This window comes from Dendrobium catenatum, unplaced genomic scaffold (genome assembly GCF_001605985.2).
Source record: "Dendrobium catenatum unplaced genomic scaffold, ASM160598v2 fragScaff_scaffold_980, whole genome shotgun sequence".
Taxonomy (NCBI): domain Eukaryota; kingdom Viridiplantae; phylum Streptophyta; class Magnoliopsida; order Asparagales; family Orchidaceae; genus Dendrobium; species Dendrobium catenatum.
The window spans coordinates 541,521-746,995 of NW_021319442.1; the positions used below are offsets into that span (position 1 = coordinate 541,521).

The window sequence follows — 205,475 nt, forward strand, 5'->3', positions numbered from 1 at the left end:
AGAACTGGGTAGTAGTAACAGAGTTAGAAATTTGTAGTAGGTAAACAATGCTTTTGGTAACCATGCTAGCCAAGCTATTTACAAGAAGAATGTTTAGAAGAAATGGCAATTATATGAATCGGTATTTAGTCTAAACTGTCTTAATGCGTGCAGACGGGTGTCCAAGACGACGAACTGCCAGAGCTTCAGGGACTGGTTGAACCGAAATAAGCGCCAGTTTGGTTTTGTATGGGAAGTTTAGTAGGACGAACATTGAAGGGGTAGAGGCCATTAATTACATGGACCGTGAGCAGAGTTTCGAGGTCTTCAAATCTTAATTAGCATAATCCATTAGAGAAGGTTTATAGCACAGTGTTTCTAGTAGTAAGACGTAATGAACAATTAATTAAATTGGAAGGATAAATTTGGAACCAAAATTTAGCTGAGATAACCGAATATTACTCTTGGTGGGGTCGGTAGTATACCTTACCTGTAGAATGATGGGAAGTGATTGACCATACCAACGCACCCATCGAATGTGCATGATGATTGAGTCATTTGGAAATGAGTTGACTCGGAAGTTAAGTGGGACGATGCGCCACTATCAAGAAACCATCCTGCTGGGGGAGATACTGGACAGTGGAGGTGTTAATAACACTAGTGCTTTGCGGGATCCGTCGTTGTATGATTCGTCATGCATAACCATAACATTTGATGGCTGAATGCCCAAATTTGCCACTATATTTGGCAAGGTAACGGAGCTTTTTGAAGGATCGAGCATGCGATTGTTAGTGTTGGTATTGTTGTTTGGCGGACGAGTTTGAGACGATTTGACGACCACGGTTTTTGATGTTGAGCGACCACGTCCCCTTCCTCTGTGATGCGCTAATGCCACTATGGATTCCGAAAGTTGTAGCGATTACATTTCACGAAGTTGGCTTCATGAGCAAGATTTAGTTCTTCAATACCATAAATAGGCGTGTACATATCCATCAAGAGTATGCGGTTGAAGATTGGTTCGGGATGGAAGTTTGAAGGCTTGATAAAGCCGGTGAAGTTCCATCCAGATATGTACCGCTGGTAAATGTCTTCAACGGCGAGCGGGTGCTCCAGCGGCAGTGAGGGCATCAATTTAGTATTGACATCAAGAAGATTATCTCGACATGGTCTTGCCTTTCATGGACAGTAATGCAATTCACGTTTCAGCTGAATGATACGATGATCGCGTGCTGGATGCAGTCTTCGCATCAAGAAACGACCAAAGGATGTCGGAACAATGCATTTCTGATAGAACGTAGGGAAAGATGGAAGAAGAAATCATCCGTAGATAAGAGCGCAGCAGCAAGATGTATGGTCCAAGAAGACGCCACCACCGCCTTATTGAGGCGTTGGAGATTTTGGCAGACGGATGTCGGAAATGAATTGGGCGAGCGTCATTGTTCCATTCAAGAACCCTTCATACCGTGCAGGAGGAAAAGCTTGAGTACGTGGATTCCAAAGGGGAGTGTATTATCAGCGAAAAGAGGGGGCAACGATGTTCTTGAGTTTCCCATCTATGAACTTGAGAGACGCAGGAATTCTGCGGTAGACTCTCATGGTCAGAGTCGATGGGCTTCCTGGCGGTTTCTTAGTTGTGGGAACTATAGAGGACGATTGAGCCATGATAAGAACGAAAGAATTTGAAGAATACGAGGACGAAGAAGTCTTAGAAAGAGGATCAAACACTTCTCTGATTACCTCTTATTGGTATGATAGCCGGAGAAGGAAACAAATAAAGAATGAAAAGCTTATCTATTACGGATAACATTCTACTATATTATGAGATACAGCAGGTTTACAAGTAATCTAAACTAATGTAAGATGCCACGTGGATAAACCTCTAAACATTATACAATAACTACTAAATATAATTAAAAATTACCAAAATTTATACAATTTAAATTTAGAAATTTAACAAACAATTTAAATCTATTATATTTATATGGAACAATTAAGATTTGCAATTATGCTCACAATCAATATGCAATTATATTAACTTTTTTTAACTTACAATGATCTGAAAAAATAAAGTTATACTAATCCCTACTATCTAATCAAAATGGGTCAAAACTAAGATAAATTATTGCACACATGTGATATAATTTTAAACAAAAAAGAAAAAAAGGATGTGCTGTAAAAAAAGTACAATGATGATCATAGGATGAGAATAGAGAAATGAAATACCACCACTTAAGACAATTCACCCACAATTTATTCTCCATGTCATGTTCCATTTCAACTCCACACCTCACCTAGGCTTAAACAAATAAATGTAGTTGCCTTAATGGCTTACGTCAAGTCTTCTTGTATTATTTTAAAATGAAGCTTTAGGTTTCACTTGTGGAACAATTTTTTATTGCTTTACAATAATTATTTTTAGTATAATTTATTAAAAAATTTAAGTTTAAAACCAGCTTTAGAAGCAGTAAGAGATGATGTGCTCGTTTGTCGGCTTTTTTTATTGCTTCTTTAAAATAGAGTTTGTAGTACAAAAAAAATTTTATTTTTACTAATTGGCTTTTCAAGCTTCTTATATTTAAATATGAACTTTTAGTTTCGCTTGGAAACTGTATTTTTAGCGCTTACAAAATAATCTTTTAGTATATATTTTTTTAATTGTAAATTTTTAAAGTAAAACAGCTTAGAAAGCAGTAAGAATGATGTCCTTCGTTCGTGACGGTTTTTTATTGCTTCTTAAATAGAATTTAGCTACAAAAAAAATTATTTTTACTAAATACTCGTTCCTAAGATAGCAATAAAAAAGTCATTCCCAAAAGAAGCTCTTAATTTACATTAAATAATATTAAGAAATCTATGCTAGTGCTAAGTGATAGTAGTGCCTCCCCTCTAATGGATTCATAATAGGACAATACATGCTTTGAGGTTTAGAAAGCAAGAGATTGCGAAATAGTTCTTTTTATAAGAAATATTCTCAATGGGGATAAAAGGAGGTTAGGCGACCAACAATGAATCGTGGGGGCTCAATAAATTGGTTTTAATTTTTTTTTTTGAATAAAAGAGATCTGATTTTACTTGAGTCCTGAATCTGTAATCGATTAATAACAACATGATTGATTGGGTTAAAAATAAATAATTTAGTTCTCTTGCATATGGAATGAGGATAGACATTAGGTATTATTATTAATAATAAAGCCACTGGATAATTATTCAATAAATTTTTATAAATTAAAATGTTGTCTTATATCGAATAATGACTTAAATTTAAAAGAATTATGATCAGTAATAAATAATAGGGCACAGAAAGAAAAAAGAATTTGACTTCGTGTGTTTTGATATAGTATAGTATATATATATAGTGATATATGATGCTAATGAACACTAATGATTTAAATAGATAAGATGTGTCAAATTTCTAATGTTGTAGTGAAGAAAAAAACTTTTGATCTAAGCTCAAAAAATTTCTGATTATAAAAATTAAAAATTGGATGTAGCACTTTCCTCTATCATGCTGTTTCTTATAGAAATCTCAGGATGAAATATATTGAAATTTATTAGCTTTTATTTATGAGTGCAAGTAATAACGTTGTATTGAATAAACAAGGGATACCACCATGAAACATGGCTGAGTATGCGTTGATTGGGTAATGTTTGCAAAAAAGCCTGGAAAATATTAGTAGCTACCATTTAACTCTTATAATGTAAATAAGATGGTGTGGAGTGACATAATATGCACTAATCTCCAATGGAAAAATAAGTAGATTTAGGCTTAGTTGGGAGGGCTCTTATTGTTTTAAAGCAACTTTTTAATACAATATAGTTAAATTTTTTGTAATAAAAAAGATGCCTTAAAGAAACGGCAAAAAGTCTATCACAATAACGAAAGTCATAGTACTACTAAGGATTGCAAATTCAATTGGTGTGAGGCCAGGTTTGGTCATGGAAGTTGCTCAAACCTAAGCATGTTTGACTTGAATTCAATCTCATTTATCAATACAACTCCATTTAACCATAAATATCCAGTGATTTAGGCCCTGACATGTTTAACACGAACCCAAATGATTAACTTGGACAAATTTGAATGTTCGTGTCATCACCAAATTAGCTTGACCCGAAAATTTGGATCATGCCTAACATGAATTACAAATTTTTGAGTTGGGTTCAAGCTAGAAGATGTTAAATCATGTCAGTTATTGACACCATAATGCTAATGAATTACACCAAACTTCTTACAAAAAATAATAATGAAATAAAAATCAAAACACACAACAAATGAAAATTCCACCAAATAAAAAAAAATAAAAATATAAATATATATATTTATATATTATATATATATATATATATATATATATAAATATATATATATATATATTATATAGTAAGTATATCTATACGCATATCCTTAAATGATTTTCACTCATAATTATTTATAATATACATCTTCTAATATTTTAGAAAATCATAATTGATTTTTTTTGCCTATCTTTCATGTGGCTGTAAATTAAAAATAATTTGACCCACGATTCATGTTGGGACGAGGCGTAAGTAAGTAAAGCTGCCGCTTCAAAGTCGGTCTTCAAATAGCTCGTGAGCTGAGCTCGATAAGCTAATAAGGCAAATTTAAGCTAACCTGACTCGACTCGTTAGTTCGAGAACTTGGCTTGGCTTAAAATAATATTATTATAAAATGATTAACTTAAAAATTAAGAATTAAAATTAAAGAATATAAAAATATTAAAAATATTTACAAATTATATTCATCTTCTTATATATGAAGTTATTTGTTATTATTAATTTATAATTTCTCTTTTTTTGTACTATTTTATTATAATAATTATTTAAATCATAATTATTTTAGCTAGCTCATAAATCAACTCAAACTCTTAAATAAAGCTCGAACTAAGTTCGAATTTAAGGAATAAAGAAGATGCCACCGAAATTCATTTTATTTACAACACCACCATTCATCCAAAAATAAATAAATAAATAAAATAAAACGTATAACAATCAAATTATTATCATTTAATCGAACAAGAGTGTTACAATAAATTTTGAATTTTTGATGATATTTTGACAAATTAATGTAAGAGGTAAATTTATAAATAACTTTAATTAGTTTTACAAATAACACCAATTCAATGCTTATATTCTAATCCCAGTCGCATAGAACAATTTCAAGCTTCTGCTGCACATTTATTTTTAGTTCAAATATAATTAATTCGAATAAACTCATATTCTTTTTTAAGTTGGCTCAGAATTCAACTTTCTTCCTACTTTTTTAAATAATTTTTTTAATTACAAATTTTTGTGCTAAAGAACTAATTTAAAAAATCATAAGAAAGATGTCCCAAATAAAACCAAAATTAATTTAATATATTAATTTTGAATACAAATATAACTCTATTCATAGACTATTCAATACCAACTCAAAAAATCCCTAAATCAGAACATTAGGTTTATGCTTGGGATCTAAATAAGAAATTTAGGGTTTTGTGGGATATCTTTTAGTTTTATTTTTTATATTGATTATATTTTAATTTAAAATTAAAAGTAAAACATCTAAAAAACATAAATCAAACATGCATTAAAAAAAAATAAAAAAAAAAATTAATTTAAAACCACCATTTAGGCTTTGTTTGGAATGGCTTTCGTACTGCTTTAAGAAGCAATAAGAAAGTTGTTCCAAGGCTTCGCTTGGGACGGCTTTCTTACTGCTTAAAACAGCTTTTTAGTATAAATTTTTTATTTGTTGTACTAAAAAACTGTTTTAAGAAGCAGTAAAAAAGCCGTCCCAAACGAAACCTTAGTAATTGATCATAATAACTATGAGTAAAGTAGTTAGAAAGTTGTCACAAATGAAGCGTTAGTGAATGATCATAATGAATATGAGAACACTCATGGTAGAAAAATACAAAAGCTCAAATTTTCCTAAACAAAATGAATAATGATGCAACTGAGAAAGGTATTCTCTACTGACTGTTCTGAAATATTCTATCACAAGTCCAATGACACCATAACAGGAAAACATACCAGCAGATAAACAAAAAGTATGAATATATGAAACTATGCACAATTTCATGAACCTCTGCATGCTAAATACTAAAACAGAATGCAATGACCTGTTAGAAGCCAGCAAGAACTTTGTAAACGTTTGAGTTGTCCAATGAAGCAGCTTGACTAAAGGTTGAGGTTCCTGTCAAGAAATTTAGAGAATAAGCATAAAAAACTATCAGAAAACTTTTTGTAGATGAGAGTAAAAATTCATACTGGCAATATTTTTCAATAATTATTTGTAACCCTTAAAATTTTTGGAAGGAGCACAAATGGAATATTTTTATGAAAAATTTATTTACACAAGTAAAAATATAAGATATCTAGAAAGATCTTAAAATTTTATGGCATGTCTCCTTTGAAATCCTCTCAACATTATCTGAACAGTAAAATAGTCCCACAACCAAACCGTAAATTATTCTGTGCGGAATCCGGACGTTGTCCAGAGGCAAATAAAAAATGCGCCACATCACCCCAAAAGTATACCGCTCTCTGTACCGAGCACGGTACCGACTGAACAGTTCTCCTGTCCAGTGTCCGCACAGAATAATCTCACCAACCAAACAGGCAGAAAAACAAACCATGCACTTCTGTTTAGCTATATAATACTTACTTTTATGATTGTCCATGCAAAATAGAATGCGATGATGATTATTTTCCAGCGAGAACTTGGCGAGGGTCGAGCTGTCCACTGAAGTAGCTTGACAGCACGGTGGAGAGTTCTTGGCGGCCCATCCATTCTTCTGATGGTTTGAGAGTGATGGGATTCTCGACAGCTGCAGAATCCAAGCATAGCATGACCTGGAAATCCTCATCGCCAAAATCGGGGAGAGCCTTAGCCTTCTTATCCCATGGGTTCCAAAGAGCTGGAGACAGGAAAGAAATTAAACTGTAGGGGATGAGAAATCAAAGCAGTTAAGTCATGTTAAGCAAGTTATCTACCTGCATCTGGAAGGCCTTCCTTCCTCAGAACAAGAGTTCTTTTCTTCTCATGGTCAATGATGGCTATCTTTCCAGGCGTGCTCAAATACACTCTATCTACCTGTTAAGGAAAAATTGTGAACAAGAAAGAACAAAACAGTCCAAACTAGAAAAATGGGAAAAGTCGATAAGCTAGATGGACATAAATGCCCATTAAGCTAATTCTTAGATTTTTATTTGAAAATTCTTATACTACTAAAGAAGTTGAGTTTGAGACACTGAAGAGTCCAACAAGGGGTATCTATGGGAATGCGAAGACGACGTTCAAAGGTTTAGAGTTTCTAATATTAGGTCTCCAACAATATACGACCTACTCATTCAACAAGCATACAAACTCCGGGGAAAACATGCTATCAATTTTAAATACATATTTATTACATTGAAAATAGAAAATAATTAAAAACTAAAACTTGTTAAAATATTATGGGTTGGTAATAGAAATTAATGAGAAGATGATACTAAAGACAGCAACAGCCAAGCAAGCAATTGTTAGACCAGTCTAGCCCGGCCTTGGACAAAGGGCTGGTCCAATTTTATAGGAGGTGAACCAAGCAGTCCGCCCCCCTTTGTTTTGCCACCCAAGGAGTGCGGGGTCTACTAGCTATTTCAAATAGGAGGGGGGGCTAAGGAGGTGGGTTTATTTGCTTTAAATAGGGAGGGAGGATTAGGGTTATGCAAATTATTTAGGTTGTTCTTGTTCTTGGAGTTTGGTATCTTGGACTCTAGCGGCGTCTAGGGATTGGGAGAGAGATCCTCCTCTTGAATTGAGGATCAATTGTATCTTACAATTTTTTCTTCTGTTAGTTTGATTCTTACAATAAAACTATTGTTTTCTTTGACTTTCCATTGAATTTGTGGAGTTTTCTCGCTGTTTTTATATTAGGGTTTACTTGAAATCTTCATGTACTTCCTAGCAATAACCTACAAGAATTATAATCACTACATAACTTTGTTGAATCCTTTGCTTACAGCCAGTCCTAATGGCATCATGAAATTGATAATAGATGTAATATATATTTTGCATAACAGTAGTGAGATCTCGTTTTTTATTGTGAGAGAAATGGTTACATAACAAAAAGCGTTGCATTTGATAGTCATCAGCTTCTAAGAAATTACAAGAAAACCAATATTCAGCCAATTAACATGGAAATGCTTAAAACAATGTAGATAACAAACTAAATGATATGCCAAAATATTCAAACCTCCCCATCAAACGTAATTGCATCTGCCTGCTCTGTGAACCTCTCCCTTTTAATAAGATTATCGAAGTAGTCGAGTGTCTCCAATCCCTCAACTCGGACTTCACTGCCAAAGAAATCATCCACTATAAAATTTCACTAGAAAAGAAAGACTGTTTCCATACTTGAAATTTAAAATGAATGGTTCAACCAACACTATGAACAAAAAAGTCAGACAGCAAAAGTGGACAAATAAAACTTTACCATATTTGGCAGCTTTCTACATTCTTTTCATAATAAGAAACTACATAAAATAGACAATGAAGAACTAAACAACAGATTTATGAAGTTACTTTAATGGAATATGAACTTGGTTAATGTCCAAGTACCTGATGTCTGAAACAGAGAGGTAATTACGCATTCCTAAAGTGAATGTAAACTGTTTATTATCGGTATTCCTCACCCGAGGAATCAATGTCAGCTTGCCAGGGCTCAAAATAACACGCAGTCGTAACTCAAAGCTGCATTGCTCAAAGATTAAATCATGGAAAAGCCATCAGCAGTATACGGAATGACCTATTCATTGAGCTTTTATTAATTATTACCTTCTTGGCCATGTCTTTATGTCCTCTTCTTGGGACTTCAAAATTAAATCTATTGTAGACTGATTCTTGGGAGGAGGTAATGGAGATGCACAGCTATCCATTGCCCACAATCTGTTCCTTGCAAAGCCATGCTGCTCCAGGGATCCCAAATTACCAAACTATAGCACAGAACAAATCAGATATGCATCAAGACAGAACAAAAGGAACTACGCTACTCACAAAGTATGCAAAGCACATATAACATTACTTGAGGGAAACATATAGGAATTCCTCCCCTGATAGCTTTAGGTGGTTTCAAAACTGCCTATTGAACAAGGAGAAATAGTCATTAAGGTATCAACAAGAAATTTCAAAATACAAAGATTATATATAGCAGACTCTTTTATATCTGTATGGTAGCAAGTATGCACATAAACATGCATGCATGAATACATGGTCGAAATAGTTTGCATGCTTGTATTCATGTTGTGGCACGTATGCAAATACATCATGTATGCATACCTACTTATAATACGACAAGTATGTATGCATTCAAAACTTCCAAAGGAATCTAGAAAGCCACTATCACAACGTACTTAGATTTAGATATTAAATAAATGCATTATCTACAACAAAAAGAAAGGGAAAATGACCTCTTTGGAGAACAGTGGATTTAGTGAAAAAGATATGGAAACATTTTAAATCTTTTATTTCTAGAAATATTGGAAGGCGCGGAACTTCAAATAAAATGGCATGGTATAGCTTGTCATATAAGTACCTAAAAAAGCAAACAAAAAGCTACATGTTCCCTAGCTCGAATGTGAGGTTGTTTTAGCCATAAATCAAGCAGCATTTTTCAATAGCGCATGTGATGGAGGATGAAAGATCAAAATTCTACACACAATTTGAAACAATCCACATAAACAACTTTCATTAAATCAATAATAATGCCCAGTGTTCATTATGAATCTATGTTTAAGGAAATAGATTATAAATAAAAGGCAAAAAATTTAAATGCAATATAATCCTATCCAATCCAACAAACTTCATATTTAAACCTATTTTAATCCAATAAAGGAACTGATGGAGACATCAGTTGGAAAGTCTACTGTCGACGTGGCCGTAAATCAACGGCCACGATTTACCCGATGTACTTTTGATTTTATTATTGTCTACTTATTGATGTAATTTTTTATTTCAGCATTTTCCATTTTTACCCTTGCTTGAGGGATTGAGTCTTGTAGCCCATTAAGGGTATTTGAGTCCTTTTTACTTTAAGTCATTGTATGAGGCTATTTATAGCCTTCATCTTGTTATTTTGAGGTTAATGAATGATTAAGAAAATTTTGCTGCATTTGTCTTCTTGCATGAGCTCTTGTGAGAGCTTGATTGTTTGATGGAGAGAGATCCCTAGGAGAGGGAAGCTTGCTCACTACCCACCAACCTTGGAGACGGCCGGGTTCGTGGTCTTTCTTTATCTCTGTCTTTTTTTTTTCCCTCCTTCCACCACCACCACCACCACCGGACATCTTGACACCCAAACCCTCCTCCATCTCCAAGCAATCGTCACCCCCCCAATCAAACTTCCCCTCCCACATTCTCCACCATAAGCCGCCGATCACCTCACTCGACCCCTCCTCCTCCCTCAACCCACAGTCAACACTCCACCCGACCCCTCATACCGCCGGCCCAATCTCTAGCCGCCAGCCACCATCCACCTCCTTCTCCCCATTGAAATCCTTGCCTAATTTGGGTGATTTAATTTTGGACAAATTTTCAAAATTCAAATCCAACTAATTTGAATTTGAAATCTTTCCTAATTTGTCATTCTATTTTGGAAAGTTCTTAAATCAATTCTTTTGAATTTCAAATTCAATTGGATTTGGTTAATTACTTTCCCAATCCTAAATTTACATTTATGCAAGCATGACACCTCATCCCCAAATTCCCTCTTGCCCATTAATGCCGCCGGCCCCTTCATTGGCTTGGATTTAGATTTATTTCCTTAAGCTAAGTATCTCTTTTGGAAATATTTCAAATTCCCCAAATCTCCTCTTAACCGAATTTTCCCCAAGTCCTAAGCTTTAATTTTATTTCCTAAAACCTGAAATCAAATTTTGGAAATAAAATTCCCTCCTCTTCTCAATCCCGCCAGCCCTCTTTCCCACCCGTCTCTCCCCTCTCTCCCACCCGTCTTCCCCCTCTCTCTCTCCAAGCCCCTCTCTCTCACATTCACCACTTTCTGGACAAATGCTTGAATTCCCCTTCCAATTTTCTTTACTCCTAAGCATAGAAAACTGAAGATTTTCTCAGATTTTGGGCTCAGATTTTGGTTCGGTTCCAAAATCTGAAACGTTTTTTCTGGATTTTGGAAGAACACTTGGGACGTAACCTCTCTCCGCTTATAAAAGAAGATTCTTTCTTTTGCTACCATCCGAGAGGTGTATCAAGACGATTCTCCGCAAAGGTGATACTCTTCATTGATTCGTGTACTTTCCTATTCTACTACCTCGTAGAGAGATTATTCAAGCAAGAGATTTTGTTTCACTGTCACCATCCATTAGTAACGTAGGATTCTTACTTCTTTGCTTTTAGACCTCTTGTTAGATCAAGGTTGTAATGAAAGCTACTTCGTATGCATTGCTTTAATTTTCTTAAATATTTTGACTTTGTTTAGTCTCTCGTGTAGCTTAGCCTAAATAGAAGTGACCATTTATTAGTTTTACTTTGTTGTTTTAATCGCTAATAACGAAAATCTGAAATTGTTCTTTAACTATTTTGTGCAAGCTTCCTACTTCGCATGTAGTCCTGCATCAGGAACACCTAATAAAATAAAAAAATTAAAAAACTTCGAGCAAACACATAAAAAGACCTAAAAAGGCTTGACTTGGGATCGACTCAAATATGTTTAGGCCAAATGTGACTTCTAATAATTAGTCTATGACCATTTGAACTTTTGTGGACTGTTTATAATGTTTGAAAGCTTGCATTAAATCAAGACCATTAGGTGTAATGAACTCTCCTCCTAAGAGTTAAGATCGATGTAGTCATCTAAAAGTTAGGAGCTAGATTCTATAGTTCCTCTTTGTATTCACACCTTTTAACATCAAAAGAATGTACACATATTAAGACACATTTTAATGAGTTAAATTCCATTACTAGATATTTGATGAATATTAATGTCATGGTGATGATGAGAATAAAGCTTTGTTACCCACATGCTTGTTACCTCCCTCTTATTAATCATTCTTTAACACTATGTTGTATAGTAGAAATACTATTATCTTAGAATGTTAAAAAATCACTTCTTTTTACATATATGATTGTGTTGGACAGTTCAATTTGATTGAGAGGGAATTAAAAAGTTACCTAATCAAGAGAGAGTTGTTTAATATGGTTCTTAATTAAATGGGAATTGTTTAGGAAAATTTTAATTACAATTGGGAGGAAATTATTTAGGGCACGAAATCTAATTTGAATTCAACATTTTTGAAGGAATTATCTATGGAAAGGGAGGAGAAATCAGGGGAGAATAGCTTAGAAAAATTTTAATGACAATTGGGAGGGCATTATTTAGGGCAAGAAATCTGTTTTGAATTCAAATATAAGAGGAAATTACTTAGGGAAAAGGGATGATTTCGAAGGGAATTAGGAGGGCATATTTAAGGCTAACAATAGGATGATTTCATGATTATGATGTTATTTGCTGAATTTAGATTATTCTTAGTGAGCTCTGGGCTCTAACCGGCGGCTAGGGCTTTGGGAGAGCTAGATCTTCCTCTCTAATAGAATATACATTGTATCTTATTGTTTTCTTTAGTATATCATCAATTAAAAAGAGTTTTATCTTATTATTGCTCTTAATTCCTCTTGGAGATTGTGTTTGAGATTGTTGTAATTTAATTTCAGCCAAGCAAGATAGAATTTTTACAAGCAGTTCGTATAAGATTGCTAAATATGAGGGTGTTCTTTCCACATGTTTGATTGCTAAGCATGAGGGGTCTTAACTAGAACAAAGATAATACGCATACCCAACCACACAAGTTATGTTTCACATATACTAATCAATCACCAATCTAAAGGTAATAAGAGTTACCTCAATTGCACAAAGACTGTGAAGTAGAATATATCCAAAACTTATATGTGGAGATATTTTTTGGCATAATGGTTGAAATTTTATTAGAAACTACAAAACTAAATGTGCTCACATGTTGAAGCATTCCCGAAATTGGTGACCTCTTGGAAAATTACACTAAGAAGAAAAAACCATAAGACCAGTAGGCTAAAACAGACAATAATTCGATTGTTAAAAGATTAAACTGTTATAAGTAATATCAGAGAAATAAACCATCATGAAGATAACAAGACAAAGTGTTACATCATGGTAGCCACCTTTTGAATTATTGTTGTGACAAAATGATATATATTGAGAGTCACCTCTTGAATCTATAGGGGCCACCTCTAGAATTTTATCCGACTAGTAAATAATTTTTGTTTATATGTAAGGATATTGACGATGACATCAACTACGGGGAAGATTATGAAGTCCCTTAAGTAGAATGAAATCAAACTCTTAGATATTGAGGCCTTTTTTGTGTAATGGTTGTAATTGTATATGAAACTCCAAAATTAAGTGTACCTGTATAGGAGCACTCCTGAGATGGGTGACTTCTTAGAAATTTATATCATGGAGATAAAATTGAGCGACTATTAGGCCCATACATATAATATCTTGATGGTTAAGACTTAAGAGTTTTGACAATTACACCTATTATCTAGGTTTCCAATTAATTCCCTCCTTATAATGTAGAACCTTCTCATTGATGGCCAAGAAGTCAACATGGGCCATCAAGAGAATCAACACACCTTTCATCATGCAAAACATGATTACAAGAAGAAAGCTGTTCCAAAACATTTTCAGGTTTTGATACTGTACAACATAAAAACACCAATAAATTTAATACAAATAATAGAAAGATATACAAATAGAAGTAAACAGAGCAAATCAATAGATTAATAAAGAGAGTCTCCAAAAAGACCTCAAGATGATACTAAATATAATGCGTAGGACATCTAAGAGTTTAGGTTTTTTAATATAGATCTATTATGACTTATGAGATGTAAAAAATCATGCAATGCACACATAAAACTTATTTGGTGACAAGCACTTAATTTCAGCAACTATTTGTCACTTACAATGAGAATAAAATGAGAAAATAATCAAAATGATCCCTCAACTCTTTATGAGGAATCAAAATAGTGTCCAACTCTTTTGAGGGACCAATTTGGTACCTTAACTACTTTAAAAGGGGGCCTTTTTAGTCCTAACATCAAATTTTAGGGCTAGTGGTGTTAAATCAAGAGGTACTTTAGTCACATTTAATTAAAATATTTATTAAATGTAATTTTCAAATAATATTAATTTTTTTAAAACTTATATTAAACATTTCTTTAATAAAAAATTTATTACAAATTCTAGTTTTAATTTCAAAATTTATTAATAATTCTAGTTTTAATTTAGGATCATTATAGACTAGAATTATTAATATTTTTTTTAAAAAGAAATGTTTAATAAATTTTTAAAAATACTATAACTTGAAAATTATATTTAATAAATAATTTAAGTAAAAAATGATCAAAATACCTCTTGATTTAACACCATTAAACTCAAAATTTGATGTTAGGATCAAAAAGGCCCATTTTTAAAGAGTTGAGGGACCAAATTGGTCCCTCAAAAGAGTTGGGGACCATTTTGGTCCCTCACAAAGAGTTGAGGGATTGTTTTGATCCTTTTTTCAAATATATAAAGTATTGAAAATCAAATACAAATTTAATAAGCCTCTACTAGAAAAAATCAATAAAAATTCGTAATAAAAAAATCACACAACAAATTAAAATCAACGTAGTTCTTAGAAACCATCATGTATCTGACTTGATTAAATATTACACAGAAATTTAGAGAAAAAATAAATTTTGGATGAAATAAGTCACCAAAAGTGGATAAATCAAACCTCACATCTGTAAAAGTAAATAGCCTCTTTTACAAACCTTCAAGTATCTCACTTGATCAAGCGGTTGAATCGCATAAGTAGAATAAAAATTCCAACATGAAAATAATTAAGAATGAGTTAAATGACTTTTGTTCAAGCTTAAGACCCACGTTTATAATCATAAAAATAATTTAAAATTACCTAAGACCCATCAATCAAAGCATCACATAAAGGTCATATATCATCTCCCAGAAGAAATATAAAATTTCATATAGTATAAGCCATAAAATACTAGTCCCATAATCACCAAAGAAGCCTCACCATCAATTGTTACATCACATCTGGGTACACAAGAAAGCCACAAATCCAAAAATATCGCAAGAGATGAGCAAGAAACCTCAAAGCTACAAATCACAAAAGAGAGAAATAGTGAACGTGGAGACATCAATCCAAGTCATTAAAGTTTGTAAGAAAAAGATAGTGAATGGTCATAGAAGGATTCTCGCATCATTCATCTTAACTACAAACATGATCATTAATCATACTTTCCATATTGAAGATCTATTGATAAATCAATGTAGTTTCAAGCCTCTAACCCAAGCAGCCCATTGCAAATCTTTAATTAATGCTCCAAGATAAACTCCTAGATCCTCTAGATAACAAAATTTTAGCTCACAAAAGGTTTCATCAGTTGTTTGATGATCGATAGCTAAAACTTGATGTTTACAACATTAATAAATCAAAAGACTAACCTGAAGGCTGAAGCATCACATAAAGTATCATTTGTTGTTTCAAATCCGACAAAAATAGACCAAGGGCCAAGATTGATCTTGTTACTTCTAAATGAGCTTATTAAAGCTCCCTCTTAATTATTATTTTCAATCTTGTTATAAGTATTATCTTTTGAATTACATGGAGCTCTCTTTTCACTAAATTTGATCTTCATTCTGGCAATCATCAAGTTAGGAAGCATCATAAAGATTTTCATAAAACTGCCTTTCACACCCATAATACTCGCTAAAAAGTTCTTGTTATGCCTTTTGGTTTAACAAATGCTCCTACCTTTCAGGCCTTAATCAATCAAATTTTTTATTTTTATCTTTAAAAATTAATTATAATATTTTTTACGACATTCCTATATGGAGTCCTACCCTATGACCTTCATTTTTATCACATTCACATGGTTTCTCAATGTTTAAAGACAAATCACCTATTTTTCAAGCTAAATAAATGACAATTTTGTCAATCATCTATTGAATATCTGGGTCATATTATATCTTCTGGGTGTGTAAAATCTGACCCTAATAAAATTAATGCTATGACCACATGATCAATTCCTTAATCCTTACATCATCTTCGTTCTAGAATTAACAGGATGTTACCGACAGTTTATATCTACTTATGCTTCCATTGCCTATCCATTAACTAATCTTCTCAAGAAAGATTCCTTCAAATGAAATGCCTTAGCTTCAACTTCCTTTCACAATCTCAAATTAGCTTCACAACAGCCGTAATCTTAGCTTTATCAGATTTCACAAAAACCTTTATTATTGAACTTGAAGCTTCCAACAGCGGTATTGGCTCAATTTTGTTACAAAATAATCACCACATCTCCTTTTTTGGTAAGAAATTAAGCATTAAACTATCTAAATCTTCCACTCATCTAAAAGAGTTATATATTATTACTGAAGCAATTTGTAAATCGTATCAGTACTTATTAGGAAATGAATTTGTTATACGCACCAATCATAAAAACTTACATGAACTACAAACTCAAGTTATAAAAAAACTCCTGATCAATAATAATATCTTCAAAAGTTCTTAGGATTTAATTTCACCATTATATATGAAGCTAGAAAAATAAATATAGTTGCTAATTCTTTATCCAGATAACCTGAAGATACTCCTACCTACATCCTTCTTTACTTTCTTTAATAATTTTTTTTCATTTTCCCTGATCAATCATTTAAAAAATGAATCTCTTCATTCTTCGGATATTCTTCATATAGCTTCTCAGCTTTCCAAAGGTGAACTTTCTCATACAAATTATAAATTTGGTGATAATATTCTTTATTATAAAGGTTGTATTTATATTAATAAAGATTCTTGATGGGGACATCAGATTCAGAATACAGAATAAGGAACCACAACTGATTAGCCATCCAAAACTTCTGGAAGCGGGGGGACGACAACCATTCATTGTGAAAATAGAGCCTTTTAAGCCATGCAGTGCCCCGTATTAATGGTTTCCGCTATCGGGCTAGATAAACCAACCCATGTTTCTCCGCCCCAATTAACGACATCAACACCAAATAGAAAATAGATATATGAATAGGAACCTCCAGGAAAGGTGGAGGATTCGGGGTGCGAATACTGGTCAAGATCGAGATTGAGAGCCCGATATGGATCGAGAACATGACCGATAGCCAAGGCCGAGGCCAAGGTACGAATCATTGGCAACCACCTATGCTATGGATCATACCTATTTGCTCTATCGATAGAAAGTCTTCGCTCGGCTGGGAACTAGCACTTTTCAGGAGCAGGGCGAAGCAAAAGAACTCCAATTGGATTCAAACCTACCTGATGGATTGATTTCATTTGTCCTTTGACAAAAGACGGGTTGTACGAATGGATGGTTATGCCATTTGGTCTTAGTAACGCTCCTAGTACCTTCATGCGAATTATGACCCAAGTCCTTCGACCTTTCCTAGGAAAATTCGTCGTCGTATACTTTAATGATATATTGATCTATAGTAACTCAGTAGATCAATATTTGAAACATCTGAAGCAAGTCTGTGAGATTTTGAGAAAAGAACAGTTGTATGCAAACCCCCATAAATGTGTGTTTCTCACTGATAGTGTTACCTTTCTTGGATTCATAATTTCATCTCGAGGAATTTCAGCCGACCCTGAAAACGTTAGAGCAATTGATGAGTGGCCTGAGCCTAAAAATATTAGAGATGTTCGGAGTTTTCACGGATTGGCCACATTCTATAGGAGGTTTATTAGAAACTTTAGCACTATAATGGCGCTCATAACTGACTGTCTCAAGAAAGAAGAATTTCATTGGACACTAGCTGCCACTAAGGCTTTCGAGGATATTAAAAAGAAAATGGTTAAAGCCCCTGTTATGCGTCTCCCTGATTTTTCTAAAGTTTTTGAAGTAACGTGTGACGCATCAGGAATTGGTATAGGAGGAGTTTTATCTCAAGAGGGACACCCTGTGGCATATTTTAGCGAGAAATTAAACGACATTCGTCATTCGTCATAGGTATTCTACCTATGACAAGGAATTCTATGTGGTCATCCAGTCCCTTAGATACTGGAGACACTACTTATTGCCACAAGAATTTGTGATATTCTCGGATCACGAAGCCTTAAGATACATCAATTCCTAGAAGAAACTCAATGCCCGCCATGGTCGTTGGGTTGAATTCTTACAAGAGTACACTTACACGATTAGACATAAGGTTGGATCTGAGAATAAAGCTGCGGATGCCCTTAGCAGGAGACTGATGGTTACTCAAGAGATGAGAACTGAGGTTACCGGATTTGAACGCCTTAAGGAGGATTACTTGGACTGCCCTGACTTTAAAGAAACATACTCCCTACTGACCAACGGAGAAGATCGAATAATAAATGATTTTCTTGTAGAAGATGGCTATCTGTTCAAGTCGCAAAAACTTTGTATTCCCAACACTTCACTACGGGAATTTCTAGTTTGGGAGTTACATGCCGGAGTCTTAACTGGCCACTTTGGGCAAGCCAAAACTATTGCCGCGCTAGAAAATTGATTCTATTGGCCCGACCTCAAGCGCGATGTTAGCAAACTTTTACGGAGGTGTCACACCTGTCAGTTGGTCAAACAACGAAAGAAAAATACGGTCCTCTACACGCCACTCCCCATGCCCAATTGCCCTTGGCAGGATGTAAGTATGGACTTTGTATTAGGATTTCCTAAGACCTTGAGAAAGCACGATTCTGTTTGTGTTGTCGTCGATAGATTCTCAAAAATGGCCCATTTCCTCTCCTGTTCTAAAACTTTTGATGCCTCCCGGGTTGCTAAGCTCTACTTTGACGAAATTGTGAGACTTCATGGGCTACCGAAGACTATTGTCTCTGATAGGGATGTTAAGTTCACGAGTTATTTTTGGAAAACATTATGGTTTAAGATGGGTACGAAATAACAGTTTTCCACAGGTTCCACCCTCAGAACGATGGTCAGACTGAAGTCGTTAACAGAAGCTTAGGAAACCTTTTAAGAACGTTAGTAGGTGAAAACCTTAGAGACTGGGATTCTAAGTTGCCCATTTCCGAGTTTGCCTATAACAATTCTGTCAACAGAACCACGGGTCTGAGTCCTGCCGAGATCGTGTACGGATACCAACCTAGGTAACCTATAGATCGAATTCCCATGGGTCATAAGTCTAGATCATCTGAGTCAGCATCTGCATTTGCATCGCATTTACAAGAATTGCACAAAGAAATTAATAAAAAAATTGAACTGAGCAATGCTAACTATAAACTCAATGCGGACCTCAAGAGAAGGTTCAAAGAATTTGAAGAAGGAGATTATGTGATGGTTCAGATTCGTCCGGAACGGTTCCCACAAGGGACCGTTAAGAAATTACACGCGAGAAGCGCGGGACCTTTCAGAATAATTTCCAAAGGAAACAGTAATGCTTATGTGCTAGACCTTCCCAAAGGTTTTAACTTTAGCCCCACTTTTAACATTGAAGATCTTGTAACCTATGAGGGTCCAGAGTTTAACCCACCCAATCCCTTACATGATGAGCCTTGTGAGTCCCCACCTGGTGAGATCCCCAGCCTACACCCACTCCCAAAAATTCCCACTTTACCTACTGCGAAGAGGATTGAGGCAGTGCTTAGCGATGAAATCATTTCCACTAAAGACGGTGGTCGCCGAAGGTACTTGGTTCAATGGGCAGGAAAACCGGAGACGGAGAACGTATGGATCGATCGAGATGAGCTACAGAGATTGGACCCGGACTTGCTAGAGTGGTACAAGGCTTCTAGAGACACTCACTCGACGGGGTCGAGTTTCTCCCACCTGGGGAGAATGATGGGGACATTAGATTTCAACACGTGTACCATCGCCAGCGACGCAGATCGACGGCTACGATCCAGAGTCACTATTTCTGATTTATTTACATTTTATGTCATGAGTGTATTTTCTTTAGCTTTCCTAGTTTGCCCCTGAGGGCCTTGTTTCACTTATGTAGCCCTGAGGGCGTTTATGTCATTTCAGTTATGTTTGTTTTGATCTCCTTATATGAGGCATCATGTATTGTAATAGTTTAGTTTTTGATGAAATGAAATTTGCTCCTTGTTCTCTTTGTGAGTTAACTCCAAGATCTCTTAGTGAGTTCGCCGGAGAAAACTATATCTCTTTGTGAGTTCTAGTTTTCGTACTAGCTAATCTTGTGGAAATTCGAATTGAAGACAATTGAGGTTAGTAAACTCGTGGTCGTCGAATCCCTAGAAAATTCCAATTCTTTTCCCCTTGCTCTGTTGCCGCCTACTCCAAACAGCCAAAGCTGTCGGCCCACTAGCTGCAGCCTCCCGCCGGCCAGCAGTTCAGCCACCCGCCGGCCATAGCCCAGCCACCCGCCGGCCAGCCTCCCGGCAGCTAGCCCACAACTCCATCCTGCCGCCCCCCTTTGGAATTTTGAATTCGAAATTCAAAATCATCATGAGCCTTTGATTACCTTCCTTAATTGACTCCTAGAATTTAGGCAAGAGTTTTAATTGAGTTTTAAAGCCTATTTGAAATTCAAACGTTGCCTGCTTTCCACAATCAATTAAAGGAAAATTTCCTTTTGTTCAAAATCTGAATTATTACAGATTTTAAACAAAATCTGTCATTTAAACACGTGGACCCCACTTTACTAGATTCTCTTTCCTTCCTCCTCTAGTTCAGCTGGCCCCTTCATGGGCTCCTTCTCTCTCCATAATTAATCCCAATTCTCCACAAAATCAGCCCCAAATTCTCCTCTCTTTACCGCCCCCCTCCCCCTCTTGATTTAATTTGAATTTCAAATTAAATCCCACCATCAAAACCTCCCAAATTCTAAAATTAATTCAGAATTCCTGCACTCTACCATTTGACCCCCACCATAACTGAATCCCCCTAGCTCAAACTTGTGCCCCCTCTCCCACCTCCCTCTTTTGTCTTCCCCACTAGATTCCACCATGCATGGCGGACCCCGAATTTGAATGGGGACTTGTGTTTGACGCCCACGGTCATCTCGATATCCTACAACCGCCGTTCTTCGACGTGGGATTTGATTCCGACGACGACACTGTTGGAGCTTACTTGGATCGGATCTTCCCGACCCTCATACACGTCGTCGACAGACAAAGTCCAAACTAAGAGTGGACCATCTACGGCCGCCCACCCGCTCCTCCAATTCCGGCTTCTTTCCCGGCGACGAGTCCTCTCGGTATCACCTGTCTACTAGTGGCATCACTAAGTCTACTCACGATCCTCCTCCGCTAGCCACCACTTTCAAAAACGAGTGAAGGACCTCAAGGTGAATGATCTAGATTTTAAATTTGAGGCTTCGTTATCCTTAGCTATTTGCATTACATAAATCTTTGGTTGTTATTTTGCAAAGTTCCTGTAATCTCTACATGTAAGCTATTGCCATTGCTTAATCTATCAACGCTTATTCTTAAACTCAAACTTGAGCAAACAAAGAGTTTTTGGTAGCAAGGTAAAATTCATCGCTTCTACTAATTTCTCAAATGCAATTCTTGTTCACCGCATAATGTTTCACATCAATTCTTCCCTCAAACATCAAATCCTCACAGAATTCCATTCTACACCTCTTGCAAATCATTAAGGTGTTCTTAAAATCATCAAATGAATCTCCGCTAATTTTTATTGGTTTCACCTTCATCAAGATGTTGCTAATTTTATTAGCAAACGTCTTTTTTGTCAGGAAATCAAGTCCTCTACCCTTCCTCCTACTGGACTCCTTTCTCCTCTACCAGTACCATTGCAGATTTGGGAGGATTTGTCTATAGACTTCATTATTGGCCTTCCTAATTCTAAAGGCTATACTGCCGTCTTAGTAGCCCTTGATCACTTATCAAAATATGCTCATTTTCGTCCTTTAGCTATAATATATTAGTCTGCTAAAGTTGTTGTTTTTGCAAATATGGTTATTAGATTACACAGTTTTCCAAAACTATAATGTTTGATAAGGATAGTATTTAAGTAATTTTAGGCATCATTTTTTTTTCTTTAAGTAGTGCCACACTCCATTATAATACTTTCTATCACCCTCAAACAGATGGGCAAACAGAGTTTCTCAATCATTGTTTAGAACAATATCTTTGTACACTCCCTCTACCCCCAAATTTTGGTCAACATTTCTTTGTTCGCCTGAATTATGCTACAATATGTCCTAACATTCAGCCATAAAAATGTCACCATATCAGACTCCATATGGAAGATTGCCACCTTCCATGCCTTCACATCTTCATGGTACTTTTGACATACATGTCGTCAATGCATTCTTAACAAACTGTGACACACTTCTCTACACCCTCAAACAAAACATACAACAAGCACAACATCGCATGGAAATATTGGCAGATTACAATCAAAGTGATTTGCATTTTTCAATAGGTGATCTAGCTAAAGCTACAACCCTTTAAAAAAAATGTTGTCATCAGTCGGTAGTCGTACACATTCTAAATTAGCTAAACATTATTTTGGACCTTTCCCAATTCAAAATATTATTAGCCTGTGGTCTATCGCCCAACCCTTCCACATGGAAGCAAAATTCATTCTATTTTCCATATTTCCCTTCTGAAACCATTTAAACGAACTCCTCTATTAACCACTTCACAGTTACCCAATTTCAATTACAACAATCAACCCCTCCTTGTACCTTATGCCATTTAGCTTCCCGAATTTTGCAACTTCATGATCAACCTCTCCATGAAGTATTGTTACAATGAAAATTAAATCTATCGAATGATGCCATGTAAGAAAAATTTTCAGCATTGTCTTTGTCTTTTTTTTCTATCAACCATGAGGACAAGGTTATTTTTAATGGCGACGGGAGGGGGAGTGTTAGATATCAACACATTTTATTGAATCCTAAGATTATACAAAAACAGTGTGAAGCATGGTTTTACAAACATGGCACAACAACCTATAAAAATAAAAATCTATCAAAGAAGAAGGAATAAAAAATATTTCACATTGGCACTACAACCCGCAAAGGAAAGCAATACATCTTTGGCCAAAGAAAGTCCAAACTAAAAGGTTTAGCCCATTTGGTCTATACACATGTAGCAAACACTAGTTTCTTTATGTTTTCCTATTTTAGTACTTTTTATATAGACCGGTTCTTTATTATAAAACCTGTCTACCCAACATAGCATAAATACCCCTCATATTATAATAAAAGAATTATGCAATGGATAATTTCTTATTTCTCCCCTCTTCTTCTCGTGGAGTCTAAATCTACTCTAAAGGTGCTTCTCCCTAATGGATTGCCAAGAAACCTATCAAATATGCACTAGGATAATAATTTGCGGACTTAATGTTATTGTCATAAAGTTGTAATTTGGCTTGCTTTGTTATCAAGATTTATTCTTGCTCAATAAAGAAGCTATTTAAGACTCAATTGATTGCGGTAGATAGAGAGTGCGAAGATGGATCATTGGTAAAACAAGAATGGATACAACAATAAATGGTTACATTAGAGAGGCATTAAGAATGGAAATCAGCAAAGATAAGAATTAAATGTTTTGACCTGTATAAATGCACCAATAAGATACATTGATAGAATTAAGATAGAAGGAAAAGTTTGGACCTCAGTTAACGTGTTAAATTATGCAAAAGGCTTTGCAAATTTTAATTTAAACTTCATTTAGAGCTCAACATTAAAAAAAGAATGAATATTCAGAAAGCGAACTACAAATAGTTAAGATAAGGCTATTGATTATAACAAGGGAAAACAATGATATAAATACATAATACAAATTGAAAACTTATGAAAAAAATAGAAGTTTTGATAAAAGGAAAGATACCTACACAATTACAAATAGGCATTATGATAAGTATATTTTATTGTTATTACTATTATTGAGAAGAAAAGATTCTGAAATAGATAAAGTACTTAGAGATGAAGAGAAGAAGGAATTAAGAAGATTGGAAAGAAATGAATGCCTTAAAGAAAGGATGGCAGAAGGTAAAATGGAAGTGGAAGAAAGCCGCAAAACTAGGAGTAAGAGGGAGAAACCCAAACCACATGGTTGCTAAAAGAAAACTATTTCGTTATTTCATTATCAAACATCTAAATTGCAATACCCTAATAGAAATAAACCTCATTCCAAATGACAGAACTATCCTTGCATAAATACAAAAATTTCAAACCAGTCCTAATTAAAGATACGCAAGGATAATTACATGATACATTAAATAATATTGAAAATATTGATGGATGACTAAGGAATAAGGTAGACACGCATTGATGGGCATAACTTTTCAAGTACCAACACTCTTCCAACCTAAATTTCTTTAATAATGAAGATAGAGTTGAGAAGTTAAATTGGAAATTTATGTAATTAATTCAATACAACTTCAATGGATAAATACACGGTAGGTTGGATCCATACAAACAATACATGTATCAAGGTGAGGATTATTTAGGGATGAACCTATTCTTGAATTATTTTTATCGGTAATAGGCTGTACCAAAACTATAATACAACTTCAAAGGAAAAATGCACGGTAGGTTGGCTCCATATAAACAATACATGTATAAAAGTGAGGATTGTTTAGGGATGAACCTATTCTTGAATCATCTTTATTGGTAATCGGCTGTACCAAAAATATACACCTGGAAGGAATAAAAATTTAAAAAGGGGTGCCTAACACCTTACTGTTAAAAGTTCAAAAGACCTAAACTGCTATTGGAGGGACGCTTTTCAAAATATCCCAAACTATATAATCAACAACATCATGTCTCCTCTTTCATTTGACAGACCAAACTTTAAATTTTCAAAATGAAAAGTTATATGCAACACACACCTATTTAAAAGATCAAAAAGAGCTTTAATTTATTTCAAATTTAAGAAGGCAAGAATTTTTTCTTTGAAAAACAATCACACCTTCCAGAATAAGAACTATTTATACCTTTCTATTTATCTTGTTGCACATATATGGATAACATGAATTCATATGCATCAATGGTCATCTGTAAATATAATTATGTTAATTCATTAATTTATAAGTACCGTAGTTTAGTTAAACTATACTGATGCAACCTTATCCTAATTTCAATACTGGCTGCATGCCCATCCCACTCTATTTTATCTAGTATCCTCACGCGTGTTCATGCTCAAAGTTAAGAACATTAGAAGAATCAAAGGAGCACCTAGATTGTCCAATAATTATACATGTCAAAATAACTATAAGGCTTGGCACAGGGAAATGAAGATCACTGGCGAAAGATCTCAAATCGGAGCCATCAACTAAATCAGGCTGGAATGACTAGTAACAACAACGACGAAAAGGATCTCCATGTCTATATGTTTCAGTAAAAGATAGTTCCTTTAAGGATATGGCCTATGATAAGTTGAATCCCAATACATTAATTAAAAATGGATATTTACTTGAAAAAACAAAATAACATGCCTTCCACAGGGAAAGAAACATAGAAGAAGGAGATTTATAAGATCTACACAATGTCATGTTAACCGGCATCCATCTGAAATTAAAAATTCGACTACTTGATCATGCTAACAAAAATTCATTTCAAATAGAATATGAAGCATATCTAGTGCAACCTAGGAATTCTAATCCAAGTAAGATAACACTAGGTATGCAAATGAAAAAACACCAAACTAGATTTGCCAAAAAAAAAAAAAGACCTTCCTTTTAATATGACAAATACAAACAATAAACATTACATAACAAAGCTTTTAACATCTAATAGAAACCACTCACAAATTATATTAGAACAATACACGACAAAACTTAAGACTTACAATAATTTAAGAGAAGAAAGATACAGGTGGGGCATAAACCAAAGAGAGAGAAGAAGAGGTAGAAAACCGAGACGAAGTAGTAGAGGGAAAGGGGAAAGGAGGCTAGCATGTAAGCTAAGAAAAATTAGCAGGTTTATAAATAAAAAATCATTCCATTATCTTCTAAAATTGCAAGAAAACAACCCCATTTATAGAAGAAAAACAGACAATCATTCACATTAATGAGCCACCCCAAACATCCAATAGGAGCCTACATAAAACTTAGGAAATAACATAGGGAAGGGGAATGGCCAGCATTGGAAATCAACAAAACACAGCCCTAAATGGCATAGGGAAGGGGAACAACTACCATAGGAAACAAGAAAAAAAAAAAACAAATTCCAAGCATTTGGAAAACCGAAATATGCATAGAACTCAGCAGGAAATCCAACAGCCACCAAACAATCCGAATAAAGCATAGAACACCAAACAGTCAGCTTTGCCTACATTAATATCTTACTCAAAATATGTTTTTGCATTGTAGTAATACAAATTTTCATTTGGAGCTTTCTCAGTCACTTTGTGGTAAATGACAACACTAGTTTTTTAATTAACAAATGTTGTCCTCCTGAGAATAAAAAGGATAGTTCCCAACATTTCATATTTCCAAATATAGTCCAAATCCAAGTAATTAAAACAAGAAAAAAATCTGGTGGAAAATTATGACATCTATTTTTTCATTCTACAAGCATAGAAAAAAGCCAGCTGGAAACTCATTACTTTCTTCATGGATTATCTGGTAAAATGCATTTTTTCTTCTGCTTTCAGTCAGCTGAAAGAAGCAAGTTACTGCTTTGGGAATAGCAAACATGGGCTCAATATTATAACTCCATTTGAATAACCACCAATCAGCTTCAAATATTATCTCACTGAAACACATGTAAATTTACAGCAAGATTTAAGAACAACCATAAATATGTAATGTTAAAAGAAATTGGTTTACAGCTGTCCTTACTCCTTATCAAGGAAAGAATTTGGATTCTTGCTTTTGAACTAAAACATAATCATTTAATTCTAATGTCGCCTACAAAGGACGGATATTTGGAAAAGATTGATTGCATATTCCAGGGTTAGAGAAAATACTACTTAAGACAAAATTCATTTCACACTGTATGCATTAACTTTACAAAATTCAATCAGGTTTTTTTTTTTTTTTTTTTTTTGCATGGAAGCGCTAGTGACTAGTATTATGATGGCCATGCGAAGAGTCAATGCACTAAGTCAGTGGCACAGATTTTCCTAAATTTCACATAAAACCAAACCCCTACCACCGTCATGCAAAATAGGAACAAATGAACCAATTTAGTCACCCAGCTCTACTGACTCAAATTATTCAAATACCTTCGAACTCATAAAAAGCAACTCTTCTCGCCGATCATTTTTCCAGGACACAACCTGCCCGCCATACAAAAGAACCTGGCAAAAAAAAACAAGCAACAAATACCAAACAAAGTCCGTCAGTACCCTAACAGGGGATAAACCCACACAGCTACAACCATCGTGTATCAAAACCCAATCTATTCCCTTTAAAAAAAAAAAAAAAAAACATATTCTTCAAATTTGGGGATTTGGTCAAAATTTCCGTAGAATTCTAAACACTGGCCTAATCAAGAGCATATCATAAGAAGAGGATAAGAAGGAAAGTAACAAATACCTCGGCGGAGGAGCCACTAGGCTCCGTCAAGATAATCCTGGGCATACCATCGCCATCATTCACCACACTCCAAGGCATGATCGGGAAGCTAGTGAAGACCTAGGATTAATCGCCGCCGCCACCAATGGAGGAAGAGCAACCGATGTGTGACTGCTTCTACTCAACGGTCGAGTTCCAGCCAATGAGGAAAGTCCAAACGAGTAAGGAACGCGCCGATCGCACGGCTCTTTACGCTTCTTCTAATCCGCGGAGCAAGAGAGAATCGCCACTCTCCAGCACTTTACAGAGAGAGAGAGAGAGAGGAGAGAAGCAGGGGAGAGACAAGTCGGCCAATATCTCCCGCTGGCCTCCGTGGGTGTTCCAACTCGAATTCACGTTTTTATGGATATTTGTGTACGATTTTTTTACCTTTAAATAGTTAAATTAATATTAAAAAAATATATGTTCATTTTATTCACGCATTATATACATATATATTATATGATTAAAAAATATTTTTAAGCTTTTATGCATCTAAAATACTATCAAATAAAAATATTGATACAATATTATGTATAAAATAGTTAATTTTATCTTAAAGATACTAAAAGCTTTAAAATAAATTACTTATTTTGTAAATAATTTGAATTAAAAAAATTACAAGCTCGTTTTACTAACTAATATGCTAATTAATTGACAAAAATGATGCAAATATGGTTATATTTAGTGTTTAATTTGATTATTTTTATGTGCTAGATAGTTTGTAGCGATTAAGTTAATGTTTTCAAAACATGAGTGATGCAAAAAGTCTCTCTTACACGGGAAATTACTACGTGCGGGGACCAGACGTCCGATTTGTCTCTGTGAACAATAAAAGTGTAGTAAACTGTGTTTTTATTGTTCACCACTATACTTTTACTGTTCACAAAGATAAATCTGAACGATTCTCAGTGTGTGATCTCCGCAAGTAATAACATCTCCTCTTACACACGTATGAATAACATATAGACAATATTTTATAAGAGTAATCAGTTTCTTTGTTAGTTTAAAGTTACAATAATATATTCATTATGGATCTACAAAGTTTTTTTTTCTATTGAATGGTGAATTCAATTTTTCAATTACCATTAGAATGACAATAGACCTCAACATGCATTACTATGCAATAATAGATGTTAGATGAATGATTGAAGTCATCAACTGTGGTTTTGAAAGATGGGTCTTGTAATCAAAACAATTAATGTCCTTAAGAAAATTATATTCATGCTTTTAAATGATTAATTTGAGATCATTTATACTCAGTCAGATCATTCTAGTATCATGTTTGTCTCATTGAGTCATATTGTCTTGACAATAAGTTTTTTAAAAATAGAGTTGAGATTTTAAGAATCAATTGTTAATGTCTTGTACTTTGCAATTCAAATCATGCAATTCGAAATAAATAATTAAATTAATTTAAAATAAATTTATTACAATTTTGAAAAAACTATTTTTTTTTTAAATAGAAACTCATTTTCCTCTCAACTACTCCCCTCCTCATTCCCTTTATTTTTCTCCTCATTGTCTTTTATTCACCTTTAGCTTTTACTTTATCTTCATTGATATTTTATCAATATATTAATCAACCTTTTTCAATTTACCTTTAAATCAATCAAGGTAGCCACCTTATCTATAAAAATAATAGACTACATGGATTATGATATATTTTCTTAATAATGAACCAACTTATAATTTTTGTCAATCATCAACCCTAACTCTTACCTTAATTTACCTAAATAAAAATGATTAAACTTTATATATCCTTTGCCCATTATATCTCAATAATTTTATATTACTTATGCACTTTTGTGCCTTAATTAGGTGAGGTTGGGCCATTCAAAATAAAAGAGGAATAATTTATTATGTAATGATCTAAAACCCTTGAACAATACATTATTTTAAAGTCAAAATTTACCTCGCACATGATAGACATGCAAACCCTAGAACAATACATTATTTTAAAGTCAAAATTTACCTCACACATTATAGACATGCAACCCTAGAAAATTCAAACATTATTGATCAACTCGAGATACTTCTAAAGAGAGACCTCAGCATGCTTTTTAGGAGGTCCTTGGGATTATCCTTAAGGGGCCCTTGGAAAAGTCTTCTTAGTGGCAACGTTAACTCAAATAACTTTTGATTCTCCTATGAAGACCTCAACTTACTAACTACTTTGACCCTCTTAGGAATGCCTTAGAAACTCTGACACTTTTTATGCACTTCACTTCAATGTCTATAAATCAATGGCTACTCATGATGAAAAAATATATATAATATTGGTCGACTATATCATAAATCTCTAAATTGCATGAGCAAAAAAGTTAAGAATTTCTTTTCTTATTAAAAAGCCTATAAATATTATCCTTAATTTTAAGCATTTTTCCTTGTGGGAGATGTAACTAATCATATGAGGTTATGCCTAGGAGAAACATTCAAATTTGGAAAATAAAGTCATCATAAGATGAAAAATTCTCTATGTAATGTTTATCACCACTTAATCTTTCTTATGAAGAAAATAACCCTTCTTCACCAATTCATTTTCTACTAGTCAATCTCCTTGAAGCTGGCTAAGAACATATGAGTAAAGTTAATTATATAAAATAAGTATTGAGATATTAAACAAATGCACTATGTTTAAAAAGGTGGTAAAGTAAGTTGATAGGCATAATTCCAACTTGGGCCAATATCTATAAGGTGGTTTGAGTTCCTTATATGGTTAAATCATTTCACTCTCTTCATGCAAGTATCTCTAAGAAATACCCCACTATAAATTATGTATCTTTATGCTTAACATTATTGTACTAATGTAGTCAAATTTGTGCTCTTTTCTTTTTAGATTTTATTCATCTTTATTATAGTCGCATAAGTTAAATTAGACTACCGATCCTATCGTCCACTTACTCATAAACTCTTTTATGCCCTCCATTAGGATACAAAATTAAAAGTGGCTATTCAGGCCTTCATACATCTTAGAGGTTCATGGTAGAATGATATGTCTTAAAAATTAAGCTTCTTAGAGTAGATTGTCACTTATCATCTAGTCACCAAGCATACATATACATTCTCTAAACACTAGTACTTCAATAATTCTATATAGAAGTTAGGTTGATCAATATTAGCTCATTATTATCCTTTTTCATACCCACTCTAACATGTTAAATCAATTTGATAAGTTCAAGTTCATCCTCTTATATTTTTGATGAGCCAACTATGCTAATAAGGCACAATCTTCGTGTTAATGATGAAACTCCTAACCAACTTGATGATGATATTCTATTACAGGCATTAGAAGTTATATTTATTATTTAATCAAACTAACATTTATATCTTAAATCTAGCTTCTCTTGATCATGAGAATACTTGAGGCTTTGTATGGTTAGTGAAAAAACTTTTTATAAACCATATAGGTAGTTCCTTTGAACCTTGGGAATTAATATAATTACCATAAACTCCAAATTTTGTGTAGGTAATTCTCTTTTATCAATTTGCTTGTTAGGAATCAAAAGCAATGGGTTGATCATCTTGCAAGCAAACACAATTGAGCCCTAGTAATGAGAGATCATTATAAAGCTAGAGTTCTTCTATTCTTGTTGGGAAAGTGAGCACCAATGCTATCACCAAATAATCATTCAGTATGTTGAAATTATGTTAGAGCACATCTATCAACTTAAAACATGATAAGTTCTTGCTTATCTAATATAATGGTGAGAACTTTCAAACAAAATTTGAGACTATTCTCATTTAATAGCCAACCTATTCAAGAAAGCATTGCACCTTCATTACAATATTTGATTGCAATGACTCAACAATTATAATAATCTTCTATAAATCCAACCGAAGATCATTTTACGGTTGAAAACATGCTAAAATAAGGAAATTAATTATATAATCATAAGGCATACTTTGAAAGAATTTAAAATACTTAATGCCATAATAAGGATCATATTGCTGTAAAAGAGTGTTTTCATGCTCACCCAAATTCCAAGGCATCACTGATAAATATTATAATAAACTAGCAAAAATAGGGTTCTAAAATTTTATTTATCAAGTTCCTGAAGGTTGAATGGGCATTATTAAATAAAAACAACATCATGAAAACTTTTCAGTGACCACTGTAAAAGAGTGCTTTTTTGTTAGTCTCCTTGACCTTCAATTGACGATAGCTTAATTATAAGTCTATCTGGGATAATAGAATAATTCCTTTTAGTTAGTTAAAGAGGAAGATAATCATGGGCATATGATAGTTAATCAAGGTTTTTATCTTATTCAACTCAAAATAGTCAATAGAAAACCTCTTATTGTTATCTTTCTTCTTTTACATGTAAAATAGGTGCAACTTAGCTTAGTCATGTAAATATTGCCTCTAGACACAATCTTGTATCATCATATAATAACTTAATCCATTATCAATGATTCTATATTCTCTCAAAACAAATTTTTTCTCTTGGCTAAAGGGTAACAAGATTACACCATCCATAATTAGCTTTGCATAATAATTTTATGGTATATTACTTACTTTTAAAGAGAATGATTTCTATGACCATGATGCATAACATTTCTATCAAAAAATAAAAACATGCTTAAAACATTATGTATGATGAAGACATAAAAAAAAAATATGATCCTCATAACTACCAAGCTTAGTTGGGACTAAACATTTGATTGTGAAAAGAAAGGAGGCATAATTAACTCAAATAACATAGAGGAACTTCATCTTCATATTAGCTTAGTGAGTGCATAAATGGAGATAAGAGGTTTTAATATAAATAAAAAAAATTTTCTATTGAGTCAATTTTGCAGAAACATCATGGTGGTCGGACAAGCGCGCGGGCAGGGGGTGCGGGGGAAGTCCTCGGTTTGAATGTTAGGGCAGACAAGCACCTGGGCGCGGGTTGTGGGAGAGGCTCACACGGGTGCAGGAGTGGGCTGGGCTCACCTGGGCGCCCACTGGGCGCGTGTTGCGGGAGCGGGCTCACTCTACTTGCAGGGGAGCGGGCTCATGCGGGTTGCGGGGGAACGGGCTCACGTGAGTTGTTGCTGGGCGTGGGTTACGGGGAAGCGGGCTCAAGGGGGTTGCGAGGAAGCGGGCTGGGCTCACTTAGACTGGGGGTGAGGACGAGAGTGGCTGGGATGCAGGCCCGGAGAGAGAATTTTTTTTAACTGTTTTATTTATTCCGACGGTTCTTTTCAGCCGAAAAAAGTTCCAGAGAAAATTTTTCCATCAGAAAAAGTTTTTTGGCGTTTTTTTTGTCGACGGAAAGTTTACCGATGCTCGATTTATCATCGAAAATATTTTCGTCAGAAATTCGTCGGAAAATTTCAAAATCCTCCCGAAACTACAAAATTTTCCGCCAGAAATATGCGACTTTTCTATAGTGACTTCAGCCATAAAATGACTAGTCTACTATTCCTACCATTACATATGACATACATTTAAAAAATATTTATGTCTTTAATCTTCAAAAATATATTATATGAAAAATAAAGACAAAATAATAATAAAGCAATAATTATCAATACCAATAAACTCATTATCAAATAATGATATAACATCCACAACTTTCTCAAAATCATTATACTCAAGATTTTTAATTTTTCCAGGAGTAAGATCTTTGTCATGCATTGAATTTGAATTTAACCTTTTGTTACGAGACTTGAAGAATATAATCTCTTTTTTATTTATAAGATGTGAATAAGTAGAGCCCCTAAGGTAAAAAAAAGTCATAAATACAAATAATGTGATAGGAGATATAATAATAGGCATAAAGAAAATGTGATGATGATGAGACCCTTAAGTTTAAAATTAGGAAACAAAATTATTATTTTCAATCAAAAGTGCATAGTGTAAGGCATCCCCTCTATGAATCTAACAATTGAATGTTATTCTTATTTTTCATTCTAAGGGAAATCATAAACTTTTTAGCTATCTATCAATCTTGGCTAATACATTGTATTCTAGCTAATAGATCTTCAAAGGTATTTATATATTTAATTACATTATGCCTTAACCTTATACTTAATTGTTAACCATACAATTTCTTATCAAGCTGCACATTGAAGCATTTAGATCTTAACAATTCTTTCATTTATGCCCCACTTTATCCAATATTAGTATTTTCTTATTCGTTTAAAAGCAAGTTATTCCAATAAAACTTAGCATGCCTTATTAATTCCATTTTAACAAATTTAGTTCCTTAACATCCAACAAATATAGATGTTTAAGAAAATCACACATTTAGGCCAATCAATTTAGGAATTTATTTGCCACCATTAAAGGAGATGTTCAATTTTAATCTTATGACATGGGTCATCATAAGCTCCAAGTTCATTACTTTGCTGGTGTCTTTGCAGATTACTATTAAAATTTTCTTTCCTGTAATGTGCATGAAATTAAGGTTGCGTGTATGCAATAGGTGGTGCTTGATTTCTAATAGCTTAGAGTTTGATTCATAATATTTGGATGTTGGCAACAAGATTTTGTAAGCTTTCAAATCTACCATCACCTATAGTTTAAAATTTGTAACATATTGTTGCAAATCCTCAGGTTGATCTAAGGGAGCATACTTTGGAGTGATGATTACAAGTTCATAAAAGCATTGAAATATGTAATTTTTTAAGTGGGGATCATGTTTTGATTAATCTTTCTTATGATTTATCAAAAAAATCAGGTATTAAATTCAAATCATGATCCTCACTTATGATTAATCTTCTCATTTTCTCTGCTTATAGCAACAACCAAAATAATAATCTGATGAGCTACGAAGTTTTATAAGCAAAAAAAATCTAATAAATAATTCAAATACTCAAGAAAAAAAAAAAACTACTATGACATGCTAATCATGAATTTATTATAAAGTTGAAAGTATGATCCTAAACTAGCTTAATGCATTACATATATTTATTAGGATATGAATTTTCTTGAATAAAGTAGCATAAAAGTAAAGTAATTTATTAAAGAAATCATAGCAAAAATATTGTGTCCAATCTCTCTCTCTCTCTCTCTCTCACACACACACATATATATATAATATTGGTCAAGTTTATAACCAATGATTATATCATATATATTAATCACATCATAATATTAAGTTGCTACTTTTCTTTGTTTTTTTATTATGTTCTATCATAGTTATAGAAATATGTCATATATGAATGTCTAAGTTCATTTGCAATCATAATATAATGGATTATATCTGACTCACATCATAAAAGTTAGTAGAGTCTAAGTCTAGCACAATATTATCGCTATTAAAATATCCATCATATCAATACTAAGATATTGAAAATACATTTTCATCTATAGGAGCTCATCATCTCATTTGTTTGTTGCTCCACTTGTATAGGTTATCATAAACATTACCAACCTATCTAATATAAGTGCAAGGTGGGCTACCCATAAGAAAATATAAAATAACTTGAATAGAAAAGGTACATTATCATTTAAAGAAAATAATAATATAAAAAGGTCAAATAATATATCTAAATAACTCACCAAAGAACCTAAGATGAAGACACCAAAGTTTACCTTTCATTAAATACAAAGAAGGTCTTACATTATTTCAGCCAATATAATTTCTTAATATAACTCACTCTAAATTTAAAACCACTAAAATACACATTATTATATAACTTTCTAGTGGAAAAAATAAAATTTAAAAATATTCATGATTTAATGACATAATTGCTAGTTACCTTAAAATAATAATAATTGCTAGTTACCTTGCTTAATTTAAAATATATATATTTTTTAAAATGTCCACATCTATTCTCTCTCTCTCTCTCTCTCTCACACACACACACACACACACACACACACACACATATATATAATATTGGTTAAGTTTATAACCAGTGATTATATCATATATTAATCACATCATAATATTAAGTTGCTACTTTTCTTTGTTTTTTATTATGTTCTATCATAGTTATAGAAATATGTCATATATGAATGTCTAAGTTCATTTGCAATCATAATATAATGGATTATATCTGACTCACATCATAAAAGTTAGTAGAGTCTAAGTCTAGCACAATATTATCGTTATTAAACTATCCATCATATCAATATTAAGAGATTGAAAATACATTTTCATCTATAGGAGCTCATCATCTCGTTTGTTTGTTGCTCCACTTGTATAGGTTATCATAAACATTACCAACCTATCTAATATAAATGCAAGGTGAGCTACCCATAAGAAAAATATAAAATAACATGAATAGAGAAGATACATTATAATTTAAAGAAAATAATAATATCAAAAAGGTCAAATAATATTTCTAGATAACTCACCAAAGAACCTAAGATGAAGACACCAAAGTTTACCTTTCATTAAATACAAAGGTCTTACAATATTTCAGCCATTATAATTTCTTAATATAACTCACTCTAAATTTAAAACCACTAAAATACACATTATTATATAACTTTCTAGTGGAAAAAATAAAATTAAAAAAATATTCATGATTTAATGGCATAAATGCTAATTACCTTGCTTAATTTAAAATATATTTGTTTTTAAAATAGCCAAATCTATTTTTCTTGAATTAAAGCTTCAATGAAAGTGGAGAGAGAGGCGAGGACATCTCATGCTTATTTTTTACTTAAAATTTTGGTCATCCCACAATAGAAAGAAAATAAATCTCAATAATTATTTTTGCGATTATTAATATCTTCCTTAATTGCTCCACCCTTAATTGAAAAAATTAATAGCATAAACTTTTTATAAACAAAAATAATATTTTTTCTTATTGTGAAATTGAAATTTAAATTCTTCCCAAATTTAAATGATGATCATATTGGTAATCAACTTATTCCATGAAGATGGTGACAATATAGTAATTTCAAAAGTAAATGATTTTCTATAACTTAATGATGATTGTATTCTTTTTATAAAAAATGAAAAAAAATAATTTAAATAATTTTTTTCATCACCACTTAAAATACACTTAAAAATTTTATCAAACTATTAAAATTGATTCATCGTTAGTTTTGGACGGCTTTATTTATGATTCTTAAAGCAGCTTTCAAGTACAAAAATAATTTTTTGTACTTAAAAGCTGCTTTAAGAGGAAGAAAGAAAACCGACTCAAACAAAATCTCAATGATTCCATAATGAGTACATGATGAGTTTACATAGATAAAAAAACAAAATAATTACTTCCTAGGTTCATTCTACCCATCTTTTCATCTTTGGAGTGACCAAACAAAGGGATTAAGAGATAGATTCAAATACTATTTTCTCACATGTTGCTTGTGCATAAAGCAAAGGGTCACCATGTCATAAACTATATAGCTATTTAATGAATTTATCAAAAAGTAAAAGGGTCAACCAACTCTTAATAATGCTTCTTGCTTAAAGATATGAACTATTATTGATGATAATGATCATCCATTTCAATGCAAAGCTCTAGTCTATGGGTCCCATCACTAGCATGCATATATAAGTGTTAGTGTTGCATCATTGAAACAAGCCCCTTGCCCTTTAATCTTTCATAACACTAAAAAAGCAATCTAAAACCCTAGCAAATTTACCCCTATGCCACTCTTATACTTGGAACCATGATGCCAAGAACAATTTACTACAATGAATCCTCAATTCACCAAAATAGATTGAACATTCTTTAAAGAACCAAACATAAACAAACAAACTGATATATAACAAATTAACATGTATAAAATTTTATGATATTTAACAATACATAACTTATATATTAAAAAAACATTTTATTTATTGTTTGCAAAAATTAGCCTAAAGAACATCCATGTCTAGGTTGGGTTGAACCAACTCGAATGTCAAATAACACCCCCTACATTATTTTAATCCTATTCTCTTAAAAAAAAGTCAAATTGTGACTTTATTTGGGACGGTTTTCTTATTGCTGTTTAAAATAATTTTCTATAAATTTGTATTAAAAAATTATTTTAAGAAGCAGTAAAAAAAACATCCCAAATAAATCCTATATAAAACTGTTGTAATAAAGTGAAATTCCTTGACAAGAACAAGATTCCAGGCTTGATCACAAAAGTGGGGCATACAAGGAGGTCCAATTGGGTTTGTCAAGTCAAAAAGTGAGGGCGGTGGAAGCGAGTGGGGGACAAAAAGTCCCCTCAGTGCTTTGATTTTAACTGTTTTAGGCTCATTACAAATGCCAGATCTAAACAAAAATGATCAGTTTTATTCATTTTATCTCTAAATCATTGGAGATAAAGAATATTGAATATTATCCAAACGTGATAGCAACGATGACTGTATTAAATATATGAAAGAGATGGCTTCTTGCAATCAGCGTCGAATCAAGAATTTTGGTACTGAGAAGAAAGTGATGGATAGATCTGCAATTTTTTTTTTTTTTTTGAATATTCATATAAAACTTTACACAGTATACAGTTAGTAATTTTCTTTTAAAGCTGAAAAATAAAGAAGACAAGAACAAATTTGAAGGTGAAGTTTGCAACAAATATTTCATATTTATAAGCATTTAAAAAAGTATATGCATGTCGATAATTTGCTTGAAAAACTGTTGTTGTTCACAGTTTATTTCAGTTCTGGGACAGGCAAACTGTTTTTGGCTTTGATTTGAATAAACGACTGGATGGATGGCTTTCTTCCAAGATAGTCTGATAGAATATCCAAAGGTTCCTTGGATCCTCCAGCCGCTAATACCTGTATAGAAATCACAAAGGGTTTTTGAAAAAATAATTTACTAATCTTAGAAGGTAAATAAATCTTAGGTTTTGTTTGGGACGACTTTTCACAACTTTTCAAAGCAACTTTTTAGTGCAAAAATTTCTTGAATTATAAATTTTTGTACCAGACAACTGCTTTAGAAAGCATTAAGAAAACCGCCCCACTTAATTTGGTATAGCTTTCTTACTTCTTTCTAAAACAGCTTTCTAGCAGAAAATATTCTATTTCAAAAAATTTTACTAAAAAATTGTTTTAAAAAGCAGTATAAAAGCTGTCCCAAACGAAGCTTTAATATAAAGGGTTGAGCTTTTAAGTTCTTTGACTATAGTAGTGGAGAATGACTTGTTCACGAGATAAATGCATCAATTTTCTTTCAAAAGGCATGTATCAATAGTTGAAATAATAGAAGTATATCATTTATTGAACTATGACATCATGCAAAAAAAAAGAATAAATGACAATTGCTGATTCACATAATTAAGATTTTAGGACACCGCCCATTACAAAACAATAAAATAACACGACTAAGGAAAAAATTAATTGTTTGCAATAACGAGTTTTAGACAAGGCACTACCTATAAATTTCACCCTCATTTTGCGAAGACTTTATGATCTGAGTTTAGGTTTTCTATAGGCGAAAGCTATTATAGTTAATTACCTCTCGCGATAACAAGAGAGAACTTTCAATTAAGGCTAGTCGTTGAAATAGGCACTTAGTACCCAGTGTATAGCAACAACAGAATTTGACATTGAAAATTGAAATTTTATCACTGTGCACTTAAAGCGGATTGGTTGGGGGTATAGTGATGAAACCGATCAAGATCTCATGGTTCCATCGTCCCGGGTTATCATAGCCCTACTTAATCAAATGAGATAGTCAATCCAACCTGGCCGAAGGATCCTTGTTGGCAGTCATAGGTTGCGTCGTCCAAGTGTACCATGTAGACTTGGGATGAATGTTTGCCTAAGGGGATATATTTGAGTTCACCTGAGCTAACAAAGGGCTTTGCGCCCAATCAATAATATCATATTAATTCATTACTCAATGTTTTAAAACCGTTGGGGAGCATACGAGCTCTGGCCCTGACTAAAATTTAGTGGTGTCATTTGGTGGCAAAACCACACAATTAGAGGGCCTTGATCTAATCATTTACTTGTGATATCATTTGGCGGCGAAACCATCAGTTAGAGAATACATGCCAAATCCTTACTAGCAAGAGATGGATTGAAAGTAAATCCTGCTGATATTCTCAACTGGACATTAGCTCTTTGTGAGCTGAACTGATTTCCAAATTCATCCGCTTGACAAACTATTGTAAAGGATATATGAATTTTTGTTTTAAGTTATTAGATGATTTATTTCATTTTGAATATCTTAGGTTTCAGTGATTTTTATGTTTTGAACTTTCATTGAAATTTGAGCTTAATTATTGATATTGAGATTTGGGGGCATTTAAAAAGATATGATCCCCTTCAGTTGAGATTAACCTTCAACACAATCATCATCAAGATGATTTTGCAATCACTTTACAAGATTTGTATTTACATTAGGGTTCATGAGTATTTTGAAATGTAGGGTCCCCTTCGGTTGAATTTTTTTGTCAACACGGCCATCATCGGGGATGATGTTATAGTCATTTGAAAGCGCTTGTATTTATAGACATTTGGCAGCATTTAAAAGGGTAGAGTTCCCTCCGACTAAGATAAACATTCAATACGACCATCATTTGAGATTAAAGTTTTAGTTATTTGAACCTTATAAACTCTGTTCGCTTGCTAACAGAGGATCAAGTTCAACAATCAATTATTATGCGAATGCTAAAATCGAGAGATTGTATTTTATGATGAGTTTTATTTAAAGAGCCTTTGAAGGCCTAATATGAACTTTAATATTGAATATCCCAGTGGATTTATGTTTAGACATTCGCTTGCTAATTCAAGTCATGTCAACTCCAGTCATTTGAATGAGGAGGATGGAGCTTGAATATCTGACCCACGCAGCATTCTTGGACCTTAATATTAGCATGCTTGCACGAATTATGTAATGTATTTACACACTATATATAATGCATTCGTGTGAGACATATGCATGTTGATTAACCTATACTCATGATGCATTCGTATGTTGTAACATATTTGCATAATGCATTATTGCATTTACATCTTGCATGGTGTGTATGCACAATGCATTCTTGTATTATCTATATGTTCGCATAAGACATTTGTGTGATGATTCAATGCTTTCGTGCAATGTTTAACATATTTGTGTTGGTATACTATGCTGAAGAGAAGTTTCACCACTTCCTGTCTGGACTAAAAGATATAATAAGGTATCCTCTTATACCTTTTGAAATTGAAGACTATTCTACTTTGATGGAAAGAGCAAGGATCAAGATGGACTTACAGGCGACTCGGAGGAGGAGGGACTTCCAGAAAAGAAAGATTGAGGGCAGGTCAAAGCCCACTCAGTCTGATCAGTCTTCTCAGTCTGGAGTGTCTACTTGAAAGAAGCTCAGATCCAACAATTCTGACAGCAGTGCTTCAGCTGCTACAGTATGCAATAAGTGTGAAAGGATGCATAAGGGAGAGTGTCTCTATGACACTAATACTTGCTAATGGTGTCATCAGCCTAGACATATGACAAAGTCTTGCCCTCTTCTGGGATATAAATATGTTACAGAGGTCAGGACAGGCAATAATACTCAGATGACAGCTGGCAGACCAAGAACTGTATAGTCTACAACATCTGTTCCTTCTTAAGGTCAAACTCATCAGAATGTTCAGTCTCGAATATATGGATTGTCCCAACAAGAAGCTAAAGGGTCTCCTGATATTGTTACAGGTATGTGATTTAATTAATTGTCAATGAAAATCTTATATGATATGGATGAAAAATGAATGTCATGTTTATAATGAATGTTATGACTTTTATGTGATTATGGGCAATCTTAATGTGTAACAAACCTGTTAGAGTATTCTTGATACTGGAGCATCACACTCCTTTATTTCAGAGGAGTTTATTAGATCTGCAAGTTTGCTTCCTACAATTATGTTGAAACCGTTGTCAGTTATAATGTCAAATGAAATCAAATGGAAACTAATAAGAGATGTCATGCGGATTTGAGGATAAGTGATGAGAACTTAGAAGCAGATTTGACTGTTTTGCCATTGTCTGAATTTGATACAATCTTAGGCATGAATTGATTATCTTGTCATTTCGTGCCTATAGATTGTAACAAGAAGAATGTTAGATTTCAAATGCCAGGAATGAAGGAATTTATATTTCAAGGAGATAGAGAAATAACAGTTATTATGATTTCATCCTTAAACACTTATCAATTATTGAGGAAAGGATATGAAGTCTTCTTAGCTTATGTTAAGGAGGAGAAGAATGTAGAAAGAGAGCTGAAAGATATTCCAATTGTTCAGGAATATCCAGAAGTGTTCGCAGACTATTTACCTGACTTAACTCCAAGTAGATAAATAGATTTCTCTATTAAATTGGTGACAAGATCTAAACCTGTTGCTAAAGCCCCTTACAAAATGACAATAAAAGAACTGAAGGAATTGAAAGATCAATTGCAAGAGTTACTGAATAAGAGATTCATCAGGCCTAGTACCTCCCCTTGGGGTGTTCCTGTACTGTTCGTAAAGAAGAAGAATAGAAACTTAAGGCTCTGTATAGATTACAAAGAATTGAACAAGCTAACCGTGAGAAATAAATATCATCTCCCAACGATAGATGATCTGTTTAATCAGTTAGAAGGTGCTTCAGTGTTTCCAAAGATTGACTTTAGGTCTAGGTACCATCAGCTCAGGATTCGAGAAGAAGATATAGCAAAGACAGCCTTCAGTATCATATATGGGCATTATGAATTTGTGGTGATGCCTTTTGGTCTTACAAATGTCCCTACTGTGTTTATGAACCTCATGAATAAAAACTTTAAGTCATTTTTAGGTCTATTCGTGATTGTGTTCATAAATGATATTCTGGTTTACTCCCCAGATGAAGAAATGCATACAAATCACTTAAGGCCTGTGTTATAGGCATTGAGAGGAAATGAATTGTATGATAAGTTCTCCAAGTACGAATTCTGGCTGAAGAGTGAACTTTCTGGGACATGTGATCAATAATGGAATGATTTCTGTGGATCAGCATAAGGTGCAAGCAATAACAGATTGGCCTCGACCAGCTATAGTGACAGATGTCAGGAGCTTTTTAGGTTTAGGTGGCTATTACAAAAGATTTGTTGAGGGGTTTTTGCAGATTGCTATGCCACTATCCAGATTGACTATGAAAATAATGAAGTTTGAATGGACAGCTCAGTGTGAAGATGATTTTCAGAGATTAAAACATTGTTTGATGACTGCTCTAGTGCTGACTATTCCTTCAGGGTCAGATGGATTTCAACTCTATAGTGATGCCTCACATAAAGGATTGGGTTGTGTACTTATGCAAAATGGAGGAATCAATGCCTATGCTTCTAGGCAATTGAAAAATCATGAAAGGAATTATCTAACCCATGATCTAGAATTAGCTGCAGTGATTTTTGCCTTAAAGATCTTGAGGCATTACTTATACGAGGTAAGGTGTAAAGTTTTTTACTAATCACCATAGCTTGAAGTATATTTTCATACAGAAAGAATTGAATTTAAGACAGAGAAAATGACTAGAACTCATTAAGGATTATGAGTTGGACATTCAGTATCATCTAGGTAAAGCTAATATGATTGCAGATGCCTTGAGCAGGAAGAATTCTGATAGTGCAAATTGGGTGATTACAGAGCAACAGGAATTGATAAAGAATTTGGAAATTTTAGAAATTTTAGTGGTTCAGCCCAATGATGCAGAAATTGTAAGGTTAAATCAAATGATTATCCAATCAACATTGAAAGACACAGTACGAGAAGCTTTGCCATAGGATGCATATTTTAAGAAGATATTGGATATGGTTAGTGCATGACACAATAAAGAATTTGAGCTTGATGGTGAAGGATTGCTGCGTTATAAGGGTAGATTATGTATTCCAAATGTTGGAGACTTTAAGGAAAGAAATCCTTCAGGAAGCTCATTATTCAAATTATACCATTCATCCAGACAGTAACAAAATGTATCATGACTTAAAGGAAGTGTTTTGGTGGCCAGGAATGAAGAAGAGTGTGGCAGAAGTAGTAAGTAAATATACTTCTTACCAAATGGTTAAGGTAGAACATTATAAACTAGGATGATTATTGCAACCCTTACCTATACCTGAATGAAAATGGGAAGACATTGCTATGGATTTTATGGTTGGTTTACCTAGATTTAGAAGAGGATTTGATGCTTTATGGGTGATAATTGACAGGTTAACTAAGTCTGCACACTTCTTGCCTATCAAACAATCTGATCCAGTTGAGAAATTTGCAAACCTACATGTTATTGAAATTGTCATATTGCATGGGGTACTAAATTCTATAGTATTAGATCAGGATGGAAGATTCACCTCCAGATTGTGGAGAAAGGTTCAGGAAGCAATGGGTACCAAACTCACTTTCAGTACAACTTTTCACCCTCAAACTGATGGGCAATTAGAAAGAACAATTCAAACTCCAGAAGATTTGCTCAGATTATATGTACTTGATTTTAGTGGTAAGTGGGAGGCACATATACCATTGATTGAGTTTGTCTATAGTATGACTCCCTATGAAGCTTTGTATGGGAGAAAGTGTAAAACTCCTTTAAGCTGGACTGAGACAGGAGAAAGGAAGATTATTATAGCTGATTTAGTGGATGATGCTACATAAAAGATAAGGCTGTTCCGTGACAGATTGAAAGCTAAACATGATAGATAGAAGAAATACTATGATGCCAAACATAGATATGTGGAATTTAAAGTTAGTGAATTTGTATTTCTCAAGATTAGTCTAATGAAGGGTGTGAAAAGAATTGGCAAAGCAGAAAAGTTGAGTCCAAGATATGTAGGTCCTTTTGAAATTGTAGAAAAGATTGGAAAGGTAGCCTACAGGTTAGTTTTGTCAAGTCATATAAGTGGAGTACATAATGTATTTCACATTTCTTCATTGAGAAAGTATATTTCAGATGAAACTCAGAAGGTCAGTGCTGAATCTGTGGATATACAATCGGACTTGACTTTTGTAGAAGAACCTGAAATGATCATAGATTATAGTGTGAAGCAACTACTAAGCCGGCAGATTCCTTATATTAAAGTTCTGTGGAAGCGTGGATCTGAAAATGATGTAACTTGGGAGGAGTCATAAATGAGGGAGAACTACCCTCACCTATTTGGCTAAAGTATGATTTTAATTTATGGTATTGCTTTTAAATTTCAAGGACAAAATTTTTCTTAGGAGGGAAGAATTGTAAAACCCGAAATCGACGATCGTAAGCGTTGCACACATCTTGATGCGTCACGATGAAATTTAAGTGAAATTTCAAAGTTGTCGGTTTTCGACGAAATTAATTTTATAAAATTCTATGCAAAATTTTGAGCAAATTGATATAAAAAAATATATTGAATTTCGCTTAAATTTGAAACTAAAAATCATGGAAGATTCATAATACCCAAATTACCGTTAATAACTACTTAAGCGGAGATAATTCAAGTGGGGGCAACATGGACCTTTAGCCTCCCTAACCGTTCCACACTCTTAAGGGACCGAAATACTTTCAATCCCTTTCATTCTCACGCACGCTCCTTCGGCCGAACGAAACAGGCGGAATAGGGAGGCGACACAAGGTGATGGGCGGCGTCTTCGACGATGATTTCAGCATCCGAACTTCGGGGAAAACGTAGAGGAGACTAAGGGGAGACTAAGGTATGCATTAGAATTTACATTTCTCCATTGTTCTCAAAGATTTTTGGAAGAGAAAGTTCTAAGGTTTCTCCAAAACCTAAAAATTTCTTTGCGAAACTAATAGGAAAAGTTAGGGGAAGTATTTTAAACCTAAAAACGATGTTTTCTCCAAAAAAAAAAAGGTTGGAAAATTAGGGTTTTTCCTAATTTGTGAATTTTAAGAAACCCCCTTTACGATTTTTATTTCCTATGATATTAGGAATGTTTTAAAGATGGAAATTTAGGTCTTTAGCAAAAAAAATTTATTTTCATAATTTTAAATTAAACTAATTCGAAAATATTAAGCCCTAATTATTAAATTAATAATGGGAAAGTTTTAAAATGCATTTGGAAGATAATTAGGGAATTTTCGATTATCTAAAAATTGGATTATTAATAAATTTAAAAATAGAATTTAATTAAAAGATTATTTGAAGCCAATGGTAAAGGGGCTCTACGGAGTCAATGGTAAAGGTGTTCTTCGGAGCCAAATGATAAATGAATGACCAAAACTTAAATGTGTACCTAATCAGTACAAAATTCTGGTACTTCCGGGACAGGTGTTTTATATATTATGATTATGTATTTTATGCATTTAATGAAAGACTATAAAGAAAGGAAAAGTTTATGAGAAAGAAAAGAAAAAGTTTAAGGAAAAAGCTCAAGAAAACTGATTATGAAAATGTTATACAGCATGTGCCTATCAAATGTCTAAATCTTTTATTTGTTTTAATTTTATGCATAATGTCATGTTTTTATTTATTTCATGAATTTATGATAAATGCCTGTTACCTGCAGAGCGTTCGCTCACCCTGCTTTTGTGATGCAAGAAAAAAAAATTAGGAAGACCCTAATTTTTGCAAGCATACTAAAGACTTCCTAGAAAATAAGAAAATGCACAAAATACTTCACTTAAAACAAAATACAATATCACTTTATATCATAAAATTGACACTTATAAGATTAGAACATAAAACTAAACACAAAACAATTAAAGCTGCGTTTTCCTGATCGAGAAGAAAGATACAAATGAGGTGGTCACTTGCAGAGAGAAGAAAGAGGTAAGAAGGTCGAGACAAAGTCGAAGAGAGGACAAGCTTGCAAGCTTTCCCAAGGAGAGAAGTGAGAAATGGAACAAGCTAGCAAGCTTTTTCAAAAAAAAAAAAAAAAACTCTCAGGTTTTGTTCCAAAAATTATCCATTAAAAAACTCTTTTTTCTATTATAAAACATCAAATATATATAGGAGAAAACAGCCCAAAAGGTCATCAATTAGACTCATTAAATCAGGGGAAATGGAAGGCCAACATTCAGTTCAGAAACAACACCCGAACAACCACACAGAAAACCGACAAAAGCAGCTACGGGGGAACAGACAGCCAGGGGAACTGAAACAGGCAATAAGGGGAACCAGAACATGCAGCTAAAGGAACCGGATTAGGCAGCCAGGGGAGAGGAAAAGAAGCCACGGGAAGGAGTCAGCAGAGGAAACCGAAAGGTCATAGAGGGGAGGAAAGGGTGATGCACCTAATCAAGTTCTATTTATGAGTTAAGAAATAAGGTAAACTACAAAAATTAATGAGCTAACATCAGCTCAACATAACAGCTCCCAATAAAACAACAAAAACCAAATAACCAAGCCCAAACCGAGAACCATCAGCAGCCTAAAATTTGGGCTCATGATTTGCCCAAAATTTTAATTTCAAATCAGGTCCTCTTCACAATTTTTTTTTTTTTAAGCCTTGACCATCTGTAAACCACTTCAGAATGCTTTCCTCTCATTCAAATCCATTAATTTCTATAATACGAACCAAGAAAATTTATTTGTCAAAAATTCTGAAATGTCCTTACCAAATTCTTCTTTCTTAATCATTTTCTTCTCTTCATTCTTAATCATTTTCTTCTTTTCTTTTTTCTTTTCCTGGACCTACTAAAGTACCCGAACTTCTCCTTCTGTTATTAAAGTACTCAAACTCATCCCATTCAACTGCTACTACAGTGCCAACAGCTGTTATTGTGGCTTGCTGCTTGCTGCTATTCAAGGCTTTCGGGCATAGGTAAATGGGGAGGGCTTTAGGTATAATATATACATAATCATTCTTGAATCTACCGCCTAAACTACCTCACTGCCTTAGCTCTTCACCCATTTGCTAGAAAGATCGGAAAATTTTTTGAAGCTATAGTACCCGCTAAAGTATATTAGATTGCTACAGTAACGTTGAATTATAAACTTTGGATAAACTTACTTAACTGCATAATCTAATTTAAATACATAACAAAAATGATAAATATGAACCGTACGATATAGTAAAAATGATTTCAACAAAATTCAGGATATGAGAAATTTTGAGTATAATTTTTTAGGAGAAAATTTTAATTGTGCCAGAAATATTTTCAGTGTTACACCGTAAGACCATCATGTGGTCGTTAATAGATATAGATTAAAAAAATCCCTTGTGCCTTGATAAAACCGCGGATGGAAAGGAAATCTACTCATACTTATCGAATGTTTTCCAAGCAAAGGGTTAGATTGCGGATTGCACATTTTAGGCTATGCTTGGTTAGAGCGAGTCCTACCACACGCATGACCTATATTTTTAGGTGCCTTAATGAAACCAACAGTCAAGGAGATCGATCTTGGAACAGCGAAGGATGTGATGACATAGAATTAGGTGATTGAAATTGAAGTCCACAAATATGTTTATGAGTTGCAATTTTTCATGTTTAGGTGACACTGCATCAAAAATATAGATTGCTTCAAGAAAAGTGCCTTAATGAATGGAACGCATTGTATCCTTGGGATACATTAGTAGCAGTATAAATTTTCAAACATGCCTGCAAAAAGTCTAAAAAATAAAAAGTGCACTAATAAGAAGCAAAATAAATAAGGTAGTTACCTTGTTTCTGAATTGTAGGCCTGCATGCTGGTTTAGCAAATCATCTTGAAACTTTGTAACAAATATGTCTGCAGCAAAAACCTGCAAAAGATTGAAAAATAACATTTATTTCACAGACAAAAAAAAAAAATCTATGCTAACATGAGAAGATGCGTGCACAAACCTCACTCCAAAGTTGACTATAGCAAGTAGCATCATAGCAAATAGCTGAGCGAGGTAAAAAGGAGGCAGGGTTGGTTCCGTCCAACAAGGGTATGCCTAACATTATCTAGAAGTAGACAACTATTAATGATAAGTTCAATGATATAGAAATCTTTTAATCATAAAAACATCTATCTAAACCTTAGGATGAAGATGTCTGAGTAGCTCTACTATGTCTATGTTGTCACTGGAGTGTATTATCTGATCAAACAGACCTGAAAAGTTTTAAAATGTTAAAAGTTAAATATCAGGTGATATATCAACCATATTTATTTTCTAAATTGCAACTGAATAATGAAGTACTGCATTGCAGTAAATGAAACCAAAGAAGCAAGCGCAACTGGGTGGACAGTATCAAGTAACCACTGAGATCGCAAAACTAGAGTTGGAAGCAATATTAAACAAAAAGAGTCAGTACATGCAAATAGAAGGTTCACATGAAGCTGTACTTGTGAAAACCGATGACAAGATATTAATGGAACCATAGCCCAGGAATCTGCATGGAAAACTTCTGCATTGATTACTTGATGATTACTTTTAAATTGGGGCAAATAAGTGTTAAAATAATTAACTAATGGGCTAATAAAGTTAACTAAAACCAAGATTCCTAAGGACAAACCCAACTAGCCTCATCTAAGTGTGCAGGGATTAATTAATACAATTAAGCACTCCACTGTAATGTTTTACCCTTTTTGAATTCAGCAAGACCTTAGAACTTTAATCAGGTATTAACCAAGCTAATTATATGCGGAAATACTACTCTCAGGTTTCTTCAAGTGATAAAGATACTACCACTTCCAAACTCAGTCCAAATTAGTAAACACGTGGCTTCAATGGGTTGATAACCTACCTCTATTGAAGTTAAATAACTCATTCAGCACTAACTTGAGGCCTAATTATCCCAATCAAAACTTAATTAGGAGCTTCAAAACGTGCTTTAACCAATTCCTATGCCTAGGCTTCGTCAGCTTATTGAGAAATATGACCAAATTAGGTTTAATTGATCGAGCCAAGGGTCTAATTAAATTGATTAAGGTCAAAACCATTAATTAAGATAAGTTATAAATTTAAAACCAATCTGATGAATGATGAGCCCCAATTGACCTCCTAATTGATGTCTTATTATAAAGAGCTCAGATTTAGAGTCAAATCATATGGATAATTAACCAAATATAGGTAAAAAGGATGTCAAATCCCTTAATAGGACAGTTGATATTCATTCACCAATCATCAATTAAGAGTACTACCCCCAATCCTTATCTTTATGCCCTATTCACCCTCATCTTGAAATGTTGTAGACCCACACCTCCATGAAGCTCATATTCACATTAGCGCACGATCTTATCTCCACAAAAGCGCATCTCATTGGAAACGTCCAATTGATAATAGTTTTAATTCACATTAGCAACCAACATTGTAGCCTATGACATAAAAGAAACAATTTTTCCCTCTCCCATGCTCGCCACACTCATGTTTCCCATCCTTTTCTCTTACTGGATGTACATTCCTGCTCCCAGCTGGTCTCCTTCTTCAAAACCCTATTTCAAAAGCTCAGCTCTGACGATGATCCTTATCTCTTTGAGACTAACGACCCCTCACTTGCTCAAGTTCCCTCACCCTCTCGTGCTATCAGGCAAACAGCCTGACACCGAATGACTCCTCTCTCGCCAGCATGCCTAGCCCAAAACTCAAATGCCAAACCACCTCATTAGTCATAATTCCTGAGCTAACACACTACTAGAGATCATTCTCTCTCATGTATGCCCCTTCTCTCTTATCCAAACTCGCACCCAAGTCGCACCTTACAGAGAGCTATAAGTAGACTATTATATAAGAAATGAATGTCAAAACTTTCATCAGTGTGTGAGAGTAAGGCTACGTTTATTTTAGGAATCAATCAAGAAGATCATACGCTAGCAATGAGCAACTCAGATATAATCTTCTTAAACTCTTCATTTCTCCCTCAAATTTCTGTGATTAAATCATGCTCACCACATCATGGCAATTATCGGGATGAGTTGTCATTTAATTCAATGTTTTCCAATTTATTTCTTCAAAATATATGCATTGCGATTGAATATATTAATAGTGTCGACACTTGCATTCTTGAAATGAATTTAAGTAAATAAAGCCCAAGCATAGAAAGATTTTATTTGTATGCGACAAGCAAAGTAGGGCTAACACCAAAGGCAAAGCATAAAACCAAGGTTGGAAGTTTAAGCAAGGATAACTACAAGATAATTCAAATTACTCGATTTTTTTTTAATAATTCAACAAGAATTGTTAAGGACAATGACCAAAAATGAAAAATCCTAATGTAACCGGCCAACACATCTTAGGCAAGCAATAGAGACTGTTAGAAGCCTTTTTAAAGCTAGATCATCATTCGAAGTATCATCAAACTAAAGAAGAAACATATAAAGTACACAAATACATAGATTAACTGATCAATGCAGAACAAAAATGCATTTCTTTTTCATTTAAAATAGATTACTTAGCTACATCCTTCAACTATCTTCCTAGCCTTGCTTTCATCCTTGAAACAAGTTGCATAATCCAACATTTTAACGATTATAATCTCGATTACTTTTCTTCAACTGATGACATTATGCAAGAATTGGACCAACTGCTTAGTAAAAATTGAAGGCCTTAAAGTAGATATACATTGATGAGAGCCTCGGAATCCAGCGCAGGCCATTCTAATAGTTGCTTGTGAAAGGTAACCAATTCTTTCTTCAACTATGGAGTACTCTTCAGATTGGAATCTTCTTACCCAAACACAACAGATTTTGTCTCAACAATCACTAGGTTCTTTTTAGCATTCCTTCTTTCTAACATCTCTTCTGGATAACTCCAACTAGCTTTTATCCAGTTTTAAGCCCTCAAATAATCCGCTTAGAGTCTTGGACCTTATTGTTCAAGACAATTCTTTTGTGTGAGCATCAAGAGTCCAATCCGGGCATCTCCATATAGTTTTTGTGGAGTAATAAGGCCCCCCTAAGGTGTTGTTTGTTTGGCAAGATAACCTTAAAGTCTTACAAATCCAGCATAAGCATCTCTCTCTAGAGGTTGTGGTGTTGCATCAATAACTTAGTTTAGGATCTATGCTTCCCATATGAAAAGGCAAATATCCTTAGCAGTATCAAAACTCACATTTGGGTAACTCCCTCAAGATGTTTTGTCTAATTTTCACATGATTTTCCTACCTACCCAAAGACCTTTTTTGTCATTTGACATTTTATAAACCAAAATTTATCCTATCTACCCCTATTATACTCAAGCTGCCTTCAAAGGATTCTCATGAGATGGTGTCACGACCCGGCCCAGTGAGCTCGAATAAATGAGACGGGAACGAATATCGGACATAAGTTAGAAAAGAACATGACAATATCATAAAACATGAATTAATAAGAATATAAAGCAATCCAAGAGATATATAAATAAGCGCCTCTAAAACAAAATTCATTAAACAAAACATTTCATATTAATTCAAACATGTACAAAGGTGGATAAGATTTCTTTCATACCAACTTCCACCCAAAATCAAAATCATCCTACAACTACAAAACAACACAAGAAGAACCTGCTACAACTGGAGATGAACCAAGGTCGATCAATCATTCCTAGCAGCAGAGTCTCATGAAAAATATCTCAAAATCAAGAAATGAGCTAACGCTCAACAGATATCAATTTACTCAACAAAAATTCAAATACAACGTAAGAAGAAACAATATGCATGATTGACTTGTACTTCAAAGAATTTAAACAATAGAATATCATACAAAGTAGTCATGCACTATCTAGATGTTTTCCTTATGTGTCATATTTCCTTTAGTGACATAAGTTATATATCATATGTTTATCATTTCATGTCATGTCTATCAATACTGTGCCTTTCATCAATAAATTTAGTATCTTATTTGTATCATATACACCCGTACCAGAGTACCGAATTTTGTACTGATCTAGTACACATATTTAATGGCCATATCATTTTCCTTTCTTCCCTTTATTTCCTTTTTTTTATATTGCCCCAAAGGGCCATATTTGCTCTAGAGAGCCATATTGTGCCAAGGCATCATATTGGTACTCCGCCTCAACATGTACAAGTTCACATACACTAATCTATTTTAGGATAGGTAATTAACACAGCTAACATTCATACATATGTTTTTAACCTTTTTAGGCAAAAAGTATAACTTTCAAGTATCATAACAAAACAATTCAATAACACATATATGACTTATGATATGAAATGCAATATATCAACATAATTGAAGTAATATAACATAGGTACAATTTATAATAATTCATTCAATATAAAATTTACATGCTTCTAAAAGGTTTATATACTTAAACATATAATGTATTCAATTTTTAGAAAAGCATAAAAGACTATTGAATTTTGGAGAGTCCACTGTACCTACCTCAAGCAAACAAATTCTTAAAACCGTCATCTCACCTCACATCGGCCACTCCTTACCACTTCCCCTTTTCAAGACCCAGGGAAAAAAATAATTATTAGTCTGCAATGTTTATAACTCTTACTCCTATAGTCGAATATCATTAGTCCCTAATCCTAATTAAATGTCATGTATGTTACAACATATAACATAAGTCATAAATCTAATATAAACATTACCTAACATAGATCCTAATTAAAATTAATCATTAATCAATTTTGGAAATAGTATTTTTCATAATTTTCACTCCTTTTTTATGCTAAAACCTCTTATATATCTAACTCATAATTAAGGATTAATTATTTTCGCATTTCTTTAAATAAACATTCAGGAAAATAGCAATCTCACTAAACCCTAAAATTTTTCTCCATAAACTGTCCTAGAGTAATTTATAACCTCGTTTATGAAAGCATTTTCAAAAAATCAAGATTTGGAAAAAAATCTAGTTTTAGGAACCTCAAAATTTTTAGAAATACTCAAAATTAGGGTTTAGAATTCATTAAGAAAACTCCCTACACACTTTCTTTAACAAAATTCATGATTTTCAAAAACCTTAAATTTTTAATCCTAAAAAATCTTGGAGGAGAGAGAAAATTTCTAGGATTTAAAGCTTACATTTTATCTTCTTGAGCTTTCCCTTCAATTTTCCCTCTAAACCGCCGCCGGAAACCTGCCGGCCACTGCTTGCCAAGCCCAAGCCGCCGCTTTCTCCAGTTCTCTCCCTTGCTCAGCCAAACAAAACAACAAGGGACCAAATATTTCGGTCCCTTAAAGTCTTAAGGGTGTTGGGTAAAAGAAATGACGCATGTGCCCTTCAAGCCTAAAATTTTCTTAAGGATCATGAGGGGTAAAATGGGCATAATAACTAAATTTTACTTAAATGTGCTTCGACGATTTTTAATTTTAAAACCTTGCGAAATTAGGTATAGGTTCTTTATATCATTTCGATTGAAATTTCGAGTAGAATTTTATAAAATTTACTGTGTCAAATTTCAACGATTTTGATATTTTACCTAATTTTACCGCGGCGCATACACATACGATCGACAGTTTTCGGGTTTTATAATTCTCCCCTCCTAATAAAAATTTCGTCCTCGAAATTTACATGAGAGAGATAAGTCATACATACCTTACTCAAAAAGATGAGGATAGGATTTCCTCATTTCTGACTCCTTCCAAGTAGCATTCTTCTTCGACCCATGCTTATGTAGAACCTTAACAAAAAGTATATCTTTGCTCCTGAGTTGTTTCACACTGAACTCCAAAATATGATCTGGTTCTTCAACATAAGTAAGATCTGGCTGTAAGTCCATATTTTCTGTTATGATCTTAGAAGGATCATCTGATATAAACTTTCTCAGGGAAAAAATATGAAACACGTTGTGTACAGCATATATAGCTGGTAAAGCCAATCTGTAGGCTACCTTCCCAATCCTTTCCACAATCTCAAAAGGACCAATGTAGCAGGGACTAAGTTTGCAAATCTTGCCAAAACGGAGTACACCCTTCATAGGTCTGATCTTTATGAAGACAAAATCTCCTACATCGAATTCCATAAAGCGGTGCTTAGTATCATAATACTTCTGGCGATCTTGTACTGCTAGCAATTTATCCCTGATAATTCTGATCTTATTAGTAGCATCATCAACCAAATCTGATCTAATCACCTTCCTCTCACCTGCCTCTGCCCAACATAAAGGTGTTCTACATTTCCTGTCATAAACTACTTCATATGGAGTCATTACTATGCTGGCTTGGAAGTTATTATTGTAGGCAAACTCTATCAAAGGAATATGAGGTTCCCAGCCTTCACCAAAATCAAGAATACACAATCTCAACAAATCTTCAAGGCTTTGAATAGTCCGCTCGGATTGTCCATCAGTCTGAGGGTGGAAAGCCGTACTAAAAGTCAATCTGGTACCCATAGCCTCTTGAACTTTCCTTCAAAGTCTAGAAGTAAATCTACCATCATGATCCGATACTATAGACTTCTGTACACCATGCAAACGAACAAGCTCAGCCACATACAACATTGCTAACTTCTCAACTGAGTCAGTCAGTCGGATAGGCAAAAAGTGAGCAGACTTTGTAAGCCTATTAATGATAACCCAAATAGCATCATGACCCTGTCGAGATCTAGGTAAACTTGATACGAAATCCATAGCAATGTCATCTCACTTCCACTCTGGAATTGGTAACGCTTGAAGTAATCCACCTAGCTTTTGATGCTCAGCCTTTACTAACTGATAAGTGGTACACTTAACAACGAAATCAACTACACTCCTCTTCATCCCAAGCCACCAAAATAAATCCTTAAGGTCTTGATATATTTTATTACTACCAGGATGAATGGTATAAGCAGAATGATGAGCTTCATAAAAACATCCCTCCTCAAGTCATCAACATTAAGCACACAAACTTTGCCCATATACCACAAAAGATTGTCTTCATCAATAATGAAATCCTCTTCATGACCTACCTTTACTAACTAAATGATCTTAACAAAATCGGGATCCTTCAATAAAGCTTTAGCGATCTTATTCAAATCAGATTGTAGTGTCAAATGACCTAACCATCCTACATTTTCAGTTGTAGGAAGTACTACGAATAATTCCAACGGTTTCATCTCTTCAATTAACTTCTCCTGTTGAGTTAGTAAACCATTCAACTTCACCGGTATTTTTTCTGCTTAACGCATCAGCAACAACATTGGCTCTTCATGGATGATACTGAATATCTAAATCATAATCATTAAGCAATTCCATCCATTTTCTTTGCCTTAAATTCAGCTCTTTCTGAGTGAAAATATATTTCAAATTCTGATGATCTGTAAATACTTCATAACATACACCATATAGATAGTGCCTCCAGATTTTCAAGGCAAAAACTACAGCAGCAAGTTCCAAATCATGCGTTGGATAATTCTTCTCATGATTTTTTAAGTGTCTAGAGGTATAAGCAACTACTCTCTCATGCTGCATCAAGACACATCCCAAGCCCTTTAGTAATGCACACTGAAAATTTGAAATTCTTCAGTACCTAAAGGAATAGTAAGAATCAGTGCAGTCATGAAACAAGTCTTCAACTCCTGAAATGCTTCTTCACATTGACTACTCCACTCAAACTTAACTGCTTTCTGAGTCAGTCTACTCAAAGGTGCAACAATCTTAGCGAACCCTTCTACAAATCTTCTATAGTAGGCAGCTAACCCAAGAAAACTCCGTATCTCAGTTACTGTTGTAAGTCTGGGCCATTCAGCTATTATAGCCTGCACCTTATACTGATCTATAGAAATACCATCCCCACTAATTATATGACCCAGAAAAGTCACACTATTCAGCCAAAACTCACACTTAGATAACTTGATATACAATTCATTGCCTCTTAAAGTTTGCAACACTGCCTGAAGATGGTTGGCTTGATGCTCTTTATCACAAGAATAGATCAGAATGTCATCTATGAAGACGATGACAAAATTGTCGAGCATTGACTTAAAGACCTTATTCATCAGATCCATAAAAGCAGCTGGGGCATTTGTTAGTCTAAAAGGTAACACTGTGAATTCGTAGTGTCCATACCTTGAGCTAAAAACTGTCTTAGGGATGTCTTCCTCCTTAATCCTCAACTGATCATAGCCAGACCTCAGATCAATCTTGGAAAAGACTGTGGCTCCTACGAGTTGATCAAACAAATCATCTATCATCGACAAAAGATACTTGTTCTTAATGGTAAGCTTGTTTAACTCTCGGTAATCAATACAAAGTCGCATGCTATCATCCTTCTTCTTAACAAAGAGAACTGGTGCTCACTAGGGTGAGGTGCTTGGGCGAATAAACCCTTTCTCCAGCAGTTCTTGCAATTGTGATTTGAGCTCCTGAAGTTCCTTAACTGTCATACGATAGGGTGATTTGGAAATAGGATCAGCACCATATACAAGATCGATAGAGAAATCAATCTCTCTAACGGGAGGCATTCCGGGTAAGACTTATGGTAACACATCAGGAAAGTCCCTTACCACAGCAATCTTCTTCAACTCTGGCACTTGTTTTGAAGTGTCCCTTACATGAGCTAGAAAGCTTGGGTACCTCTTCAAAATCAAACTACATGCTTTCATAGATGAGATGATCATAGAGGATATACCTCGGTCGCCTTGAAATACAAGCTTCTCTCCTCCAAGAAGCTTGATTTTCACTACTTTCTTATTACAGTCTATGGAGATGAACTGGCTAGACATCCAATCCATCCCTAGAATCACATCAAATTCCATAAGTGGTAATACAATCAATTCAACATCAAAATCCTTCTCACATAAAGAAAGTAGTAGTGAACATACACTTGAGGCAATCATACTGGACCCATTAGGTAGCAAAACTGATAGTGTAGTGAGCATAATGCGGACATTCAATGCATGCTTCTTAACAAACTCCTGACTAATGAATGAATATAATGCTCTAGTATCAAAAAACACTATACTAGGTAGAAATTGAACATGAATAATACAAGTGATCACATCAGGAGATTCTTTAAATTCTTGCTGCGTGATAGCATAGACCTTGGGTGCACAATTGGTCTCATAGCTGGATGACTAAGTATCGATGCAGATGCAGAAGACTATTGAGCTCTAGGTCTACCAACGGTCGGATGTCTCCCAGTACTCTGATGAGATGGAGGAGCACTAGACCTCCCCTCCTTTGGACCCTTGGACAATTTCTAGCCATGTGCCCTAGCTTATAGCACCAAAAACAAACATTAGAGCCAGACAAACATTCGCCTCTGTGCAACTTGCCACACTTATCACATGTTCTGACATTAGATGAACTCCCACCGCTATCAGATCCGACCTTCTTCATACTAGGTCCTCCAAAATGTGTCTGGAAGCTCCTGGTCTTCTCAAAACCCTTCTTCTTCTGAAGGAAATCCCTTCTTTCTAAGTAGCCTGAAAATCAATCTCTATCCTCCTTGCTCTCTCAACTAAAACAGAGTAATTATCAAGGCCAAAAGAAATCAATGGCTGGCAAATCACATCGCGAAGCCCTGGCAAAAATCTATGACATTTGTCTTCAGCACTTGGGATAATCTGAGATGCATAACGAGACAACATAGTAAACTCAGCTTCATATTGCATAACCGTCCGATCTGTTGCGAATCTGTTTTCATGGATTATGATTTTGATGATAGCAAACACTCTTGTTTCTCTACGACTGCCTTATCTACTGACATTTCAGGTCCACAAGATCAGACTGCAATTTGGAACCAGCTCAAGATTGGGTAGACTAAGTCTGAGTCAGCTTGTACCTTTTTTCTTTTCTTGAGTCTATTGTAATTGGTGTGGCTCCTGACGCTATGTAACTTTGTACACACACACCCTTGAAGATTTTCTGTCTGTTCCCTTGAGTTTACTATTTTTGGTAACATCGTCCGGGATGATATTTATATCGGCCTGGACGACCGGTTCAAAAACAAAAACCCTAATTAGGGCATCATCCTCATTAAGGCAGCCGTCATTAAGCCAATTGGCCTAGACGATCCTTGTATCGGCCAGGACGATAGGCTCAATTAAGAAAGAATCAGCCTCCATGATCAATTTAGGTATTTTTTATTTCAGGACATCGGCCAGGACGATCTATACATCGGCCATGACGATGCAGCACAATTATGCCTAAATTAATCTGGTAATTATGGAAAGCAATTAAGGCTGATTGATACGATCACATCGGCCGGGACGATGTCCTGGACGATGTCCTGGACGATTAACATCGGCCAGACTCTATTCCGGACTATGTTCAGGACGATTGTACTCGGATTTGAACTAATCGGCCAGGACGATATTGTATCGGCCTAAACTATGTAACCAATTTTCATCTGATCATCCCAAATCGTCCTGGCTGATTGAGCTTATTTTGTACTGATCGGCCAGGACGATAAAGTCGGCAAGTTGCATTAATGAGATCGTTTTGAGATATTCTATTTAAGCTTTTGACAAGGCACCTTTTGTAAGTGTCTTTGGCATCCATTGTAGCTTCGTTCTTTTTAGGGAAATTTGAAGAGAGCATGAAAGGGAATGAGGAAAAGGTGAAGTTTGAGAGAGGGAGAAGATCCTGTGAGGGGGGACTCAAGGGAGTGTGGAGGGGGATTCCACACGGTTGCTCCGACAAGCTTACACCTTAGTACCGTCGGATTCAAGGCTTGTCTTGAGGGAAGTTCACAGAAGAATATCTCTTTGGTGTCAAAGGATCCAGCGATTCCGCCGCACCGGGGAAGGTGGAAGTGATTTTGTAAGGGCTTCTCCGCCAAGCTGTCGGGGCTAAATGAGAAACACTTAGTTTAGTGCAATACTCGGAAGGTGCCTCCGAGGAGTGGACGTAGGTCAAGGTTTGACCGAACCACTATAAATCTGGCGTGTTCTTTCTTTGTTTTGATTTTCGCATTTATTTTTCCACACGTTGATTTATTTGTGGTGAATTTTGGTTTGATTTGAGTTTTGTTTTAAAGATATTTAAAATACAAATTCACCTCTCTTAATTAGCCTTTGGCCAGTTCATAAGGGGCCTAACATCCCTAACAAACTTTCACGATCTCCTTGTACTAACCGAATGAATCGATCATACATCTGCCTCCTCGTAGAAAGAGACAAAAACCAGTCTCTGAAGACTAATAAAATCCTCCCATAAAATCTGAGATGTTGCTCTACCACCAAATTTCGCCAACAGTTGTCCTCTCCACCATCTTTCAGCTTCACCATCCAATGCAAAGGTGGCTAAAGTCACCCTCCGATCAGTCGGACAATACATACCTTCCAAAATCTTCTCGATCTTCATAAGCCAATTTTTAACATCAACTGGCTCTACTACTCCCATAAAGAGAGGTGGTCGCATGTCCTGAAAGATTTTCAGATACTTGTCTACAGATGACTCTCTCCTGGAACTAGACTGAGGCTGATCTTGAGAATGTTGAATTAACTGCATCACAGCCGCCATCATCTGTGTAAAGGTGTCTATGGCAGTACTTTTGCTACCACCAGGAGGTTATACCATAGATGATACCGCTGGAACTTCTCTTCCAACCTGTTCATTGATCCTATTTGTGTTGCCATCAGTGGCATCGTACTCCTAATCCATAGCCCTAAACCAAATAAAAAAATTTCCAACTCAATAATCGTCGTATAACCATACATCCTAAAATTTCTAAGATTCATAAATCATCCTAATGGCGCTCTACTCTGATCCATATCCTAAACTTGGGCTCTGATACCCCTCTTGACACAACCCGGCCCAATAAACTCACATAAACGAGGCGGGAAAGGATGTCGGAGATAAGTTAGAACAGAACATGACAATATCATAAAACATGAATTAATAAGAAACTAAAATAATCCAAGAGATATATAAATAAGCGCCTCTAAAAAAAATTCATTAAACAAAACATTTCATATCAATTCAAACATGTACAAAGGTGGATAAGATTTCTTTCATACAACCTTCAGTTATAAAACCCGAAAATTGTCGATAGTATGCTTAGTATGCATTTCGATGCATCGTAATGAAATTATGTGAAATTTTCACGTCGTAGAAATTGACGCAATAAATTTTATAAAATTCTACGCAAAATTTCGATCGAAACGGTACAAAGAACCTATACCTAATTTCGCACGATTTTAAAACTAAACATCTTCGATACACATTTAAGTAAAATTTAGCCATTATGCCCATTTTATCCCCCATAAGCCTTAAGAAAATTTTAGGCTTGAAGAGCACATGCGTCATTTCTCTTACCCAACACCCTTAAACTCTAAGGGACCGAAATAGTTGGTCTCTTGTTGTTTTGTTCGGCCGAGCAAGGGAGAGAACGGGAGAGAGCGGAAGAAAGGGGGGAGGGCTTGGGCTTGGAGAGCGGCGGCCGGCGTGTTTTCCGGCGGCGGTTTAGAGGTGAAATCGAAGGGAAAGCTCAATAAGATAAAAGGTAAACTTTAAACCTTAGAAATTGTCTTTCCTCCAAGATTTTTTAGGATTAAAATTTTAGGGTTTTTGAAATCAAGAATTTGGTTAAAGAAAGTGTGTAGGTAGTTTTCTTAATGAATTTTAAACCCTAATTTTGAGTATTTCTAAAAATTTTGAGGATCCTAAAACTAGTGCTTTTTCCAGATCTTGATTTCTTTGAAAATGCTTTCATAAATGAGGTTATAAATAACTCTAGGACAAAGTTTATGGAGAAAAATCTTTGGGTTTAGTGAGATTGCTATTTTTCTGAATGTTTATTTAAAGAAATGCAAAAATAATTACATCCTAATTATGGGTTAGGTATATAAGAGGTTTTAGCATGAAAAAGGAGTGAAAATTATGAAAAATACTATTTCCAAAATTGAGGTTTTAGGTAAATCCAACAATAACATTTAAATTTATCTTAATTAAGAAAGGGATGATAAAATACATTAAATTATGGGTTAATAATAAAGTAATTAACAATTAGGATTGATTAATGATTAATTTTAATTAGGATCTATGTTAGGTAAAGTTTATATTGAATTTATGACTTATCTTATATGTTGTAACGCATACATGACATTTTATTAGGATTAGGGACTAATGATATTCAAATTTAGGAGTAAGAGCTATAAACCTTACGGACTAATAATCAATTTTTTTCATAGGTCTTAAAAAGGGGAAATTGTAAGGAGAGACCAGTGTGAGGTGAGATGATGGTTTCAAGAATTTGTTTGCTTGAGGTAGGTACAATGGACTCTCCAAAATTCAATAGTCTTTTATGCTTTTCTAAAAATTAAATGCATTATATGTTTAAGTATATAAACCTTTTAGAAGCATATAAATTTTATGTTGAATGAATTAGTATAAAACTATACCAATGCTAGATTACTTAAATTATGTTGATATGTAGCATTTCATATCATAAGTCATACAGGTGTTATTGAATTGTTTTGTTAGGATACTTGAAAGTTATACATTTTGCCTTACATAAGAATAAAAAATGTTAGAAACATATGTATGAATGTTAGCTATGTTAATTACCTATCCTAAAATAGATAGTGTACGTAGACTTGTGCATGTTGAAGCGGAGTACCAATATGATATCTTAGCTCAATATGACTCTCTGGAGCAAATATGGCCATTTGGGGCAATATAAAAAAAAAGGGAAGAAAGAAAAATGATATGGTCATTAAATATGTGTACCTGATCAGTACAAAATTCGGTACTCCCGTACGGGTGTATATGATACGAATAAGATACTAAGTTTATTGATGAAAGGCATGTCATTGATAGGCATGACATGAAATGATAAGCATATGATACATAACATATGTCACTAAAGGAAATATTACACATAAGAAAAGCATCTAGATAGTACATGACTACTTTGTATGATATTCTATTGTTTAAATTTTTTGAAGTACAAGTCAAGCATGCATATTGTTTCTTCTTACGTTGTATTTGAATTTTGAAAGAGTAAATTGATACCTGCTGAGCGTTAGCTCATTCCCTAGTTTTGAGATATTTTTTAGAAGACCCTGCTGTTAGAAATGACTAATCGACCTTGATTCACCTACAGTCGTACAGGTTCCTCTTGTGTTGTTTTGTAGTTGTAGGATGATTTTGATTTTGGGTGGAAGTTGGCATGAAAGAAATCTTATCCACCTTTGTACATGTTTGAATTGATATGAAATATTTTGTTTAATGAATTTTGTTTTAGAGGCGTTTATTTTTAAATCTCTTGGATTGCTTTAGATTCTTATTAATTCATGTTTTATGATATTATCATGTTATGTTCTAACTTATGTTCGACATCCGTTCCCGCCTCGCTTATGCGAGCTCACTAGGCCAGGTCATGACAGATGGAGGGGATGTGTCATCTATCCTTCAAGTCAATGCATTTCATATGTCCTGTTGTGAGGTGCTTTCAATGCTTACACCTTTTATCTATTCCTCTCTACTTTGAGATAGATGTCACTAGCTCTACTGTAGAATCAAAGACCTTCAATTTTTCCTCAAGCAATATTTCATCTCCAAAAATAAAGTTTTTATAGCCAAGGGAAATTAACGTAAACACAAGAAATAAATTTGGAATGTCTTAGCAAGTATATAATTTTATTTTATTTTATTAGGAATTATTTTAATTTCTTAGATTCCTTTTATGTCAAATTAGCATAAATTATCTTTTCTGGATAATTTAAAATTTTTCTTTTGGTTTGAATTATTAGGATATACATATATTTTGATTTATTCAATATCCTTGAAAGCCTACTTCAAAAAATATAGCATAATTTCTTATAATTTGGTATTGCAATTGAAAATGAAACAAAAAATCAGATTCTTGGCCTCTATAAGGTAGAGTTTCACTGCTTTATTTCTCTTAACCTCATGCCGCCTTTCCTTTGAGGTTATCATTCATCCAAATTTCTAATCCTCTCCTTCTCCTTATCTCCTTAATTTTCCTCTAAACCAGATCCATACATTCCCTTCCCAAAAAAACAAAAATTGCAATGATCTTCCAATCTGCTGCCTGCTCTGTAACCCAAAGCTCCATTGATATCTCATTAAAAACAAGATGAACCAATAGATAAAGAGTCACCAAATAATTTCTGAAATCAAACACACTATGGTTCTAAGAGAACCTCATTTCTTAGGTACAGGCACGCATGCCTTCTAAGGTAATAATGACTGCATAAAAAGAGTATAGAAGACTTACAAGTAAGAATTTCTTGCTTCAATTTCAGACCAGAAAACAAATCACGCTTCTTTTTCAATGATTTGCACATCTCATTCGTGATAGATTTTGTGATATCCTGCAAAGCATATAAATATCTTAAGTCCATTTAGGTCAGAAAAAAAATTCAATGACTGAAGATAATATTTTGCATGTCCTATTCCAACAATAAAGGCAAAAACCTGTTTGTAATGCTATGAATGCATCAGTGAAAGTTTGGTTATAATCTAGCAACCAGTTCCATCACTATCCGTTCAAAATGATACTTACAGGCAGTGCTATAGAAGAAAACGCCATTATAAAACATGCATGCCATCAGAATGAAAATAGTAGTGGATTAACTTGTGATTAAGTTGTTGACGGACCATCAAGAAGATATTACAAAGTCATCAGACATGATTGTGATATCAGATTTGTGCCATTAATGTCCCTAGTTGTCTTTATATCAAAATTTAGGATTCTATATCTCATTTTCTTAAGCAACAGCTGTTTGGTATTTTCCTATTTGTTTAGAGATGCATATGTTATCATTTAAAATAAGCTCTATTATGATAATAACAGCCATGCTAATGTCATTATATTAAGCTTCCATTCATTAAAATTTGGTATTTCTACCGGCTAGCTATTTGTTGATCACTAATATGTATTCCATGACTAATTCAAGTGCTTCCAATGATAACAACCATCAATTCTAGACCACGCTAAATTGGCTCCACATAACCAACACCACACAATATCACCCAAACATCAACCGTTTGAGAAATAAACTGCATTGACATGCTCAAAGCACCAAAATTATCAAAGGCTCACCCTTCACACTCAACTTGACTAAACAACGATGAAAAAGATCTCTGAAAGTGAAGTTGCATGAAATCGTCCGGACGTCATCCATTTGTGAAACTGATCACACCATTGTGTCTGAAATGATGAAAATATTAATGAAGGATCCTTTCCTTTGATTCGAGTGAAAGATGTAAAAACAATGGACTACAGCACAACATTTGTGCGAAATTGCCTGAATGTCCTCAATTTGCTAAATGAACCGCACCATCAAATCCAAAACATCAAAATTACAAGGAAAGAAGCCCATATTGATTGGGTTCTTGCACAAGTAAAATGACAAAAATTCCACTCGTGCATGTGAGACAAGGATGAAATTTAACACGAACAAACAATGAAAATTCAGCAAGCGATCATTACGCAATTAAAACAAATATCTATTAATCATTTTTATAGAACTTAAATTTAATTTTAACTAATAAATTTAGTATTTACATCAATTAAAATATAATAGAAAATGAAACTTTCAGAATTTAGAATCTTTGGGTACAATGTACCCTATTGTTTTGCTACAACAAAAGGGCATTTTTGTCCTCTTTTAAATAATTAATTAAAATTAAAAAACATAACCATAACCTAGAAAAAACCTTCTTTCCCTCCTCACACACACACTCCCTCACACCCAGCCACCCCTATAGTTTAGCAAGTCATGGCAAAATCCCTCTCCCTTGGGACTCCCTACGCGTGGGACTATTCAACCCCGCCAGCTTTCCTTACCACGTCTCGTTGGTTCAGCAAGCCACTTTGTCCCATAGCGACATAGCGCTATGGGCTCAGCTCCTATCCAAAGTGATGAAGACAAAGGGGGGGTCAACTCATGTCCAAAATAATACGAATTTTGGCTTCCCTTGAGTCTACTATTTAAGCTGAAATTTTAGCTCATTTATGAGCTGGACTTTAGTTCATTTATTGAACTAAGGGTTAGCTCATTATTAGCTAACATTTTAGTTCATTTATTATCTTACTTTTTATTAAATGTTATTTAGAGTTTTAAAGTCTTCTTTTATGATGTCTCTTGGGGTTCCAAAAAGGACTTTTGGAATCCCAAGTTAGGTGTTTTGTATTCCCATGCATGACTCCTTGGTTTCCTCCATGGTTTCATTGCATTTGCCCGCTTGGATTCCGGCCGGCTGCTGGTTTCCCGTGCCTGGGCTCTTTCCGTGGCCGTGCCCCCTTGGTTCCCGCTCGGCCTCCTTGGCTCTTGCGGCTGCCACTTCGGTTCTTGGGTTTGGGATTTATTTGTTAGGTGTTTTAATGTTTTGATGCTTAGTTTCTTGTGTTAAAAATTAATGTAATGTGTCTCTTTGTATTCCTTTTCATACCTATATATATGGGGGACTTGTAATGTTTGAAATAGTTATGAAGTTATGAAAATGTTATTTTTGGATAAGCTATAACCTGCGGTTTGCTTTGAAATCCTGCGGGCTCTTTCCACCCTTCTTTTCTCATCCCCTCCGGAAATCCAGCGGGCTCTTTCCAACCTTTCTTCTCGGGCTTCTAACCTCTTTCGTCTCTCCGCAAGTGCCACTCCACCTGTATCTTTCTTCCCAGTGCAGACAACTTTAGGGGTGTCTTTGATTTTCGATTCGAGATTGTTAGATCGTCGTTTGTTATCTTTTAATTTCTTCTTTTTAGTTTTATTTATGTAAGAGTTTGTTCTTTCCTATTTCTCTCCTTTAGTCATTTTCGTCGTAGAAGTCCGTCTCTCCTTTGCGATCAAAAAAATATAGGGTCCCTATATTTTTGCTCGAATCATTTTTAGTATCAGAGCAAGTTAGGAAGTCCTAGGATGTGTTGTTGTCAAGTCATAGTTGTCAAGTTTGTCAAAGCGTTTTATTTGTGGAGTATCTAAGTTTAGGTTGAGTCTTTCTATGAGTCTTATAATTTTGAGCTTTTTTGATTCGTCAAAAAAATGGAAAAATACCAAAAAATATGGCTTTCGATTTCATGGAAAAAAGCAATCAACATAATCCTGTGATTCCCACCCCATTGGACAGATGGTTACCTTACAAGAAGAAGAATTCTACTGGTAGCCACTTCAAGATTCGACGTGTACAAGCTTCAGTATCATGATGTTCCTATGTGTTCAAAAATTCTGAGAAGTACAAAAGATATCTACAACAGCAATTCGAGAAGGAGCAAGAAGAAATTTAAAAGTTTGTGAAAGCTCAAGGAGCTCGATGAACAATATGCCACCGCCTCAGAGGGAATCATCAACCAATTCATCAGGAGCTGAATTCGCGAAGAAGGGGGAGTCTTGATGTAGACAAAGGGGGTCAACTCATGTCCAAAATAATACGAATTTGGCTTCCCTTGAGCTCTACTATTTGAGCTGGAAATATTTTAGCTCATTTATTTGAGCTGGACTTTTAGTTGCATTTATTGAACTTAAGGGTTAACTCATTATTAACTAACATATTGTTCATTTATTATCTTACTTTTTTATTTAAATGTTATTTAGGGTTTTTAAAGTCTTCTTTTATGATGTCTCTTGGAGGTTCCCAAAAAGGGCTTTCGGAACCCAAGAGTTAGCGTTGTTTTGTATTCCCATTGCATGACTTCTTGGTTTCCTCCATGCGTTTCATTGCATTTTGCCCCCGTGGAATTCCGGCCGGTAACTGGTTTCCCGTGCCTGAGGCTCTTCCGTGGCGTGCCCCCTTGCGTTCCCGCTCGGCCTCCTTGGCTCCCGCGGCTACCTCTTCGGTTTCTTGGCTTGGGATTTATTTTTAGGTGTTTTAATGTTTTGATGCTTAGTTTCTTGTGTTAAAATTAATGTAATGTGTCTCTTTGTATTCCCTTTCATACCTATATATATGGGGGACTTGTAATGTTTGAAATAGTTATGAAGTTATGAAGTTATGAAAATGTTATTTTTGGATAAGCTATAACCTGCGGGTTTGCTTTGGAAATCCTGCGGGCTCTTTCCACCCTTCTTTCTCATCCCCTCCGGAAATCCTGCGGGCTCTTTCCAACCTTTCTTCTCGGGCTTCTAACCTCTTTCGTCTCTCTGCAAGTGCCACTCCACCTGCATCTTTCTTCCAAGTGCAGCAACTTTAGGGTGTCTTTGATTTTCGATTCGAGATTGTTAGATCGTCGTTTGTAGTCTTTTAATTTCTTCTTTTTAGTTTTATTTATGTAAGAGTTTGTTCTTTCCTATTTCTCGTCTTTAGTCATTTTCGTCGGAAGAAGTCCGTCTCTCCTTTGCGATAAAAAAATATAGGGTCCCCTATATTTTTTGCTCGCATCACAAAGGAAAGTCTTGGTTGAGATTTTATGGTTTGATTCAACATCTACTAAAAATAACTAAGCACGATTGTTTGCCTTTCCTCATTGTTTTCGTAGTAATTAAGTATTTGCTCATTGGCTCTCTGTTCTCTCTTATAGATCTAGTCACTTATTATTTGTTCTTCTCTTCAGGCTCACTCAACTAGTTCTAATATATTTTTAACCAGTTCTTTTTGTTGGCACTTGTATCTTCACATTCGCAAGCTTCTTCATAAGAATACTTCTCAAAGTCTCATCTTCACACTCTCTCAATCCACACATTTGCTTCATGGTCTCTAGCTAGTGCTTCAATCTCACAAGTGTAGTCTTAATTTTTAAGTATATTCTTACATCACTTGATTATTGATATCTTTTATATCATAGATTTTTTTCTTTTGAATACCTACAAATAATTGTTATTTTAATAAATCATTATATTTACTACAAAATTATTATCTAATATGAGTTAAGTTTGATTAATTAAATAATAATGAAGGATGTGAAAACTGGACCGGACAACAAATCGAAAGAATGAGAGGTTCATGGTTGGATGGTCCAACTGCGATCCAACCGGGATTGAACCGATGTTGAACATGATGACATAATAAATATTAATTATATTAAAAATTAATGTAAATTTGAAACCCATTTATAATTATTTTGATAAATCTAAGGAAAAAACTTTTTCACTTGTATAAATAGATAAAATCTGTGCAACAATTAAATGTTAATATGCTAATGATTTACCTTTTACAAGCTGTCTTTTAGCATTTAGGTTGAACAATTTTCTTAGCTAACCGGTGGTCTCACCTAGAAATCCAATATCTTGTCTACCATATCTACCTAAAAGAAAGTACCAAGTTCCTAAATTTCATACTTTTCTATCAATGAAATTGTTACGACCCGACCAGGATACTCGATTTAACGAGGCGGGAACTGGAAGTCGGACGGTATTACAATTTCATCCCAATTTCAAAAATGATATAAACTTTTGAACAATTGAAGAGCCACTAAAACAATGTCAAAATGAATCATTTTTATCAAATATTTTACCATAGACGAATTCTTCTCTTTCAGTCATTTTTAAATCACTGAAGACTTATCTGAAACATTTAAATTCATGGTTTGAGTTTAGTAAGTAAACTCAGCGGGTAAGTATTTCAAATAAACATTATTAATATTCTTTATTTACAATACCATTATAATCGTTAATAAGTATCTTATCATTCTTAACTTTATTTCATCCATTTCAGTCATTTATACATATATTCAATTATTTTCATTTAAAATATTTTAAAGCTTTAATATTTTCTTTTCCCATTTAATTAGTACAAGAGCCCATCACAATGTACCCAAAGGTACAACCTTTTCCATTTTACCATTTCCATTTTCATAACCTTTTCTTTTTCCTTTTACGTGCACGAGTACGGCGTCCCCAGCCAGTACCATAAAGAGGTGAACTCCTGTAGTTTTCATTACCTTTTCCTTTTATGCTACATTTGTTTTATTTCCATACATATATGACTTTTTACTTCTCTTTTTTTTTTCTATTTTCCCTTTTTCCATTTTCATTCTTATTGTTATAATTGTATATAACATATCTTACATGTGCATTTATAAGTACTACCTTTCATTTTCATAAACTTTCAAACATTTATAATGGATGAATTTATTGATAAAACTATAAAATCATAATTTCTTCAACATTATGTAATACACAATTAATCAATTACTTTAAAAGATTCCAACTATGAATAAAATTATAAAACAACATAATTACCCACTTTGATCTTTCAGTTCGTCGATCCTTGTCTCAACCTCAGTCTCAAAATTCTATCCTTATTGAATTCCTTGAAGAACCCAACTTGTACCACTTGATTTCTTTATTTCCTTCTTCCAAAATTGTCATAAAATAATTTTAGGGATTTATTTTAAAAAATTTAATAGAAACATATGATAAGAAAATCACTTACAAAAGATGATTATTCCAACTCAAAATCCTCTCCTTTCTTTTCTAAATTCTTCAAATCTCTTCCTTTGCCCTTAACAAAACACCCCCATTGCTTAGGTGATTTCTTAGATGAAGAATTATGGAAGAATTTATATAGAAATAAAGAATTAAAGATAAACCTTCTTCTCTTTCTTCCTCTCAGTCATTCCTCTCATTCATTGAAATTCCTCCCAATTTAGCACTTCTTTAACGATAAAGAATGAAAATAAATGGTTAATTCTTATCCTCGAAGGAGATTATTCACTAAAATTGGAAAAACGAAACCTACCTTGGTCGAGGGCTTACTCTCGTGTGAAGCCCTCGACCGTCCGCCCTTTTCTGTTTGCGAAATCCTTCTGTTTCGCAAATGGCTGGGTCGCTACTTTAATAGAGACTGGCCGGTTCGGTTGAACCGGCCTAGCCTTAAACCGGATATTACAGAACTGGCTCCATAAATCATGATTTAAGAAGTAACTACCATAGTGGATTGCTAGATGAGACCACCTCGAGAGTGCTTGTTTGCATGCTAGATTGAAAGAAACATGCAGCATGAACTACTTAACTCATTACAATCAAACAAAATGTGCAACATATAAGATATAGGTACTTGGCAAGATTTAAATCAAGACTAACTAATTAACAAAACTGATGCTAGAAAAGAGCAACTCTAACATAAATTTGAACAATTTCTCATCTTTCAAAACGAGCCAAAAAATTTACCCCAAGCAACAAAAACAAAATTTGCAAGGATGTTTACAAAAAGAAAGTGGAGGAAGAATCATCAAACCCACTGACCTACAATTTCATGCAGGCAAGGAAATCATGAGCCTGGCACCAACCTCTGTATTCCATGGGTACCACACACATCTCTAGGTTCAACACATTGAAATATGGGTTCAACTAACAAATTTGTTATAAATTGTCACTTAAAATTTAAAATCTAGGGTTTCACAAAACTTACATCCATGGTGAGGAGACCGACGTTGTGAAGGACAATATGATGCTAGAGATGGGGAGGTGTAGTGAGAAGCCTACGCCGATGATAAGTCTTCACCAGAGACGACAAGCCGTGGAGTTCGACTTCGAAAGCATGAAGGGGAATGGGGTGGGAGTCGGGATGCTCACGCCAATGGAGGTTCGAAATAGCCTAGGCCAAAATAGCTCTATTCATATATTTTAAGTTTAATATAATTTTGAACAGTTGGATTTAAAATCAATGGTTGAAATCCATTTGATTTTTAACCGTCCGGTTTTCCAAAACCAGTACCAATCTTCCGGTCGAACCGCCGGTTTGAACCGGGTTTTCCCGATTTTATGCAAAAGCGGATTTGCAAGAGGATCGAATTGGCCGGCGGACCGGATCCCGGTTCAATCGGTTGAAGCGGCCGGTCCGGTCCGATTTTTAAAATCTTGATAATAATTGTATGCACATGATCCATATATATATTACATATAAGATATATAATATTTTTGTTAGTAAAAACGTCGCGTCACTTTGCACTTAACGAATTGAAGCAAAAAAAGAACCCTGCACATCACTCATACCTTTAAAACATTTTTTAAATGAATGATTTATTAAATGCATTGCATTGTTTAGAATCATATCATAAATTTACAATTGCTAACCCTATGAAATTTCAACTGCAGGGCTTTTACATCATTTTTCACTTCCAACTCATTATGTGTATCTAATTAATTTGTTGAACGGATAATGCATAAACATAGAATAGAAATGACAGAGAAGGGTAGAAAATGTGCTCCAAATGTTGATGCAGGTAAAGTACATGCTAGTTTTGACATGTCGACATTGCTATCAAGTTTAAACCAAGATCACAATCACAGAATTGTAATATAAATACGAGTTGCAAAAATAATCTGGACAAAATAATAATACCGAGAACAGTTTTGATGTATCTAAAATGCATATTTGATGTGAATCATCCTATCAATTTTAAATCAAGAAGCATCACAATTACAGAATCCTATTGCTAATCAGAACTGCTAAAAAATTGAATGAAAAAACAAAACAGGATTTAAGATTGGAAAAGCATCACCTTATGAAAGCCAGACATCAGTTTAAGAGAGATATTCTCATAGCACCTAAACATAATTACAGGTAAGCATTATTCAGCACTTTAGTAAAATGATTAAATTGAAATAATATTCATAAACTAACCAATTTTCAAGAAGATGGCTGGGTATTTCAACAAAATCACCTTCCACATGCAAACCTGAAAACCTAGAAAAAGTTGCTCGATTGCAAATATGATGAACCTGAAAATCATGTGAAACTCCTGTCATAATTAATCATCTCATAAAAACAGTATAAATTTTAGAATGTAATCAAATGACAATAGCACATATCCAAGGACCATAAGTTTGAATACAACACTTGATTCAGTAAATATGGCCTGGATAAAGATCAATCACATCAACAAAACTATCACATTGCCTTATTATTATTCCCATGCTCTAAATTCGGGTAAGCATCTAATCATAAATAAAAAGTACTTCTAAACCAATGATAGGGGCCAATCACCGTACGGTGTGCAAGAAAGCAATAACCTTTTCAAGGTGCAAGATTATACCAGCCCCTACAAGAGACCCTGTCATGCAGCACAGTGTAATGCAATGCTTCCATTTTCTCCTTGTGAATATTTGATGTATTGTGTGGTCAGAGATAAAGAACTCGAGATTTCATTTTAATTGGATGAGAAAAAGAAATAAGAAGAGAAAGTAACAAGACAGACAGTGGAGAGGATTTCTTTCTCTGAGAAAGAAGATTGAGCGAGGTGTGAAACAGATCTAGAGAATGAGAAGTTGCGATCAACGCACATAGGTGACTCATGTCTGGCTCATCATGGAATTGGTGATAATAAATATCATGTGGTGTTGCTAAGCATTTTCTTTCAGATTAGACATTTAAGAGTAACCATGAAAATCAAGATTGATTTCATTTAAGCTAGTTTGGAGCCTTGTCACTTGGAGATGAACTCAAGTGGAACAATTCATGAAGCCTCAAGTGAAGATCTACAGTTTCCGTAGCTTGTGTTTTTGTCTCAAGATCTTTTCAATGTGAATTGATTGAGTTAATTCTAACTAAAGGTCTTAAGGAAAATATATGTACCTCTTTCTTCTAATGTCCATTTGGTAATCCTTTTGCTAAGGAAAACTCACAGGTTCTGTTGGGCTTAAATAGAGATCTCAGCAGGGTAAGCTCACCGGTTCTATTGGATAGAAGCAAAGAACTAAACAAGGTAAGAGAAGAAAAAGAGGTAGAAGGGAGAGTTATGGGAAGAAGGAAAAAAGGTAAGAGCTTTGGTTTATATTATAGATATTCAATTATTTGTAAAAAAAATGCTTGATTTGGATTATGTCAAATTATGATTTAGGATTTTCTGGTATATGAGGAGAGGAAAATATTGAGGTAAAAGATTATTTTAGAATAAATAGAATTTATTTCATATGAGTAAAGAAAGAAATAGGAGAAATAGTAGGAATTGAGATATTTTGATAATGTAGGTGACTTATAAGCGGAAAGAAATTGCGGGTGTCGGAAGTGAAGCAATAACTCATCACTGTGGTAAAATAAGTATTTTTATTACAATATACAAGTTGATTGAGTATTATCAGTATACATAGATTTGAATTAGTTGAAGGTGATATATATTTTATATTCATGCATGTTGGGATTAATATGAAATCATGAGTCAATAAACCATTCCACATCTAACTTCCTGTAATAAGAGATTTTGTTATATGATGTTGTTATTATAATTCTATAATACGAGGATTTGTATTATATGATTTATACTCAAACCTACTTATATGCTGATACACCTGACAACCATATTAATTTGTTCGCATATGCATGTTTCAATATTTATGCAAGTGTCACACAACTTGGATGAAAAAAGTAATGATCAGACAAGTCTGAGAATTTATCATGTCAGATGATAGGTGAGTAGGGCAATGGGACCCTAATAGACAATGCAACCCAGCAGAGACAGTACAACATCGGTATGATATAAAACCTATGGGTTATGATATGAAGCCTACGCGCGATAAAGGCAATGCAACCTTAGGTGTCTACGAGTTATGGACCTAGAACTAATCATGTGGACATGACACTTTCTAAGGCTAAAAAAGATAACTATGAAATGAACTGGAATTTATTTCTGATTAGCTATAGGAAATGCATGAGGTGCAGTTTGAAAAATAATTGACAATGTTGGATTTGCCTATAGTGTAGTAGTTTAATGTTAAAATACTGCTACCATAATGTAATAATATTAAAATAACATTCCTCATAACTCACTTATGTAGCAATATTTTCACTTATCATGTTATAACCTACGGTTTGTCATTACTATTAAAAGATTATAAACAGTTTTCCTACTTACATGCACTTGTTAATACACAGGTAAATATTGTGTTTCGTATAATTGAATATTGTATTGAAGTTGAATATCTTTCTGAGCCTCATAGCTCATCAGATTTTTATTCTGACTATTGTTATAGTAAAGAGCAAAAATAAGGTGGAAACTGACTAGACTCGAATCAATTTAAAACTATGTTTTGTTTTATTGTGGTATGAGATGAGCCTTGAATAGAGGTATGTTTACTATTGTTATAAAAAGGTATTTGGGTGGTTACTTACTCTGTAATTCTATACATATGATGTAAATGAAAAAATGTTAAATGCTTCCGTTTTATAGACTAAAATGGTGAAATGTGATATGAATAGAAAATGGAATGGTTATGAGCTTTTGATCATACGAGGAATTGTATGTTTTTCTTTGTTGCACCCTACGTGGTTTGGTAAGGGGCGTCGTGGGGTGTGACACGATAGAATCACAACGATTATATTTCTAGTCATTGAGGATTGTTGACTGCCTTTTGGGGAAGTTTTGGGGATATTTTTAAAATGCTTTTTATGCATTATATTATTAGTTTATAAATATAAGGTGTTTTGATCATAATTTTTTTTTAAATGATTGAAATTTATCCCATATATTTCATAAATGAGCCAAAAGACTATTACAGATCTGAAGAAGAGATGTTTAAGGGAACACCCTTGATTAAAAAAAAAAAAAAAGCCAATTGGAATGCTTACCTAATTTTTTTTCTAAAAATACAATAATGTGACAAGTGGGGATAGAAACAAGATCTCATGGATATGAGTTGAAATATGAAGTATTAAACACATTTTTTAAATCAATAAAAATAGGGTATCAATTATATCATTACTTAACGAAAATCAAAGAGGCAATACAAGTGCTCATCCTTAAATATTTTTTAAGTACCTTCATTATGGTAATTTCTCTCTATCAATCAACAAATTATTTGTAAGATATTTTACATTGTATATCCTCGATCTATTGTTGCAGAGATTAAAATAATGTTTTATCATGTCATGTCTTCTAGAGACTTTGTGAAGCTTTAGGTATAAAAGACGGACTGTGCATGTGCTCATGCCAAATGACGAAGTAGATGCATTTGCCCTTAAACAAGATTGTGTAAAGGCTTCATGCCTAACACTAGAGAGAAAAGAAGTTTAGCATGAGGTAGCAAGTAGAAGGGTGGAATCCAAATCCGCATGGGGATTAGGTGTGGATGTAGGTTAGTTGGGTGTTGAACCATGACTTCCTCTCCCACACATTCCTATTGCATGACCCTCTTCTTATCCATATTAACATGTCTCTCTCAACTCTGTCTTCGTATATCTAGTACTTATCTACCTCTCTAACTTATATCCTGATGCTTGCTCTCTCTCAAGTCTCAACTCTTGTCTATACACGCAGTTGAGCCACCCATCTACTTATGTAGATTTTACTGCATGGTTTCACTTTCATTTCACCCTCTCACAAAAAGGCTCAATATCCCTTCTCTGCATTGAAACCTTCAGCATTTAGCTTCACAGATAAAATCACGTCTTTTCTCTGATGAAGACATCAGCAAGAGATTTTGGCGCATTTATCAGAGGAGGCATCGAAGATCGAAGGCCCAATCAAGCCTTTATTTTTTATGCAATTTATGTATGGTTTATTTTTATATTTCAATTTTCCTATTTTACCCCTAGGGGTAGTTAGTTTACTATTGTAACCCTATGGGCATTTTAGTCCTTTTTTCTTTTATCATGTTGAGGCCTATATATAGGGCCCCTTCTATTGTATTAGGGATGATTTGATGAATGAAATTTTTGATCTTTTGTCTTCTTCAGTGTTGTGAGCTTTGAGAGAAGAAAGAGAACCTGTGGTGAAGGTGAGTGCAATACCCGTCAGTCTTTGGAAGAGTCTGAGACTCTTGGCTTATCTTTTCTTTTTCCCCTTCCCTTACACCCGACCACCTCCCCACCCTCTCTACATCTGCCGGCTTTCCCTCCACCTTTCCCCACCTGACGGCACCACCACTTTTCCCCATTACCACCTATAACCAAGAATCCCTCCCATTGCCGCCGCCCCACCACCCATGTCGTTTTAGACCTCGCACGCTTTTCAAAGTGTCGCAACGAGTTTTAAGTGGAAAATTCGAGGATGTCGGATTTCGATGGAAATAATTTTGAAAAATTTAACGCAAAATTCTAAGAAATTTGATGTAAAGAACTTATATTTAATTTTGCTTAATTTAGGAATTAAAATTAAGAGAAGTCTCATGATGCCAATTCTACCCTTAAGGTTTGTTCAAGCATGGGTTGTTTAAGTAAGGGCATGTATGTCTTTTGGCTTTCCCCCATCTTCCTATTATGAGCCAACCGAGCCCTCATTCTCCCCCATTCGCACGGTTTGAGCGAAAGAAGCCGAGAGGGAGCGGACGGTAGGGGCGACGGGCAAGGGAGATCGAGCGGCTCCGGCGGCGGATTCCGGCGGCCAACCTTGGGGAAAATCGTAGGGGAGACTAAGGGAAGACTAAGGTATGTGTTTTGCTTGAGTTTTCTCCTTCTTCCCTTGAGTTTTCTCTAAGGAATGAAAACTAGGGTTTAGAGAAAACTTGGATTTTCTTTGAGAAAAGTTTAGAGGATGATTAAAGGATGTTTCTAAACCTTAATGCAAGTTGAATTTCTTGAAAATATGAATTTTTGGAACGTTAGGGTTTCACTCAAAAATGTTTTCTTTCAAAGTACGCTTCACAAGAATGTTTCCTAATGATTCTTGGAAGATAATTATGGAATTTGATTAATAAGTTTTAAGAGAAGTAATTGTTTTTGTAAATTTAGGGTTTTTGTTAAAACTGAGAGTTTTCCTATTGGATAAGCTTAAAGAAAGTAATGTGATGTTTTTAAAACCCTAAGTGGTTACTTTATATGAAAATATGAATTTTTGAAATACATAGAGTTATTCCCGTTTACTACGAATTTACTATTAAAAACTTTTGTAGAAAATTCCATAATGGGGTTTAGGAAGTCTTTTTGAGTGAAGATAGAAATTCTTTTTAGGAAGAAGTTTTAACAGCCCTAATAGTAAGGGTTTCTCAAAAGCTTAGAGTTAGAGAATGATCACTATTCTCAGTGAAGATAATTGGTTTAGCAAATGATTTTAAGTGGGGGATTTTAATTAGAAACGAAACCATATGTTTTGAGAATATTGAATAGTTACATGTTACTGGTTTTAAGAGAGAGAAACTTATATCTGACCATTAATGTTTTCCACACTTGTATGAGATTTGATTTCAGAAGAGAAAAAGGGGGCGTGAGGACTTTTGAAGGATCGCCTTGTGGCGCACCGGATTGAGGTAGGTGATATGGAAGTTTTTATGAATATAGCTAATCTTTCTTTTCATCATTGCATTTTATGGAAATGGTAAAATTCTTCATGGCTTAATTATGATTATCTTTTTATTACTCTTGCTTTTTGTAAATATTCATGGATACCAAAGCAAAAAGGCAAGATTTTCACTTATATGCAAATGGACAACTCATGAATGATCCCCATATTCTTTTTACTTGTACTCACATATGTTTTCATTTACATGCAATGACATGAGCATAGCAAGCATACACACATTCATATGGAAACATGACACTTGTTTAATTCATGGAATGAGTTATTTAAAGCATTTCTTATGGTTATATAAATACTAAATGTATGTGCATGTTGAATGCGGAGTATCACATGGAAAAGGAGGCTCTTATGAGCCATGGAAAAGGATGGTTCCTATAACCAATGGAAAGGAATGGCAATATTAATCTGTACCTGATCAGATAAAGTGATACTCCTGAGACGGGTGTTATAGTTATATGTATATTAAACTATTATGAATGTTTATACACATATTCAATGCAATGAGATTATCCATGAGGCATGGTTTTAAAAAGAAAGAAAGGAAAGGTTATGGAAAGATATAGCATTTGAAAGTTGAGGTAAGGTATGCTTTTCTTTGAGCACAACTTGTTTATAATGATCAATGATTCTTTTGCTAAAATTTCCCAAAGCATGTTTATAGTTTTCTCTCTTGATTTTAAGTTTTATTTAATTTCATTCTCACTATGAGGTAAGAACTACCCTCGTGTGGGAATACTTTTTCAGGAGGAACTAGAAAGGGTAGATGGCCAACCAACCACCAGCGCACTATCTACCGTCGTAGGGAGACGACGGGCGGCAGGTTCTTTTGTGTTTTGATGTTTTGTAGTGAAAGATTAGAATTAGAATTGAAAAGAAAAATGTTATACATATGAATCCCTTTGTATCTTTTGTAATCTTAATAGCACAAATCATTTATTGGTGATCTTTGAAGAAAGAAAAGAAAAAGTTTTATGTTTGGAAATTGTAGTGGCATTTTCTTTTTAAATGTATGATAGCTTCATTTTGGAGTTATATTAATTGTTTTGTAATGTTCGTTTTATCTTCTTTATGTCCGATCTCTGTTCCCGCCTCGCACTTGCGAGCTAACCGGGCCGGATCGTGACATTGCCGCCGCCCCACCACCCTACGCCGCCAGCCTCCCAAGTTCCAAGCCGCCGGCCCCTAGTGCCCACATGCTTGATTTTCACTTTAATTCCCTTCCTAACATAACATATAATTAATTTGAAAAGTTTCCTATTTGAATTCGAATTAACATTTGAATTTAAGGCACTTTCCTTATTGATAAAACTATTTTAGGAAAGCCCATAATTACCTCAAAATCTGAAATTAAATCAAAGATTTAATTTTATTGGCTCAAGAAAAATGGCACGAATGCATGAATCCCGCTTTGCAGCTGTAGAATTCCATTTTACTTAACTCAGATAGTAATTAACCATATTTTTCCTGAGGGTAGTGTCAGGGTTTAAAGATCTGGGGTCCTTACTTCCCATAAACACAAGCACTCAAAGTTAATTACCCCTCTTAACACATAAGAGAGAATTCTCGATTAAGGATCAATAAATTTTAAATATTTTTAGTCTCAATAGTAGAGAAAATGGAGGTAAACCCGATCAAGATCCAATGGTTCTGTCGTCCCGGGTATACCGAAGATTTCAATCTACCAACACTAACAATCATTGACTGTAGTGTCCAGGGAATCCGATTAGCAGCCATAGGTTACCTTCTCTCGGGGATCTCGAGTAGACTAAAGTGATTAAATGTGAGTTTTAATTTGATTAGGCGCTTTGGGGTTTACATCTATTAGAATACCCATAAATTTATTTAGTTTGGGATTCATGACTTCGTTTAGAAGTATCCGAGGAGTTTGGATTGGAGCGGGACTTATGTCTTTTTTAGGAAGTAGCCCAGGTATTTAGATTTAGGTTGGGACTTACAACTTTCGTAGAAAGTTGCCCGAGGATTTGATTTGGAATGGGACTTATTGCTCTATTTATGAGTTGCCCAAGGATGAGTCTTACAACCTAACTCTACAGTAAGGTTGTCCGGAGGTTTCAATTATTCTTAAGAAGTAGCCTAAAAAAATGGGTCTTACAACTTAATCCTTTATATTAAGATACCCATATGTTTAAATTTGATTGTTTGAGTTATAGGACCATCGCTATTTACTTAACAATTTTCCTAACACGTGGTTTTAAGAAATAGCCCGCTAGTGGGTCTTACAACCTAACCCTATAGGCTAGAGTGCCCGAAAGCTTTAATTATTTGGGTAGGAGATCCTACGATAGAAATTCCACATGCTTTAAACATATGAATCATAATTATTGTATTTCAAAATATTATTTAAAGATGAAACTTTCTCTTGAGGCTTTTACCTTAATTTTGTTAACATGAGTTGCCCGTGTGATTACATTGGGTAGGGACTTATAACTTTCATTATGAAGTATCCCAAATTAGTGGGACTTACAGCCTCTACTGAAGGTAGCCCAAATATTTTAGTTGGGTAGGTCTTATTGATTCCTTAGAAGTTTGTCTAATGATGAGTCTTACGACCTAGCACTTTAAGCCAAGTGACCCGAGTTGTGGGACTTACAATGATGTAGGCAGAAGGGAGGGGGGCAATTGAAGTGCCTTGGCTTTGGGCTGATTTGGTTCCTTAGTTTGGGCTTGGTTTTCTCGGATTTTGCTACCCCTTTCGTGAGTTGTTGGTTCTACTTCTTAATTCAGCTCATTATGATGTTGGGATGCCTTTTTCATTTCATAAATTGGGTGGTCCGAGTTCTTCCCCTCTCTGTTTGGCCTTTCAGTTTCTCCGTCTGGCGCCTATTCCCGTGACTGGCCATTCATGTTTCCAGCATGACCATTCGGGTGCTGCTATAGGCATTGCCTGTTGGCCTTTTTTTGTCTCCCATTTTTTGATTGGTTCGGCTGGAGGTGGTTGTGGGTGCTTGCCTTCCTCTTTTCACCTATAAATATAGGATGTTTTGGAGTAGAAAAAAAGTGTTATGGAATAATTTTTGGAACTCAAACCTGAGGGTTTTTTGGATAGCTTGCGAGCTATGCCTCTTCGTCTTCTCCCCCTTCCATAACTTCGTCTCGGGCTTCTTATCTAATTCTTCTCTCCGCAAGTGGTCACCCCATTTGTATCTTTCTTCTCAATCAAAATGAAAAGCTTCTTTAGGTGGTGTTTTTATGTTCTATTATCAGATTTAAGATGTTTCGTGCTATGTTTAAAAGTTTAAGTGTTGTATTTTCTTATTTTGAAAGGAAAACTCTATTTTGTTTGCAATCTTAGGTTTTTTCAAAATTTTGATTGCATCATATAACCAAGTTCTATAGACTAAAGTGCCCAAGTGATGGGTATAGGGTTGTATTATCACCTAAATATTTCCCTTAGAGGTCGGACCTACGACTTCTATTAGAAGCGGACATGTATTTAATTGGGGGTTAAGGGTTAGGTCAATTTCACCTAAAACTTTCCCTTAAGGTCAGGGCTTATGTCTTTCCTTTAAAAAGTTATCGAGTAATGGATCTTACAACCAAGTTTTTATAAACAAGGCTGCCCAAAAATTTTGATTGTTTAAATAGATAGTAGTTGCTTGTACAATGTTTGGAGATTTGGTTGGGGTTGCTTGGCTTCCTCTTTTCACCTTATAAATATAGGATGTTTTGGAGTAGAAAAAAAGATTGTTATGGAGTAATTTTTGGAACTCAAACCTGAGGGTTTTTTGGATAACTTGCGAGCTATGCCTCTTCGTCTTCTCCTCCTTCTAAAACTTCGTCTCGGGCTTCTTATCTAATTCTTCTCCCCGCAAGTGATCACCCCATTTGTATATTTCTTCTCAATCAAAATGAAAAGCTTCTTTAGGTGTTTTTATGTTCTATTATCAGATTTAAGTTGTTTCGTGCTATGTTTAAAAGTTTAATTGTTGTATTTTATCTATTTAGTGTGTATTTTCTTATTTTGAAAGGAAAACTCTATATTGTTTGCAATCTTAGGTTTTTTCAAAATTTTGATTGAATCATACAACCAAGTCCTATATAGACTAGGGTGCCCAAGTGATGGGTATAGGGTTGTATTATCACCTAAATGTTTCCCTTAGAGGTCGGACCTACGACTTTTATTAGAAGTGGACAGGTATTTAATTGGGGGTTAAGGGTTAGGTCAATTTCACCTAGAACTTTCCCTTAAGGTCGGGCTTACGTCTTTCCTTTAAAAAGTTACCGGGTAATGGATCTTACAACCAAGTTTTTATAAACAAGACCGCCCAAAAATTTTGATTGTTTGAATAGATAGTAGTTGCTTGTACAATGTTTGGAGATTTGTTATGTACTTGTTTGAGTTGGTTTGAGTTTATGATTTTGACACTTTGAGGTTTTGACACTGTGTCAGTGTTTTAGTTGTTCTGTGCTCGTAGTCATTTCTTACCACAATAGTCCACTACTCTACTCATTTTTTGGCACTGTTACTTTACTAGTTTTTTCAGTACTTAGCTTTTCTTGCATTCTAGTACTTGGTTCTACCTGCAATAGCTTAGATTTATCAGCATTCATTCAATTTATTTATGATATACTGACTCTTCATTTGTTTGTTAGTAGGTGTTTGTAGCTAGAAGTTGAAGTACCGAGGCTTACAGTTGCAGAGGATAGAGCCCACAAATAGTTGTAGGTGCTCGTACAGGGGAGCTTTGGAGAGCATGCAGAGAAGTTTAGTTTGAGTGTGTTGAGTTGTTTGTATTGTTATGGAGAGTTTGAGAGTTTTTAGAGAGTTGGAAAGCAACGTTATATATGTCATTTGGTGAAAACGTTTCTTCCCCCCTCCTTTTCTGCATTTTCTTTCAAAAATTAATTTAATTAATCAGCTGAATTTATAGCCCAACTAAGCCTAAATTTGAAGTCTAACTAGCCCAAATTCATATTCTAAACTATTCAGGTAACTTTTTTAGTCCCACATCATAAGAGGAGTTTGAGATGATGCTTTGAACCCTTTATAAAGTGTGAAGTACACTCTTTTTGCTAAACAAATTATGTGAGTTATTTAAGATAACTTGCATATAATATGATAAAATTAATCATCAAATTTAATAAAAGTATTTTAAAAAGTTAAAAGAATTTAATAAACTAAAATATATTGTTTAAAATTTAATTAAAACAAAAAAAAATTATTTTAAACTGGTCGGTTCTTTCCAACCCGAACCGGTTCACTGGTTGAACAGCCAGTTCAATCTGGTTTGATCCGGTCTGATGCAGATCCGGTTCTGTAAGATGGATCGGACCATCCACCAAACAGGTTGAACTGGACGGTCCGGTCGATTTTCAAAACAATGAGAATATGCTTGCCCCCTTATTCTTATAAAAATATTAATAATAGGCTCTTAGTAACTATTCAAATAAGCTTAATCCTAATGATGATTGCAACAGTCTTTAAAAGAAGAAAATATTTAGATTTAGAGGGACCAGAGAAGAATGAGTGTTTGTAGGTTCTTCGCTCCCACGCATTTAACGATAAAGGAGACTTTGAAGATCTCAATTAATCAATTATTTTGGTTTATCTTAATCAAATTATTTTTTATTAAATCTTACTTAACTAAATTAGTTAATTAATACTTAAAAGTCAATTTTAACATTTTAGTTGAATCAATATTCAAATTTATATTAATTTCCTTCAGGATTTGAGGAAATTTTGGCAGCCTCCCTGCATCACCTCCCCACCGAGGGAGAAATCGGGGCGACAATTGCAATAATTTCTTCCTACCCGGACCTAAGGTCAATGGCGTAGGGCCTTCGAATTTAAACCATCCCACCAGAATCTAAGATCGACTGCGTGGGGACTCTGAATTTTATTTCAACCCGCCCAGATCTAAGAGCAATTGCGCGGGTGCTTCGAATTTAAAACCATCCGCCTTGATCTAAGATCACAGCACGAGTCTTCGAATTCTAAACCATCCCAGCCGAACCTAAGGTACAACGGCCCGGGGGTCTTCGACACTTGCTTGAAAGATTTTAACTTCTTTTTTTCTCATTCTCTTTTTTAAGATATATAATATATTATGATATAGATATATCATAGTATATATATTTTATATATTTAATTATATATTATAATATATATATATAATTATATATTATAATATGTATTAAAAAATTTTTGAATGGAGTCTGCTCGGGCACGGTCAAGTTCGTCGTTGAAGGAGCATAGTCGAACAGTAGCAGAGGAAGTCGAAGAAACAACTTGTGTAATCTCTATACCTCCTACAAAGCAAGGAAGCCAAATAGCAATAATGGGGTAGAGTCGAAAAAGCAAAGTCGGACATCCACTAAGGAACCGAAGGAGCGACCCGTGCAATCTCTATTCCTCCTGCGAAGCAGAAGTCAGACGGCAACAGTGAACCGAGGAAGCGACTGTGCACTCCCTACCCTCCTGCGAAGCAACGTAGCCGAACATCGATGATGAAAAGAGAAGATGAAAGGCAAACCCTAGACAGCTCTTGAAGCAACGAAGTTGAACAACAACGTTAGGGCCGAAGTCGAACAGCAGCGAACGATGGGTTGGGGTGTCGGCTTCACTATTCATGTGCGATACAAAGAAATGAGCGATGGATCCGAATGTCCCCCATTGCTCTTTGCTCGTCGCTTTCAAGAGATGAGCAGGCGGTTATTTAGCGAACAGTTGCTTCGCTTCATGGAGTGGGGCCAACTACGACGTAAATTGTTTCGACATTTTTTTTATTTCATTTCATTTCATTTTTTTCTAAGTCAACAAATTTCAAAAGGGCCCACATATATTGAATCTAGACACCCTCCCCCTCCTCATATGGCCGGCCCCTCCCCTTGGCTTTTCTCTCTCCAATTAATTATTAATGCTAATTAAACTCCCCCCATAATTCCCTCCTAAGACACCGCCCCCTATAGTCCAATTGGGGATAATTTGGAATTCAAATTAATCCCTTTCCCTCCCTTAGAAAATCTGAAATTAAATTCAGATTTTTTTATATATAATTCATCCCTTCCACCTCCATAGCCTTAACCCATAGCCTTAACCCAAGAACCCCCCCCCCCTCCTCTTCCCTCTCTACCTGAAACCCGAACCGTCGGCTCTTCCTCTCCCTCCCCCCCATCACAAGACGACGGCTCTTCTAAGGATCCCAATAAAGAAGTCTCCCATGTTCAAGGATGGCCGATCTTGAAGTCAACCACAGATTCACATACGATTCTCAAGGACAAATTGATATCCTTTAGCGCCATTCTTCGATCTCGGCTGGGAGTTTGAAGATTCTAAAGTAGCAAGCGTTACAATAATTTTATTATTCTCTTGCAATTCCTGTTAGTTTTACATCATTCTCACTTCTCACCTTTCTACTCACAACATGTTTAACTTTGGTGTCCTTCCTTCTTCTACTCATCTAAGCTCTAACCCACACGCTTAGCTCCAAGCAATTGAGCACCCATAAGCAAGCCCAACATATCTTTTGCCTCCTCTTCGACTACAACACTAAGCCCCAACTGTCATTTCCAAACACTAAAGAGCTTGCCAATGCCATGAATGCTTCTCCTCACTTTCTCCTCATACTCGACAATTCTAATGTGATATCAAGCTCAATCCCCACAACTTCAAAGACCTAATAATCAGCAAACTAAAGTCCAATGACTTCATTGAATGCAAATGTTAAGTGAAAATTATGTTGTATTTTATTTTGTTAAATTCCAGCAGAGATGTATGTTTTATTTGATATTGTGCGAGAATGTATCAAGCGGAGCAAAATTTGCAAAGTTTAGAACCAGCGTCGTGGCGCCACAATTATCAACAATGTAGCATCTTCACGCCCCGGAGCAGATTTTGGACATTACATCGCTAGAGTCTCAGGAAAATTTCACAGAAGTCAGCGCCAAAGTGGATTGAAGGGCAACACCGCAGAGCCGAAAATCAACATTGCAATGTCAAAGTCTCGAGAAAATTGCAAAAAATTCAACGCTGACACACCAACATCAGAAGTGATGTAGCGCTGATGACGTAAGCGAGCGTCGCAGCTCTTATCTTTTGTCGTACTGCGGCATAACAGTTAAGAAAAAGAAGCACCGCGTCGACTAAGCCAAGAGTCGAACCAGTTCAATCAACAGCCGTGGTGGGTCGTCTCAACGCCAAAGCGGAGAAGTCAAGCAGAGCGCCGAGGTGCTAGGTCAAATTCAAATGTCACAACGCTACCATGTCAAGCGTCGCGACACTTGAGTCTGTTTTTGTATTAAGTATAAATAATTTTTTATCTTTTTCTGTAAGAGGTTTTTTTGGAGAAATCTAGAGAAGATTCTGAGAGAGACCAAGGAACAGTGAGATACATCATTTAGGGTGGCTGGTCAACATTGTAGTGAGCAAACAATCAATTGGAGATGAAAAGTATATTGAGAGCGAAGTTGAAATGGGAGATTCACTTTGGGAGGGGTCCATCCAAAGAATCTGTCTGGGATTCTTCATTCTAGGTGATACTTTCTTCATATTCTCTACTTGTACTTTCTTTCTTGAGCAAGTAATAGAATTTGTGTTATTCAATTTTTATTTCATGGCCAACTAAACTCATAGTTTTGGATTAATGATGTGAAAAACTTTGTAATTCCTAATGTACACTCTTGAGTTTTAAAATATGAGCTTGTTTTCAATATCTCTTGCTCTTCATATAATTTATGCAGTGTTCATGTATAAAATTAACATTTAATGTGATACATTACCTCAACGGAGGAATGTTGGAACAATTAGGAGAATTAAGATGGAATGCTTGCATGTCTAGATATAAGATGTTTGGTATTCTAGGGTTTATGGAGACTTAATAATTGTAGGAAGGAAGGTCATAAACCTTCATTTACATCCTTCCAAGCTCGACAGATATCTAAGGATACATATGCTCTAATCCGCAGCTAATGTAGGAGAGACTACTTAGAAAAACTTAGGATATTCACTATCATTAGTCCAAAACACTTTAATTACAGGATATTCATTGTTTCCTGCATTTCTTATTAGAGATAGAGATTACCCCTAATTTCATTTCATGGGATAAATAAAGTAGTTAGAGTATACGATACTAGAATATTTGTGTGCATCACAGAATTTTCTCATGGAATCGACACTTTTTTATACACATTATTATTTGATAAGCACGTGCAATTGCATTTTTGTTGAGATTATATCCAAACAAACATAAACTAAACACAGCCCCCCATCAACAAACACAATTATAATTTTCAACTTCTCACACAAGAGTTCCTTCATTAGCAAATACCAAAGAGCAAATTTTTGGTCCAGTTAAATTGAAGACCATCTATCATTGATCTTTGATTCAATTAAATTCAACACCCTCAATCTTTGATCTCTGGACATGCTTTAATTTTCCTGGGCGATCAATGATGTGGTCCACCATAGTTTTGACAGTTGCAAATTGTTGAGTTCCCTAAACTAAAGGCTAGATTTGATTCTGGCTACACTTATTCAAGCATCAATATATGATCCTTCTAGCGATTAAGCATATAAGGGTGATAATAGTACTGACCTCCTAGGAAGATCCCAAGTTACATCTCATTTTGACATTCATTGTTTTATGAATTGGACCTTGGTCTAGTGATGCATGCCCCAACTCTCAAATATGATGTCACTAGTTCGATCCATAATCCTCACATTGATGCTCAATTTAGAAAATTTATTAGGCATGCATTTCTATTTGGCTCTCGCATCAAGGGTTTGCCCCTTCATTCACTCTTCCTAAAAATCTTATAATTATTCTTGTGCTCCTTTATAAAATGTAAGAATAGGTTTTCATCCTTTAAAGAAAAAATTAAATACTTCTATATTTGGTCATCATTATCCTTCCTCACTTATCCTAGATTTGGTTCATTCCTCAACATCCAAGCCATCTTCTTTGATGCATGCTCATCAGCATTTATCCCCTATCGGAGCTATTCCTTCACCACCATTGACACAAATGCTCAAAATTTTTCAGGATGTCAATGCTCCTTGATCCCTCGTTATAATTATTGGGGGTGGGTTGATGGCTCTATAATTTAAAGGACTTCATCTATGCAATTTCTTTTGTTTGTTTTTTTTTTTTCATCAAGGATCAAAACCTCATCATCACAAACAACCCTCCACACTTTAGGGTAAACCAGCTCTAACGTTAATTAATTTGAGATCTTGGAGTTAGCAACTCCATTCCTTCTATTTTGTGTGAAAATTCTCGATGGGCCGTCCTAGTCATAAGACTATTGATAGATTTATGATAGATTTGCATTTAGTTAGAAAATATTCTATTTGGCTTATTGATCCTCGTTACTATTATCAGATTATTCTAAATTTTTCTTACTATGTATGAGGCTTTCTAAAGTGTAAGTTAAAGTAATTTCTTCACTCTTGAATCATCCATGAAACCTCCTATCACTCCAATTCAAGATAATCTTACTATGTTTGAGGCTTTCTAAAGTGTAAGTTAAAGTAGTTTCTTCACTCTTGACTCATCCATGGAACCTCCTATCACTCCAATTTTAATTTATTTTCCTTAGCTTATGCTACACTAAAATATTTGGATATAAATACCTTAATTAGTTCATAGGCCATCCAGAATTGAGAAAGTTATCTCCTACTGATCCTAACAGTCAGGAGCAAAGGGACCATACAAACAATCAAAAATTAACTTCATTGATTATGGATAAAGTTCCAATCCAAGCATGCATACAAAATTGGAAAAACTCTAGATATTACTATGGAATTATAACCTACAAATCATCCCCTTACTGAACAAAGCAAAAAAGTAGGATTTTATAATCTGATTTGCATCCATAAACATTGAGGGTGTTGATGCCACAAATCTGAACAACTTACTGATTTAGATAAAAGTTTATCAAGTACTGATGTTTAAGTGGATAGAAGAATTCAAATCCTGTTTTCCATTTCCATGAAGATAGAAAAGAAAACAAATAACCATCATTCTCCAACATTCACAAGGCTAGAAGTTAAGGCCAACAAATGAGAACTTTCAATGGATATCTTCACCTAGATGGATAGTTTTTTTCTTTACCATCATGTGTCTAAAATTATGTTTCTTCTTTTAACATTTTAATTTGGCAATTCCTATCAATTGTCTTATGTGTACTCAATTCATTATCTAGCTATAATAGTATGCTTTATCAAAAAGAAATATCTTTTAGAAAGAAATATCCCTTGTAACAAGCAAGCCCTAATTTACCTCAATGTGTTAGCTGGTGTTATACAAAATATTTGATATTTTAACAAGGAAAGATATTTTAACAATCCTATGAAGTCCTAACACATTAGTGTCATGGACAACTCTACCAAATAAACTTCAACTCAATTTAACCCCAATCTAAGTTCTCACCCAAATTTGCTCTGTTAACAACTTATTAAGTGTTACTTGCACCAACCAAACCACTCAGTTTCCCAAACTGCTGGCATTGTTGCCAATTGTTTGGGTAATTAGCTCGGTCAGGGAGCACAAAGACTACTGGGTAGAGAAGATAACCACTCCATCTGTATATTGAGGTCAACTCAAGCTCACCACCTGGGTTAATTTATCAAATAGGGTGGTATTAGAATATTTAAATTTTGTAATGTCACTTAATCATTGATAGCTTTAGTGCATATTTTCAAATGCCTTCATTTTTGCCAAATTCAACTTTTTTTTTTTTAATTTGAGACACTTTAGGCATTCAAGCACCGCTTTGCTGATCACAGATCACTTATGTATCTCCACTTCAACCACCTAACTTTCATACTATTAGATCTGTCTACATCCCTCATTGCATTATCCCTCACTGTAACCAATAGCCACTTAGCTTTCATGCTGTCAGATCTGGCTACATTTCTCTTGGTTTTTGTAGTTTGGAAAGAAACGATAAACATATCAATGCAAGTTAGTGTTACCACTCAATATTTCACTTCTACTAAACAAATTGCACTTTCCCAATTTTTTTGCAAACTCACTCTAAGCCACATAGCATGCAAGTATTTTCCATTATAGCCATTGGGAGATTAGCCCGAGTTCTACTTATTCGTGGCAGAATATGACATCAAATTACAATGTAATATCCTGATTTTTAACTCAAAATTAGAACTAAATATTTTCATGAGCTTCTGTAAGAAGATTGGGGAGACTCTAGCTTTATTTTCACACTGGCCACAAACCTAGAATAAGTCTAAGCTAATTGTAAATATACACTTTAGATCAAAATTGTCACTCTTGATTTTTTAATTTCAAATTAGCAAGCTACATAAAAGAATTTACAAAGCAGGCATATATATAGTTCTGAAATATATAGAACAAAAAATCTGGTAAAGAAGACTACTTGGCACACCTTTTTTTTCTTTTTGAAATCATTAATAAATATAAAGTAGCATCATTGATGAGGACATCGGAGATCAACGGCTACGATCTTGAGTTATTTACTTATATGTTTTATGTACTAGTTTATTTTATATTGTTGTTTTTCCGGTTATATCCTTACGGGTGGTCATGTAGTGTTGTAGCCCGAAGAGCATTTTAGTCTTTTATTTCTTTTCTTTTCATGAGGCCTATTTATAGGCTAGTTGTTTTGTATTTTGGGAGGATGAATTATTGAATGAAAAAGAGTTTGTTCTTGTTTGATCTCTTAGTGAGTTCATGAGAGGAGAAGCCCGAGGAGGGTGATTTGCAATATCCGTCAATCTTTGGAAGAGTCCAAGGTTCGCGGTTCTTACGATCTCTTGGTGAGTTCGTTAGTTTACTTTTATCTTATTTGTATTTTTTCGTTCCTCTCCTTTCTCCCCCTCTCCATCCACCACCGGCCATCCCCTCCCCCTCAAGTCCTCCTTAGCTCCACCACCTCAAGCTCCCACCGACATTCCAAGCCCTTCCCCTCACCCGACGCCATCTCCTCCTTCCCCTTTGCCGCCGGCCCCCTCATAATTTCCCCCTCGTTATTTTGATCTCAATCACCATAATGACTTCCTAATTTAGCTCAAGTGTGACAGGGAAAATTTGAATTCTTTTAAAATTCAATTTTGAATTTCAAAAATTTGAATTCTTTTGAAATTCAAATTCGAATTTCAAATTCTTTTCATATAGGGAATCCCAAATTAGGAAAGTATCAATCATGAATTCAATTTCAAAATAAATCAAATTGGATTTATTATTCACTTTCCTCAATTTGAAATTTGAAATTCAAATTTCAAAAACTTTCCTTATTTGCAAATCTTAATTAGGAAAGTGTATAAATTCAAGTCTATTTGAAATTCAAATTAACTTGGATTTCATGATGCCTTTCTTAACTCACGTGTGTTGTTTTGGAAACTCATAAAACTCTCCCAACAACTCCCTCCCTCCTCTTCATACCACCGGCCTACCCATAAATTGGCTTAATTTCATTGCTTCCTATTAAGGCTCCCTCCCACTTTAATTTGAATTCAAAATTCAAATTAAGTCCTGCCAAATCCACTTAAAATCTGAAATTAATTTCTGATTTATTTATTTTTGGATTAATTTCCCTCTCCCCTCTTCTAACCTAATCCAAGCCCACACCCAAACCACCCATCCCCTTCTCCCCCCTTGGCCACCCCTCTCCTCTTGCCTCTTCACCTTGGAAAACCCTAGGCCTCTCATGTTCGTTGAAGCCAAGAGAAGAAGATGAGTTTGATTTGCTGTCCTGAACTTTGGGACATTGAAAACTGCTGTCCAGAATCTTCCTAAGGCCAAACAGCTTGCTATCCATCAATTCCAGATAAGGGAGATCAACAGTTTTGCTGCTATCAATCCTCCCCTTGCTGTCCAGAAGAATTCCAGCAGCAGAAACAGTTGTTCTGCTCCCCAGAAGGCCACTTCTCCAAACAGAATCCAGGTGGCTGTCCAAACAAAATCCAGCCAAAAGGGGCCACGGTCTAGCCCGGGAAGATCTTCTGATTGCTGTTCCAAGTCCCAAACCCAGCATTCGGTGAACTCTTTCCCTTATTCTTTTATTCTCCTAGTTGCATCCAATTGTGGAATTAATTGATTGACTGGAATCGTGTTAGTCTTATCCGCTAAAGCCTAGTATTTTAATAAGTGAGTGAGTGGCCTGCTTCATAGTGACTATTCTCTTTGTTAGCTTAGGGATTATCATTGAAAACCACTCATGCATGCAATGTAGATTAAGTTGGCTATTTTCGATCTAAACTTTATACATGTGGTTTAGCCTAAGCTTGTCTTACCGCTCTTTGTGCTTTATTGCGTCATTTAAATTCACCATTAAGATATAATTATTTGTTCTAGGAATATTAAGTGTGCGAATTCCTTAAAGCAATTCATCCATGCAATTATGTTTCACATCAATCATCCTTCCTGGAAAGATAAATAAACCAAGAAAAACACATATTTGAAGAATTAATCATGGCCTATTAAAAGTCATTATCACTTCATAACATAATCAGCATGAAAGTGAAACGAATACATCATTCATGCTCCTGTAAAAGGAAAGTAAACAAAGGCAAATCTGTGTTGAGTTCCTTCTCCTTCACTTTACAACAAAACCAAGGAATGGGCACACAAAAACTTGTATGCACTATGCAATCAAGGTATATCCAGAACAGAAGTAGGCAACGAACTCATAAGGAGAAGTGAAGTTCACTTGCTCTAAGAATTAAGGCTTTGCCAGACATACATCATGTAAAAGCAATATTGTTGAATTTTGAAAGGCAACAATAAGGCAAGATATATCATACCACATGACTAAACTCATGGAAGAGGCTTATGACATCAGAGAATCGCAGTAGTGCCGGGCACTCATCAATTTGTTTGGGAAAATGAGAAATCAGCAAAGTAACAGGAAGCTGCAAAGGAAGAAAATATTTGCAAAACAAGAGATCATTAAGTGTAGTTGTCTATATGTTCAAGGAACAACATTCTGAATTCGGATAACAGGGTTTTAGGAAACGGACCATTTTGACGTTTAACCACAAAAAATGCAAATAACAAGGTGCGAGAAATTGCACACATGAAGCTCAAGTTAATCATCAACACAAAGATTACCAGGCTTTTTTGTTTTTTCAGTCAATAGAGTAAATAGAGCGCCCAACTTTAGGGCTCTGGGGCATTAGAGGATGAACTCAATAAGCATAACGTTCTGCAATGTGCTGCTTGTCATTCATAAGCTTTAAATGAACTAACGTAGAAATGAAGCTAAAATAACCAAACATGTGAGCAATTAGCTTGAGCATTCAGAACGCCAAGGAGTGTAGTGTATTCAAAATATTTTTCAAGAATAACCTAAGCAATTAATTTTTTTCTTAAATAAGATTTAGCTGCAAACATGAAATTCATTTTTTAACAGTGAGTTCAACTAAGAAAAAGCACAGGAAAACACAGATGTTGATAGCAAATTGTGTGCAAGCTACCCTCTAAGTTTAACCGCTCTGTGCCTAAAATGGAGGTTAAACCAACAAAGTCTAATTTTAACAATTCTATGCATAACATCATATGAAGTCAACTCACTGGAGCCTGCAAACATAGCGAGAGAAAGAGAGAGAGAGAGAGAGAGAGAGAGAGAGCACAAATTCTGAATGGCATTGGAAGATGAGCACAAAATTTTGAAGTAATAAACACTTGATTGAGCAAATTTTCCATGTCTAAGAAGAAAATAACAACAGTGAGTTCATACTTGATGCGTCTGTGTGTGTGTGTGTGTGAGAGAGAGAGAGAGAGAGAGGAGGCCATTAACCTGTTGAATGCCCTTGGAAGATGAGCACCCATTTTGAAGTGACAAAACGCATGTATGAGCAAATTTACCTTGCCTGATAAATGAATAAAAATAGTAAGTTCATACCAGATTGCAGAAGCCGTGACATAACATTCCAAAACCAAAACAAACCTGGAGAACATATCAAGGTAAACATAACCCAAAAGCTCTTTTGAACTCAAGTCCAGAACAGCATAAAGATTTACTGTTTCATCCCAAATCTCAATATTTTTAACTTCCTTAAATTTCAATCCTGCGGCAAGCAAAATCTCAAGTAAATTTCTAAAAATATGAAAACTTTCTTATGCATTATGACATAGTATCAACATTTCATGGTACATCAAACCTCAAAAACACAAATTTACCAAATATATCCTGTAATATTTTGAAAATTCCTGAGAGGACTACGTTCACAGGAAAGTATTGTCTAACTTCTGCCATATCCAGATTAAAATGTAGCTCTTCAGCCCTCCTAATGTAGTATAGCAGATCTTCCATTCCAAAGAAAGTATCCCCTTCTTCCTTTAACTGAAAGTAATATTTGATATCAAGTATGAAAATAGTAGGCAGATTTTAGAAGTGGCAGTAGAGAAATGAGAAATAACCTTCAGTTCTTTCAGAAAATTAAGTTCTGTTGTAGCCAGATCTGATAAATTGTCTGACACCTCCTCCAGAAACTCAAAAACCTGATAATTAAAATGAGCACGATTATACAGGCGGTAGAGAAATAGAATGCAAGCAGTTTTAGCAGTTTGTGTTGTAACCAAAATCAAACCCACATGTATATATTTATAAGTTCGTAAATGCAAAAAATAAAATTTTTATCACCCATATTAAAGAATGAAATCACATTATAACTGACGAACAAAAAACCTGTTGGCATGCAATAAAATTGAGTCTTCACAAAAATAAGAAAAGTAACATTAGTTTATTCTAAATCTGATAGCAACAGCATGTAAATTTTTACAAAACAGATAAAAGAATGCAATTATATTTTCCATGAAACACTGATGCAGGATCATCACTAGACTTATGATTTATGCTCAGTTCTTATTTAGTTTGTCATTTTTTCACTTTGCATAGCCATTTTTTTATGCGTTATGAAGGTCATTAATGGGAATTTTAGAAGCTATGTTTAAGAGTCCTGGTGTATCAAGTGATGTACCATATGAAGAGAATTATGAAAACAAATCACAATGCCAAGATGCATCGCAAAATTTGAAATTTTCTTTCACATATTGATACACCCTTGTGGGGCCTAGGGGATCTATTATTCTATGTAAGGAGGAATTAATTAGGAAAGATTTATTTAGGGAGAGATGACTGATTTGATTGAGAGGGAACTAGGAAAGGTAAATTTAGGGAAAGAGGACTGATTTGATTGGGAGGGAATTAAGAAATGTTTATTTAAGAAAAGATGACTGATTTGAATTCAGATTTGAGATAGAAGAAGGAAGGTTTATATTAGAGTTAATTGGATGATTTTAATTTCATTATGTGATTGTGTTTGCTGTAGTTTTTCTTTGAAGTTGTTCCTAAAGGCGCCTAGAGTTTGTGAGAGAGTCAATCTACCACTCGAGTAGTAGATCATTTGTATATTTCATTATTTGTTGAAGAAATAATAAAAAACCAACTCTAATATTTGGTTCCTGCATTGTTCTTTTTAACTTCATACTATTTTTACTTTCAAGACGCATCAAATTGGTATCAAAGCAAAGCTTTAGAGAGATGCATCAAAGAGGGGGATCAGTTGGAAGGCGAAGTAGAGCAAATCAAATCCGGGATGGATGAGAAGTTCTAAACCATCGAAGAAAGGTTTTCAACCTTGGAGAATCGAATGGAGACCTGATTTGGAGGGTTAGAGAAGATAATGAGGAAGTTTATGGAGATGCAATCCAAAACTCTACTAGCGGTTCTGATTTCTAACCCTAACCAAGATTTGACAGGGGTTCCTTGGTAAAACTAAGGGAAACGAGATCGGACAAGAGTTCGACAAGGAGAGTTTCTTTCAACGAAAAGCCACCTCATAGGGCTCCAATAAGGGCCGGATAAGGTGTTGGAGGTGGTAGGGTGGCTGACCACTATGGGAGGCATTTCGAGCAAGGGGAATGGGCGATCGGAGATGGAAGAGTCGAGACGAGCCATGGGGATTGGATCATGCAAAGAGGAGGGAAGAAAATTGGGATTCCCACCCTAAATATACGGGGGGAACCATTGGAGGGAGAGGAAGTTGGAGTTGAGATGCTAGGGTAAGGAAGTAGAAGATGCTGATAGCTGAAGAGGATGATGCTCATGGATGGGTGTACCAAGTGGATAGGTATTTCACGATGAATGGGTTGAATGAGGAGAAGCTTATGGCAACAAGGCTATGTCTAGAAGGGAAAGCACTAGCTTGGTTCCAGTGGAGAGATGCTAGATATTTGATCCACTCTTGGGAGGAGTTTAGGGACTTCAAACTCTCACAACTCTCCAAGAAATAATGTGCAGAAATTTTTCATTCATAATAATCATCATCCTCTCCAAAGAGGGGGAGGGGACTATAAATAGAAAAAATATAATGGCATGTCTAATGACAAAAGTGCTCCCTAGGATCACATAAGCCTACTCCCTCAAGTAAGGGTAAAAATTAAAAATATAAATAAATAAATCAAATACACATAAAAGCTCAGAAATAAAGTGGTCCAATCACAGCCATAGATCTTCGGCCCCTTCTCTGAAAAATTTTTCATAGTCGGATGTCCTCATCACCCTCTCTTTCTTCTTTGTTTTCTTCTTCTTCGGCTTCTTCTTCAGCTTTTTCCGTTAATTACCTTCTTCTTTACTTCTTTCATTCTTCTTCACTTTTCCTTTTCCTTTCCATCTCTTTTAACTTTAAAATCTAATTCCACCACCAGCTGCTTCCGAATTATGAATGAAATGGATAAAAAGATGATAGGCTTAGAGTGTAATAATTCTAATTAATTATATCTATTTATGACATAACCTGGCCCGAAAGCTCGAATTAAAAAGGCGCGAACGAAAATTCAAATGATAGTAACAATTCAATTCATATCATAAACAATTTTAAAATACAACTTCTCAAAACAACTGAAGAGCTAATATTTCATAATTTCCTCGAATACTTAACATTGCATAAATCATAAATTACATGTTTTTATTTGCACGTCGTCATCTATAGACGTACTCATCCATTTCAGCCATTTTTCAATTCTTTGGAGACTTACCTGAAACATTAGTTGGATAGGATGAGTTTACAGTGTAAACTCAGTGAGTAATTATTGTCAATTATAAAACAGTAAAATAGATATATCATAATATATATACATTTTCTTATACTTCTTTCTTTCTTAATATCAAATCAATATACATACATCTTTCATGAATTACAAACCTTATAATCTCACATAAGTCATTTTTCTATTCGGTCTTAACTATCCATTTCCATTTACCATTTCTATTATTGACATTCAATTCATTTATATATCCATTTCCATTTGTACAGGAGCACCGTTTAAATGTACCAATTAAGGTACAACCATTTACATTTCCATTTCTTTTTTCTTTTTAACGTGCACGGGTACGTTGTTTCCCCAGTCAGTACTATATGGGGGTAAACTCCTGTAAATTTGCATGCATATCTTTTTTTCTTTTTCCTGTCCTTGTCATTTATTTTTCACTCATTCGTACATCATTCATTCATATATACTTTTGATATACATATAAATATCATATATATGTATAAATACTTTCTAATTTTACCTTATCTTTTCCTTATATATAATCTCGTTACATATATTTCTTTCACATATTCGTATTTGTATACACATTTGCTTATTTTATATGTAATAGTTTCCTATTACAAAAATAAAACATAAGTTTTAAAACACTTAAAATAATATGCTTCTTTCAAAATGAAATAGAAAAATACAATAAAGATAATTTTATAAATACTAAATTTGATTCTTTCAAGTCATCGATCGTTGGTACAACCTAAAGAAATTCATAATCATGAAAATTTATCATTTAACTTTCATACATTTTTCATAAATGTTCATTTAATTAATAATTACCTCAAATCTAAATTTTTCTTTTCCTTGTTGAATTCTTGAAGAATCAAACTCCTACAACTTAATATCTCCCTTTCTAAATTATCTAATTTCATACAATATAATTTTTCATGAAAATATAATTTAATAACAAAATTTAATAAAAGTTATACAATAGGAAATTCACTTATAAATAGGAGTTTTCTCAAAATCCCAAAATCCTCTCTCTCTCAAAAATTTTTCTCCTCACTTTCAATCTATTCATTTTCCTTTATTAAAACATCACTTGCTTTAGATAAAGCAAAACAAGGGATTTTATAAGGAAATGGACAGAAAAAATTTAACAACCCTTCTTCCCTCTTTCTCTCAGTCGTTCTTCTCATTCACTGAGATTTCTTCAAATTTACCACTTCTTTAGCGATAAGAATGAAAATAAGTTGATAATTCTTTTCCCTAAATATGATCAATTGCTAAAAATGACGGAACGATCTCATAATTTCCTCCCTCGCACGAGTTCGGTCTGTCCAGCCTTTCGCCCTTCTCTTCTGTTCGCGAATAGGGTGCAGTTACAAGGAGGATTTTATTAAGGATTGGCTTGTTCAACTGAACCAGCTAGACCGAACCGAACTGGTTTGTCACAATTCACGCACAAACGCCTAACTAATTATATCATTTACAAATTTCCCCTAGATTAATAGGCATTTGTAGGTCCCAAATTTGACTAGTTGCCTAATTGATACAGTACATGGTTGTATTAATAGTATTATTTAATACTTTAGGGATATTTTATTTAATTAAGAAATTATACTTATTTATATACATTTCTATCTATCAAAATGATTGAAATAAAATGTAAATTCTATAAAAATAATAATTTCAATGATTTTTGGGATGTGCAAAAAATGAGGATAATTTTTAAAAGAATTTTTCAGCTCACCTTTTTGAAAATTTGGATATTACATTTGGCAAGTAGCTTACAGGTGCGAGAAGCATTCCAGTTCACTGGAAATAACACAGGCCAAAGTTACCAACACCAAAGAGAGGAATGCTCCAAGGGAATCTATTGATGTTGTGTAATTATAGATTCTAGAGGTTTATACTCTTCTTGCAAGTATTCTTATAATATATTCTAAATTCTCTCTCGATATCAATCCCTTCCTAATGCCACTCTTTTTACTTTACTCCTCGCTTTAACCATTTCATGCTCTATCTTTAGAACTCTCTTTCTCTCACTCCCCCTCTAAAAGGAAAAGCAAGGATCAAATGCTAGATTTAATGCATCACTCCAATTAATATCAAAAATCAAATTAGTCCATTAAGAAAGGTGTTGTCATAATTCCAAAAGACTTTTCTCTTTCCTTCGTGTTAGTTACTCATTTGTTCCTACTTTCTTTTCAAAATCATAAGTCATGGCCATGAATAACCACATTGCAAAAACCTCTTTGAATTTAAATGCTAATCCACAAATACATGTTTTAATAACATCCATGCTGATATCCCTCCCACAAAAAAAAAACACTTTTTTTCCTAAAATTTATCCCTCCAACTTATCTTTACTTATACCCAAAACCTCACATAAAGACATTCCAATCAACAATTCAAATCCTACATTTCCTCTTGTAAACTGGCACCCCCATCTCATCTTAATTATGATGCACAACCCAAGTCAGGCCCATCTCTGCCCCACTAAAAAAAAAAAATCCCACCCAACTCTTACCTCCAGATGCACGATCAGGAACGGACTTTCTAATATTCATGCTTAAATTATGTTATGCTCGGCTATTTAAACTTATTAGTTTATGCCAAATGATAACTGCAGCACTTTTTAATATGGGTTGCGAAGGTCGGAAAGTATTTTTATCTTGAAATTTAACACCTTTTTAACAGCCCTAATCAACTTAAAGGGTTCCTTGTGATTGCTCTTTAGATTAAGTTTTGATTAATGAACAGCAAGGTTGCACTCAAATTACCTAAGGATGTAGTTTACTGGAATAATATTATAACGACAAGATTTATATTAACCAATCGATTCGGAGAAAATAATGACGGCTGAACACTAATTCAAGACAATTAGAATGTGAGACCTCCCAACTCTTAGACAAGGTTTGAATAACACCATCACAAAAACATCAAGAAGTGATGTGGGGTCTTCGGGTCCTTTGCTGGCTGGTTTCCCATGTTTGCTGGAGGGTTTTCCGTGGGTTGTTTCCCTGTTTTCTGTGCAGAAAATCTGTTGTTGCTTTGCTGTCTTTTGGCCTTTCGTTTTTGACTTTTGGCCTTTCATTTCCCCAATTCTAATTGGATTTGGTTGGAGGTGTTATGGCTGTTTATCTACCTTCTTTTGCCTATAAAATAGAGATGTTTTGGGATGAAAAAAGGGTTGGAAAATATGCAATTTTTGGAATGGAAAAACTGAAGGATTTTCTTGGAAAAGCTTGAGAGCTTGTTCCACTTCTTCCTCTCTATCTTGGGATAACTTGCGAGTTACTCATTTACTTCGTCTAGTCTTCTAACCTCATTCTTCTATCCGCAAGTGACCACCCCACATGTATCCTTCTTCTCAAAGAAACGGATGGAATGCAACTTTAGGTATTTAATGTTATGTCAAGTTTATAAGCGTCCTTTGTTGTAAGTGTCGTTTTTATATTATAAACGTGTCTTTTGAATATTTTCTGTATTTTCTATTACCTAGGAAAGTTTTATTTTGCTTGCAAAAAATTAGGGGGTTATCCTAATTTTTTGCTCGCATCAATTTGGTATCAGAGCCTAGGTTTGTGTCTTCCTAGGTCTCTTTTATTGTGTCTTTTTTTAAGAGTTAAAAAATGGAAAAAGATAAAAATAGTGATCCAGTGAAAGAATGCAAGCCAGAAGATCTTGAAGTCCCTCTTCCGATGGACAGATGGGTTCCGACAAATGGAGATTCAACAAACCCAATTCAAAATGAACTTTACAAGATACAATCATGGATGAACTTATGTGATGAGAAATTCGAGAAAAGAAAGAAATTTCTACAAGAACAATTCAAGAAAGAGCAAGAAGAAATCCTAAAAAAATATGTGGCAAAGATTGAAGAATTGGATTCAGAGTTTACATCTCTTCAAGAAAAATTCAAAGCAACCTCATCGGGAGATGAGCTTTTTTAAGTTGGGGAGAATCTAATGTAGGCAAGGGGGGGGGAGATGTTCAAAACAAAATGAATATTTTGTCCTTGGGCTGCTTGTTGTTTTCGGTTTGGTGATGTTGCTGCTCTCGGGTGGGCCTTGGTTGCTTGGTGTTGAGCTCAAAATTATGGATTCTACTTGGTGTTAGCTCATAAATGTTTGAGCTGAAGTTTAGCTCAATGATTGGGGAAAAAATGCACTTCTTAGCTTATTAAATCAAAAAGGTATGCTATTATTTCAAGAGTTTATTGTGGAGTGGACTTGTGCCTCTTCCCCTCACTTTGCCTTTTCGGTTTCTGTTGGTTGTTGCTGTTCCCCTGGTTCTCCCTCTCGATTTTCTCTTCCTGGCTGTTTTTCCCGTGAACTGATGCCTTGTCTCCTATGCTAGCTCTTCGGGTCCCTTGCTAGCTGGTTTCCCGTGTTTGCTGGTGTGGTTTTCCATGGGTTGTATCCCTATTTTTTGTGCAGAAAATCTGCTGCTGTTTTCCGTGGGTTGTTTCCCTGTTTTCTGTGCAGAAAATCTGCTGCTGTTTTGCTGTCTTTTGTCCTTTCATTTGGTGACTTTTGGCCTTTCATTTCCCCAATTCTAATTGGATTTGGTTGGAGGTGTTATGGTTGTTTATCTACCTTCTTTTACTTATAAAATAGAGATGTTTTGGGATGAAAAAAGGGTTGGAAAATATGCAATTTTTGGAATGGAAAAGCTTGAGAGCTTGTTCCACTTCTTCTTCTCTATCTTGGGATAACTTGCGAGTTACTCCTCTACTTCGTCTAGTCTTATAACATCATTCTTCTATCCGCAAGTGACTACCCCACATGTATCCTTCTTCTCAAAGCAACGGATTGAATGCAAGTTTATGTATTTAATGTTATGTCAAGTTTGTAAGCGTCCTTTGTTGTAAGTGTCTTTTGAGTATTTTCGATTACCTAGAAAAGTTTTATTTTGCTTGCAAAAAATTAGCGGGTTATCCTAATTTTTTGCTCGCATCAAGAAGGCACGAGAAAAAATACATGGAGACTACATAAAAAAAAAAACCCAGATAGCATTGACGACACATGCACAAAAAAACTCTCTCAACCTCAGTCAACCTTGTTCACTATAAATTTAAAGCAAAACACATTTTATTTATGTAAACAGTATCAAATCTTCTATTACAATACTGACTAGTTCAATCTTTAATTTCTTTGCAATTAAAACTACTAAATTAACAGATTCGAGGCATGCCATGGCTACTCACATGATTTAGAGCTTTCCACACTACCATAGAAAAAAGAAAGATTTGATCAAATCTAAACTTTCTCAAAAAAAGTAATCAAAATTCATTGTGGCAATTCCAGAAAACAGCATAAGGTGCAAGACTTTTTCCTTCAAACTTTCCACCTAGCAACTATATGAGACGATTAAGGGCCTTATTACTTCATTGACTTAATCATAATGTATCAGTCAAATATCCAAGCAAAGGGAAGTGAAACCAATTTTAAAGACAATATAAGCACCTCAAATAGACCAACATTTTTAGAGTTGGTACCTACGTATGATGCATGAGTTCTTATGCAGAAACAATATATATTATAGTAGACATTTATGCAAAACAGACCTTAGAGGGTGACTTTGCCATCCTGGGCTCAATAGCATAATCAGCATAATTGGAATAACCAAGCACCCGAGCAAACTTGTGGCGCAAACGCACCTGAATTTCCATAATGTAGTGATGACATTAGCTGAATTAATTTTTGTATGCAGAGTATAAAGCTAATAGCTCTAAGTGAGTAGAAATCATACTGAACAGCAGATCTCACAAGCAAAAATTGAAGAACATAAATCAACTTTACTACAAAGAAGCATGCATTGTCCTCACATTTCTATGTCGCAAGTAAATTATTATGATAATAATCAATAGAATTATCCCAACTATTTGGTTTCATCTTATCAATCCTTGTAATCCATCATTCCATTTTCTTCAAATCCTTTTACCATTTCCCCTCTTAATCTTTCTAGTTTAATTTATTCTACCTCTCTTATCGATACATCTTCTACCCTATTGATACATCTTTCTACCCTATGATGTAATTTGATAGCCTCTTAAGTCTAATTTACACTACCTTCTTTTTATTAATTAATACTACCACCACTCAGAAAATCATTTATCAGATGACATTTCCCATTTTGTCAAACATGCATGATAATACATTCATTTTTGACACACTATGTAGGCCATTTGTGGCTTCTTTATCCATACACTCAAATCCATGTCACTACCATCGTCAATAACCTAATCCCAAGGAGAGTCACCAGAAATATGTGACTCCAAAAATACACACCTGACCTTGCCTAAGAGAGTTTTTAGAGTATTCACAACCAAATTTCAGAAGACATATTAGATTGAAGATAAGACACTATTCAGAGATTCCGCTCTCCCTTTATCCGAACTTTATGATCTGGTTCTAGATTTCCCAAAAGCATAATACCCTATGATAAAATACCCCTCTCAGTGATGAGATAAAACTTTTGAATAATGCTAATCGTTAGAAGTTAAATGCCTACTGTACAGTAGCTAAACATTTAGTGTAGAGTAAGAATTTCAACACTTTAAACTTAAAATAAAAATGGAAATTATGACAAATTTGATCAAGATCCTAGGTTTTCGTCGAAAAAATTGTTAGTCACTTGCCTACTTAGTCAAAAGAGATAGTTGACCTAATCTGATTGAATGATCCATGTTCGTAGTATACAAGCCAATAGCACAAATTAGGACGCGCCATGGCATATGAAGCAACGCAACAAACATACGGCGTTATTTGCTTGGTGTGGCACATGTATCAAAAAAGTGTGCTATTTGCGCCATGCATGAGCAATGGCGCACACTATTTTATTAACCTATTATAAATTATAATTAATTTTTTCTAGTTTTATACATTAATATCACAATTAATTATTTATTAATTAAACATCAAATTACTAAAATATTTAAAATTTTATAGGATTTAAAGCTATCATTTTAGCTATTTGACGGGATTTAGACTAAATTATACTTAAATCGTGCTCAAATCTATTGATGTAAGTTTCTGTATGATTTAAAATTGTCATTTCGGTTGTTTGAGAAGATATTTATGCTTAAATTTTACTTTAATCAAAATATTATTTGCTATTTATAGGTATTTAATATTAATAAATGTATATATTTTCATTATTTTACATTGTGTGTCAAGCTTAAAATGACACACGCAACACCATAGACTATGCACCATGACTTTACGGGGAACTTTGCACTGTGGTGCACCATTCGTCATTGACAAGTATAATTGGTAGTCATGAATTGCTTTGTCCAAGGAAACATTTAAGAACTTGTGTCTATGTTTATCTAATGGGACACATTTAAGTAAACCTTAGATTACAAAGGGTCATATGCCCTATCAAGTGTATTCTATGATTTTTTAATCAAGGCTATTTTAGCCATTAGGAAACTTGCAATCTTTGGTGGTGGTTATATAAATGGAGCCATTATGCAACAAAATAAACCAATCAAAGAGTCTAAGACATAACTATTTACCTATGATGCCATTAGGCAACAAAACCACCATAACTAATATGTGTCACATCCTTTCTAGTGAGAGATCGTTTGAAAATAAATCATAACAATATGTTATACAAGACATCAGCACTTCAAAGATAGCCTTAAATTTATCACCCTTGACAAATAATTAATGAGGGTGCATAAATTTTATTTTATGTTTTAGCTGGCAAATTTAACTTAAATATTTCAACTTTTGTAAAATTTGAGATTTTATATATACAATCGACATTTAAGCCAGAAATTATTTGTTATGGCATATATGGACATTTTTAAAAGTAAGATCCTCTCTGTTGATGTTTTATGTGAATGCATCCATCATCGGGATTTTTGAATGAGCTTAACTTGATATCTCAACCTTATCAACTTTGTCCGCTTGCTCACATAGGATTAGATTTAGGGATTGACTTTACCAACTATGATATCAGCAGAATGATCCGGGAGTTTATATTTTGTAATGAAATTCTTCATAAAAGGCATTGAAGGTCTGATGCAAACATAAAATAAAATATTTTCATATATTTCATTATTGTACACTCATTGTGAGAGTTCGCATTTAAGATGAATCATTTGAAACTTTATCATTCGAGCATCACACCAACAAGGTTCAAGTCTCATATACTCCATCCCTAGCAAAGAGAAGTAACCGACATGAAATGTCAGACATAGGACTTCACCCTATAAGCAAGGAAGCTTGCTTCAAAGCATGCTTATCTATCAGTGAATTTAACTTCTTAAAAAAAAATTTATGAAATTACAAGAATATTACATGCTTTTTGAGATAATTTCACACTTCTCAAGGTAGCAAAGTTCATATTCAAATTACTTTAAGTCCACACAACATTCTCAGATGTTAAATTCGAGTATTTTAGCACATTCGTTGGAGCACATGCACATATTTTGACTTCCCTTTTAAAAAACATTCAAGCTTTCTAATGTATTTACACAATGCATTTGTGCACTTTCCTAATGAATTTAAGCATTGCCCACGTTTTCTTTTAACATATTTGCACAATTTTTTTCAATGCCTTTACATAATGCACTTGCACGTTGTTTAGCACATTTACATGGTACTCCCACGCTTTCATTGTACTTGCACAAAATTTTCAGTATCTTCATAAGACATGTTCACACAAATTTCACCACATCCATACCATACTTGCACAAATTTTGATGCAGCACATTTAAATTGTGGATTGTTTCATAAAATTTGTCCAAGTCATTAAATACTTTTGCTATTGAAGTTTGCACAAAAAATTTTGCCATCAAGACGTAAAATTTGAATTTTGAGGTTTTAACAATTGTCTTAATCTGCTTACATCTTTTTCGCATAGCCCTTTTTTATGATTTTAAAATTGTTATTTTTAATGATTTCAGTCTGATGGGAGTTCAATTCTCCATCTGCAAATAGGGTGGAAAAGCTAGATTATTTAACACATTCTGGGTTCACACGAGTTCTTTGTTGTAGGTTCTTACGGGTTTAGCTAGCGTGGCATTCATAATCTATTCACATTCTTAGCAAACTTTCAAGTCTTTTATAGTCCCCTTTAAGTCGTGTGTTTTCAATTTATCATTCGACATTTGTTCCTTTTAAAGTCACTTGCATTACATTTTATTTGTTTAACCGTACTCATTGCTTTAATAAACTACTTTTGTTCATTTTATACCCTTTATGTTTTGTCCTTTAGAGTTTGTTAGGTGGAATGATAACTAATCCAATCAAGTTCAGATGGTTATGTCTCCCTCAATTGTTATGCACCCTGAGCTACTTAAAGTAGATAGTAAATCCAACCTGACTAAAGGATCATTGTCGGTAGCCATGGGTTACATCATTCGGGTAGATCTTACAGATCTATGGTTGATGTTTACCTAAGAGGATGAATTTAAATCGATCTCAACTAACAGAGGGTTGCGTGCTTATCAAATACAACTTTTGATTCACTACTCAGTAATTTAGAGCCATTGAGAAACTTATAGGCTCTGACCATGATTGTCATTTAATGGTCCAATTTTAAGGAAAAATTGTCAGGTTATAAGACCCTAATTATAACCATTTGCCATCGATACCATTTGGCAGCAAACCACCAATTAGAGGAAATGAAGTAATCCTTATTGGTGAGAGATCATTTGAGAGTGAATCACAGCAATACGCTTAACAAAACATTGACTATTTATAAGCTATGGTTATTCTAAAATTTATCACCATCAACAAATGGTTGTAGAATATGGATGGTTAATGCTTTAAGTTAGAGGGCGGTATATTTCACTTGATTTAAATTTTATTATACTTTCCTAAACTCTTATATTTTTACTTGGAATTTTGAATCCAAAATTATTTACGTAAGGATCTAAGGGTGTCTTAAAAATTAGGGTCCTCTCCGATTGAAAATTTCTGTCAATACGGCCATCACCGAGATATTTAAATGATTTTTTATCACTCAAGTCTTTTAACCTTTATCGGCTTGCTTAAAGAGGATCTAGTTCAATGACTAACTTTACAAATTACTAAATGAGCAGGGTTGCCACAAGAATTTGTATTTTATGATGAATTTGCCTTGTTAAAGGCATTAAGACCTAATGTGAACGTAAAATAAAATATCATGTCATTTAAGATTAGGTGTATCCACGGTTATCTCAAATTTCAAGACTTGTCAAGTTCACCCCTTGTAAAGACGATGACAAACTTAAAATGAGGTTCTCACAACCCTACCCTACTGATAGGAAACCCCACTTGAAAGCATGCCTTTCAGTTAGTGAATTTAACTTTGAAAGAAAGAGTATGCCAATTTAACTTTGGAATGATTGTGTGCATCCCCAGGCATTGGAGTTCATATTTTTTTTTTAAATCCACATAGCAACCTTAAACGACGTTATATTCGAGCATTTAACATATTCTTCATAGCACATGCAAACTAATTTATGTTTTAAAAGGTAGTTTGTGAGGTTCCAAAATGACGACTTGTTTCTCGAAAAAAATTACAAGTTTGACGGAACAAAAGAAATTAGAGTTTATTTATTTTGGTCGATGCAACGATTTCATACTCAAATTTAGGAGTTTGATGCACTTATCAGAGCACATAAAGGTATAATTATTTTAGATGACTGAAATGTAACACTCTTTGATATATTTACAATGCGCATTTGCACGTTTTATGTTACATCTACATAATGTGCTTCCATATTTCTTGGTGCACTTACACACACACTTGCACATTTCTTGGCACATTTACATGAAGCATCTATAAACTTGCACGATCTATTATGTGCTTATACAATGCGCTTGCACTCATTGGTATATTTGCATGTTTTTTTTTTTTGCGTTTGCACAGTGCATTTGCACATTTTCAAAACATTTGCACTATACATTTTGATAAAGTGCGAACAAAATTACTTTCATTGATTTGATTAGTCATACATACCCCATCAAATAATCATGTGACCCATGATGCACAACAGTACACTATGTTCTCTCAATTTGAAAAAGTTACATTAATGGGGCGTACTATTTTTTATGACACTTGCCCTAGTTCCTTAATATTCATGTCACTTAAGGCAGTTTCGTGACTCGTGGCTGCAATAGGTTAAGTCTCTTCGATGTTTTTGGAAACCATTCAAATGTTTGAGACGTGTGAGAGTATGACTTAGCAGCAATTCACATGAACACATTATCCACTGTAAGTTTCATTTATGTTCATTTGCTTCCACACAATTCTTTTTCTTTTATAATTTCCATTTATTTAGCCCATTCCTTTCATTCATTTTGCATTTACACCACATATATAGTCCAAAAGGTTATTGTACTTTGTTTTTTTAGTTTTATGCAAGTTTGGTTCACCAAAGATTTCGATAACTTATCAACATCTCCATAGTGGCATCTACGGGAAGTATGGGCCTACCCACGATCCAAAGAAAGGTGTGTATGAATGGTATAAGCACCAAAACCATATCTTAATTCCATCCGTGCAAAGAAAGTCGTATATGGGCCTTCGCACCTGCACAAAAACTCAACAAACAAGATTTAACCTCCACGCCAAGAAAGACACATACTGATACTTATTTTTTAACAGGGAATCATGGTTTTCTTACCCACCATGTTAAGTAAGAATCGTATATGGTATTGAACTCCCCATTGTGCCTAAAAAAAGGTGTGCATGCGACACCTACACAAGAAGTTAGCAAAGTATGTTTTACTCGCTGCATCAAGAAAGATGCAAACTAGTATATGAGCATAGATGTGAGATTGCTTTTCATTACACCTTGGGCAAGAAATGATGATGACAGCAAGTGCGTGATAGGATGACAAGATGAATGTTCATGGCCCCTCCTTTTTTTCTCTTTTTTTCCCTTTTTTTTAGAAAGAGAGAGAAAGAGTGAAGGAAGAGGAGAGAGATTGAAAGAAAAAGAAAGAGGAATAGAGATATAGAAAGAGAAAGAAAGGAAAAAGTGAAGAGAGAGAAATAGAGAGCAAGAGAGAACAAGAGAATGAAAGAGAAAATAATAGTGAGAGAGAAAAAAGAGGCAAAGATATAGAAAAAAATAGAGGGAAAGAGAAGATAAAAAATATGAGAAAGAGAGCGGAAAGAGAAAAAGAAAGAAATAGAAAATGGAGGAGAGGGAGAGAGAAAAGAGAAAGTGAGGGAGAGGAAAAAGGAACAGTGAAAAAGACATGGAGAGAGAGAGAGAGAGGGAATGTGAAAATGAGAAGCATTTAAGGAGAAAGGATAGGGTTGTGGCTACGTTGGTGTCGCATGGAAAAGTTTTCAACGAAGTTGTCGTTGGGGAAGGTAGTGTCAATGGAGGCATCCAATGGCAGGTTATGAGCAGGATTTAGCTTAAATCAACAAGTCTCCCAAACTCCATTCTCCTTCACATGTTGTTAGTGTATTCATGTATTATCCTGCGAGCCCCATGCAAGAATTACTAGTTTCTTCCTTGTCATTCCCATTGATAACTTCTCCAACGAGGTGTGTTCGACCTCCTCACTATTCTCCGTCGAGGGTTTTTAGGTTTACATTCATACGGTAGGGAGAAAGAACAAGAGCAAGAGCCTAAGAGGAAGCGGTCTCATGAGTGAAGGGTTGAGGAGGAAGGATGAGGATCATCGACTCAAGTACATCATGTGACAGTCATCCATACAAGATCAACTGAGGACTGAGAGGAGAGGCAAGAGGAATGGGAGAAATGGTTATTTTAATTTTGTTTACAATAATAATAGAAATATTATTAATAAGAATAAAATTTAACTCTTTTTTTTTTTTTGCAAAATTTTCATTGCCCATGGTCACCTCGCATGCTGGCAAACTTATCAATTTTTCTTCATGCGACAACCCAAGCAATATGGGAATCTATTTGAATAGTTTTTGTTGTCTCGATCACATCGGCATAGTTGGTTTTGCAAAAGAGCATCAATTTTGGGTTAATGTGTTTCAGGCAACATGTAGTGTTCGTGGCTCTATTTTTGCCATAATTTGGTTAAGTCAACTTCAAAATATTTATTGACGTCAATTGGTTTGAATCAGGATTGGTGACAACAAACAAATTTAATTTTTTATTACAATCAAATTTCCTTTTATGACTGGTGATAGCAAACATAATTCATTTTGTATTACAATCAAGTTTCCTTTGAGATAAACTGGTTACATGGATTCTTAACTATCTTGGCTATAAGGTTGAGATTTCATTAGTGTAGTTTTGCTGGCTCAAGAGGGATTCTTTACTATCTACAGTTTTTATTAGGGAGCAAGTTGTGAATAGTAAACTCTACTCAATTAATATTTTGACTGATTCTTTAGGAGGTCTTCATCTTAACACAGTGTACTTTTAAAGTTAAATGGTATCAAATTGGTATCAAAACAATAGTGTCTTTTTAAAGTTTAGCATGCCTCCTAGGTGAAATCAACTCCAACAAAACCAAGAAATAACCAAATTAAATTCAGCAATTACTAAAAAGATTAGCGGCGCATGAAAGGAGTGAGCGAGGATCACATTTGTTTCATTTAAATGACAATCGTGTAGATAATGAGATGGAAAGCCCATTCCACTGAGCATTTCAACAATCCAAGGGCTACTCGTAACCTCGAACCGAATCAATAAGATGTTACCAAGATTTTGGGATTAAAGTTTGACATTGCAGATTATGAAGGTGAGTTAATTCTTAATAACTTCATAAATTGGTTATGTACATTAGAGCTTATTTACCTACGAATAACTGCATAAAACTTGTGGCTATCAAGCTAAAAAAATGCATCCAAATGTTGGGAGAATATTAATGAAAAAGGGCTAGATAATGTATGAATAAGACCATCAAATGAGAGATGATGAAAAAAGAACTCCCAAAAGGTACTTTCCATCCCATTTCAAATAAGATACATTTATCAAACATCATAATATCCAACAATGAAGTTTATCCGTAAAAGAATATAAAGCTGAGTTTATTGATGTTAAAATATATTGTAATTGAACCAAAGGAGCATATTATTGCCAGATTCATCGGCAGTTTGCATTCTGTAGTTGTACCTGTCGTACAATTATAACAAATTTCAATATTATCCAATGTCACTAAATTAGCACAAAAGATAGAACCGTAACAAGCCAATGCTAAGAATTTTTATTCAAGTTTAGAACAAGAATTTTTTAGAGCTAATGAAAACGCCCATGATAACACACCCCGAATGCCTCATAAAATCAATGTACTCAACCATTCACAAGCATCCGTACGCAATGAGACTAGCACTTCTAATGCTAAGAACTCAATCATAAAATATTTTATATGCTTAGGCTTTTTTTGGACACATTGAGTCAAATTGTCCAAATCTACATATTGTGTCCATAGATGAACAAGTCCCATCTTAGCAAGTAAATGAAGTAGAAGACAGCCCTGATGACGACATCGAGCATTTATTGTATGCAGATAATAGAAAACTACTTGTTGTTCGAAAGGTTTTGAGCACGCCTATAGATTTAGAGTCCAATTGGCTTCAACACGATATCTTTCATACTAAATGCATGGTAAAAGGGAAGGTGTACAATGTGATTATTAATGGATAAGTTGTGAGAATGTTGTCTCAAATCAAATAGCTGAAAAATTAAATCAACCTACCTAAGATCACACTACACCATATAGATTATTCAGAATTCGTAAAGGAAAAGTAATATAAAGTGACCAAAATGTTTAGTACAATTTTTTATGGGCAAAAAATTACAAGTGCTACTTTGATGCGATCTGATTTTCATGAATGACAGCCATTTATTATTAAGATGGCCATGGCAATATGATTGACACTCCATCCATGATGGTTTAAAAAACACACATACTATAAAACATAAAAGTAAGGTGGTTTGAAGTTGAGGAAAGAGAAAATTAAGGAAAATGTTGGAACATATACAATAGCTACAAAATATATGTTCCTCGAAGCAATGCAAGGAACCCCTTCTACTTATGCCCTCACAAAGTTACCCCCATGATTACCTTCCATGCGAGATGTCCAGCATATGATCTACTTGGCACATAGTTTTGTCTTTCCGCATCAACCCACATATCAAATGAGATATATGGTGTATAAGGAATTACAAAATCAAGTAGAACTCCAAGCTAAAGGTTTGATTTGAAAGAGTGTTAGTCCTTGTGCAGCACTTGCCTTACTGGTCCCAAAGAAAGACAATACATGGTGCATGTGCATAGGGGGGGGGGGAATTACAGCCAGGAGGGAGTTACGGGAATGAAGAGGTGAATTAGAGAATTAATTCCTAATTCTCCTCTACATAATTTGGGAAGTGAATAAAGGCTTGGAATTTTCGGTCAAACAAAGTTCTCAGATTTTGAAATCAATCCAAAGAGAAATAAGCTACACTTATGGATGGATTTCAAAGCAATTTAATAAAGGAGAGGAGGCCGGCTGTATCTGAGCTGAAGGTGGAATTCTTTCTTAATTCCCAATGCAGGTTTTAAGAAAGAATTAATGTTTGGCCCGTTGAAAATTTCAGCTGCTATGGTTTTGGGTTTCCAAAGGTGGATGATAGGGAATAATTAAGACTTCTTAATTTGGTTTAAAAATATTAGGAAAGAAAATAATTCACTCCAATTCAAATTTCAAATTTAAATGGATGTAAATTAAGAACTTTCCTAAAATAGAATCACTAATTTAGGAAAAAAATTTGAAATTGAATAAATTCAAATTCAAATCAATCCCTAAATTAACCCAACCAAATTAGGAAATTCCACAGAGGGTGGGAGGAAGGATGAGGCCAGTGGCAAGGGAGCTAGGTCTAATTTAATTTGGAAGGATTAAAAACTCATCTCCTTGCAATTCAAATTTGAATTTTGAATTGGAGAGTTAAAACCTTCCAAATATGAATCAAATTCAATTAGGAAAGGTTTCAAATTTGAAATTTGAAATCCAAAATTGTCATGGATTTTCCCTCTCGATTTTGCCAACCCAAATTGGAAGGAGGCATTGCCATGGGAAGAGGAGGGGGTGAGGCTGGCGGCTAGGGAGTCATGGCCGGCAATTGGGGGATTTTCTGGTGAGGTGGCCGGTGGTTTTTGGGGAGCTCGGTATGGGGCTTGTCCCGGGAGGTTGAGGGAGAAGGAGAAGATGAATATGACTAAGGGGAGCAATAAGAAGGAACAAACACAAAAACAAAAGATAGAAGATAAAAACTGCGAGCCTTGGACTCTTCCGAAGACTGACGGGTGATGCTTTGCCCTTCTCCAAGGGACTTCAAGTCACGAGCCCGGACCCATCCTGCAGCTGGTGAAAACTCTGATTCCTTCCCATATGAATCTCACTATCGTCCTCTCAAAAGAACACAAGTGTTGAACACAAATTTTTAATATCAATAATCCATCTCTATTACAATAGCTTAAGGCCCTATATATAGGCCACAACATAAGAAAACTCAAAGTACAAAATTGCCCCTTAGGTCACAACACCAACCTAGGGATAAAACAGGAAATACATCAAATAAGAACTAAAATTCAGAAAAAAATAACTCATAATTGAAGATTTAAATTATAGTCGTCGATTTGCGACGCCTCCTGTGATAGATGCGTCAAATCTTCGTACCGATGTCCGCATCATCTCCCTAGGTGAGAGAATACTCGACTCCGTCGAGAAAGCATCACAACTGCACATGTACTACTCTGGATTGTTATTTGGAAACATAGTTTCTTTATCCGAAAGGGACAATAAACCCAATGACCCTTTTGCAAAGATTTTCAAACAACCCCGGTTGCCCACAAGGTCAATTTGCTTGTTGCACTGTAGCTCGCCAATTTTCTTAACCATAGTCAAGGGCTCACCTTCCAAGCTGTCGCACTTCTTTTCACCTGCAAGAACTTGTTCACTCTCATAGATAGCTTCACTAGAAATAGGAGCAATATTGTCCAGAGCTTCATCAACATTCTCCGTTATAAGAGTTTTAACTGGGTCAGAATAAACCTTTACTTCTGTAGGAGTTGTAATTGAATCAACCAAATCTCTCTCTGCATTATTTGCAGTCACGCATTTCTCCTTGTCAACCAATTCATCTTCTTCTTCATGTTCTTCCTTGATCACCTTATATTTCCCTTTGATTTGCACAGTGAGTGGGAAATTGAAAGCTTCATTGGCCTCCATCCATTTGTCAACTCTATCCACTATTTCTCTGTTTCTTAGTGCCCTTTTTTTATCCTTTGATGAAGGGGATCTTGAAGGTGTGTAAAGCGGTGGGTCAATCCTACCTTGCGTTAGGTTATCGAATCGTTCGATTGTTTGACGGTGAAGGTCAGCTAAGTCCGATTGATTCTCCTTGAGATGTTGACTAATGGCGCCCAGTTGACCTACCACCCAGTCTAGAGTCCTTCCAAGTTGATCCGAGTCCATGCTCTGATACCAAACTGATGTAGAACGGGTAGGAGGATTGCTAGGGAGAGGATCTCTCAGCAGCTTTGGGGTTTTAGAAGTCTTGGACAGCAGCTCTTCACGCCGGATTGTTAAAACTCAGCCTTCTTGCAAGCAGGGATAACCGTTGGGGCTACAGGAATCCTTGGACAGCAACTGTTTGACTTAAGAAAGGATTGTATGACGAGGAGAGGTCCTTTAATGGGGCTGGAGCGATAGTAGTACAGCAGGAATTGCTGAACAGCAATTTTCTGTGGTAAAAACAACAACTTGGAAGATTCAGGTTGCTGGAAGAACAGTACTAGCTGCTGGAAACTTCTGGCCGCAGTCTTTAGACGGTAGAAAGTTCCATGTGGGAGGAGTTTTGAGAAGGATTGGGTGGAGAAAACCAACGTACATAGCTTGGGTTAATTCGGCCAGCACAGGATTGTGATGGAGATTTATTTACCAACGTAAAAGGAAGAGTTTGGAAAGATTTGAGAGGGGGGGGGGATTACAGCCATGAGGGAGTTACGGGAATGAAGAGGTAAATTAGAGAATTAATTCCTAATTCCCCTCTACATAATTGGGAAGTGAAGAAAGGCTTTGAATTTTCGGTCAAACAAAGTTCTCAGATTTTGAAATCTTTCCAAAGAGAAATAAGCTGCACTTATGGATGGATTTCAAAGCAATTTAATAAAGGAAAGGAGGCCGGCTGTATCTGGGCTGAAGGTGGAATTCTTTCTTAATTCCCATGGCAGGTTTTAGGAAAGAATTAATGTTTGGCCCGTTGAAAATTTCAGCTGCTATGGTTTTGGGTTTCCAAAGGTGGATGATAGGGAATAATTAAGACTTCTTAATTTGGTTTAAAGAATAATTAAGACTTCTTAATTTGGTTTAAAAGGATTAGGAAAGAAAATAATTCACTCCAATTCAAATGGATGTAAATTAAGAACTTTCCTAAAATAGAATCACTAATTTAGGAAAGAATTTGAAATTTGAATTTGAATAATTTCAAATTCAAATCAATCCCTAAATTAACCCAACCAAATTAGGAAATTCCACAAAGGGTGGGAGGAAGGATGAGGCCGGTGGCAAGGGAGCTAGGTCTAATTTAATTTGGAAGGATTAATGACTCATCTCCTTGCAATTCAAATTTGAATTTTGAATTGGAGAGTTAAAACCTTCCAAATATGAATCAAACCCAATTAGGAAAGGTTTCAAATTTGAAATTTGAAATTTGAAATCCAAAATTGTTATGGATTTTCCCTCTCGATTTTGCCAACCCAAATTGGAAGGAGGCATTGCCATGGGAAGAGGAGGGGGTGAGGCTGGCGGCTAGGGAGTCATGGCCGGCGATTAGGGGATTTTCTGGTGAGGTGGCCGGTGGCTTTTGGGGAGCTCGGTATGGGGCTTGGCCCGGGAGGTTGAGGGAGAAGGAGAAGATGAATATGACTAAGGGGAGCAATAAGAAGGAACAAACACAAAAACAAAAGATAGAAGATAAAAACCGCGAGCCTTAGACTCTTCCGAAGACTGACGGGTGATGTTTTGCCCTTCTCCAAGGGACTTCAAGTCACGAGCCCGGACCCATCCTGCGGCTGGTGAAAACTCTGATTCCTTCCCATAGGAATCTCACTGTCGTCCTCTCAAAAGAACACAAGTGTTGAATACAAATTTTTAATATCAATAATCCATCCCTATTACAATAGCTTAAGGCCCTATATATAGGTCACAACATAAGAAAACTCAAAATACAAAATTGCCCCTTATGTCACAACACCAACCTAGGGATAAAACCGGAAATACATCAAATAAGAACTAAAATTCAGAAAAATAACTCATAATTGAATATTTAAATTATAGCTGTCGATTTGCGACGCCTCCTGTGATAGATGCGTCAAATCTTCGTACCGATATCCGCATCAGATCTACTTGGCCAATAGTTTTGTCTTTCCGCATCAACCCACATATCAAATGAGATATATGTTGTATAAAGAATTACAAAATAAAGTAGAACTCCAAGCTAAAGGTTTGATTTGAAAGAGTGTTAGTCCTTGTGCAGCACTTGCCTTACTGGTCCCAAAGAAAGACAATACATGGTTCATGTGTATAGATAGCTGAAATGTAATAAGATCGGGATAAAATATCAATTTTCAATCGCTCGAGCAGATGATTTATTTGAACAGTTACATGGATCATCCTTCCTTTTTCAATATTGACTTTACGCAGCATGTATCATCAATTACGAAAGAAACCAGGTAATAAATGGAAGATGGCTTTCAAAACAAGAGAAGGTTTATATGAGTGGATGTTAATTCATACAGGTATTTCCAATGCTCCCAATCCAATGATGCACCGACACGGACACGGCGACACGGACATGAAACGAACACGGGACACGGCATTTTTTTTAAAATATAGGACACAGGTGCGGCTTAGACATGGCATAATAATTTTTTAATAAAATATATAGAAATTAAGGTGACATTATATTAAAAATGACAAGCAATAATAAATCAATTTCATGATAACTTGTTTAGCTTATAATATAAAGATATTTAGTACAAAATGTCTAGTAAAACCACAAAAATATAAGCAAAAAACTATTTAGTACAACATGAAGGCCCAACTACTCAATAAAGGGAATGATAAAATTAGATTCAGAGGTTGGTCTTTAGCACAATGTGTATTTAAAACATTATGTCATAGATTAAATGACACTAACTCATTGGTGAAATAGATTAAATGACACTAACAAATTAGAGCTTGGTGTATATTCCTCCTAAATCATAATGGATCTCTATTTGAACTACTATCCTTCTGCATAGAAATTATAATTTCATTTATATATTGATTATTCATTGTTTTTATCTAGATAAGATTGTAACAAACCAATCATACATAGGAATACATCAAGTTAAATTGATATGAAGTGAAATCAAAATATCTTAATAATAAGACAACATGAATACAACAATATACTGGTCTGCTGGGGGTCCAAGTAGGCGCCCTAGAACATTTTTTGATGTAGGCAAAGGGGGGGTCAACTCAAACCCAAAATAAGTTGGATTTGACTTCCCTTGAGCTTACAGGCTCAATCAATTGAGCTGAAATTTTAGCTCATTTATGAGTTGGTCTTTAGTTCACTTATTGAACTAATGGTTAGCTCATTATTAGCTAAGTTTTAGTTCATAGTTATCTTTTATTTAATGTACTTTTTATTATAAGTTTTTAAATATCTTATTTAAGTTGTCTCTTGGGTTTCTTAAAGGGCTTTGGTAATCCCAAGAAGTTGTTTGGTTTCCCATGTGGTAGCTCAGTTGGCTTTCCCATGGGCTTTAGTTTTTTTTTGTGCTTTGCCCCTTGGAATTCAGCAGAGCTGTCTGGTTTCTTGAGCCTAGGGATGTTTCCCGTGCGAGTGGCGCCTTGGTTCCGTTCGGCCTCCTTGTCTCCCGCGGCTGCTGCCTTCGGTTCCTAGGCTTGGCGGTTTCGGTGATTAACATGGGGAGATTTCCATGCTGTGATGTTTAGGTTTCTTGTGAAAAATTAATGTTGTTTCATTTGTTATCCCCTTTCATACTATATATATGAGAGGCTTGTAATGTTTTAAAATAGTGAATGTTATGTGATTTTGGAATCTAACCTGCGGTTATTGGAAAAGCTGCGAGCTTTGACGTCTTCTTTCATCCCTCCGAATTTGCGAGCTCTTTCCAACCTTTCGTCTCGGCTTCTAATCTCTTTCGTCTCTCCGCAAGTGTCCACTCCATCTGTATCTCTTCTGTCTTAAGTAAAGCAACTTTAGGGTGTCTTTGATTTCGAGTCCAAAGTTTTGTAATCCGTCGTCGTTTGTAATGTTTTTTTTTTTTCTTTTTAGTTTTAATTTGAAATGTAAGAGTTTGTTCTTCTCATCTTAGTCGCATCTTTCCGTGATTTAGTGGGTCGTCGTGTTAAGGCCAATCATTCGTGTGGGCGAGGGGTATAGGCTCCCTATGTTTCTTGCCCCCACCAATTGATATCAGAGCAAGTTAGGAAGTCCAAGGTTTTAGTTGCAAATCTTTTTTTAGTTTGTCAAGTTTTTCTTGTCAAGTCAGTAATTCTGTGTGAGTCTTGCAAGAATTGTGAGACTTAAGTTTATATTGAGTTTTTTTAGTCTTTTTTGAGTCAGTTTAAAAAATATGGAAAACAACAAAATATGGATTCACTATAACGAGGAACAATTCAATTAAAATCCTGACGTCCCACTCCCGTTGGACAGATGGGATTCCCTACAGAAGGCGATTCTACTGATCCGCTCTCAAGACCGTCTATACAAGCTCATCAGTATCACATGTTCCTATGTGATCAAAAAATTCGATAAGTGAAGAGATTTCTGCAAAGCAATTCGAGAAGGAACAGGAAGAAAATTTGAAGAATTGGTGAGAATAAAGCTGGATGATCAGTATGCACTCCTCAAGAGAAACCCAAGTAACTCATCGGGAGATGAGTTCTCAAGAAGGGGAGTTTGATGTAGGCAAAGGGGGGTCAACTTCAAAACAAAATAAGTTGAGATTTTGATTCCCTTGAGCTTACAAGCTCAAATCAATTGAGCTGAAATTTAGCTCATTTATGAGCGGTCTTTAGTGTCCTTATTGAAACTGAGTGTTAGTTGATAAAAATCATGATATCTCATAATTAGTTAAGTTTTAATTCATAGTTATCTTTTATTTAATGTACTTTTTATTATAGTTTTTAATATCTTCATTTAAGTTGTCTCTTGGGTTTCTAAAAGGGCTTTTGGAATCCCAAGAAGTTGTTTGGTTTTCCCATGTGTGGCTCCTTGGCTTCCACCATGGACTTTAGTTTTTTTTGAGCCTTTGCCCCTTGGAATTCCGACCGACTGTTCGTTTTCCGAGCCTGGGATGTTTCCCGTGGCTATGGCGCCTTGGTTCCGTGCAGCCTCCTTGTCTCCTGCGGCTGCTCCTTCGGTTCCTAGGCTTGGGCGGTTTTCCGTGATTAACATGGGGGGATTTCCATGCTTGTGATGTTTAGGTTCTTGTGAAAATTAATGTTGTGTGTCCTTTTGTATTCCCCTTTCATACCTATATATATGAGAGGCTTGTAATGTTTAAAATAGTGAATGTTATGTGATTTTTGGAATATAACTTGCGGGTTATTGGAAAATCTTGCGAGCTCTTTCCAACCTTTCGTCTCGGCTTCTAATCTCTTTCGTCTCTCCGCAAGTGTCACTCCATCAATATCTTTCATCTCTAAGTAAAGCAACTTTAGGGTGTCTTTGATTTCGAATCCAAAGTTGTAATCCGTCGTCGTTTGTAATGTTTTTTTAAAATTTCTTCTTTTTAGTTTAATTTGAAAGGTAAGAGTTTGTTCTCATCTTAGTCGCATCTTTCGTGATTTAGTGGGTCATCGATTAAGGACCAATCATTCGTGTGGGTGAGGGATATAGGCTCCCTATATTTTTTGCCCCCACCAATTTGGTATCAGAGCAAGTTAGGAAGTCCTAGGTTTTAGTTGTCAAATTTTGTTTTAGTTTGACAAGTTTTGTTTTGTAGAGTCAAATCTTGTTGTGAGTCTTGCAAGAATTGTGAGTCTAAGTTTAGATTGAGTTTTTTGAGTCTTTTTTTAGTCAGTTTAAAAAAATGGATGACAACAAAAATATGGATTCATATAACGAGGAAATCAATTCAAATAATCCTGACATCCCAGTCCCCTTGGACAGATGGATTCCTACATAAGGCGATTCTACTGATCCGCTTCAAGACCATCTATACAAGCATCAGTATCACATGTTCCTATGTGATCAAAAATTCGAGAAGTGGAAGAGATTTCTGCAAAGGCAATTCGAGAAGGAACAACAAGAAATTTTGAAGAAATTTGGTGAGAAAATCAAAGAGTTGGATGATCAGTATGCACCTCCTCAAGAGAACCCAAAGCTAACTCATCAGGAGATCAGTTCTCAAGAATGGGAGTCTGATGTAGGCAAAGGGAGGGGGGGGTCAACTCAAACCCAAAATAAGTTGGATTTGACTTCCCTTGAGCTTACAAGCTCAGTCAATTGAGCTGAAATTTTAGCTCATTTATGAGCTGGTCTTTAGTTCACTTATTGAAATAAGTGTTAGCTCATTATTAGCTAAGTTTTAGTTCATAGTTATCTTTTATTTAATGTACTTTTTATTATAGTTTTTAATATCTTCATTTAAGTTGTCTATTGGGTTTTTAAAAGGGCTTTTGGAATCCCAAGAAGTTGTTTTGTTTTCCCATGTGTGGCTCCTTGGCTTCCACCATGGGCTTTAGTTTTATTTGTGCCTTTGCCCCTTGGAATTCCGGCCGGCTGTTGGTTTTCTGAGTCTGGGATGTTTCCCGTGGCTGTGGCGCCTTGGTTCCGTGCGGCCTCCAAGTCTCCCGCGGCTGCTCCTTCGGTTCCTAGGCTTGGGCGGTTTTCCGTGATTAGCATGGGGGGATTTCCATGCTTGTGATGTTTAGGTTCTTGTGAAAATTAATGTTGTGTGTCCTTTTGTATTCCCCTTTCATACATATATATATGAGAGGCTTGTAATGTTTTAAAATAGTGAATGTTATGTGATTTTTGGAATCTAACATGCGAGTTATTGGAAAAGCTTGCGAGCTTTGTCCGTCTTCTTTCTCATCCCCTCCGGAAATCTTGCGAGCTCTTTCCAACCTTTCGTCTCGGCTTCTAATCTCTTTCGACTCTCCGCAAGTGCCACTCCATCTGTATCTTTCGTCTCTAAGTAAACCAACTTTAGGGTGTCTTTGATTTCAAGTCAAAAGTTGTAATCCGTCGTCGTTTGTAATGTTTTTTTTATATTTTTTCTTTTTAGTTTAATTTGAAATGTAAGAGTTTGTTCTTCCTCATCTTAGTCGCATCTTTCGTGATTTAGTGGGTCTTCGGTTAAGGACCAATCATTCGTGTGGGAAAGAGGTATAGGCTCCCTATATTTCTTGCCCCCACCATTTTTTTAGGGTAAGAGTAATTTTGAAGTTCTGGTTATTTTTAAAGTTCGTAAGTTGTTTGTATGGAAATATACCGAGCGGTATCCAGCATGTATCGAGCGGTACCGAGCATGTATCGAGCGGTACCGAGCATGTACCTAGTAGTACCGAGCATGTACTGAGCGGTACCGAGCATGTACCTAGCGGTACCGCGCATGTACTGAGCGATACCTAGTGGTACCAAGCATGTACCTAATGAATCGGACGATTCTATTATTTAATAATCGGACACGAGTGTCCAGTTTTAATTTTAATTTTTTTTTAATTGCGAACCTCCAATGCCGTGTCGGACACTTGTCCATGCTGTGCCGGACGCGTGTCCGACATTGCATACCCTCTTTTAGCGGAGTGTCAGCGCATCATAGCTCCCAACACTTTTATGTGCTTGTTGGCTCAAGTTTGTAAATGATTCATGGAAAATTTTGTGGTGAGATACTTCGATCATATCCTAGTTTATATACTTGCACTCTAGAGAATCATTTCCATCATTTACATCAACGTTTTGAGGTCCCACAAAAAAGAAAAGTTGCAAGAATTAAATTCATGTTAATTTTACGATATTTCTATATTTATATGAATCCATATAGATGCATCTAAATATAGAAAGCCTCTTAAATATAGAAATATAATTAGTAATTTGATGATATATTATATATCAGATGAAAATTTTTGCTATTAGGTTAGCTATAGAATAAGTTTGTTAACTCTAAATCTTAAATCTATATTCATATGAGAAGAAATAAAGGAAAAAGAAAAATATTATATGAATTCTAATTATATTATCTTATTATTCTAATGATATTACATTCTATTTAGATTATTCTATCTAAAAGTCTAATGTTTTGACTTCTGTGAAAATAGAAGAATTATTACAATATAATTTTTAAGGATGCGTTATGCCGTGCTACAATAGAAATGAACCAGAAAAAGAATCAAGCCATCTTAGATTGGCCCATACCACAATCATTCATTGATATAAAATGTTTCCAAGTATTGATGTCCTTTTATTGTTGTTTCGTTAAGAACTTCAACACTATAGATGCTCCTTTATCTGAAGATCTTAAGGGAACAAATTCGTTTCAACGCCCACAGCCAACTCCAAATTTAAAAAACCTAAAACAAATTGTGATCAACATCTTGATCCTTTCCCTTCCTAATATCAATTATATTTTAAAGTAGAATGTGATGCCTCAAACATAGGTATTAGTGTCGTGTTAAGTACAAGTTGGCATCCAGTTGCCTATTTTAGGAGAAAATTAAATGAGGCACGATACAAATATTGAATATAAGGCACGATACAAATATTGAATATATGATAAAGAATTCTATGTGAGAGTTCATCCTTTAGAACATTAGAAACATCAACTATTGCTCAATGAATTCATTTTTTCTATTTAAACCATGCAGCTCTAAAATACTTTCATAATCAATATAAACTTAAGGGAATACATGTTAAGTGGCTTGAGTTTCTTTCATCATTCCACTGCATTTTAAAACATAAATCGAGATTTCAAAAGTTGCAATCGCTTTGAGTTGTCGATATTCCTTAGTACCCTTCAATTAAATGTCATAGGTTTCAAAGCTATAAGGATCTCTATCCCAAGGACTTAGATTTTGGGTAAAATTGGATGCTAAGTTGAGTCGAAACCCATCAATTCTTTCAAAATCAAGATGGGTACTTATTTTTCCATGATCAAGTTTCTATTCCACGTTGTTCCCTACAATAAGCTATTCTATCTTAGTATCACAAAAGAGTATTAGGAGATGCTTTCAATCATGACAAAGCCATTTTTTTAATTCAAGAAAATTTTTATTCGCCTTCTATTCAACTCAATGTTGACCCATTCTTTAAAAGATGTTGATTGTTCTGCATGAAAAAAAACTAGGAATCAAAAGACTGTGTTATACACTCCCTTGCTTAAACTTAATCACCTTAGGTGGATGTGAGTATAGATTTCGTAATAGGACTTCCAAAAGCCTAGCACCATAAGTACTCTATCATGGTAGTCGTTGATTGATTTTAAAAAATGACTCATTTTATTCCAACCCGGCATGAATCCAAATTGATTTTAAAAAAATATTAGTATCACGCCAGAACCTATGCTCAATAACTTTCTCTCATAGTTTTAATATATTACACATTAAAGTAATTCATCTATAATTTGCACACTCTTATGCATCACTTTTATTCTTAAAAATAAGAATCAATACACTCCTCCAATCTTCTGGTATGATTTTAGTCTTCAAAATAATATTAAAATTTTCGTAAGACATGAAATTCCTTGTCTCCAAAGCATTTTCACACCTCTATTGGAATATCATCGGGTCCAACAGCTTTTCCACACTTCATTTTTGTTAAAGCCTCTCTGACGTTAGTTTTACTAATACGAGGATAAAAAAAAATTCATTTTTATTTCTTATGGTTTCTAAAGTCAATTGTATTCTCACAATCTTCAATGAAAAATTTATCGAAATATCTCATCCACCTTTGTTAAATATTATTTTCTAATCAAATCAATTTTTTTATTTTCACCCTTAATGAACTTCACTTGAACTAAATCCTTGGTTCTCCTATCTCTTTGTTTGGCTAACTTATATGTATATCTTTTGTCCCCCTTAGTATCTAGTATATTATATGAATCATTAAAAACTAAATTATTTGCATAGCATAATACTTTCCTAGACTCCTTATGAGTCACTTTATATCTATCAAAATTTTATAAGCTGTTACATCTAAAACAATTTTTATAACAAAGCTTCTTACTTTTTATCTTTTCTTGCACAATTTAATTTCACCACCAACTATTTTCTACTATTAGTAATTTTTATATTAGATACTCCAAGCACATCTTTTGCAATATTTTTAATATCACTAGTTATGTTTTCTCACATAACATGAACTTCCTCATGCAAAAGTCAAAATCTTAATATTTTGAATCTTACCCTCTAAAATACTTTTGTTGGTATCCTTTAAATGCCCCTCATCTAATCTTAAGACAACATTTTACACCGGTGCAGCAACCCTTGCACACTTCTCGTTGTATTTAGGCCATATAATGCATTGCTTCTCGAGAAGGCCCTAGCATTAACATAATAAATTAAAAGATTTATATCATAATTATTTGACAAGTTTTACACTGACTATAGACTACCTAACGCAACCAACCATTTATCTCATCCAAGGCTTGAGACTGGTAACGACAATTTTACTTCCTTCCACTTTCTGTATATGGAATTGGAAGGGCTGTCACCCAAAAGAACCAAGCAAGAGGGAGGGAATTCTATTTCCGGTTTGAATCAAGAATGGGGACAGCAAAAATATTTTATTTTGTATACAGTTTAGTTAAAGGTTCGCTAGATTCCCATCTATCCAAGCTGTAAGATTGAGATTTCAGTGTGGCTTTTCTAGCTAGAATCTGTATGAGGGATTGTTTACTGACTAAAGTATTTATAAGAGAAACAAGTTGTAAATTGCAAAGTCTACTCAATTAATGTTTTGCCTGATTCTTTGGCAGGTCTTTATATTACCATAGTACACATTTAATATTAAAAAGTGTAACCATTTCTTCCATTAGCCCCAGTGCAGATCTAGCAAGTTTCATATATATTATTGCAACATTTATACATAATTAAAGAGCTGACCATACAAATTCAGAAAGTGGCAAACATGTTAGACGTAACAAAATGGCCACAAATGACTCATTTCCTCCTCCATCACGCTTTTTATGGCCAAAATCAAGAATAAAATAATTCAAGATTTTCACCAGTTTGCCCGCAAAAAGTAGTTTCAACGTATGCTTGCATACCACACAGCTTGATTTAACGCCTAGTAAGAAAATTGTGATAAAAATGATAGGCAATTTGCAAATGTATTAAATTTAAACATTATCTAAGTCAGAACAAGTCTCCACCGAACAAAGCACGAAGTCACTACAGTATAGAAGGGAACAGAGCTTCACCAAATTTTCCAGTATCTCAAGATTTTCTCTCCCGCGCCTCTGCCAGTAAGCAACTGCTACAGACTTCCTGGTAGATCCTATCTACAACAAATAAGAATAAATTCTAAAACAACAGGACGAGCATATATTTACGTAATTAGCATGCCGCCAATATCAAAGAAAATATACCAACCTTGCAATACTCAAGTATGGGTGAAACGTGACAGATTCTCAAAAAAACCTTTAGCTTTCCTTCTTCAGTCTTGTCCAGACTCTGACAAAGCATAAAATATTTGCATCTCAAGCATTCACAGTTTAGAAAAAAATCAAGCAAAAAATGGGGAAAAAAAAAGGCCATTAGAATTTAGAGTTTTATGAGTGAATAGGGGAAATAATCTGAAAGGATAAAATAACATACAGAAGAGACTTCAAAGAAAGATAATTCAGCTAGATACAGACGCAACTTCAAAAGAAAGTTGATTCAGGTAGCATTGGAAAACGAGGCAAATTAGATCACGAATTTAAGAAAATTCATCAGCAGACAAAGCAATACAAAGTAAGAAATTATATCAAAACAAATAAGCATAGACAACACTTGAGTGGCACTGCAGGATGAATGACTCATGGGAAAAATACAAGGATGGCACTTTCTGATATATTCATAAGAAATTCCATTTCCTGTAAGGGTGCTTAGTTACACAACAATCCAGACCACATCAATCACGGATATTAAAGAAGAAAACAACAAAATATAATATAATTTGATATTTCTAATGCTAGACTGTTTCCAGATGAAAATTGCCATTACTTTCTTATTGTGAGGAACGAGTAAGAGTTGGTTAAGAATCAAACATGAAAATGTTGACAAACTTTAACAAATTGTGATGAAAATAAATAAAAGGTTGGCTGTGAAAATTTTATGAGTAATGTGCCGCAACCAAACACAAACAAGAGTATGGCATGTTCTGTAGTTTGAATGGGAAAACAATAAAAATAGTAGCAAAATAGTAAGAAAAAAAAGTGCATATTGAGAAATTAAATGAGAAGGAGAAATCACAAAATATTAACGAAGGTTATCAGCTATTGCAGACAGTAAAGTTCAACAAAAGATGTGGAGCACGGATAGTAGCAGATAATGAAATGAAAGACAATGTTGAAGGTGAATGTGGCTAATGATAGTTGGAGTAGAAAGCTTGAAAAAATATTTGTGAATTTATAGCAACTTGCTATGACATATCCTATGGGACAATATTATTATTATTATTATTGCCAGTGATCTAAATGGCCAAGTGTGTGACTTTGTACCAGTAGAAAGGTTCTAAGAGGACTCGAGATCAGATTGAAATGTGATCGAAAAGCTATAGCTTATTTTATAGTAGCGTTTGATTTAATCATGAATATATGCTGTTCAAAAAAAAAGCAACTAATAAACATTTAATGGTGGATCTCACAAATCACCAAAAAAATTGTTTCTACAAACAAAGAAAGATACTAAGGTTGTAAGACCATTACATGAGAAAGCCAAGCTCGGAAGATGTATAAGTGAACGTAAAACATATATAAGTAAATAATAAATTAATAAGAAGAAAAGACAAAGGTAAAAGAAAGGATACAAGGACATCAAAGCAGAACTGAATCAATATTTGAAAATCGGTCATTAACAGAGGTAAATATTGAAAGATATGTTAGGTAAATTACAACTTTTGAAGTTGAACCAACTTTTATTGGTAACAACGGCTAATGATAATGATGTGATGATAGAAATATGAAATGAAATATGGAGGTTTTAAGGCACATCATGAAATACATACCAAAGAAACTTGCTAGAATAATATTAAATTTTCACATAAAACCAAGCAAATCAACATTAAAAAAGAATATCGATGCAAATAATCAAGACAGAATATGAAGTTGTGAACGTAGAAAACAATCTCCCTCACCAAACAATGCAGATTGAAATTTTTTCTTATCAGAAAATACCAAAGATCAATTTTCACAAATTGAGCAAATACAATAGAAATTAGAAAAGTTAACGTTCAATGCTTCACAATGCTAAAAGCTCTGAGCTTTGCTTCGTGAATTAAAGGGTTTCTCAAATTATTAACCTTCATAAACTGTGACGGCATCCCAGCAAGCTCTGCTTCACTGAAGGAAAGGAAACTATTGTCTTTGTTGAGGTTTTGGATATATTCCAAACTTAATTTATCTATTTGAGACCTTAAACTCTCCGCCTCTTTTTTCTTGCTTGAGGTAAGATCGGCACCATTCCGTTCAAAATCTTTAACCTGGCCAAAAATGAGAACAATAAAACTGTATCTAATGGCTAGTAATTATATTTTGCATATCTTTCCAGCAAGAAAAGATTAGATGATTATTTAAGATGAAACATGCAACTTGAAAACTGTATTAACAGCTTCTAGAGAATAAAACAATATCCTATCTCATTTAATTAAATTTTCCAACACATCAAAGAAGCATCAGAGATGCAATGCGTTCACAGTTAAAAACTTAAACAGTTTTGGAACCTCTAAAATCTCAAACAGTTAAAAGTTCTCAAATAATTTCAAACAAAATAGTCTCTATGTAAAATGATATAAACCATTAACAGCTTTCGAGAGAACAAATCAACATCCCATGTCATGTCAATTATATTGGCCAAAATCTCAAAAGAAGTACCGGATGAACTGTGCTCACAGTTCAAAATTTAACCGTTTTTGCACCCTTTAAATTTTGAACTGTTAAAAGGTTTTGTAGGGTTTCAAACAATAGTAGTCCACATGGAAAACATGATTTTGTTAGTACTTCCTCGTAACTTGATCAAGTGAAATAAGAAGATAAGATTTGTGAGCAACATGTGAATTGCTGAATGAAATTGAGCCAGTTCCCTGCCAAGTTGTCTCCTAGATTCAAGTATAATCGGTGAGCTAGTCCAAAACAATATACTAGGAATGCCATAAATACAACAGGACAATGCATATCAGAAGAATACAAAAGCTTCAAAGAGAACAAATATGTCAGCTAGATCTGCCAAAACACAAGTAATAAACTTTATAAATGCTTGCAACCTAGGGTTGTTGAATTTAAGATGGGTGAACACCAAGGCATCTCATCAAGCAAAGAGTAGCACCTCAAAATCTCTGTTAGACCGGTCCTACGAGACCCGCTCGTGCGAAATAGGCGGAGTTCCACCTCCAGTACACCAATCCGACCGCCCAAACACTGCAGAGCTGTTTAGGAAGGTTTTTGAAAGGAGTTGGGAGGGAAATTTGAATGTAGGGACTGTTTAGAGATTTTCTTTTGTATTGTATGTATTAAATAGTTTGTTTTCCTAGGATTAGGGCATCATGAATTTGGTTAAATTTGAAATATCTTAGGTTTTGGTCTCTAGCAGTGTTTAGAGATTTGGCAGAGATAGATCCTCCTATCGAATAGAGAATCAATTGTATCTTGTTATTTTCTTTCGTTAGTCTAACTATTCCAATAAAAACAATTGTTTTTTTTTTTTTGTTTTTCCTTTGAATTGGTTGATCATTCTAGCTGTTATTGTCAAGATCATTAAGTTTCACTTGAAATCATCAAGTGTTTCCTAACAAATTGGCATCATAGCAGATTTTGGGACTGTTTGGGGTATTTTCTGAGAAAATCAACACTGATTATTAGCCCGGACTCGAAAGGCGGCTATTTTGCTTTTTTTTTTTAATCGAGATTCAGACTTTTAGTCCAACAAAAATATGGGTATCGATGGCGGCCAAGAAAGTGGATGCGTTGGAGAAACACCTAGAAGGGGAGATCGGACAAATGAAATATGAAATTTCATATCTACAAACTCAAGTTTCAGATTTAAAGAAAGAAATTTCAATCATCCATGATAAAATCGATTAAAAATTTTCCATCCTAGGAGAAATGTTGAAGAAAATGCCGAAGGGCAAAAACCAAAAAAAATGTCGTTGAAGGTGAGGGAAGTCATCGACAGTAAGGGAAGTGGAGAAAACCTTAAGCTAATCAGATGAAGGGAGGATCAAGGGAGTGTGGGCTCCGAAAATTCGGCCCCGGCCTCCCCCACTGCTTTTTCAAGGGAGTTTTAACGAATTAAGCTCCGGGGTAAATTTTGGAAGGCATATGGGTTTGTAGATAAGACACTAACCAGAGATTTCGCCCTCATTTTGCGAGGACTTTATGATCTGAACTCTGGTTTCCTATAAACGCAAGCCTCTATAGTAAATTACCCCTCCTGATCACGAGAGAGAACTTTCGATTAAGGCTAGTCGTCAATCAAATACGTAGAAATACGCGTTATCTGGCATATAGTAGCAGCATTGAGCTTAGGTATTGAAAAATTTGATATTTAAAATTAGAAATTTCACTATCTCATACTTAAAGCGGAGTGTGGGGGAATAGATGATGGACCCAATCAAGATCTCATCATTACGTCATCCCGGGCCATCGTGCTCCATGATCCACTTAGTCAGAGGAGGTAGGCGACCCAACCTGACAGAAGGGATCCTTGTCGGCAGTCATGGGTTGCTTCATCCAAGGGTACCTTGTAGACTTGGGGTGGATATTTGTGTAAGGGGACAAATTTGAATCCGCCTTAGCTAATAGAGGGTTTTGTGCCTTATCAATCATATCCTATTGATTCATATCTCAAGGATTTGAAGTCATTAAGGAACGTATTGGCTCTAGCCATAACCGTAAGTTAGTGGTGCCATTTGGCGGCAAAACCACTAAGTTTAAAGGGCCCCGTGTCATCCTGCGGTACCATTTGGTGGCAAAAATGTCGGGTCAAATGACACATACCATGTCCTTACTGGCGGGAAATTATTTAAGAATGGATCATAATGATATTTTCGACTAGGCATTAGCTCTATTTGAGAGCTAAAGTAAATTTCAATTTGTCCACCTCGGCTAACTGTTGCGAAGGGTGGATGAATTTCACTTTAAGTTATTTGATGGTTTACTTTCATTTTTAAATATTTCAATCCTAGGATTTTGGGATTTTTGGAGTCTTTGATTTTTCACTTTTGGGCATTTATGTGGCATTTTGAAATATTTAGAATTAACCGCTCTGGTTGAAATTTATTGTCAACGCGGTCATCATCGTAGTGGGATAAAGGCTTGATGTTGTTGTTGTTGTTGTTGTTGCGGTCATCATCGGGGTGTACGGACATTTGGGAATTTCATTGATTTGACCTTGTCGACTCTGTCTAATGGTCGACAGGGGATCAAGTTTTATAGATTTTATGCCTTTGTTGATGAATTTCTTTTGTCATTGACATTGAAGGCCTTATATAAACGTATAAAATAGATATTTCAGTCGACACCCTGACCGTATATTTAATTGATAGTTCGAGCCATGCCGACTCCTATCTATCCACATAAAAGGATCGGGCTCAAACTTGGGTTCATTTATTAACCCGCGCAGCATCCCTAGACATCGCATGTATACCAATAACACGCTCGTCGGGGCCCATACGGGTATACAGTTACACGTGCATTTTTGGTGTACCTACGTGCATACATATTACAATGCATGTGCGGGGGCATTTCTAGAAATTTAATGGGTCTTCTGCATCAGCTCGTAAAAGCTCGTGCTTGATTCGTAGTCCCCTTGTATTTGCCCATAGGTAATATGTTGGATGCACGACCATCCATCTTTGAAGGTGATTTGATCTGGTTTTCTCTTCCAAGAACTCGTATGGGAATCAATAAGTAACTTGGTTATGTCATCCTCATCATTTTCTATTGTTGGCTTAAATAAAGAATCAATCATTTCAACCTTGGATGAATATATCCTTATTGATGCCTTATACTTCGAAATTAGTGGTCAATTCCTTGAACTAACAAATGCAGCGACTGAAGGTACATTAGACCTTCTAGTAAAGCTATGCGAGGCATCTGTTCCTTAAATAATTGTTGTAGTCCTTAAGATGGTTGGAATAGTAGGTACACCACCATATACGCAACCATTCTTCCATTTTCATTAGGTATTTGATCTTACTACAATTCTTTCACATTTTTGCTTGTAGATAGCATCTTTTTGGTATACATTTGTATTCACAAGACCCATCACCTCTATAGTGTATTTATCATTATCGCATGCGGATGATATGTTGTATGCATATGTATTTCACAAATACCCACGAGTCTCTCATAATCACTTATGGATGAATTATTGCTTATGTTTGCAAGCTATGTATTCACTTGTATGCATTCCATTGTCGTTCTTGGACATTCACAAGTCACCCATAGTCGCTTGTAACTATTCATCATAAATCTTCTAGTAATGCAAGCATCTATATTCATTGCAATTCTCCTAGTGTTGCTTATGGAATAACATCTAGTGACAGTGTTAGTACTTTCATTAAAGCTTGTTGCCCTTGTCCTTCCACAAACTATAATGTTCAGACAATAAGTTCTCTTCTTCTACCTGTGGATGAGGCTTTGTGTGTAAGATGGGCCCTTCCTCACCAGTTGTATGATTCATATCATCATTCATGAATAATTGATTATGTATTTTGCAAATCCATTGTAACTTACATTGTTTGTTTACAATCGATAGTTGATTTAACACAAATCCTTAGCATATGCTTGTACATAAATTGTCACAATCATTTCATGTTCCATATAGATTGTTCAAGTCGATCAATTTGCATTAACATTTATTGTTATTTGTGAGTGAGGAGTATTTATGAGCTCTTCATTCAACATAAATTTTATGTGTACTTCTTTTTGCACTAAGTCCATTTGAGTTCAAGTTATGGCAGTCTTTTGTAATTTTCATTTAGACTCAAACTGAGTCAAAGTTCTTTGCATTTGCTTGAATATGAGTCCAAGTTCAAGTTCAAGTTGCCCAAATTTTGTCCAAAAACCCTATGGTCTAACTCAAATCCTTGTTTGAGTTCAAATGTTAAAGTCATGTTCAAATTTATTTAAATTCTTTCCCTTATTTTTCATCCAAATTCTTGTAACTCATTCATCTTAATTATGCTCAAATTCAAGTTCAAAAGTCTCTCGTTAATTTTTCCAAGTCATTGTGAGTTTTCGAAAATTGGGGATTTTGATGATTACCCACTTCGTTGTAGGCACCTCACCGGGTTCCCTTCCCACCACGCTAAGAAAAGCGTGTATATACGATTTTCCGGTGCGCCGCTAACGCCAAAATGGGCTCTCAAAGTTTTAGGTATGGAAATGTTATACCTTTGCATTCTAGCGGCGACGATGGTGACAAAAAAATGCACAAATAATCTTTTTTTTTAATATTTCTCTTTCTTTTTACTTTTTTCTCATTTTTTTATTTAATTTTTTCTTCTTTTTTTCTCCCTTCACCTCTCTTTTTTGCTTCAATATACACATGTATACACACGTGTGTGTGTGTATATATACGTATTTTTTTGCTTCAATATACCTCTCTTTTTTGCTTCAATATACATATGTACACTAAATACATTTATAGTGTATGTTTACAACATCTTCACCAAATCTCGATTATTACAACATAAGAGTAGTCAAGTAATGTCATATATATATTATCATTAATTTGAGGTGACAGCCATATGTTAATCAATGAAAAATGATATTGATTTGCGGGTTTTCTCGATTCATGTTTATTCACATCGTAATGTGTGTCGATCTCATCGAGTAATTTTCTTTGAACAAATTAACAGTAAATTTAGGATATGTCGATGTTCTGATCGCAACGACGCAGTCCGTTTCGCAATCAGACATCATTTGGGCAGTGTCGAGCATGACTTTCCATGAAATGTGTGTTGTTTCATCGGGACCACCTCGATTTGTGTGTGCAACCTTAATTGAATAAATTGATAGTCTATCTAGAGTATTAGTGGCATTCCGGATGCAAAGGCGAAGTTTGTTCGCCAATCAGACGTCGTTTAGGCGACGTTGAGTGTTAAATTTCTTGATTGTTGTGCTCTCCCTCGGGGTGTGTATCGACCTCCTCGCACATTTTAATTCGAACAAATTGATTGTCATTCATAGGTACTTAGTATGTTCTGAACTCAATGAAGAAATCCATTCGTCGAGCGGATATTGTTTGGTCAACATCGAGGTCGCTTTTCCTTGTTATGAATGACCTTACTTTGAAATATGTGCCACCACTTCAGATCATGGTTTAAAATTGCGCAATATGAGGCTCTCCTTGAGGCCCGCCTTTGCGCAATTCCAGTAAAAAACGCCTCGATGCTTACGCCTCAAGTCTTTTTTATGAGGCTTGCGCCTCAACTTGGTTGAGGCCCGCCTTGAGACCTGCCTCGCCTCACTGGCATGAGGCTTACGCCTCACGCTATATATATTAAAACTTACATAAATCTTGAAGTAAATGCCTGACATTGGACTCTATAGGAGAGGAGGAAGGGGAGAGAGTTGTTCATCATAATGACGATTCAAATGAAGAACCCTTTAGTGATGACAGTGCTGATGACTTATGAGTTCTTATGTGATATGTCATTGCTATTTATTTTTGGAAATTGGAATTATATGTTAATGAAAAGATTATTGGGATTTGGGAAATATAGAATTTTTAGTTGAACTGCATTTCATGTTGTCTTATTATTGGGATATTTTGATTTCACTTCATATCTTATGCTTTTTATGTTTTATATTATTCATCCATTAGTATATAAAAAATTTATCATTTTATGTTTACGCGATCTTTTGATTTTGAGGCTTACGCCTCACCTCACGAATGAAAAACGCCTCAATACCCGAATACGCAATTTTAAACATTGCTTCAGATGACCCCAATTGAAAGTAAAAGATGTAATTTTTCAATATTAACGACGCTCTGGATACAACTGTGTGATCCGTTCTGCAATCGAACATCATTTAGGCATCGGTCATCGTCAATTTCAAGTGTCAGCCGTCCCTTAGGACTAATCTCGTCTGATTTGACTGTGAGAGGCCTCAACCTAGAAGAATTTGATGTTCTGATCGTAATGGTGCAACCCGTTTGGCAATTTGAGGTCATTTGATCTTTCAAGTGATGTGTTTCATCGAAGGATGTGCCACTACATTCGTCAGTTTCGCTCCACTTGCATGTGGTTCATCGTATAGAGGTCAACAAATTCCCCCAACAAATGTGGTACGCATCTAGAGCGTACCACGATTGTTGCAACGTGGTTGATGGACTATTTAGTAACCTCATTTTTCACGCATTTGATTTATTAAATGATTACTAAACCATTTTCCTCTTTTCCATGTGCAGGAAAATGTTCCGTTGGGAGGGCCATATGATTTGCCTCCGGGGGAGCCTAACGAGGCTATCAGTTGGGAGGTCATGACAGACACGACCCTCAGGGCAGTGCCGACATTCGAGATAAGATTAGAGCAGCAGCAGAATATGTTACAGGGGCGGGATACCTTCCACAGCTTCTTTACCCACTCTCCTTTGCTTCTCGAGTGTTTTGATGACTCCGTTGTAATTGAGGATCCTGACATGTGGGTCACCAGTCATAGACTACAGTGCGGAGAGTACCACCCACTTGAGGGTTCAGTTGCCCAGATAGGTTGGATAACCTACGAGGTTCTAGTTCCTGTTGCAGACACAGTTGAGTCAGTTGGGCAGTCGAGTCTTCTCAGTCAACGTCAGCTAAATTCGTTACCTTCAAAGTGGTCGATGGACACAACAGTTGGGCAGGTTCAGAGCCCGATCAGTAGTTACGTTTGTTGGGCCTGTTACATCCTTTAGGCGCATATAGGCATGCTTTAGGAGGCAGGGATTTACGAGGTTGTTTACGCCTCCTTGTTCGACTAGAGGCATCCTACTTCTTGGGCTCGTGGCTTAGCCGAGTTTTGGGACGCCGGTCATAGCACTTGTTGGGTCGGAGAAGAGGTGCTCGTGCGTACACTTTCAAACTTACATACGGTCTCCGAATTACTACTTTTTGGGCACCATTTTGAGGAGTGTGTGCCTCTAAACGAGCAGCTGTTTTGTCTTCCCTGAGCAGATGGAGATAAGAGAGGTAGATTGCTACTGCTAGGTGTTTACCCCACAATTTTACAACACTACCGATACACCAACAGAGCTTCAGACTTATCGAGGTGTGCTAGAACTTCCATGCCTATGGATATCTGGACCCGCAGTTTTCTGCAGGAGGTACCTATCTCCGATTATAGTGACGCTGCACGACACGTTTGGCTTTGGCTTGAAGCGCGGTATTCCATTATCAAAGGAGACTGCCAAGCCTGTTTCTTCAGTCGGTTACACTTCTCCAACTTTGGCAGGGATTGGTGAGGACTTTTATTTTACGGCTTTCTTAGCGCTCTAGCTTAGTACTTTTGTACTCCCACTCATGACAGGCTCTTTCAAGGTGCAAGGTTCTGTTGGCAGACATTCAGTTGGCACATAAATAGAGACTTTCACACACCAGAATTCATAGAATTCTGCGCAACACTTCTGAGGCGAGCTCCCTTGAGGTATGAGACCACGTTTTGTCATAGCAATTTTTTATGCGTGGGTCCACCTACACGTTCGGGGTGCTTTCTCTGGTTTAGAGACCCCCGCCTACTTTCTTGAGAGAGGATACCCTACAGTTCTTCAACTATCTCAGGCATCTTCCATCTTTGAGTTAGAAATGATCTGTCTCTTTTTCTTTGCCCCACAGTTGGTCTCAAATCGATTCTCTTTTGTTCACCAGTCAGACATTTTTTGTTTGCTGCCTCACCGAGAGGTATCGTTGTGGTGGATGGGGATTGCTGAGAGAGACGTACTTTGTTACAGAGGACACAGAGTTTGTCCATTATTGAGCGCACTGGCTGCTTGTGTTACAGAGCAATTGTTTCAGTGAGCTTGCAGGGCTACCAACCATACATTTTGGGTTGTTCCAGGCCACATCCTACGACAGACGGCCACAGGTCCAAGGAGTTACAGATGTACGCCGCATGGACATGTTTAGCTAGAGACCCGCTTCTACGCTGCAGCTCTGACTTGATTACACTTGCTGAGATTAGGGACAAGTTCCAACTTTCTTTTGGCTCAATCTGCTCTTACAGGAGTTAGTTACACGCGGTTGTCCTGGATACGGTAGTCTTCGGACCTGCTTTGGAGTACAACGCTAGGAGGTACGAGCGTAGAGTACAGGAGCTTGGTGTTGGTGATTGCCAACAAGTGACTGATCTTCTGGAAATCAAGTTTCTTATATCATTTTGCAATGTCGAACATTAAGGATGGCCTGAAAATTTTCAGGCAACCGATGTTCTAATTTTTCTTATTTATGTATGAGGTGAGAGGAGCTTAAGAAAGCTGCTTATTTTTTTATTTATTGTTGGAATTAAGCAGTCATATGACACTCTCTTTATCTCTTTCATGAAGCTTGGTGCTTTAACAATGGTATATATTAACACACAAATATATATATATATATATATATATACACACACATATTTTTTTGCTTCAATATACCTCTCTTTTTTGCTGCAATATACATATGTACACTAAATACATTTATAGTGTATGTTTACAACATCTTCACCAAATCTTGATTATTACAACATAAGAGTAGTCAAGTAATGTCATATATATATATTATCATTAATTTGAGGTGACAGCCATATGTTAATCAATGAAAATTGATATTGATTTGCGGGTTTTCTCGAGTCATGTTTATTGACATCGTAATATGTGTCGATCTCATCGAGTAATTTTCTTTGAACAAATTAACAGTGAATTTAGGATATCGTCGATGTTCTGATTGCAACGGCGCAGTCCGTTTCGCAATCAGACATCATTTGGCCAATGTCGAGCATGACTTTCCTTGAAATGTGTGTTGTTTCATCGAGATCACCTCGATTTGTGTGAGCAACCTTAATTGAATAAATTGATAGTCTATCTAGAGTATTAGTGGCATTCCGGATGCAATAGCGAAGTTTGTTCGCCAATCAGACGTCGTTTGGGCGACGTTGAGTCTTAAATTTCTCGATTGTTGTGGTCTGCCTAGGGGTGTGTATCAACCTCCTCGCACATTTTAATTCGAACAAATTGATTGTCATTCATAGGCATTTAGTATGTTCTGAACTCAATGACGAAATTCATTCGTCGAGCGGATATTATTTGGTCAACATCGAGGTCGCTTTTCCTTGTTATGCATGACCTTGCTTTGAAATATGTGCCACCACTTCAGATGACCCCAATTGAAAGTAAGAGATGTAATTCTTCAATATTGACGACGCTCTGGATACAACTGTGTGATCCGTTCTGCAATCGAACATCATTTAGGCATTCAGTCATCGTCAATTTCAAGTGTCAATCGTCCCTTAGGACCAATCTCATCTGATTTGACTACGATAGGCCAAAACGTAGAAGAATTTGATGTTATGATCGTAATGGTGCAGCCCGTTTGGCAATTGGAGGTCATTTGATCTTTAAAATGATGTGTTTCGTCGAAGGATTGGCCACTACATTCGTCAGTTTCGCTCCACTTGCATGTGGTTCAACATATAGGGTCAACAAATTCCCCCCAACAAATGTGGTACGCGTCTAAAGCGTACCACGATTGTTCCAACGTTCAACATGGTTGATGGTCTATTTAGTAACCTCATTTTTCACGCATTTGATTTATAATTTATTAAATGATTACTAAATCATTTTCCTCTTTTCCATGTGCATGAAAATGTTCCGTTGGGAGAGGCCAAATGATTTGCCTCCGGGCGAGCCTAACGAGGCTGTCATTTGGGAGGTCATGACAGACAAGACCCTCAGGACAGTGCCGACGTTCGAGATAAGATTAGAGCAGCAGCAGAATATGTTATAGAGGCGGGATACCTTCCATAGCTTCTTTACCCGCTCTCCTTTGCTTCTAGAGTGTTCTGAGGAATCCATTGTAATTGAGGATCCTGACATGTGGGTCACCAGTCTTAGACTATAGTGCGGAGAGTACCACCCACTTGAGGGTTCAGTTGCCTAGATAGGTTGAATAACCTGCGAGGTTCTAGTGCCTGTTGTAGACACAGTTAAGTCAGTTGAGCAGTCGAGTCTTCTCAGTCAACATCAGCTAAATTCGTTACCTTCAAAGTGGTCGATGGACACAACAGTTAGGCAGGTTCAGAGCCCGATCAACAGCTACGCTTGTTGGGCCTGTTACATCCTTTAGGCGTATACATGCAAGCTTCAGGAGGCAGGGATTTACGAGGCTGTTTACCTTGTTCGACTACAGGCATCCTACTTCTTGGGCTCGTGGCTTAGTCGAGTTTTGGGACACCGGTCATAGCACTTGTTGGGTCGGAGAAGATGAGCTCGTGCTTACACTTTCAGACTTGCAGACGGTCTCCGAACTACTACTTTTTGGGCACCTTTTTGAGGAGTGTGTGCCTCTAGACGAGTAGTTGTTTAGTCAAGTTCCCTCAACAGATGGAGATAAGATAGGCAGATTGCTACTGTCAGGTGTTTACCCCACAGTTTTACAGCACTGCTGATAGACCAACAGAGCTTCAGACTTATCGAGGTGTGTTAGAGCTTCCATGCCTGTGGATATCTGGACCCGCAATTTTCTACAGGAGGTACCTATCTCCGATTATAGTGACGCTCGTGACACGTTTGGCTTTGGCTTGAAGCGCGGTATTCCGTTGTCAAAGGAGACTGCCAAGCCTGTTTCTTCAGTCGGTTACACTTCTCCAACTTTGGCAGGGATTAGTGAGGACTTTTTTTTTACAGGTTTCTTAGCGCTCTGGCTTAATACTTTTGTACTTCCGCTCAGGACAAGCTCTTTCAAGGTGTAAAGTTCTGTTGGCAGACAGTTAGTTGGCACAGAGATAGAGACTTTCACTAGCTCCAGATGTACTCACCAGAATTTACAGAATTCTGCGCAACACTTCTGAGGCGAGCTCCCTTGAGGTATGAGACCAAGTTTTGCCATAGCAATTTTTTATGCGTGGGTCCACCTACACGTTCGAGATGCTTTCTCTGATTTAGACACCCCCACCAACTTTCTTGAGAGAGGATACCCTACAATTCTTTAGCTATCTCAGGCATCTTCCATCTTTGAGTTAGAAATGATCTGTCTCTTTTTCTTTGCCCCACAGCTGGTCTAAAATCAGTTCTCTTAAGTTCACCAGTCAGACATTTTTTGTTTGCTGCCTCACTAGAGAGGTATCGTTGTGGTGGATGGGGATTGCTGAGAGAGACATACGTTGTTACAGAGGACACAGAGTTTGTCCATTATTGAGCGCACTGGCTGGTTGTGATACAGAGCAGGTGCTTCAGTGAGCTTGGAGGGCTACCAACCATACATTTTGGCTTGTTCCAGGCCACATCCTACAACGGACGACCACTGGTCCAAGGAGTTATAGATGTATGCCGCATGGACATTGTTCCGCTAGAGACCCGCTTCAACGCTGCAGCTCTGACTTGATTACACTTGCTGAGATTAGGGACAGGTTCCAACTTTCTTTTGGCTCAGCCATCTGCTCTTACGGGAGTTAATTACATGCGGTTGTCCTGGGTACGGTAGTCTTCAGACCTGCTTTGGAGTACAACGCTAGGAGGTACGAGCGTAGAGTACAGGAGCTTGGGGTGCCGAGGGGACAGAGATCTCATCAGGGCTTTTCAGAGGCTGGTGATGACAGAGGTACTTTTCTACCTTTCTCCTCCTTTCTGTCTTGTCAGCATTTAATTTAATAAATATTTGATTATTTGATACATGTCTCCTTTTTTAGGGATACACACTGAGGCATGTACTATCACTAGGGGCATTATTCTTTCTCTGACCAGAGCTCTAAATGTGGCACCTGCGCCACCTCACACAGAGTCTTCCCACATACGTGTTGGTTCTCAGCTAGGGGTGTCAATTTGTGTCATCGAGTCGTGTTCAGGTCAAACTCGAATCTGACCCGCCCAATTTTGACTCGACCCAATTCAGGTTTCGGGTCATTTTTCTTGACCTGAACCCAACCTGATTCGGGTTCGAGTCAACCCGACCCAACCTGAAAGTTATGAGATTTGAAAAAATTAATTTGAAATTAAAATACACGAAATATTGCAAGGTTAGTATGTTATATTGTTATGTATACTAAAAAGTAAAAACTTAAAACTATTGACATTACAATGTTACATTAATAAATTTCTTACAAAATGGCTTTACAAATTGAAATTACAATGTTACATTGATAAATTTCTTACAAAATAGCATAATAAATAAAGTCTTAATACATTATATGCTTCAATGATTGCAATTTTCAAATAAACTCAAACTACATCTTGCAGACTTGAAGTCTCGACCACACCTACAGGAGTACAGCTATACTCCAACTTGAATAAATAAATGATTAAAATATTACACCTCTCACACTTCAATTTGAATTAACTGCAAAAGAAAGAGGGACAGAACTTCAACAGTTAAAAATCTCAAACAAATAAAAACTATAAAATGCTAAACAATGAGAATATGAGATAGTATAACTAGAAAGCTTTAACAAAATAGCTCAGGTAAACCTTTCAACTCATTTAGCAACTATGAAGTGAGTGAATGATGTATATTTAATTTTTCTAATTCTTTATTACCATCCAAGGCGGCGCATTTAACTGTATGTAGTATCTTATAAATGTCATATTGCCAACTGGTTGAAATAGTGAATAATATTTACCCCAACGCCTAATGGCGACAACTCTCACTTTCAGTTGACAAGATTTTTCATCATTGCATTAACTTTCATAGTTATACACTACCTTAACTCATTATTCATCAAGCAGATGAATTAATTAAGCATTAGAAGTTCATATTCTTTGATTCAGCTAGAAAATCTTCAATCCAATGAATACAGTCATACAGGTCCAGCAGGCAAAACCGCAAAACAGACACCAACATCAGGTTAATTCAGAACAGCATAAAATATATAAACATATACTGAATACCAACATATATGCTTCGGTCCATCCTCCAACCTCCAACAGGCAAAACCGGCTGAAAGAAAGTAGTTCTTAGAAGTTAGAACTTCTTTCCCAAGTCCCAACATAAAACATTAAAACATAAATATTAAAGGCTGAAAGCAGGTGTTCAATGTTCAGAAATCTGAAACAGCAAGCCACTAACAAGACAAAACATGGGTTCAAAGAAATACATATAAATATTAAAGCAGGGAGTTCTTAGAAGTTAGAACTTCTTTCCCAACATGATAACCTAGGTTACTCTTTTAACTGAACCATTTCCGTCTTCACTGCCAATGTCTTCCATATTTAAGTTCATGATGTACCAGTTATACTATCAAGTTCTGTATCATTCACAACTACAAAGAAAATATGTATTACTATAAAGTTATGAGAGAAAACCTGTTCATAAAAAATCTCAAATAAATGAAATATTACCATTAGATCCATATAACCAATCTTTATTGCAAACCAAGGCTTCAACAATGTCATGTTTTAAAGCACTTCTATATTGATCCAGTACTCTACCACTGTTATTGAATGCACTTTCTGAAGCTACTGTGGAAATGGGAATGCATAAAATATCGTGTGCCATAGCGGCCACTTCAGGATACCTATACCGATTATCTTTCCAAAAAAGTAATATGTCTAACTTAACCTTCCTATCAATTTTTTGTTCTTCAAGGTACATTTCAAGTTGACTTCTTAGGCCGTGTAATTTCTTTTTCAAATGAGTCGTAATCCTAATTATAAATTTGTGCATACAATGTTGAAGTTAGTGAATAGATAATGTTAATGTAGTCATAGTCTCATAGATTGAATGAATGAAAATGAATCATACCTGAAGAAACTGTGATTTTATAATTATTGGAGGAACAGTCATTGAGCTTTCAACTTGAGAATTCTCTGAGCCTACTGATAACTGACCATTAGGCGTATGTCGTTCAACTTTTTCATAGTTTGCAAATAAAGCAAATAGTTTCTCCCTAACCTTTTTGGTCTCAATAATGCAGTCACCTCCATATAACTTTCTATAACACCACTCAACAAATATAAACTTGTACATGGGATCCAAGATAACTGCTATTGCCAATATATCACAGAAATCAAACCAATACTTCTCAAATTTGACTAACATCTTTACTGCAATATTTTTGATGTAATCAACCCCATAAGAAGTTTCATGCTTAAGTGCAGCATAAGCAATAGAAACACAAGGGAAGAAGAGATTTGATGTGGGATATTTTGTTCCAGAAAAAGCACAAGTAATCTCATAAAAAGGAGCTATGAACTTGCAAATGCTCTCCAACCTCTCCCATTCAGTGTTATTGGGGGAAGTTTTAAAATTAGAATCTAATAGTTCCAAATGCTGGAAAGCACGTCTATAGTAAATAGCAGAATCTAACATGATGAATGTCGAGTTTCACCTTGTAGGAACATCTTGTCATAATCCTTTTTTAGAGTCAAGATAGCTTTGCTTGACACATTCCAAAAAATTTTGCTTTCTTGCTTGTGAATCTTTCACATATTTGATAGTTTCTCTTACATTAGCAATAGACACATCAACTTCCTTCATTCCCTCTTGCACAATAAGATTCACAATATGAGCACAACATCTTATATGAAAAAATTCATCCTTACACAACAATCCACCATGCAAGTTTAATTGGTTTCTTAAGAACTGAACATAAACATTATTAGATGAAGCATTGTTTAGAATAATACTAAAAACTCTATTTTGAATTTTCCATTCAATGAAAAAAGAATGAAGTTTTTCACACAAAACAATTCCATCATGTGGTGGTGGCATGAAACCAAATTAATTATCTTTTTCTACAACACCCAGTTGTTATCAATAAAATGGGCAGTCAAGCAAATGAAGCCATCAGTATTAATTGAAGTCCATAAGTCAGATGTCAATGAAGCTCTGCTGGTAGATTTTAAATTCTCTTTTTGAATAATAAATTTCTCTCTTGTAAACAACTTCTTGCAGTCACTTCTGATAGTGTTTCTAGAAACTATTTGCATATCACAACGGAGATAATGCAATAATGCACTAAAACCAACCCATTTAACACACTGAAATGGAAGATCATGCATAATTATGCATGCAATGAAAAACTCACGAAATGCATGTATGTCAAACTTAGATTCAGACATGCAGATGGACAAGCTGGCATTTGTCTGCAAAATAAGCTGCCCAATGTCAAGATTATCTCTTTTTTTACAATTTTGTAAATGACGTCTTAAATTGCCAGTGCCGAACTTGCTATCACACTGATATATCGCCCCACATTTCCTACATTTCAATCTCTGTTTGCCATCACTATGAAGGGGTAAAATCTCATAATAACCCCAAACTATTGAACTTATTCTTCTTCTTTTCTTCACAGTATAGGGCCATCTAAATCTTTTCCATCAATATTACAGAAATCATCATCATCATTTTTTATGTCAACTGGACTAGAAGCATTGACTACTTGAACATTCTCATTTAAAGGAGTACTTCCAACAACTGTGTTAGAATCCTCCATCTAACAAAAGAGAAGGATGAGTTCAACATTTATTAAAGTTATTGTAAATTCATCAAGAAGATGAATTAGTAAAATATATAGAAAATAGAAGTACACAATATCATAATAACTCTAAAAAATGCATCCTTTTCAAAGCAATAGACAGGACAGAAGAACATTAAATCCCATAAGAGCAAAAACCAACTCAGAGATTATCAACTTAGAAGTTAAAATTGCCACATATAGCGCACACCTACTCCAGATTCAAGAAAATAAGAAAATAGAAGACAACATTGGCAACTTTCCAAACATATAGGCATATAGCACACAATGCCTCCAGCAAGTAGAAAAAAGTACAAAACTGACGAAGGACGACGAAGATAAAGCAAAGGGATTTTGCCTTCGGATCATAATTAGATGTAAATCATGTAATCATATGCGAATAAAAATTAGTAAAGAATAAAGGATATATAGTGATAAATCATCTCCTCTAGATTTTGTTAATCGCGCACACTGCACACAGCGTCTACACCTCTAGGGTTTCCATTTGAGAAGCTCAAATATGAAAAAAATTTGTGGAAACTCATAATAAAGAGTTAAAGACTAAAAATCTTGCAAAGTATTCATCACATATCTCCAAATGCAAAGCAGCACAAGGTTTACCGGGGTCTCGACTCTCGATAAATGCTGAAAGCTTGCGCGGAAAAACCTAACTAACAAGGGAGATAGACCGGTCAATTTCGGGTCAGGGAGCGGACGCGGGGCGGGGGAGCGAACGCGGGGCAACGGGAAGCGGGCGGGAATCCAAATTTTTTTAAATTAAACGCGTTTTCGGGCAACCCGAACCTAACCCGTTTTTGCAAACGGGTCGGTTTTCCGGACCCGAACCCGACCCGCTTCAGGTTCGGATCAACCCAAACCCTAAAATTTTGAGTCAGGTTTCGGTCGGGTTTTCGGGTCATGTCCAATATTGACAGGTCTAATGGGAGAGATGGAGATTTGAATTTTTCACCTGCAATCGGAGAAATCGAGCCTAAAAGTCTACAACCAACGCTCAATCACGAAGAATGCAGACGGAAGTCATGGAACTAGGGCAAGGGCACGGAGCGAAACAGAGAACAAGAGTCGAAGTCGAAAGCCGAGCCTGCCCCTGCTTTCCTTAATATAAATGGGAAATCGGGTTAAAAACAGGTCAAAATCATGTTTTCGGGTTGACCCGAACACGACCCGAAACTCAAATCGGGTCAAATATTTAAACCCGAACCCGACCTGTTTTCTAACCGGGTCGACCCGAACCCAGAATTTTCGGGTCGGGTTTTCGTGTCGTGTCCAATATTGACACCCCTATTCTCAGCAGCCACTCCTTCCAGGAGGTATGTATACACTCACCCTTCTACCAAGGACCTTGGAGAGGGTTCACAGGAGCCGAGGAGGTCAAACTTTACAAGATGCAGTTTGTCAGGACCTTCTAACAACCTCACTTTCCCAGTAGACCCATATGTATCGTTATGGCAAGGCAAGTCTTAAGGGGACGGCGCTGCTTCACTTACGGAGTTCTTTGGGGGGTCGTCGCACACACCAACGACCTTAACCTGGTGCCTACAGAGTTCTTTTTTTTCGCGCGAGTTATTCAGCTGACCTTGCAGGCCCTCTTGTTCCAATCAATTACCTTGTTGACTCTGCTAGCCATTCGACAGGTACATGTTTATTATATAAGTTAATCTATTTCAAATGCATCATTATAATATTCATCATCGTATTCTTATTGGAATCCTTTCTTCAAGATTTGTTGGAAGATTTTCACCGTCAACAGATTCAATGGCTTCTTAATGAGGTTCCATTATGATTGATTTTATTTTTTTTTTTATAAAGAAAAGACTCACACACTAACCACGAGCTCTGATACCAAATTGATGCAAATAAAAAAGATTCGCAAAACCTAAAAAATAGAGACTTCCTTTCTTAACATTGATAAACAAAGACACTATGATTGTGGATTAAAAGAAGACTTGTCTTCCTTATACTTAAATACTAAACAAGACACAACAACACCTTAACTTTCAATAAAAGGAACACAATAACACTTCAATTTTCAATAAAAAGGACAACTTACAACTTGTAATAGAACTCTAGACACAACACAACTTATAAAACTTGAGAAGAAGGGTACTTGTGGAGTGAAAACCGTGGAGAAAATAAAGTGGTTAGAAGTCGAAGACGAAGAATAAGAGAGAGGGAGGTAGAAGACAATATATCGCAAGCTATTACAAAACCCTAAGGTTTCATGCTTCAAAAATTATCACATAACCCCTCTCTCTAACAGCAGCCAATATCCCATATATATAGGGAAAGGAACCCAATAGTCACCCAAAGCAGTCGCCCAAAACAGCCAACCAGAAAAGGAGAAAAGGCACGGCAGCAGCACAACCAAACAGCCAGGCAAGGAACAGTCAGGAAAGGAACAGCTAAAATCCGAACAGACACCAAGAACTAGAGCTCGGCACACAAGAACCCAGCAGCAAAGCCAAAAAGACAACCCCCCAATCAGCCCCCATCCTCCAAACACCAAACAGCCAAAGAACAACGAGCCAAGCCCATCTAGATGAAAAACATCCCACAAATAAATACCCATTTGAAGTTTTTTTTCCTACATTAGATATCCTCTCAAGAAAGTAGGCGAGGGTCTCTAATCAAGAGAAAGCACCCAGAACGTGTAAGTGGACCTACACGTACAAAAATTTCAAAAGGAAAAAAGGGTCAAGTACCTCAAGGGAGCTCGTCTCAGAAGTGGTGCGCAAAACTCTGTAAACTTTGGCGAGTATAGTTGGAGCTAATGAAAGTATTTATCCATGTGCCAATTGGCTGGCTGTCAACAGAACACTATACCTCAAAGAGCCTATCCTGAACGGGAGTACAAAGGTACTGAGCCATAGAGCTAAGAAGTCCGTCAAAAATAAATCCTCACCAATCCCTGCCAAAGCTGGAGAACTGTAACCGGTCGAAGAAACAAGGTCGGTGGTCTCCTTTGACAACGGAATATCGCGCTGCAAGCCAAAGCTAAACGGGTCATGCAGCGTCATTGTAATCAGAGACAGGTACCTCCTGCAGAAAACTACGGGTCCAAACATCCACAAGCATGGAAGCTCTAGCACATCTCGACAAGTCTGAAGCACTGTAGGTCTGTCGTCAATGATGTAAAACTATGTGGTGAACATCTTGCAGTAGCAATCTGCCTCTCCTATCCATCTACTAAGGGAACACGACGAAATAGCTGCTCGTCCGGAGGCAGGAACTCCTCAAAACGATGCCAAAAAACTGATAGTCCAGAGACCGTCTGTAAGTCTAGAAGTGTAAGCGTGAGCTCCTCCACTCCGACCCAACAAGTGCTATGACCGACGTCCTAAAACTCGACTAAGCTATGAGCCCAAAAAGTAGGAAGACGCCTGATGCAGGACTAAATATTAAAACAAAATTTAAATAAGAATCTTGCACGCTTGGATCATTATTAAGCAATACTAGTTTCAAACCTTATGGAGATTTCAAACGATGAAATTAAACAAGAGTGGGGTGATGCCAATTTAGGCCAAGTCACATACGAAAGCTGAGAACATTAGTGTCAATAGATCAAGTAAAGCATACGTAGTTGAGCTTCAACAAAATCCCTAGATTAACAACGAGATAGGTTACCATGAAGTTGTCCAATTAATCACTCTTCTAGTCAAGATGGATCAAGCGGAGAAAATCAATACAATCCTTTACGACTCAATAAGTCCACCATTGAAGGAGATTTAGGTGATATAAGGGCCGTAAGAGAGTTCACCTTAGAATTAGGGAACCACCTTGCAAATCTTGGTCAGCAATTTCATGTTCCAAACCTTCTAAGCAATAGGTGTCAAGTGCTTGAACTGCGGAACAGCAACTAGGAGAAGTCTGGACAACAACGGATTGAATTCTGGGGCTGACCATCTAGTGTAGAACTGCAGATTTATGCTGGACAGCAATTTACCAATTTCCAGAAGTCTGGATAGCAACCCGGCTCAGGAAAATAAATAGGTTTTCAAGGTCAGTTGGGGAAAACAGAGTGGTGTAAGGGATTAGGAGTTCCTTGCAGCTTTCCTTTCTCTGAAATTAAGTTAGAGAGCTAGGGAGAGAGAGAGATATGGTGGGAGCAGGCTGGCAGCAAGAGGAATTTTTATTGCCTCAGGTTACCTGACGTAGAGATACATCAGGTAGCCTATAATATATCGCCACGTGCTCTTACTCTTTACCGCGCGGCCCGACGACCCAACCCGAAACAAATATGCGTGGTATTTGCTCGGTATTGCTAGGTACTACTCGGTATTTGCTCGGTATTGCTCAGTATATTTGCTCGGTACTTGCTCGGTATTGCTCGGTATTTGCTTGGTATTTGCTCGGGATCGGAAGTTACAACATTTTAATCGGAAGCAAAAACGGGATCCCGCTTGCTGTGGAATAACCTTCTCCATTTCGCGTTTGTGGACACCGTCTTCAGGCACGAAGAAATGATTCGAAGTGAACTCAGAAGCAGCCCGTTACGGCCCTTTCCCCGTCTCATCCTCCCAGAAAGAACCACAGCGGTCGCCCCGAGCACTCCCCAGTCCCCTCCGTCGGCGAGCCCCGCCGCCTCCACCGCCACCAACCCTTACCAACCGCCTCCCATCCGCGATGAACGCTGCCGCTGGAGATCGTAAATACCATCCGAGTTCCGATCTCGATCTTCGCCGGAGATTTCCCCCCTACCGAACTTCGCCGTCTCCTCGCTTTCAGCTCCAAGGGTTTGACTTTGCAGCCATATCTCAGACTCTTCCTCGTCGTCGATGGAGAAAAGTCGAACGGCCACGAGTGGAGCCGAAGAAGCACGTGAAATGGAGAAGGTTATCTCCACAGCGAGCGGGATCCCATTTTTGCTTTTGATTAAAATGTTGTAACTTCCAATCCCGAGCAAATACCGAGCAAGTACCGAGCAAATATACCGAGCAAATACCGAGTAGTACCTAGCAATACCGAGCAAATACCGAGTAGTACATAGCAATACCGAGCAAATACCGCGCATATTCGTTTCGGGTTGGGTCGTCGCGCCGCGCGGTAAAGAGTAAGAGCACGTGGCGATATATTATAGGCTATCTGATCGCGCGGTAAAGAGTAAGCACACGTGGCGACATGTTATTGGCGGCCGAACGTAGCTCTATGTCCGGTCAGAGGACGTAATAATTGTTCCTTATTGAGTCACAGAAATCTTTAGAATCTATAAATATTCCCCATGTGGATGGAGTATTAGAGATGAGCAACTTCATTGCCCCTATTGAAGGAGATTTTTATGTGAAGTAACGAGATGGTAATATGAGTTTTGGCTAGGTGTGTCTGGGAGCCATGTAAAAACTTAGTGCGTCCTTACTTCTTCTAGAGTTAAATTTTTAGGTGTGCTTGTATTGTCTAATGCTCTTGTGCGAGAACGATCATTTTATATATCATCATTACTTAAACTTACTACTTGTGTTTGCCACTTTGGCTAGGTGAAATGATTTAATTGATGTAGCTTATGTGTTATTGTATAAATCTGTTTAGATTGAGCTTAAATTTTTACTCTGTAAAAGCGCTTTTCTGCGAAACCGACAAAATGATGAAATTGTATTGTAGCAGGTGGCTGTAGCAAAGCAGTGGTAATTGGTTATCACTTCGGCTTATCAACATATACACAATATATATATATAGGAGTTTAAGGCATCTTATAATAACTAAACATTTTTTTCCATCATTATCAAAAGTTTTAAATGGTGTAGGTGGAAAAGTGGAGGGTTGCGTTAGGTAGTCGACAGCCAGCGTAAAACTTGTCGAACAATAATGACATGAATCCTTTAAGAAATTGTGTTAATGCTAGGGCGTCCCCTGGAAGCGACGCGCTGTATGGCCTGAATACACAATGACGAGTGTGCAAAGGCCGCTGCACCGGCCCCCGGGTGCAGTGTTAAATAGGCAAGGGTTCCCACATCAAGGACGGATGTGGGCAAAGATGGGCAAAGAAGCTAGTCCATGAAACTAAAATTAGGATATGAACTTGGGATATAGGTTCCCTTACAGGAACATTAATGGAATTAATAGATATTATGATTCATAGGAAGTTAAATATTTTGTGCATTCATGAAACTAAGTGGGTTGGAGAGATGGCTAAGGAAATTGATAGTTTAGGATTTAAACTTTGGTATTTGGGTAGGAGTCGTACTAGAGGTGTAGGTGTTATTATAGATAAGAGTTATAAAGATAATGTTATAAAAAGTAATATGATTGGAGATAGAATTATAGCTTTAAAGATTGTTGTTGATGATAAGATTATTAATATTATAAGTGCTTATGCTCCTCAAGTATGTTTGGATATGAGTTCTAAATTAAATTTTTGGAATGACTTAGAAGAATTAATACAAAAGATATATTTTAAAGAAAGAGTTTTTATTGGAGGAGATTTAAATGGACATGATGGTAGAGAGGTAGATGATTTTGAAAGCATTCAGGGTGGCCATGGATTTGGAACGACAAATGAAGGTGGCAAGATCATATTAGATGTTTGTTTAGCTTATGATTTTTCAATTGCTAATACCTTATTTAAGAAAAAGAATGAGCATCTCATCACTTATAGAAATGGATATAGTACAACCCAGATTGACTATTTTCTTATTAGAAAATTAAATCATTTAGATTGTAAAGATTGTAAAGTTATTTCAAGTGAAAATTTATGTACCCAACATCGATTATTAGTTTTGGACTTTAAGATAGACCCAACCCGAAACAAATATGCGTGGTATTTGCTCGGTATTGCTAGGTACTACTCGGTATTTGCTCGGTATTGCTCAGTATATTTGCTCGGTACTTGCTCGGTATTGCTCGGTATTTGCTTGGTATTTGCTCGGGATCGGAAGTTACAACATTTTAATCGGAAGCAAAAACGGGATCCCGCTTGCTGTGGAATAACCTTCTCCATTTCGCGTTTGTGGACACCGTCTTCAGGCACGAAGAAATGATTCGAAGTGAACTCAGAAGCAGCCCGTTACGGCCCTTTCCCCGTCTCATCCTCCCAGAAAGAACCACAGCGGTCGCCCCGAGCACTCCCCAGTCCCCTCCGTCGGCGAGCCCCGCCGCCTCCACCGCCACCAACCCTTACCAACCGCCTCCCATCCGCGATGAACGCTGCCGCTGGAGATCGTAAATACCATCCGAGTTCCGATCTCGATCTTCGCCGGAGATTTCCCCCCTACCGAACTTCGCCGTCTCCTCGCTTTCAGCTCCAAGGGTTTGACTTTGCAGCCATATCTCAGACTCTTCCTCGTCGTCGATGGAGAAAAGTCGAACGGCCACGAGTGGAGCCGAAGAAGCACGTGAAATGGAGAAGGTTATCTCCACAGCGAGCGGGATCCCATTTTTGCTTTTGATTAAAATGTTGTAACTTCCAATCCCGAGCAAATACCGAGCAAGTACCGAGCAAATATACCGAGCAAATACCGAGTAGTACCTAGCAATACCGAGCAAATGCCGAGTAGTACATAGCAATACCGAGCAAATACCGCGCATATTCGTTTCGGGTTGGGTCGTCGCGCCGCGCGGTAAAGAGTAAGAGCACGTGGCGATATATTATAGGCTATCTGATGTATCTCTACGTCAGGTAACCTGAGGCAATAAAAATTCCAGCAAGAGGGGGAGAGGGAGGAAAAATGGAGAGGATTGAATTACTTGAATGGCTATTAAATTTTAATTAAGACGGTTTGGAGGGAATTAGGCTCAATTTGAATTTGAATTGGGCTTAATTTTGGGAGTTAATAAGGGAGTAATAATGGCTAGAACTAATGAGAGAGAGAGAGGGAGGAGTGGGCTGGCCTATAGGGAGGAGGGGGAAATTAGGTCCACATTCAATAAATGTGGACCACACAATGAATTGTAATTAATGCCTAAATCTGAGAATTAATCTCAGATTTAAGGTGATGGTGGATATTTCCTTCAAGGCTTAAGTATAAATAGAAAGCATTTGAAATTCAAATTATTTTGAATTTAAATTCAAATCCTTTCCTAAAATTTAAGGAGCCCAAACAAGGAAAGAAGTAATTGGGATGTTAATGGAGAATTCAAGGGGAAGGGAGATGGGGAGGCCGGCGGTTTGGGGTCTAGTGGAGGAGGTCCGGCAGGGAGAGGTGGTGGTGGGTGGTTCACGCCGGCGGTTAGGTGGAGGCGTGGGTTGGCCTGCCCGAGGTGAAGAGAAGGGGGCGGGTGGGAAACTATGACGGCGGTGGGAGAAAAGAGAAGGGGGATAAGGAACTAGAAAAGAGAAGGATGATGAAGAGCAAGAGCTCGTCAGAGGCGGCTGTTGGGTAATGCAATTAGCCTCTCCTAGGCTCTTTTCTCTCTAACTCTCCTTCGAGCTCTCTCAAGAACAATAAGCAAAATATCTTAATAATTCTTCATTAACCTTCAAAATAAAACAAGTGGCTTATATATAGCCATACATAGTTAATGAAAACAAAAGACATAATTGCCCCTAGGGTACACATACGACTAAACCCTTTAAGCAAGGGTATAAACGGAAGAAAATTAACAAAACTCTTAAAACATAAAACTAATACAAAGATAATCAAAAATAGATTGGTGTGATCGTGGTCGTCGATTGTTGTCCACGTCTCTGATATACTTTCCATGATTCGATGTCCTCATCAACGCCCGTAGTTGAACAAGGAGGCATAAACAACCTCGTAAATCCCTGCCTCCTGAAGCGTGATATGTGCGCCTGAAGGACGTAATGGGCCCAACAAATATAGCCGCTGGCCGAGCTCTAAACCTGCCCATCTGCTCAGTCCCTCGGCCACTCTAAAGGTGATGGTTGTAGCTGACGTTGATTGAGAAGACTCCACTGTCCAACTAACTCAACTATATCCGTAATAGGCACTAGAACCTCGAAGGTACCTATATGGGCAACTGAACCCTCAAGCGAGTGGTGCTCCCCACACAGTAGTCTAAAATGGGTGACCCGTCTGTCAAGATCCTCAAACACAACGAAGTCCTCAGAACACTCTGGAAGCAAAGGAGAGCGTATAAAGAAGCTGTGAAAGGTATCCCGCCCCTATAACATATCATGGTGATGCTCACATCTATCTTGAATGTCAGCTGCGCTTAGGGTCCTGTCTATCAATGGCCTCACAAATGGTGGCCTCACTAGGCTATCCCGGAGGAAAATCTTCTGGTCGCTCCCATCGCAACATTTTCATGCACATGGAAATGAGGAAAATGCTTTATTAATCATCTAATAAATCAAATGCGTGAAAAATATGGCTACTAAAAAGACCATCAACCACGTTGGAACAAACGTGACACGCTTTAGATGCGTACCACATTTATTGGGGGAAATTTATGGACCCCTAAACGATGAACCACGCGCGAGTGGAGAAAAACTGGCAAATCAAGCAGCGCGTGCTCTGACGAAACACATCACTTGAAAGGTCAAATGACCTCCAATTGTCAAACGGGTTGTGCTGTTACGATCAGGACATCGAATTCTTCTAGGTGGAGGCCCCTCATAGTCAAATCGGACGAGATCGGTCCTAATGGATGGCTAACAACCGAAATTGATGATGACCGATACTTAAATGATGTCCGATCGCAAAACAGATCACATTGTTGCATCGGGAGCGACGTCAACATTCAAGAATTACATCTCCTACTTTCAATTGGAGTCATCCGAAGTGGTGGCACGGATCTCAAAGCAAGTGCACGCATATCGAGAAAAAGAGACCTCGATGTTGACCAAACGATGTCTGATTGAGGAAACGGACTTCGCCATTGTGTTCAGAACATCTTAAATGCATACCCCGAGGCAGAGCACAAAAATCGAGAAATTTAAGACTCGACGTTGCCTAAACGACGTCTGATTGGCGAACAGACTTTGTCGTTGCGTCTGGAATGCTGCTAATACTCTAGATGGACTATCAATTTATTCAATTAAGGTTGCACATGCAAATTGAGGTGATACCGATGCAACAACATGCATTTCGAGGAAAGTCAGGCTCGGCACTGCCGAAATGATGTCTGTTCGCAAAATGGACTGCCCCGTTGCGATCAAAACATCAATGATAACCTAAATTCACAACCAATTTGTTCAAAGAAAACTACCCGATGAGATCCACACGCTTCACGAGGTGAAATATACATGAATCGAGAAAACCAGCAAATCAATATCATATCGAGAAAAAGAGACCTCGATGTTGACCAAACGATGTCTGATTGAGGAAACGGACTTCGCAATTGTGTTCAGAACATCTTAAATACATACCCCGAGGCAGAGCACAAAAATTGAGAAATTTAAGACTCGACGTTGCCTAAACGACGTCCGATTGGCGAACAGACTTTGTCGTTGCGTCTGGAATGCTGCTAATACTCTAGATGGACTATCAATTTATTCAATTAAGGTTGCACATGCAAATTGAGGTGATACCGATGCAACAACACGCATTTCAAGGAAAGTCAGGCTCGGCACTGCCGAAATGATGTCTGTTCGCAAAATGGACTGCCCCGTTGCGATCAAAACATCAATGATAACCTAAATTCACAACCAATTTGTTCAAAGAAAACTACCCGATGAGATCCACATGCTTCACGAGGTGAAATATACATGAATCGAGAAAACCAGCAAATCAATATCATTTTTCATTGATTAACATATGGTTGTCACCTCAAATTAATGATAATACTATTAATAGTAAAGAATCATTAGCATCACCATTTGTATTTGGTCGAAAATCAGAAAATCTAATGTAAAATCAAATCTAATTTAATACATACCTTGTATCTCTTGAGTTAATTTCCTCTGCAAATCCCGCAAAATTCGCTAAGCCACGTCTAAAGAGACTATCTCGTCGTTAAAAGAAAATTAAGGGAGCCTCTATTGGTTTATTGTTTTCGTTCCCCGCTTCCTTGCATTCAAAATCCAGAAGTCTCACAAGCTTACAATCACCTTTGGAGTCCGTCTCAGTCGCGACACCTCGTCGAAGTCTCATTCGATTACAACTCTTGTCCACTTGCTCTAGTACCTTGGCCAAAATTTCCCCATTGTCGATCTCCAAAAGAGCCTCAAGCCCCACCAAGCTCCACTCAACCATCCCCGTAAGCCAAAAAACGCAAACTCAAAACAAACCACGGTTTCCCTTTTCCCACCTAGCAGCTCAACCTAAAGCCACGATCCCTCAGCCAAGCTCTGGAATCCGCAAGCAATACAAGATTATTGTCTTCCCACGGACCTACTTCTTCTCCGACCAAGTTCGATCTCACTCCAACCTGTAGGATCTAACCAATTTTCTCTTCAGACATCTATCCTTCTACTTTCCTCAGACCTTCATTACATTCTCTTGATCTTCTTTACACTCTCACTACAACAACTGGACTTGCTCCATCCAGCACGTCAAATACAGACTCTTTCCTCTACTCCTTTTCAAAAATCACACCAAGTTGTTCGTCCACCTCTCCTACGCCAGTAGTTGTCCGTCCACTCCAAGACTCAACAACTAAATCCTTTCAATAAGCCGCTCGATCTTATAGCAAGTAACAGAGAACACGTTAGCATCTATAATACAGATGCACGGTTTATTTCATTTGAAGGTAATAGGCCAACATTGCAACGTGCTTTCATTCCCTTTCTCTGTTTGATTTGCTTTCAATAGGTCCTTTTCTTGGAAAATGATAGAAAGGGACAAAAGAAAAGTAAACAAGGGAATCTATCTCAAAGGGAAGTACAGTGTTCTTTTTTGGAGGAGAAAATTTAAAAAAAAAAAGAGAAGAAAAAAATCAAATAAAAAATAATAATAATAATAATAAATGAGAAAAAAAAAGTTTCCAAAAAAATGAGAAAAAAAAAAAAGAAAAATATTTAGGGAGGATCATGAGGTGAACAAAATAGCCTCTTCTAGGGCCTATTCCCAGAAAGGAGTTCGGTAAAGAGTATGTGAAGAGGCGTGAGGGGGTTAGGCATGAGTGGAGGAATATTGAATTTGAAAGAAGATTGGTTGAATATGAAAGTCGAGGACTTGATTATGATCGAAAAGGTGTCGAATTTGAAAGGAGGGGGGTTGAATATGATCGAAGGGGTGCTAAATTTGAAGGGAGAAGGTGGGCTTCTGATGAATATGATAGAAGGGGGTGTTGAATTTGAAGGAATGATGATTGGCACAATTGGGGGAACCACCCCCTTGGGGAATGGAAATTTTTGGAGGAAGCAGGGTTGACGGAGGAGATCTAAGAGTGAGGAGACAGAAGATGCCTATTATTTAGGGAGAGGAAATACATGAGTGGATCTACAAAATGGAAAGGCACTTTATTGTCAATAGGTTGACGGATGAGGAGAGACTGACGGCAGCGGGCCTATGTTTAGAAGGAAAGGCTTTAGCTTAGTACCAATACAAGGGCATGCGACAACCCATACGGAGTTGGAGTTCAAAGATTGCATGTTAGAACGATCCTGTATCGGCAGGGAAGGAGACTTCTACGAGCGATTCTTCGCCTTGACAAAAGCTGATTCAGTGACAGAGTATCAGGAGAGGTTCCAGTACCTTGCTAGCCGATTGGACTATCTTTCTGAGACCGTACTAGTGTGGAACTTCATGAAAGGATTGAAACCAAAGATCTGAGCGGCAGTCAAAGTGATGAGGCGTCGTGACTTGGGAGAGGCTACGGATCTAGCTCAGTTAGTGGAGGATCAGAGGCACCTGGAGAGAGTAACGGGAGGCAACAGTTCAGTAGGCTCATATAGGATAACCACCACCTTATTGGCATCCAAGGAGCCAACACCGGATACTCTTCGGGGGACTTCAAAGGAAAAGATTGCATAAGGAAGACCTGGGGACAACTTCAAGAAGCTCACAGAAATGGAATTACATGAGAAGATGATGAAGGGGGACTATTTTAGATGTGACGAGAGGTATACACCCAGGCACAGGTGTAAGGATCGAACTCTTCAGATTCTTACCATTTGTGATGAAGAATAAATGGAGGAGAGTGTCGTTAGTTTGTTTTCTTAGGGTTGGGGCATCTTGAATTTGGCTAAATTTGATATCTCTTAGGTTTTGAGCTCTAGCGGCGTCTACAGAATTTGGAGAAATAGATCATCCTCTCGAATAGAGGATCAATTGTATCTTGTTATTTTCTTCCGTTAGTTTAATTATTCCAATAAAAAACTATTTTTCCGGTTTTTCCTTTGGATTGGTTAATCATTCTCGTTGTTTTTATCAAGATCGTTAATTTTCACTTGAGATCATCATCAAGTGTTTCCTAAAAATCTCTTTGGAGAGTATCATTATAAAAGAATTTTCCATGCAAGCGCCCGCCCTTAAGGCAAGAAGAAATGCAGCAAATGCAGAGCATTAGTTTGCAGTAATACTTCAATCATAGAAGATGAGTCAATTTTTGAAAATGACATATTGACATTAGGTGAAGGGCATTATAAATCATAGAAAGAAAAAAGATGCACACTGTGATACAACTCTTAAGTCCTATAGTGTTAAAAAAAGATTAGTTCTAGAAATAATCGAAGATATAGAACAGTTTGATCTATTGATGAAGATTAAAGACCAGAAAATTATTGCTCAAGAAAATCGAAAAAATAGCAAAGATTAGTTTATTCATTTTTTCTGGGTATGCATCTTATAGATTAAAGTAATTTAATCAATTTGGTTATTTAAATGTCTTCTTGGCATTGCTTTCAAAGAGTTAAAAGCAGTGCAATGCACAAGACCTTATTTTTGCTTCTATGCGCAAAGAGAAAGCAAAGCAAAGTATTTACTAACTAGAGCACTCATGACTTGCAAGAAGCACATATTATCTACATGCAGCAATCATCTAACAAACTTAACTTAAACTATAACAAGTAATAATTTCAGCAAGTATAATGATATTAAATAACAAAATTTACAACCATCAAAAAGCCAAAATACAGAATTTGAAGGTACAAATAATTAGGTCATGAAACATATCAAACAAAGAAGAATACTCATGAGATTGAGCGACCATCTGGAGACCAAGAGGACTCAGTATGAAGCAAAACAGAATGAAGATTAGTTATTAAGAAGCATACATAGGATAAGCCAAGAAGCAGTCTAAAAAGAAAATTTCTGAGTGAGAAGCTATCTGTGCCAACAGTAAGAATCAATGAGAGCATATGATAATAGTCAACATAGGAGAGAGCGTGAAGAGGAAAAACACAAAGAAGTGACTAGCTTCAACATAAGCAAATGGAGAACAAATGAGCATTAAATCGAGGCGACCTATGAGAAACGGTAAGGAGAAGCAAACATTCGTGCCCTAGTTATTATTAAATTAATTTTCTATCTATTTATTACCTATTTATTTATTATAAATAATATAATGTGAATAATATATATGTACAAATTTATAATATAAATTTAGTATATATTCTATAAATGCAAGTTTATATTTAAACCTCTAATATGAATTAGCACTTTATATTAAATTTATATTTGAGCTATATTTACATTAAATGTGATTTAAATTTAAATATTGAATATATTTAAATTTACAATTAATGAATATATTATTTATATACTTTTTTTTTAATTTCTAATCACATATTTGCATTATTACATCATTATTATATCTTTTAGATCAAATTTAATTAATTTAAATATTTATTATATCATCTGATTCAACCCTTATTTCAACTTTACTCAAGCCACCAAACTGTAGATCTTTGCTTCTAATGATTTCATGTATAGTTCAATTTTCAAAACATTAATTCTATCTTTAAACCACACTTCGATGTTGCTTCCACATGATCATTGCTTTTGTGCAATTGTCTCTCGCAAAGCCCATTGTTCCTATCATGTGACTCACTATCTCCGACTTTATTGTAAATGATGTAATGTCAATGGGTTCTTTACGTTAAAGGCTATAACTTAGTTGGTGTCCTCTTAGGGTGATGAAGGAATGATTATTTGGGTGGTGGTAAAGCTGCAATTTATATTTTTGAACAAATTTAAATTTGAAACTTCTAAGTTCAAAAAAAAAAATTTCCTTACAGAAAATTAATGAAAAACACTAGATTAAAAGTTTGAGATGTTAGGGAACTAATGATAGTACTTTTATTGAGTTTAGATCAATGGTTGAGAAATTATGAAAATTTTAATCTGGTTGCTCACAATAGGAAATTGCCTCTCTATATGAAAACTTTGGCTATAGTATATTAAGCTTTTTAGGGACTTGAGGCCTTAGAATGTTATGAGAGATATGTGAGGATATTTAGGCAATTTTTGGAGAATTTGAATATGTTTGGGGTTAAGAGATGCTAAACTTGAGGCTAAGTAGAAGAGATAAAAATTGTGTCGGAAAAGAGGAGGAAAATGATAAGATGAGAAAACTAAGGACCCACCAAAGCTCTACCACTAAGCTTTGCCAATGAATAGAACAATTACCAATCTTTTTCATATGAAATTTGCACAAATAAAAATAATTTTTATTCAATGAATCAAAAAGTACAAAGCGAAGTCCTATTTATAGACCTTTCCAAGTTTGGACAACTTTGGAAAATTTTAAGAGCCAACAAAATATTATTACATGAATTGATGACATGTTCTTATAAGAAAAGAAAGAAGGGTTTTTAAGGAGCGTGTATAATATACATTTTTTAGCAGTAGGAGTACATAAGTTTTAAAATTTAAAGTGGAGCAAACAAGTCAAAAAAAGTGACACATTCTAAATAATACACCAAATGATTTGTACTGCACATTCTTTAAAATTGATCTTATAAATTGATGCATTCACCCGGCATACTTCCCAGTTAGTTGAACTTAATTTTGTAGAATTGTATCAATGAGTCATACTAAAGGGTGCATTAAATGGAATGTGCCAAACAATATACATTCCCGAATGCGTCAAACTATTTGGATTTTTCTTAATACGTCAAACAATTTGGTGCATTTAATGGAATGCGCAATCTTGTTTGACTAGTTTGTTTCTTTTTAAATTTTTTTAATACTATGTTCATATTCCTAATTTAAATTAAACCCTTGCTCTTAAAAAAAAATTCCAAGAAATAAAATAAAATTAATAACTTCCAAATATATAAAAAATTTGGATTAGCCATAACTGACAAGGATAGTGATCTCGAAATTAATCAATTTATGAAGATCTTTGATTTTTTTTTTTATTTGTATGACTCATCTGATGTGGAACATCCTAGCTAATAGTTCTCCTTAGGAATATCTTATCTAGTTTGTTATAAGTTTTTCTAGAATCTTCTATAGCTTGTTTATATAGGTATGCATTGTAGTAGGAGAGGGGGTCATTGAATGAAATAATATACTTTTTGAAGCTTTTGAAGCTTGTGTTCTTCTTGTTCTCTGGATTAGGATTAAATCCTTCAAGCATGTATGATTCTTCCGACGATCACCACATCAGTTGGTATCAGACTCTGGAACTTGCGAAGATAGATGCACTGTAGAAGAAGGTGGATTGTCGACGACGATCGATGCTGAAGAATAAGATTGGCGGTCGACGACGATCGAGGCCGAGGAAGCTGGGTTATCGACGATGATCGAAGTTGTATAGCCTTCTATCAAGCTCAAGTGAAGGCATCACTTGATCCAGTAGACAAAAACCTTGATCGGATAGACAAAAATCTTCGATCCATAAGGATAATGAGAATGCCGTCGGCAACCATACCGATGTCTTCATCTTCGCTCCTCACTTCCGCTTCACGGGATAGCAAACGGTTTCAAAATAAATCGATTGCGATCGATGACTACCCTCCGCTCGTGCTTCCTCTCCGGTGGTGCGACCCCCCTAATGGCGAGATCCTCTGCCTGATCCCTTATTTCGCACTCAACCCGTTGTCGTCGCTCGCAGCTTTCGTCTAACAGAACTTCCAATTTTGAGTGCCGCCACTCCAGTGCCAAGCATCCAACCTGATAAAGCGCACAATTTTCTGCTTATGCATCTGTAACACTCTACCCTTGATTCCATGCCTGGCGTGTCTGGCATCGAACTCGATTCCACCCTTGAGATTGTCGAGCAATCCATCCTCGGCTCGATCTTGTATTTCATTGCCAAACACAAATCTGTGAAGATGGAGATGGAACAAAAAATGGCGGTTTCAAAAAGAACAAAAGGAGAATATGGAGAAAAAGATGAGGACGAAACCCGAAGAAATTGTTCAGGATTGTCAAAATATTGACGATTCAAAGAAGCAGGATGACAAGGAGAGGAATCTTGATATGCAACTCGATCTGGAGAAGCAAGACAAAGATTTCGTCGGAACCGATGTTGGATCTGGTGCTAGAAAACACCATGCCCATAAGCAACAGTCAAGAGGTGCAAAACCTAAGCCTAGAATAGAGAAAGATGCAGAATCTTTATCCTTGACAATGCAAATTCCATTATGGTTCGATGGTCTTCCTCCTTTTGGGTACATGGCCCAAGTTCCTCTACCGCCTTTTGGTCCTGATGATGTAAGCACCAGTTCTTCCAATGCAGGTCAAAGCATATTTCCCTTACAACTCCGGCCAAAAGCGTTGTGCAACTCACTGCTATATTACACAGAATATACATCACCATCAGCAGATGACAAGATTACATCCATATTGGCCTTCAACAGTTGTAATCTGATGCAGAAGGGGAGCCTACCTGCCAATCCATCCACCGATTCTTCACAGAAGAAGACCACTGGTGGTAGGAATTGATACGTGAAGTTGGAGAATACCAATGTTGATATTGAGGACATTTTTACTGCAGGTGTGAAAATGCCCAGTTTAACTTCTAGTGACAAGGCTGATCCAACGTAATGCTCCCAAGCTGTTCGACAAAATGTCGCTAAAGGATCTGAACCCAACTTGAAGAGGCTAGAGGAGTTTGTGTAGAAACTTGATAAAGTTACAGCTGAGTTTAGAACTTTTCTTCATCTTTTAGAATGCACAAAGTAGAAGCAGCAGCGTGAGTTGTACATAGCACGTGAAACAGGATCCTTGCCTAGAAATGATCTCATTAATAGAAGCAAGGATAAGGAGTGTTATGCAGTCGTTGAGGAAGCCATTAAGTGAGCATTCCGGAACTGATTTGTACGTAAACATTTATTTTCTATCTATAGTGGGGCATGGTGGTATGGGAAAGATAACTCTATTACAACATGTCTATGAAGGTGAAACGACAGAGGAATTTGATCATAAAATGAGCATGAAGGATGCACGCAGGACGTTTGATGGAATGCCTGATAGAAGTTTGGACTCCACGCATTTGATGATTAATGGTTATGAAAGTTTGTTAGGAATGTTAAGCCCTTATGAACTAGCCCGAGGCTAACCAAGAGGGGGTGAATTGGTATTTTAAAAATCTTTCAAACAATTAAAATATAAAAACTAAAACCAAAATTCACCACAATGATAATCAAAGTGCAGAAATTAAATGCGAAAGAAATAGTAGTAAAGAACATAAAGATTTATAGTGGTTCGGTCAACACGACCTACTTCCACTCCCCGGAGACGCCCTTCGAGTATTGCACTAAAACTCAGTGACTCTCCTTTTTCTCCCACAGCAAGGCCGAGAAGCCTTTACAAAACTCCTTTCCACCGACACCAGTGAGGAAGAGAACCCAACTCCTTTTGCTTCCTCCTGAAGCAGGCAGAGAACCTTGATCGATTGCTGAAGTGTAACTCTCTCAACCCTCCAACGACAAGGGACTATGATGGAAGAAGAAGATGTGGATCAAAGCTTGGAGCAACATTTGTGAAACCCTCTCACAAACTCCCTCTCACAAGATCCTCTCTCTCTCTCTCCCTCTCTCCCTCTCCTCTAGGCTCTCTTAGGTCAAGACAGCAGCAAAAGATGTACTAAAGGGTAGAACAAGGGCTCTTAAATAGAAGAGCTTCAGAATAGCTCATTAATTGCCAGGAACCGACTCTATCATCTTGAACGATCAGTGTAATTTAAGCTTAATCAGTCAGGATGATCTGGGACGATCAGATGAATTTTGTTCATATCGTCCAGGCCGATATAAAATCATCCTATATGATTAGTACAAATTGGTGAATATCTTCCAGTTAATCGCACTAAATGGATGTCTGGACGATGAAAAAATAGCTTGATCGTTTCTAGGCCGATCTCACGATCATCCTGGACGATTAGTACAAATCCGTGAAAATCATCTAGAGCATCGCCCTAAATAGAAGCTATCTGATATTGATCATCTAGGAGCAACTAAGGTAGTTTGAACTGATCATCCCGGATGATCTTACAATCGTCCATGATGATATGATCGTATCAATCAAGCCTTAATTACTTTTTTAATTACCAGATTAATTTATGCATAATTATGTGCATCATCTAGGACGATGTCCAAAAATAAATAATACATAAATAGATCTGACAGCTAATTCTTTCTGATTTGAGCATATCATCCCGAACGATACAAATATCATTAAGGATGATGTGCTTGATGATGATTGCCTTAATAAGAATGTCCTAATTAGACTTTCTATTTTTAACTGATCTTCCAGGATGATATTTGGATCATCTTGGACGATGTCCTCAAAATAGAGAACTCTAAATAAGACAGAAAAAATCCCCCCAAGTGTGTGTGTGTAAGGTTACTTAGCATCAAGAACCACATTTATTACTAATAGACTCAAGAAAAAAAAGGTTTATAAACTAACTCAGACCTAGTCTATCCAATCTTGAGCTAGTTCAAATTGCAGTCTTGATCCTGTGAACCTGAAATGTTAGTAGGCAAAGCAGCCATAGACAAACATAAGTGTTTGCTATCATCAAGATTCTATTTCTAAAAATAGATATGCAATAAGTTATGTATCCAATGATGAAGGGGATGATGGCTTGCTTCACACCACATGTGGAACTCCAAATTATGTTGCTCCCGAGGTTCTTAACAATAGAGGCTATGATGGAGATTCTACAGATTTGTTGTCTTGTGGGGTTATACTGTTTGTATTACTTGCAGGGTACTTACCTTTTGATAATGATAATATCATGAATTTGTACAAAAAGATAGGAACTGGAGACTTCACATTCCCTTCCCGGCTTTCTTATGGTACCAAAAGATTGATTTCAAGAATTCTTGATCCTAACCCTACGACGTGGATAACTATTCCCGGAATATTGAAGGATGAATGGTTTAGAAAGGGTACAAACCCCCTATTTTTGATGAAAAGTATGAAACAAATTTGGATGACATTGATGTTGCTTTCAATGACTCACACGTATCACATGTGGTGATAAAAGAAGAACAACCAGCAGCTCTGAATGCGTTTGAACTGATTGCTTCGTCAAAGGGTCTGAATCTGAAAAATTTGTTTGATATTGAACAGGATAAAACTAAATGGGAGAATGTGCTTGCCTCTCTATCTAGTGTGCTTGCCTCTCTATCTAGTGGAAGTTTGGGAAGTAAAATTTTGATAACAACTCGGATGGACTCTGCGGCTGAGTTCTACGTTCTTGAAATACTAGTTCAATTCAATGATTTCAAAGTTGACCCCCCTCACGTGGATTGGGGAAAACCTCATCATGTGGTAATTTTGAAGCCTGCCATCAAAATATTCGACCCAGGAGGATCGCAATCTCCCTTCGGACGACACGCCTCGACGTAGTCGAGGCCTTTTGTCACTAGGGGATTATGATGTGGAACATCATAGCTAATAGTTCTCCTTAGGAATATCTTATCTAGTTTATTATAAGTTTTTCTAGAATCTTCTAGAGTTAGTTTATATAGGTATGCATTGTAGTAGGAGAGGGGATCATTGAATGAAATAATATACTTTTTGAAGCCTTGTGTTCTTCTTGTTCCCTGGATTTGGATTAAATCCTTCAAGCAGGTCTGATTCTTCCGACGATCACCACATCATCATCTATCCATCAAAAAGCCTTAAAGTAAGCTTTTAAATCATCCTCCAACATTTTAGAAGTATTTTGAGACATTTATGAGCTTGCATGAAGATTTTTGTATGATGATTAGCCCAACTTCTGATGATGTGCCTTAGTTGTGATGCTACCATTGACATTTATCTTGGTGCTGCATTAGTAAAACTATTCCTCTCATATAACATATTCATTTATTTTAACTGTTTTTAATCTTATTTTATTTTTCTAATGTCAACAAAATATTAAAAATTTATCCAATAAAATTTCAATATTATATAATTATTTATATTTTATTTTAAACTCATCTAAATTTTAAATAATTTAGGCAAATAATCCCATTGTGAAATTGGGGTTACACCCTCACTTTAAAAAGAAAAAAAAAATCACTTTCTTTGACCACTAAATAAATCACAGGCCGCCTGATCATAAAGCAACGATTCACAATGACTTAGCTTAAATACCACGGAGATAAATGGACAGGTGGTGCGCGGTTTGCACTTAGCGTGCTCGGCAGGTAAGATTACTTATCAGTGACCAGAGCGCGACCGACGGTTCAATAGCTATAAATAAGGGGAGAGGGAACGCCAAACGGGAAGAAAAGAAAAGAGTGCTTCAAAGCCTAATTTACGTGTGCTGCTTCTTTCCGACTCTCTTTGCGATCTCGCGGACACGCTTAGATCACCGGAGATCGGCGATAAGAGGTCAACTTCTTCGATTCGGAGAATCAAGCGACCGCTGGTACGATCTGACGCAGTCCGGCGAGAACGGATCTTTTGTGTTAATTAAGGCCCATTGCCGTCCGATCTAGAGGTTCCGTGAGGATCCGCATGAGCTGCTCCGTTGACCTGGGTTTCTCATCGTATTCGAATCACTTCAATACCTGTCTCCTGATCTTTATCCTCGAGTATTCCCCTCAGTTGTCCCCTTTGATTACTAATTCGAGGTTTCGTTGGAGCGGGAACCACAAAGCGGAGATATATGGAGAGCCGTAATGATATTAAGAAAGGTATGTTTTGTCTAATCTGTTTAAATTTTCTTTGTTCTTTTTTGTTTTGGTTTGGTTTTTCGTCTTTCCATGTTTCGGAGATGCAGAAGTTGAATACTAGTATTGAACTCTGATTTAGTTAATATTTAATGTCGTCGGAGCATTAGTAGATTGTAGGTAAACTAACGCACTCAACTAACAACTCAGAACTTGCTGAATAATGTTTGTTCAAGTTAGTAATTGAACATTGTTTAGCATCTGTTGTAAGCTCATTAAGTTATATGCTTTATATTAGGCTTAGGCTTGTTTGGAACAACTTTCGTACAATTTTATAAGTCAAATTTTTAGAAAAAAAAAATTTTTGGAAGAAAAAATTACTGAAAAACTATTTTAAAAAGCAATTAAAAAAGTTGTTCCCAATAAAGGACAACTCATATAATATTCAAATACGTTTTTTTTTAATACAACTTGTTTGATAATCATTTCTATATTAATATATTATAAATGTATTTATTAGGCTAGATTATTTTTTATCTCTCTTATTTTTATTTTTCACATATCGTTATGCACACTTTGGTTGTCTCTGAAGTGGCATGTGTCTTGTACATTGAGAATTTGAGCCTTTAAAGGTAAACATATATTCTCCTTCTCAACCTGCTTACAATCGATGTGCCTGGGAGCACAACCTATGAGTACTTTGTTTTAGCCCTTGGCACTTGTTCTCCAACATGCCTAGGGGGTTATCAGAGCACATCTGCTGGAGAATCATAGTGCATCTTATCCTTTTTAGCTTGCTTGCAATCGATAAGTTTTCTTAGCTATTGGCAAATCTTCTCTATCATGCCTTTGTTCCATCATAATGTGCAACCCTCATGTCTTCTTTTCAATCCCACTTTGAGACGTCACTCTCATCTGAATTTTGATACAAATTTTCAGTCCTCAATTCATTTTAGTCATACTATTTTGCTCTCCAACATTGCCTAGGTAGTAATCAGAGTGCATCTGCATGAGAATCATAAGTGAGTGATTTGTATCCTTTTGAGCTTGCTTGCAATAGATAAATTGTCTTAGATCTTAACGCATCTTCTCTAACATGCCGTTGTTCCATCATAATATGCAAGCCTCATGTCTTATTTTCAATCCTACTATTTAAACGTCACTCTCCTTTGAATTTCGATACATCTTTTCAATCCAAAATTAATTTTTAATCATGCTAGTATCTTGTTTAATTGGTGCTTATTTAATTAATGTTAGATAGTTGAATACTAATATCAAATTTATTGAACTGTTTGTTTATTTAGACCTATAAAATTTGTTGTAAATATGATAATCGCATAATAATTCATTTATGAACTGATTTATAAATTTGTTTAAGTACTCGAATGATTAATTTAGTGAGCCAAGTACAAGCCAAGTTTGATCATAAATAATTCTAAACAAGCTAAATATGAACACAGTGTCAAACTTGAGTAAGTTTTTGTATGACCAAGCCAAGTCTGTTCCATGACATGCTCACCTTCATTTGATTTAATTACAACCCTAAGTATTATGCTTATAAGTTGGGTGAATTGGGAATCTATTAAGTTTCATAATTAAATTCTTCTTGCAAATCTTATCAAATATTTATGCAAATTTACCATCTAACATACGTAACAATCTTTCCAACATTTTTTGTTTTTTATAAATTTACTAACTTTAACATCTACAACTCTAACTAACTTTTTTGCAAATACCTAACACCTTCTAAGCTCTATAAAAGGTAGATGCCTTACTGCATATAGAGACTAACTTTTTCTTCCTTGGTTTACTTTCTAATAGTCATCGACACTAAGATAAGAGAACTGAACTAGTCCTCTTAGTAGCTAGTGATCATGTTTAGAGGTAGTCGACTGACTACAAGTGCAAGATGGTCTAGTTGGTGAAGAGCTCTTTGAAGGACTGGAGGTACTGCCTGATGGAGAGCTCCGATAGTTATCTTTGTTGGAAGCCAGTTATGTGTTGCTTCTAAATTAAAACTTAAATCAGATGTGTTTTTACCAATAGAATCCTTATGTTTGCTGTCTATAAGTGGTTATTGCCTTCTATTTAGTAGGGCTTTTAAGGAGTTTACAAATTTTTACTGGTTTAATATGAAATGATGCCATCTATGTTCTAGTGGGACAAGCAGGGAATTAATTATGATATCTTGGTTAGCATTTATTAGCAGGAGTATTAGAATTAGTGAAGTACGAATTACACCTAATAAAAATAGGTCAAAAAACCCCATTTTGTTATACAACAACAACAACAACAACAACAACATTTTGTTATACTTAGTTCAGAAACCCAATAAACCAACCATAGCGATACTATTGTGTAGGTGTGATGAACTTATAATGAATCAGAAAAGATTTTTAGTACTTTTTTTCAAGGTATTAAACCTATTACATTTTTTTTTATTAGGTAACCCAATGCCGATATTGGCATAACGTGAATAAAAGATCAATTATTTATGCAAGTGGATTAAAAATTAGTTATATATATTAAATCATGTAGAATTGAGGAAATTCATAGCTACGTTTGTGAAGATTGGCACCTGATATTGCTAAGTTAGAAAGCCAAGAGTATCCTGTGTGAGCCAATATTCTTAAAACTTTTTTGCTACTTTTGTTGTCCACAATATATATAACAAAAGCAGTTGTTAAATGATGTGGTTCTTCTCACATGTAGTTGTACTCTATAATATTAGAAAAATGTTTACATTGAATGTAATAGATGAAATTGTACCCTTGACTTGCCCATGCAAAGGCTAGCATCCTTCATGCGTGTAATTAATTGTGCGGATGGATTGAATAATGGTTTGATGCTTTCACTATAATGTATGAAAATATAAAGTTTATAAGGTTGAACAAAGGGTTTCTCAATTTCAAATGTAAGCGAAAAAGTCCAATAGTAAAATTATATATATATATATATATATATATATATCAACAGGATATAATCGATAGGGCACAAAGTCCTCTGTTAGCTAAGATGGATTCAGATTTGTCATCTTAGACAAATATTCACCCTAGGTCTACAAGATACCTTTGGACGAAGCAATCCGTGGCTGCCGACAAGGATCATTTTGTTAGGTTGGGTCGACTACCTCTTCTGACTAAGTAGATCAGGGACCATGATGACCTTGGATGACAGAACCATGGGATCTTGATCAGGTTCATCATCATTCCCCATACCATCCACTTTAAGTGCAAGGTGTTGAATTTCATATTTTAAATTTCAAAATTTCAAATACAATAGATACTACGTAGCTCTACGTGTCTGTTCGACGACTAGCCTTAATAGAAAGTTATCTCTCGTTATCAGGAGGGGTAATTAATTATAGGGGCTTGCGCCTATAGGAAACGTGAACTCATATCATAAAGTTCTCACAAAATGAGGGCAAAATCTGTGAGTAATGTCTTATTTAAAACCCAATCTGCCTTCTGAAAATTTGCCTCGGAACTTAAATGTTAAAACTCTCCTTGACGAGCTGAAAAAGAAAAAAAAGGGCCCACAGAGAGGCCAGGGTGCGAATTTTCGGAGCCCACAATCTTGCTAGACAAAATTTATGGGATTTAAAATCTTTACTTATTTTTTGATAAATCCCATTTCAGTCTTATTATTGTTGAGTCTTGGATTTGTCCATTTCCATAATTCACAAGATTTAATGTACGGAAGGACTTTTGTCACATACCTTAAATCTTAAACCAAATAGCCAAAACAGTCTATTGGGATTTATCAAGTTTTAATAGTTACCTTGCCAAACAGTTTTCAGGTTTTAATCCTACCATGACTTACTAGATTTGAGTAACAGGATTTACTAAATCCTACTCGTAGACAGCCTTATTGTGGCCTTTTTTTTTGGACAAATCCTCCACTTCCATGTAAAATACACTAAGTGCTTTGTTTTGTATGAAAGGAATTGGAGGGAATGAAACTGCATTTTACTTTGGAGTTTTATCTTGGGTGTTTGATTTCAAGATAATTAAGCGTTAATTGAATTTCTCTAGAGAATGTGAATAAATGCATTTTTTTGCCGAACTCGAGTGAAAATTTGAGTTCATTGACTCGCATGTTCCTTGCTGACAAGAAATTAAACTCAAATTATCATCAGCCAAGCAAGAAAAAAAAAACATTCATTCAATTTCTCCTCTCAACCAAACAGGTCGTGAAACAAATTTTAAGTCAATATTTTATCATTTCCATTTTCATTTCCTGTCTCAATTCGTTCAGACTAAACATAGCATAAATCTGGCTCTGCCTTCAGTTTTTTTACATTTTGCTCACTCATATACAAGAAAGTAACGACCTTTATGATAATTCTATCTCAGTCTCTTGCTATCCAACTATCAAAGGAAGGCATTCTCCATCTGTCATTGTTATAGGTGGTGGCTTTGCCGGCATTTCAGCTGCCCGTGCACTCCAAAATTCATCTTTCAAGGTAATAAATCTTATTTTTCACCATAATTGAAAAACGAAGAATTTGTTAGAATCACTTACTTTTTGTACTCTGCTGGCGGGCTGACTGAATCAATTATTCAGGTTGTTTTGTTGGAATCACGCCATAGGATTGGTGGTCGAGCTTACACTGATTACTCGTTTGGTTTCCCAGTTGACATGGGAGCTGCATGGTATACATTTACCTAAGCTTTTTTTCGCATTCTTCATTTTGTCAGAGAATTTGTTTCCATATCTTTTGAATGATGACTTCCTTATTTTTCCTCTTTAAACATCTTCCTTTCTCAGGTTGCACGGTGCTTGTGTCAAAAATCCCTTGGCACCTGTAATTGGAAGATTGGGACTTCCACTCTATCGAACCAGTGGAGATGACTCAGTTTTGTTTGATCATGATTTGGAAAGGTAGTTATTAAAGTATTATTATAAACTGCAGCAAGTGATTTATTTATTTGCATAGAAGATTGTTTATGTTTTTCTTTGCAGCTATGCACTTTATGATACGGATGGGAATCAAGTTCCTCAAGAACTAGTAGAGCATGTAGGTGGAATATTTGAGAGCATGCTCAAAGAGGTAATGTATTGTCCTGTATTTACTGTTTTACTGGCTGAAATTCAAATGAATGCTCTGATTCATTTAAATCTACAGACTGAGAAATTGAGGCAGGAAATCAGCAATGACATGTCCATGACCAAAGCAATTGCCATGGTTTTTGAAAGACGGCCAGATCTCAGGTATGGAAGGTGCAAAAGTTTGCCTTTTAGTTTGTTAATATTATTTCTAATTTTCATGTATTTCTATAGGCTAGAAGGGCTTGCAGATAAGGTCCTGAAATGGTACTTGTGCAGGCTAGAAGGATGGTTTGCTGCTGATGCAGATACCATCTCCTTGAAATATTGGGATGAGGCAAGCTTTGGTTGTTTTTTTTGCATTTTTTTTTCTTTATGGCTATAATCATGCATGAGAAGCCTGAATGCTATATTTTCTTAAGAATGATCATGGTTATATTTGTTGAATTTTAATATAATTGTTGCTCTAACATAATGACTCTTCATGGTACTAAAAAATATCAAGGTTCGGTTTGATATAAAGGAATTGATTGAAAGGAAATGAAAATTGTAAAAAATTCAATTGGAATAAGTTTTGATCCATTTTTTGGTTGATGAAAAATTAAATGAAAATTATTATTTTCTATTTGGTTGAGGAGAAGTTGAGCTTTTTGTTTCTTGTGAGCTATATGCGAAAATAATGATCCAATAATATTTTCTTTTCATTTTTTTCACTATAGTAGTAGAGTCGGAAATTCTCATTTAAACATGGATTTTTTCATAATTCATAGAGGTAAATTCAATGACCTAATAAGTACATTGGAACCACCTAATATGAACTAAATTAGCTATAAATATGCTTATTTAACTGATTAAAAAAACGAACTAATATTAGCTGGACCACCTAAACTCAATTACCTAAGAAACTCGTGACTTTCGAGTCATCAAAAAGTTGTGGTTTCTATCAACCAGTCTCCTAGCATTAGTATATTAGTGTAAATTCACCCTTTATTATTTGGGTTGATATATAATGCATTCATATTTGAGTTTTTCTTAGTGCTCTTGTTATATTAACTTTTTTTTTTCTAAGTTACTTTTTCTTGATGTTTGTAGGAAGTTTTATTGCCTGGTGGTCATGCTCTTATGGTGCGGGGTTATCGTCCTGTCATCAATACCCTTGCTAGAGATCTGGATATCCGGCTTGGTCATCGGTATGTACCCCTATATTAGAAATAACTATGCTCTTAGATAACTTCATTTCTTATCGATTCTGCTATTTCAGAGTATCCAAAATAGTAAGGGATAAAATGGGAGTAGAAGTCATAGTCGATAATGGTAAATCATTTGTGGCCGACGCTGTTGTCATTACTGTTCCCTTAGGAGTGTTGAAGTCCAATTCTATTAAGTTTGAGCCGAGGCTTCCAAATTGGAAGGAGGAAGCCATTAAAGACATTGGAGTTGGCACAGAAAACAAAATTGCATTGCACTTTGATAGAGTTTTCTGGCCTAGTGTGGAGTTCCTTGGAGTTGTCTCATCCTCTACTTACAGCTGCAGCTATTTCCTTAATCTTCACAAGGCGACCGGTCACCCTGTCCTTGTTTATATGCCTGCAGGACAGCTAGCACATGACCTTGAGAAGTTGACTGATGAAGCTGCAGCCAGCTTTGCCTTCCAACAACTTAAACAGATCCTACCTGATGCGTCAAAGCCAGTATGTTTCTGTTCTTATAATCACCTTTTTTTCAATATTTCCTGTTTGCCAAGTCTATTTCCTTGCATTTAAAATTCCTTGTCACAACTTGTTATTGATTATTGAATTGAACACTTGTTACATGTGTGTGTGTGCGCGCGCGCGTGTGTTTGAGTGTATACCCATATTCTTGGCACATTATATAATCGTTGTATGACATTATTTTGAATTCGAACTCAAATATATTTAAAAATTAATCATCACATGATGCATGTCTAGTTGAGTAAGTTTATGTTTAGTTAAAACTGATCGATTTCAACCCAAATTTCCAGTTGTTTGGAATAAAGAATATTAATGTTATGAAATATTTTTTAATTAGCAAGCAAGATTTTAATCTTTATAAAGTATTCAAAATGTATTTAAGGGTCGTGCGCATGCGTTCGTGCATTCGTTCTATTTGTTTATTATGTAATTATGAATGCATATAGATGTATTGTATATATATGTGTCAACATTCATAACTGTGTTTATATCATATTTTGATTTCAAGTTGTATCAAACTTATTTCAAGTGAGCCATCTTCAATCTTCAAGTCAAATCATGTTGTTGTAAATTATGGGTTGATTAAAAATTAAATGATTTTATAGCGAGTTACAACTTTGGAACATAAATTGGAATAGCATATGGTGAAATTCTAATTTGAAAGTATCTAAAAGCTAATTATCACATCATAGGGTCATTAATTTTCATTTTGAATATGATAATTGTTGCAATTTTTTTTTTAAATAAGTATTTAATTAAGTTTTAACTATATTATAATGCATGTAATATTTTTTAAAATGAATTCATGTTGAAAATTATAACTATTTGGTTTCTAGAAAATGATGAATGCCAATTATTTAATTTAATAACTTAAAAATAGAACTACTTTATCTCTAGTTTTTTCGCTTTTTAATTTCTTAAAAATATTTAATTATCTGTATCATAATAGTACTCATAAATATATGTACGCATATGTGTATATAAAATTTAAAAAGCATACATAGTAATTATAGTTTGAGTTGATTTCAAGCTAAGTCAATCTAACCCAAACTTAGCTCGAAATTGGCGCAAATGAATATGGTAAAAAATTTGGTTGATGGATTGACACTAGGTTCAATTCAAGATTGATCTAGGTCAAAATATCAATTCAAATCTTCAATTTAAAATCTCAACCCAGTGCAAGTGACCTCGATTTTCATATCTAGTGGATATGAATATTGCAAACTATATATCAGAGGAGTTTGTGGATTCTAGGCTAATTAAGAGGAGGGGGGGATATGGGGTCAATCAGGTGTGCAATGGTGTAAATTTGAACTTATTTTGAAGCTCCACACAACTTAAGGCACTTAAAATTAAGCACATGAAAATAAATAATTAAATCTATAAACAAAATACTCATTAGCAACGAATAATGTTGTATGTGTTGACCTATAAACGAATGTGAAAAAAGAAAAAAGAAAAAAGAAAAGAGAGGATTTCATGTGCGCCTCATACCTGTCTGGCGTTGCTGCGCAAGATTTCGAACTCGTGCAAATCTCATTCTACGGACGTCCGAAGGCATGTTATGCACGTCGATGACACCCCCGCACGATCTTGCGACCTCCTTGCATCGTTAAAATGATAGAGAAAGCGGTCTCTCGCGGTTCTTCCACCCGCAAACTCCACTGCCGAAGCCTCCTAAAACTTGCATTCCACGATTCCACGCTCTTCCACTCACAATCTTCCTCCCTCAAGCCTTTTGAACTCCTCTGCTAGCCAACCGATCGCAAGCCATCTGTGTCCAAACTAGCGGTCCTCTCTGCCCTAGACACAAGAGCCCGACCTTCCCTTCCTCCTCACAAGCCGAACAGTTGGCTACCTAGCCAGACAACCCACGACCTCATCCCCGTTCTCTATTGGATCGGAAGTAACGACGGCAACTGGAGCTTGCTCGTGGCTAAGGTAGCCATCTTTCTCCCTCTCGCGTGCTTCTTCGGCCAAATCTCTTGAATCCGCCAAACTCTTGGAAAATAGAGAGCTTAACTGGCTGTTTACCATGATTTAATATAAATTTTGCGTAAATCCTGTATCCTCTTAATAAGATTTTCATTTCAGAAATCCTATTGAAATCCTGCATATTCCCTGTATCACAATGGGATTTAACTTAAATCTTGCTGCCAAACAGATTCAGCTTAAATCTTGTCCAAATCCTGCATAAATTTTGATCTTGGATCTTGAACTTGCTCTCGAGTTTGCAAGAATTGTACAATTTGAGTTCATCCTACAAGTAGCAAGTTCTTCTACACAACTTAGGTACTTGCAAGTAGCCAAGTATTTTATCTCATCACCATGGTTGTTAGTAAATAATTAACTTGAAATAAAATATTTAGCAAAATATTAGACTACACAACATTAAATTTTCCACCATCAAATCACTAATAAGCCACACACAAGTCACGTAGGCTCACGTGGTCAACAAATTTCACATATAAACACATCATTCTCAATTTTCAAAGAAAATTTATTCCACATATAATTATACTCTATGTGAGTGATATGACTAGTTATTATTTCATAATCGGAGGGGTTATTATCAAGAACCATGTCGTTAGCCATAAAACAAATCTACTCCATAAACTAAAAAATCCAATGATTTGTTCAATTTTTAGAATATCATAATCAAAATGATTCATCAACAATTAAATTGCTAGTATTTCGATCCCTTTACCCATATGATAGGTTCAATTATCCAAATAACTGGAGGAAATTCTTATATAGTAATACCCTCCAAAAGTTAATGAAAGAATACTTCAGGGCGTTATAACCCCTATGTAGGGTATAATTACTTCATATCATAATCTGAGGGGTTTCCAACAAAACTTATTTACCAATTTCACCGATTTTAAATAAAACAAATACTCAAAAACCTGAATAATGGTTTTAGTTATTAAATTATTATAACTGGAGTGGCACAGCATCTACAGTCGATGCACCAATTGTAAATTAAGCAAATCAAGTAAGATGTTGAAGACTTCATGTCATTCATGATAATCAAGATTACTAAAATATATAACTATAGGGTTCACTTCATGCAAATCTCTAGTGCTTGCGATACAGAACTCTTAAGATTCAATATCTTTAATCGGTCATAAAGCTTCAAAAATTGGGTAAGAACTCCAAATCTTGAAAAGTCTTAGCAAATAGAGAGTTGAAAAAGAGTAATAATAACCAGTTGATTAGTTTTGGACTAAGTGAGATAGAGATGATTGTCCTGTTGAGTTGCTGATATTCTTCTTTGCTAATAAACGAAAGATAGTGAAGTGGGTAGGGGTGTACTCAACGCACCTAATAATCAAATGCGCTCTATAATTTCTCCACTATAATTTCTCCAATTTGGTAAGCTATGACAATGCGAATTAAAGAGAACTTCCCAGCAGTTAATTAAATCTATGATTTGATTGAAGATATCAACCCTATCAGGACGACAGGCCTCATTACAAATTTTTTATGTTTCCTACCTCTATAATATTTAAAATAAATTAAAATTAAAATAAAAAAATATGTTTCCTACCTCTATGATGGATACGATTATTATAACCATAACTAGTAGGATTCATCAACATGGAAATCATACTTAAGCTATAAAAATAATATATTTTGGGTATTTTCTTGATGATGGGTTCAATTATTAGAAAATCATAATCAAAGGGAATTTTTATCATAAAAATTTGCTTTTCAAATTCAAAGATAAATCTATAAATCTCCAAGGGACTAATTTTTTCAATGGCAGGCGTAAAAGTACTCACAATACTCCATTTAAAGTCAAACCTTTCAAAACAAATCAAACTCCTTAAAAGATAGAAATCAACGAAACTTAAGCTTTAGCAAATGATCAATACACTATGCTTGGAGCTGTCATCCACTAGTTTGCCAAGCGTAGAAAATTTAAGTTTAACCGAAATTCACAAGGCACACTCAATGGAGAATGAAGCTCTTTATAGACTAAGGTCACCTTGAAATTGGCTCCTTTGCCAAACTTTCACTCTAGATCTATGAAGTTCCATTCAGCAATACAACTCAAACTCGACTACCTCATTATGTAGACCAATGTCTATAACAACTCAGAATGATGGGAGCTTTATGTGGGCGAAATTTTTTAGTATAAAAAAATTGGTGTAAAAAATAAAAACTTCAAAATTTTGTAAGATGTTAAAAAATATCTTCTATTTTATGTAAAATCTTGTAATTTTAAACATTTGTATTTTACATTTTTAATTGTTTCTTCCTCTCTTCCTCATAAAATTGCATCTATATTTATTGATATAATTATTTTCCAAACATCTGATCCATTTTTCACCTTCTGGGATTTGGTTCATCTTCAAGTGGTTTGTCAGTAAAATTTTGGTCAGCTTCCTTCCTTCCAAGCGCAGCATTTTGGTGGACAACAACAACCATAATAAGCTTTTATCCCACTATGTGGCTTGGCTAAATTAATCTTTCTTTTTTTTTTCATTGTCGTCTTATTAAGAATTAAATTCTCATTTAAATCTTATAAAAGAGAAAAGTCATTTTGGTGGTGACGCCTTAAAAAAACTATTGGTTTATCCTTTTTATTCTTGCATGTAACAGTCATGAATTTGATCGCCAGTTCTCTTTGATGCGACAAAAATAGCACAACGTCAATGCTCGCATTTGTAAAGACCTGCGTTGCAGTTATTTCCGACTCTGTTTATCATCTTGTATCTTAATGATGGAAAATCTCAGAAATATTTTTTGAATTTATCTTCATCTGATATTATTTCTCCTACTTTACAGATCCAATATCTGGTATCACACTGGGGTACAGATGTGAATTCTCTGGGCTCTTATAGCTATGATACCGTTGGAAAGCCTCATTATCTTTTTGAGAGGCTAAGGATTCCTGTCGATAATCTATTCTTTGCTGGGGAGGCAACAAGCTTAGATTATACTGGAACTGTGCATGGAGCCTTCTCCACCGGACTTATGGCTGCAGAAGAATGCCGGATGCGTGTGCTTGAGAAATATGGAAACCTGGACATCTTTCATCCAGCCATGGGACATGGAGAAGAAGAGCAGCTCTCCGCTCCCCTTCTCATCTCCCGAATTTGAATGCTCTTTTCTTCGCTGTGAAGAAGTCCGACTATTCTTTTGCTTCATTGTTTCTCTAGAGCATTATGCATTTGTTGTGAACTATCAACACTATTTGCGAATTTTCTTAAAACGACAAAGTAGTAATAAATTGAACTGTCTTATCATTTATCCATCCTTGAAATGGACCTACTTTATGTTCAATATCATTCATCACGTTAGATCATTCACCAATTGCTGTTTACATTGCTTCTTTTCTTAATAAAAAACATGGATTCCTTTACAAGAAGTATTAGAGCTTATAACTTCATGGAGGTCGTGTCCACTGCTTGGAAGAGAGACTTTCTAATGTGAAGCTAGGTAGGACCATAATTTCATCAAGGTAATTTATTCTCCTAGTCGTGGCTTATGCTAATTGAATAATATTGTTGATACTGTTGTTACACTTTTCTCTTCTTGCTAAACAAATTCTCAATTCTTCCTCTACTTGTGTTGACAACTTGACGGTTGTCCATCATTTGTTATATCATGAACTCTGCTATTACATTAATTCTTAGAAAATTTCAGTGAAGACTTGATTATTTTAAAACTCTTTTGTCTTCGTATTACTTTTCAAAAGATTATTGCCATGCTGTTGACCTATAGATTTAAATGCATTCTTCCTTATACTGTTAATCATGCTTAGGTAGCCTTGATTCATGTCAGAAACATTTTAGGCTATAATACCGTTGTAAATGAGTTCTATAGATTTTAATTTTGCAAGCTATCCTAAATATTTATGTGTTGAAATTGATCATAGGAAGGTTTTTTCTACTAGCATTTGATTCAATTAGGCTTTCTTACTATCTTTGTAAACTAGGTTTTTAGTTCTACTGATGAAGTTCCATTCTCCGTTAACATCAATGATGAACGTAGGGGATACATTCAATTATCTTTTGGAATCCACTTAAGTTACCCACTCTCTTCATTTCTATTTATCATGGACATCATTATTTTCTCTTTTATAATGGCTGATAATTGTACAGACAATGGATTTAAAGCTATTTCTCATAATAATGCCAAAATATCTCACTTGGTTTATGCTGGTGACCTTCCTATTTTTTGTGATGATATTTCCTCCATAACTTAAATCTACTCTTCCTTGGTTTTCTCGTCTCTTGTCTTAACGTTAATCACAACAAATTGGCTATCTATTTTTCCAGAGAGGTAAACCTATATTTTGCAAAACATTTTGTGAGATTTTGAATATATCCTCTGAAGCATTACCTTGGGAATATTGGGCATTACAATTTCCTCCTCCAAGCTTAAAGAAAGTGGTTGCTTGAATATTTTTAATAAACTGCATTCTTTATAATCCTAATGATGAGACCTCCATTAGAAAATGTGTTAATAAAATTAATTCAAGTTATTAATGATTCAGATAGAAAACATATTTGTTAATGAACTTGAACATTATTTAATCAAAATTTTATGTTGAATATCACATATTTTATTAGATCATTTACCATACCTAGCAAAGCAAATAGTATATATTGTGATGTGTACATTTATAGGCAATATTAAGATTAATGTTTTTATGATTTCTTTTTTTCTTTTTTACCTCCAAAGTGATGTTTTGGCAAATGCATTGGCAGTGGTTGCCAATAATGCATTGGTTTTTTTATTATTGTGAACTCAAAATAGAGATATTTTTTTCATGGGATGAACTTCTTATGTAGTTCTCTCAAAAGACAAGTAGAGATGCTGGAAGTTTCAAAAGATAGGAGGTTAAATGGTGATTCATAAGGAATCAAATATTAGAGACCCTACATGTCATTCTTTTGTGTGCTGATCATAAGGCTAGGTTATAATATAATTTCCCTGTCTTCCTGACCTCTCCTCTTTCTTGTGCTCTGACGATTCTAACGTTTTGGCTGCCAACGATCATCAACTCATTTCACTTGTGTTTTCACACCATTTTGTTTTATTTCGGAGCATTATCTTTAGGCATGGGGCCATTTTCAACCTTTGGTGTTTTTTCTTTAATTGCTTTCTCGATTTCTCTCACATCTGTTTTTTGTTACTTTGTTTTTCTTGACATTTCATAGCGTCTCCTTTGTCCTTTAACCCTTAAGGTTCTGGCAAAACAACTATTAACAGGAAGCTACGTGGTTTCATTGAGATTCATAATAACTTGAGATCTTTTCGTGATGTGGTTTCTTGACTACCCACCCCCCCCCACACACACACATATTTCTTTTATGCATACATCCTGTAAAAGTGTTCCTGCAGTGATATTTGGATATGTTGTAGAAATACTAGATGCCTCACTTGTGGGAAAGTTTTCCTTGAGCCATCCTAATCTCAATACGATCAGTGATTTTTTTATTAACCTTAAACTGTCTTGTTCTTTTTCTGTTGTTCTTTTGGATTTAAGACATGTGGCTATTCAATTAACTAATGATCTTGATCATAGCTGAATTTTCTCAAGAAGATCTTACTATAGTAATGCATGTCAAATGAGGATCTTAAAATGGATTCTTTTCTTTGGCATCAACGAAGAGTATCATGTTGTCCCTACATGGATTTCATTCCTTAACATGTGTATGCATATGTTTAATTTGCTAAGCATTCATGCGTTAGCTTCAATTTTTAGGAGGCCTCTTCAAATCGATCAAGCTATAGTTGCGCGTTCTTGTCCATTTATAGCTCGGGTCCTTGTTGAGTTGGATATTATGAAAAAGTATCTTAAAGAAATTTGGGTGGGGCCTGAAAATTTTGGTTTTTTTTTTCGCAAAAAGTTGAATTTGAAAGTATCCATCTATTTTGTATCCATTACAAGATTCATGCCCACGCAATTTTCCTATTTATAAGGATAATAATGATTTGCAGCCTTTGGAGAAAGATAATATCCCTTACGTAAATGTTGTCTTGGATTCCATTCTTGGGGGTCAGTTTGAGGGCTTAATTGAGGAATCGAATGAACCTTTTAATGCTTTATTTTATCTTCTTAGCATAATAATTTTTCTGAGCAATCTAGTATTTGGAACTCTCAATTGCAGGATTTGGTAGCTCTGGTTGCTATGGAATAATAATGATATGAATGCTTCTTTAGCTCTTTCTCAAATGCCATGCTCTTTCTCAAATGCCATGCGATTTAAATAAAAAAATGGCTAATTTACAAAAGAGAACTTTGGTTTCTTATCAAAATGTTGATGTTGGTATATTGTTTTTGGTTCTATGAACATTGATGCTATAGAGAAAGCAATTCAAATGATAATTCTGATGTGGTGAAAAATTTTGAGACGAAACATGATAATCATGTGGAACATCTGAGCATAACCCCTTTTTATCACTCTCCCCTTAACTCAAATTATTCATTCCCCTTCTATTTTAGATTTCAAAATATGTAATTTCTTGATTTGAGGTTTCTCAGTCTGGTGCAGGATAATTGGAATGATCCTCTTCACCCTGATAATTCTTGTGGTGGTTTGTTGAGGCTTTGACTTTAACTTAAAAGGATGAAATTAAAAAATAATTGGTGGAACAAAAATGTTTTCAAAAATATTTCCTCTAATATTCTAGCTGTTGAAGAGAAAGTTATTCTTATGGAGAATGCTAATATGAATAAGCCTAATGATCACAATTTGAATTGTTACAAGAGTCCAAAAATCTCCTTAACCTTCTTCTTTCTCAAGAGGAAATATACTAGAAATAAAAAGCTGTTGATAAATATTTAAGTGAGGGTGACAAGAATACAAAATACATCCATGCCTTTGTTAAAAAGAAAAGATATAAGAATTTCTTGCATAAAATTTCTCACCCAACTTATTGCTCAAGGTCATCTTATTCCTCACTTGATTATTGATGAGGACAATGCCTGTCTTTTAAAAACTTATTTTTTCAAGGAGATTCATGATACTATTCATGGTATGAATTCTATGTCTATAGCCAGTCTTGATAGCTTTACTGATTGTTTTTTTTTTTTCAAAATGCTAAGGCTATTATTAAAGATGATCTTATTAATGCTATTTTGGATTTTTTTTTGGAGGTACTTCCTTACCAAAATATATTTTTTTCTTATATTGTGCTTATCCCCAAGAGAAATGTTATCGACAATTGGGAGGATTTTAGGCCTATTCGTATTTGTACTTTTTTCAATAAGATTATTTCTAAGATTATAATGGGTAGGATGCCTTTATTTCTTCTTAAGATTATTTATCCTTCTCAACCAAGTATGTTAAGGGGATAGCAATATTTGACAATATTCTTCTTGCTCAAGAAATTATCCATGAGACTAATGCTAAAGTGAAGGGTGGGAACATCAATATTAAGTTTGATATTGTGAAAGCTAATGATTATATTTGTCAGAAGTTTCTCTACAACATTATGAGTTCTTTTGGTTTTTATATTCTACAAATTATCAAAAAAGGCATTAAGAATTGCTATTTTTCCATTATTATTAATGGTAAGATTAATGGTTTCTTCAAAGCTTCTCAAGGTCTTAGACAAGGGGATCCTCTTTCCGCTGCTCTTGTCATTATTGTTGTGGAATAGTTGTCTAGAAGCCTTGATGATTTGTTTATGAACCATCAATCTATATATTTCCATTCCAATGGAGGACTGCCCATTTATCATTTAAGCTTTGTTGATGACTTTATAATATTCACTAATGGTTCTATTAATATGGTCACTCTCCTTATAAAGTTTTTCCATAATTATAAGGAGAATAGTGGTTTATTCATTAACTTCAATTAAAGTTATTTCAATACTATTAAGAACATTAAATTGAATCGTATTAATGGAATCAAGAATACAACTAGGTTTTTGCATGGTAATCTTCCTATTAAATATCTTGGTAGTCTTCTTTACAAAGGTAATGAAATGTCATTTTTTTTATGATATTATCACTGCTATTAAGAAAAAGCTTTCATCTTGGAAATTTCATTTTATTTCTTTTGGTGGTATACGTTTCCTTATTAAAAGTGTGTTATATTCCTTACCCATTTCTATGCTTCAAACCATTCATCCCACTAATGCTGTGTTTACTCATATTGAAAGAATTTTTAATAAATTTTTTTGGGGCTATTCCCCCAACAATTCTAAAATCCACTAGAAATCTTGGAATAAGTGTTGTGGTGTGTTGGATGAAGGTGGTCTGGGCTGTAAAATGATGATGGACTTAGCTCATGCCTTTTATATTAAACTTTTGTATGCTTTTAGAGCTAAGTAAAGCCTTTGAGCCAAATTTACGTGTTGGAAATATTGTTTGGGTAAACATCCTACCACTTATTTTTTTTTTAAAGGGTGACTCTATGGTTTGACAAAGGCTTTGTAGTATCAAGTGGGAAGCTGAAAGCCTTATCCTTTTGGGCATTATGTCTGGTAATGTTTTCTTTTGAAAAGATCATTGGATGGGTTTTGCTTCTTTTGATACTTTGGTTAATTCCCATTCTACTTCTATAGTTAAAGTGCATAATTTTATTTTTGATAACTATTGAAATATTCCTAAACTTTTAAATAATGTCTCGACCATCTTGTTGAGAAAATTGCTAAAATTCCTTTAAATTTATAGGATGAGGATTGTATTCTTTTCAAAATTGTTTATTTTGGTAAGCTTGAAAGACCCTTGGAAACATATCAGAGTTAAGAATCCCATTTCTCCTATTTTTTTCATGATTTGGCATGATATTATTCCTTCTAATATTATTATTTTTATTTGGAGGGTCTTGCATAAGATCATCCCAACTGATGATAATCTTAAATATAAAGGCTTGCTCTTCCTTCCAAATGTTAGTGTTATTTTCATTTAGAAATTATAAATCATGTGTTTGATACTGGCCCTATTATGATTGAAGTTTTAATTTATTTTGATGATGCTTTTAACACAAACCACTTGAAAAGGGATGATAATATTTTACCTATTTTGAGAGCTTGGTTTTGTAATTCCGAAGTGCATAGTGTGAATGTTATTCCTGTTCTTATTCTTTGGCTTTTTATGGCTAAATAGGAATGATGTTATTTACAATAATAAAAAAAATGGATCACATGAGAGTGATTTCAAGGATTAAGGGAAAAGTCTATCATTTATTTAATGTCAATCTTTTAAGTATTAAAAGTTTTTTTGGCAACTTTAGGGTGGCTTCTTATTTTGGTTTGAAGTTAGATTTAGGGGACAACAATCACAGCTCTCTATGTAGTGGGTCAAACCCCTTAGTGAAAGTTTGTGTAGGTTGTTAAGCCTAAAGGAACCAACCCAAGAGTAACCTAGATGGGGGTGAATTGGTTATTTAAAAATTTTAGACAGAAATAAAGCACCTTAATCCCCTTTAATGTGAAAGCAAATTAAAATTAAGATAATAGAAATTCAAAGTTTATCAACAACACAATAAACCACTAGAAAAATAAAAGTGTGGAATAATAAAAATAGAACACACAAAAATTTATAGTGGTTCGGTCCAACCTGACCTACATCCACTCCCTAAAAACCTCTTTTCCAGGTATTACACTAAAAGTAGTGTCTCTCCTTTTACCCCCACAGTAAGGCAAAGAAGTCCTTGCAAAATCTATTTCACTAACCCGATGAAAGCAGAGAACCTGAAATCCTTTTTCACCTTCATGGTGAAGGTAGAGAACCTGCAATACTTTTTAACCCTCCTTGTGACAGTAGAGAACCAATAATCCTTTTTCTCCCTCCTAGAGAAGGCAGAGAACCTAGGACTATTACTTTAGTATGTCTTATTGGAGCCTCCAAAGGATTAAGGCAAAAGCTTGAAGAAGACAAGGAAGAACCTTTCTTGGAGAAACCTTGTAAATCCCTTACAAATCTCCCTTACAAAAATCTCTCCCTCTTCTCTCTCCTAAAGCTCTCTTATGCATGTTTTTGGTCCCTCATAAAAATACTTAGCAGCCAAAAGTCTTATGGAACAAGAAATTGGAAGACTTTAAAAAGAGAGCCTACAAGAAAGCCCTAAATTTTAATATGGTGCTTTTGATTGTCTAGTACAATCCATGATCTTACTGCACAATTAGTTCAAAATAGCACTTTTAGCTAGTATGAACTGCAACCCACTGTAAGATCATTTTAAGTATTTAAATTGAATGTCATGTACAATTGGGCATATCATCCTATATGATTAGTACAAATACATATCTAACATCCAATATGAGGAGTGGCATTTAATTATCTCCTCATGCAGGAATCGGGCCATACAATACGATCGTCTTGATCATCCTATATAATTAGTACAAACACAAAGCTAATCATCCCATATGAGGGGCGACATTTAATTATCGTCCCATTGAGGAATCAAGTCATATAGTATGATCATCTTCGATCATTCTGTATGATATGATTGAATAATTTAACCATAATTCAACACTTAATCACATGATTAATTTAGGCATGATTGTCATCAATCGTACAATACAATGATGATCATACGATATGATTAGACATAGATTTTGAATATTAAAATATTAGCTAAATTTTGATTGGTGACTATTTTGTTAATTATAACAAATGATCCTATATGAAATAGATCATACAGTACGATTAATATAATCAATCTTAATTAACTAAGGTGCCCTAATTAGAGTTTTATATTTTAACTAATCATATAATAGGATATAAATTATATTGTATGATTATTTCAAAAAATAAAAAATTTTCTAACTCACCAATTCACTCCTTTGAGTGTGTATGTGCAAGGTTACTCAGCTTAGTATCCACCATATACTTGACTTGACTCAAGAAAGGTAAAAGTATATTAAAAGTATATTGAAGTTGAAATTACAAACAGACTCAACCCTAATCTATCCAATCTTGAGCTGATTGAAGTTACAAGTGAACTGTAGACCTAAAATGTTTTTGAGCAGGGCAATAAAATAGATATTCAATAGTAATAACTAATAGAAGATAACAATATGGAAATAATAATGTTTGTTTTCATCAAAATCATAGTACTTGGGTCCAAATTTGCAACAATCTCTCCCTTTTTTATGATGACAAACATTGTTGTTAAAGATATTCAAAGCACTTTAAACTTCTCTGAAATTCTCCCTTATAAGATGAAATTTTGAGAATGAGAAGAGTTTAATTTATATATATATTTTTATTTTTTATAAAGAAATACAAGCCATATATAAGTAAAATAGAAAACAAGTAACATAGGAAACCATCTTCTTTAAAACAAAAAGATGCAAATAATTAACAACACATTACTACTACCCCTTTTGACATTATAAAAGGAGGAAAATACACTAAATAGAAACAAATAAAAACAAAATAAGCTAGAAATTGTAAGGACCTTGATCAGGTGGAGGTGGTGGTTGAAAGAAGTGATGAAGGGATGCAAATTATTCTCCAAACTAAGCCATATCCTGAACATGCTAATGATATTGCTACGCTATATTGGAGTCAAAGTGAGCTAAATTTTATTCAAATTATTATTACTGCTATGCTACGTAGGAGTCAAAATGGGCCTCCCACTAATTAAACCTCCAAACCAACTAATCAATTTGAGATTGTTGGCAGATAAGAGTGGGTGCTTGAGGTTGTTCTTCTTCTCTCTCCACTGGCACATGGTCAGCATATAAAATATTTTGGTGATGAGCATTATGAAGGATGTGAAAGGAGCTATTGAAATAAAAGACTGGGAGCTAATCAGGTGGATCAAAAAATTAAAGATTATATTTGGACTTTAGGACAAAAGAAATGAGATGCCCTAAGGCAAGGTTAGGCTTTCTTTCATGTCTAGGATCTTTAATATAGGTTAAATTATCAAGATATTGAATTATAAGATTAGCTACATTAAAGAAAATTGAGCCATGATATAATAGGTAGAAAGTGAGAGAATAGGTGTAATGTTAATTCTATCACCAGCTTTAGGAATAACAAAATTTTAAAGAATATATTGGATGATCCTAACATCTTGCACTAATGTGTTGACAACAGGAATGTGATAATTAATAGTGGATTCTCTAAGAACAGTGTTGGCTTGCTTTCAATTGTAGACGTGAACTAAGGCCAAAATATAATTTTTTCCCCATAGTGGAAAGGCTAAGAAAGTCATAGAAGTATTGGTAGTTTATTTTAACATGCAATTGTTGAGATTGTTACAACTTAGTTTTTTTATTATTGAGATTCATGCAATATTTATGTTTCTGATGATTCCAAATATTATTGGTTTTATTACAATTTCTCCTAACATATTTCGGATGAATTATTTTGTTGTTTATGTGTACTAACATTTTAAAAAAATTATGCTCTAAATTATTGAATACTTCAAATCAGATAAAATTAGGGTTCATTGTAAATGAAGTCTATATTTTTTATTTATTTTTATTAAGTCTGAGAGAGTGTGATTGTAATTGCGTAACTGTGTACACACACACACTGTGGGGGAGTGTTTAAAATTTATAATTTTTTAAACTAATAATATTGTATGAAGTCTTTTCGTACTGGACGATTTGTTCAGTTATTTTTTCCTACAAGCAATAAAATGAACTACAGGTAGAAAATTTTTCTAATTATTGATTGTATTGTACAAAGCTTCCTTCGTACAGACAACATCTAGAGTACAAATTAGACGTGTACCTTTTCATCCCAACAAATCTCAAAGTTTTTCGAACTAGCTGTATTGTATGATATCCTGTTCGTACAAATGATGTCTAAAGTATGAATTGGATGGGTCCCTTTTCATCCTGATAATTTAAAGTTTTTCTAAACTGATCGTACTATATGATGCCTTATTCATACAGACAACATCCAGAGTATGAATTGAACGGGTCACTTTTCATCCCGACGAACTTGAAAATTTTCTGAATAGATCATACTATATGATATTACATTCGTATAGACAATGACCAAAGTATAAAAATGTGAAGTACCTTTTCATCCCGATGAAGATGAAAAATTTTCTAACTGTTCTTACAGTACGAACTTGTTTTGTACTAGACGATCCTCGTGTATGAAAACATTTCTTACATATTCATAAACGGTTTGTACATAATAGTTTTTGAACTATTCGTATGTACGAAAATATGATCATACTGTATGATCCTACACACTCAAAATAGAAAATTTCAATTTTCTGGATAGCTTCTCGTGTCTTTCATATAAAAGGTCCTTAAAAATTGATGTGAAAAAGTATTATTCTTCATGATTTTTCAAGAGCATGTGAAAGAGTGATTGTTTGAGAGAGATTTCTTGTAAGTGGAGTGTGAATGTTTCATAAGATTACTCAACGGTAAGGATCTCTTTGTGTTTTTGGTTACTACTCTTATTTTCTTTTTTCTGAAAGTTCGCTAGGGATGTTAAGCCCTTATGAACAAGCCCGAGGCTAACCAAGAGTGGGGGGGGGGTGAATTGGTATTTTAAAATTTTTTTTAACCAAAGTATAAATAGAAATCAAACTAATATCACTATAAAGAAATCAATGTGCAGAAAAATAAATGTGGAACGTAGTAATAAAAGAACACAGAGAATTTATAGTGGTTCGGTCAGCTCGACCTAAGTCCACTCCCTGGAGGCGCCCTCCGGGTATTGCACTACAAACGTAACTCTCCTTTTTCTCCCACAGCAAGGCGGAGAAGCCCTTACAAAAACTCCTTTCCGCCTTCCTCCTGAAGCAGGCAAAGAACCTCGACCAATTGCTAAAGAAGACCTCCCTTGAACCCCTAAGGATGAAGGATGAAGACTGGAGAAGACAATTTGGAACCTTTCTTGGAGCAAACTTTATGAATCCCTCTCATAAACTCCCCCTCACAAGTTCCTCCCTCTCTCTCCCTCTCCTCTTGGCTCTCTCAGGTCAAGACAGTAGCAAAAGATGTTATAAAGTCAAGAACAAGAGCTCTTAAATAGAAGAGCTTGGGAATAGCTTATTAATTGCAACTTGCCAACTTTATCATTCAGGACGATATAAATATCGTCCTATATGATCAATGCAATTTAAGCCCAATCAACCGGGACAATCTGGGACGAATAAAAGAAATTTGTTCATATCGTCCAGGATGATAACATATCGTCCTGTACGATTAGTTCAAATCACAAATTATTGGCCAGATAATCTCTCTAAAAGGAGGTCTGGACGATCCAAAATTAGCTTGATTGTCCGGGCCGATCGCACGATCGTCCCAAACAATTAGTTCAAAACCGAGAAAAAAATCCAAAACATCGCTCTGAATATGAGCTGGCCAATGCTGATCATCTAGGAGCAACCAAGGATTTTTGAACTGATCATCCCGGATGATCCTGCGATCGTCCAGGATGATGTAATTGTATCAATCAAGCCTTAATTGCTTTCCTTAATTACCAGATTAATTTAGGCATAATTATGCTAAATCGTTCAAGCCGATGTAATGGATCAGCCTGGCTGATGTCCAAAAATAAATCTTACCTAAATAGATATGGCGACTAATTCTTTCTGATTTGAGCCTATCATCCTGGCCGATACAAGAATCGTCTAGGACGATGTGCTTAATGATGGCTGCCTTAACCAGGATGCCCTAATTAGGGTTTCTATTTTTAGTCGGATCATCCTGGCCGATATGGACATCGTCCAGACCGATGTATTCAAAATAGAAAATAGCAAAAAATAAAAACTCAAGTATTTATGTGCAAGGTTACTTAGCATCAAGAACCACTTTTACAATGGACTCAAGAAAGAAAAAAAAAATACATACTGACTCAAACTTAATCTAATCAATGTTGAGCTGGCTTGAGTTCGATCTTGTGGATCTAAAAAGTTAGTAGGTAGGGCAGTCGCATACAATTATGAATGTTTGCTATCATCAAAAGTCTAATCTATAAACTCATATTTGCAACAATCTCCCCCTTTTTGATGATGGCAAACACAACCAAAAAAATCTAGGCAGTTATGGAAGTCTAATGAAAATAGTGTAATGAAAAGCAGTTAACTAAATTCCAAAATCAAAAGTATAAGTTACAGCAGACTACTCCCCCTTTTGACATCACAAAAAGGTGGAGGAAACTAAAAAATAGAATAGAAAACTAAAACAACCATAAGAAAAACAAACTACAGAAAAATAGCATAATAATAAAATGTATCGGGCAAGACGATCAAGATGATTGTAGTAGAGGACGATCATATCATCCAAGACGATAATAGATCGTCCAGGACGATGAAGAGCAGAAAAGTCAAAATATTTAGCAGATGGAGTTTTTGAAGAAAGATGAGCAGATCGTCCAGGACGATGTGACAAATATTTGAAATCAGAGGATGGATAGAGATGATCAGAGAAGGCCCAAAAATAATAAAATCAACTAAAAACAACAACGATAAAACACGAAAAAGACATAAAAACTAGCAAAAAAATAAAGTTTTTTCTTTAAATCAAGGCATGAATATGATATAGTCTCCATGTGATTGATTTTAAAAATTTATAAGTTAATGAGTTAACAACATCAAAAATCCAAAAAAAATGGTAAAATATCCAATCATGTTAATCCTAAGCTCGGACTTCTTTTAGAGCAAAATAGTCTTTTGAAATCAAAAGTCCTAACTCAGAAAAATCAATTGGATAAGAAAAAGAGATCCGATCAAGACTTGGTTTTAAAAAAATATTTTATAAAATAATGTATCAAAGTAGTTTGTTACAATTATGAAATTTTAAATCAAGTCCTTGAAAATCTCAAGTGATACATGAAATCTTCTAAGTTTTAAGAGTTGGAAGAAAGGAAGAAAGCTTGCTTTTTGATGGGCTCACTTTATGCCTCTTGTCCATTGAATGGTTCACTTTGTGCATCTTTTGATTTTTGATACACTTTGTGTGTGTGTGTGTGTGTGTATATATATATAATTTGACGTCATTGTGCATCTTTTGCTTTTTGGATCATTGACCACTTTTTTATTATTTTTTGCAAGCTAGATTCTTTTCTAAAAACTCTTAAATATTCTTAGTTGTGAGTATATCTTCTAGATATTAGAGAAGAAAAAACTCACTCTCTAATATAGGGAAGAAAAATCCACAAAACAGAATAAAAAATTATATAAGAGATGCATTGACTGGATAATGAGAAATCTTGAAGTAAAAAAAAAAAACTTTGATTATTATTAATATAAGCTAGATTACTTTAGCAAGGTAGAAAAGATCTTAATTGCAAAATCCAGTTGTTAATGTGAGATAGACTGTTATTTAGAAAAGAAAATTTCACCACCAAAATAGGTTAGAGAAAGAGACACAATCAACAGTGTTTTTACCCTTTAGCAGATTAAGAGATGTAAAATATTGACTATAAATATTAAAAAAGACAAAAATAAGGTATAAGAGATCAATTCAGCGATAATTTGAAAAAGAAAATAAAGTAAAAAATAAAGAAAAACAACAAAACAAAAAAAAATAAACAACAAAAAACCTACCAAAAATAAAGCAAAGTAATTAGCAGATAATAGATAAAAAATTAGTAGAAATCAAGTTCATGCATTAATGTCAATCACACCCAATCTTATCCTTAAAGTGATGAAAGTGTCGAAGGCCAGTGGTTTAGTAAATATGTCAGTCAGTTGATTCTCAGTCGCCACATGGTGTAACTCAATATCTCCCTTAGTCACATGATCTCTAAAAAAGTGATGCCTAATATAAATGTGCTTTGTCCTTAAAAGTTGGGTAGGATTCTTAGAAATGTAGATGGCACTAGTGTTGTCACAAAGAATTGAGATGGTGCTTACAGGTAATCCTAAATCTAGTACCTACTATTTTAACCAAAGGACTTGGGCCACGCAACTTCCTAAATTAATGTACTAAGCTTCAGCAGTGAAAAGTGCAACAGTGCTTTGGTTTATAATAGACCAGGAGACTAAAGATTATCTTATGAATTGGCAAGTCCAAGAAGTGCTTTTTCTATCCACCTTACTTCCTGCAAAATCAGAATCAGAATATCTAATAATCTTAAAGGAAGTGTTGTTCTTAGGGTACCAGATTCCTAAGTTTTGGGACCCTAAAAGGTATATAAGATTTCTCTTAACTACAGTCAGGTGGGATTCCTTAGGGTCAGCTTGAAATCTAGCACAAAGACAAATGCTAAATATTATATCAGGTCGGCTAGCAGTTAGGTAAAGTAAAGATCCAATCATCCATCTGTATTTTTTCTGATCAATAGACTTTCCACTTGGGACCTTATCTAACTGAACATTGGAGCTCATGGGAGTATTAATTGGCTTGGATTTATCCATCTCGTACTTCTTCAAAATATCATTTTTGTATTTGATTGATTTAGAAAGGTTCTATCATCTAATTGTCTTATGCTAAACTCCAAAAAGTAAGATAACTCTCCCATCATACTCATCTCAAACTCTCTACTCATTATTTTATAAAACTCATCGCATAATCTCTTATCAAAAGATATAAAAAGTATATCATCAACATAAATCTGAATAATGAGTAAATCATTTCCTACTTTCCTTAGGAAAAGGGTGGTGTCTATGCTCCCCTTAACAAACTCCCTCTCTAATAAAAATGTGCTAAGCCTCTCATACCAAGCTCTGGGTGCCTACTTTAATCCATATAAGGTTCTTTTTAATTTGAAAATATGATTTGGAAATTGGAAACTCTCAAAACCTGGGGGTTATTCTACAAACACATCCTCTTTTATTACCCCATTTAAAAAGGCACTCTTAACATCTATTTGAAAAAGCTTAAATCCCTTATAATAGGCAAAGGCTAATGGCACTCTAATGGCTTCCAATCTAGCTACAGGGGAAAAGGTCTCCTCAAAATCTATCCCTTATATTTGGTTGTACCACTTAGCCACCATCTTGCCTTATTCATAACCTCCATTCCAGAATCATTCACTTTATTCTTAAAGACCCACTTGGTTCCAACTACACTTTGTCCCTTAGGTCTTTCTACAAGCTCCCAAACACCATTCCTAACAAATTAGTTTAATTCATCCAGCATGGCTAAGATCCAAAACTCATCAGAAAGGGATTGGTTTAGGTTGGTGGGTTCAGTCATTGAGATAAAGGTAGAGTGGTTCACTTCCTTTCTAAGTCCATGTCTAGTCCTAACTCTATCAGAAGGGTCTCCTAAGATCAGATCTTTAGGGTGACTCGAAGAGTATCTCCAATCTCTAGGCAAAGTGTGTGAAGGTTTTACCCTTTTCTCCAGATCTAAATTTCTACTCCTTGGGTAACATCTCCTACTCCTTCAGTGTTCTGGTGCTCTACCCTCTTCTCTAAATTTTCTACTCCAATGGTAATCTCTCCAACAACATCATCATCCTCAACTCTAGGCTTTCTAGGATCAGACTCATCAAATACTATATGAGTAGTTTCCTCCACCACCAAAGTCCTCTTATTAAATACCCTAAAAGACTTCCCAATATTAGAATATCCTAAGAACACTCCTTCATTAGATTTTGGATCAAAGTTTCCTAAGTGAGACTTCCCATTATTATGAATGAAAACCTTACAACCAAAGACATGAAGGTGGGAAAGATTGGGTGTCCTATCCTTAAGAATCTCATAGGGTGTCTTATTTAATTTAGCTCTAACCTTCACCCTATTCAACCCATAACAAGCTGTAGTAACTACTTCAGCCCAAAAGTATTTTGGAAGTAAATACTCAGCAAGCATGGCTCTAACGGCTTCCACTAAGATCTGGTTCTTTCTTTCAGCTGCCCCGTTCTATGGAGGGGTCCTAGGAGCTGAGAAGTTGTGATTAATCAATCCCCTTGTCCTCATAAAAATCTCCAAATTTCTTATTTTTAAACTCTCCCCCATTGTCACTATAGATGTTCAAGATCTCACAACCTTGATTTTTCTGAATCAAAGTGAAGAATGCTTTAACTCATCAAAAGATTCATTTTTATGTGACAAAAATCTAATCCAAGTGAACCTCAAGTAGTCATCGATAATCACAAAATCAAAGACTTTCCCTCCCAAGCTGGCAGTGCTAATGGGTCCAAACAAATCCATTTGAAGGACTTCTAAAGGTTTAGAGGTGCTAATGTCCTTAATGGGGTGGTGGAGTGGACTTGATTTCCTAATTGGCAGGTATCACAAAGGTGGTCTTTTGAAAACTTAAGCTTGGGGACTCCTCTAACTAGGTCTTTTTGGGTCACTTTCCTAAGGGTTTACATACTGGCATGACATAATCTCCTGTTCCACAACCATGAATCATCAACTGTAATTTTTAAGCAAAATGAAGCAGCACATTCAATGTTATTTAAATCAAGCATGTAAATGTTGTTGATATGCTTTTCCTGTAAAATAGTGTTATTATTTAAGCTGATAATGCATGAATTTGCTAAAAAATTTATGATGAAGCCCCTGTCGTAAAGTTGACTGATGCTGAGCAAGTTGTGTTTCAATCCATCTACAAGCAAAATATTTTCAATCAAAAGGTTCTTAGAATTACCAATTATACCTGAGCCTATCACCTTCCTTGTGGTTATATTAAAGAGTAACCTTGCCTCCTGTCCTGGTCTCCAGCAAAATGAATTGATTGGCGTCGCCAGTCATATGTCCAGAGCATCCGCTGTCTAGGTACCACATACTCTTACGAGGCCTTTTGTGATAGCTTGCCTACAAAATCATCAAATGTCATATTTAGGAACCCAAACAAGTTTGGGTCCCTTCTTATGGAAAGTGGAATACAATGCATGTGTGTTATGCTGTGAATCATGCAATTTGGATTTCCAAACCCAAGGTTGACTATAGTGAATAGTGCAAGTGTGTGCAATGTGTTCTAACATGCCACATGAAAAACATTTAATTCCAGGAAAAGGATGTACTAATCTATGGTGAAGCTTTTTATGTGATGCGTGAAATGAAGGTTTTTTATTTTCAAAAGCTTTTATATTTTCTAATTTTTTATATTATTTTTCTAAATCAGCATGGGATGATTTTAAAGAATTACGAGCAAACTCATAAATCAGTATGTTTTTTGTTTAATGCATCAAACTCATCAAGTAAAGCCATGTGATTAGTATCAATTGTAGAATGATCTTTAAGAATAATTTCATGGTCTTTTTGTAATTTTAAAAATTTTAATTTCAAACTAACATGAGTTTTCTTAAGCTTCCTATATGATGCATGAATTTTTTCAGAAACTTCAAGGAGTTGCTCATAGGCTAGTTCATATATCTCTTCTTGGTCACCTTGATCAAGATGATCATCTTTCATTAAGCATAAGTTTGTTGTCTCCTCTTCAGATTCAGTCTCAGATGAATGCGATGTAGAATCCACCCAGAGTGCCTTTTTGAATCTTTTATTGTCCTTCCTAAACTTGGATTTCTCCTCACCCTTCTCCTTGCTTGGGTGAGACTTAAGTGTAGGGAAATCAGCTTTAACATGTCTTGGCTTCCTGCATTCAAAGCAAATCATATCATTAGAACTCTTAAAATTTTTGTTTCCTTTACCTTTATTCCATTTTTGATGGTTCTTTTGCTTCTTTCTTAGAAAGCTTTAAATTTCCTTGTGATTAAGGAAACATCATATCTTTCAGACCTAGAAGAATCAGAGTCCGTGTCATTGGCCTTCAATGCCACAATTTTCTCCTTCTTTTTTTCACTTGCATTAATTTCTTTAATTCACCCCTTGCTCGTAAGCAATGAGTGAGCCAAGTAAGTTGTCAATTGAATAGGTATTCAAATCTTTAGATTTAGTAATTGTAGTGATTTTAGCATCAAAAAAGGAAGGCAAGCATCTAAAAATTTTATTAACTTTTTTATAGTTAGTTAGTTCTCTTCCTAAGGCATGTAAAGAAGCAACAATCTGAGTAAACCTTATATAAATTTCAGAAATTGATTCAGAAGGTTTCATACAAAAAAGTTCATAATCATGCAAGAGAATATTCAAACGGGATTGCCTAACATCATTAGTACCTTCATAGGTGATACACAATTTATCCCAAATTTCTTTACCAGTAGTGCAAGTAGAAACACGCATGAATCTTCTGATTTCAAAGCACAAAAAAATAGTTCAAACATTTTACATTTAATTGTGCTAAATTCCTATCATCAAGAGTCCATTCAGTAAATGGAAGTGAAATAGTAACACCATTCAATTTTCCAGTTGGAGGTGTATAACCATCCTTAATAAGAATTCATATGCGATAAGCAATTGATTGTAAAAATGTAGACATACGAGTTTTCCAAAAATCAAAAGGGATATTATCAAACAAAGGTGGTCGGGTAATAGAATACCCTTTCGCAGTATTATGATTTTCGTTGTTAGCCATGGATCAAAATTTAAAAAGTTTTTAAACTTAGTTTTTATGAATCCTGCTTTGATATCACTTGAAAGTTTGTTAGGGATGTTAAGCCCTTAAGAACTAGCCTGAGGCCAACCAAGAGGGGGGTGAATTAGTATTTTAAAAATTTTCTTATGCAAACCACAAATAGAAATCAAATCAATATCACCACAAAGAAATCAACGTGTGAAAAAATAAATACATAATGTAGTGACAAAAGAATACAGAGAATTTATAATGATTCGATCAACTCGACCTACGTCCACTCCCCGGAGGCTTCCTCCAGGTATTACACTATAAACGTGACTCTCCTTTTGCTCCCACAACAAGTCAGAGAAGCCCTTATAAAAACTCCTTTTCGCCAACCCCGGTGAGGCATAAAACCCAACTCCTTTTGCTTACTCCTGAAGCAAGCAGAGAACCTCAACCAATTGCTAAAGAAGACCTCCCTTGAACCCCCAAGGATGAAGGAAGAAGACTGGAGAAGACACTTTGGAACCTTTCTTGGAGCAACCTTTGTGAATCCCTCTCACAAACTTGCCCCCCTCATAAGTTCCCCCCTCTCTCCCTCTCCTCTTGGCTCTCTTAGGTCAAGACAACAGCAAAAGATATTATAAAGTGAAGAATAAGAGCTCTTAAATTGAAGAGCTTTGGAATAGCTCATTAATTGCAACTTGTCAACTTTATCGTCTAGGATGATATAAATATCATCCTGTACGATCAGTGCAATTTAAGCCTAATCAGCCTGGACGATATGGGAAATATAAGAAATTTGTTCATATCGTCTAGGATGATAACATATCATCCAATACGAATAGTTCAAATCACAGATTATCAGCTAGACAATCGCTCTGAAAGGAGGTCTGGATGATCCAAAATTAGCTTGATTGTCCGGGCCGATAGCACAATCGTCCAGGACGATTTGTTTAAAAATGAGGAAAATTGTCCAGAACATCGCTCTAAATAAGAGCTGGCCGATATTTATCGTCCAGGAGCAACCAAAGTTTTTTGAACTGATCATTCCAGACGATCCCGTGATCATCCAGGACGATCCCACAATCATCCTGGACGATGTGATCGTATCAATCAAGCCTTAATTACTTTCCTTAATTACCAAATTAATTTAAGCATAATTGTGTTAAATCATTCAGGCTAATGTAATGGATCGGCTTAGCCGATATCCAAAATAAATCTTACCTAAATAGATCTAGTGGCTGATTCTTTTTTATTTGAGCCTATCATCCTAGCCGATACAAGGATCGTCGAACATGATGCGCTTAATGATGGCTGTCTTAACTAGGATGCTCTAATTAGGGTTTCTATTCTTAGTCAAATCATCCTGACCGATATGGACATCATCCAGGCCGATGTACACAAAAAAAAAACTCAAGCGTGTGTGTCCAAGGTTACTTAACATCAGGAACCACTTTTACAATAGACACAAGAAAGAAAAAAAAATACAGACTAACTCAAACTTAAGCTACCCAATCTTGACCTGGCTTGAGTTATACTCAATCTTGTGGACCTGAAAAGTTAGTAGGTAGGGCAGTCGCATATAATTATGAAGTTTAATCCATGAACTCAGAATTGCAACATTTTCTAGTTACTCATGATAAAATATTTAAAGAAGATCCAATACTCTACTGACATTTATAAGGTATGAAAGGACAACAGTTCTCTGTCGATATTTGGAGGGTGTAAAAGGATGGTGGTTCTTCGCCAGCACTTGGAGGATATGAAAGGATGATGGTTCTCTATCATCACTTGGAGAGTGTAAAAGGACAACAGTTCTCTAACGACACTTAGAGAGTGTGAACAGATGATGGTTCTCTACCACACTTAGGATTGGTGGAAGAGAGGAATTATTAAGGCTTCTCTGCCTTGCTGTGGGAGCAAAAGGAGTATCACTTTGGTAATAGTGCAATACCTAAAGAGGGAGTCTTGAGGGAGTGGATGTAGGTCGTATTTGATTGAACCACTATAAATCTGTATCATTTTACTTTCTGTGTTTTTATTTTCTGCAATTTTGTTATTATGGTTGAAAAGCTCATTTCAAAAGATTATTTGATAATATCTCTTTCGATTTTTACAAAACATGCATATCTATATTTCTTCAATTGCTTGATTATCATATGTGAATATTTAAATAGTTTCTTTTGTGCACTTAGGTATGAAGATTACATACGTGTTTTTACTTGCAAAAGTGGAAAAGACATTTGAGATAGGCTTTGTATTACTTACAAAGAGACTAATAAAGTAAAGAAATCTAGATTAAATATCTTATTACATGACTATAAATTATTTCGTATAAAATCCAATGAATCCATTTCTGACATGTATACAAGATTTACTCAAATAGTCACTTCTTTGCATGTATTAGGTAGGGAACTAACAAATGTTGAATTGGTTAATAAAATTCTAGATTATTTTTCTACTACTTATGATGCTAAAATAACTGCTATTACAGAGTCTAAGGACTAATATGTTTATTCTATTAATAATCTTCTTGTATCACTAATTGCTTACGAGTAAGGAGTGAGTCAAAGGAAGATTGATGCAGGAGAATAGCGAAAGGAGAAGAACATAGCAATGAAAGTGGATGACTCGGAGAGTGATCAATCACAACCTGAGGATAAGGATAACATTTCCTTGATGACAAGCCAATTCATGAGTTTTCTTAAAAGGAAGCAAAGTAGACGCCAATAGTGGAACAAAGGTAACTTCCACAAAAAATATTAAGGTTTATAATGATGTGATTTGTTATGAATACAGGAAACCTGGACATGTTAAAATGGATTGCCCTAATCTTAAAACCACTCCTAGCAAGGATAAGGTAAAGGATAAAGCAAACAGGAAAAAGGGTAAGAAGAGGTTTCAGAGAGTTTTATGGGCGTACTCGGCTTTTGATTCTTCATATTCAAAAAAGGAAGAGGTAGTCACCAACCTATGTTTAATGGCTGATAATCTTAATCAGTCAGATCAAGAAGAGGTATGTAACTTAACTTATAATGAATTGCATGAAGTTTTTGAAAGAATTTATATTGCATATAGAAAACTCAAGAAAATACATGGTAGATTAAACTTAGAATTGCAAGAATCATAAAAGGAGCATGAAACCCTTAGGAAAATCATGCACTGGTTTACAAAAATCACATGAGCTTACTAGATGAATTTGATGATTTGAATAAGCAAAATGAATTACTAAAATCATCCTACATTGAATTGCAAAAAGAATTAAAAATTTTAAGGATGAATGTGAAAGTAAAGAGCACTATTTAAAATATGATATTAATATGTTAGAAGATGCTAATTCATTTCTTAGAACTAAGGTAAAAGCTCTTAAGGAAAATAGGACACCCCCTACACTTGAAAATTTTATTAATCCTATTTTGAGGTCAAAAATCTTAAAACCTAGGAAGAGACAGATTTATTATCGGAGATTGAAAAACCCTTTTTCTGAGTTAAGTATTTTACTTGTGGGATGATTAGACATATTTCACACACTTATACTTTATATAAAAAAACTCATTTAGTGTGGAGACCTAAGATGTATAAAATAAGTCATATCATATATGCATCTAGTTTAATTTAATGTGTTAGAAGATGCTAATTATCAAAGATTGAAAGACCACATGAGAGCATTTGTTACCTAGATAGAGATTGCTCGAAGCATATGAGTGGAGACACTACATAATTCATATTGTTGGAAGCCATGAATGGAGACAATGTTACACTAGGAGATAATACCACTAGGAAAGTGGTTGGCACAGTTATGATCAATAACTTGAATAAATTTTTCATTGAGAATGTATTACTTGTAAAAGAATTAAAGTATAATTTGTTAAGTATAAGTCAGCTATGTGATAAAGAGTATAGCGTTAAATTTTTTCTCACTAGCTACATATTAAGCTTAAATAGAAATGATGTATTACATGGAACTAGGGTAAATAATATTTATATGCTAGATTTGAATTGTATTAAAACTCCTAATACTTTTTGTTTAAAAATAATTTCTAATGAATCTTGCTTATGATATAGGAGACTTTATCACGCTAGCAAGAAATATCTTAGGAAAATTACCCAAAAGGAATAGGTTAGAGGTATACAAAAACTAGACCTTACTAAGAATCGCCTTTGGGATGCATGTCAACTAGAAAAATATGTGAAGTACTTATTTCATTCCAATAACAATATTAGAACTAGCAAACCATTGGAGATTATTCATATGAATCTTTTTGGACCGGTTAGCACTGTAAGTCTAGGAGGGAAGGTCTACGGATTTATGATTATTGATGATTTCTCGAGGTTCACATGGTTTAAGTTTTTATTTCATAAGAATGAATCATTTGAGGAATTTAGAGACTTTTCGACTTGAATTTAGAGGAAACTAGGATGTAAAATTTTAACAATTCAAAATGATTTCGAAGGTGAATTTGAAAATGAACACTTTGAGGATTTTTGTAAAGAACAAGGAATTTATCACAATTGTTTTACACCTAGGACCCTCAGTAAAATGGGATAGTCGAAAGAAAGAACGGGACATTAATTGAAGCCGCTAGAGCTATGTTACCAGAATATTCACTTCCTAAATATTTTTGGGCTGAAGTGGTTAGTATAGTATTTATGTTCTGAAAAGGGTGAACATAATGTCAAAATTGAATAAAACATCCTATGAGCTTCTTAAGGGGAGAACACCAAATTTGTCACATTTGCATATTTTAGATGTAAAGTGTTCATTCATAATAATAAAAAATCTCCTTTAGGAAAATTTGATCCAAAATCAAATGAAGGAATTTTTCTTGGATACTTTAGTGTTAGAAAATCGTATAGAGTATTTAACAAAAAAATTTTGATGGTTGAGGAGACCATACATGTTGTATTTGATGAATCTAGCATTTTGGAAGAGCAAAGTTTGAAAGAGGATGATATAGAAAATAACTTCTAAAGGATTGAGAAGATTAGTCTGGATGAAAATTTAGAATAAGAAAACCCTTTGCTTAAAGATTTGAAATATTCTAAAAACCATCCTAAGAAATTAATTCTAGGTGAACCGAGTGAGGGTGTTAGGATTAGACGTGAACTTTGCAAAGAAGTCAACCATTTTACCTTTATTTTAATAATAAAATTCACAAATATTAATCAAGCACTTTCGAATATAATTTGAATTTTGGCCATGCAAGAAGAATTAAATCACTTTGTAAGAAATGATGTTTGGGAATTGATTGCTAGGCCAAATAATCAAAGTATAATTAGAACTAAGTGGGTATTTAAAAATAAAATAAATGAATCAGGAGTAGTTATTAGAAATAAGGCTATATTGGTGGCTAAGGGGCATAATCAAATTGAAGGAATAGATTTTGAGGAGACTTTTACCCATGTAGCAAGACCTAAAATAATTAGGGTTTTACTAGCATTTGCCAATTTTGAAGGATATAATTTTTTTCAAATTGATGTTAAAAGTGCCTTTTTGAAGGGGTGATTCAAGAGGATGTTTATGTTGAACAACCTCCAGGTTTTGAAAGTTATAAATTCCCTAGTCATGTGTATAAATTGAAAAAGGCATTATATAGATTGAAACAAGCACCTAGGGCTTGGTATGAGAGGTTAAGCACTTTTCTATTAGAGAAATCTTTTGTAAAAGAAAGTATAGACACCACTCTTTTTTTTAAGAAATTAGGAGCTGATATACTCATTATTTAGATATATGTTGATGATATTATTTTTGAATCAACTGATAAAAATATTTGTAATAATTTTTCAAAAATAATGAGTAATGAATTTGAGATGAGTTTAATGGAAGATTTAAGTTATTTTCTTAATTTAGCATTAAACAAATTGAGGAGGGGACATTTGTTAGTCAGTCACAGTATGTTAAGGACATCCTCAAAAAATATGAAATAGATAATGCTAAACTAGTAAGTATATTAATGAGTTTCTTAGTTCAGTTGGATAAGGACCCAAAGGAAATATCTGTTAATCAAAAGAATTTTAGAGGAATTATTAGATCTTTGCTTTATTTGACAACTAGCAAACAAGATAATATGTTTAGTATTTATTTATGTGCTAGATTTCAATCAGATCCAAAACAATCACATTTGACAACTATAAAAATATTTTGAGATATCTTCTAGAAACTCGAAACTTAGGAATTTGGTATTCTTAGTACAGCTCTTCATTGGAAATTATTGGATATTCTAATACAGACATTGTAAGTTGTAGGATTGATCGAAAGAGTGCATCTGGAACTTATCAATTTATAGAAAATTTTTTAGTTTCTTAATCCAGTAGAAAATATAATTACGTAGCCCTATCTACTGCTGAAGCTGAATATATTATTTTAGGAAGTTGTGTGGCACAAGTTCTTTAGTTAAAATAATAGTTCACTGATTTATGATTTATAATATGCACAATTCCAATTTATTATGATAACACTAGTGCCATTTGCATTTTAAAAAATCTTATTCAATATTCTAGAACCAAATATATAGAAAGAAGGCATCATTTCATTAGGGATCATGTATCTAAAGGAGAAATTGAATTAAATCATGTTTCAACTGAAAATAAACTTGTAGACATTTCTACAAAACCCTAGCCTTTGATACTTTTAACACATTAAGAATAAGGTTAGGTGTGATTGATATTAATACTTAGATAAAAACTTCTGCAACCTTGATTTGTTTTTATGTGTGTTTGTTTTTATTTTTGTGTTGTTTTTATTTTAGTTATGAATGCTTTTTTATTTTGTTTTTTTTAGAGTTTTTCAATTTAGACATTTGTCACTTTTTTAAGGTTGATTGAATTTGAGAAATTTTTTTGGATTTTAGTTTATAAGTGTTTTATTCATATTGTATAAAATTATTTTCATACTGTACAAATTCTATTGCAAGTCAATCATTATTTTGGAGTTGAATGCATAAAAGTTAGATTTGTTTTCACATTGATCGTACTGTACGATAATGTCATCATCCCATACGATCTGTATATATTCGTCTGTACACATGTAGACAGTTATATGGATAGAATTAGTTATTATAACTGATCGTACGTACAAATGAAAATTTTGTCTGTACGATCCACATGTCATTTTCTATGGGGGACAAATCTAACCATCATTAAAATGATCTTAAATAATTGATCATTTCGAACGAACACATGTGCATTTATACGATCGTATGGTGAAAAAGTCTATATTAAAGAATGCCTCATAAATTCTATATTTACAAAAAGTATTTTCATTTTAGATGTTATCATTCGTTCATAAAAAAATATTTTTGTCCCATACGATTCCAAGATCGTACATATGAATCCATTTTTGTTCTGTATGATGGGTCATTTTTCTTTAAATAAGAGGGCATTAGAATTCATTTTCATTCACTTCCAAACCCTTCTTAAATCCTTCTAGAGGCGCTAACCTAGGAATGGTAAGTTCTAGCAAGCACTCTAGAGTTACTAAGGGATCGTCATCCAGGGGTGGGGGCGACAACTTCCTGTCTAGAGATAATGAGGATTCCTTCTATAGGAATATTGCTTCAAAAATCACAGCTTCAAGACTACTGATTCAAGATGAAATCCACATTCAAGTTATGCCTATATTTGCTTCAACCCAATTCCCCTTCATTTTTTACTTTGATCTATGATTATCACAAAGAGGCTTTTCACTATTTTTTAGGAAATATGAGGTTCAGTGAGGATGAGAGTAGGATAACATCATTAGTTAAAAAAATAATGGGTAGAAATCGCTAAGGAAGATCTAGGAACCTTTCTTTATTTAAGGACTCCTGGGACTAGAGCACACATATTAACCTCTAAATTCGATTATGACTAGTTTAAGATAAATAAAACTCTTAGAGGTGTAACTCAAGTTTGTCACTTTGGTAGAGTCTTCACTTTGAATTAAAATGTCAGGGTCATCCAACATGTCTTAAGAACTTTAATCATTTCTAAGACTGGTGATCGCATAAACATGGATCATTTTTTATGCACCGTTACCTAGTTGATCATGACAGGACAACCTATGATGAGGCCCAACTCATCTTAGATTACATTCATAACCTTTTAGAAATTGGGCTTCCTTACCATAAGTGGAAGAAAAATATTACTCTAGGACATTTAGTGACTTATATTTTGGAAAAGAAGTACAATATAATTCATCCTAATCCTCCCCCTAAAATGCCAATATTCTTCACTGATGCATCTTTTCGATCTCTTTTTTTTTTTTTTAAGAAATGAGAGTTCAAGTGAGGATACTGAGGAAGAAGGGGGAGCACCTGCACCTGCTCAGGGACCTGATCAAAACTACTTTTAAGAGATGGTCCAGCGATTTGATCGGTTGAAGAGTCATTTTGATCATTATTTTGATCAAATTCAGACTCATTTAAATTAATAAAATGCATAGTACCAACAAGATATAGGGTGGATTTGAGGCTAGTTTGACTCGATGAATATGAATATAATTATGATGAATAGTTATTTCTCAGTATTCAAGAATTCTCCTCCTCCAGATTATGGTCCTTCAGAGTTTTAGATGTATTCCTTTGTAGTTGCTTTTGTCAGTCCTTTCCCGATGATGTGATGATATGATGATGTCTATGTTTATTTCTTTTTGTATTACTTTTTTTTTGTACTTAGATTTGTGTTGATATTATGATGTTTAGAAGCTATATTTATTGATATCAATGATTTTGATGTATCCGATCTTTTTGATATCAATAAAAATGTCATGTTTTATTTAGTTGATTTTATTCATTATTTGAAATGTGAGTTTACCTATATAAAAAGTCTGTTTTTAATTGATCTAAAAAGTGTTATAAATTAACTTGTATTATAAAATAAAATTCATTATGAAATCTAATTTTGCAAAAAAATTTAAGTTAACTTATAACTCGATCAAGTTAAACATATCAATCTCATGTTCTTTTTAGGCAAACATAATTTGAATATTATTATTACAATTTTGATGTCTTATCATTTTCTAATTCTTTTTTTAATATAATTATTTTTTTAATTAGAGGAATTTGATTTTTAGATTATTGATTTTGGAAAGACCAAATAAAAAAGGGGGGAGTATATTAAAAAGAAATATATAGTGTGTACAAAAATTGAAAGATTGTGCAATAGTTTGCAAAATGAAAAGAGGCACAAAATTAGCCCAAATAGTAAAAGATAAACAAAGTTTGTCATAAATATTTAAAAAGATGCTCAATATCGCTAATTGAATATATTCTTTCCTCTATCATTTAATCTTTAATTCAAATCAATCTAATTTTCAATTATATTTTATATTGAAAATTGAAATTACTTTATCTTCATTTCGTCACTTTTGCAATAATCCTCCTTATCTAATTGTCTATAATGTTTCATGACCTTGATAAAATTTTCTTATCTAAGTTGTTCTTTAATTTAAATTTTTTGAATCTTTCGTTTTCATCTTATGATAATTAACTTTGTTATTATAACTATGTTTCAATCTCCTTCAATATCAATTAATATGATTTATCATTTGACATCTTTCATTTCAACTTTCTTATTCCCTTTTTATTATTGTCAAAAGGGGGAGTAATATTATTTTGTGTTTTGTGTTTTTTTTTATTTATGTTTTTATATTTTGTGTTTGTGTTTTTAGATTTCATAGTTTGTATTTTATATGTTTTAAAAATTAAAAAAAAAATTATGTGCACTTCATGAAATTTCTATATATTCACATGTTTTATTCTTTTACGGGGAGCTAAGGTGAAATTAAGGGTATATATGTTAACTCAAACAATAATTATTTTGTCATCATCAAAAAGGGGGAGATTGTTGAGATTGTTACAACTTAGTTTTTTTATTATTGAGATTTATGCAACATGTATGTTTTTTATGATTCCAAATATTATTATTTTTATTATAATTTCTCCTAACATATTTTAGATGTATTGTTTGTTAAGATAGTTGTTATTTGCATGCTTTACATTTTTGCAACTTGTATAGTTTTGATGATTTCAAACATTATTGTTCAAATGTGTAGTTATCTCCTAACAATTTTAGAATATTTGTATTTGCTCTTGTATGTACTAACATTTCAGGAAAATCGAACTCCAGACTACGAAGACTTCAAATCAAATTCAACATGAAATACTTTGTGAATTTGAAGCTTGTACTTTTCTTTGAATTAAATTTGAAAGGGAGTGATTGTAATTGAGTGAATAAAAACATACACACACACATAAGGAGATCATATAAAATTTATACTGATCATACGGGACGATATCAGATCGTACGAGACGATCAGAAAGTTATCTCCTATTGAGCACATAGAACGAATATGAACTTGCATGAAAACTTTTCTAAGTCCTATTCGTCCAGGACGAAATTAAATATCATCCAGGACGACTTGGTCTCTGTAAAATTTTCGTCCAGACAAAATTAATTATCGTCAGAAAATGAGTGCTCTCTGTAAAATTTTCATCCAGATGAAATTAATTATCGTCTAGGACGATCTGGTCTCTGTTAAATTTTCGTCCAGACAAAATTAATTATCGTCTGAAAATGAGTTGCTCTCTAATAAATAGTCCAAATTAGACTACCACCTAATTTTTTTGTCATTTGATCTTCGTGCCTCTTGAGAGAATAGCTAAGGA

The 205,475-nt window shown here is 35.2% G+C and overlaps 3 protein-coding genes across 5 annotated transcripts; 1 reads left to right on the forward strand and 2 right to left on the reverse strand.

The window, feature by feature from the left end:
* Positions 1-5,850: 5,850 nt before the first annotated feature.
* LOC110099375 (putative glucose-6-phosphate 1-epimerase) lies at positions 5,851-27,855 on the reverse strand. Of its 2 annotated transcripts, XM_020826495.2 has the most exons (9): positions 27,491-27,855; positions 27,178-27,252; positions 9,042-9,098; positions 8,795-8,952; positions 8,579-8,710; positions 8,214-8,316; positions 6,973-7,072; positions 6,644-6,896; positions 5,851-6,172 (listed from the first exon to the last, which is right to left on the reverse strand). In XM_020826495.2, exons 1-8 carry the CDS (start codon positions 27,566-27,568, stop codon positions 6,682-6,684), a joined length of 918 nt encoding a protein of 305 aa, XP_020682154.1. In that variant the 5' UTR covers positions 27,569-27,855; the 3' UTR covers positions 5,851-6,172; positions 6,644-6,681. The 2 variants fall into 2 exon arrangements, with proteins under 2 accessions (XP_020682154.1, XP_020682155.1); XM_020826496.2 differs by lacking the exon at positions 27,178-27,252.
* Positions 27,856-37,949: 10,094 nt separating this feature from the next.
* Positions 37,950-131,735, reverse strand: LOC110099372 (probable thimet oligopeptidase). Its single transcript, XM_020826491.2, has 17 exons — positions 131,622-131,735; positions 126,636-126,815; positions 124,724-124,804; positions 124,552-124,632; positions 101,748-101,840; positions 93,548-93,628; positions 93,308-93,470; positions 93,075-93,195; positions 92,925-92,997; positions 91,930-92,037; positions 71,582-71,679; positions 71,460-71,505; positions 63,294-63,390; positions 48,274-48,347; positions 48,095-48,199; positions 47,932-48,012; positions 37,950-38,178 (listed from the first exon to the last, which is right to left on the reverse strand). The coding sequence occupies exons 1-17, from the start codon at positions 131,733-131,735 to the stop codon at positions 38,050-38,052; spliced, it is 1,725 nt and encodes a 574-aa protein (XP_020682150.1). The 3' UTR covers positions 37,950-38,049.
* A 32,676-nt stretch (positions 131,736-164,411) lies between these two features.
* LOC110099374 (polyamine oxidase 3-like) lies at positions 164,412-176,836 on the forward strand. Of its 2 annotated transcripts, XM_020826494.2 has the most exons (10): positions 164,412-164,836; positions 169,168-169,277; positions 169,379-169,467; positions 169,583-169,696; positions 169,778-169,865; positions 169,941-170,026; positions 170,096-170,198; positions 170,954-171,051; positions 171,123-171,552; positions 176,368-176,836. In XM_020826494.2, exons 1-10 carry the CDS (start codon positions 164,809-164,811, stop codon positions 176,680-176,682), a joined length of 1,461 nt encoding a protein of 486 aa, XP_020682153.1. In that variant the 5' UTR covers positions 164,412-164,808; the 3' UTR covers positions 176,683-176,836. The 2 variants fall into 2 exon arrangements, with proteins under 2 accessions (XP_020682153.1, XP_020682152.1); XM_020826493.2 differs by having other exon boundaries at positions 169,778-170,026.
* Positions 176,837-205,475: the final 28,639 nt, after the last annotated feature.

Bases quoted from the DNA above. Each gene is read 5' to 3' on its own strand.
- LOC110099375 (XM_020826495.2), bottom strand. From the start codon at position 27,568: ATGCCTTGGAGTGTGGTGAATGATGGCGATGGTATGCCCAGGATTATC. The intron at 9,099-27,177 runs GTATTTGAATAA...CTTGTTCAATAG, and splicing joins TGCTTTTTATGAGTTCGAAG to GCAGTTTTGAAACCACCTAA. The intron at 8,711-8,794 runs GTAATAATTAAT...TGAGCAATGCAG, and splicing joins ATAAAGACATGGCCAAGAAG to CTTTGAGTTACGACTGCGTG.
- LOC110099372 (XM_020826491.2), bottom strand. From the start codon at position 131,735: ATGCAAAGGTATAACATTTCCATACCTAAAACTTTGAGAGCCCATTTT. The intron at 71,680-91,929 runs GTATGATATATC...CATGATTTTCAG, and splicing joins TCCATGAGTTTAGTCATGTG to GTTCATCATATTTGCAATCG. The intron at 48,200-48,273 runs GTTTAGATAGAT...GTCTACTTCTAG, and splicing joins TCAGACATCTTCATCCTAAG to ATAATGTTAGGCATACCCTT.
- LOC110099374 (XM_020826493.2), top strand. From the start codon at position 164,809: ATGGAGAGCCGTAATGATATTAAGAAAG. The intron at 169,697-169,777 runs GTAGTTATTAAA...TTTTCTTTGCAG, and splicing joins TTTGATCATGATTTGGAAAG to CTATGCACTTTATGATACGG. The intron at 170,199-170,953 runs GCAAGCTTTGGT...TGATGTTTGTAG, and splicing joins CCTTGAAATATTGGGATGAG to GAAGTTTTATTGCCTGGTGG.